We start from the raw sequence: 243,793 nt of genomic DNA on the forward strand, positions 1-243,793 counted from the left end.
TCAAATACTATTTGAAATAATGAAAAACATTTTAGCTGTGGTTGATTGAGCTTGCATGTTGCTTTGCAAACCCTTGTCTTGCACCCCCAGAGATCCCAAAATCTGGCACACCCGGCAGGAAAATGCAAAAAATATTTGTAGATTTAAATTAGTAACCTATTTGAACCCAGGTCTGAGTGTAGTGTCATTGGTTAAGCATGACATGCAGATCCAAGTAGTCCTGTTAACAATTACAACACTTCTTCAGGCTCCCTGGCATGCCTTTGAGTAGGCTACATTTCACACAAATGTCTTCCCTTAAGTATCTGAGTCAGGCACTGTTGTTTGGCAGTGGCACATACACACACACAGTGACGTCCCGCAATGTACAGTTGAAGTCGGAAGTTTACATACACTTAGGTTGAAATCTTTAAAACTTGTTTTTCAACCACTCCACAAATTCCTTGTGAACAAACTATAGTTTTGGCAAGTCGGTTAGGACATCTACTTTGTGCATGACACAAGTAATTCTTCCAACAATTGTTTACAGACAGATTATTTAACTTATAATTCACTGTATCTCAATTCCAGTGGGTCAGAAGTTTACATACACTAAGTTGACTGTGCCTTTAAACAGCTTGGGAAAATTCCAGAAAATTATGTCATGGCTTTAGAAGCTTCTGATAGGCTAATTGACATCATTTGAGTCAATTGGAGGTGTACCTGTGGATGTATTTCAAGGCCTACCTTCAAACTCAGTGCCTCTTTGCTTGACATCATGGGAAAGTCAAAAGAAATCAGCCAAGACCTCAGAAAAAAATTGTAGACCTCCACAAGTCTGGTTCATCCATGGGAGCAATTTCCAAACGCCTGAAGGTACCACATTCTTCTGTACAAACAATAGTATGCAAGTATAAACACCATGGGACCATGCAGCCGTCATACCGCTCAGGAAGGAGACGCGTTCTGTCTCCTAAAAATGTACGTACTTTGGTGCGAAAAGTGCAAATCAATCCCAGAACAACAGCAAAGGACCTTGTGAAGATGCTGGAAGAAACAGGAACACAAGTATCTATATCCACAGTAGAATGAGTCCTATATCGACATAACCTGAAAGGCCGCTCAGCAAGGAAGAAGCCACTGCTCCAAAACCGCCATAAAAAAAGCCAGACTACGATTTGCAACTGCGCATGGGGACAAAGATCGTACTTTTTAGAGAGAGGACAAAAATAGAACTGTTTGGCCATAATGAACATCGTTATGTTTAGAGGAAAAAGGGGGAGGCTTGCAAGCCGAAGAACACCATCCCAACCTGGGGGTGGCAGCATCATGTTGTGGGGGTGCTTTGCTGCAGTTGGGACTGGTGCACTTCACAAAATAGATGGCTTTATGAGGACGAAAAACGGTAAACTTCTAACCCACTGGGAATGCGATGAATAACATTAAAGCTGAAATAAATCATTCTCTCTACTATTATTCTGACATTTCACATTCTTAGAATAAAGTCGTGATCCTAACTGACCATAGACAGGGAATTTTTACTAGGATTAAATGTCAGGAAATGTGAAAAACTGAGTTTAAATATGTTTGGCTAAGGTGTATGTTAACTTCTGACTTCAACTGTAAATACTGAACAGTGGTTTTATTCTCTAGTTGATGGAGCATTTATACCCAGTATGAAACCCAGTTTGATTATTCACCTCCTCCACAGTGCTGCCCATTACAGACAGTCAGCTCTCAGTCCTTTAGCCTTGGCATGCATTCTATTTAAGCTCCTCTGTCAAGGCTCAGGAGAAGATCCAGATGCATACAGTTTCGAAGCAACAAAAGTTTATTTCAAAAACGGGGGCAGGCAAATGACAGGTTAAGGGCATGCAGAGGTGTCGGCGGCAGGTAGCCTAGTGGTTAGAGCGTTGGACTAGAAACTGAAAGGTTGCCAGATCAAATCCCTGAGCTGACAAGGTAGAAATCGTCCGTTCTTCCCCTGAACAAGGGCCCACTGTTCCTAGACTGTCATTGAAAATAAGAATTTGTTCTTAACTGACTTGCCTGGTAAAATAAATTTAAAAAATAGGTCAGTAGAGCAGAGTTTGAAAGGTAGAGAACGGCAGTCAGGGTAGGCAGAGGTCAGTAATCCAGGTTGGTGTGACACGGTACAGAATGGCAGTCAGGTCAAGGCAGGCAGAATGGTCAGGAACTAGAGAAAGACAGCAGCATGGGAAAACAGCTGGTAGGCTTGATGAAATAAAACAAACTGGCAACAGACAAACTGAGAACACAGGTATAATTATACTTTGGATAAAGGGGAAAATGGGCGGGGGGTGGAGACAAGCACAAAGACAGGTGAAACAGATCAGTTTGCCACCCTCCTATGCAAAATAGTACAATTATTATATTGCACATTCTAACTGTACTTTGTGGACATTTTGCATCTTGTCAAATATATAAAATAATGTTTCTACGCACGACATACTAGTAAGATGGGTAGATGATTTAAGTAGTTGTACTGTACACTGGGAAGTTTTGCATCTTGTCTACACAGAAAAATGTGTGCTGTGTTGTTATAAAAGTTGTTGATCTGATATGAAATGACCTCGGTGATCTCTGGTATCCTGAGGCCCATGGTAACAATGGCTTTATCATTTGGACACACACACACACATACACACACACACACACACACACACACACACACACACACACACACACACACACACACACACACACACACACACACACACACACACACACACACACACACACACACACACACACACACACACACACACACACACACACACACACATATGCACACACAGACACACTCATATCTATTGTGTTTGTTGTTTGTTTGTTTGTTTCTCCAGTTTACAGTAGATATACAGTATGTCACTGCACCTTAGGAGAGTAACACATACCTCTCACTATTGGATCTATTGATTTACTCCTAACTATCAAAGAGACTCATCACAGTTGGGAAGCTGAGGTCTGTTTGTGTTCCCCTGCTGTTTTCCTACTGTATCAGAATCTCTATCTCTCTCTCCCCCTATCTCTCTCTCAATTTCAATTCAATTTAAGGGCTTTATTTTCATGGGAAACATATGTTAACATTGCCAAAACAAGTGAAGTAGGTAATAAACAACAGTGAAATAAACAATAAAAATGAACAGTAAACATTACACTCACAGAAGTTCCAAAAGAATAAAGACATTTCAAATGTCATATTATGTCTATATACAGTTGCCCTATTCTTGTGGCAACAGGTCACAAATCTTGCTGCTGTGATGGCACACTGTGGTTTTTCATCCAGTAGATATCGGAGTTGATCAAAATTTGGTTTGTTTTCGAATTCTTTCTGAATCTGTGTAATCTGAGGGAAATATCTCTCTCTCGCTCTCTCCCCCTGTCCCCCCCCCCCTATGTCTCTCTCTCGCCCTCTCTCTCTTTTCCTGCCATTGTGCTGTAGTCAGGGAATAAAGAGCTGATTCTCATTAGGACAATACTAACACCCCCTAACTCTCTGACACTCATACCTCTTTCTATTGGATCTAGTGATGTACTACTAAGTATCAAAGAGACTCATCAAAGTTGGGCCAGCAGAAAGCTGAGGTCTGTTTGTCCTGCTGTTTCCTTACTGTATCAGAATGTACTCTCTCTCTCTCTCTCTCTCTCTCTCTAGGCTCTCTCTCTCCCGTTTCTCTTTCAGTCTCTCCCCTCCATCTCTCTCTTTCTCTCTAGTCTCTCTCTCTCTCTCTCACCCTGCCTCTCTCTTTTCCTTCCATTGTGCTGTAGTCAGGGAATAAAGAGCTGACTCTCATTAGGACAATACTAACTCCCCCTAGCTCTCTGACAAACTGGCTTGTTCCCCAAAGGGAAAGGGATATTTTAAAACAACCAAGAGGAATTTTAAATAAAACATCTCTAAAGAATGTAAGTTTCCTCAAAATAAATAATACAGACATGTACTGTGTTTGAGAGAGTGGCCAAATATATCAGGTTTGAAGGTAAGACCCAAATGCAGACTGTGTGGAAGTAACAATGTTTATTACAGCAACAAGGACAGGCAAACGACAGGTCAAGGCAGGCAGGGGTAGATAATCCAGAGTAGTGGGGCAAAGGTACAGGATGGCAGGCAGGGTCAGGTCAGGCAGAGGTCGGTAATCCAGAGTAGAGGCAAAGGTACAGGACGGCAGGCAGGCTCAGGGTCAGGTCAGGCAGAGGTCGGTAATCCAGAGTAGAGGCAAAGGTACAGGACGGCAGGCAGGGTCAGGGTCAGGTCAGGCAGAGGTTGGTAATCCAGAGTAGAGGCAAAGGTACAGGACGGCAGGCAGGCTCAGGGTCAGGTCAGGCAGAGGTCGGTAATCCAGAGTAGAGGCAAAGGTACAGGACGGCAGGCAGGCTCAGGGTCAGGTCAGGCAGAGGTCGGTAATCCAGAGTAGAGGCAAAGGTACAGGACGGCAGGCAGGCTCAGGGTCAGGTCAGGCAGAGGTCGGTAATCCAGAGTAGAGGCAAAGGTACAGGACGGCAGGCAGGCTCAGGGTCAGGTCAGGCAGAGGTTGGTAATCCAGAGTAGAGGCAAAGGTACAGGATAGCAGGCTCAGGGTCAGGTCAGGCAGAGGTCGGTAATCCAGAGTAGAGGCAAAGGTACAGGACGGCAGGCAGGCTCAGGGTCAGGTCAGGCAGAGGTCGGTAATCCAGAGTAGAGGCAAAGGTACAGGACGGCAGGCAGGCTCAGGGTCAGGTCAGGCAGAGGTCGGTAATCCAGAGTAGAGGCAAAGGTACAGGACGGCAGGCAGGCTCAGGGTCAGGTCAGGCAGAGGTCGGTAATCCAGAGTAGAGGCAAAGGTACAGGACGGCAGGCTCAGGGTCAGGTCAGGCAGAGGTCGGTAATCCAGAGTAGAGACGATATGCCTAAAGGGGGTGTCTATAGCCAGCCAGGCAAGGTAGTGTTAAATAGAAGCAGTCAGCCAGTGAGAGTGTGGGCTTTTCTCTCTTAAAAGACCAGTGTGAAGTGTGCTTGGCTTTTGTCTGTAATAATATAATAATAATAATAAATGCCATTTAGCAGACGCCTTTTTCTAAAGCGACTCACAGTCACGTAGAGGGGACACCAATGGAAAAACTTATTCACAGACCTAGAGAAGCAAGATAAAAATCTATCCAGCTATGACAACTCACAGGGTATTTTCCCTTCTATTGGAAGAAAGATAGGCCTACCAATATGATATTCCATGGATGGACTGGTGCCTATGTGGGGTTGTCTGTGTTAGTGATGCACCGATATGACATTTTTGGCCTATACCGATATCCAATATTTTCCTTGACAACAAAGCCGATACCGATATTAAACATTTTAGCGGCCTTTTAAGCATTCTAGTACAGTTAAATAGTTAACACACACATGGACGCAGCGGGTCTAAGGCACTACATCTCAGTGCAAGAGGCGTCACTACAGTCCATGGTTCAAATCCAGGCTGTATCACATCCGGCCGTGATTGGGAGTCCCATAGGGTGGCGCACAATTGGCCCAGCGTTGTCATTGCTAAGAATAATGAAAATGACTGCAGTTTCTACTGGTCATTGTTTTCAGGCTGGTTGTATTGGTGCTAGCTAGGTACCAAGCTAACGCTAGCTACCCCAGAAGTTGCGGTCAAAGAAATGATGCTTTATTACCAACGCGGTATTGAAAACACATCGTTCATGGCCGTGTTTACTTGTTTGCAGACATTTTTGTACAGCTTTGGCAGTGCTACTGTATCTTTTTTGACACGCAAAGACCCAAACGGCGTTCCATAGTATGTATGTCATGAAGCTAATAGCAGTGACTCTATTACTGTGTAACTCCGGTAGGGCAACATCTGAAAAATAGTGAACTTGGTAGTGTGTACCCGGTGCTCGACCAGTCGGCGAAAGCCAACATCACCCACGACAGAGAACGGTTGATTGTCAAGGGCAATGAATTCCAGTATCTTGGCTTTAATGGATTTTGCCTTTTGAGTTGTCTCGCTGAAATTTTATTACCCTTTCAAATGACTGCTCGACTTGTTGACTGCTCGATCCACACAGCAGACATTGTGGGCTAGGTTAGGAATGCTGTGTTGCACGTGTAGCGCAAAATATTACGTGGCGTCATTACTGGATGGAAATTACAAGTGTAATGGCTGTGCTATAAATGTAGATCCTTCAAACACCCCCAAACAGGGAAACGCATCCCAGTCAAAGGTGTTATCATGTGCTCCACTAAGGCAGTTATTTATCTTATAACTTGTCCTTGTGGTAAAATTATGTGGGTAAAACAAAGCGCAAATTAAAAGTACATATCTCAGAGCATCGTAGCGCCATTAAGTGCAAAAACTCGACTTACCCAGTTGCGGCCCACTTTTTGGAAGCAAACCACTCGATTTCGTCTCTGCGTTATATTGGCATCGAGCATGTCACCCTCCCTAGGAGAGGGGGTGACCTTGATCATTTATTGTTAAAATGAGAGGCTGCCTGGATCTTTAATTTAAAGACCCTTGTTCCCTTCGGTCTCAACGTAGACTTTGATCTGATGCCATTCTTGTGATTATTGTGAATTTGCCATTGTAATTGTTTGTAGACTTATCTAGTCTAAATTGAATCTATGCTAACCATTTGCTTTTTGTATATTGTTCGTTGTATGTCATTTTAATATTTGTGAATTAACCAATGATATTAGGCCATACTTGGCCATGATTACAGACACCTGTGTGTGTGTCTTTTGACACTATATAAACGAGTCACCCTGCAGTGTTTGTGATTATACCCAGATGAAGACAGCTTGCCTGTCGAAGCGTTGGACATTACATTTTTGCATCTGAGCTCTTAGAGTGTGCAGCTTTCCTTTATTTTCAAGTTTTCCACTCCGCTAGCCAGCAACTCGCCTAAATAGGTGTGCGTTTCTTTTTCCTCTAGAAAAATGGTGTCATCATTACGTCATGCACGTCAGCTTTGACATCGGTTTTGCACATCAGCGTTAAACTAGACATCGGTCGACACCGATGTTGGCATTTTTAGCTAATGCCTCCCTCATACACAGACTAGGAATGCACAATATATCGGTGAACATATCGGAATCGGCCCGACATTAGCTAAAACTGCCAACATCGGTATCGGCCGATTCCTATATGTTCACCGATATATCATGCATTCCTAGTCTGTGTATGAGGGAGGCAGGAGAGGATAAAGAGGGGCCGAGTGGGACTGGGAGAGAGGCAGGCAGGGAGAGGGGAGGGTTGTGTAGAAAGACCAGAGTGGAGCGGAGCCACCAAACTAGGGGTGTGTCAAATGGCTTCCAGCACAGCACAGTGTGATAATCCTAGTTGTATTTTTAACACACTGGCCAGCCGTGTTCTGCCCTGTCACCCTGCTCTGTGTCTCCTGCTTGTTGAGCTTCAGTCAGTACGTTGATGCTAGTGGCTCTGATCTGTTGTGCTGTGGCTGTGGGACTGGAGGGAAGGAGGATATAACACCGCTGCTGAAACAAACACCTTCCGACTGGATGTTTTTTGTGCCTGTTGGATGAGGGGACAGAGGGGTCTCTCTACTGCAGTTTTTTGCTTGGTCACTCTATCTTCAAAGGAAATATTGAAGGACTGTTGAGTTTGGAAGCACCCAGAGACTGAAATGAGAAAACAGGACAGAGACTAGGATTTGCAGGATCCAGAGAGAAGAGAGTGGACAGTAGGGGCTGTAGGGGCTGTAAAGCTCATCTTATACTTTATCAAGTTAAGTTTGGACGGGGGAGACAATGTCCAACGAAAGTGACACTGGAGGTCAACCTGCTGCGACAACAACAATCAGCACTATCGCCGTGCAGGCTGGCGATTCTCAGATTATTGTTACTGTGTTCAAGGTACCAAACTCCTAAAATGTTCTTCAGTTGTATCTTTGGCTTGCTTTCGCTGTCTTTAGTTGTCTTTTTAAGCATATTTCAGTCCTTGAAAAGCCTTATATAAAACCCATGTATTATTTTTCAGTTTGTTGATATCTCAGGTGAACAGAATAGAAGTGCTTAGATATATGCCACTCAGAACTCTTCTTTGGCCAGAAATGGCCATTCACTCCACAGTGATGGAGATGGAGAAGATCAATCTTTCCAATCATCTTTAACAGAAATGTTGTCTAATATTACTATAGTGTTATGTCTATATAACAACAAGGACTGGTAATGAATCAGTGCCTGTCAAAATAGATTATGGATCTGTCTGAATCTGATAGACACTGACCTCACAGTGATCATCCATTGATCTCTGTCTTTCCAAAGTGCTGCTGCTATTAAAGGATCTTTCCCAAATGGCACCCTATTCCCTTCATAGTGCACGACTTATGACTACGGGTCCGGTCAAAAGTAGTGCGCTAGCCTACAGTGTATAGGGAATATAGCCATTTGAGACACAACCAGAGAAAGGCATTTAAAGTTGTCCATGATGTCACAAGCTTGCATAGTCCACATTGTTAAAGCTAGTGTCCTGGGATGTCAATAGCTCTCTCTGTTTGTCCATTATGCTTATAGGACTAGCTCCCAGCCAAACCAGCAGGCTTATCTCAATGCCTCACATACTAACGCCGTACATCTCAACATGTAGGCAGGGCTTTCCCACAGTGGTGATAATAAGACAACTGACATTAGGTAGGTATTTTTTTTCTAAGTTTACTGTTCTAAGTTATTATTTTCCCACATGGCAGTCAAATACATGGGAAAGTTCAAATGTACAAGATATTAGATATGATAAAACACAGAAAGGAGATTGTTTTCAATATTATTTAATATTCCTACTAGAGAAGGAAAAGCCTATGTTTTGTTTTAAGAGAGATATGTTTGTTGTCCTCTGTTGTATCCTCTGGCGCCAATTTTGCTGACCAATTTTGGTCGTGAAGGGGAAAGGGGTGATGGTAACGGTGTTCCCCTGAGTCCCCTTTAAAGTGACTGCCACGGCTGCAATCTAAGGCATGCAATGATTAAAGGGCAAAGCATGCAGAGTAGGAAATAGGCCTAATCTCCACCTCCAGCACCTTCACAGTTACAGTGCCCATGCACAGTCTGTGGCTGTAACCACATAACTAACCACCGTTGTCTCAGTGAAAGTTTCCTTACATCTGAAACAACAGGCTACTGTAATGAGTGTGACACTATGTATAAATCTTGTAATATAGTTTAACAGTTGTTGGTGATCCTCACACTGCCTAGTATGAACACTTTGTAGCTGTTACAACCACTGTTGTCATTGACAAATCAATTACTGTACCGTCTTTCCAAATATACAGTATACAGGCATTATGTAGTAATACTGTCATATAGGCTACAGCAACAGCTGTTGGTGCTTTTTACGCTCAGGGTGACACTTCCACGAAAAGCTTGGCTTTAAGTTAATGTGTGTCACCCAGAGCGGTACCAGTCATTACATTAAAGGAATACCTAAGTTTAATGGATTGACATTGTCCTGGGATGTGTCCCAAATGGCACCCTATTCTCGATATACTGCACTACTTTTGAACAGGGTCCATAGAGCTCTGGTGAAAAGTAGTGCACTATATAGGGAATAGGGTGCCATTTGGGACGCATTCCCTAATTGCGTTCCCAGGACAGCACAATATATTGGAAAAGGAGCCCCACATTGCAGACGATATTTCCATACTCTGTTGACACACTGTGAAATTCACAGGAGGACCATGTGGGTGTCCACAGGTATAATATTACACCAACCTGCTCTGCTCGCAGTCGGATCATAAACAACATGTTACCTGGCCTTGGCAGGGAAACACAAACAGACCTCGGCTTCCTGCTGGTCTAACTTTGAGTCTCTTTGATACTTAGTAACAAAGATTGTTCCAATGGATACAGACAGGCCGTTTACTCCTGAAGTATAGTAATAATTATAAACAGGTTGGTTCAAGCCCTGAATGCTGATTGGCTGATAGCCGTGGTATATCAGTCCGTATACCACGGGTATGACAAAACATGTATTTTTACTGCTCTAATTACGTTGGTAACCAGTAGCAATAAGGGGTTTGTATCTAAGCACTCCTCATGCATAAGAACAGCTCTTAGCTGTGGTATATTGGCCATATACCACAAACCCCCAACGTGCCGTATTGCTTAAATATGTACTGACAGCAAAAGGGAGAAAACAAACACTGTGTTTTGTAGTGTGAGGCACTGGTGCAGCTGCAGTTGACTGAAGCCAATCCCAACCTGTTGGAGATCGGCAGCAACCAGGATGAAACCAAGAAACTTCTGCATGAACACGAGCAGCTCCTGATCAAACTCAAGGTAATCCTCTCATTGGAAATAGATGTCACCACTAGGGGGGTCCTGGGTGGTGCAGTGGTCAAAAGCACTGCACCGCAGTGTAGAGGTGCCACTACAGCCTGGGGTTCGATCCCACTGACCAGGATTCCCGTAGGATGGTGCACAATTGGTCCGGGGTAGGGGGGGTTTCTTGGCTCATTGTGCTCTTGTGACAGGGCTGGGCGCCTGCAAGCTGACTGGTCGTCAGTCAAACGGTGTTTCCTCCGGGTTAAGCAAGCAGTGTTCTAAGAAGTAGGCGGCCATGTTTTGGAGGAGACAAGATTCGACCTTCACCTCTCCTGAGCCCATTGAGGACTTGCAGAGATTAGCCAAGGGACCTAATTCAGGGAGAAAATGGGGGTAAAAAAATGTGCTTGTGGCCATACCATCCTCAACAGGCCTGTTCAGGGTTGGGCCTGATTGGTACCGGGACAGGAGACCACCTGGGAATACCAGGTGCCGTAAAGAAAAGATGTACATTCTCTGACTCATTCTCGTTGTAGTATTTCTTCTTCATTCCTATAACTAATATGTCAGCTCAGGTGATGTATAACTACACTATTCTATTATTGATATGTCACAATTTTGACATTATGTCAACATATAACTACACTATTCTATTATTGATATGTCACAATTTGACACATATTCTAATGAGACCATGGTGGGCCATGAGGATGAGCTACCCAATGATAATATTAGTTATATAATGTCACTTATTATTTAAGCGAAAAACTCAACAGAAGGGGGCGGCAGAGTGAGGCGGGTAGAAAGGACGCGACAGGCAGAACAGTGACTATGCTTGTAGGATAGTACATATATCCAATCATATTTGCTAATAGCGATGTTGTGGCTAGAGTGAAATGCTTTCTGTGGCACACATCAGAGTCAAATACTTTCTGTAGAACAAACTTCATGTCAGGATAAGCAACCGAAATGAATCATTATTGTATGTGTGTTATATTAAACATCGAGGAGGGAGTAAAATGTAGGAAATAAACATTTCAGAACAACTAGTTGTCGAAAAAGACATTGGAGAGATGACACATTTTGGCAAAGAAATGTATTTATAGTCTAATACACTTGAAGCAAATTGCCAAACTGAAAACTGCAGACATTACTAGTGCCTCCCCTGCCATCAAACCAACATAAATAATTTAATTAAATACAGCCTAACGTGATCAGAAAACTCAATTAGCAAGCAAGTCGCAGCAGTGAAGAATTGAGTTTGTGCGCGTTCACGTGAGGGGGAGGGATTCTGGAAGGTGGGAGATTTTCGGCAACACTGGCCTTGTTTGACTATATCTCGTTGAAACACCGTCAATGCTTTTCTTTTCTCCGAGTTGGAACATGAAACTACTTCAGTCACTTTCATTGCCTTGGTGGAAGGTGGAATGTTCATAACAGCCTTTTGATTGATATTATTTCCACTCAAAGCCTTTTCCCCCAGCCTTGTTATAGACAATGGCTATTTAGATCCAGGCCATTCATTACTGTTGCCACCTAATGTCAGGAGATAGTTATGTCTGAGTGCTGAACATGTTACTCCTTATTTGATACAAGTATGGTATTATTGGCATAAGCATGTGAACAATTTATATTATTAATGTAAACGTTCCGGTAGCATAGCGGTTAAGAGCGTTGGGCCAGCAACCGGAATGTCGCTGGTTTGAGCAAGGCACTTACCCCTAAGCTCCTGTAGGTTGCTCTGGATAAGAGCGTCTGCTAAATGAGTAAAATGTCATTTTCCATTAAGACATCAGAGTAACTACAGATTGAAACCCCTGAACAACCCCTCTAATTAAAGAGAGGTTCTATCACAAAACCAATCCAAAAAAGATTTGCATCCAAATGCACCGTGTCCTTGGTTTATCCACGGCTTTTAATTCAGCTTACTAGCAGAAATCACATAGCAAGGCTTTGAACATTTCAAATGTGTATCTTGCAATAGTGCAATTGAACAAAATGTCAATGAATCGCTCCATTAACAATGTTGATTTACATGCAAGTATATGGTAATTGTATGTTTTTTAAACAACGTGTCCTCATCAGAGAATGTCAATATTGTACTCAAAGACTGTGTAATATACAGTGACCTCCAAAAGTATTGGGACAGTGACACATTTTATTTGAATGTTTTGGCTCTGTACTCCAGCGCTTTGGATTTGAATTGATACAGTAACTATGAGGTGACCGTGCAGACAGACTTTTATTGTAAATGTAATATAGAATATGTTTCTAAACGCTTCTACATTAATGTGGATGCTACTATTATTATGGCTAGTCCTGAATGAATCATGAATAATGATGAGTGATAAAGTTACAGATGCACAAATATCATACCCCGAAGACATGCTAACCTCTCACCATTATAATAACAGGGGATATTTGTTTTGTGGGTATGATATATATGCCTCAGTAAATGTATCATTCATCATTATTCACGATTCATTCAGAATTATCCGTAATCATGGTAGGATCCACATGAATGTAGAACTGTTTAGAAGCATATTGTATTCAATAAAAGTGACTCCAAACTGACACAATTCATGAATTTCCATTCATTTCTATTGGGCACAAAATAATCTGAAACACAATCAAAATAAACAGAAAACGCATCCAACAAATTTGTAGAGTCACAAGCTTGATATAGTCATTGCATGCTATGAATATTGGACCAAATCCTTAACTTTTTACTGATTTAGTACAGAAGTGAATTTGTTTCAAAACGTTTGGTCCCCTAAAATGGGGACATGACACAGAAAGTTCTAAATGGTTCACCCGATATGGATGAAAATAGCCTTCAATGAAAGCTGACAGTCTGCACATAATCATTGTGTCATAAAACCCAAAGTGATGGGGTACAGAACCAAAACAACCAAAAAATGTGTCACTGTCCCAATACTTTTGGAGCTCACTAATATGTACATATTGGTGCCAGCCTATTGTAAGGCAGTGTGCTAATAAGAATGTAGCCGGCAAAAAAAACCGGTCCATTTACAATGTTGATTTACATGCAAGTATATGGTAATGCAACAATTTTTAATAAGGCAGTGCTCTAAACAGAATGCCTCCTCTGTGTCAGAAGCATGAGTGTAAATCCAAAAAAGGAGGTCTGTATAATGCAGAGAAGATACTTGAATGAACCAGGTACAGTATAATTTAGAGACTTCTCTCTTTCCAGAAACATGAGGCAGGCGTGTGGGCCTTGCTGGAGGAGGCAGACAGGACGGCAGAGGAGAAGGAAGATGAAAGGGAGGTGTATGAGGCCATGGCTGTCTCGCTGAGCGACGCCTGGAGAACCATGATCTCACTGCTAGAGAAGCGCCGGTCACTGCTACACCTGACCTCAGAGTTCTTCGACAGGGCTCTTGAGGTAGGTAGGCTAACAGAAAGGAGATGTTCTAGCTACATAGACCATACATAGACCCTGAGCTCACTGCTAGAGAAGTGCTGGTCACTGCTACAACTGGCCTCAAGAGTTCTTTGACGGGGCACTTGATGTATTGGCCAGGCTAATAAACAGACCGTTATAGCTACACTATAGCTACATAGAACTCACATGGAGCATACATAGACCAGACAGACCCTAACAGATCACAGCTGTTTTTCAGTTCATGTACGTGTAGGCTATACCACAAGGGTTTTCATTGTACTAAGCCTGTTAGAAAGTGGAATTTCAACCAGTTCTGTTGTTCTGAAATGGAAAGTTTTTCATTATTTTGTTTGTTGGAGGAAATATGAAATGGCATGATAGCTATCAACACAGAATCCAGTGTTGTTATTTTGTTATTACTTTGTTGTTACAGTGCGTCTGTTTCCTCTTCTGAAGTTTGCTTCAAAAGACAAAAGAAAACAGCTCATTGTTTTATCAGCTTTGTTAGCATTTGTGTCTACGTACTGGAAAATAAAGATATATGTTTTTTTCCACTAGATAACATTGTAACTGAGAAGGGTCCGTTTGTACTGCAATTAGATATGAGGGTAATTTACTGCCAATGTGTCACAATGGTGCAGTTTCCATGCCATTAATCCACAGACAGTGCCTCAGAACAAGAGCGTTGCGTTTTGTGATATTGTAGGCCTATGTGCTGTAATTTAACCAGACTCTTAACGGCTGACCACCCAGGGTGCTGCCACACAAAGCAGACACATTAGAGTTGGTGTGATGATTATGAAACATGATGAGCGGATGTGTGAAAGATAAAGGAAGCAGATGGTTCCCCCTGGATAACCTCACTGTGGATGTGACTGAGAATGAAACAAATAGCAGAACTGTTTGTACTGTCTGTCCTTTTACATGTTTCATCACTGACCAAACAGTGTTCCTTTTTCAATGTTTTACTTCTTTATTAAATCTATTGTGAATGTACGAAGCCTTTGGAGATCACCATGAATAAATGTGCAAACCCAGAGCACATTCTAGGATCAATTACACTGTTGTCTAACTATACAGATAGATTAATGCTGTCTTCCTCTACCTCCTTCACTGTTGTCTAACTATACAGATAGATTAATGCTGTCTTCCTCTACCTCCTTCACTGTTATCTAACTATACAGATAGATTAATGCTGTCTTCCTCCAACTCCTTCACTGTTGTCTAACTATACAGATAGATTAATGCTGTCTTCCTCTACCTCCTTCACTGTTGTCTAACTATACAGATAGATTAATGCTGTCTTCCTCCACCTCCTTCACTGTTGTCTAACTATACAGATAGATTAATGCTGTCTTCCTCTACCTCCTTCACTGTTGTCTAACTATACAGATAGATTAATGCTGTCTTTCTTCAACTCCTTCACTGTTGTCTAACTATACAGATAGATTAATGCTGTCTTCCTCTACCTCCTTTACTGTTGTCTAACTATACATATAGATTAATGCTGTCTTCCTCCAACTCCTTCACTGTTGTCTAACTATACAGATAGATTAATGCTGTCTTCCTCTACCTCCTTTACTGTTGTCTAACTATACAGATAGATTAATGCTGTCTTCCTCCACCTCCTTCACTGTTGTCTAACTATACAGATAGATTAATGCTGTCTTCCTCTACCTCCTTCACTGTTGTCTAACTAAACAGATAGATTAATGCTGTCTTCCTCCATCTCCTTCACTGTTGTCTAACTATATCCAATAGATTAATGCTGTCTTCCTCCTTCTCCTTCACTGTTATCTAACTATACAGATAGATTAATGCTGTCTTCCTCCAACTCCTTCACTGTTGTCTAACTATACAGATAGATTAATGCTGTCTTCCTCCACCTCCTTCACTGTTGTCTAACTATACATATAGATTAATGCTGCCTTCCCCCACCTCCTTCACTGTTGTCTAACTATACAGATAGATTAATGATGTCTTCCTCCACCTCCTTCACTGTTGTCTAACTATATCCAATAGATTAATGCTGTCTTCCTCCTTCTCCTTCAATGTTATCTAACTATACAGATAGATTAATGCTGTCTTCCTCCATCTCCTTCACTGTTGTCTAACTATACAGATAGATTAATGCTGTCTTCCTCTACCTTCTTCACTGTTGTCTAACTATACAGATAGATTAATGCTGTCTTCCTACAACTACTTCACTGTTGTCTAACTATACATATAGATTAATGCTGCCTTCCCCCACCTCCTTCACTGTTGTCTAACTATACAGATAGATTAATGATGTCTTCCTCCACCTCCTTCACTGTTGTCTAACTATACAGATAGATTAATGCTGTCTTCCTCCAACTCCTTCACTGTTGTCTAACTATACAGATAGATTAATGCTGTCTTCCTCTACCTCCTTTACTGTTGTCTAACTATACAGATAGATTAATTCTGTCTTCCTCTACCTCCTTCACTGTTGTCTAACTATACATATAGATGAATGCTGTCTTCCTCCAACTCCTTCACTGTTGTCTAACTATACAGATAGATTAATGCTGTCTTCCTCTACCTCCTTCACTGTTGTCTAACTATACAGATAGATTAATGCTGTCTTCCTCCAACTCCTTCACTGTTGTCTAACTATACAGATAGATTAATGCTGTCTTCCTCTACCTCCTTCACTGTTGTCTAACTATACAGATAGATTAATGCTGTCTTCCTCCAACTCCTTCACTGTTGTCTAACTATACAGATAGATTAATGCTGTCTTCCTCCACCTCCTTCACTGTTGTCTAACTATACAGATAGATTAATGCTGTCTTCCTCCACCTCCTTCACTGTTGTCTAACTATATCCAATAGATTAATGCTGTCTTCCTCCTTCTCCTTCACTGTTGTCTAACTATACAGATAGATTAATGCTGTCTTCCTCTACCTCCTTCACTGTTGTCTAACTATAGAGATAGATTAATGCTGTCTTCCTCCACCTCCTTCAGTTTGCTATCAGAATAGACGAGGCAGAAGAGTTCCAGAGCAGAGAGCAGGAGCTGGCAGATGCGGAGTGTCTGAAAGAACTGCTCATGAAACACAGCGTTATGAAGAGAGGTGGGTATTATGTTGATACACCTATAGTACAGCCTCCCTTGGAGAAATTCTGCATTTATTCCCTTTGGCAAATCCCCTTAGAGTAATGACTTCTGGGTCACTGTTCCAGATGTCTGGTAGATAATACACAACCTCAGTCTGATCCTGACAGTCATTCAGTTCACCTCTGCTCTCCCTTGAGTGAATCATTCTCCTCTTAAAGTTCCTGAAATTGGATGATTTTATCCTTCCTTTCAGTCTCCAAGGCACTGAGATGTAATGAAGAGATATGATATCTGTCAGATGTGAGAATGAGTGGGCTTCATGTTATATCTACAGCACAATAAACTAAAAGCTAGCTGGTTGAGGCTGCTGAAGGAGAAAGGGACCATGACATCATATGACATCGTAACGGTAATATAAACAACAAGTACTCTCATTCTCATGATAATATTTGATGAGAGATTACACTGCAGTGTGAGATACAGTACCTTACTTACTATACAAATTGGATGGCTGTATTTACACGACCCAAAGCTGGATTCATTAATTCATTATTTGTGTTTTGGCACGTATCTTTTGCAAATGAAAAAAGAGATTCTGCACACTACAATCTATGATCCCATGTGGTATGTTGGTGATAACGTTTTGACTACTTAGGTTTTCATCTGGTCCATATTGTTTTGATTTCCAGCACCTGCTCAAAGACGTTGTATGTGCACATGTAATCATCTTTTCTTATTCTGGCCCATATCTGTCCCTCGGGTCTACTGGAGAAGTCAATGCTGGTTCTAAACAAGAGAGTCTTTTTAATGAGAAACTTGTCAATGGTATCACATAATTCAGATTTTTACTGCTATTGGCACTGGCTATGTAATGCCTCCAAGTAATAGTAAATAAACCTCTCCCTCTTTCTCTATTGCTTTCTTGCTCTCTCTCTCCTCTATCGTTGACACCTCCCCATCCCTCTCTCTTTCCCCAGGCCTCCTGGAGAAGTCAATGTTGGTTCTGAACAAGAGTCGTGATCTTCTAGACTTCCTGAGAGAGTTCCAGACTGAGGATGGTCTTCAGAGGAGTAAGGCGTTGAGAGGGGCTGACAGCAGCTATGGCCGGGTGGAAAGTCTGATGGAGATACTGCAGGACAGGAGGAGACAGGTGGATCAACACATGAAGCAGCAGCTCATTGACCTGGAAGTGATCCTTAACATCTACCAATGGGATCGCCAGGAACAGGAAGTGAGTCACAAACTGTCAGGAAATGTCTATCTAAGATCAATCCGTGTCAGAAATCTCCTTTTGACATAAAACTTTCACCTATCTCAGGGATGGGCAACTTTGATGGGAGTGGGGCCAAAAAGAAATCTGAACACATCATGAGTTGCCTGCACCCATGTAGAGTAGAAACAAATGGCCTACCTAGAAAGATATAATACCTTTTGGCTTGTTGAGCCATATGGGGTCATGTGTTAAGATGATGGAAGTACAGATGCCTCTGGGTTTAATATTCTACTGCTTAGTGTAAGGCAGAGCAGTCATGCAGCATAAAACTCTTCCTTTGAAATCATTTACATAAGTACCCAAGTATAAATGCAGTAATGTCCTGACTGCAGTTATAATGTCTGGTATTTTATTCAGGTAACCCACTGGTTCAAAAACAAAGCTGACTTGTACTTTGAAAAAGATCATTTGGGCTCAGCTCTCACAGAAAATGAAGAGCTCCTTCAGGAATACAAAGAGTTTGAAGAGAAAGCCAAGGTATGATACTTTAAATATGAATACACTTTGGGACATATTTGCCAAGTGATTGACTGATATTTTCAACAGTTAACAACAAAGCTATAACAAGCTTTTATTAGGGCATGTCCAATTTTACTGTTAATGTGTGAGTATTATAATACTAGGGCCATGAGCATGAAATCTAGGTGACTTTAGTATAGAAAACATTTGATCTACAGCCAATCTAATATTCCCTGTGTGTGTGTGCGTGTGTGTGTGCATGCTTGCGTCCTGTCTGCAGGACTGGAGTGTGTTGGTGGAGAAGCTGCTAGCCCAAGCTTCAGAGCTGCAAGTGGGGGATGCAGAGGGCTGTGCTGAGGCTGAGATGGGCCATGTCTCTGAGAGAAGTGTGGCTCTCAAAGCCTTGCACAATCACTTCTGGAACCTCATGATGGGCCGGCTGGCACAGCTACAGGAGAGCAATTCCTTCTTCAGCAGCGCTAACACGGTACAGACACAACTGACTACTATACAACCCCCCCCCCCCTTAGGAGAGTAGGTACTGCATTAGCAGTAGAAGGTAGCTAGTGTAACTATACATATCACCTACAGGAGAGCAACGGCTTCTTTAACAGTGGCAACAAGGTACAGTACCTTCTCTACATGTCTTATGGCCATAGATTATCAGGGCCACCAAGGCAATTGCTGATTAGTGGTCCTAGAGATAAAACTGTTCTATATCTATGCTTGTGTGCATGTAACCTTCAGGAGAGAAATGCCTTCAGTGTCATCAAGATATTCTCTGTAACCTTCTTTAGCACTGCCAATAAGGTACGCTATAACAAAGAAATGGAGGCTAAACTTGTAGGATATAGTCAGACCATCCAAACATGTCTGTGCAGGAAGATTAAAACAACGCAAACAATTCTGCTACTTTCAACGCGTTACAGTTTCACACGACCTATCCTGTACCTCTTTTTTTTTAGCAGTGCCAACCAGGTACCTAGTGTAGCTACTGTAGGCTTGTATTACATATCACCTTCAGGAAAGCCTTCTTTAGCAGTGCCAACCAGGTACCCAGTGTAGCTACTGTAGGCTTGTATTACATATCACCTTCAGGAAAGCCTTCTTTAGCAGTGCCAACCAGGTACCCAGTGTAGCTACTGTAGGCTTGTATTACATATCACCTTCAGGAAAGCCTTCTTTAGCAGTGCCAACCAGGTACCTAGTGTTGCTACTGTAGGCTTGTATTACATATCACCTTCAGGAAAGCCTTCTTTAGCAGTGCCAACCAGGTACCCAGTGTAGCTACTGTAGGCTTGTATTACATATCACCTTCAGGAAAGCCTTCTTTAGCAGTGCCAACCAGGTACCCAGTGTAGCTACTGTAGGCTTGTATTACATATCACCTTCAGGAAAGCCTTCTTTAGCAGTGCCAACCATGTACCTAGTGTAGCTACTGTAGGCTTGTATTACATATCACCTTCAGGAAAGCCTTCTTTAGCAGTGCCAACCAGGTACCCAGTGTAGCTACTGTAGGCTTGTAATACATATCACCTTCAGGAAAGCCTTCTTTAGCAGTGCCAACAAGGTACCTAGTGTAGCTACTGTAGGCTTGTATTACATATCACCTTCAGGAAAGCCTTCTTTAGCAGTGCCAACAAGGTAGCTACTATACATGGAATATCATGTGCCCGACAAATTTGTGATGAGTAATTATTATTGCAGTACTAAGTGCTTACAACTGTATTTGAGGTACTCTACACAAGACTAGGGAACTAGTGACATTAATTCGATTTGAACATGGTGCCCTCTAGTGGACAACAAGGACATACTATTTGTGCCATCTACTGCATCATGAATTGTGACTGTTATTATAATGAGCAATATTACATTTATTCAGGACTTCTGCTGAACCATCTATCATGTTTACATGAGTACTTAATGCATATTGTCCTATCCTCTCATTCCTGTTTTGTCAGGCTTTTGAGGTCCTGGGAAGTGTTGAGAGTAAACTTAAGGGGTTGAAGACCCAGACACTATGGTTGCCTGAGTTGGCCAAAAAGCATGAGGACCTGTTGCAAAGCATCAAAGAGTCAGCCAATGACCCTCTACAGAGAGGGCAGCTCATACTACAGAAGGCCAAACCACAGAGGTAAGGAGGGAATATGGCATCCATATTAGGACATCCTTAGTCCTCAGACTCAAAATCTCATACCCACCCTAGTCAAGTTTAAAACCTGCTGTGGTCAAGAATCACCACAGACTGCTTATCACTGGTGTAGCAAAACAGAGATTTTGAGTAACATGTGATTTCAATAGTAAAGATGTCACTGCTGTCACTGTATTATGAAATGAAATATGCTTGTTATATCCAATGCAGTGTGTTCAAACTAGGCCTTTATATTAATAGATGGATGGATCAAGACTGCGGATAATATGATTACTACATGGAGCATTTCACAGCAGACATGCCTCTTACTATATTTCTAGTACCCAAGTAGAAGGCGTGAAAAGGATGCTGGGATATGTCAGAGACCGGGTTGATGCTCTAAGTCAGGAGTGCCATGCTCACCAAGCACTGGCAGCCAAGAGACAGCAGCTGGTGTCCCAATGTGAAGACCTCATAGACAAGGTAAATCAAATCAAATCAAATTTTATTTGTCACATACACATGGTTAGCAGATGTTAATGCGAGTGTAGCGAAATGCTTGTGTTTCTCGTTCCGACCATGCAGTAATATCTAACAAGTAATCTAACCTAACAATTAGGTACACACAAGCCTTACGATTTGTCCCAAATGGCACCCTATTCCCTTTATAGCACCCTATTCCCACAATATAGGAAATAGGGTGCCATTTGGGACGAACCCGTAGCTATATTTTTATTGAATTACGTTATATTATGCCTTTGAGCTAAATAGTGTCCATACGCCGTACCGGTAAACATGAGACTATCACAATAATTAAAACAAAGATGACAACAAAACTATTGGCTATTACACTATAATTTATCAATTTCACTTCAGTCACATGAAAAAATTTGTGAATGGACTTGAAAATGTGTGGAATACTCTCCAAATTGCAGTGTGGGTCAACAATAAAGTGACAATTCGAAAAGGTAGAGATGAGTGGCCAAGACAGAGAGGCGCTCAGACAGCAGTGGACGCATACATTCATATTCATTAGGCTCTACATCAAGTTTTTAATTTAATACATTTTTTGTACTTTATTGTGCTTAATAGCCAGTGTGTATTATTTTTAACATACTATTAAAATAATATAACTTACTTTTATTTACAAGGCAAGTTAGTTAAGAACAAATTCATATTTTCAATGACAGCCTAGGAACAGTGGGATACTGGCCTTGTCCAGGGGCCGAACAACATATTTTTAGCTTGGGGATTTGATCTTCCAACTCTTTCAGTTACTAGTCCAACGCTCTAACCACTAGGCTACCTGGGAAATTGTTTACAACTTGTATCTATCCCATAAACCCATCAACAAAAATATATTTTTATATTTGGTAACTTCCTGTTCTTCAACCGACTCTGACTGGACTGAAGAAGACGCACATCTTCGAAAAATTCAAAGTATGTAACGGAGCCTTCAACTGCAAAGGGGCATTGTGATTCCACTCCGTTGTGGACGGTCCCCATACAAATGAATGCCATCCACCGTAACGTAACGGAGTGCTTATGGTTAATGTGAATGAGGCATTATTATGAATGTAATTATTAATGCATGACAGCCACTGAATGTCATTCATTACACATTTGGTGTTTTGTAACAGATGTCTCTTCCCATTCGTCAAATGGCAGGTGCACAGTGCCCTGTATGGATGTGGGACAGTGGGAATTATTTTAGTGGACGAATGTGCGCAGGTAGCCAGGTTTACACAGGAGCCTTGCGATGTGATTGTTTGACAATCAAATGGTTTTGTTTATGCCACATTAAAAGGTTTGCCTAATACATTTTAAAAGTAAAACAACACATCTGTAGTATTAGGCCCACAGAGATGCTATTAAATGAATAGGGATTCTTAATATGTCTCACTGGGCTGGATTCAGAGTTGGGGTAAGCATGTGCAAGTTTAGACTTTTGAATAATATAAGGTGCATAAAAGCAATATATTACATTTAACAGGCACATTCATCCAAAGTAACTTACAGTCATGCATGCATACATTTTACACATGGATGGTCCCAGGAATTGAACCCACTACCCTGGTCTTAACAAGAACCATGCTTTACCAACTGAGCTACAAAGGACCAGTTAAACATATCTAAAGTCAGATTACAGCCCATTCTCAGACGTGTAGTAAGGCTAGTTGACAGCCTACGATCAACTGCTAATACTTTCACGTGTGTGTAAATGTCCATGTATTTCAGTTGACTGCATTTGACTGAATTGTGGAACTAATAAAGTAAAGTAAAAGTCATGTGTTTCTGTCCCAGATCTCGGTGTGGTTAAAGAGCAGCAACGGTGTCCTCTCCAACAACACTGAGCCAGGCTCCCTGCTCTCTCAGTCTGAAGACATGCTCAACAAACACCTGGAACTCTCCTCACAGACACAGGTAGAGTCAGGAATATCACCTGTAGACTTACTCAACCTTATTCAAATGTATGACCCCTTTGTTTATTTACCCAGCTCTTATACAAAGGTTGGGTCACTTTCATTTCAATTCAGGAATCTCAGTTTACTTCCTGAATGTTGTTTTCAAATAGACCTAACCCTGTCTTGTACTGTACTGAAGTATACACACTACATGACCAAAGTATGTGGACACCCGCTAGTCGAACATCTCATTCAAAAATCATGGGCATTAATATGGTGTTGGTCCCCCCTTTGCTGCTATAACAGCCTCCACTCCACTTCTGGGAAAGCTTTCAACTAGATCTTGGAACATTGCTGCGGGGACTTGCTTCCGATCAGCCACAAGCATTAGTGAGGTCGATTAGGCCTGGCTCGCAGTAGGCATTCCAATTCATCCCAAAGATGTTCAATGGGGTTGAGGTCAGAGCTTTGTGCAGGCCAGTCAAGTTCTTCCATACCGATCTCAACAAACCATTTCTGTATGGACCTCGCTTTGTGCACGGGGGCATTGTCATGCTGAGACAGGAAAAGGCCTTCCCCAAGCTGTTGCCACAAAGTTGGAAGTAAATAATAATCTAGAATGTAATTGTATGCTGTAGTGTTAAGATTTCCCTTCACTGCTCCAGAGTCCAATGGCGGCGAGCTTTACATAACTCCAGCCGTGTCGGAGAGGGGCATTGTGCATGGTGATCTTAGACTTGAGTGCGGCTGCTCACAAATTTAAAGTGGTGTCCACATACTTTTGTTTATATATAGAGTATGTGTTACCATAGAGTTTTCTCAACCCTGGCCATTTGTTTTTCAGCAAACAGCCAGTGAGGCAGAGGCCATGGCAGAGCTGATAAAGGAAGTGAGAACACTGGGGTGTCCTGAAGCCGCTCAGTTCTCCAACAAAGCATCACTTGTAGAGGAGGAGCTGAAGACAGTCACCAGGAACATCACATCTCGCATCGAGAATATCCAACCATACGTGGGCTTCTTGCGAATAGCAGAGGAGGTTATTTTCTCTTATCATTTCATGACACTTAGGAAGGATATGGTTGTTAAATATCTGTATAGTTTGGTACAGTGGTGTCTGACTAAATATTGTTACATAGTTATGTAGTGTACATTAAACTTTGTATGTATTTCATTCATATTATGTTGAAAGCACAGGTGATTTAACTGAAATGTGTCAATAAACAAAATGGAAATCAATCTGAAATGCAATGTTAGGGAAGCTACTCTGAAAATATAATTTACCCAGCTGCCAGTTACTTAACCCTAGAAGAAGTTAAACTCGACTAAAGTTACCCTTAATAAGAAAAATATAGTTCAAACTACTTAATGAAAAACTATCATATGTAAATCTCAAATGTCATAGATGACAAATTGCAAGAACAGATCACTTTGGGATCATATGTTAACAAAATGTGTAGTTTAGCCTATTAAACACAAAAACAATGTTTCAAGTGAGAATCAGGCAGGTCGGATGCCGTAAAAGAAAGTAAATGATTGCTTTCTTTACCCATATTTTAATTTCCTTTTGCAAGAAGAGTAATGTTGAGTTCCAGTAGTTAGCTGCACAACTACATGGCAAAAAAAATAATTAACTACTGAAAACACTACCTAGATTTGAATTTAGTTCAACTACCACCAAGCTTCTGCAAAAAGTAGTTCAATTACTAGTTGAACTACTTGTAGTTCACTACTCCACAACACTGCTGAAATGTAATATTCTGAAATGTGTGACTCCTATGCTTGTTCAGGTGGAGGAACAGATGCAGAGTCTACATGAAAGCTATAACAGGAAGCAAGAGGAGGAGGAGAATGAGGAGAGTTTAGTCACTTCTAAGGGGATAGCTGACGCTAAGTGGCAGTCCATGTTGGAACGCTTCCTCACCATGCTGGACCTGGGAAACAACTACATCAACTTCTCAAACATGGTGAGAGACATTATTAAACCTCAACCCCTCCATGCACTGTTATCCAGGTTAACGTTGCTAACGTTGAGCCTTCCTTTAAGCCATTGCTTTTCTGCCTGCACATAATAATAATATATTTTATTTTAAGCGCTTTACAAGACACCCCAAATCACTTTACAAGATAATCAGCAGGATAAAAAGCAACAATATCACACATTTAAATAAGTAAGTACAGTATATAAAAGTACACCAAATATTTGTATTTTTTATTTAACTAGTCAAGTCAGTTAAGAACAAATTCTTATTTTCAATGACAGCCTGGGAACAGTGGGTTAACTGCCTGTTCAGGGGCAGAACTACAGATTTGTACATTGTCAGCTCTGGGGTTTGAACTTGCAGCCTTCCGATTACTAGTCCAACGCTCTAACCACTAGGCGACCCTGCCGCCCTGAAATATAAGGATAGACTAACCATGGAAATCACTAAACATAATGACAGACTAACCAGGGCAGTGAACTAAACAAGGTTTCAGCAGTGGAGTTAGTTAGAGAGGGTCTGAGTCGTGAGATCTTTTTTTAGGTGGAAGAAGGCTGACTTTGTGATGTTTTGGATTTTGTGTCCATTTGACAGAGTGGGGGTCAAATGTAACATCCAGTTCCTGACTGTGGAGTTGGGAATGGATGGTGCAGATGTCGATTGTCATGTTGAGTTGACCCAGTTTCTTGATGAGGGAGTTGGGGCCCATGAGCATGATATATGTTTTGTTGACATTTAGTTTAAAAAAGTTATTGCTTATTAAAACTAAATAACGATAAAACAGAGGTCATGCCTAAATTAGACAAACCTTACAACCATTGATTATTGCATTTCATTATAAGTATGGTTAACATGGTTATTATGTCTTGCTTTGGAAAAATAACTTCCACCCACATCCAGGAGCCCTTCGTAAGGGCTGTAGGATACAGATAAGATCCGGTACCTGATAACAATGGATTCTTTATGTTGACATCTTCAGGTGAGTGAGAACCTGAACCTGAATGTGAGGGCAGCCATCGGTGTGGTGGAGAAGACCATGGAGGAGCTGAACAAGAAGAAGGTGGATCTGTCAGACCTCTGGACCTCCATGCAGCTCCACGTCAGTCAGTTGAAGTCTGTCAAGAAACAGTGGAAGAAATACAAAGAACAACTGGAAAAGGTACATAAAAATAAGTATGCAATGAATACTGAACAAAAATATACACTCAAAATGTAAAGTGTTGGTCCCATTTTTCATGAGCTGAAATACAAGATCCCAGACATTTTCCATACGTACAAAATGTCTCTCAAATGTTGTGCACAAATTTGTTTACATCCCTGTTATTGAGCATTTCTCCTTTTCCAAGATAATCCATCCACCTGACAGGTGTGACACAGGTGCACTTTGTGCTGGGGACAATAAAAGGCCACTCTAAAATGTGCAGTTTTGTCACACAAAACAATGTCACAGATGTCTCAAGTTTTGAGGGAGAGTGCAATTGGCATGCTGACTGCAGGAATGTCCACCAGAGCTGTTGCCAGAGAAGTGAATGTTAATTTCTCTACCATAAGCCGCCTCCAACGTCGTTTTAGAGAATTTGGCAGTATGTCCAACTGGTCTCACAACCGCAGACCACGTGTAACCACGCCAGCCCAAGACCTCCACATCCGGCTTCTTCCCCTGTGGGATCTTCCGAGACCATCCACCCAGACAGCTGATGAAAATGAGGAGTATTTCTGTCTGAAATAAAGCCCATTTGTGGGGAAAAACAAATTCTGATTGACTGGGCCTGGCTACACAGTGAGTGCCCTATGCCCTCCCAGGCCCACCCATGGAGGCGCCCCTGCCCAGTCATGTGAAATCCATAGATTAGGACTTAAAGAATTTATTTCAATTGACTGATTTCCTTATATGAACTGAAACAGTAAAATCATTGAAATTGTTGCATGCTGCATTTATATTTTTGTTCAGTATATATCCATTACAAATTCCTGAATCACAACCAATTTATTCTCAATTGATCATAAATGCAATCTCATTTAGTGTCAAGAACCCCCCTGTTTTCTTTTTTTAATTTAGTTTTTTTTTTTTACAGACTGTTCATGACCTAAATAGTGTGGAGGAGGTTCTTGTCCCAACCTCTAAAGTTGATCTGGGAAGTGATCTTCAGACTGTGTCCAAGCTATTGGAGAACTTTAACCTAGCTAAGCCCCACTTCCTGGTAAGAACTATAGCCTATTGGCCTGTCATAAATAGTAGGTAGAAGAAATCATAACATTATTATGTATAATATTTTTTACAGAAACCCAATGTTTAATACTTTTACAATAGTACCAATAGTCTATGTTAGTAGTTAGTTAGTATACACTTGACCATATGTATACAGTATCTTTACAGTGGCTCTAAGTAGCATGACACTATGCCTACATTTGTGTTCTGGTCCATTATGTGATATCCTATAGGTAAATATGTATTATTATTCTACTATATCTCTATATCTCCTGTGTGTCCCCTGTAGCAGTTGAATGCAGGGGTAGAATACATGGTGAAGACATCAGAACTGTTGGCACTGAAAGGAATTACAATAAAAGAGAAGAATGAGAAAGTCACAGAGATGCTTCACCTTCATCAGAGAGTGAAAGATAAAATCAAAGAGTACGAGTCTGTCCTCAACATGGCCGTGAAGTTCCACCAGCTCTATGATGAGGTAACAACACATCGTCTAAGGGTGCCACCCTATTGGGTACAACCCTATTCCCTAAGGAATAGTGCACTACTTTTGAACAGGACTAATAAGGTGCATTATTTAGGGAATAGGGTGAAATTTGGGACGCACTCATAGTCTTACATACTGTATCAGGGAGGGTGTTATCTTTGCTGTAGTCTCTTCAGAGTCATTGTATCTGGGTCTGTCATGGAAAACTACATTTGCTGTGTGTTTGAGAGAACACATGGGATCAGTTTAGGATAGCTCAAAGCTAACCTGCCCTTCACAGACATGTTCAGCTTGAAATGTCACATAAATACTGTAACTATCAGAGAGTTACTTACCTATCTAGCTTTTCTGTAGACACCAAAGAACACAGGATCAGTTAAGAGAGGCCCTGGAGATACCTCGTGGACCTTTTTAGACAGAAATGTACCTTAAAAGATTGATGCATGCTTTGCAGGTTTCCCAGAAAAGAAGACACTAACAGAATATTAATTCTTTATTTTTTAATTATAAAATCAATTATTTAACAGCTGGTGATATACAAACATCATTAAACACACATAGATTCTGATCAGAGAAACAAATAAACAGCCTCCTAATTGGTTCATTATTTTGTCCCCAGTTGGATAAGCTGTCAATGTTGGAGCCTGTGACGGGGTTCAGCGAGACAAGCCAGGCTAAGATCCAGCTGATCCAACATCAGGACAGACAGAGTCACATCAGACACCTGTACAAGCTGGCTATCTCTCTGGGAGGAGATATCAGCAACACTGTACAACAGTTGGTGAGAAGACACACACAGCCACGTCAGATACCTGTACAAGCTGGCTATCTCTCTGGGAGGAGATATCAGCAACACTGTACAACAGTTGGTGAGAAGACACACACAGCCACGTCAGACACCTGTACAAGCTGGCTATCTCTCTGGGAGGAGATATCAGCAACACTGTACAACAGTTAGTGAGAAGACACACACAGCCACGTCAGACACCTGTACAAGCTGTACATCTCTCTGGGAGGAGATATCAGCAACACTGTACAACAGTTGGTGAGAAGACACACACAGACACGTCAGACACCTGTACAAGCTGGCTATCTCTCTGGGAGGGGATATCAGCAACACTGTACAACAGTTGGTGAGAAGACACACACATCCACGTCAGACACCTGTACAAGCTGGCTATCTCTCTGGGAGGAGATATCAGCAACACTGTACAACAGTTGGTGAGAAGACACACACAGCCACGTCAGACACCTGTACAAGCTGTACATCTCTCTGGGAGGAGATATCAGCAACACTGTACAACAGTTGGTGAGAAGATACACACAGCCACGTCAGACACCTGTACAAGCTGGCTATCTCTCTGGGAGGGGATATCAGCAACACTGTACAACAGTTGGTGAGAAGACACACACATCCACGTCAGACACCTGTACAAGCTGGCTATCTCTCTGGGAGGAGATATCAGCAACACTGTACAACAGTTGGTGAGTAGACACACACAGCCTCGTCAGACACCTGTACAAGCTGTACATCTCTCTGGGAGGAGATATCAGCAACACTGTACAACAGTTGGTGAGAAGACACACACAGCCATGTCAGACACCTGTACAAGCTGTACATCTCTCTGGGAGGAGATATCAGCAACACTGTACAACAGTTGGTGAGAAGACACACACAGCCACGTCAGACACCTGTACAATCTGGCTATCTCTCTGAGAGGAGATATCAGCAACACTGTACAACAGTTGGTGAGAAGACACACACAGCCACGTCAGACACCTGTACAAGCTGTACATCTCTCTGGGAGGAGATATCAGCAACACTGTACAACAGTTGGTGAGAAGACACACAGCCACGTCAGACACCTGTTCAAGCTGGCTATCTCTCTGAGAGGAGATATCAGCAACACTGTACAATAGTTGGTGAGAAGACACACACAGCCACGTCAGACACCTGTACAAGCTGGCTATCTCTCTGGGAGGAGATATCAGCAACACTGTACAACAGTTGGTGAGAAGACACACACAGCCACATCAGACACCTGTTCAAGCTGGCTATCTCTCTGGGAGGAGATATCAGCAACACTGTACAACAGTTGGTGAGAAGACACACACAGCCACGTCAGACACCTGTACAAGCTTTCTATCTCTCTGGGAGGAGATATCAGCAACACTGTACAACAGTTGGTGAGAAGACACACACAGCCACGTCAGACACCTGTACAAGCTTTCTATCTCTCTGGGAGGAGATATCAGCAACACTGTACAACAGTTGGTGAGAAGATACACACAGCCACGTCAGACACCTGTACAAGCTGGCTATCTCTCTGGGAGGAGATATCAGCAACACTGTACAACAGTTGGTGAGAAGATACACACAGCCACGTCAGACACCTGTACAAGCTGGCTATCTCTCTGGGAGGAGATATCAGCAACACTGTTCAACAGTTGGTGAGAAGACACACGCAGCCACGTCAGACACATGTACAAGCTGGCTATCTCTCTGGGAGGAGATATCAGAAACTCTGTACAACAGTTGGTGAGAAGACACACACAGCCACATCAGACACCTGTACAAGCTGGCTATCTCTCTGTGAGGAGATATCAGCAACACTGTACAACAGTTAGTGAGAAGACACACACAGCCACGTCAGACACCTGTACAAGCTTTCTATCTCTCTGGGAGGAGATATCAGCAACACTGTACAACAGTTGTTGAGAAGACACACAAAGTCACGTAAGACACCTGTACAAGCTGGCTATCTCTCTGGGAGGAGATATCAGCAACACTGTACAACACTTGGTGAGAAGACACACACAGCCACGTCAGATACCTGTACAAGCTGGCTATCTCTCTGGGAGGAGATATCAGCAACACTGTACAACAGTTGGTGAGAAGACACACACAGCCACGTCAGACACCTGTACAAGCTGTACATCTCTCTGGGAGGAGATATCAGCAACACTGTACAACAGTTGGTGAGAAGATACACACAGCCACGTCAGACACCTGTACAAGCTGGCTATCTCTCTGGGAGGGGATATCAGCAACACTGTACAACAGTTGGTGAGAAGACACACACATCCACGTCAGACACCTGTACAAGCTGGCTATCTCTCTGGGAGGAGATATCAGCAACACTGTACAACAGTTGGTGAGTAGACACACACAGCCTCGTCAGACACCTGTACAAGCTGTACATCTCTCTGGGAGGAGATATCAGCAACACTGTACAACAGTTGGTGAGAAGACACACACAGCCATGTCAGACACCTGTACAAGCTGTACATCTCTCTGGGAGGAGATATCAGCAACACTGTACAACAGTTGGTGAGAAGACACACACAGCCACGTCAGACACCTGTACAATCTGGCTATCTCTCTGAGAGGAGATATCAGCAACACTGTACAACAGTTGGTGAGAAGACACACACAGCCACGTCAGACACCTGTACAAGCTGTACATCTCTCTGGGAGGAGATATCAGCAACACTGTACAACAGTTGGTGAGAAGACACACAGCCACGTCAGACACCTGTTCAAGCTGGCTATCTCTCTGAGAGGAGATATCAGCAACACTGTACAATAGTTGGTGAGAAGACACACACAGCCACGTCAGACACCTGTACAAGCTGGCTATCTCTCTGGGAGGAGATATCAGCAACACTGTACAACAGTTGGTGAGAAGACACACACAGCCACGTCAGACACCTGTTCAAGCTGGCTATCTCTCTGGGAGGAGATATCAGCAACACTGTACAACAGTTGGTGAGAAGACACACACAGCCACGTCAGACACCTGTACAAGCTTTCTATCTCTCTGGGAGGAGATATCAGCAACACTGTACAACAGTTGGTGAGAAGACACACACAGCCACGTCAGACACCTGTACAAGCTTTCTATCTCTCTGGGAGGAGATATCAGCAACACTGTACAACAGTTGGTGAGAAGATACACACAGCCACGTCAGACACCTGTACAAGCTGGCTATCTCTCTGGGAGGAGATATCAGCAACACTGTACAACAGTTGGTGAGAAGATACACACAGCCACGTCAGACACCTGTACAAGCTGGCTATCTCTCTGGGAGGAGATATCAGCAACACTGTTCAACAGTTGGTGAGAAGACACACGCAGCCACGTCAGACACATGTACAAGCTGGCTATCTCTCTGGGAGGAGATATCAGAAACTCTGTACAACAGTTGGTGAGAAGACACACACAGCCACATCAGACACCTGTACAAGCTGGCTATCTCTCTGTGAGGAGATATCAGCAACACTGTACAACAGTTAGTGAGAAGACACACACAGCCACGTCAGACACCTGTACAAGCTTTCTATCTCTCTGGGAGGAGATATCAGCAACACTGTACAACAGTTGTTGAGAAGACACACAAAGTCACGTAAGACACCTGTACAAGCTGGCTATCTCTCTGGGAGGAGATATCAGCAACACTGTACAACACTTGGTGAGAAGACACACACAGCCACGTCAGATACCTGTACAAGCTGGCTATCTCTCTGGGAGGAGATATCAGCAACACTGTACAACAGTTGGTGAGAAGACACACACAGCCACATCAGACACCTGTACAAGCTGTACATCTCTCTGGGAGGAGATATCAGCAACACTGTACAACAGTTAGTGAGAAGATACACACAGCCACGTCAGACACCTGTACAATCTGGCTATCTCTCTGAGAGGAGATATCAGCAACACTGTACAATAGTTGGTGAGAAGACACACACAGCCACGACAGACACCTGTACAAGCTGGCTATCTCTCTGGGAGGAGATATCAGCAACACTGTACAATAGTTGGTGAGAAGACACACACAGCCACGTCAGACACCTGTACAAGCTGGCTATCTCTCTGGGAGGGGATATCAGCAACACTGTACAACAGTTGGTGAGAAGACACACACAGCCACCTCAGACACCTGTACAAGCTGGCTATTTCTCTGGGAGGACATATCAGCAACACTGTACAACAGTTGGTGAGAAGACACACACAGCCACGTCAGACACCTGTACAAGCTGGCTATCTCTCTGGGAGGAGATATCTGCAACACTGTACAACAGTTGGTGAGAAGACACACACAGCCACGTCAGACACCTGTACAAGCTGGCTATCTCTCTGGGAGGAGATATCAGCAACACTGTACAACAGTTAGTGAGAAGACACACACAGCCACGTCAGACACCTGTACAAGCTGGCTATCTCTCTGGGAGGGGATATCAGCAACACTGTACAACAGTTGGTGAGAAGACACACACAGCCACGTCAGACACCTGTACAAGCTGGCTATCTCTCTGGGAGGACATATCAGCAACACTGTACAACAGTTGGTGAGAAGACACACACAGCCACGTCAGACACCTGTACAAGCTGGCTATCTCTCTGGGAGGAGATATCAGCAACACTGTACAACAGTTGGTGAGAAGACACACACAGCCTCGTCAGACACCTGTACAAGCTGTACATCTCTCTGGGAGGAGATATCAGCAACACTGTACAACAGTTGGTGAGAAGACACACACAGCCACGTCAGACACCTGTACAAGCTGGCTATCTCTCTGGGAGGACATATCAGCAACACTGTACAACAGTTGGTGAGAAGACACACACAGCCACGTCAGACACCTGTACAAGCTGGCTATCTCTCTGGGAGGACATATCAGCAACACTGTACAACAGTTGGTGAGAAGACACACACAGCCACGTCAGACACCTGTACAATCTGGCTATCTCTCTGAGAGGAGATATCAGCAACACTGTACAACAGTTGGTGAGAAGACACACACAGCCACGTCAGACACCTGTACAAGCTGTACATCTCTCTGGGAGGAGATATCAGCAACACTGTACAACAGTTGGTGAGAAGACACACAGCTACGTCAGACACCTGTTCAAGCTGGCTATCTCTCTGAGAGGAGATATCAGCAACACTGTACAACAGTTGGTGAGAAGACACACACAGCCACGTCAGACACCTGTACAAGCTGGCTATCTCTCTGGGAGGAGATATCAGCAACACTGTACAACAGTTGGTGAGAAGACACACACAGCCACGTCAGACACCTGTACAAGCTTTCTATCTCTCTGGGAGGAGATATCAGCAACACTGTACAACAGTTGTTGAGAAGACACACAAAGTCACGTAAGACACCTGTACAAGCTGGCTATCTCTCTGGGAGGATATATCAGCAACACTGTACAACACTTGGTGAGAAGACACACACAGCCACGTCAGATACCTGTACAAGCTGGCTATCTCTCTGGGAGGAGATATCAGCAACACTGTACAACAGTTGGTGAGAAGACACACACAGCCATGTCAGACACCTGTACAAGCTGTACATCTCTCTGGGAGGAGATATCAGCAACACTGTACAACAGTTGGTGAGAAGATACACACAGCCACGTCAGACACCTGTACAATCTGGCTATCTCTCTGAGAGGAGATATCAGCAACACTGTACAATAGTTGGTGAGAAGACACACACAGCCACGTCAGACACCTGTACAAGCTGGCTATCTCTCTGGGAGGAGATATCAGCAACACTGTACAATAGTTGGTGAGAAGACACACATAGCCACGTCAGACACCTGTACAAGCTGGCTATCTCTCTGGGAGGAGATATCAGCAACACTGTACAACAGTTAGTGAGAAGACACACACAGCCACGTCAGACACCTGTACAAGCTGGCTATCTCTCTGGGAGGAGATATCAGCAACACTGTACAACAGTTGGTGAGAAGACACACACAGCCACGTCAGACACCTGTACAAGCTGGCTATCTCTCTGGGAGGAGATATCAGCAACACTGTACAACAGTTGGTGAGAAGACACACACAGCCTCGTCAGACACCTGTACAAGCTGTACATCTCTCTGGGAGGAGATATCAGCAACACTGTACAATAGTTGGTGAGAAGACACACACAGCCACGTCAGACACCTGTACAAGCTGGCTATCTCTCTGGGAGGACATATCAGCAACACTGTACAATAGTTGGTGAGAAGACACACATAGCCACGTCAGACACCTGTACAAGCTGGCTATCTCTCTGGGAGGACATATCAGCAACACTGAACAACAGTTGGTGAGAAGACACACACAGCCACGTCAGACACCTGTACAATCTGGCTATCTCTCTGGGAGGAGATATCAGCAACACTGTACAACAGTTGTTGAGAAGACACACAAAGTCACGTAAGACACCTGTACAAGCTGGCTATCTCTCTGGGAGGATATATCAGCAACACTGTACAACACTTGGTGAGAAGACACACACAGCCACGTCAGACACATGTACAAGCTGGCTATCTCTCAGTAACACTGTCGGTGAGACTGCAAGGCAACACCTGATCATTCACCGCTGTTTGTCTTGACCCTGAGTGTTTATTTTTATTTTTTTATTTAAAACTTTCCTTTAATAGTTTTTTTCCCCAGGGACAACCCATACTAATGATATGCTAAATAATAAATATTAGTGTACTTTTGAAGATTGTTACATTTCGTGATCATTATCTAATAATAAAATAATTATCTTTCCTGCCGTCCCAGCATGACTCAGGTTTCTCTGTACAGCGTCTGCAGGAGCGTCTGGAGAGACTGGAGAGAAGATGTGTTAACTGGAGTGCTGAAGCCAACAGGTGTGAAGAGAGCCTCACTAGCAACGTGTACTACTGTGTCTTCAAGGAGGAGATCACTGAGGTGAAACCCTCTCACTCACACACACACACACACGCACAGACGCACTTCTTCAGTAAAATAAACAGTGAAACAAACAACCCTTTGGCTTTATCTCAATTAGTCTATAAGTGTGGGTCAGCGTTCTCCAACCCTGTTCCTGGAGAGCTACCCTACTGTAGGTTTTAACTCCAACCCTGTTCCTGGAGAGCTACCCTTCCTGTAGGTTTTAACTCCAACCCTGTTCCTGGAGAGCTACCCTCCTGTAGGTTTTAACTCCAACCCTGTTCCTGGAGAGCTACCCTCCTGTAGGTTTTAACTCCAACTCTGTTCCTGGAGAGCTACCCTCCTGTAGGTTTTATTAACTCAAACCCTGTTCCTGGAGAGCTACCATCCTGTAGGTTTTATTAACTCAAACCCTGTTCCTGGAGAGCTACCCTTCCTGTAGGTTTTATTAACTCAAACCCTGTTCCTGGAGAGCTACCCTTCCTGTAGGTTTTATTAACTCAAACCCTGTTCCTGGAGAGCTACCCTTCCTGTAGGTTTTATTAACTCAAACCCTGTTCCTGGAGAGCTACCCTTCCTGTAGGTTTTATTAACTCAAACCCTGTTCCTGGAGAGCTACCCTTCCTGTAGGTTTTATTAACTCAAACCCTGTTCCTGGAGAGCTACCCTTCCTGTAGGTTTTATTAACTCAAACCCTGTTCCTGGAGAGCTACCCTTCCTGTAGGTTTTATTAACTCAAACCCTGTTCCTGGAGAGCTACCCTCCCTGTAGGTTTTAACTCCAACCCTGTTCCTGGAGAGCTACCCTTCCTGTAGGTTTTATTAACTCAAACCCTGTTCCTGGAGAGCTACCCTTCCTGTAGGTTTTAACTCCAACACTGTTCCTGGAGATCTACCCTCCTGTAGGTTTTAACTCCAACCCTGTTCCTGGAGAGCTACCATCCTATAGGTTTTAACTCCAACACTGTTCCTGGAGAGCTACCCTCCTGTAGGTTTTAACTCCAACCCTGTTCCTGGAGAGCTACCCTCCTGTAGGTTTTAACTCCAACCCTGTTCCCGGAGAGCTACCCTCCTGTAGGTTTTAACTCCAACCCTGTTTCTGGAGAGCTACCCTCCTGTAGGTTTTTGCTCCAACCCGAGTTTTAGCTAATCTGATTCAACCAGCTAATTATTAGTATCAGGTGTGCTAGATTAGGGTTGGAGTGAACCTACAGGTAGCTCTCCAGGAACATGGTTATGCACCCCAATTTATCTAACCCAGGCCCCAGATCAAGATCTCAATTTATCTAACCCAGGGCACAGATCAAGATCTCAATTTATCTAACCCAGGCCCCAGATCAAGATCTCAATTTATCTAACCCAGGCCCCAGATCAAGATCTCAATTTATCTAACCCAGGCCCCAGATCAAGATCTCAATTTATCTAACCCAGGCCCCAGATCAAGAGCTCAATGAATCTAACCCAGGCCCCAGATCAAGAGCTCAATTGATCTAACCCAGATCAAGAACTCAATTGATCTAACCTAGGCCCCAGATCAAGAGCTCAAGATTGGGGCTTTTAGGACTGTGATCCTTGTCTCTAGAGGGTCTATATTCAAAGTGACATTCCCTCCCTCCCTCTCTTTTTCCTTCCCCCTCCATCCATTTGTCTCACGTTACTCCAGTCAAGAGAGCAGATTCCTCTCCTATCAGCTGTGGAAGGGAGAAGCAAATGAGAGGCCTCAATACCAGGGCCTCATCCCCTACTTATTAGGAATTCCCTTGGCCTAATAATGATTATATCTGCATGTCATATGTAGGCCTGTGGGTGGTACTAATCTAAAGTTTGCACACGTCTTTATCAGTGAACATGTTTCCTGTTTCAAATCTATTCATGCTACTCTATTTTTACTCCAACACACCCTTTATGGCACAGCCAAGATGTTTGTCCTCTACCTCCATCTAGTGGACGATGTTGTCAGTATGTAAGTGTTGATACAACTTGAGATGCTCTGTTTTAATATCATTTTTTTGGTCCATTTCTTATTAATTCACCACTATATCAGTTTTCATTGTTAATAACTGCCATCAGAATGTTGTTTTCATTACGGTGTTTCTGTTACCTCACACTTCTTGTTTATACTTACCCTAGAAAGGCTCCATCTACTGTATAATACAGTAGATGAGGGCATAATAATTATTTTCTGGTTAGGTTATTTCATCTGGCCAGCAGAGGGAGCCGCTGTAGCCTCCTGAGAGAAAGTAGATGGGCCCTAAATATGTCATGAATATATCACCTTGCTTGGACCATTACTTGGAATACATGTGATACAGGTTGACATACATCTCTGTTCTCACTATGCTAAGGACACCATACAGTTGGCTGAGCATACCCTGACTTTTACCAGACACTGCTGCAGGGGTGTACTCTTTCAGTGCATTCGGAAAGTATTCAGACCCCTTGACTTTTTCAACATTTTATTACATTACAACCTTATTCTAAAATGGATTATATAGTTTTTTCCCCTCATTAATCTACACACAATACCCCATAATGACAAAGCAAAAACAGGTTTTTGTTTGCAAATAAAAAAAATGATATCACATTATCACATTTCAATATGACATTTCCATAAGTAAACCCAGACCCTTTACTCTGTACTTTGTTGAAGCACCTTCGGCAGGGATTACAGCCTCAAGTCTTCTTTGGTGTGACAATACAAGCTTGGCACACCTGTATTTGGGGAGTTTCTCACATTCTTCCCTGCAGATCTTCACAAGCTCTGTCAGGTTTGATAGGGAGCGTCACTGCACAGCTATTTTCAGGTCTGTTCGATCGGGTTCAAGTTCGGGCTCTGGCTGGGCCACTCAAGGACATTCAGACACTTGTCTCAAAGCCACTCCTGCGTTGTCTTGGCTGTGTGCTTAATGTCGTTGTCCTGTTGGAAGCTGGACATTCACCAAAGTCTGAGCTCCTGACCGCTCTGGAGCAGGTTTCCATCAAGGATATCTCTGTACTTTGCTCCATTCTCTCTGTACTTTGCTCCCTCTATCCTGACTTGTCTCCCTGTCCCTGCCTCTGAAAAACATCCCCATGGTGCTGCAACTGCCATGCTTCACTGTAGGGATGGATTTCCTCCAGACGTGACTCTTGGCATTAAGGCTGAAGAGTTCAATCTTGGTTTCATCAGACCAGAAAATCTTGTTTCTCATGGCCTGAGAGTCCTTAAGGTGCTTTTTGGCAAACTCCAAGCGTGCAGTCATGTGCCTTTTACCGAGGAGTGGCTTCTGTCTGGCCACTCTACCATGAAGGCCTGATTGGTGGAGTGCTGCAGAGATGGTTGTCCTTCTGGAAGGTTCTCCCATCTACACAAAGGAACTCTGGAGCTCTGTAAGAGTGACCATCGTGTTCTTGGTCACCTCCCTGACCAAGACCTTTCTCCCCCGATTGCTCAGTTTGGCCAGGCTTCTTGTGTGGTTCCAAACTTCTTCCATTTAAGAATGATGGAGGCCACTTTGATCCTGGGGACCTTCAATGCCAGCAGCATACCACCCTGCATACCACTGCTGGCTTGCTTCTGAAGCTAAGCAGGGTTGGTCCTGGTCAGTTCCTGGATGGGATACCGGATGTTGCTGGAAGTGGTGTTGGAGGGCCAATAGGAGGCACTCTTTCCTCTGGTTTACAAAAATATCCCAATGCCCCAGGGTAGTGATTGGGGACACTGCCCTGTGTATGGTGCTGTCTTTTGGATTGGACGTTAAACGGGTGTCCTGACTCTCTGAGGTCATTAAATATCCCATGGCACTTATCGTAAGAGTAGGGGTGTTAACCCCGGTGTCCTGGCTAAATTCCCAATCTGGCTCTCAAACCATCACGGTCACCTAATAATCCCCAGTTTACAATTGGCTCATTCATCCCCCTCCTCTCCCCTGTAACTATTCCCCAGGTTGTTGCTGTAAATGAGAACATGTTCTCAGTCAACTTACCTGGTAAAATAAAGGATCAATCAATGCTGCTGACATTTTGTGGTACCCAGATCTGTGCCTCAACACAATCCTCTCTCAGAGCACTACGGACAATTCCTTCAACCTCATGGCTTGTTTTTTTGCTCCGATGTGCACCGTCAACTGTGGGACCTTAACTAGACAGGTGTGTGCCTTTCCAAAGCATGTCCAATCAATTGAATTTATCACAGGTGGACTCCAATCAAGTTGTAGAAACATCTCCAGGATGATTAATTGAAACAGGATGCACCTGAGCTCAATTTTGAGTCTCATAGCAAAGGGTCTGAAAACTTATGTAAAAAACCTGTTTTCGCTTTGTCTACACTTTGCATAGATTGATGAGGAGAAACATGTATTCAATCCATTTTAGAATAAGGCTGTAATGTAACAAAATGTGGAAAAGGTCAAGGGGTCTGAATACTTTCCGAATGCACTATATTTAAAAGTTGGTGTTAATTCCATTTAAAATCAGGAAGTACAGTAAATTGAAATTCCAATGTCAATTGCCTTATTAAATAGCATAGGAATTTCTGTTTACTTCCTGAATTGACATGGAATAAACTCTGATCGTGTCTTATGTAATTGTACAGACCACTCTACAATAATGTTTTCGGCATGAATAAAAATTTCACAATATAAATTTCACATTAGTAACGACTAAGTATTTCATATTTATAACAAGTATTAAGCTGTAATGGTATGAAATTGAAAGAAATTCAGCTTAGAAATTGAAAGGAGGGACTTTCTCTCTTTGCTGTGCCATGAAATAGACAGATGGGATATAGCTTATCAGAATTTACCAGGATTGACCTTTTGTAGCAGGTTAAGAGAACCATCTGCAGCAGGTTAGGAAAAGGGTTAGGCTTAGCTAAAAGGCAAAACATTTCAACTTTAGATGTCCATTTGACTAGCCAAAAGCCTTTTATAAATATGGATGAGTAGACATGGTATTTTATTAGCAGGAGCAGTTGCTGCTGCCCATCAGCTGGGGTGAGACTCAATTTAAAGCCGATCAAGCTCTCAGACCGTACCCTCAATATACAGTAGCACAGCCTAGGCTAGGCCTACTTCCCTCAAGGGCCATTCTGCTCTGGTTCTGCAAACTAAAGGCCGGAGCATAAATTCTAGACTGCAAATTGACCGCAAGAAGCCCAAACATATAATATTTGACAAATGTATAATTTCAAACCTTGCTTATAACTTATGATTACATACAGTATATTTCTATCATGCTGTTACGCAACACCCTGCTACAACTCAACTCTCCGTGAAGCGAAAGAGGTATGGGCTGTAGGTGTGAGTAAGTAAGGATGACAAAAGGCAGAGAATTTACCATTTACTTGGAATTTATTCCTTCACACGGTAATATGGGGAAAAGGGGCTGGACAGAACCAAAGCAAAGAAAGTAAATATCAAAGCCCCTTCTGTCTTACCTGCCTAACCACTACTTACCTAACCTACCCTCTCCTATCTAACCTGCCTAACCACTACTTACCTAACCTACCCTCTCCTATCTAACCTGCCTAACCACTACTTACCTAACCTACCCTCTCCTATCTAACCTGCCTAACCACTACTTACCTAACCTACCCTCTCCTATCTAACCTGCCTAACCACTACTTACCTAACCTACCCTCTCCTATCTAACCTGCCTAACCACTACTTACCTAACCTACCCTCTCCTATCTAACCTGCCTAACCACTACTTACCTAACCTACCCTCTCCTATCTAACCTGCCTAACCACTACTTACCTAACCTACCCTCTCCTATCTAACCTGCCTAACCACTACTTACCTAACCTACCCTCTCCTATCTAACCTGCCTAACCACTACTTACCTAACCTACCCTCTCCTATCTAACCTGCCTAACCACTACTTACCTAACCTACCCTCTCCTATCTAACCTGCCTAACCACTACTTACCTAACCTACCCTCTCCTATCTAACCTGCCTAACCACTACTTACCTAACCTACCCTCTCCTATCTAACCTGCCTAACCACTACTTACCTAACCTACCCTCTCCTATCTAACCTGCCTAACCACTACTTACCTAACCTACCCTCTCCTATCTAACCTGCCTAACCACTACTTACCTAACCTACCCTCTCCTATCTAACCTGCCTAACCACTACTTACCTAACCTACCCTCTCCTATCTAACCTGCCTAACCACTACTTACCTAACCTACCCTCTCCTATCTAACCTGCCTAACCACTACTTACCTAACCTACCCTCTCCTATCTAACCTGCCTAACCACTACTTACCTAATTTAGCACCACCTGGTGCCCTAACCAAAATACAGGGGGTGGTCTGCCCAGGTCTTACCTAGTGTGCCTAGACAGTGATTATACTATGGGTATATGTATGCCCACGAGACTCTTGCCTAAGCACTCCCTAGGTGCCTTCCCCTTACCCCTTGGGAACAAATGAAACGGAATATTAACCATTTCAAACACACTGAGAAAAACATGTCATCAAATAGGCTCTGACTGAGCAACAAACTCACACACTCAAATACAAACTACAACACAGTAACTGGGGAACATAACATACACATGGGAATCTTTGTCATCTGTAATCTCGAAATAGTATTTCTTAATGGGTATGTTTATAGTTCTCTAAAGGTTATTTACTTTGGGTCTATTAAGTTATCAGTGGGTCAGGTCTCAGTTAGGTCTCCGTAGCATCTGGCTCAGTAGCTATACAGTAATTGCTTTGCGACATCAAACAGACTTTCCTTAATGTTTCCTTCTTGTTTCTCTCTCTCTCTCAAAATTCACTTTAAGGGCTTCATTGGCATGGAAAACACATGTTAACATTGCCAAAGCAAGTCAAGTAGACAATAAAAATTAAAAGTAAACATTCCACTCAAAAAAGTAAAATAATATTAGACATTTCAAATGTCATATTATGTGCAAATTGTTAAAGTACACAAGGGAAAATAAATATGGGTTGTATTTACAATGGTGTTTGTTCTTCACTGGTTGCCCTTTCCTTGTGGCAACAGGTCACAAATATTGCTGCTTTGATGGCACACTGTGCTATTTCACCCTGTAGATAAGGGAGTTTATCAAAATTTGGTTTGTTTTCAAGTTATTTGTGGATCTTTGTAATCTGAGGGAAATATGTGTCTCTAATATGGTCATACACCTCATTTTATGGGCAGTGTGCACGTAGCCTGTCTTTCTCTTGAGAGCCAGGTCTGCCTACGGTGGCCTTCCTCAATAGCAAGGCTATGCTCACTGAGTCTGTACATAGTCAAAGCTTTCCTTAAGTTTGGGTCAGTCACAGTGGTCAGGTATTCTGCTTAGGGCCAAATAGCATTATAGTTTGCTCAGATTTTTTGTTAATTCTTTACAATGTGTTAAGTAATTATTTTTTTGTTTACTCATGATTTGGTTGGGTCTAATTGTGTTGCTATCCTCGGGCTCTTTTAGGGTCTGTTTATGTTTGTGAACAGAGCCCCAGAACCAGCTTGTTTAGGGGAATCTTCTCCAGGTTAATCTCTCTGTAGGTGATGGCTTTGTTATAGAAGGTTTGGGAATCGCTTCCTTTTAGGTGGTTGTAGAATTTAATGGCCTTTTTCTGGATTTTGATAATTCTGCTCTACATGCATTATTTGGTGTTTGACACAGGATATTTTAGCAGAATTCTGCATGCAGAGTCTCAATTTGGTGTTTGTCCCATTTTGTGAATTCTTGGTTGGTGAGCAGACCCCAGACCTTAAAAGGCAATGGGTTCTATAACTGATTCAAGTATTTTTAGCCAGATCCTAAATGGTATGTTGAATTTTATGTTCCTTTTGATGGCATAGAAGACCCTTCTTGCCTTGTCTCTCAGCTCGTTCACAGCGTTGTGGAAGTTACCTGTGGCGCTGATGTTTAGGCCGAGGTATGCATCGTTTTTTGTGTGCTCTAGGGCAACAGTGTCTAGATGGGATTCATATTTGTGGTCGTAGCAACTGGACATTTTTTGGAACACCATTATTTTTTGTCTTATTGAGATTTACTGTCAGGGCCCAGGTCTGACAGAATCTGTGCAGAACTGAACATGGCGGTGTTCGCCTTAGCAATCTCACTGGATTAAAACCTCCATTCCTGTCATTATTGAAGAGATTGTGATATCTCGCATCTCAAAATAATGTTAGATCCCTCACTTCCAAGGCAGTTATAGTCAATTAACTCATCATAATATTGATGTGATTGGCCAGACTGAAACATGGCTTAAGCCTGATGAATTTACTGTGTTAAATGAGGCCTCACCTCCTGGTTACACGAGTGACCATATCCCCCACGAACACCACAAATGTTGCTAACATTTACAATAGCTGTCACGCCCTGGTCTTACTATTTAGTGTTTATATATTTATTTGGTCAGGCCAGGGTGTGACATGGGGTTATTTTGTGTTGTGTTGTGGTATTGGGGGTTTTAGTAGGTATTGGGATTGTGGCTGAGTAGGGGTGTCTAGCATAGTCTATGGCTGCCTGAGGTTCTCAATCAGAGTCAGGTGATTCTCGTTGTCTCTGATTGGGAACCATATTTAGGTAGCCTGGGTTTCACTGTGTGTTTGTGGGTGATTGTTCCTGTCTCTGTGTTAGTTATTTCACCAGACAGGCTGTATAGGTTTTCATGGTCCGTTCCTTGTTTTTGTATTGTTTGTGTTTTTCCTTATTAAAGATGTATTTTGGTCCGATCCTTGTTCTACCTCTTCGTCAGAGGAGGAGATACAAGAGAGCCGTAACAATAGCAAATTTCAATTTACAAAAAGAAAAATTACCTCATTTTAATCTTTTGAGCTTCTAGTCATGAAATCTATGCAGCCTACTCAATCACTTTTTATATCTACTATCTACCTCCTGGGCTGTATACAGTGTTCCTCACTGAGTTCCCTAAATTCCCCCAACACTGCTTTCCATGAATTTGAATAGCAGACCCTCTTGCCAAAATGGGTCAAAAGCTTTTTTGAAATCAACAAAGCATGCGAAGACTTTGCCTTTGTTTTGATTTGTTTGTTTGTCAATTAGGGTGTGCAGGGTGAAGGGTGTGCAGGGTCTGTCTTACGGTAATTTGGTAAAAAGCCAATTTGACATTTGCTCAGTACATTGGTTTCACTGAGTAAATGTACAAGTCTGCTGTTAATGATAATGTATAGGATTTTCCCAAGGTTGATGTTGACGCATATCCCACGGTAGTGTGTGTGTGTGTGTGTGTGTGTGTGTGTGTGTGTGTGTGTGTGTGTGTGTGTGTGAAACAGACACTCCCCATGTACCCATCTCAGCTAGGGAAAAAGATAGTTAGATATAGTTATACGAGGTTCCCAAAATGGGATGTACAGGGAGGCTGGTTAGGCTGCAGCTGTCCTTGTCTGACATATGAGCTGGCCATTCGGAGACTCTACACCTCTGCAGAAGCCCGTCGGCTGATACAGAAATGGCCCTACTGTATAAATCACGTCTCCAGTCTTAGCCAATAAATGCACCAAAATAATCCTTACACTGAGTGAATCTGAATCCAACCCTGCTCTGCTACACTTTTCTGTTTTCCTGCCAAGATAGGATACCCTAACCCAGCCACCCTCCCCCTCCTTCATATCTCTGGTGGTGCTGTTAGATGGTACTTGTTCAATGTTCTGTAACTATTAACGGGAGTGAATTACAATGGATTTACATGTCAACGCAGATAAGAAACACAGGATGATGATGATGATATGAGGCTTTTATGTCTTAACTGATTTAAATGTGTTGTATTCTGATTTAAAACATTTGTTATTAATAGATCATGATTCTTTTCATTTCAGCTGAGAAAGTCATTCAAGGACCTCAAGAAGAAATTCAACAACTTGAAGTTCAATTATATGAAGAAAAACGACAAGTCAAGGAACCTGAAAGCAGTGAAAAACCAAATCCAGCAGATCGAGATTTATGTTGAAAAGTTACAGGTGAGACACACCCTGTTTGCCACTACAACAACAACAAAATCACATTTCCCTCATTCCCTGCTGTTCAATGGTTTTGAAATGATTCCTAGGTCATGCATATTTAGTTTGCCTCTTTCTCTCTTGATCCAGATATTGCAGAAAAGGGTGCAGGTATTTACAGTTAAAGTGACTTCCAACACAGAGAAGCAACTAATAGGCAGTAGCCCCAGAGAGATAGAGGATGCTGTTAATGAGCTACAGAGACAGCTGGGGGACTTTGACAAGACTGTGGAGGAGTACAAGCAGAATCTGGACATGAGCGTAAAGCTGCAGCAAGCCATGGATGAGGTGTGGATGGAGAAAACATAAGACAAATAGTTCACCCTCTACTTGCCAATTGTGGAGAAAAAATGTTGGATAAAAAAATCAACTAACATCTTGTCAGAAAGCATCATAAAGGAAATTGGATATAGTGTATTTTGTGTTCGCCTAATATCTGCTGCAATTGTCTCACAATTTTTTCTGCTTTTGAATTTCAGTATAACTTCTGGTGTGATGAAGCAAGTGCTACAATTGTGAGAGTAGGGAAGTACTCTTCCCAGTGTAAGACCAGGGAAGCAGTGTCTATTCTATACAAGCAGTTTGAGAAGTTTGTTTGGCCCACTGTGCCCCAGCAAGAAGAGAGGATCAGCCAAATCACAGAACTGGCTGTCTGTCTGCATGGTAAGGAAACAATAAACCACCATCTTGACTTTAGACAGAATTCTTATGGTCAGCTTTTTGGGAGTAAGAAAAAGTATGCCAATATAAAACTGACCAAAAATGCTATTTCAAAATGTGGGGGGACATGTCCCCCTGTCCTTATTGGAAGTCACACCCATGACACTGGCATTGAGGACTGTATGAACTGTTTTTAATGTACAGGTGCTGAGGAGGGAAATAAGTATACGGAGAAAACTGTCACCAGACACAATGAGATAGTGGAATCGATAAAGGAACTATCTAATGGATTGATGGATTTAGAGGCTAAACTACAGGTACGATGAAAAAAGCTTTTTTGCCTGGTTATTTTCCTCAGATATTTTACTAGAAAATGCCTCTTGAAAATATGTGATTGTTCTCTAATTTCAGACTGAGGCTTTGAAGCAGGAGCCTGAAATAAAAGAATTGGATAATGACATACAAGAGGAAAACAAACAAGAGAAAAAATCTAACCAAGAAACAGAGAGAGCTGAGATGTACCCCCAGGAGTCGCTTGATGTGGTATGTTTATTGATAAGGAAACGATACACCATTTTGTTGGCTTCAGTGGGTTTTGGATCCCACTTCTGAAACCATCTGTAATCTGTCAAAATATATATATATATTTTCAGTCTCACAGTTTTTTATCATACTGTGTGAAATGTGGGTTCCATTTATTTTTTGGACATTATAATGTATGATTTCAGCAGTCTGAGCTGAAAGAAACTGGACACACTCCCGAACTAACCATGGGAATGAACGGGAAAGAGGTACCCATCAAAATAATTGAAAACACAAGAAGCAAGAAACCTCAAATCCGCAAAACAAGGAGCCAGGAACTACCAGATAAACTCCACCCACAACATCACAACAAAGTGTTATCAGAGAGCAGGTACCTTCACCCACCACCACCACTATCTACACGTACATCCTCCACTCACTCACTCGCTCACTCACTCACTCACTCACTCACTCACTCACTCACACACACACACACACACACACACACACACACACACACACACACACACACACACACACACACACACACACACACACACACACACACACACACACACACACACACACACACAGGGCCGTGCACAGACCTTTCAGGGGACAGGTGTTAACGGGCATCCCCATGAGCATAGGAATATTTGTTTATGCAACAAAATATATTACTTAGGCTGCATAGATTTCATGAATAGAAGCTCAAAAGACGAAAACGTCATTTCTTTTTTTTGAAAATTGAAATGTTAGCAACACCTCCGCCTTTGCGGGATGCACGGTGGATATGGTCACTAGTGTAGCCAGGAGGTGAGGCCTCATTTAACACAGTAAATTCATCAGGCTTAAGCCATGTTTCAGTCAGGCCATCACATCAAGATTATGATCAGTGATTAGTTCATTGACTATAATTGCCTTTGAAGTAAGGGATCTAACATTAAGTAGCCCTATTTTGAGATGTGAGGTATCATGATCTCTTTCAATAATGACAGGAATGGAGGTGGTCTTTATCCTAGTGAGATTGCTAAGGCGAACACCGCCATGTTTAGTTTTGCCCAACCTAGGTCGAGGCACAGACACGGTCTCAATGGTGATAGCTGAGCTGACTACACTGACTGTGCTAGTGGCAGACTCCACTATGCTGGCAGGCTGGCTAACAGCCTGCTGCCTGGCCTGCACCCTATTTCATTGTGGAGCTAGAGGAGTTAGAGCCCTGTCTATGTTGGTAGATAAGATGAGAGCACCCCTCCAGCTAGGATGGAGTCCGTCACTCCTCAGCAGGTCAGGCTTGGTCCTGTTTGTGGGTGAGTCCCAGAAAGAGGGCCAATTATCTACAAATTCTATCTTTTGGGAGGGGCAGAAAACAATTTTCAACCAGCAATTGAGTTGTGAGACTCTGCTGTAGATCTCATCACTCCCCCTAACTGGGAGGGGGACAGAGACAATTACTCGATGCCGACACATCTTTCTAGCTGATTTACACGCAGAAGCTATGTTGCGCTTGGTGATCTCTGACTGTTTCATCCTAACATCGTTGGTTCCGACGACCCTGCAAACAGGATGCATGTTTTGGAATATTTTTATTCTGTACAGGCTTCCCTCTTTTCACTCTGTCAATTAAGTTATTATTGTGGAGTAACTACAATGTTGTTGATCCATCCTCAGTTTTCTCCTATCACAGCCATTTAACTCTGTAACTGTTTTAAAGTCACCATTGGTGTCATGGTGAAAACCCTGAGTGGTTTCCTTCCTCTCCGGCAACTGAGTTAGAAAGGACGCCTGTATATTTGTAGTGATTGGGTTTATTGATACACAATCCAAAACGTGATTAATACATTCACCATGCTCAAAGGGATATTCAATGTCTGAAAACAGTATAATGCACAAGGTGTAATTTCGTAATTGGGTAGTTTTACTCTTGTCTTGTCAGTCATTGCATACCTTAGAGAGTTATTTATAACTTAACAGAAATGTTAAGAAATGTCCAGATTAACTAGCCAATGTCAGCAAAAGTTTTTGTTGTTGTGTTTGAGTCACTCAAATATCACATGAATAAACATTAGGCATGGCAAAATATGTAGAACTGCAACATTCTCTCCACCAACAAGAAGGGTGTAAACAGTTTGTGTCATGAACAGTGCTTGTGCCCATAGAAATAGACATGGTGGGAGAGGGGGATGTTCTCCAATGCTGGATGGGGGGCCTGAGTGAAGAAAGAGAAGCACTGGTCTAGACTCTCTGTGTTGCTGCTGCCGACTGAGGAAGGGATGGAGTTGGTTCGGAGCGAGTGTCGTTGATGCAACCTATCTACTCTCTTTCTTCCTCTGTTTTGGGTGTATCAGTCAACCAGACCAAATATTGGTGATGTTAATCAAATGTTATGCTTCTGTAGCAGTACTGTTGATATTTACTAACTAGGTAGCTTGAACGTTGACTGCATCTCAAGCCATGCATGTTTGGATACCGGGCTTGCGCAAGCTCTGTACAGGGCAGACCAACAAGTACAACCAACGGACAAGGTGTGAATGTGGGAGTGGCAAACTTGTTGCCACAACTTGCAGGCAATAATGACAAAACTTTATAAAAAATATAATACTTATGCCACCACCCAAAAGGGCAGTGGCGAGTGGGATGGCAAAGGGGCATGTGCTGGGCACAGGTTGACTCCTATCTGTGCACGTGCCTGCACACGCACACATACACACACACACACACAGATTCTTCTCCCCTTACATTTTTTGTTTTGTTGATTTTCTCTTTTGGTTTATTCTGTTTCTTTGTAACTATTATAAATAGACTTTCGCTCCATGAAAACGCTCTATAAAACCCATATATTATTATCATTATTATAGGTATCATACCCGGGAGTTGTGCTCGGAGACCAGCAGAGTGGAGACTATCACCAGCAGGTTGACGATGGAGAGAAAAGATCAGTTGAGCACCTCTTTCTCATGTACACAGACCTTCAACCTGTCCTGTTCACCGCTGGAGAGGGACAGGAAAGTCCATACGCTCAACGAGGCAGGGATCAAGTCTCTGGTCACCCCTCCTCCTACTATTGTTCCTCCTATTGCCTTCGCTTCGGCTCCCAGCTTCTCTGATATACAGAGAGAGTTCCAGAAGAAGGAGAGACAGGGCCCTGCTCAGAGGAACTTCCCTGGGTTTCATACTTCTAATACTGATCAGGTTGGTCATCTTAAGTCCTCAAACAATTGGTTTCCCCTGTTGTTTTTCATTTCCTGAAGTCCTTGTTGTTTTTGAGGTATTATCATGACTTATTATCATACTTCACTATTACTGGGGTTTTCTGTCCCAAGACCCCATACATAAGGGATCTGTATGTGACATGCTTTTATTTTGACCTCTCTCTGATTGTTTATTTTTTCTAATCCTTACAGGGTGAGACTTTCCCCCAAGATGCATCACTTCTGCTGCCGCCCGCAGGTGGTCTGACGGAGAGGAACCTTCAGCGGCATAACCTCATGACAGAAGAGTCCCTGTCCAACGACGAATATGAGTGCACTTCCCCCGACGACATCTCCCTGCCCCCGCTTTCCGAGACGCCAGAGTCCAACATTGTCCTATCAGAGAATGACCTGGACCTGGATGGTTTCTGTCTCAGCTCCCAGTCCCACACCATTCACATCAATCAGTACAGCCACCAGTTACACTCCACACATAATGATTACAGCAACAGCCAGAGCCAACAGAGGATCAGAGAGCAGACTGTAAGCTGTCCCTCTCCTACAGGGGGCCTCAACACCAAGTTCAGACCAGAGTCCTCTTCTTTCGTCCACAGCCCCCTGACTGTCCCAGCACCAAGCCTGGTCTCAAACACACTCTTCAATATTATGAAAAGCAGGGGCATCCCCAACCTTCCAAATGCCAACCTCCCAAATCTTCCACCGGTCGGCCCCCTAGACCTAAACGAGTGCCACCAGACCGTGTATTCTGTGCATGAGAGCTCTGTCACAGAGACGCAGGAGAAAGTGCATGACCCTAGCACCATGATGGTTCGAGGATCTGCCTTCCCCGCTGCTGCCGCCGCTAGCACTCTTAACACGCATGCTACCCCCTCCCCATTAACCACCACAGCAGTCACACTCACAGACCAGGGACAAGACCCAGACCTCTGCAATCCCACAGCCATCAGAGAAGAGATCAGGCTGCCTGGTACCAGCCGGTCCATGGGGAGCACCCTAGCAGGCCAGGGCCCTCCTCACTTCTCCAAACTACTGTCTAGTCCCACAGTTATGGAGGGGTCGCCTGTGACCCTGGAAGTGGAGGTCACTGGATTTCCAGAGCCTACTTTAACATGGTGGGTAGCTCATAGACTTTAGTCATTCATTATCATAGAATCTGCCTCTGAAATGGCATCCTATTCCCTATGTTGTGCACTACTTTTGGCCAGAAGTAGTGCACTCTAAAGGGTATAGGTCAAGGTGTCATTTCTGACACAGATGGAGTATTGGTGCAAGTAGAAATGGAACAGTAGAACTTCATTATTTTAATAGAATCTGTATTATTTTTACTCTTCATAAGCATGAAAAGTCTGGTTCCAGTAGTATTAACAGTCACTGCTTTATGTGTTGGGGATATTTTATTAATCAATTCCAAAAGGATAATTCAGGTGGAAAGGAAAGGACACATTGAGAAATTATAAGATAGATTTCTAAACTGCATTAGTAGTGTTAAATCTGAATCCCAAGTCATGTTTTGTGGATAACATAATATGAATTTATTGGACTAAAATCCTTTACTGTTGTTTGACTTATCTAGCCTTTTGTTTTGATTCCTGTTTAATAACACAACTTTGATAGCACGTTTGATCATTAATGGCACGTTCTAATTTTAAATAATCTAGTCGTTTTGATTGATTGTGCTTCAGCTCACCCTTTGATAAATAGGAATGTGATTTGTGTTTTTCTTGTTGTGATTGTGTGATAATTGACTTCTTGCTTTAGGTTCAAGAATGGAGAGAAACTGACCAATGATGAGCACATAGAACTGTCCCAAAAAGAAGGCAAACATGCATTGTTTATACAGAAAGTCACTGAGGCCGACGCAGGTCTCTATGTGTGTGGTGCCGTCAACTCAAGTGGCACCCTATCTTCTAGCGCCGCCCTTCAGGTGAATGCAGGTAACAACAGATGTCCCGATCCCAGCTGCCCTCTTCTCAAGCTGAACTGGCACACTTGTTTTGGCACTCTGTGTTTTCTCCTGTATCTCCTGTACCTACTGCTCTTATGAAGAAAGAAAAAAATATATTAAGCTTTTTACTGCCAGTATCTTTTCCACTCTCAGAAAAATGGGAAGTAGTGTTGACTTTGAACAGTAGTACACTGGGTAACCCTAACTTCAACTGTATGGATGCATGTGGTGTCACCTCCAAACCTGGACACCACCACCACCCTATTACACCCAAAACCACCTGTGTGTATGAAGGTCGGGTTCATTTATTTTGTAGATTTGTATTTAATCTCTGCATAAAAGTATTATCTCAATTAATTTATATCTCAACTAACTCCTCCGTATACTTTCAACTCCTTCGTATACTTTTGTCAGTGCGTGACTAAAATGGTCTCCAATTACAGAATCAAGGTATTAATTTACGAATAAAATGCTAAAATCAGTAATTTAGCCAATTTCTCTTTTATTGTATTACACCCATCCTAAACTTCAAAGCTCGGAGATTAGATGGTAAATTGTTTCAGCTAAATGACCGTATTAAATGTATTTTAAATAAAGTAATGCAGCTTCCGAGTCAAAGGTTTCATGAATTGTTTGTGCTCCCTCTACTACCATCTTGTTATATCCGTTGTATGGTTCTACAGTTTAATGGTCATGTAAGATGCACATTTATACAATTATCTATCAGATCATTTTTGGCTGTTTTTGTATTTCACTTTATCACTTCACCCCCCCACCCCCCACACTAAAATCTAAATACACTTAATTAAGGGCAACATTACTTTTTAATTATTTGAAGATTTACATAATTGATTTACCAATTGACTATAGCTAGGTTTCCATCATGCAAATATTCTAAAATCTACATTAAAACAATATGTGCATTTTCAGACTAGAGATGTGTTTCCATCAAATTGACTGGTGGATAAAAGTCTGTGCGTAATGAAGTAGTGTACAGAATTATATATTTTTGCAGTTAATAAACCCATGTACCAGATAAAAAACCCAAGTTAATTGGGTTTGCATCACATTTTCAACTCTACTAATGATTTTTTCACAAAAATATATATAGCGTTATATAGTGAATGTGCCCACTCCGGTATTGGCACGTGCATCTTAGCCAAAAGCTCACATATACAGTGTGAGTATAGCCTACACTACTGTTCAAAAGCTTGGGGTCACTTAGAAATGTCCTTGTTTTAGTTTTGTCCATTAAAATAACATCAAATGGATCAGAAATACAGTGTAGACATTGTTAATGTTGTAAATGACTATTGTACCTGGAAATGGCTGATTTGTTTATGGAATAGCTACACAGGCGTACAGAGGACCATTATCAGCAACCATCACTCCTGTGTTCCAATGGCACGTTGTGTTAGCTAATCCAAGTTTATCATTTTAAAAAGGCTAATTGATCATTATAAAACCCTTTTGCAATTATGTTAGCACAGCTGAAAACTGTTGTCCTGATTGAAGAAGCAATTTATTTATTTTTTATTTCACCTTTACTTAACCAGGTAGGCTAGTTGAGAACAAGTTCTCATTTGCAACTGCGACCTGGCCAAGATAAAGCATAGCAGTGTGAACAGACAACACAGAGTTACACATGGAGTAAACAATTAACAAGTCAATAACACAGTAGAGAAAAAAAAGAGTGTCTATATACATTGTGTGCAAAAGGCATGAGGAGGTAGGCGAATAATTACAATTTTGCAGATTAACACTGGAGTGATAAATGATCAGATGGTCATGTACAGGTAGAGATATTGGTGTGCAAAAGAGCAGAAAAGTAAATAAATATAAACAGTATGAGAATGAGGTAGGTAAAATTGGGTGGGCTATTTACCGATAGACTATGTACAGCTGCAGCGATCGGTTAGCTGCTCAGATAGCAGATGTTTGAAGTTGGTGAGGGAGATAAAAGTCTCCAACTTCAGCGATTTTTGCAATTCGTTCCAGTCACAGGCAGCAGAGAACTGGAACGAAAGGCGGCCAAATGAGATGTTGGCTTTAGGGATGATCAGTGAGATACACCTGCTAGAGCGCGTGCTACGGGTGGGTGTTGCCATCGTGACCAGTGAACTGAGATAAGGCGGAGCTTTACCTAGCATGGACTTGGCCTTCTTTAGACTTGTTGAGTGTCTGGAGCGTCAGCTTTTTGGGGTTCGATTACAGGCTCAAAATGGCCAGAAACAAAGAACTTTCTTCTGAAACTCGTTAGTCTATTCTTGTTCTGAGAAATGAAGGCTATTCCATGTGAGAAAATGCCAAGAGACTGAAGATCTCGTACAACACTGTGTACTACTCTCTTCACAGAACAGCACAAACGGGCTATAACCAGAATCGAAAGAGGAGTGGGAGGCCCTGGTGCACAACTGAGCAAGAAGACAAGTACATTAAATGTCTAGTTTGAGAAACAGACGCCTCACAAGTCCTCAACTGGCTTCATTAAATAGTACCCGCAAAACACCAGTCTCAACGTCAACAGTGAAGAGGCGACTCCGGAACGCTGGCCTTCTAGGCAGAGTTGCAAAGAAAAAGCCATATCTCAGATTGGTAAATTTGATGTTATTTTAATGGACAAAAGTGACCACAAAGTTTTTAACTGTAGTGTACATGATAGGATTATTATGGACATTATTATTTATCAAACGGAATGATCATGTCACCAGAATAAGACCCTTAATATTTATTAGAAAGGAGCATCAAGTTCATCAATTTTCACTTTCACCACCCTATAAAGTTCATCATAATTTATTTCATCTCTAGCCTAATAAACTGCATGCTTTCCCGGGTCGTACTGGGAGGACAACACATGTCTCCAAGTTTACTTCGATATGATGGTTATTATATCAATATTTGCACATGAAAGCGTTTCCAATGCAATTTGTTGCATAATTAATTTTAGAAACAAAATGATCCCACCTTGCCTAGCGTATTTTTTTCATCAGACGTACTTTACTCGCAATAAAAGGTTGGATGGAAACGTGGTTTATGACAAAAACGGGCTAAAGAATTGAGTATTGTTTTGTTATGACAAGGTAGGACTAATTTGGTAGTTATAAATCATAATCTTTCAAATCAAAGGGGAACATTTCCATCATTGAAATACCTGGAAGTTGTATGGATTGCATTTAAGGTTGACTGCTCTGCTGTTGTACTGTATGTTGTGGGGTAACACAATCTCTCAGGTCAAATTGTGGTTCCGCAGGTTACACCTCTTCACTCCAATCTACCTCTCCACTTCACTAACTACTTCAGTCCTCACACAGTGATGATAAGGCTGGCTCCCCTCCTGTGGTAGAGGGCTGAGATATTGCAGATACAGGCTTAAGATTGGCCTTTATCTGCAACAGATAGACAAGCCATGGGATATTCTTGATAATATCACATACAGTGGGGAGAACAAGTATTTGATACACTGACGATTTTGCAGGTTTTTCTATTTACAAAGCATGTAGAGGTCTGTCATTTTTATCATAGGTACACTTCAACTGTGAGAGACGGAATCTAAAACAAAAATCCAGAAAATCACATTGTATGATTTTTAAGTAATTAATTTGCATTTTATTGCATGACATAAGTATTTGATACATCAGAAAAGCAGAACTTAATATTTGGTACCGAAAACTTTCTTTGCAATTTACAGAGATCATACGTTTCCTGTAGTTCTTGACCAGGTTTGCACACACTGCAGCAGGGATTTTGGCCCACTCCTCCATACAGACCTTCTCTAGATCCTTCAGGTTTCGGGGCTGTCGCTGGGCAATACGGAGCGCCCTCCAAAGATGTTCTATTGGGTTCAGGTCTGGAGACTGGCTAGGCCACTCCTTACGGAGCCACTCCTTAGTTGCCCTGGCTGTGTGTTTCAGATCGTGGTCATGCTGGAAGACCCAGCAAAGACCTATCTTCAATGCTCTTACTGAGGGAAGGAGGTTGATGGCCAAGATCTTGCGATCCATGGCCCCATCCATCCTCCCCTCAATACAGTGCAGTCGTCCTGTCCACTTTGCAGAAAAGCATCCCCAAAGAATGATGTTTCCACCTCCATGCTTCACGGTTGGGATGGTGTTCTTGGGGTTGTACTCATCCTTCTTCTTCCTCCAAACATGGCGAGTGGAGCTCTATTTTTGTCTCATCAGACCACATGACCTTCTCCCATTCCTCCTCTGGATCATCCAGATGGTCATTGTCAAACTTCAGACGGGCCTGGACATGCGCTGGCTTGAGCAGGGGGGCCTTGCGTGTGCTGCAGGATTTTAATCCATGACGGCGTAGTGTGTTACTAATGGTTTTCTTTGAGACTGTGGTCCCAGCTCTCTTCAGGTCATTGTCCAGGTCCTGCCATGTAGTTCTGGGCTGATCCCTCACCTTCCTCATGATCATTGATGCCCCACGAGGTGAGATCTTGCATGGAGCCCCAGACCGAGGGTGATTGACCGTCATCTTGAACTTCTTCCATTTTCTAACAGTTGTTGCCTTCTCACCAAGCTGCTTGCCTATTGTCCTGTAGCCCATCCCAGCCTTGTGCAGGTTTACAATTTGATCCCTGATGTCCTTACACAGCTCTCTGGTCTTGGCCACTGTGGAGAGGTTGGAGTCTGTTTGATTGAATGTGTGGACAGGTGTCTTTTATACAGGTAACGAGTTCAAACAGGTGCAGTTAACACAGGTAATGAGTGGAGAACAAGGAGGGCTTCTTAAAGAAAAACTAACACTTCTGTGAGAGCAGGAATTCTTACTGGTTGGTAGGTGATCAAATACTTATGTCATGCAATAAAATGCAAATTAATTACTTAAAAATCATACAATTTTCTGGATTTTTGTTTAAAATTTCCGTCTCTCACAGTTGAAGTGTACCTATGATAAAAAATTACAGACCTCTACATGCTTTGTAAGTAGGAAAACCTGCAAAATTGGCAGTGTATCAAATACTTGTTCTGCCCACTGTAACATTTGAGAAGAAAAGCAGTTTGTTCTAATGAATAAATTGCTTTATATTTTATAATTGTACACATTCGTCTCCATTGATAGACTGTTTCTTTCACCTTATGATTTTCACAGTGGAGCAACTTTCCCTGGGGACCCGGGGACATGTCCCCCCAACATTCTGAAATTGCATTTTTGTCCACCCCTGTGATACAAAACAGGGCAACAGTGTGCTTTAGGACCATGAGGACGCCTCCGAGTGTCCTGTAGGCTGTTTGGAGTGTTTATCCAACTGGATTAAAAAATCTATATAAAGTTATGTACCCCTCACTTCTAAAACCAACGTTGTGCCCCTGGATTTTCAAATATTGTGCACAAGCTCATCTAATTTGATGAGTACATCCTCCTGAACCTAATGGAACGTATCAAACAATGCGATAGAAAATAGTGTAACTTGGTCTCCCCCAGTCTGTGGATCTACTCCTCAGTTCCTTTCAAAGCCAGAAGATAATCATCTCCTGGTGGGAGAAGATCTCTTCCTGAAGTGTGTCATTGTAGCTTGTGGAGAAAGCAGGGTGAGTTGTCTAATACTACTTTAAATGGCCTATTATTAGATGATAGATTTTTATTTGTGATATTTTAAGTTGCCACTATTGCTTGTGAAGAAAGCAGGGTGGTACAAGATTCTAAATAGATGAAATATCAGTTACATGTTTGTCTCCCTTGCAGATTCAAAGCCAAAGTGATACTCATGTCATTGTAAAGAAGAGTGCTATTGTGTCAGACTCTGGGAAGTGTGTGAGATGCCAAATAGGAAGAGGGGGAAGTCTGCTGTTCTGCAGACGAGTTGGTCACTGGTAAATCCTATTTTAATTTTTCATCCTCTACAATTGAGAATTCAAGTTAGTGTCATTACTGTGACACATGGATGTCTTATGTATGGGTTTTTTATGTGTTAGAATGTCCTTATGTAGGTACTCATCAAAGTGTTACCCACATTCATCAATCAATCAATATCTTTGTTTAAATTGATACATTTTTAGTGCAGTCAGGGTTCAACATTAAAAACAGTAACAACCATAGAACAGATATACACACAAGTTAAATAATGACATTCTGTAACATGTAACTGTCCATAGATTTGATTCTGGGATGTATGACCGCTAAACTATCAATAAATGTGACATCTTAATTTACACAGTTATCTGTATTCCTCCGCAGAGCCAAACCAAAGTGTTTCAAAGCCCAGGCAGTTGTCATGATCAACACTGAAGATCCAGATAGGAAAACTGTACATGCATCCTCAACAAGTAAACAACATAAAAAGTCAAGAGGGGCAGGAGGGAAAATAGGGAGTCTGGGGACTTGAATAAAGAAATGATGTATTTATTGGAGTTTCACAGCATACACGTGTGTACATTTTGTGGCAATTTGCCTATTGCATGTAGTCCCTTTGTTTGCAATTAAAGCCTTTTTGTGAAAACTGTTTTGATGTATTGTCCAATATCAGAATGAATTATTGAAGATTATCTTTTGGAGTAGAGTCAATTTAATTTTTTTATATTTTGAAAAACATTCTGTGAGTGAGCATTTTGATAATGTATACAGACAAAAATGTCGCAATGTTGCAGGAGACCTTTCCTGCAATGCAGGACATGTAAAACCTGTGGTGTATTTGAGGTTTAAAAAGGCTTCTGAAGTTTGTAATTTCCACTTTAAAATTTCAGAGTTGATTTTCCCTTATGAAAAAAATGTATCAACCCTCACGAAAATGTTAATTGAAGTATATTTCACATAAGCTGTTATAGCAAACTGACTCAAATTAAGATCATACATACTGTATTTTTTATTTAACTGGGCAAGTCAATTAAGAACACATTCTTATTTACAATGACGGCCTACCCCAGCTAAACTTGGACGATGCTGGGCCAATTGTACGCCGCCCTATGGGACTCCCGCTCTATGGGAATCGAACCAGGGTGTCTGTAGTGCCACCTCAAGAACTGAGATGCAGTGCCTTTGACCACTGCACACTCGGTAGCCCATGCATTTGGAAAGTATTCAGACCCCTTGACTTTTTCCACATTTTGTTACGTTAGACTTTCTCTAAAATGTATTTCAATCGTTTTTTCTCTCTCAACAGTCAACACACAATATCCCATAATGACAAAAGCAAAAACAGTTTTATAGAAATTTTGCAAATTTATCCAAATAAATTCAACGGAAATATCACATTTATATGTGTTCAGACCCTTTACGATTACAGCCTCAAGTCTTCTTGGGTATGACTCTACAAGCTTGGGACACTGGTATTTGGGGAGTTTATCCCATTCTTCTCTGCAGATCCTCTCAAGCTCTAATAGGTTGACAGGGGATTGTTGCTGCACAGCTATTTTCAGATCTGTACAGAAATGTTTGAACAGGTTCAAGTCCGGGCTCTGGCTGGACCACTCAAGTACATTCAGAGACTTGTCTCGAAGTCACTCCTGTGTTCTCTTGGCTGTGTGCTTAGGGTCATTGTCCTGTTGGCAGGTTTTCATCAAGGATCTCTCTACTTTGCTCCGTTCATCTTTCCCTTGATCCTGACTAGTCTCCCAGTCCCTGCAGCTGAAAAACATCCCCACAGCATGATGCTGCCACCACCATGCTTCACCGTAGGGATAATGACAGGTTTCCTCCTGACGTGATGCTTGGCATTCAGGCCAGAGAATCTTGTTACTCATAGTCTGAGAGTCCTTTAGGTGCCTTTTGGCAAACTCCAAGCTGTCTGTCATGTGCCTTTTACTGAAGAGTGGCTTCTGTCTGGCCACTCCACCATAAAGGCCTGATTGTTGGAGTGCTGCAGAGATGGTTGTCCTTCTCGAAGGTTCTCCCATCTCCACAGAGGAACTCTGGAGCTCTGTCAGAGTGACCATCAGGTTCTTGGTCACCTTCCTGACCAAGGCCCTTCTCCCCTGATTGCTCAGTTTAGTGGACAGCTTTAGGAAAAGTCTTGGTGGTTCCAAACTTCTTCCAATGAAGAATGATGGAGGCCACTGTGTTCTTGGGGATGCTTGGTACCCTTGCCCAGATCTGTGCCTCAACACAATCCTGTCTCTGAGCTCTACGGACAATTCCTTTGACCTCATGGCTTGGTTTTTGTTCTGACATGCACTATAAACTGTGTACACAGGGGACAATGGGGACAAATGGGAGACCTCATTGGGGAGTGGAGACAAGCACAAGACAGGTGAAACAGATCAGGGCGTGACAATAACCCCCACCCCCCTCTAGGGACGCCACCTGCTGTCCTACCTGGGCACATACCTGGTTGACCGGGGTGCCGCCGGTTCCAGGAAGTTCCTAGTGGGACCCAGCACCTCTCCTCCGGGGCATAACCATCCCAGTCAACCAGGTACTGGAAACCCCTGCCCCGAGGTCAAACACTCAGGCATCTCACCGTGGACATCGGATGGCGGTCGATAAGACGAGGAGTGGGGGTGGGCCTGGAAACAGGAGACAAAGGGCTGTGAGACAAAGGTATAATCCTAGACACATGAAAAGTAAGATGTATACGGATGGTACGGGGCAACAGAAGACTAACAGCAGAGGAGCTAAGGACTTTAGAAATGGGGAATGGACCAATAAAACGGGAAAGGTTTACGAGACTCCACCCGGAGGGGCAGATCCCACGTAGACAGCCATACCCTCTGCCCGAGACGATAGCGGGGAACTGATTTCCGGTGACTCTCTTCCATGTACGCCGACAGCGGCGGACGAACATTGGGGCAGAGTGTATGTTGACCTATTCCTCTTGCTCAGGGAAGAGTGGGGGCTGATAACCCATGGAGCACTCAAATGGCGAGAGCTGTCTCCTTGGCTGAAGGTAACTTGGGGAGGGGTATGAAATGGGTGGCTATAGAAAACCTATCCACCACTGTAAGGTTGGTGGTGTTGCCATCAGATGGAGGGAGACCAGTGACAAAGTCCAGGGATATATGGGACCAGGGACGATGAGGAACAGGGAGTTGTTGAAGGAGGCCAGCTGGGGCTTGCCACAGAGTCTTATTCTGAGCACGCCGTGCATGCGGCGATGAATGCGGAGACGTCAGAAACCATAGCGGAACACCAAAAGCGTTGCCGGAGGATGGCCAGGGTTCGGCGGGAGCCAGGATGGCAGATTAGCTTAGAGGAATGAGCCCACTCCGGGACCGAGCCAAATCTGTGACGAACCCCCGGTTAGCCCCCCCCCCCCCCGGGGAAATTAAATTGTGTCAGCTCAATGGGCCTGCCTAGAGTTGAGGTGCTTGGCGGTGTGGAGATATTCTTAATTCTTATGGTTGGTCCACACCAAGAATGGATGTTGCGCCCTTTCAAGGCAGTGCCTCCACTGGGACAGGAAGGCACAGGGATGCAGCTTTTGGTCCCGGGCAGACCGCCCCATCTCCAACGTCAGAAGCATTGAGCTCTACAACAAACTGACGGGTGTTAGGGATGAATTAGTTAGGTAACATTCATAAATAAGATGTTTTATTAATATAATAATGCTTATGTGAGATATGTCATTAGAATGTCTTCTTTTGGATAATACTGTTGGCAGTTTGCAGTTATTCCTTCTCTGCTAGGGCTTAGGCACTAGGGGCCCAGAGAGGGGAGAGGTCAGGCTTGTCTTCTTATGGGAATGTGTCTATAACTATTGAATGTCCCCTCTGAGGTTGCCCTTATCCTGATTTAGTATATGGCCTAGGAGGCTCACTGTCTTTTCTGATCTTGTCCAGGAGGGAGTGTATTTGAGATGGGTGTATCTAGAATTGACAATTGATATATGCCACTGGATAAGGTAATGTTTTGCTCCTAAGTGGTACCAAGAACGAGATGAAAACTTTGTTTAGGAGACCAAACTGAACAATAATTTATAGCTAATGCTATCTAGCTATGGGATACTCTTCTTTCAAGTAAAAGGTTCTTTGTGTAATGTTCCTAAGATCTGTTATTTGTCATGTGAGTTGAGATGGGTGTGTTTTGGCTATAAATGATACTAAGAACTGTTTTGTAAGCACTCTCAGAGAATTTCTCATAAGAAACTAGCTCCCTGGTACACAGAAAATACCCGAGCTCTGAAGCAAGCTTCCAGAAAATTGGAACGGAAATGGCGCCACACCAAACTGGAAGTCTTCCGACTAGCTTGGAAAGACAGTACCGTGCAGTACCGAAGAGCCCTTACTGCTGCTTGATCATCCTATTTTTCAAACTTAATTGAGGAAAATAAGAACAATCCGAAATTCCTTTTTGATACTGTCGCAAAGCTAACTAAAAAGCAGCATTCCCCAAGAGAGGATGACTTTCACTTTAGCAGTGATAAATTCATGAACTTCTTTGAGGAAAAGATTATGATTATTAGAAAGCAAATTACGGACTCCTCTTTAAATCCGCGTATTCCTTCGAAGCTCAGTTGTCCTGAGTCTGCACAACTCTCCCAGGACCTAGGATCAAGAGAGATGCTCAAGTGTTTTAGTAATATATCTCTTGACACAATGATGAAAATAATCATGGCCTCTAAACCTTCAAGCTGCATACTGGACCCTATTCCAACTAAACTACTGAAAGAGCTGCTTCCTGTGCTTGGCCCTCCTATGTTGAACATAATAAACAGCTCTCTATCCACCGGATGTGTACCAAACTCACTAAAAGTGGCAGTAATAAAGCCTCTCTTGAAATAGCCAAACCTTGATCCAGAAAATATAAAAAACTATCGGCCTATATCGAATCTTCCATTCCTCTCAAAAAAAATTGAAATGGCTGTTGCGCAGCAACTTACTGCCTTCCTGAAGACAAACAATGTCTTAGACCCAATCATAGCCTTGAGACGGCACTTGTGAAGGTGGTAAATGACATTTTAATGGCATCGGACCGAGGCTCTGCATCTGTCCTCGTGCTCCTAGACCTTAGTGCTGCTTTTGATACCATCGATCACCACATTCTTTTGGAGAGATTGGAAACCCAAATTGGTCTACACGGACAAGTTCTGGCCTGGTTTAGATCTTATCTGTCGGAAAGATATCAGTTTGTCTCTGTGAATGGTTTGTCCTCTGACAAATCAACTGTAAATTTCGGTGTTCCTCAAGGTTCCGTTTTAGGACCACTATTGTTTTCACTATATATTTTACCTCTTGGGGATGTTATTCGAAAACATAATGTTAACTTTCACTGCTATGCGGATGACACACAGCTGTCCATTTCAATGAAACATGGTGAAGCCCCAAAATTGCCCTTGCTAGAAGCATGTGTTTCAGACATAAGGAAGTGGATGGCTGCAAACTTTCTACTTTTAAACTCGGACAAAACAGAGATGCTTGTTCTAGGTCCCAAGAAACAAAGAGATCTTCTGTTGAATCTGACAATTAATCTTAATGGTTGTACAGTCGTCTCAGATAAAACTGTGAAGGACCTCAGCATTACTCTGGACCCTGATCTCTCTTTTGAAGAACATATCAAGACCATTTCAAGGACAGCTTTTTTCCATCTACGTAACATTGCAAAAATCTGAAACTTTCTGTCCAAAAATGATGCAGAAAATTCATCCATGCTTTTGTCACTTCTAGGTTAGACTTCTGCAATGCTCTACTTTCCGGCTACCCGGATAAAGCACTAAATAAACTTCAGTTGGTGCTAAATACGGCTGCTAGAATCCTGACTAGAACCAAAAAATGTGATCGTATTACTCCAGTGCTAGCCTCTCTACACTGGCTTCCTGTCAAAGCAAGGGCTGATTTCAAGGTTTTACTGCTAACCTACAAAGCATTACATGGGCTTGCTCCTACCTATCTCTCTGATTTGGTCCTGCCGTACATACCTACGCGTACGCTACGGTCACAAGACGCAGGCCTCCTAATTGTCCCTAGAATTTCTAAGCAAACAGCTGGAGGCAGGGCTTTCTCCTATAGAGCTCCATTTTTATGGAACGGTCTGCCTACCCATGTCAGAGACGCAAACTCGGTCTCAACCTTTAAGTCTTTACTGAAGACTCATCTCTTCAGTGGGTCATATGATTGAGTGTAGTCTGGCCCAGGAGTGGGAAGGTGAACGGAAAGGCTCTGGAGCAACGAACCGCCCTTGCTGTCTCTGCCTGGCCGGTTCCCCTCTTTCCACTGGGATTCTCTGCCTCTAACCCTATTACAGGGGCTGAGTCACTGGCTTACTGGGGCTCTCTCATGCCGTCCCTGGAAGGGGTGCGTCACCTGAGTGGGTGGATTCACTGATGTGGTCATCCTGTCTGGGTTGGCGCCCCCCCTTGGGTTGTGCCATGGCGGAGATCTTTGTGGGCTATACTCGGCCCTGTCTCAGGATGGTAAGTTGGTGGTTGAAGATATCCCTCTAGTGGTGTGGGGGCTGTGCTTTGGCAAAGTGGGTGGGGTTATATCCTTCCTGTTTGGCCCTGTCCGGGGGTGTCCTCAGATGGGTCCACAGTGTCTCCTGACCCCTCCTGTCTCAGCCTCCAGTATTTATGCTGCAGTAGTTTATGTGTCGGGGGGCTGGGGTCAGTTTGTTATATCTGGAGTACTTCTCCTGTCCTATTCGGTGTCCTGTGTGAATCTAAGTGTGCGTTCTCTAATTCTCTCCTTCTCTCTAATTCTCTCCTTCTCTCTCTCGGAGGACCTGAGAGACCATGCCCCAGGATTACCTGACATGATGACTCCTTGCTGTCCCCAGTCCACCTGGCCGTGCTGCTGCTCCAGACCTGAGCCCTAGGACCATGCCCCAGGACTACCTGACATGATGACTCCTTGCTGTCCCCAGTCCATCTGACCGTGCTGCTCCAGTTTCAACTGTTCTGCCTTATTATTATACGACCATGCTGGTCATTTATGAACATTTGAACATCTTGGCCATGTTCTGTTATAATCTCCACCCGGCACACCCCACATAGCCTGGTTCCTCTCTAGGTTTCTTCCTAGGTTTTGGCCTTTCTAGGGAGTTTTTCCTAGCCACCGTGCTTCTACACCTGCATTGCTTGCTGTTTGGGGTTTTAGGCTGGGTTTCTGTACAGCACTTTGAGATATCAGCTGATGTACGAAGGGCTATATAAATACATTTGATTTGATTTGAATTCATTTATAGTCACAGGGCTATGGTGCTCATATAATTAAAGATGGACTTTATAATATGACTCTGACTTGTGTGTGGTTTGCACTCTCAAATGTTTAGTAATACAGGAAATTACCATGACACAGGACATGTCCGGATGGATGTGGATGGGGGCTGTGTTGAACCGATGCTTCAGATCCAAAAACCCATGGTAAGCAGCTGGGGACCACATGAACAGAACCTTGGGACAAGTGAGAGTAAAGAGGGGGAAGCCAGGGTGCTGTAGTCCCGAAAGAAGCGGCGGTAGAAATGTGCAAACCCAAGAAAATGTGGCAGCTGCACTCTGGACATGGGTTGAGTCCAATCAACCACTGCTCTCACCTTGTCAGGATGCATTTGAATGTTCCCTGCTGTGATGGCGTATCCCAGAAAGGAGATAGTGGAATGATGGAATTCACACTTCTCAGCCTTGACAAACAACTGGTTCTCCAGGGGGCGCTGCAGGACTTGTCGGACGTGAGGACATGCTCCTGAACCGAACGGGAAAAGACAAGGATGTCGTCAAGGTAAACGAACACAAATCTGTTCAACATGTCACGGAGCACATCATTGACTAGAGCCTGGAACACTGTGGGAGCGTTGGTCAATCCGAATGGCATCACCAGATACTCGTAGTGCCTGCTAGCTGTGTTAAAGGCTGTTTTCCATTCGTCTCCTTCCCGTATCTGAACCAGATGGTATGCGTTCCGAAGGTCCAACTTCGAAAATACAGTCGCCACCTGGAGAGGCTTGAACGACGCGTAGAGGAGTGAGTAACATTTCTTTACCGTGATGTCATTGAGGCCCCGGTAGTCGATACACGGGCGGAGGGTTTTGTTCTTCTCCACAAAGAAGAACCCTGAGCCGGCAGGATGAAGGACGAATGCTCCAAGCAGCCCTCAATGTACTACTCCATGGCCTTGGTCTCCGGACCAGACAGGGAATAGAGCCGTCCCTGAGGTGGTGTAGTACCAGGGAAGAGGTCAGTGGCACAATCATAGGGTCGATGTTTAGGAAGAGATATGATGCAGGCCTTATTGAAAACCTCCCGGAGGCCCTGATACTCCGCAGGGATGGTGGCGAGATCCAAAGCTTTACCCAAGCACACGGGAGGATGTCCAGGGGCAGGCTGCGCCACCTAGAGGCAATGTGCGTGGCAAAACGGGCTCCACCCCAGGATAGAACCCATAGCCCAGTCGATCAGGGGGTTGTGCCTCTGGAGCCATGACAATCCCATTGAGGAGATTCAATGAGCAGGAACTGCATGGACTCACTGTGATTCCCTGACACTCTCAGATTGATAAAAATGGTGCTGTGATTGATCCTGCCAATAGAGCGTCCGTTCACTGCTCTGGCGTACATGGGAACGGAGAGAGATTGTGTGGAGAGTCCCAGCTCCGACACCACGGCAGTGTCCATAAAACTCTTGAGTCCAGGATCACCCGGAGAGACTTAGACCGGTCACCCCACAATAGGATAGCATGGAGAGGAGTACGAGTAAAGGGAGATGGGAGACTCCCTGTATGGCCCACCAACGTACTCGTACCTACTGATGGACCTGGGTATTTTATTGTTCAGGTGGATATGTAACGTCCCGAAGTTCCAAATACAGACAGGTTTCAGAGCTCAGTCTGTGTGAACGTTCCTCAGGGGATAATATAGACTTGCCCAGTTGCATGGGCCCCGGAGGAGATGAATCGACAGTCCTTGATGAGGGAACTCAGGTAACTCCGGATTCTCTCAGGCGTGTAGGTGTCGGGGACTTCCGGGAGTCGAGGTCCATGGGTATCTTGTCTTCAATCCTCTCCGATAATCCATGATGGAAGGTGTCGAATAGGGAAGTCAGCCACTCTACGGGAATCCTGACGCACTTTGCAGACACAGTTTCCGAGCCACCTCTCTCCCGTACATCGGAGAATCGAACACCTTCCTTACCTCCTCTACGAACGCCTCCAGATTATGGCACACGGCGGTTTCTTGTTCCCACACCACCGTAGCCCAGGTGAGCGCCCTCCCAGACAGCGTTTTAAGGTACGCTATCTTCAAGCGATCCGAAGGAAGCGAACAGGGCTGCAGCTCAAAGATGAGGGAGCACCGGGAGAGAAACGCCTGGCATGTTTCAGGATCCCCAGTGTAGGGCTCCGGAGGAGGTAGGTGGGGTTCTCGGAGAGCCGGATTAGGAAGGGGAGAAGCACCGCTTGTAATGATGTTACTGAGAGTCTGGGCAGGTACCGTTGTGGCTTGCTGCCTATTAGATGGCTCGCAGAATTGCTCCAGTAAGGGGTGGAAGGTTTGGTCATGGCGTTCTGCCACGTTGTGGAATCTTTCCATAAGGTTCCGTAGCATCTCCTCACGTCTTCTAATGGTGGCTCCTTGTGAGGAGACAGTGTTGCAGAGCTAGTCCGAGTCTGCTGGGTCAGTCATGGCCAGTTCGTACTACTACGACTCAGGATATGACCCAGCTGCAGACACGGGAGGCGGATAGTACAATTCTCAAAATATTTATTACACAAGGGGACAGGCTAGGGCAGGTCGAGGGCAGGCAGAGGTCAGTAATCAAGGGCAGAGTCAATGAGGTACAGGGTCTGAATAATTATGTAAGAAAGGTATTTCTGTTTTTTTTTATATACATTTGCAAATATCTAAAAACCTGTTTTTGCTTTGTCATTATGGGGTATTGTGAGTAGATTGATGAGGATTTTTTTTATTTAATCAATTTTAGAATAAGGCTGTACAGACTATTATACATCTTTGTATATAAAGACAGGAAAATGTACACATACTAACATAGCTGCCACAAGTATTTAGCAGCCATATGTAAACAATGCCCCTGTTCCTCTAATGGCATAATTTGTTCCAGTCTTGCTGCGTAGGTGATGGGGGGTAGCCCAGGATCTGAGTGACAAGCATAGCCACGCTTTCCATTTGGTCAATAAATTAAATGAGGTACTTTTACATTTTAGAACAGAAATTGACATAGTGGTAGCATTTGGGGATATGAAAGATTGTCCTTATTCAAGAAGATAGTCATTCAAAGCTAAATGTTTTGTGTCAAAAGAAAGGCAAATGAACCCAAGCAGTGACAACAGTGCCTGGACAATGTTAAGTGAAGTGAGTGACAGGTGTGAGCTTGCATAATATAGCTTCCCATCTCCCATCAGCCCCTCTGAGTGGCAGACCAATAAGGAGAGCGGATGCACTGATGATGCTGATTTGCCCAGGGGTATAAAAAGTAACACAACCATATTGTCACTTCTGAGCAGTTGGAGCATTCCCAGCCTTGCCTCGGGTGTAGGGATTGCATAAGGAAAAAAAACAAAACTACACAGCTACACTGTGTGGTTTTGTTTTTTGGGGTTTCTTTGAGGCTAAACTGTTCTCACATTGGATTTTCTGTCAACATTTCTGGATAAGGAGATTTCTGATGAGATAAAACTCCTGGGCTTCCCCCAATCAAATCCAGGCACTCTTGTGGATACAAGTAAGTCATTGTCGTTCATTAAACCTTAACCTATACTAATGCAGTGCTTGTCAATTAATATTGTGTTATCTGTATATACTAATTCCAAAAGAATAACGTGACAATTGGTGATTTCCACCTAATTGGAGACACGTGTCTCAAAATATATTATGGGAATCACTTAACATTATGAATGTTTTATTTTAAATGCATACCTTATTAAGAACTAATGCTTTTAATTCAAGGTTTTTTCTATTTGGTGAAATGATTTGAGAAGCTCCCAGAATAGCCCGTATTAGCGTTAGAGTGGTATCCCAGCTGCGGAGCAATGTCTTTTTAAGGGAATCAGCAGCAGGGCTATCAGTTGCACCTCCAGTTATGTGTCACATGGTGACTGTCAATCAAGTCTGGTACCGAGTATTTTTAGAGCGTTCCAATTTGTGTTACATGGCTCATCAAAAGTTTACAGTTTTGGATAGTTTTCATACATTATCGATATGATGCAGGCTATAATTGATTGTTAAGGCAATGCCTTAGTTAATTGTTGCGCCAATGTATACTTTCTGAACAGTATATACTCAGGCCATTGTTTAATGATCTGTGGAGATTTCTCGAGGTGAAGTTTTTCAAAGTTATACTTTCTGAAGTGATATTCTGTTTATCCGGATGAAGAATAACTGTTCTCTGCTAGCTTCATTGATGTTCCATTCTATGGAAGTTGTGATATTTCGTTTCATTAAGGCTCCCAAGTGGTGCAGTAATCTAAGATAATGCATCTCAGTGCAAGAGATTTCACTGCAGAACCTGGTTTGAATCCAGGCTGCATCACATCCCGCCGTGATTGGGAGTCCCATAGGGGCCAGCGTCGTCCGGGTTTGGCTGTCATTGTAAATAATAATGTGTTCTTAACTGACTTGCCTCGTAAAATAAAGGTTCAATTAAAAAAATGTAATCTATATTTGATGTGCGTTGTATCTAAGGATGAAAGGTAATGTGATACTATAGTGCTTAATGGCTCATATTTTTGGGTTGAATAATGTATGTCAATAAATGATCGATTCTAGGCCTGTACTGGATTGAAAGTCCAGGCCTACTAAATTTAAGCTGTTCTATCTATAGTCCTAAACAAGTTCTTAAAATATTAAGCTTTAAATTTGCAGTGTTTTGTACATTGTTGGAGATGACACAGTCTTTAAATTCATGACTGGTTTATTAATACTTAATTCCAAAACCTCATGTTGATATGTTATCCAGCTGCTATTTAAAGATGACTTGGTGGATTATGTTGTATCTGGAACTGGAACGGCAATGGCAGACATTTTAGCACTTAAACATAGGCCCAGTCAAGGCATATGCGTTGTATAGGCCTAGTGTAACTGTAGGCCTAACAGCTGACGTCAAGGGATATGTTCTGTTTAGTTTGAGTTATAAATAATCTATTACACACCTATTAGTTACATTGAGTAACACTTGCCTTACCCTTAATACAGTGTACATACAGTGTAACATTGAGTAATTACAGTACTTGTTACACTGTACTTACAGGAATACTTGCACAGTAATAAGGTCACTGTAATGTAAAGTGTTACACTGTAATTTATTACCTTAACTTGAAATATATCAACATTAATTTAACTGGAAATCATTAAACAGTGATGTAAGGCCAGTTGGCCATCTGTTATTTAAGTGTGTGTGTGGGGTAGCTAGCTAGCTTCCAGTTGTTACTGTCTTGTCTGTGAGCTGTCACACGGAGCTGTGGCCCTGGTGTTCGGCCTAACACCCAGATCTCATGGATCCTCTGATAGCTCAAGTGACAGTAAGCCAGGTGCTGGATATGACACAAGTGATTAGATACTCATTGGCGAATAATACATGCTGGGTTCATTTGATGTTAAGGTTTAATTTGCATATGTAAAAGATGTAAAAAGAAAGGTAGACTCATCTTCATTGGCTTGGTGATGTGACAAGTGACATAACACTCTCATAAACTAAGAATTGAGTTCAAATGTAGAGTTCAAATGTATTTGCCATAAAACTACTGTAAAAGATTTTATTTATTTTATTTTATTTTACCTTTATTTAACCAGGTAGGCTAGTTGAGAACAAGTTCTCATTTGCAACTGCGACCTGGCCAAGATAAAGCATAGCAGTGTGAGCATACAACAAAGAGTTACACATGGAGTAAACAATTAACAAGTCAATAACACAGTAGAAAACGAAGGGGGGGTCTATATACAATGTGTGCAAAAGGCATGAGGAGGTAGGCAAATAATTACAATTTTGCAGATTAACACTGGAGTGATAAAAGATCAGATGGTCATGTACAGGTAGAGATATTGGTGTGCAGAAGAGCAGAAAAGTAAATAAATAAAAACAGTACGGGGATGAGGTAGGTGAAAAGGGTGGGCTATTTACCAATAGACTATGTACAGCTGCAGCGATCGGTTAGCTGCTCAGATAGCTGATGTTTGAAGTTGGTGAGGGAGATGAAAGTCTCCAACTTCAGCGATTTTTGCAATTCGTTCCAGTCACAGGCAGCAGAGTACTGGAACGAAAGGCGGCCAAATGAGGTGTTGGCTTTAGGGATGATCAGTGAGATACACCTGCTGGAGCGCGTGCTACGGATGGGTGTTGCCATCGTGACCAGTGAGCTGAGATAAGGCGGAGCTTTACCTAGCATAGACTTGTAGATGACCTGGAGCCAGTGGGTCTGGCGACGAATATGTAGCGAGGGCCAGCCGACTAGAGCATACAAGTCGCAGTGGTGGGTAGTATAAGGTGCTTTAGTGACAAAACGGATGGCACTGTGATAGACTGCATCCAGTTTGCTGAGTAGAGTGTTGGAAGCCATTTTGTAGATGACATCGCCGAAGTCGAGGATCGGTAGGATAGTCAGTTTTACTAGGGTAAGCTTGGCGGCTTGAGTGAAGGAGGCTTTGTTGCGGAATAGAAAGCCGACTCTTGATTTGATTTTCGATTGGAGATGTTTGATATGAGTCTGGAAGGAGAGTTTGCAGTCTAGCCAGACACCTAGGTACTTATAGACGTCCACATATTCTAGGTCGGAACCATCCAGGGTGGTGATGCTAGTCGGGCATGCAGGTGCAGGCAGCGACCGGTTGAAAAGCATGCATTTGGTTTTACTAGCGTTTAAGAGCAGTTGGAGGCCACGGAAGGAGTGTTGTATGGCATTGAAGCTTGTTTGGAGGTTAGATAGCACAGTGTCCAAAGACGGGCCGAAAGTATATAGAATGGTGTCGTCTGCGTAGAGGTGGATCAGGGAATCGCCCGCAGCAAGAGCAACATCATTGATATACACAGAGAAAAGAGTCGGCCCGAGAATTGAACCCTGTGGCACCCCCATAGAGACTGCCAGAGGACCGGACAGCATGCCCTCCGATTTGACACACTGAACTCTGTCTGCAAAGTAATTGGTGAACCAGGCAAGGCAGTCATCCGAAAAACCGAGGCTACTGAGTCTGCCGATAAGAATATGGTGATTGACAGAGTCGAAAGGTAGATTATTCTGATTAAACCTAGTCCTGGAATCAAAGCCCTTTCGATGGAGAATCTCCATTTGACAATGCTTTTTAGTCATGGATTTGCTTTGTTCAGGGATTTTACCATTCAATTATTGTAAAAGATTAATAAGATAGATTTATGGTGTGTGAGTGATTTGGTGATGTGCTTTGTTGTGTCTCTTAGGGTGCCGTCCACAATGTCAACACAGGCACCAACATTTACACAGCCTCTGCAAAGCGGTGTGGCACTAGAGGGTAGTGCTGCAACGTTTGAGGCTCAAGTTAGTGGTAAGGAGATCTCTTATGTTCTTCAACTATACCTCATGAATATAGCTGAATGTCCAAACATACAAGACCTAGTCAAAAGTTTGGACACGCCTACTCGTTCATGGGTTTTTATTTATTTCGAGTATTTTCAACATTGTAGAATAATAGTGAAGACATCAAAACTATGAAATAACAGATATGGAATCATGTAGTAACCAAAAAAGTGTTAAACAAATCCAAATATATTTTATATTTGAGTTTCTTCAAAGTAGCCATCCTTTGCCTTGATGACAGCTTTGCACACTCTTGGCATTAGAAATAAAAATAAAGAAAAACCCTTGAATGAGTAGGTGTGTCCAAATTTTTGACTGGTATTGTAGATGCAGTCTGAATGTGTTGAATCATTGATGTAAAACCGCAGATATAAAGCCTTTGCACAGCAACATTTTATGAAGTCTATAAACAAGTAATAAGTACCCTATTAATTGATTGGATTCCCAGACACAGATTAAGCCTAGACTTTAGTAAAAAGCTCTTTCAATGGAGAATCACCATTGAAAATGCTTTTGAGTTCTGGACTAGGCTTAATCTGTGCCTGGGAAGCCGGCCCTATGTGATATTGCAGGCCTTTTGTAGTTCCTGGGAGAAAATGCTTTCCTCTGAATTGTAACTGCTTGTTCATCATCACCATCTTCATCTCTGCTCAGTGCTGACTAGAATGTTGACTTGATCTAAAGGTTCTCCAGTTCCTGAGGTGAGCTGGTTCCGTGATGGCCAGGTTCTTTCCGCTGCCGCTCTGCCCGGCGCACAGATCTCGTTCAGCGATGGCCGCGCTGTTCTGATGATCCCTGCTGTGACAGCCGCACACAGTGGAATATTTTCTGTGAGAGCCACCAATGGTGCTGGACAAGCCACTAGCACCGCTGAACTTCTTGTTACAGGTGAGAGAACCAGAGTATTGTGTTATGTTCTTTTTTTTGCCAGCATATGCACTGTGGTTTCTCCTAATGGTTACTAATGGTTACTGCACTCAGGTAAAACATTGAACGTTTGTGTCTAATCTTCTGCAAAACTCAGTATTCATAGTATTCATTATGAATAAAGCTCTTAAAAGCAGCCTGTCCAAGTGACTGACCACCAGTACTGTAGGCCTTCATTGCTCACTTACTTTACAGAATTGTTCAATTAACAGCACTCATTTGCAATGATGAGAGTGGTAGCTGCCATGTTGTTTACATTTTACACATCCAATATTGAAATCGGGAAACTGTTGTTTGCCACTTACTATTTTACACAAAGCAAATGTATGTTCAATCACCTTTAAAGTAAAACAATACAGTAGGTGTTATAATTGACCACCATGTCTACTGCTACCACTGACCCCGGGCTTAGGAGCAAATGTAATGTCAGACAATTTGGATGAAAATCTATATTGTGATCCAAACATCTTCCGTAGCGACCTTTACCCTACATGGTGAATGATAAGTAGATAGATGTACGTTTCCTATTTAAAAAGTGACTGGTATAAGTGGTCTCTGGGTAGGCCGAATGAAAATTAAGACAAATAGTGTTACAATTTCCCCTGGTCTCCACCAGTTGCATTTGCCCCCCGTCTACCAATGGACATCTGTGGTGCTGCTCACTTCCACCACTTAAAAAATAAAAAATCACATTTAAGAAAACGTATTTTTCCATTTAATTTATTATTACAGCGGAGACCGCGCAGCCCAACTTTATTCAGAGACTTCAGAGTATGACCGTGAGACAAGGAAGCCAAGTGAGACTGGATGTTCGTGTTGCAGGAATCCCTACACCTGTGGTAAAGTTCTACAGAGAGGGAGCTGAGATACAGAGCTCTGCTGACTTTCAGATTGTTCAAGAAGGAGACCTTTACAGTTTGTTGATTGCCGAAGCCTTCCCAGAAGATTCTGGAACTTACTCTGTAAATGCTTCAAACAGCAGTGGACGGGCTACCTCCACTGCTGAACTACTGGTTCAAGGTGAGATAAAGTTGATCCAGTTGATTTGTGGTGTGTGATTATGGGCAACATGTTCTGTCCCTAAATTTGCCGTGCTCCAACCATATCGCCTGCGACACATTTTAGCGTGTTTGGGCTTTTGGAAAACCGCCATTGTAACAGCCTTCTCTGGGTTACAAGATAATTCCTGTTTCAATGATTTAATTGTGCATTTCCTTGCTGTTTTTTGGACAGAAAATATAATTAATCTAGCCTAGAGAGGTGACTACCTACACTGTAAGGCATTTTTAACTCAAATACTTCTAGTGAGTCATTATTACTTAAAATGTTTATGTGGTACAGATTCAAAACTAATTGAGAAGTCACATCAACTGTATTTTATAAGTTAACTTTTTCCCCAGCATGCTTACCGAATGTAGATTTTTTGGAATTGTTTTTCATATCTGTGTATTTGCATGTATATTAAGTGATTTATTTATCTTTGTGTAGCATGAGATTTATCACATACATTTTTCTAAACTAATACCATCATTCGTTTTTTTTCTTTTTTTTACCTGTTACTGAAATGGTTGTTCCATATGAAATGGCTTATGTAGTCTCCTCACACTGTTCCTAACCCTGGCAGTCATTATGATACAAATATCAACTGTTGGATATCCTAACTCTGGCTGGATTCCAATAGGAATTACACATCACTTTGCAAGCCAGCATAATGTGACTTGCAGGAAGGGTTGTAAAATTCAGGTACATTTTTAGGTTTTCCAGAAATCCCAGTTGGAAGATTCCTGGAAATCCTTCAACCAGGATTCTTTTGAAAATATGAACATTTTGGGAAAGAACATGAACATTTTGGGCCTGATGTTGCCTGTAGTTCATGAGTTTCAAGGCACCTGTATTAGAGTAAAGCTAGGTCTCAAAATAAGACTTCATGAAATATGTAATGTATTGTCACAGAGAACTTATTATAATTATAACATGTGCCTATTAACTCATTTTGTAAAGGCTGCAGGACTGAACATGAATTAATTCTGTCACTAACAAACACACTCATGGGTGGTAACTCTACAATTCACTCGAAAAGGCAAGGCGCACTGGGAAAATATTGAAGGTGTGGCTTAGTGGGTGTATTCCATTATTTTTTCAAGCTGATACAACTCAAATCTGGAACCCCTTCAGGGTCAGAGTGACTCTATCAATTTGATTAATGACTGCAGAAATAACGTTAAGTAACTGTAAATATATTAAGTACGCCTTCAATGAGCCAATTCATTGAAACTGAATGGAAACTGTGATAGGCTCAAAGGGCCCGTGGGCAGTGAATTCCATATTGACATGTAGCCTAAACTTAATTTGATTTACAACTTGTTGTCATCATGTTCAATAATTTTATGGATAATTCATATTTATATTTGTTTCTGTCTAGGGGGAGAAGCTGTGCCTGCCAAGAAGTCCAAAACTGTTGTGTCAGCCTCCTCTCAGACCAGAGTTGAGACAAGGGTAAATAGACATGAATAGACATGACATTTGTATCTCTGTCTGTCTGTTGACGCTATCTATCATTCAGATAAAACACTAACCTTTTCTGTTGTTTTATTTTCAGAGTATGGAGGCTCATTTTGAATCCTCATCCATGCAAATGCGTGTTGAAGGTGGTGTAGTGAGCCACCAAGCACACATGACCCCACCACGTGTGCCTCCAAAGCCAACCTCAGGCGGACGTCATCAGTCACCATCACCTGTGAGACGTGTCAAGGTGCCAACTCCGGCCCCTGTCAGGTAAAACACTTTATATCAATCCTACATAAAATAAAGTGTTTCATTGAATGCCACAGACAGGTAGTTTACCTCAATCTCCATAGGGAATAAGACCATGGTTATTTTATAATACAGAAATGACCTGGTATTTAGGTTCCCTATAAATTACCTTAGAAAACAGTAATTACATAATAAACATATTACTTACTTATTTGTTTATTAACACTACAAAACACCATTTTGGTAATATATGAATACTACACATTTTTAAATGTTTTGATATTTTCTGTCTCTTTGTTTAACACAGGCCTGTATCCCCCTCATCAAGACTGTCTGTGTCCCCAATCAGACCAGTTAAATCCCCACTGACCACACGGAAAAAGGTAGCCCATGGTCCTAATGTCCCCCCACCATGGAAGCAGGGAGACTTGGTGGAAGGTTCCAGCAGCTATTCCAGCAGCAGGACTTCTAGTGCCACCCATACCCAGGCCTCCATGTCTGCCACCCATGCCCAGGCCTCCATGTCTGCCACCCATGCCCAGGCCTCCATGTCTGCCACCCATGCCCAGGCCTCCATGTCTGCCACCCATGCCCAGGCCTCCATGTCTGCCACCCATGCCCAGGCCTCCATGTCTGCCACCCATGCCCAGGCCTCCATGTCTGCTACCCAGGTTCACATGGAGCAGCACTGGGAGGACTCTTATGGATCGCAAACGACTGGTGCCGCTGTATCTGGTGTCGCTGTGAGAGAGGTAAGGAGATTCCTATTTCATAGGAACCCCTCTCTCAACTCTCTCTGTGGCAGAGACATCTTGAGGCTGATTGGTGTATGTGCATGAGCGTTCATAAGGTAAGATTGTGAACGGCTTTGATTCGCTGATACGGGCCTAAATCAGTTCAAATATCCTGTACAATGAATATTTGACTTCATGGATGTATTTTTGGATCTAACATGGCTTAGGCTCGGTTGTCTGAATTTAGAAAGTAATGATCCAGCCCTCTAGAGATGAGATGATTGTAGCTATTTAAGATTGCATCTATTATCAATAAGGTGATAGTGACATATCTGTATGCAGCTATTATCAATAAAACTGATAATGACTTTGATTGGATCCTAACGGTACTAATGTATGCTAGGAGGCACAGCATGAGGTGGAAGATAAAAGCATTGCTGTAGCTACTGTGGTAGCAGCTGTGGACCAAGCTTGCAGCCGCAAGTCTGCTGGTTTTACACCAGAGCCGGTTCCAGAGCCGGTGCCAGAGCCGGTGCCAGAGCCGGTGCCGGTGGTGCAGCCCGGTACAGAGACACAGCACCTTTAGCACCTCTTCTACTGTGGTGTTAATGTCCACAACAAGGGAACAGGTAGTTCATTCATTAAAAAGTACAACCCTGTCGTCCTTCCCTTCACTTCAATGATTGATTTATTTCCCTTTCTTCTGTCACCACAGCCCACATCGGTAGACCCCACTCACGCTTAATAACATTATCCCTGATAAACATAGACAGTTTTCCATGTTAAATTGGTGTCTTTTCCCCGTACCCACATATTTGACCTCACAACCATCTGTGATTTTGTAACATTCCTTATGGTTAATTTTTCACATTCCCTTTGGTGTGTTGAGCTCTCCTCTAATGTTGATATGTGTTATTAATATTATCATTATTTATACACCTAATATACTGTATAACTATCCTGCCCCTGGCCAGTTCATAATATAGATCATGCCAGACTCTATAGCTGTTGAATCAGCTATAGAGACACGCACTGATGACGCTGTGCTACAGCACAGAGAAATGGATATCTCCACTGTCACATGTATGATGACAACCAAGAGGCAGGAAGCTTAAAGATTGGACGTACTGTATTGTTTTGTTTACTTCTCTGAGCACTTTCCCAAATCGCTCACATCAACTATACAGTATGTTAGCACTATTTAAATTGAAGTCACTGCATGAACCCATTTTCTCCGCACTTAAGGCAGTGATTTAAGTCCGTATTTTGAACATACCGATTAGAAGAGGACATTTCGGTGTCAAGTCTGTTGAGCACGTGTCCGAGTGCACACAAGTCTGTTGAGCACGTGTCCGAGTGCACACAAGTCTGTTTAGCACGTGTCCGAGTGCACACAAGTCTGTTTAGCACGTGTCCGAGTGCACACAAGTCTGTTTAGCACGTGTCCGAGTGCACACAAGTCTGTTTAGCACGTGTCCGAGTGCACACAAGTCTGCTTAGCACGTGTCCGAGTGCACACAAGTCTGTTTAGCACGTGTCCGAGTGCACACAAGTCTGTTTAGCACGTGTCCGAGTGCACACAAGTCTGTTTAGCACGTGTCCGAGTGCACACAAATCTGTTTATCACGTGTCCGAGTGCACACAAATCTGTTTAGCACGTGTCCGAGTGCACACAAGTCTGTTTAGCACGTGTCCGAGTGCACACAAATCTGTTTAGCACGTGTCCGAGTGCACACAAGTCTGTTGAGCACGTGTCCGAGTGCACACAAGTCTGTTTAGCACGTGTCCAAGTGCACACAAATCTGTTTAGCACGTGTCCGAGTGCACACAAATCTGTTTAGCACGTGTCCGAGTGCACACAAGTCTGTTGAGCAGATCCTTGGTAATTCTATTGTGCACCTGCATGATTCATTTTCAATATTACACAACCTACTCAAACTAACACGATTCCATGCTTTAACGATGACATGTTATTACTAGGTAATGCACATCAAGACTTGTTTTATATACAGGGGTGTTGAGTTTGTCCAGAGTGTTTGTAATCAGAATGTGAATCTGTTTGCTGTTGAAGTGACTGCTGCTATGGATGATGTGTATGCTGTCTATGTGCTAGATGACATTCACTGCTTGTTGTCTCAAAGGTTGAGGGTGGGAAAAAAGCGGAGGCAAAGGCTACAGTTGTTGCTGCTGTTGACCTAGCACGTGTTCGGAAGCCAATGCATGGAGAGAAGGGTCATGCTGGAGAGGAAACTTATGAATCTGATTTAAAACAGCAGTCAATGCTGTCTACCACTGAGCAACAAGTCACAGTGACAACTGAGGCTGTGCATATACCAATGATACCACCAATGGCAATTCAAACAACAGCTGATGACCAGAGTATTCATGTAACCCAGGTTTGCTATCTTTTTATTATGAAAAGATGCTTATTGCCAAGTTTTCTCCGATAACATTATATGTAATGTCCTGCTTGTTATTCTAATTTCTGCATTGAGTTTATTGTCCTCACTCTATCCACACTCTGTTGGTTACTTTAGATACAAAGAAGTACAGAAACTACTATCGCCCACGTGGATGCTGCTCCTGCGCCATCCCCAATTCCACATTTCACAGTTTCAAAAGTTATGGTTCCTAAACCTGACCATAGCTATGAGGTAAGCATAGGTCAAATCAGGCAAGCAGTGGTATACAATTGTTGTAGTGCTTCAGTTAGTATACAGTGCATTCAGAAAGTTTAGATTTTTCCACATTGTGTTTCGTTACAGGCTTATTCTAAAATGTATTAAATTGTTTCCCCCCCTCATCAATCTACACACAATACTCCATAATAACAAAGCAAAAACAAGTTTTTAGAAATTTTTGCACATTTATTGAAAATAAAAAACTGAAATATCACATGTACATAAGTATTCAGACCCTTTACTCAGTACTTTGTTGAAACACATTTCGCAGCGATTACAGCCTTGTCTTCTTGGGTATGACGCTATACGCTTGGCACACCTGTATTTGGGGAGTTTCTCCCATTCTTCCCTGCAGATCCCCTCAAGCTCTGCCAGGTTGGATGGGGTCTCTACATTTCCAGGTCTCTACAGAGATGTTCGATCGATTTCGAGTCTGGGCTCGAGCTGGGGCACTCAAGTTCATTCAGAGAGTTGTCCCGAAGCCACACCTGCGTCGTCTTGGCTGTGTGCTAAGAGTCGTTGTCCTGTTGGAAGGTAAACCTTCACCCCATTCTGGGGTTCTGAGCGCTCTGGAGCAGGTTTTCATCAAGAATCTCTCTGTACTTTGCTCCCTTCATCTTTCCCTCGATCCTGACTAGTCTCCCAGTCACTGCCGCTGAAATAAAGTTGTGGCCAAAAGTTTTGAGAATGACACAAATATTAATTTTCACAAAGTCTGCTGCCTCAGTTGTTATGATGGCAATTTGCATATACTCCATAATAATATGAAAAGTGATCAAATTAATTGCAATTAATTGCAAAGTCCCTCTTTGCCATGCAAATTAACTGAATCCCCAAAAACACATTTCCACTGGATTTCAGCCCTGCCACAAAAGGACCAGCTGACATCATGTCAGTGATTCTCTCGTTAACACAGGTGTGTGTGAGTGTTGGCAAGGACAAGGCTGGAGATCACTCTGTAATGCTGATTGAGTTCGAATAACAGATTAGAAGCTTCAAAAGGAGGGTGGTGCTTGGAATCATTGTTCTTCCTCTGTCAACCATGGTTACCTGCAAGGAAACACGTGCCGTCATCATTGCTTTGCACAAAAAGGGCTTCACAGGCAAGGATATTGCTGCCAGTAAGATTGTACCTAAATCAACCATTTATGGGATTATGAAGAACTTCAAGGAGAGCGGTTCAATTGTTGTGAAGAAGGCTTCAGGGCACCCAAGAAAGTCCAGAAAGTGCCAGGACCGTCTCCTAAAGTTGATTCAGCTGCGGGATCGGGGCACCACAATTACAGAGCTTGCTTAGGAATGGCAGCAGGCAGGTGTGAGTGCATCTGCACGCACAGTGAGGCGAAGACTTTTGGAGTGGCAAAGAAGCCACTTCTCTCCAGGAAAAACATCAGGGACAGACTAATATTCTGCAAAAGGTACAGAGATTGGACTGCTGAGGACTGGGGTAAAGTCTCGCAACCATCCAGGAACAGTTTGGTGACGAACAATGCCTTTTCCAGCATGATGGACCACCTTGCCATAAGGCAAAAGTGATAACTAAGTGGCTTGGGGAACAAAACATCAATATTTTGGGTCCATGGCCAGGAAACTCCCCAGACCTTAATCCCATTGAGAACTTGTGGTCAATCCTCAAGAGGCGAGTGGACTAACAAAAACCCACAAATTCTGACAAACTCCAAGCATTGATTATGCAAGAATGGGCTGCCATCAGTCAGGATGTGGCCCAGAAGTTAATTGACAGCATGCCAGGGCGGATTGCAGAGGTCTTGAAAAAGAAGGGCCAACACTGCAAATATTGACTCTGCATCAACTTCATGTAATTGTCAATAAAAGCCTTTGACACTTGTGAAATGCTTGTAATTATACTTCAGTATTCCATAGTAACATCTGACAGAAATATCTAAAGACACTGAAGCAGCAAACTTTGTGGAAATTAATATTTGTCTCATTCTCAAAACTTTTGGCCACGACTGTACATCCCCACAACATGATGCTGCCATCACCACGCTTCACGGTAGGGATGGTGCCAGGTTTCCCCCGGACGTGACGCTTGGCATTCAGGCTAAAAAGTTCAATCTTGGTTTCATCAGAACAATCTTGTTTCTCATGGACTGAGAGTCTGTAGGCACCTTTTGGCAAACTCCAAGTGGGCTGTCATGTGCTTTTTACTAAGGAGTGTCTTCCATCTGGCCACTCTACCATAAAGACCTGATTGGTTGAGTGCTGCAGAGATGGTTGTCCTTCTGGAAGGTTCTCCTATCTCCACAGAGAAACTCTGGAGCTCTGTCAGAGTCACCATCGGGTTCTTGGTCACCTCCCTGACCAAGGCCCTCCCCCGATTGCTCAGTTTGGCCGGGCAGCCAGCTCTAGGAAGATTTGTGGTGGTGCCAAACTTCTTCCATTTAAGAATGATGGAGGCCACTGTGTTCTTGGGGACCTTTCAATGCTGGAGAAATGTTTTGGTACCCTTCCCCAGATCTGTGCCTCGTTACAATCTTTTCTTGGAGCTTTACGGCGGTTCCCTTGACCTCATGGCTTGTTTTTTTGCTCTGACGTGCACTGTCAACTGTGGGACCTCATGTAGACAGGTGTGTGCCTTTCCAAATCACATCCAATCAGTTGAATTTACCACAGGTGGACACCAATCAAGTTGTAGAAACATCTCAAGGATGATCAATGGAGATAGATTTTGAGTCTTATAGCAAAGGGTCTGAATACTTATGTAAATAAGGTATTTTGTTTTTTTATTCGAATGCTCACTTCATCCGTATACTGTACATCGTTATCCATTCCATTATATTTTTAAGTGATCGTCCTTAATATTGCTAAACAAAGCAGGCAATATCATAATGCTTTGTTCTGATTCGTGATGATAATGGTATTTTCCTTGGTTTGGTCAGGTTTCAGTAGCAGGTTCTGCTATTGCCACACTGCAGAAAGAGTTATCCTCTACCTCTGCACATGTTGATCAAAAGATGATTTCGACAATCAGTTACAGACTGAGATAGGCGCTAGGTTTACAGGGGGAATGGAGCAAATGTATAAGACTTTGGAAACAAAGGTTTGTAGTCTGGAGTGTTGCGCCCTCTAAAATAACACTGTGTGGAGTCTCACCTCACTGATTGGTATTGGTAAACCTCCTCTTCACCATAACGCTGAAGCCACGCTACGTCCCCTTTGTTTCAGAATCCATTTGCTTCATAAAGAAAACCTAGCTTGCTCTGCTCTTCTTCCTCTTCATTTATCTGTTTCCAACCTGTTGTCACAACTCTTCTTCTTTCTAGGATTAATTCTTAACTTGCATCCATTTCACCCATGTTTCACCACTCCTAAAGTCATAGTTCAGATACTGTACTGTTTGTGACTTTTTGTAACTTATATGCATTTTAACAGATTGTTGAGACTGCAGCAGTCCCATCCCATGCAGAAGAGCCAGTTGTGCCACCTACTCTTGTAGCTGTAAGTATTTCTCTAGTGGCTTTATTTCAGGCTATATATACATTATTGTTGTCTATTCAAGCATCATTTCTAACTTCATCTATGTCAAATATCATCAATATTTTGTAATATATTTAAAAATTATTTTTTTTCAGGGCTTGAAGAACGTGACTGTGACTGAGGGTGAATCTGTGACTCTGGAATGTCAGATCACTGGTCACCCTGCCCCTGGCATCATATGGTTCAGAGAGGACTACAGAATTGAGAGCTCCATTGACTTCCAGATCACTTATGAGAGTAAATGTGCCCGTCTGGTCATCCGCGAGGCCTTCGTAGAAGACAGCGGTCGCTTCACTTGCACTGCTACTAGCGAGGCTGGAACCATCAGTACATCCTGCTACCTGCTTGTCAAAGGTAAACAGGCAGTTTCGTTTTTTACATTCCTGTCTACAATGACTACTTACTGTTGAGGTTGAATACTGTACTGCCAAATGGTTAATTGGGTGTATTGGTTTATGAATGTGCTAATACTTGTATACATTTCTTTCTTCTAGTAACTGAGGAGATTGAGACCAGGGAAGAGATGACACAAGAGATGACACAGCAGGAAATGATGACACAGCAGAGAACTGTCACTATGTTTGACTTTACAACTAAAGAGAAACAGTGAGTGCCAACTATTTTCTACCACTATATTTGCAAACTCTTGGCAGGTATAATCATTCTATGCTGCTCATTATACATTATGAAATCAATTGCCAGCAGATCATAGTGAATCTTCCCTGTTTGAGTTTTTCAAATGGGGATGAAAGAAGTTGGAGTAATCCTATTTCAGATTCAATAGTAGAGGGTCCTCACTCAAAAATAAGACATTTTCAAGGTTCTTTTATGCTCAACGTTTTAATGTTTCGACTGTAAGGTCATCGTAAGTCTAATCTTATTTCAGGCACTTTTTGAGATACATTTGCCCTAATTACTGTATATTTCCAACGTTCTTCTAGCTTTGCTGTTGAAGCAAAGGAGGAGACCATGTCAGAGGTGAATGTCATCACCACAGGATCACCAGTAGATACTGCAGATGCTGTCGCTCCCTTCTTTGTCAAGAAACCAACTGTACAGAAGTTGGTGGAGGGCGGAAGAGTTGTCTTTGAGTGCCAGATCGGAGGCAGCCACAAGCCCAACATTATCTGGAAGAAGACTGGAGTGCCCCTTACTACAGGATACAGGTAGCCTACTTGTGACACATTTTCAATGAATCTCTATTATGCATTTGTAAGAGTGTATTGATAATTGATTGTACTGTTTACAATATATTACTTATTCATCCATTAGATATAAAGTGCACTACAATAAGGAGAGTGGAGTGTGTAAATTGGAGATCTCCATGACGTTTGCTGATGATGCTGGAGAGTACTCCATCGTAGCCAGGAACCAGCTTGGAGAAGAGTCTGCCTCAGCCAGTCTGCTGGAGGAAGGTCAGTCTCTTTAATCAGAATGTTGTTTAATCTCATGGACTACAAATCCAGTAATATGATGCATCCTAAATGGCACTCTGTTCCTTACATACTGTAGTGCACTACTTTTGACCAGAGCCATATGGTCCTTGGTCAAAAGTAGTGCATTACATAGGGAATCGGGTGCAATTTGGGACACACTCATTTTCTATATCTGGGCCTGTGAAACCAACTGGGCCTGTCTTTTGTTTATACATTGTATATGTTGTTTACAGGGGAATATGAAGAATACATGAAGAAACATGAAATGACCCATAATAATGAAGTGACTACGGTGCAGGCGAATGTTTCCCCTGTTGTTGTGAGCGAATATGATGACCAGAAGTACATCCAGAGAATGGCACAGATGCAAAGCTTTGTTAGAACTCAGGTATTTGGATGAATAAAAAAAACTACACACTAACCTGGGTACCAATCTGTTTGACACGGAGTACAATGAGTGGAATGTTAGCACAAATCGACTGGTACCCAGGCTAGCAGTGTGCTATCATTGTGACGTTATCATATTTTATATTTGTTCTCAGCCACTTGTTTTGAGACAAGACATGCTTTATTCCAATGTTTTTTTACAGGAACTCCAGATTTCTTCATTTGAGGAGAGGATTATCCACGAGATTGAGATCCGCATCCTGCAGATTACATACCAACAAATTGTGACTGAGGATCGGGAAGAGATGGTGACTTGTACAGACCGTGAGGCTGTACAGTCAGCCTTTGCCACTCCAGTTAAAAACTACAGCATCATGGAAGGAATGGGGGTCACTTTCCACTGCAAAATGGCAGGAACTCCACTACCCAAGGTAGTAAAGAAACCATGTATTTTTATTTGATACAAAGTGTCCATTCCACTTAATTTAAAATGTTGTATATTTGATATAGTCATCAAGTTTTTCTTGTCTCTCAATAGATCATATGGTACAAAGATGGCAAGCGTATCCATCATGGCGGCCGTTACCAGATGGAGAGTCTTCAGGATGGTAGAGCCAGCCTGCGACTTCCTGTGGTGCTGCCAGAAGATGAAGGTGTTTACACAGCATTTGCCAGCAACATGAAGGGAAATTCTGTGAGCTCTGGGAAACTGTATGTGGAGCCCACTGCCATTGCAGTAGCTCAGTGTTACACACCTGAACCTCAGGCAATGCAGAGAATTAGGTGAGATTTTTATTACCAAATGTATTTTAATGTATATTTGTTTTAACATCATAAAACATACCAAGTATCACAGATTTTGGTATTTATTTGCTCAGGTCTCAGTCCCCAAGATCTCTGAGTCGTTCTCCCGGATGCTCTACAAGCCGCTCTCCCGGGCGTTCTCCCGGACGCTCTACAAGCCGCTCTCCTGCCCGCTCTCCTGCAAGCAGGCTTGATGACACTGATGAGAGTCAGCTTGAGAGACTGTACAAGCCTGTGTTTGTCTTGAAGCCACAGTCATTCAAGTGTGCTGAAGGGCAGACTGCCAGATTTGACCTGAAAGTAGTTGGTAGACCCATGCCTGACACTTTCTGGTTCCACAATGGTAAGTGATGTGAAAACATGATACATCGTCTAAGATATGTTTTATAAAATAAATATTAGAACTATTATTCCTTTCTTTGTTCTGTTCAGGACACCAAGTTGTCAATGATTACACCCACAAGATAGTGGTGAAGGAAGATGGAACTCAGTCACTGATTGTGGTTCCAGCCATGCCCCATGACTCTGGAGAGTGGACGGTAGTTGCTCAAAACAGAGCTGGGAAAAGCTCTGTGTCCATAACACTTACAGTTGATGGTAAGATCTTTGTATTGTATCTGGTATACTCATTCCTCATTTTAAAGCAAAAAAATAATTGTCAGTTTGTATTGATACATAATAAACCAGGGCTTTTCAATGTAGGTCCTGGAGGGTTGAAACACTTCTGTTTTTCATCCTCTCCTTGCAGCCCCCCAGGGGCAGAATTGAAAAGCACTGTCATATACAGTGCATTCGGAAATAATTCAGATCCCTTGACTTTTTCCACATTCTCTTACATTACAGTCTTATTCTAAAATCGAATAAATAAGACATTTTCCTCATCAATTTACACACAATACCCCATAATGACAAAGCGAAAACAGGTTTTTAGAATTTATTGTAAATGTATAAAAAAATTGTTAAGTATTCAGACATTTTGCTGTGAGACTCAAAATTGAACTCAGGTGAATCCTGTTTCCATTGGTCATCCTTGAGATGTTTCTACAACTTGACTGGAGTCCACCTGTGGTAAATTCAACTGATTGGACATGATTTGGAAAGACACACCTGTTTATATAAGGTCCCACAGTTGACAGGGCATGTCATAGCAAAGACCAAGGATTTGTCTGTAGAGCTCTGAGACAGGATTGTGTCAAGGCACAGATCTGGGGAAGGGTACCAAAAAATGTCTGCAGCATTGAAGGTCCCCAAGGACAGAGTAGCCTCCATCAATCTCAAATGGAAGAAGTTTGGAACCACCAAGACTCTTCCTAGAGCTGGCCACCCGGCCAAACTGAGCAATCGGTGGAGAAGGGCCTTGGTCAGGGACGTTACCAAAAACTCGATGGTCGCTCTGACATGGCTCCAAAGTTCCTCTATGAAGATGGGAGAATTTTCCAGAAGGACAACCATCTCTGCTCCACTCCACCAATCAGGGCTTTATGGTAGAGTGGCCAGACAGAAGCCACTCCTCAGTAAAAGGCACATGACAGCCTACTTGGAGTTTGCCAAAAGACACCTAAAGACTCTCAGACCATGAGAAAGAAGATTCTTTGTTCTGATGTAACCAAGATTGAACTCTTTGGCCTGAATGCCAAGCGTTACGTCTGGAGGAAACCTGGCACCATCCCTATGGTGAAGCATGGTGGTGACAGTATCATGCTGTGGGGATGTTTTTCAGCTGCAGGGACTGGGAGACTAGTCAGGATAGAGGGAAGATAAACGGAGCAAAGTACAGAGAGATCCTTGATGAAAACTTGCTCCAGAGTACTCAGGACCTCAGACTGGGGTGAAGGTTCACCTTCCAACAGGACAACGGCCCTAAGCACACAGCCAAGACAACGCAGGAGTGGCTTCCTTGAGTGGCCCAGCCAGAGCCGAACTTGAACCCGATCGAACATCTCTGCAGAGACCTGAAAATAGGTGTGCAGCGTCACTCCCCATCCAACCTGACAATGCTTGAGAGGATCTGCAGAAATGAATGGGAGAAACTCTCCAAATGCAGGTGTGCCAAGGTTATAGTGTCATAACTAAGAAAGCTTGAGGCTGTAATCGCTGCCAAAGGTGATTCAACAAAGTACTGAGGAAATGTTCTGAATACTTATGTAAATGTGATATTTCAGTTGTAGTTTTTTTTATAAATGTGCAAACATTTATAAAAAACTGTTTTTGCTTTGTCATAATGGGATAATTTGTGTAGATTGATCAGAAAAATAATTTTTTTTTTTTTTTAGAAAAGTCAAGGGGTGTGAATCATTTCCAAATGCACTGAACCATTGTTGAATGATAGCATTGTTCTCATGTGTGTTTCTCCATGTACAGCCAAAGAGAACCTGGTCAGACCCCAGTTTATTGAGAAGCTGAAGAACGTCAGTGTCAAGAAAGGCACTCTGGTTGAGTTGGCTGTCAAAGCCATCGGAAACCCCCTGCCTGACATTGTTTGGCTGAAAAACAGTGACATCATCTCCCCACAGAAGCACCCAAATATTAAGTATGTGTTTTGCCCCACCTGCTATCTCAATGTGCACATGCCTATGATATACATCATGTGCACCAAATACCTCTCCAGTCCTTATGATATGTATATTGTTACTATCTTTATATTACAAGGCTGTACTGATTTACTAACAATGATGTCTGTTGTAGGATTGAGGGCCTCAAGGGACAAGCCAAATTCTATATCCCACAATCTGTGAGTTCTGATAGTGCCTGGTACACAGCCACAGCCATTAACAAAGCTGGAAGAGATACCACTCGCTGCAGAGTCAACATTGAAGTGGATGTTGCTGCACCTGCACCGGAGAGGAGACTCATTATCACCAAGGGAACCTACAAGGCCAAGGAAATTGCAGCTCCAGAGTTGGAATCTCTGCATCTACGTTATGGCCAAGAGCAGTGGGAGGAGGCTGACCTATATGACAAGGTCAAGCAGCAGAAACCGCAGTTTAAGAAGAAGCTGACTTCCGTCAGGCTGAAGCATTCTGGTGCTGTCCACTTTGAATGCAGACTGACCCCTATTGGTGATCCCACTATGGTTGTTGAGTGGTTACTTGATGGCAAACCCCTTGCAGCTGCTAACAGATTGCACATGGTTAATGAATTTGGCTACTGTAGTCTTGACTTTGAAGTTGCCTATGCCAGAGACAGTGGTGTTATCACCTGCAGAGCCACTAACAAATTTGGAGTTGACCAGACCTCAGCTACACTCATTGTAAAGGATGAGAAGAGCCTTGTTGAGGAGGGCAAGAGGGAAATATACAGAATTGATGAGATGGAGCGCATGGCTCACGAAGGAGGTCCTTCTGGAGTCACTGCAGATGAGTATTCAGAGAAGTCAAAGCCTGAAATTGTCCTTCTTCCCGAGCCAGCAAGAGTGTTGGAAGGTGACATTGCAAGATTCCGTTGCAGAGTGATTGGTTATCCTACACCCAAGGTCAACTGGTACCTCAATGAGCAGCTCATTCGCAAGAGCAAGAGAATGAGACTTCGCTATGATGGCATTTACTATCTTGAGATTATCGATATCAAGTTATATGATGCAGGATATGTCAAAGTGGTAGCAGAGAACCCTGAGGGCACAGCTGAGCATCTGGTGAAGATAGAGATCACACAGAAAGAGGACTTCAGATCTATTCTCCGTCGCATTCCTGAACCAAAGGCACATGACACTACTGAACAAGGAAGAATTAGCTTTGAAGTTGTGAAGGTTGACAGACCTGCTGATGCCCAGCCAAAGGAAGTTGTCAAACTGAGGAAGACTGAAAGAGTCATTCATGAGAAGTCCACAGAGGAGACAGATGAGTTGAAGAGTAAATTTAAGCGCAGGACAGAGGAAGGTTATTATGAAGCCATCACTGCTGTGGAGCTCAAGTCCAGAAGAAAGGATGAGTCCTATGAGGACATGCTTAGGAAGAGGAAGGAAGAACTGCTTCACCATCAGAAACTGTTGTCTGAGGCTAAGAACAAGAAAGACTTGGAGGAGGGAAAACTCACCATCCCCACAATCAAACCAGAGAAAGTACAGCTCTCTCCCAGCATGGAAGCTCCAAAGATCTTGGAACGCATTGCAAGCCAGACCGTGTCTCAGACCGAGGAAGTTCGCTTCAGAGTCAGAGTTGTTGGCAAACCGGAACCTGAGTGCCAGTGGTTCAAGAATGGAATCCTACTGGAGAAGACAGATCGTATTTACTGGTTCTGGCCTGAAGACCACGTATGTGAATTAGTGGTCAGAGATGTCACAGCAGAAGACTCTGCTAGCATCATGGTCAAAGCCATAAACATTGCTGGAGAGGCTTCAAGCCAGGCATTCCTGCTGGTGCAAGGTAAATTATCTATTTCAATGCATATGAAGCTTGTATTCTACAAATAGTTAAAAGTTGTATGTCATTTTGTATAAAGAAATATAGAAAACTGTTCTGTCTACCTTAAAAAATCATATTAAATGTGTCTTTCCTTTGTTTCACTTTAACCACGACAGTTATTACCTTTGCTCAACAACTAGAGGATGTGGAAGCTAAAGAGAAGGACACCATGGTGACCTTTGAGTGTGAGACCAGTGAGCCTTTTGTCAAAGTCAAATGGCTGAAGAACAATGCAGAGATTTTCTCTGGAGACAAATACAGGATGCACTCAGACAGAAAGGTTCATTTCCTTTCTGTACTGACCATCAACATGAAGGACGATGCAGAATACAGTTGTGCTGTTATTGAAGATGACCACATCAGGACCACTGCCAGACTCAATGTGGAAGGTTGGCAGTTTTTCTTACTATACTATATCACTTTCACGGACTTCAACAGTTATTTTCAACTGTGAAAATAGGGACGTTGGAATGCGTTAATTATAGAACAGTAACTCTGAAACTGTTTAACTTCAAATGTTCCTATCGTGCAGGTGCTTCACTGTCAATCGTGAAGAGGCTGGAGAACATTGAAGTGCCTGAGACCTACACTGGGGAGTTTGAGGTAGAATTGTCTCGAGAGGATGCTGAAGGTACATGGTACTTCAATGACAAGGAAATCACGCCCAGCAGCAAATATGTTACCTCCTCCTGTCGTGGACGCCATACCTTGTCTGTCAAAGACATCAAGAAAGAAGATCAGGGAAAATATACATTCAAAATTTACGATATACAGACCAGTGCCTCCCTGAAGATGAAACGTGAGTTGTGACTTTGTTATTAGAGTGGTTAGCTTCTTCTCTTATTCTCAAGACAACCATTACTGTTGAAAAGGTGGGATGAACAGCGTAACAATGTCAATGTCTGTTCCTTCAGTGCGCCCTGTGACACTGATGCAACCCCTCACTGACCTGACAATCTGCGAGGGTGACATTGCTCAATTAGAAGTGCGATTCTCCCAGGAAAACGTTGAGGGAACATGGATGAAGAATGGCCAAGCAATCTCCGCTACAGATCGCATCCACATCGTTATCGACAAACTGGTACACAAGCTGCTTGTTGAAAATGTGAGCAGAGATGATGCTGCAACATACTCATTCTTTGTCCCAACTCAGGATATCACAACCTCTGGGAAGTTGAACATTCAAAGTAAGCAAATTTTATCAGTTTGACTATATTCATATTGGTATAATTATATTGTGAATCACCAGATTTTTTAAATTATATTTTTTCCCTGTTTTACAGCGGTTGAAATTTTGAGCCCACTCACGGATGTTACCGCAGTTGAGGGCACCAAGGCTGTTATTGAGACTAAAATCTCTGCTGCTGATGTTACCTCTGTGAAATGGTTACACAATGACAAGCTTCTGATGCCCTGCGAGAGAATCCAGATGCTTGCAAAGGGATCCAAACAGCACCTGGTATTCCACAGGACCTTTGCCACTGATGAAGGAACCTACAAGCTATGTGTTGGCAAAGCTGACTCTAGCTGTAAACTGACTATCGAAAGTATGTTTTTTACTGTGTGTGTTGCAAGTTCATTCAGACCCCATTTATACAGACCCTATTCAACTTATTTTGTTATTTTACAGAAATTCATATCGTGAAGCATATGGAGGATCAAGTTTGCACAGAGACCCAGAATATAACATTTCAAGTCGAGGTTTCCCACCCTGGCATTGCCGCTGTGTGGACATTCAAGAAACAAGAACTCAAAGCTGGTCCAAAGCACAAGATTGAGGCCAAGGGCAAGAATTACAGCCTGACTGTCATTAACACCATGAAGGATGAAGAGGGGCAATACACATTCGCTGCTGGTGAACAGACATCCAGTGCAAAGATTACTGTGTCAGGTATGTTTAACGTCTTCATGATATTGTACATAAACTCCTTCTGAAAAGATCCATTGATTTCTACTGCACTGACTCAAAGTTGTCTGCTGAGTTGGAAACGATTAGGGTGTTTTCACATATAGTTATTTTTAAAAGAACCAATCTCAGTCCTCTTTAAAGTGATCTCTGGAGTAAAACATGCCAACATTTCTTCAATGCACTCTAGGTTTGTGCAGGAAAAGCCATTCCATCAGAATGTGCTATCGCACAGCTAGATACATTTTGGAAGCTAATATATATATATATAATATAATATATTTAGTTACAAAATAAGACATAATAATTGTAATCAGAAGATAGATACTATTACCATGTAAATATTATTGATAACATAATAAATAGCAGCAGAATAAATGCAGATGAAATAATGCTGTAATTTAAAATTGTACACCCAATGTAAGCTACTAACCCTTTAAGAAGAAGAATTGATTTTGTGATTCTCAACAAATATGTTGATGTGTTCTCACACTATTCAACCCCCACAATCGAATAAACAGTTTATGAAGCTCTCTTAGCCTATAGGTCACATATTGCAAACAAATATTCATAACTAAAAATACCACACATATTTAGGAAATTCTGTGCATCCTTGACAATTCACCATTATTTAACCAGGTAGGCCAGTTGAGAACAAGTTCTTATTTACAACTGTGACCTGGCCAAGATAAAGCAAAGCAATGTGACAAAAACAACAACACAGAGTTACACATGGAATAAATAAACGTACAGTCAATAACACAATAGAAAAATCTATGTACAGTGTGTGCAAATATAGAAGATTAGGGAGGTAAGTCAATAAATAGGCCATGGAGGTGAAATAATTACAATTTAGCATTAACACTGGAGTGATAGATGTGCAGATGATGATGTGCAAGTAGAGATACTGGGGTGCAACAGAGCAAGAGGATAAGTAACAATATGGGGATGAGGTAGTTGGGTGTGCTATTTACAGATTGGCTGTGTACATGTACAGTGATCGGTAAGCTGCTCTGACAGCTGATGCTTAAAGTTAGAGAGGGAGATATAAGACTCCAGCTTCAGTGATTTTTGCAATTCGTTCCAGTAATTGGCAGCAGAGAACTGGAAGGAAAGGCGGCCAAAGGAAGTGTTGGCTTTGGGGGTGACCAGTGAAATATACGGGTGGGTGTTGCTATGGTGACCAGTGAGCTGAGACAAGGCGGGGCTTTATCTAGCATAGACTTATAGATGACCTGGAGCCAGTGGGTTTGGCGATGAATATGTAGTGAGGGCCAGGCAACGAGAGCATACAGGTCGCAGTGGTGGGTAGTATATGAGGCTTTGGTGACAAAACGGATGGCACCAAGTGATCTAGCTGAGTTTTCATAGGGTCCAGTGAGTAGCTAGGTGAGCTGGAGACACGGCAATTCAGACAGCTAGCGGGCTGGGGCTAGCAGGCTTGCAGAAGGGCCTTCGGGGGATGTCGCAACGGAAGAGCCTGTTGAAACCCCCTCGGACGGTTACGTCGACAGACCAGTCGTGATGGATCGGCGGGGCTCCATGTCGGCAGTAAAAAGGTCCAGGCCAATTGGCAAAACAGGTATTGTAGCCCGAGAATTGGCTGATGGACCTCTTCAGCTAGCCGGGAGATGGGCCGACCTCGAGGCTAGCTCCAGGCTAACTGGTGCTTGCTTCGGGACAGAGACGTTAGCCAGGAGTAGCCACTAGCCATGATAGCAGCTAGCTAGCTGTGATGATCCGGTGTAAAGGTTCAGAGCTTGCGGTAGGAATCTGGAGATGAAGAGATGTGGTAGAAAAAAAGCAGTCCGATATGCTCTGGGTTGATATCGCGCTGTGCAGACTGTCAGGAATTGACCGAGCTGAGGCTGGCTGATGTCCGAGTTAACGGTGATGACTGCTAGCAGTGGCTAACTGACTACTAGCTAGTAGCTAGTTAGCTGGCTAGCTTCTGATGGGGGTTCCGGTTCTAAAGTGAAAAAAATTGCAGATCCGTACCACATTGGGTGAGGCGGGTTATAGGAGAGTATGTTCAGTCCGTAGATGGAAATTGAGATTAAAATATACCCTGCTCAAAAAAATTAAGGGAACACTAAAATAACACATCCTAGATCTGAATGAATGAAATATTCTTATTAAATACTTTTTTCTTTACATAGTTGAATGTGCTGACAACAAAATCACACAAAAATTATCAATGGAAATCGAATTTATCAACCCATGGAGGTCTGGATTTGGAATCACACTCAAAATTAAAGTGGAAAACTACACTACAGGCTGATCCAACTTTGATGTAATGTCCTTAAAACAAGTCAAAATGAGGCTCAGTAGTGTGTGTGGCTTCCACGTGCCCGTATGACCTCCCTACAACGCCGGGGCATGCTCCTGATGAGGTGGCGGATGGTCTCCTGAGGGATCTCCTCCCAGACCTGGACGAAAGCATCCGCCAACTCCTGGACAGTCTGTGGTGCAACGTGGCGTTGGTGGATCGAGACATGATGTCCCAGATGTGCTCAATTGGATTCAGGTCTGAGGAACGGGCGGGCCAGTCCATAGCATCAATGCCTTCCTCTTGCAGGAACTGCTGACACACTCCAGCCACATGAGGTCTAGCATTGTCTTGCATTAGGAGGAACCCAGGGCCAACCGCACCAGCATATGGTCTCACAAGGGGTCTGAGGATCTCATCTCGGTACCTAATGGCAGTCAGGCTACCTCTGGCGAGCACATGGAGGGCTGTGCGGCCCCCCAAAGAAATGCCACCCCATACCATGACTGACCGACCGCCAAACCGGTCATGCTGGAAGATGTTGCAGGCAGCAGAACGTTCTCCACGGCGTCTCCAGACTGTCACGTCTGTCACATGTGCTCAGTGTGTACCTGCTTTCATCTGTGAAGAGCACAGGGCGCCAGTGGCGAATTTGCCAATCTTGGTGTTCTCTGGCAAATTCCAAACGTCCTGCACGGTGTTGGGCTGTAAGCACAACCCCACCTGTGGACGTCGGGCCCTCATACCACCCTCATGGAATCTGTTTCTGACCGTTTGAGCAGACACATGCACATTTGTGGCCTGCTGGAGGTAATTTTGCAGGACTCTGGCAGTGCTCCTCCTGCTCCTCCTTGCACAAAGGTGAAAGTAGCGGTCCTGCTGCTGAGTTGTTGCCCTCCTACGCCCTCCTCCACATCTCCTGATGTACTGGCCTGTCTCCTGGTAGCGCCTCCATGCTCTGGACACTACGCTGACAGACACAGCAAACCTTCTTGCCACAGCTCGCATTGATGTCCCATCCATCTCATGCTACCACTAGAGTGAAAGCACCGCCAGCATTCAAAAGTGACCAAAACATCAGCCAGGAAGCATAGGAACTGAGAAGTGGTCTGTGGTCACCACCTGCAGAACCACTCCTTTATTGGGGGTGTCTTGCTAATTGCCTATAATTTCCACCTGTTGTCTATTCCATTTGCACAACAGCATGTGCAATTTATTGTCAATCAGTGTTGCTTCCTAAGTGGACAGTTTGATTTCACAGAAGTGTGATTGACTTGAAGTTACATTGTGTTGTTTAAGTGTTCCCTTTATTTTTTTGAGCAGTGTATATACGAAGAAAAAAATATATATACATGGGACAGGACAAGACAAACAGACGTCTGACTGCTACGCCATCTTGGATGGATATTAATCACTAATTAATATCAATGCGCATCCTCATCTTCTCTCTTTTGTGGCACTATTGTGAGGGGTTATGGCAGGGGAAACTGTGTTGCAGTAGTCTATTGTGTGGTGTTTATGGCAGGGGAAACAGTGTTGCAGTAGTCTGTGTGTGGTGCGGGAATAATGACAAGTTAAACCTCTTATGGATAGGGGAGACACTAGCGTCTCAACTGGCCAATTGCTGGGGGAAATGCAGAGCGCCAGATTCAAATAAAATGCTATAAAACTCAAACTTTCATTAAATCACACATGTAAGATACTCAATTAAAGCTACACTCGTTGTGAATCCAGCCAACAAGCTATTATCTGATAGCCTGCACCCATCTACACCAGCAGTAAACAAAGGAGCTAGCATACCAGGCACTACACAAAACGCTGAAATAAAATATAAAAGATGCATTACCTTTGACGAGCTTCTTTTGTTGGCACGCCAATATGTCCCACAAACATCACAATTGGTCCTTTTGCGGGAGGAACTGAAAATAGGTTCCTATTAAATATCCAATGGCAAAGACAATTTAGTGAACAGAGAGCAGGAAAAATAAAAAAATCTGAACAGTTAGTCCTTGGGGTTTTGTCTGCTACATAAGTTCTGTTATACTCACAGACATGATTCAAACCGTTTTAGAAACTTCAGAGTGTTTTCTATCCAAATATATGAATAATATGCATATCTTATATTCTTGGCATGAGTAGCAGGACGTTGAAATTGGGTACGCTATTTATCCAAAAGTGAAAATTCTGCCCCCTAGCTTTAAACTGGGGAGCTTTGTGTTCACATTGCCCTAAAAAAGGGAACCAGACAGTGGAATTCAAGTGAACCAAACTCAGACAACCTCTCGATGTTCTCAGTTCGGTTTGCTTCAGGGGCTCTTTGAGGGGTCTGAGTTCCTTTGGAGTGTTCAAACTGCACAAAATATTCAGCGAACTGCACTGAGTTTACAAAAATTGCCTGAAAGGGACCAAGTCTAAAAACATCCAAAATTCCTTATTTCCATAAGGAAATATTAATGATTATAACTCCACCTTTCACTACTACTTTCACTTTTAGCCTGTTATATAAAACTAAACCGTGTCTCCATGTTCCCAGGTGGTGCCATAAACAGACCACTCCAGGACGTGACTGTGGCTGAGTCTCAGACAGCTGAGCTGGAGTGTGACGTGGCCAACCCAGCTGCTGAGGGCAAGTGGCTGAAGGATGGACAACCTGTGGACTTCAGTGACAATGTCAAACATGTGAAAAATGGAGCTGTCAGATGTCTTGTTATTACCATAACTAGACCCCAGGACATCGGTGAATACACTTACCAGGTTGCAAACTCCAAGACAACTGCCATCCTGAGGGTTGAGTGTAGGTGTTACCTTTTGAGCAGAAATGTTTTGTTTGTTTTCAACTGGCATTAATATATGACTATCATAGGATTACTATATGCTTGCTGTTATGTAATGTTTATGTTTGATTTCATAGCTGTGAAAGTCAAGAAGACCCTGACGAACCAAACTGTCACTGAGACACAGGAGGCAGAGTTCAGTCTCGAGCTCAGCCACAAGAATGTGAAGGACTCACAATGGATTAAGAATGGTGTAGATATCCAACCTAGTGAGAAATATGAAATCACAATTGATGGCATGGTCCACACCTTGAAGATCAAGAACTGCGACACACGTGATGAATCAGTTTATGGATTCAAACATGGAAAACTATCTGCTAATGCCAAATTGAACGTTGAGAGTAAGTTAAAATATTAACTGTCACAAATTTATGTATACAATCAGTATACAAATGTATCTATACTTGAGATGTTTCTACTTACCCTTTGAGGTTTTTGACTCTTGTCAATATTTTTTTCAGCAATTAAGGTTGTTAAGAAGCCTAAAGATGTGACATCACTATTGGATGCCACTGCCTCTTTTGAGCTGAGCCTGTCTCATGATGACATCCCTATAAAATGGATGTTCAATAACGTTGAGCTTAAACCAAGTGAAAACATCAAAATTCTGTCTGAGAGAAAAGCTCACAAGCTGATCATCCAGAATGTGAAGACTAACAACCATGGAGAGTACACTGCTGTAGTTGGAAACCTGCAATGCAGTGCATCTTTACATGTTGAAGGTCGGTATTGCGTTTGTGATGAATGGACTAGAGTACTGGGTATATGATCGACGAATACTCAATTGATACCTTTTATGTAAATGTTGATTTAATGTGATTTGTCCAGCTCTGCGTGTCACAAAACCCATCAAGAACATTGAAGTCCCAGAGACCCAGGTGGCCACTTTTGAATGCGAAGTGTCACATTTCAATGTCCCATCCACCTGGCTGAAGAATGGAGTGGAGATAGAAATGAGTGACAAGTTCAGGATTGTGGTGCAGGGCAAACTTCACCAGCTCAAGATCATGAACACTGGCAGTGAAGACTCTGCAGAATACACCTTTGTCTGTGGAAATGACAGAGTCTCTGCCACTTTGACTATCAATGGTAAATTCACTCTTCATTATCAAGGAAGTAATCCCCAATCATATTGTCAGTATTGATCGTAACATTTTTCTTATTTCCTTAGCCATTTTGATCACCAACATGCTGAAAGATCTCAGTGCACAGGAGAAAGACACCATCACATTTGAAGTGAATGTCAACTATGAGGGCATCACCTACAAGTGGCTGAAGAATGGTGTTGAGATTCGCTCCACTGACAGATGCCAGAGCCGCACCAAACACCTAACTCACTCTCTCACCATCCGAAATGTTAATTTTGGTGATGGTGCAGAGTACAAGTTTGTGGCTGGTTCTGCTGCGTCATCAGCAAAGCTTTATGTTGATGGTATGTTCTTCTTTTTCTTACATTTTCTAAAACAAGATTTTCTTTGATATTTCACAAACTTAAGTCTTATTTCTGTGCCATCTTTGTGTTTTAGCTCGCATTATTGAATTCACCAAACATATCAAAGATATCAAGATCACAGAGAAGAAGAGGGCCACTTTTGTATGTGAGATCTCTGAGCCTAATGCTCAGGTGACGTGGATGAAAGATGGACAGGAACTGGACATTTCCGAAAGGTATGTCTTATTACCAGGAATATTAGACCAGGTAAAGATAGTAATGGATATCATAATATTCTACAACGTGTTGGACAAAACAGTCATTGTGATTGGTTGAGACGTGTCCTAAACCATACTAAAAAAACTGTTTAGCACGGGTAACCTATGACGTAAAAATGGGAATCTTGTTTTCTGTTAATCTGAGAAATCCCTGCTCATCCACAGCCTCATCAGGTCAGCCAGACAATTCATTAACGTGATCTCCCCTTTTAAAAGGCATATTTTACAGGGGGTTGTACAAACGTTGCTGTTTATCTCTCGACATAGTTTCAATATTGACATTCGATCTCCGCTCTCCAATTGACAATTAACATGTCAGGAGGAGGAGACTGACATCTTTTCTCAGCCAGTCAAAATCATGAATCAGCATAATTTTTATGGATATACTATACAAATAAATATCAATAGAAGAACAGGTCAAATGAAATGCAGCTAATTTGGTGTTATTTTAGCTGCACGGTTTGACGTGACTGTGTTAGCCTTGGTTGGCTAGCTAGCAAGCAAGAGATTTGTCAGCCAGCATGGCAACAGAACATTTAGAACGAATGACTGGGTAGCGTCCATAGATATAGAATTACAAGACTTCACTCTGGCAACCTAACCAATAGAATGAAGAGACATCTTTTCTCAGCCAGTCATGAATCGCCATAATTTTTATGGATATATACAAAGAAATGTCAATAGACTGGGTTCGCGGCCAGGCTCTGTCGTAACCGGCCGCGACCGGGAGGTCCGTGGGGCGACGCACAATTGGCCTAGCATCGTCTGGGTTAGGGAGGGGTTGGCCGGTAGGGAAATCCGTGTTTCATCACACACCAGCGACTCCTGTGGTGGGCCGGGCGCAGTGCGCACTAACCAAGGTTGCCAGGTGCACGGTGTTCCCTCCGACACATTGGTGCAGCTGGCTTCCAGGTTGGATGCGCGCTGTGTTAAGAAGCAGTGCGGCTTGGTTGGGTTGTGTATTGGAGGACGCATGACTTTCAACCTTCGTCTCTCCTGAGCCCGTACGGGAGTTGTAGCGATGAGACAAGATAGTAGCTACTAAAAACAATTGGATACCATGAAATTGGGAAGAAAAAGGGGGTAAAACTCCCCCCCCAAAAATATTAAAAAAGAACACACAACTGCGTCACGTCCACAGATATAGAACAACAATATTATCTGGCAACAAAACAGCAACCACCATGTGTCAGGACTAGGCCTATATTTATGTTGAGGGATGAAATAGTAGCCTATGAATACATTTATTAAAATAATGTTTTTTATTTCATTGGTAACCTATTGTAGAAAAGCAATTGTACACACAAAGTTGTGCTGATTCACGGTACTTGAATCCGCCTCAAACTTATCACCGCAGCACAAAAAAAGTAGTTTAGCACTCCCTCTGGTGTACAATTGCTTCGATCGAATCTTAACTATTCATTTGTATCCTAACTGTTATTTCTAAATGCCTTGACAGATACACTGTATCCACTGAGGAATTCCTGCACCGTCTAGTGATCCAGTCAGTCTGCATGTCTGATGCCGGAGGGTACTCTGTAATCGCTGGTGCAAGCATGTCAAAGGCTCATCTCACCGTGGAGGGCAAAGATGTCTGCATTACAGAACCTGCTGAGAAGAAAATGACGGTGAATATAAATATCACACATTTTTATATACAGAAAGAAAAACAACTTTTTTCTTATCAATTTAAACATTATTAATATGATTATTACTTTCTAGGTTGTTGAGAAACAAAGAACAACGTTCGAGTTTGAAGTCAATAAGGATGACATTGAAGGTCGCTGGCTGAGGAACGGCATTGAGCTCCAGTTTTCCGTTGAGCAGAGGTTTAGTTATGTTTGCATTAGAAAGCTTCATCGTCTGACCATCACTGAGACCTGTAGAAGTGATGCAGGAGAATACACCTTCATCGCTGGCAGGAACAGGAGGGTGGTGACACTTCATGTCAATAGTAAGTCAAACTTCATGATATACCTTTACCGTAGTAACTGTGCAGTTACATGTCTTTGCCTGTAGAGGACATAGCAGTGCCCTCATACCAGAGAAGAAGCATAGCAAGTATAGACTGGATAGATACAGCATGATATTTTTTAACAGCTGGAATCAAAGTGATGATGACCAAGGTTTATTCCTCAGTCTTCCATCTTGCTTCATACAATTTATTTGTAATAATTGTTTTCATTTTAATTTAGTCCCCGAGCCACCTCAGATCATTAACCACATGCAGCCCCTGTCTGTGGAGTCCGGCAAACCAGCTAGTTGTAAAGGTACACCATTCATACAAATGTAATGCATTCCTTATATGATTATGTTATCGTATCAACATTTTGAAGAGGGCTAAGATTCCCATGATGTGTTTGTTTAGTCGCAGAAGATATTACCTCACAAATTAAGAACTGAAATGGTTTGCTAATTCGTTTTTATTTCATTCTCAGAAGTAGTTTCTCCTGACACTGGAGCTCCTCTGTCCCCACCTACCATGGTCTCACCAATCAGCAACACCTCAACCACTGAGGGAGAGTCAGCCAGATTCCAGTGCAAAGTTTCTGGAGAAGGTATTTTGCACATTACACTGTTGGGATGAGTTGGAATAAAATGTAATTTAGTGAATTTCTGGAATTTAATTCATAATTGTAATAGTTGTAATTATAAGTATACCTTTTATTGTGTGTTCTTGTCCTTGTTGCATTAGAAGGTGAGGCACTTTATTATAAATCCATAGTTAGAGACATACCTTGATGTTTCAGTCATAGACATTCATCAGACAGAGCAAATTTGCCAGTCAGACATTTTCAAGAATAATGTACTTTAATTCATTTTGTATGTATATATTCACATTTGCTCACAATTATTATGAATGATTATTATTTAATCCTCTCTTCTACATTCGTAGCTCTGAAGATATCCTGGTTCCATGGTGAGAAAGAAATGAAGCAGTCAAACTTGTTTAAGATGTCTACGTTTGATAACACCTGCCAGCTGGAGATCACCAGAGTGTACTCTGAGGTTGAGGGGGAATACACCTGTGTTGCCAGAAACCCAGCAGGAATGGTCACATGCTCTGCACATTTGAAACTTGATGGTGAGTTTGCATAACTTTCTGTAGCCACATGGTTTCCTATTATTTTGATGAAGTTTCGATGTAAGCCTAGAATGCATAGGTTGGGCACAAGTAGTCAAACGACACATATTTTCGCTAGAAATACAGTGTATATTCAATATATAACATGATTATTCAGTATCCTCTTGAATTAAGATACTTGTTTTCTTTCACTAGGAATATACAACTTGGATATCTGTGTTCATTCCATAAAAATGCTAATACTCAATTCATTGAACATGCTTCCTTTCAGGGCAAAAACAAATTATGGATATCACATCCGATTCTCAAAGGCATGTCTCCAGTATTTCAACAAGCTTGTCAAGTGTAAAGAAGGAGCAAATTGCCCAAAGGCCCACTTTTATTCACCCAATAGAAAGCTGCGTGGTTCAGCATGGTGAAGTGGCCAGGTTTCATGCTTGTGTATCCAGCATGCCAAATCCAGAGATTAGCTGGTATCATAACCAGCAGCCAATTAAGCCTACTAAAGATATTGTTTTTCATTCTGATGAGATGACAAACACCACCACACTTTCTCTGAGCATGCTGGACAATACACTTGCAAAGCAACAAATAATGCTGGAGATGCGGTGTGCACAGCAGCCCTTGCAGTAACCAAAGAAGAAGTTAACTTGTTATTTACCACCACCAACCAACACCTCTTATTAAACTATCCAAACGACTTCCTTCTTCTTGAAAGAAACCTATTTTTCCCATATTTCTGTTTACTAACCTCACAATTTATACCTCACAATTTAAAATAGAATAGCATAAATGTGTTAGTCACTTCTTTAGTTCTAATACCTAGATGCTTCATTCTTCTGTCACTCCTTGCTCTCCTTGCAGCTTGAGTAGGTAGTACATTCTCCTTCTGTCATTCCTTTCTCACTCCTTTCTGTCCTTGGTTGTGAAACCCCTCTCAGCGATAGCTCTGTGGACTGTGCATGTTGTAGCCTATACTATCTGGAGTTGAATCCAACTGTCAAACTGCTTTTTTTGTTTGTACCATCAAAGTGGAAACATGGTCATATGATTGTAATCAGTGAAAGAGTTTGAGTTAAAATAGTTAGCATAACCTTTGTCCAACAGGATGTCACTTCGAGGAAATGACATCTGAGCTAAGCATTAAGTCCAATATTGCTCCTTGAAATGAGCATTCTCAAAATGTATAGATGGATCAGTACAGTATCTTTTTCTTTAATTTAAAAAACTATATGGCTCTCACATACAGAGGATGAAATGAAGCCAAAATGGAAGGGAATTGGTACCCATCATCATCTTAGATTACTGTCTTAGCTGACAGCAACTCTTCATTTCCTTGACAGTAACCAATATGAAGGACGAGATTGAAGCAACCATTGAGCAAGAAGTCAAAGGTAAGACTCATTTACTCTTTATTACTGAAATGTACTTCATCTATCCCTTAGTTGAATGACATGAACCTGAGCATATTGATAAGTGATTTCTGAATGTTCACACTGCATGCAAGCAGTCAAAATGTTATTGATGGAAAATGTTAATCATATTTATTCTTCAATGTCCACATAATGTTAGGTCCTTGTATTATATGATTGGTTATTGTATAGCAGGCACTGATGAAAACGGCTTGGTTTTAGAGAAAAAAAAATGTGGGTATATCTATCAATCTTATCCTTTAAGCATGAGGGTTCATACTGTATTGTAATGGTTCCCCAAAAAGGTACAGGATAAGTATCTTTTAAAGTTTACAGACCAGAGGAAACTATCCTTGGAAATAGCTACATCTTTTAATTGCTTCTTAAAATGTCTTGCATCTGGAACTCTCCTTCCTCCTGCAAATATTTCTTAGACTGGCTTGCAGAAAGTGGTATGTGATTAATTGTTGTTTGCTTTTTAAATAACATGATTATACCTGTAAACTATATTAGTTCGAATAAACGCCTTCTCATACAATTGTAGAGCTGCTCTTACAAGTTGTACTTTTTTGTATAATTTGAGAGCCATGTTTCTCATTAAATGTTTTTGAATCATTTACCCTCATTCAAAGGATTAGAAAGGGCGTTTATTCATCTTTCTGCAAGTCAGGTAAGGCATATTTAGCTAAATCACACACTAAGTTAAGCAAAAGCAAGCGTATTTAAAAAACAAATCAGTTTATTTTGCAATAATTATGCTTTTTAAGAAATTTATGTTCTGAAGAAATGTCCACAGAAGAAGGAACAAAACATCCAGCAATTTTCGTGTCAGAATCTTTAAAAAAGAATCCAGTCTTGCGTTTATTCGAACAAATATGGTGAGTGAAATAGTTTTTTATGGCTTTGTGACTTGCTGCATGTAATTTAATATTTTCATTAATATTAATTTCAACAATTTGAAAATGTTCTCTTTTTTTAACCCATTTTATTGAAATATTTTTTCTTTTCTTTTTCAGAGTTTTTTTATAATAAAAGGACTGTGTTTCGGGAGAACAGAGGGCAGATGCGCGGGGCCTTTTCAGACTTGGATCAAGCCAACAATTCTTCCATCAAGCCATCTTTTCAAAAAAAGCTGAAGTTCCAGAATGTTTTAGAGGGGGAACCTGCTGTGTTTAGATGCAGATTGGTAGCTTTCCCAACCCCAACCATAATATGGTTTCATAACAATAGACAAATTCATAGAGAACGCCGTCGGAGAATACAAACAGAGAGCACTTTGCACATGCATGAAACTAGTTTAGTCATTGATAGTATAAAAGACAAAGACTCCGGCAGTTACAAAGTAATGGTTATTAACACAGAGGGGTCTGTAGAGTCCATATCATCACTTCTGGTGTCAATGAGGGAAGAACAAGAAGGCAATGATCTAAGCCACATTAGGCGGTCAACTAGACTTCACGGAAGCCTAGACTCGTTGGTTGATCAAAAAAAGGAGAGCAAATTCAGGGTTAACTTGAGATGTGTTGGGTCTCCATTTGATAAAAAGTTCAAAACTAGCGGCAGATCTAGATCTAAGGATGCACCGGTTCACACCTTGTACTTCAGAAGTTCATCACCAACAAGAGGGAAAGATAAAGAAACTAATCTGAATGAAACAGCATCTGAACGGGCCCTCTCTCCACCTTCTATATTTGGTGGAGAAAGAGTTAGTAGGTCTGAAAGGTTTAACGACAGATACAGTGATATCTACTGTGACAGACACACTGGCAGATTCAGCGACAAGTTCAGTGACAGGTGCAGTGATAGATTCAGTGACACAGAAAGCCTCCACGAAGAGGTAAAAGCCAAGCTTGGCCTGTTACAAAGTGCAGTCAAACGAAAAAAGAGGCTCTCTATGTCTACACTGTTATCAGAGTTTGATTTGGAGTCAAACGTGAGTGAAACCAGCTATGCAGATTATGTTGATCAATTAAGGGTCAAGAAGCCTGCCTCCTTACCTGGAGACTTGCAGCATGCTCGACCTTTTGAAAGAAACGTTAGAAACGATAAAGTGTCTGCCGAATTCTATGGTAGATATGACAGAATTCCCACACATTGTGCTGAGTCAACACAGCCCCGCGTGAGACATTCATTTGAACCTCAGTCTCGAACTAGGGCCATTCAAATGTTAAAAGATGATCTAGAAGCGACAGGAAATGAAAAATACTTTGATGAAGGAGTCTCTGAAACACATATGGATAAAATGGTCCTTACTCAAGGGGAACCTCAACATGAGTTAGGATTCGAACATAAGATAGGTAAGGATTTTGAAAATCGAGGTGCACACTACATAGGAAATCAAGGTGAGGACTATTTAGGAAAGAAGTTGTCTGAAGACTTGAAGACAAAGATGGAGGGGCCGTTTGTCTTAGCTTGTTCTGGAACAAGGAGATCTCTAAACATTGCTGAAAAGGATGATTTTTCCAGAATCAGCTCAAACCAACCACTGAAGGAAATATTTTCCAGTAAGACGACTAATACACAAGAGGATACTGTGAATAGCACTGAAGAACAATTTGAAAAACAACCCAGCTTTGCAGAAAACCGGTCTGAGAACATTGAGAGTGAATGTGAAGATAAACTTTTAGCCTTGCGGATTAGAAAATGGCAAAAAGGAATGCAGATGGACGAAGAGGAACAGTTTAAGCATGAAACCGACCATTCAAAGGCAAGGGATTTGTCATACACGCAATCTGAAATATTATATGGTGAGGAGGTAGAGAGAAAAACAGACACAAAAACTGAAGAGAAATCTTGTGAAGAGCATCATCCAGCCCTGGTAAAGGTCTGCTTAACCCGGGAAAATGTGTACGGAGTAAAGAGTGGAACTGAACAGAATTTGTCCCTTTCCCAAACCAAAGAGGAGAGTGCCAGTGAGAAGAAAACAGGAGAAGAGAACACTGTATCACGAGAAAAAATGAATGAATTGAATTGGTCCCTTTCCCCAAAAGAGAGGCATGTCAATATGTATGGTGAGGAGGTAGATAGAAAATCTGCAACAGAAACTGAGGCATTACATTTCCAACATTTGCCCAGTTCTCAGAAAAAGAGTCCTGCAGAAAGTAGTGAGGTAACATGGGAAGAGCACCATTTAGCCCTGAAAGAGGTCAGTTTATCCCTGGAAAATATTGCCCCTTTCCAGAATGTTTCACTTTCCCAATCAAAAGAGAGGAGTGCCAATGAGAAGAAAACAGAGGAAGAGCACCATTTATCCCAGGAAAATATTTATGGATTGAAGAGTGAACCTGTACAGAATTTGTCCCTTTCCCCAAGAGAAAGGCGTGCCAGTGAGAAGAAAACACAAGAAGAGCAGTGTCTTTTATCCCGGGAAAAGACCCACAAAAGTGAAATGTTTGGGAGTGAGGAAGAGGCTCTGGGACATCGAATCATTAAATGGCAGCAAGACGTCTTGACTGAGCAGGAGATAGCTGTTGACTTGGATTCTGATTGGGTTGGTGCAGAGTACTCCCCATATATCGCTAGGAAAGTGGCGGAGTCAAAAATGTCTGCTGAAGGCATTACTCTTGGATCAACCGCTCACTCTGAGGCAGATTCAACGAGAAGAAGAAAGCCTTCCCCAGTAAAGACAGACTATGAAAAGTTCCCGACTGAGGATGTTCCTCATGGTTTCAGAGATGAGAGAAGGTCCTCACAAGAAAAGACTGTAAAGGAACATGTCCCTACTGAGAATGATATCCCTCCTGAATACAGATATGACAGGTCTTCACCAGAAAAAACAATGAATGAAAAGTTCCTTACTGAGGATACCCCTCATGAATACAGAGATGTAAGAAGAAAGTCTCATCCAGAAAAGGCAACAAAGGAAATGCTTCTCCGTGATGCTAGAGCCCATGAAGGTTCAAGAAGGCCTTCTCCAGAAAAGACAACAAAGGAAAAGTCCCTGAGTAAGGATGTCCATCATGATTTCAGAGATGAAAGTTTCCAATGGCCCCCTCCTCCACAAACCGTTGTAGATGAAACAAGGCTGCAGACAACAGAAAGTGAGTATTTTGTGAGCGAAGAGGAAGTTTTGGCTCAGCGCATCTTAAAATGGCAAGACGACGTTCTCACCGAACAAGAAGAAGCTGTTGAATTAGAGTCCAACTGGGCTTTGGCTGAACATTCACAACACTCAAAGAAAAGCGATGTCAGTGGACCTCAGGAAGGTTCCTCTAATGAACCTGTGAAAGAACGCTCACCTGTGAAAGAACCCTCACTTATGAGACAACATCACATTGGTCAGTATGAAAGTTCCTCTTTTGAACCAGTCTCTCATCAGAATGAGAAGTCTCGTATAATGTCTCTTGGGTCCTCGCATGTGAAAGAGCACTCTCCTGTGAAAGAATCTTCACCTATGAGACAACATCAGATTGGTGAGCATGTCTCTCAAGAGGATTGGGCTATGGCTGAACTTTCACAACACCATCGTAGGAGAACTGATGTTAGTGGAGATGATGCCAATGAAGGTCCTTCTTATGAACCTGTTTCTCATCATATCGAGACGTTTCATCAAATGTCATTTGGGTCTCACTCACCTGTGAGAGGGTCCTCAGCAGTTAGAGAAACCTCACCTGGTAGAGAGCCCTCCCCTGGCAGAGAATGCTCACATGACAGAGGTCAATCACCTGTGAAAGAACCTGGTAGAGAAGCCTCACTTGGTAGATGCCGTTCACCTTCGAGAGAACTTCACATTGGTCAGCATGGCTCTCAAGCTGAAGTTGGTGCAGAAGGGCCTTCTAATTGTGAATCTGACTTGAGACACAATGAAAAAGTGGCTATGGGGACTGCAGAGAGGAAAGAAGGACATAGAGAAATGCTATCAAAAGATGCCAAACAATCCAGCTCAAAAGAAAACCTTCACCAAATGGACATGCCTCAGAGGACAAACGAAGTTACGACTTCACCAAAAACGTCTGTACCTATCTTTGTGAGAGAAATCTCATCCTTGAAAGTAAAGAGGGGAGAGATGACAGACTTTAAATGTTGTTTTCGGGGTGACCCTCAACCAATTGTCACTTGGCTCAAAGATGACCAACCAATCGGTCAAAACCCAGACTTTGATGTTCTCACCAAATTGAATGAAACCACGCTAACCATCTACTATCCCACTATATACCATGAAGGGACATTTAGTTGTGTTATAACTAATACATTCGGAAAGTCAACCTCCTCTGCTACACTAGAAGTTACTGAAAGTAAGCAATTAAGAAAATTGCCATCGCCAGTGTCTTCGTATAAAGTGAAAGTGACAACAGAGTATGAAATGAGTGAAGAAGATCTTGACCAAATGATTGACGATGAACTTGAATCGTACAATGGTGTTGAAATGGATGAGAAATCTTTACTACAGGTGTCACAGGCTGTCTTGCACAGACCTCGTGCTTCAGACACTTCACAATATTCTTGTTCTCCTGTCGAGATCACTGCTCCAACACCAGTTCCATTCGAAATAATTGGAAAAGACGCAGAGATGTCTGAGGACGATGGCAGTTCCCATCCTATGAAACACAAATTCACATTCTGCTATGATGCCGCGCAGGTAGTCAGTGAATCTGAGAATATACGTTCTTCAGAAGGCCAAACCGGAAAGGTTGAAATCAGATCTGATGTGTCCTTCCAATCTGCTGTGGCTATTGCTAGATCTTCTGAGGTAGAAGCAACCATGGCTGGTGAATGGGAACAACATATACTATCTGGAAATTCTGAAGATTTGAGGCAGTCCCCTCTGAGTGATACTGGGCATATTTCTGACCCGACATTGATGCAGACTTTGGACAAATCTGTAGGTTCCCACAACCCTAAGGATAATGTATCAAAATTATCTAGATCAGAAGCAGACATGGCAAGTGAGAGCAAACAGCATATACTATCGAGATTTTCTAAAGATTTGAGGCATTCCCCTCTTAGCCATACTAGTGATATTACTGATCAGGCATTAATGCATGAGCTGGACAACTCTATAGGTTCCCACAGCCCTGAAGAGTATGTTTCAAACGTATCTAAACCAAAACAAAGTGTTTCAAAAGAGGCACCTACTATTACTGGGTGTGGTCTGCAATCATCTGCTGCGCTAATCAAAGTGTCACAAATTAAGCGGGCATTTGAGGCACCTGCATTGTCAGAGGCACCTGAATTGTTAGATTCCACTTCTGTTGATGAAGTGAAAAAGTCCACAGAGTCATATTTCCCTGAGGAGGATATCCCAGAAGTTGGAATCCATCTTGATCATGATGATAAGTCATTGGCAACTAATGTTGTGGAAGGAACTCCACTGCAGTCCAAACAAGACACTATGTTAGTAGAAGGTAGGGATACACAGATTCCGAGAGCAAAGCTAATTTCAGCCAAATGTGGGCCAGAGGTTGTGTTACTCGGTGGTGCACAGATTTCTGCCAAAGTGAAATCAGTCTCCCCCAAATGTGCCCCAGAGGGTGTCCAGACCATGTCTCATACTCTGGAGGAAGACAATGAAATCTGTATGATTTCTGGAGAAACTGTTGCGGAAGCTGACATAATTGACACCCACAGTCACTTAAAACACTGTGTTTCCCTCTCAAGTATAAGAGAGGTGCAGGTGTCACCAAAGCCTGTCAGACCTGAGGCAGTTAAAGCAGTAAAGACTAGCCATTCAACAGAAAGTATGGGACCTCATGTAACAGATCAAAATATGATAGAGGACAGTCTTCGTGAGAAAGTCCCAGTGTCGGTGACCCCAGATGATGTTTCAGCGTCAGTCTGTGATGAGTCTGTAAAGCTAAAAAGATTATCTGGCTCATTTGCAACTCCAGAAATTCATAGATTGGACACTCAGTCTTCTCTTGGCAATGACATGACTGATATTAATGAAAACTTGTCTCTATCTGAACTCTCAAAGGATAGCGCATTTGTCAGTGTTTCTTGGGCACATATTGAAATTGTTAGTGAAGAAACAACAGAGGAAAATGAGGAACATGCTGTTGCTGAGAGTGGTGAGCCTTCAGTGGTTTCAAAATCAGTTAGCGTCAAGCTCAAAGGAGATGGGTGTACAGATTATCTTGCTGCACAAGGTTCACAACATCAAGCAGAGGCTAAACCGGAAAGTGCTGATCTAAGTATGGCTGTCAGTGAAGGTGCTTCAGGTGTGACCTCACTTGAGGAGGAGGTAGTGACCTTCAGTACTGTTTATGACTACTACCACCCACCAACTGAATGGGGCAGACCCTTATCACCAGAGTCAGAAATGTCCATAGAGTGTGGTAGCACATTTAGTGAGGAATTAACAGAAATCGAGCAGTTCTATACTCCAGATTCTTCAAATGAAATGTTGCAGCTCCCTAAAACTCCAGAATCTTTCCACACTCCTGAAACTGAAACCCCGGCAGGTTATATGACCCCTAATGAGTATGCCTTCTCTCCTCTTGAACGTAAAAGACCATCCACTGACTCCAGTGAGAGGTTATTTTCTCTTGCTAAGTTCTTGAGGTCAACCGATGATGAGGGCATTGAGACAACACCCCCTGCATTTAGCTTAGAGGAAGGAATCTTCCTCTCAGAGTGTGCCCTTGGCCTTGGAGGACTACAGGAAAAAGTCCAGGGAATCCCTCCGGCTTTCCTCAAACCTCTCACCAAAAGGAGAGTTTTTGAACATGATTCGTTATCGTTTTATGCTGAGTTGTTTGGGTTGCCTTCACCTGAAGTGAAGTGGTTTAGAAACAAAACCCAATTTGTTGCAGATGAAAGGATTACAATGGACAGAGATGGTGACAATATCTCGCTTGTTATTCAGAACATTACGGAAGCTGATCAAGGAGAATATATTTGCGAAGCTGTTAACTATGTAGGAGAGGCAAAAAGCGTTGCACTAGTTGTAGTTATATCCAACGAGGTCAGATATATGCTCCCACCCCCGTCAGTCACCCATCAGCATGTGATGGAGTTTGATGTTGAGGAAGACGATGACTCATCGAGGTCTTGCTCCCCTCAGGAAATTCTATTGGAGGTGGAGTTGGATGAAAATGAGGTTAAAGAGTTTGAGAGACAGGTGAAGATAATTACCATCCCAGAATACACCGCTGACAATAAAAGTATGATAATATCACTCGATGTTCTTCCGAGTATGTACGAGGAGAGTGGAGTTGACTTTGTAACGCAGGAAAGGGATGATTTGAAAATAGCTTTTGAGGTCACAGAAATGCCGCCTCGCTTCATCAACCCAATTTGTGATATGGAAACCCCTGAGAATACAACAGTAATGTTTGAGTGTTCTCTGATGGGAATTCCATCACCCATAGTATCATGGTTTAAAGGTACCAAAAAGATCCCTCACAATAACAATAAATACTTGCACTCATCTGATGGAGACAATCATTTCCTTAAGATTAGGAACGTCAGCGCTCATGATAGTGGAATGTACTCCTGCCGGGCCATCAATGTGGTTGGGGAAACTCTTTGCAGGGCATCTCTTCTTGTGTTGAATCCTAAAAGCTTTATAGGGAAAACAAGAGGGAGAGAATTGACAGCTGTGTCACTTGGTAGTGCTAAAGTTCAGCCTCAAAAGTTTGACTTGGTTGTTGGGAATGAGTTTGAGGGTGAGCAGGCATCAGAAATAGAGCTGGAATTTGAATTTGAGCAGGAAGCTGATGAATCACAAAAGGCTGTTAGACTTGTAGCCATGACGAACAATGAGATGAGCGAGCAGGGAGAGAAATATGTCAGCATAAACTTTGGCGTTTTCGCAGAGCCCGCCAAAGATGACAAAATAGATTTCACAGGAAAGTCATCAGAATTGTGTAGTTTCCGGTTTCAAATGACTGAAACTCCACCAAAATGCATTATTCCTTTGACAAACGTTACCACAGCAGTAGGAACTCCAGTGGTCCTCCAGTGTTTAGTGAATGGTAAACCTCATCCCACCGCTGAATGGTACAAAGATGGCGATCCAGTGAAAGACACTCGGTACATGATCCAAGAGAAAGCATCTGGACATTTTAATTTGATCATCACAAATGTCACCCAAAAAGATGCCGGAGAGTACAAGTGTCTTATCCAAAACGAATCTGGATATACTGAAACAACTGCTTTGTTGAAAGTGTTCTAATCTCTTCATGTCATTTGTTTTTTGAACTCAATTCAAATGTTTTTACTATATGTAAGAAAAGTAGCTTTTATTCATTATAATGTGATACTTGTGAAAAATGTTCTGAAATGAAGTGTAGATCCTATTTATTGTGTAGAGTGTGTACTCACTTCACACATCAGAATGATTATATACATGTTATAATCATTTTTGGTGAAGGGGAATGTTTGCTTTTCAAAACAGTAAAAATAAGTTATTGCTTATTGTTTTATTTAAGGTGACAAAATGTGTATGAATACTTACCACGCATGTGTAATCGCATGTGTAATCGCATGTGTAATCGCATGTGTAATCGCATGTGTAATCAAAACATTGTTATCAAGGCATCAAAATGTCCAATGTTTTAATTAGCCAAATATTTCAAATTAATCATATACGTATGCATCCATGATAACTCAGTGTTGTTAGCATGATAGAGTATATGTTATTATTTATGGCATAGTGCTTAGAATCACTGATGTGCAGAGTTTAGTTTGTTTTCAAATTCATTCATTCATCAAAAGATAAATAAAACTATCTGGTACACAACAAAAACATTTATCGAAGACAATTCAAATGTAATATTGAATGTTCTATTGTAGAGTATTTTTTTTTCACAATGTAAAATTACACCATTCAAAATAAAACCTTGGGGTTGGCTGTAAAATCATATTTTTTAAACGGGTCATTATATACAAAATGTGTGTGCTGTAAATACATGTATGATTCACTGTATATTTAAGAGGCAATTATATTCTTAATGAATACTATATATTTGGGGTTATAAAATATTCACAAATTTGACTGATCTGAATTAACAAGCAATGGATTCATTTGGAAATGGGAGTAATTGAAATACATTATTTATTTGTACAGAAATCACTTTAGTTTGTCTCTAACCGTTTTTATTTATGTATAAATAAAGGAGGTATATGGTGATGTAAATGATTGTCTGGTGTTGTCTTGATTTCACCCTTTATGCTTATGCAGCGGGCACACCCTTTCTTTTATGGAAACTTTATCTCAATCGAACTCATAATTTTTTACGCAGAATATTCTAGCTCGACTGTGACGACAGTGGAAGAAGAACAAGATTTCTACACTACTGACCTTAAGTTACCTCACAAAACAAAACGCTATTCTAGTACTTTAGAGAATAAAAAAGAAAAGCCTATGTTTTTGACCCAACTCTCACCAGCTGCCTGGAGAAAGTCAAACTCTTCCAAAGGAGCTCACATTTGTTATTCGGATTCAAAAACCAACCAGTTTGGACATCAGACATCAGTTGAAAGATGCACTTCAGTCTGCTGTAGCTCTTGATCAGCCACTTATACTAGCAGATGTTTTTGGAAGTTTGGAGGCTACTAAGGTACAGGAAGTGAAGGTACGCAAGGAACCGAAACATGCAATGTTCACTTATCTTATCACAACACCAGGTGCCCCTATGGAAATAACAATTGTTTTTGAAGGTCAATACCCCCAGACTGCAGATCTAAGGACTGAACTTCTACTCAATTGTCTATCGCGAGCAGCATGTTCTTACATCTGACCAACCCGGCACAATGCAAATCAACAAGCCCCAAAGACTACAGGTTAGCAGTGCAGCCTCCAAAGAAATGCTGTCATCGATAGAGGAGACTGTCAAAGTAGCAGAGAGTGTAATTGATTTCGCATCACCTAAAGCTCAGGCTGCTGCACGAAAAACCGAATCTCGGGCTACACTTGAGACTGCAACTACTGAGGAACTTAGTGTGGTGCAAGAGTCCAAAATAACTCACTCCAAATTGGTTGCTCCAGCAATGAAAGTTAATACAGAATTACATGCTGAGTTTGAACAGTCAGTACAGGTGGCCAGGCTGGTGGATAGCATGACTGACTGTAACTGTATGACTGTAAACGCTTATGAAAGAGATGTAGGTATGACTGATATCACCACTGACATGCCCATGACATCCATTCCAACTGAACAGTCTTTAGATGTACTCATCCAAAAATAACACAGGAAGGAATTTATTTCAGAAGAGATCAGAAAATATGATCCAGGACATTGCCACAGGGGAGCATTGTAAGGTTACATACACTGTGACAGTAAAGTATGTTACAAAAGTGAATTGGATTTTCAATGGACAAATAATTAAATCAGGCAAAGAGTTAAAGTGTTCCAAAGAACATGACACATACACACTTACAATCATGAAAATTGTCAATGAGAAGCACGAAGGAAAGTATTTATTTGAGGCTGAATGAAGCTGGAAAGACCACAACATCATCAAGACTCACAATTGATTCAAAAGGTTGGATAATTGAGGATAGTTTTATTTTTACTCATCACCATACACGTAAACAAACTACATTTTTCTAATGTAACATTTTTTTAAATTCTCATCTTGGCAGCAAACTCATACTTTATTTCATATATTGAAATGTATATAATTGTCAGAAGGCTTTTACCATACTTTCAATCCCCCACCACTAATTCACCTTAGTATTGTTTTATATCATTATCCACATGCTTATTTCTTCTATATCATGCTCAGGTATTTTCACTTTTCATGCTTATATTTTTTTTTTGCGTCACTCATTAACTATTACATTTCACTCTTGGCCTTTCTCCACTGGGCACTGAAAACTTTTTGCATGTTTTCAGGTGCAAATTTGTCATGGTTTCATTAATCATGATGTGATGAAGTCACTTTCCTTCTTCCTCCTCTAACCATTCCACCATTTCTTCACAGTCACTCCTGGAATGCATCCCACCATACCATTGCATTCCACCATTCCTGTTCCAGCTCTGTGCACATGTCTACATGTTCATTTTCGCATCATTATCTACCTGTGTACTAATTTACTTTTACTTTTGTGCACTTTATAGTGCCACCCGTTTTCAGGTACAAAATCCAGCCCCTGGAGATCAATGTTGGCAGCGGAGCCAAGTTCGAATGTGAAATTGAAGATGCACCAAATGTGAACTTCAAATGGTTCAAGTCTGGCACTTCGATCAAAGAGAGTTCCAATTGCTGCATCCTCAGTCGGCAACTGACATCTTCATTGGAACTTCTGAGCCCAACCAAAGCTGACAGTGGTGAATACAACTGCAAGGCTACAAACCAGCATGGCAGTGACACCTGTGCCGCCAAACTGACAGTAATTGGTGAGTCCTCTGTTTCCTTTAACAATGTTTATGCAACTGTATGTACAGTATATTGATGTTTTCTTTACAGGTTGAATGTTAAACAAAGAATTGTAATGTGCACCTGTTCTCAACCTTTGTATAGTGTACCGGTTTGTCATGTAAATTAGGTATCCATATCCTATTACCTTTTCCCTATCTTGAATGACTTTTTATAGAGATGTACCCGCCAGTATTTAGTACAATGCCTGATCCTATGACTTTATACGTGGGCAAACAAGCATCATTCCAGTGTGTAGTTACTGGCTCTTCGCCAATGACTATTGTCTGGCACAAAGACAATATTGCTGTTTCTTCTTGGGGGAACTATCAGATAGCGTCTGAAAAGACTAAATACTCCCTACAAATCAAAAATCTTCAGCTGATCGATCAGGGTACTTACATTTACAAAGCATTGAACAGCGTTGGCACTGCTACATGCAGTTCAGAGTTGAGGGTTATCAACAAACCCAGTTTCGTAAAGACCTTCGAGACCTCAGTGTCTTCAGCCATTGGTAATACACTGAGGCTCGAAGGTCAAGAGGACGAGGACACTGGAGTGTCCATCACCTGGATAAAGGATGGCAAAAAGCTCCATCGAACAATGGACTGTATACAATCTTCTGAAGAAAATGTTGTTGTTCTTGAAATTACTAAGGCAAAACTGAAAGAGCCTCAAATGATTATGGGAGTTCAACTTGTTCTATGATGTTGATGGCACAAGGTAAGGTCTTTATGTTGATATCTTGTCGTATCGCAGTGTGTGTGTGACTACAGATACTAGTTTAGAAAATGCAACCGTTTAATTATATTTTAAGTCACTAATGCTATGCAGCTACAACATATTCTTATGTTATTTTTTATGTCACAGTATTCTCTTTGGTGGTTACGTATTGGTTATTGTTTGACAACACATTTACTGTTTTGCAATGCAATACTTCTTTCAGAACCCCCAACCTTTGTTAAGAAACTGGAACCAAAGCTAATGTGGAAGCAGGGCATAGCTGCTCGGATGCAGTGCATAGTCAAAGGATCAGCTGAACTCAAAACTTCCTGGTCTCTGAATGACAACGATCTCAGTGATGGAGATAAACATACAATCACTTTCAAGGCTGGTCTTGCAACTTTGGAAATAATCAATGTAAATGTGTTAGATAGCGGAAACTACACTTGCGAGGTGTCAAACGAAGCTGGTAGTGAGAGCAGCATCACTGAGTTATCTGTAAAAGGTTAACCGCCATTACATATTTTACTTGCTTAAAATTATTTTTCCACAAATTACAGATAGCTGTATTATTTTATTTAATCTGATCTTTACTCTTAGATACCCCTTCCTTTAGAAAAGATTTGCAAATGGTTGAGGCAGTGAAGGAAACTCCTGCCATACTCGAATGTGAAATTAAAGGAACAGCTCTGTTTGAAATCATCTGGTTGAAGAATAAGAAACCAGTCGTCACCACAGATCAAAAGGAAAAGATCACCTATCAGGCATCCATTGCTCGTTTGGAGTTCTGCTCATTTGAAAGTGCAGACATTGGAGATTACCAATGCTGCATAGCCAATTATGTTGGTAAAATCACCACTAAGACACTGGCCAAACTTAAAGGTTGGTATAGCTGGTAAATAGAAAACTCATATTGATTTGTCTAAATATGTTTTCTAAATAACATGGTTCATCGAATTGATAATATCTATATAGAACCACCAACATTTGCGAAGAAGATTGAAACCATTACAGCAACATTGGGATATTCTGTGAAACTGCAGGGCACATTGAAAGGCTCACCCCCCATTTCCATAAAATGGATGAAAAATGCACTAAAATGTTGAGAGATGATGATCCAAATATCATAATGACATTTGAGAACAACATTGCTATTCTGTCAGTAACAGCTGTTGCCATTAGCCACGGCGGCAAGTACACTTGCCAAGCAGAGAATGAGACTGGACAAAACAAATATGATGCCACTCTAACAGTTTAAGGTTGGATAACAACTATTGAAACATTTATATAAAACATATACATGATATATACATTTGTAACATTTACACACATAATACTCGTGACAACTAAATCTAATTCATTTGACTTTATTGTAGAACCTGCTAAAGTCTTAGAGAAAGCATAATCCATCAACGTGACTTCAGGGGACTCTGCAACCTTGGAATGCAAAATCGCTGGAAGCCCAGAACTTAAAGTGAAATGGTTCCATGATGGAAAGGAGATGAAAGGGAATCGAAAATGTAAAATCACTCTAAAAGATAATATTGCCATCTTAAAGATTATTGCAGATGAAAAAGTAGACTCTTCCGAATACACGATGGGAGTGTCCAACCATGTTGGAAAGGACCGGTGCACATGCTCTATTACTGGGCTGGGTTAGCTTTTCTTCTTCTCTACTTTTAAAAGTTTGTTTTCATTAAATCTATTTTAACTTGCAGTGTGAAGTAACATTTTCTTTCCAATAAACAGATTATATCATACTACTCTCTTTCACAAAGTCTCTGAAAAGACTTGATGGAATTATGGGTAACGATATTTCATTGGATTGCAAAGTATCTGGATCCCAGCCTATGATTCTGTCTTGGTTCAAAGATGAGAAATAGATCAAGTCTGGAGATGGATATCTACCTGAAATCAAAGACAACTCAGTTGCACTGAAAATTACTAAATTGGAAGAGGTTGATGCTGAAGTGTATACATGCCGGGCAACAAATTCTACAGGATCTAAAGAAAACAGTGGAACCTTATATGTCAAAGGTTTATAAAGCTTAAGTCATTTTCTAGCCCTATGTCAGATTTTAGAATCTCCAATCTTCACATTAAAACCTGACAACCAAGATGTCGTACCAGGATCTACTGTTGTCTTGAAGTCTGCTTTCACTGGATCAGCTCCTTTTACGATTAAGTGGTTCAGGGAGGACAAGGAGATATCAAGTGGTGGCACATTTTTTATCAAGAAGGAGACCTACTCAAATTATTTGGAACTTCACTCAGTAAAACCCACCGACTTGGCTAAATACACATGCCAAGTGGCCAATGAGGATGGAACGGTGGCATGCACGGCTGTCTTGTTTGGGAAAGGTGCCCTTTCTTCATATACATTCCCAGCTCAATATGCATTTGTTGTCCTTGCATCAATGTTGGTTTACTTGTCTGATAATCAATGTCAAACTTTTTTTTAGAACCTCCAATGTTTGTGATGAAGCTTGAGTCTCCAAAACTAGTGGTGAAAGGAAGTGCTGTGAAGCTGGAGTGTAAAGCAACTGGCACCCCTGAGATCATTTTTAAGTGGTTTAAGAACGAGATTGAGATGAGACAAAATGAGAAATACAGAATGGCTGTTACTAACTCAGTTGCCTCACTGGAGATTGTCAACTGCTCTGTTGATGATAGTGGAGATTATGTTTGTGTGGCATCAAGTGATGCTGGTAGTGACCACTGCAGCTGCAGAGTTACAGTTAAAGGTTTGTTGAGTATTCTGTTTTTTAGATTCATAAAATTGTATTTTATGATTGCATTCTGACTTCATTGCCATTTTCTTTTAGAACCTCCAATATTTACGAGGACCTTTGAATCCAAAGAACCTATCAAAGGGTCTAATATTATGTTGGAAGGACAGCTTTCAGGCTCCGCTCTATTCAACACATCTTTTTACAAAAACACAAAGGCGATCAGAAATGATAAAAGACACAAGATAGTCGTAAAGGATGACATAGTTACCCTCCAGATGTTGGCAATTGATGCCGGAGATGCTGGAAAATATCAGTGTACAGTAGAAAATGAAGTTGGGAAGTCATCTTGTGATTGTGAAATGACACTGAAAGGGTGGCGTGAAAACCTTACTTTTAAGTATATATCTGTTCATTTCGGTATACTTTCAGTTAAAATGTTCTTTGCTTTTCCACCTATAGAACCGCCATCATTTGCACAAAAGATAGAGAATATGAATTCCCTAGTTGGCAGTGAGATTTCTATGCAGTGTATTCTGAAAGGATCAGTACCTATGACTGTGTCATGGCTGAAGGATGACCATGATGTCAAAGATGGTGAATGTGCTCAGATGTTCTTTGAAAACAGGACGTCACTGCTGCGTATTTCAAATATTCAAACAAAACATGCTGGGAAATATACTTGCCAGGCCAAAAATGAAGCTGGCAGCCAGAAATGCTCTGCGTTATTGGTAGTCAAAGGTTGGTTGACGTTTATGAGGATAAAATTGGATTTTATACTCTGATGTTGAAAACTCATTGTTTAATCTTTATATTTATCACAGAACGAGCTAAATGGAAGGATGGACGAGAGCTGACATCAGGGCAAAGATACAAAGTGCAGAGCATAGATAATAGCTCTGTACTAACTATTCTCCATACAGAGAAAAGCAATAGTGGAGATTACACCTTTGATCTTTCCAATGACGTTGGAAGCAGTACTTGTGAAGCCACAGTTTCTGTCCTAGGTCAGCTAATTTACAAATATTGTAATCAATATTTTGAGCTTTTTGTACAGGTATACCTGATTGAACAGTATTCTCATGACTTTCTTTTTTATTTATGCTTGATCAAATCATGAAACAATCTTTCACAAGAAAACAGAGAGTATCAAAGGATCATTTGCCCACTTGGAATGTCTTTTGTTTGGCTCTCTGCCCATATCTGTAATCTGGTACAAAGATGAGAAAGAGATCAAGACTGCTGATATTGTGAAGAGCTCAAATGCGTCTTTCAATTGTCAAGTCATTGGCACAGGTCCGTTTGAGGACCTGTGGCACAAGGATTTAAATGAAATGAAATCCAGCACAAAGCACAGCCTCTCACAAGTACAGGACATTCTGAATCTTGAAAAACAGGAATGTTATGGTGTAGATGTTGTTGAATACCAGGGTATCGTCTCAAATGAGGTTGGAAGTTGTTCTTGTAGAACTACTCTTCGTATAAAAGGTTAGTTACTTAAAATATGTACTATTGTGATAGGTTACATAACTTCCATGATGACAACACAATTACTTTAAATAATTGATCACTGCCAATCATTGTTTATTGGTTTGATTGGTTTGATGTTAGAACCACCATAATTTGTGAAGAAAGTCGAAAATGTCACAACTGTTTTGGGAAAATCGGCTGAATTTCAGTGTGTTGTCACTGGGTATCAAAATCTGTCTGTGCAATGGCAAATATCCGAGAACTAGATCTTGGAAGATCCTAAAATTGAAAGGATCTTTGAAGATAATGTGGCAACTCTAAGGATTCCGGTCTGTGAAGCCTATCACAGCGGGAAATATACCTGCCAGGTGGCAAATGAGGCTGGTCAAAACAAGTGCTTTGCAACCCTCATAGTGCAAGGTTTGTCTTTTAAATGAGTCTGCTAGCTAGATATATTTTTTAAATTGTGTCTTTCTGTCTTTAAAATGTATGAATTTGATTAGAAAATGTATATTTATATGCATTTTAGAACCACCTCAGATTACAGAGAAACCAGAAGTGATAAAAGTAACTACTGGGGATCCAGTCAGTTTAGAATGCACTCCTGAGCTCAAAGTGAAGTGGACCAAAGACAGCAATGAGTTCAAGTCAAATCCACAATACAAACTTAGCTTTGAGAACAACCTTAGTAGCCTTAATATGCAGACTACACAAAAGGAGGATGCAGGCGACTATCAATTTGAGGTTTCAAACCACATTGAGACATGCAGTTGCAAAATCAAGTTGATTGTACTAGGTCAGTGCAAAATCTTATTTTGAAACAAATTGGTATGATAGTATACCGCTTATGACATGATATGCAATGAACACGGGTTTGACTGTTTTGTTGTTGCTCTTGTGAAAACAGAACAAACTATCCCTCCAAGCTTCACCAAACCTCTGAGTGAAATACAGGAAATATTGGGAATGCTTGTTCAAATGAATTGCAAAATATCTGGATCTCTTCCTATCACTGTGGAATGGCAGAAAGATGGGAACAGAATTGACGTTGGTGGAAAATATAAACTTGTTCGTCAAGACATTTCTATGTCTTTGGAAATCGAACAGCTAGAGAGAGCTGATGCCAGCACTTACTCTTGCAAACTGACAAATAAAGCAGGAAGTGTTGAATGCAGTGGGGCAGTGAAGGTGAAAGGTCAGAATTGATCAAAATGATATACATTTAATATATTTCTCTCTCGTGTTAGGGTCAGGCCAGCTGATTAACTTGGTTGCTATTGTTTCTTTAGAGCCACCAAGCTTTGTTCTGTTGCCTGAGCCTCATACAGCCCTTCCTAACTCCAACATGCGATTTAAGAGCACGTTTAAAGGAACACCTCCTTTCACAGTGAAATGGTTTAAGGATGACACTGAATTGATCCCTGGACCTACATGTTTTATTGGACTGAAAGGATTATCTTGCTTCCTAGATCTTTACTCAGTTGGAGTTTTGCAGAGTGGAATTTACTCTTGTCAATTTAACAATGATGCTGGCATTGAAAGATGTAGTGCTGCTTTAATGGTGAAAGGTTGCAACATGCTCTTATTTAAACTCATGCATTGACTTCCATCTCCCCATCTTTCCTCAACTGGCTTCGATTATTCCGTCTGTCATCGATTGCTTTTATCTGTGCTCTATTGCTTTGCATTTTCACAACTCCTCCACCACCTCCTTTTCACAGCTCCCTGACCAGTTCACAGCTCCCTGACCAGTTCACAGCTCCCTGACCAGTTCACAGCTCCCTGACCAGTTCACAGCTCCCTGACCAGTTCACAGCTCCCTGACCAGTTCACAGCACCTTTACCTGCTTCTCCATCACACCAACAAATGTTGTGTCACTCTTCCCATTTCCCTTGACGCATTCATCTTGCCTTTACTCCTTAACAGATGCATCAAGTCATCAAATTACATATTTTTGCAGTTCATTGCAAGCCTCATATTCTTTCACTGTGTCAAGGTGCATGTGCTTCAATAAGCTAATTTTGCAAAATGTTGGCTTTGCAGAACCTCCTGAATTTGCGCTAAAATTGCCAGTCACAAAGTTTGTGAAGAAGTGCCAGCCACTCCGTCTTGAATGCAAAGTTAAGGGTTCCCCCTCTCTGCGAATGCAGTGGTACAAAAATGGCACTAAGATCACAGATGGTGACAACTATAGACAATCATTTGTTGACTCAACGGCAGTCCTTGAGCTGCGCACCACAAGATTTGATGACAATGGAGTCTACACCTGTGAAGCAACCAATGACGCTGGAAGTATAAGCTGCAGCACAACTCTTAGAGTCAAAGGTTAGCCAGTAATAAATTACATTGGATTTTGATATTTACATATTCCATTTAATATTCCATAATAATCCATTATTAGTATAGTGTCTGTTGGTGGTATTACACCGGTATGTATTTGAAGCTTTGCTGTGTGAAGCAAACTGCTTCTTAACGATTCTCAATATTTTGTAGATGCACCATCTTTCCTCAAAGTACTTCGGCCAATTGAAGGAATGAAAGGAAAGGATGCTAGCCTACACTGTGAGATGTTTGGCACAGCACCCTTTGAGATTACCTGGGCCAAACACAAAACGCCATTAAAGGAAAGTAGGAAATATAAGATTGTGAATGAGGATACTGCTGCCGCTCTTCATATCATTGGATTGGAAGCTTCAGATTTTGGAGAATATAAGTACAAGGCATCAAACAGTATAGGATATGAAATATGCTGTACTACAGTTCAACTCAGAGGTTAGTAGAAATGCGTCATCGGTGGGTATTTTTTAATTTTTTGATCCTGCTTCATGATGATTTATTTTTAGCCTCTCCATTTTTGTCCTCTCTCAGAACCACCAACGTTTGTGGAGAAATTGTTGAATACGACATGCACATTGGGTGAAGAAGTCACCCTGAAAGCCACTGTCAAAGGCTCTCAGCCAATGACTGCATCTTGGTTACAGGATAAGGATCACATTCTCAGAGATGGTGACATCCAGAAAATGACATTTGAAAACAACCAGCTCCCTCTTAAAGTATTTAAAGCAGACTCACTGGCAATGGGCAAATACACGTGCCAACTCCGAAACGATGCCGGAGTTGTGGAATGTTTTTCTAACATAACTGTATTAGGTTTGTACATTTCCATTTTGTCTCTAATTCCATTTTCTCCCCTAATTCGCTTAGTTTTTTCCCCAGTCATTGCTTTTTTAAAATTCAGTTTCTGTAAGCACACCTCTGCTCGTGTTCTTTATTTTCAGAACCCGCTAAAGTTGTGGAGAGACCAGAGTCTTTCAGCGTGACTGCAGGTGATATTGCAGCTCTAGAAGTCAAAGTGTCGGGGACACCAGAGCTGAAACCAAAGTGGTTTAAGAATGGAGTCGAGCTCTCCTCTGGCCAGAAGTACAACATCTCCTTCTCAAAGATGATCTCCAGCTTGAAAGTGTTGTCTGCAGAGAGGATTGATATGGGAGAATATACATTTGAGGTCAAAAATGAGGTTGGCAGTGATCTCACCAAATTAAACCTCACTGTTCTAGGTGAGTGGCCCCTTCCTATACACAGTATGATATGACATTTTTCTAATTGTCTAATTGCCTAGTGTTTTGCCTAATGCCTGGTTACTAACCCTGTCCTCCTATAACAGATAAAACCATACCTCCAACATTCACACAGAAACTGAAGGAATCTCATCTTATTGTTGGAAAAGCTGGTGAAATGGACTGCAAAGTCTCTGGTTCTGCACCTTTTACCATTACTTGGTACCATGATGAAGAGGAGATCAAAACTGGACCAAATTATGAGATTTTATTCAGTGACAACACCTGCACACTTAAAGTGCCCACTCTTAAGTGGTCTGACTCTGGAGTGTATAAATGCAAAGCCGTAAACAAGGCCGGCACCAATGAGACCAGTTCCTCTTTCATTGTGAAAGGTCAGTAAATATACATGACTTGTTTGGGCTTCGTAATTACTATTGCTTTGTGATGTAACTGATTTAATGTCAGATGTCTGCAAGCTAAAAAGTATGTATTTTTTGTATTTAGAACCTCCTTCTTTTGTGATGCCACCTCAGCCACTGGAAGCAATGCCTGGAACAAATGTAACTTTCTCAGCAATTGTCAAAGGAAGTGCCCCACTGAAACTGAAGTGGTTCAGAGGCACCAAGGAAATTGTGTCTGGAAAAGGCTGTGAAATTGCTCTACGGGACAATGCAGCTACTCTGGAGCTATCCAAAATTGACAAATTCCACGCTGGAGAGTATACATGCCAGATTATTAATGATGCTGGGATGGAAAGTTTCCTAGTTAACCTGTCTGTGAAAGGTTGGTCAATAATTGAAAATATTTATTTTTATTATATATTTTTATTAATAGAATTAAAACAACATTTACATTTTTTTTTTATCAGGATGTGGACTAACAAACTTCTGTATGATTTCACTCAGAACCTGCTAGCTTTGTTAAGAAGCTGAACGACCACTCTGTTGAAAAGGGAAAATCATTGATACTTGAGTGCACATACACTGGAACCCCAAAGATATTTGTCACCTGGTATAAGGACGGCCAACAGCTATATGCCTCTTATAAGCACAACGTCACTACCACAGAGACCTCCTGCATCTTGGAGTGTTTAAACAGTGACGATAAGGAAGCAAGTGGGGAATACACTTGTGAAGTTTCCAATGACGCCGGAAAAGATACCTGCAAAGCACAAGTGTTCATTTTAGGTTAGTCTGCCGAAATTGACCTGATAATTTATTGGGATTGTCCTATGCTGTATATATCTGATGTACATGTGCATGTTTTTGATTTAACTGTTTATATCTGTCACTTTAGAACCACCTTATTTCATTGATCATTTGGAGCCAATGGAAGTTACTGCTGGTGATGCAGTTTGTTTGAAATGCCATGTTGGAGGAACCCCTGACATTAAGGTGGCTTGGTATAAGGCCGACGGAAAAGTGAGGTCTTCCCCTGATTGCAAAATAGAATATTCCAAAGGCATTGCTTGCTTGAAATTGAGCAAAGCAGCCGAGGCTGATATTGGTGAATACACATGCAAAGCTGAAAACAGAATAGGATCAGCCTCATCCAGCTGTCGTCTCTCTGTCCAAGGTGATGCCCTTTGTCTTTTTTTAGGAATGTTCTCTTTTTAATCAGAAAATATTCAGCTTTGACTCTGCATTGGTTATGAAGTTAACAACTAGTATGAAGAATTTTCATATTTTTTTTGCAGCTAATGTCATATTTTTTGTTAAATTATCCTATTTTCAGAGGCAAAAACGCCACCAACCTTCCCCAAGAAAATAACCAGCATTCAACAGACTGAAGGAATGGAAGTCAAATTGGAGTGCCGTGTGGCAGGCTCCTCCCCCATTGAGGTCTCTTGGCTTAAAGACGGTGAAACTGTGAAATCCAACGACTATACCATGAGTTATGATGATAACACGGCTGTCCTACAAATATCCAGAGGTGAAATGAGACACTCTGGGGAATACACTTGTGTTGCTACCAACAGTGTTGGGACTGCATCCTGCAGAGCCAAACTCACTCTTAAAGGTCGGTCGTTTGTTCCTCAAAGAGGTTGTTTTTTTACTTGCTGACTGAGAGACAGTGCATGTTCTGTATTAGTACAGTATCATATTGTACAGTATCAACGCTTTCATTTCATATGCTGTATGTTCCACCTCTTTCCCATCATTGAACTTTTAGAGCCAAGATATCCCCCTGTCTTTGATAAAAAGCTGTCACCCATGGTGGACATTTCAGTGGGTGATAGTGTGGAATTGGAATGCCACATGACTGGATCTTTGCCATTAAAAGTAACTTGGTCAAAAGATCACAAAGATATTCGATCAGGGGGAAATTACAAGATGGCCTGTGTGGATAACACCCCACACCTCACTATATTGAAAGCAGATAAATCAAATTATGGCCGCTACATTTGCCATGCCACTAATGACATTGGAAAGGACTCTTGTTCCACTGAAATTACTGTCAAAGGTATTTGGCCCACTGCCTCACAATTTTAGTCCCTTTCATGTTTCTTGAGAGAAACTTTTGGTATAGTACTGTTTGCTTTAGCCTCCTCTGCCACATTAAGTGAACATTGCAATCTTGTTTTGTAAACCATTAATGCTTTAACATTTATTTTCAGAGCGTAAAATCCCACCTTCATTCACCAAAAAGCCCATAGAGACCCTAGAGGAAACGGAGGGCAAGATGGTGAAGATTGAGGCACGTTTGTCTGGATCTCAGCCCATGACCATTAATTGGTATAAAGATGACAGTGAGATTCACAGCTCTGATCACTATGACATGTCTTTCAAGAGCAATGTGGCTGTGTTGTGTATCAAGAGCTCCAAAGTCTCAGACTGTGGGAGGTATACCGGCACAGCAACCAATGAAGCAGGCACTGCCTCTTGCGAATTGACAGTTACCATAACTGGTAGGTCCATATTATTATTTAGATATATTTAGTTGGATATAAATAATGTGTGTCTGCATTACCATATGCCATGTATGTTTTTCCATGACTCTTCCTTATTAATCCAGAACACAAGAAGCCCCCTACATTTGACCCCTCTCTAAAACCTGTCACGCTGACTGAGGGAGAGAACCTGCACCTTAGCTGCCATGTCCATGGATCACCTTCTATGAAGATTCAGTGGATGAAGGACAGGAAAGACTTGAAAAACACTTCCAGCAGTAAAATACGTTTTGCCGATGGTGTTGCTTCTTTGGAGGTCATGCGCGTATCAAAGAATGATGCAGGGGACTATCTCTGCAAGGCAACCAATGAGGCTGGTAGTGAATTCTGCAAGGCCAAAGTAACTATCAAAGGTACATGTTCTGGACCATATTTTTATTCAAATCATATCCAAACATTTGTTGAATCAGCTGTCGTGAATGAATGGTTATGGTTTTTATAACAGACTTCTTGAATTATGCTTAATGGCAGAGAAATCCAAAGCAGCACCTGAACCCGCTGCAGAGGAACCAACTGCAGCACCAGTAAAGAAACTGGACAACTTGTTCTTCATCGAGGAGCCCAAGCCTTGCCATGTAGCCGAGAGTAAGTGTGATGAAAAGAGATTTAGAAGCATTTAATTAGTATTCCATTAACAGCCTACAGTTTTTATTAATAGTTGGATATCTAACATTTCCATAGCAAGTGATGTCTTCAATATGTTGTGTTAAATTCACAGAGGGCACTGCAACTTTCATTGCCAAAGTTGGAGGTGATCCTATTCCTAACGTGAAATGGATGAAGGGCAAGTGGAGACAGATCACTCATGGTGGTCGCATCACTATTGAGCAGAAGGGACAGGAGGCCAAGTTGGAGATCAGAGAAATAACAAGGTCTGACTCCGGACAGTACAGATGTGTCGCAACTAACAAAGCTGGAGAAATAGAATGCAACACCGACATGCATGTTGAGGAAAGGAAAGAGGATGCTGGAGTTGAGGGAGACTTCAGAGCAAAACTGAAGAAGTAAGTGAATCTCTCTTTGACGATTGTGTTGCTACCGTCCACATTTCACAAGAAACTACACTAATAATATTTTCCATGCATATCTCTTCTATGTTTTTTCTCCACAGGACTCCATCTAAACAGAAGAGTCCTCAGGAAGAGAAAGACATTGACATTGTAGAGTTGCTCAGAAATGTGGACCCTAAGGAGTATGAGAAATACGCCCGTATGTTTGGAATCACTGACTACCGTGGACTTCTTCAGGCCATTGAGCAGCTGAAGAGGGAGAAAGTAGAAGAAAGTGGAAGATCGGTAAATTCATTTAACATGAAGTTGTATTCAATTGAATTTAATGGCTTTTCATTTTTTTCTGAACACAATTAAATTCAATACTGAATTTCATGGCTTTTTTAAAGACATAATGGTGATACTCTATGTCTTTTGGTGTGATTTAGGAACCGGAGAGAGAGAGAGAGTTGGATGAGGATTTGGTCGCTCTTGTGGCTGATTTGCAAAAGAGAATGGAATGTACTGAGGTAGGTTCCTCATTAGCTGTCACAATGACATGTCTGACAATAAAAACAGCAGTAATTCATCATATATTGTATGCATATTAATTTACATTAATGTCTAAGCTTATATTTCTTATTTATCTGCTTGTAGCCGGTCACCGTGAATAAGGACATAACAGATCAGTCTACAGTTACCAACAAGGTCGCTACTTTTGAGTGTGACATCAAGATCAACTTCCCTGAGATCACCCTGTCCTGGTACAAGGGAACTCAGAAGCTTAACAACAACGACAAATATGAAGTCAGCATTGTCGGTGACCGTCACATCTTGAAGATCAAGCAGTGTCAAACCAAAGACCAGGGCAACTACCGTGTTGTATGTGGCCCACATATCTCCAGCGCCAAACTGACTGTTATCGGTGGGTATCCATGGATCTGCATTTGTTTATTTTGTACTTACATTAATGTTATTGATTTAAGTCATTATACTGTATCGGTAAATACTAATAGAGATGCACTTTTGTTATTTGTTTCTTTACAGAGCCTGAGGTTGAGAAACATCTGGAGGAAGTTGCGGGACAGGAGGGGCAAACATGTACTCTTTCTTGTCAGTTTTCTATCCCTAATGTCAAAACCCAATGGTTTAGGAATGGAAAGCTCTTAGAAATTAAACACAGATACTCGTATGAGGTGGTCAACAACATTCAGAGGCTCTCGATTAAAGACCTCAGACCAGAAGACCAAGGACGTTATACCTGCAAATATGAACACCTCGAATCCACTGCAGATCTCTTGGTTGAAGGTTTGTATAGATTTAACCATATAATGGGTTGATGTTGCATCTACCTTCATGTTGTGGAGTGAAGGTCATCCCAACCTGACCTATTTTTTTTCCTTCGTCACATATTTTGTCACTAATATTTCAGTATTTTCACTCATTTTCAATTTTTTTTACTTTTCATTTGACATTTTAATTTTAGTCCTGGAGCGCTCTGATAATACATGTACACTACCGTTCAAACATTTGGGGTCACTTAGAAATGTCCTTGTTTTTTTAATTAAATCACATTTTTGGTCCATTAAAAGAACATCAAATTGATCAGAAATACAGTGTAGACATTGTTAATGTTGTAAATTACTATTGTAGCTGGAAACGGCTGATTTGTTTATGGAATAGCTACACAGGCGTACAGAGGCCCATTATCAGCAACCATCACTCCTGTGTTACAATGGCACGTTGTGTTAGCTAATCCAAGTTTATAATTTTAAAAGGCTAATTGATTATTAGAAAACCCTTTTGCAATTATGTTAGCACAGCTGAAAACTGTTGTCCTGATTAAAGAAGCAATAAAACTGTCTTTCATTAGACTAGTTGAGTATCTGGAGCATCAGCATTTGTGGGTTCGATTACAGGCTCAAAATGGACAGAAACAAAGAGCTTTCGTCAGTCTATTCTTGTTCTGAGAAATGAAGGCTATTCCATGCGAGAAATTGCCAAGAAACTGAAGATCTCGTATGCTGTATACTACTCCGTTCACAGAACAGCGCAAACTGTCTCTAACCAGAAAAGAAAGAGGAGTGAGAGGCCCCGGTGCACAACTGAGCAAGAGGACAAGTACATTAAAGTGTCTAGTTTGAGAAACAGACGCCTCACAAGTCCTCAACTGGCAGCTTCATTAAATAGTACCCGCAAAACACAAGTCTCAACATCAGTAATGAAGAGGCGACTCCGGGATGCTGGCCTTCTAGGCAGAGTTGCAAAGAAAAAGCCAAATCTCAAACTGGACAATTAAAAGAAAAGATTAAGATTTGCAAAAGAACACAGACACTGGACAGAGGAACTCTGCAAAAGGGTTTTCTAATGATCGATTAGCCTTTTAAAAGGTTGGTATAGTCATTAGCATTTTTTTTGTTTTCCAGCTGTCTGAATCTCATAGTTGTTTTCATGAAGTTTAAGTTAATATTTAATCTTCCTTTTTCACAGAAATTGAATTAGCAAGGGTACCCCATGGTAAGTATTTGATTTCTAGCTACACAAACTTTCAATTGTATCACAATTATTAATCAAAATTCCAGTCAACTTATCTTATATGACTTATATTTTATATATCTTTAATATTTAAACCAAATTCAACATCCTTTAGATGTCCCTGATTCATCAATACGAGTCCCTGATATGCCATCTTCAGTCACTCTCAAAGGTAAGAATGGGACATAAGATAAGCCATTAATTATACATTCCAGGTGGCTACCTCATGAAGCTGGTTGAGAGAATTCCAAGAGTGTGCAAAGCTGTCATCAAGGCAAAGAGTGTCTACTTTGGAGAATCTCAAATATAAAATAACACTTTTTTGGTTACTACATGATTCCATATGTGTTATTTCATAGTTGTGATGTCTTCACTACTATTCTACAAGGTAGAAAATTAAAATATAAAGAAAAACCCTTGAATGAGTAGGTGTGTCCAAACTTTTGACTGGTACTTTAAATCTAAACTAACCTTATGAATCTGAATACTCAACATATATCTGTTTTTTTGAAGAATCTTATGAATACTATTATGAAGAAGAGATGCAAATGAGAGAGTTGGGAATGAGAGGTATATAGCCTTGCATTGTTTTATATTAATCGTCTTTCCATTAACATCAAACCCCTTAAATTCATCATAAAATAATTTGCTAATGTTCGATTATTGTGTGAGATTTATGTCATATTAATAGTAACCATTATCACTATCTACATGTTTTTACTTGTTTATTCACATTTGAATGAATAACTTAGTAACATGACCTAACTACTGTTTCTGTCAGTGATCACCACCATCAATTTAACCAACTCCATTTGAACATGTTTGTACACGTTTGTACACCTTCTAAAAAGATTATTCAGTTTTGTAACACGACCTAACCAGTATTCCAGCATTTCCTCCTGATCTCCACGATCATCTACACAACTAAACATGTTTTTCATATTCCAAAATGTTCGTAGTGCAGAAAATCTCTACAACCACAGGCCCCTAGAATAGATGTTACCATTGGAGTTTGTCTTCTAGCAGCTAACTCAAGCGGGCAAACAGTTCATCTTTAACGTTCCACCTTGAGACACATTATGCTACTACATTGGTATTAACATGTTTGGTGCTTAAAATACATTGTTGTCTGTCTTTGTATGTTTGAGCCACTCTTTGAAAATATCTTGGCACAGAATATATGGGCTCCTACTCTTTGTATGTGTAATCTTGCCGTAGTGCACTAGCATGTGTTTGGAACTCAGACACACATCTCAGGTCTTTCTCTCTCCTTTGTTGTCTCACAGGAGTCATTTAATTTGTGTGTTTATATTTGTGTGTTAGAACCGCAAACCTCCCTCCTTAGCCTCGTTGAAACAAAGATACTAATATATTCTCATTGTATTATCAGCCCCGAGAGTACCTGTTGAGGAGGTGTCTGTCCAGAGTAAGAAGGTTGGAATGAGGGAGGAAATGCCACAAAAAGGTATTGGAAGAATAGCTTTTGTTTGTCTTTGATTTACAGCAATAATATTATCTTGTTAATGTGTGGCAAACATGGTCATAATCTTGTTTGTTTCAATTGGTAAACTCTTTGAGAGCTTGTTTTTTGATTTAACCTTAATGTAAGTTGTTGGCAAAGTTCATAATCTTTGTTCATGTGTAATTAAAACTTTATTTTCTTTTAACTGTGTCAAAGGTGTTCCCTGTAATGTCGTGCTGAATTCTTTTGCATGTCTTAGTTTAGACTTGGTTTGTACTGTCAGTATTAATGATCTTTTACTCTTTGCTCTTAAATTGATCACGCATCGTGGCTTATGTGTTTGTCTGTACGGCCTTCCCCAATATTATGTGCTTATTGGATGTCTACATTAGATAGATGCTTTGCTAACAAAATGAGTGTCTTTAAAGTTTCTGAAGAGCACAAGAAACCAGAGGAGAAGGCTAAACCAGCTGAGGCAGCAGAACCACATAAAGGTATCCAAATATCTCTATTTCTAAGTTGTTTATTTTGTGTTTAATCTGGTTGATGTGTGTACATGTTGATAATTTACCTACGTTTGTCCCTCCTGTTTACTGTTTTGCTTGACTGTTTGTCTGCGTAAAGTAACCAACTTCCACTACTTTAAATTACATTATTAGATACATTTTATTTGTCCCAACACATTAACTCAGTGATAAGTTAGCATAATAGGGAAAATTAACTTACTGTGATGATATTTCCAAGTTCCTGAAGCCAAAAAGCCAGTGGAGGAGAAGATAGCTGCAAACGTTGTCCCAGAGAAACACCTCTCTCCAAAAGGTATAGTCTTACATCAGAAATGATGCGCTTGTCTAACCATCTTGTCATGCTTGCCACGTATTCATCATTTTCTATTAACTAAAGCAGTAACTTTGTTTTTGTTCATTGTTGGTGTGGATTTTTCTTTATTTTCATCATCTTATTAATTTCCTTTAACTGTAATTATTTTGAATTTATTTTAATGACTTCTGTAAATGATATTCTAGTATTTTTTATTTTGGTGTATGTAATTGCTCCCTTTCAATATCTTAGAAGAACATGAAGAAGCGAAGAAGCCTGCCCATAAGCCAGCTGAGAAACCTGAACAGGTTCCACTAAAGAAAGGTATATGCGTTTTCCTAAGTGCTTCAGAAATGCTCCTACTGCTGCTGTAGCTCTTGAATATTTTGTCTTCTTTTCAGTTTCATGCCTGTCAACACAGTTTCTAAATATTCTATGCAGTGCTTTCTAACATTGCATATTAGTATCCCAAGGGATTGTGTTAATAAGCCTGTGCGACTAAGTTTGTTCACGTTTGTCACTTTTTGAATTGCGTTTAGAGAAGTTGTCTCAATCTTACTGCACACCATTTTATGGCTTTCACTCGCTTTGTTTACACCTGCCTTTTCTTGATATCCCATAGCTTATATTGTTTTTAATGTTGATGTCTGTATTACCTGAAGATGTGCCTCAAGCTGCACCCCATGTTGCTGAACCAAAACCAGAGCCTGAAGTTTCACCTGCGACTAAGGTTGAACCTGAACCGAACCGTGTGCCTATAAAGAAACCAGAGAGTCCACCAACCAAAGGTATTTATATCATGTGTTGTGTGGAAGATTTATTCTCCTCTCTAATGCACCTCTCCTTTGTTTGTGGAATCGTACGTGTTTCTGTATCTAATATGTTTAAATAGCTTCTAACATAGAAGCAAATCTTTATTTTGTGTCATATGTGTATGTAACATGTAAGTTTTACCTTGGTTAGTGAACTCTAAATCAAAGTGCATGTTACTTGAAGTTCCTGAGGAGGTTAAGAAACCAGAGGCTTCAAAGCCAGAACCAGGAAAGCCGACAACAGCTAAAAAGCCAGAGACAGCCTCTACGCGTGGTCCAAAGGAGCCGGAGCCTACTGCTGCTGCTGCAAAGAAGGTCCCATCACCACAAGGTATCAGTATCTCTCAAAAGAGAGGCATCTTTCTGAGTCTTTTAAAAACATGTCTGCTCTTTATACTCTTCTGTTTGTCAGTCCATCTTTACCTGTCTTTTTCTGACTATGGCATTACAATGTTTAAGACTAGTGTACTCCTCAATTGAGGTGTTGCAACCACATTTATGTTTGTCTCGTGTATGTACATTTATCTCTGCTATACAACATTCTTTATTCGATATTTCAAGTCGATTTATGTGTAATCTGTCACTCTTTGTCTTGTTTTTGGCATAATGGAATCCATATTTGGAATCTGTATTTGTTTGTTGTTTGTCAGTAACACGTCTGTTTTCTGTACTTTCATCACAGCACATAGTATATTACTGATCATTTGCATGTTCTTTTGAAGTGCCAGAAGAACTAAAAAGGCAGGAGGTAACTCTGCAGCTACCAGCTACCATCCTTCAAAAAGTGGACAGAGAGGACATAGAGCCTCAAATACACTCTGTGCCAGAACAAGGTATACTCACTATAGGCTGTCAATGCTTCTTCCATTCATGTTTAATGGCTTTCTTCTAATCAACCCAAGCGTTTGAACATCTCTGTCTTGTTTTTATCTAGCTTCTGTATTTTTTCTAACTTCCACAGCACAATGTTATATGAACTGTTTGACTTTTTAAGTGTTTGTGCACAGCTGAAAAGTCTTTGCACCAGATGCTTTATATTGTCTCGTCATATTCATTTTCATACAGTCTTACCACTCGACAGAGTGTGATTTGTGGAATGTCTGTGTTTGAATCTACTGTCTTGAATATCTTCATGTACTGTATATGCAGGTTTTTAACAAAGTTTAATGTTTTTTTAAGTTCACATGGAGGAAAGAAAACCAGAATCCCCAAAGGCTGTCAGAAAGCCTGAATCAGTTATTGTGCCTCCAAAGGAGAATACACCGCAAAAAGGTAGGGATTTATATACTGACTTATGTACTGTACATACTGTGTACTGTGATGTCTTAAGGGTCTTCTTGAACTCTTCTTTGTCCTATGTTTACCATCTTCCACCGCTCAGTTTTCTCGGTTTGATAGTCTATACACAAGGGTAACACTTTACTTGAACTATCATCATGATGCTGACTTCATGGTGTTACAATATAACATCCTATTAGACTTATAGTTTATCATAAGTTGTTAAGTCTCTTTCAGACATGGGTCATGATATGTTTGTGACCATGTTGACAGTATGTAAAGTGTTGACGATCTCTTTGTCGAATTTGATGTATCTTATGTGAGAACACTTCTGTAAATCTTCTGTGTTGCCAATGTCTTTTGTGTGTGTGTTGTTTGTGTGCGCTTGAAGTGATCGAGCCCAAACAGAAACCTGTACCTGTTGAGAAGGTACCTGAGAAAGTACCTACTGAAAAGGTACCTGTTGAGAAGGTACCTGAGAAAATACCTACTGAAAAGGTACCTATTGAGAATGTACCTGAGAAAGTACCTACTGAAAAGGTACCTGTTGAGAAGGTACCTGAGAAAATACCTACTGAAAAGGTACCCGTTGAGAAGATACCTGAGAAAAAACCTACTGAAAAGGTACCTGTTGAGAAGGTACCTAAGAAAATACCTACTGAAAAGGTACCTGTTGAGAAGGTCCTTGAGAAAGTATATATTGAAAAGGTACCTGTTGAGAAGGTACCTGAGAAAAAACCTACTGAAAAGGTACCTGTTACTAAACCTAAAAAGGAGATGGAAGAAGAAAAGAAAGTTCCAACTTCAGAAATAGAAGTTATGTCACAAAGAAAAGGAACAGGTATTCTAAGTGTTCTGTGTATTTGTGTGTTCAAAATTCTAAAATCTTACTTCACTTAGATATTTATAATGGTACGCCAGTGCAGCTCTCTTTTTCCATCTGTGTTTTTTTTACGCAATGTTTGTCTTTATGTTGTGTTTTGTCAATAATCTCTTGCAACCATCATTTAGTGTGGAACTCCATACCTTTAGAACATCAAATGACTTCCAGTCTGCAGATGGCTGAGAAAAGGAGATCTTTGAAAACTCACAAGTTGCGGGAGGTTTCTTACACGATGGAGAGAGCTCCTCCAATACAAGAAGTCTTTCAGCATGAAGAAGTGTGGCATGCAAATGCAGAGGTATCATACAAAGACAAAGGGGATATATTGGACAAGAGCACTACATTGATGTCACGACAGGAGATTTCAGTAAAGACAGAAGATACCGTACCAGAAAAAGTATCTGTCCAAAAATATAAAAAGTCAGATATGAAACATGAACACTGAGCTTTCCAAAAGGAAACATAGAGCGACTAAGGTTCTTACTAGGTCTGATCTATATTTACCAGTCAAAAATGATAGATCTCTTCAGAGGGAGTCTCCTGAATTGTCTACAAAAACAAAAGAAACACTGCTAAGTTTTTACCCTGCAAGTATAGTGTTTAGAGAGGAAGAGGAGACATGCATCAAAACTAAGGGAACTATTTATGTTGATGTAATTGATTTAAAGACAGAAGAGGTTACTATTGAAGATGTACCTATCCATCAAGCAGTTCAATCTATACAAGAACATTTTGTCCAAAAAGTTGACAAAGATGATACAAAGGACAGGTTACCTATACAGAAGGATACTGGAGCTTTGAAAGTATTATCTGACAAAAAACAGGACACCGGATTTATTAAAAAATATGAAGAAGTTACTGAAATGAAACAAGGGAGTGCTTGTATAAGTGAAGAAATATCTATGAAAAAGACTATTCATAGACCATCGGTAGTTGAGGGTGAAAGCAAGGTAATAGAAACAGATAAGAAAGTGCAAAGAGAGAAAGCAGACATTGTCAAGAAAAAGGAAATTACCACCAGGGTATCAGAGAAGAAGGATAAGTCAGGCAGAAGACAGGAGATCTCTGTTATGACAGACAATAGTTCTCCAAGAGAAGCTTCTACCCAGGAACATGAAGAATACACTTTGAATCAAGAAGCATCTGTTATTGATGTTTCACGGAAAAGAAAGAGAGCCACAGATCATATTTTCCCCAAACCAACAGATAAACATGCTTCTGAAAGTAGATCTAGCCAAGAAGGTTTTTCTCAACCAGTAGAATCCATAGAACCAGTAGAATCTTCTATCAGAGTAGAATCATTAAGGCAAAACATATCAAATCTTCAAGTTGATACAGGAAAGGACAAAATACCTTTGTCAGAAGGTTTCTCTCCCAAAAACCTGGCGTTGCCCAAAGAGAAAGGACAGGGATTAGGCTGTACGGAAGAGATAACTCGTACAGTTGAGGACTTCAAAATAAAGAGAAAGGTAGTTGAGAAAGACAAAACTTCCAAAGTAATTCAATCCACAGAGGAAACTTTTGAGAAGACTCTTACTACGAGAGAGGAAACCACTGAAGAGATACCTCGTACAGTGGAGGACAAGCGAACTAAGAAACAAGTAGTTGAGAAAGGCAAAACTTCCAAAGTAATTCAATCCAAGGAGCAAACATTAGACAAGAGACTTACTAAGAGAAAGGAAACCCCGGAAGAGATACCTCTTAGAGTTGAGAACTTTGAATCAAAGAAACAGATACTTGAAAAAGGAAAACCTGCCAAAGTAATTGAATCCAAGGAAGGCACTGACAAGATACCTTCTATGAGAGAGGAACCCCTCGAAGAGATACCTCTTATAATTGAGGACATCCAAACTAAGAAACAGGTCACTGACAAAGGAAAACCTGTTAAAGTTATTCTATCTGAGGAGGAAACTCTTGTCTCACAGAAGGAGGACAATATATCTGCGCCACTCTTGCACCTGTTTTGTGATTCTGTGTTGTTTCTGTGTATTTTTTGTGTATCCTTTGTGTTCTCCATTTGATCACTTCTTTCTTTGGTATTTTCTTGGTGCTGGACTGCTTACCCCAATCTGTAGTATATTGATCTTGACCATGGTATCATTTTTTTTCAAGAACCAGCAATGAAGAAGGAATCACCTCCACAGACTGTTGAACCACTTACAAAGAAAGCGTCTCAGCTAGAGAAGACTGTTGTTGCTGAAGGGGTGAAAGAATCTGAGCCATTTGCAAAGAAAGTGGCTAAACCAGACTCTAAACCAGAAATCAAGCTAGAGTCCAAGCCAGAGAAGAGGGTTATTGCTGAAAAGCCTGCTGAGACACTTGTAAAGAAAGTGTCTATGCCAGAGTCTAAGCCAGAGCCTAAGCCAGAGGCTAAAACAGAGCCTAAACCTAAACCAGAGGTTAAACCAGATCCTATGCCAGAGTCTAAACCAGAGGTTAGGCTAGAGGTTAAGCCAGAGAAGAAGGCTGTTATTGAAGTAGGGGTGAAAAATGTACCACAGTCCACTGAGCCACAAGTGTTAAAGCAAGAGCCTAAGCCTAAACTAAAGGCTAAGACAGACCCTAAGCCAGAGCCTAAAGCAGAGGTTAAGCAAGAGCCTAAGCCTAAACCAGAGGCTAAATCAGAGTCTAAGATAGATGCTAGGCAAAAGCTTACACCAGAGAGGAAGTCTGTTACTGTAAGGGTGAAAGAATCACCTCCAAAGCCTGCTGAGACACTTGTAAAGAAAGTGACTACGCCAGAGAAGACAGTTATTGCTGATGTGGTGGATGAATCACCCCCGGGGCCTGTTGAGCCACTTGCAAAGAAAGTAGCCAAACCAGAGTCTAAGCCAGAGACCAAGACAATGAAGATGGCTATAGGTGAAGAGGTGTCTCTGTCAATTAAAGAAGATGTTTCTCCTCAAAAAGGTATAACCAGGGGAATTCTTCAAATACAAATCTTCACTCTTAAAATCTTGCTTTTTGGTCTGTTGTTTGTCTGTATGTTTTGTGTTTTTGTGTTTGGGATATTTTCTTATTTGTGTGTTTTCTGTTTGATCACATCTTTCCTTGGTACTTTCTTGGTGCTCTACTGCTTACCCCAATCTGTAGTGTCTTGGTTTTAATCATAAAATTACTTCATTTTAAGTACCAGCAAACAAGAAGGAAACACTCCCACAGCCCACTGAGCCGCTTGTGAAGAAAGTGCCTAAGCTAGAGTCTAAACCAGAAAAAATGAATGCTGAGAAGGTGAAAGAATCACCTCTTAGGCCGTCTGAGCCAATTCCTAAAAAAGTGCCTAAGCCAGAGACAATGGTTATTGCTGAGCTGGAATCACCGCCTAAGCCTACTAAGGCACTTGTAAAGAAAGTGGCTGAGCCAGAGACTAAGCCAGAGAAGAGAGCTATTCTTGAAGAAGATGTTGTTCCCAAAAAAGGTATAACAACAAAACCTGAAATACAAATCTTTTAAAAATCTTTATATTTTGTGTGTTATGTCTGTGTCTATGTTATGCATGTTATATGTTTTTCTCTGTGTGGTGTGTGCTCTATTTGATAACATCTTTCTCTGATACTTTCTTAGTGGTCCAATGCTCTGTAGTATCTTGATTATGACCATATCATTTTATTTCAAGTTCCAGCAAAGGAGAAGGAATCAGCTCCAAAGCCTGCTGAGCCTCTTGCAAAGAAAGTGCCTAAGCCAGAGAAAACAGCTATTGCTGAAGAGGTGAAGGAGTCACCTTCAAAGCCTGCTGAGATACTTCTTAAGAAATTGTCTTCTCCAGAGTCTAAACCTGAACCTATGTCTGAGCCTAAGCCAGAGAAGAAGGCTGTTGCTGAGCCTCCAAAGCCAGCAGAGCCACTTCTAAAGAAAATGTCTAAGCCAGAGTCTAAACCTGAGCCTAAGTCTGAGTCTAAACCAGAGAAGAAGGCTGTTGCTGAAGTGGTGTCTCTTTCAAGTGAAGATGATGTTGCTCCCCATAAAGGTATAACAAAGCCAATCCTTGCTATCTTGTTTGTTATGTTTGTTTGTGTGATGTATTTGGGATATTACATATGATCTATTATGTGTCTTTGTGTGTTGAAATCATGTTTCTTCTCAGTGGTTTAATGCTTACCCCCAACATGCAATGTCTTGATTTTGATCATAGTATAATTTTATTTGAAGTACCAGAAAAGGAGAAGGAACCATTTCCAAATCCCACTGAGCAACTTGCAAAGAAAGTCAGCCCTCTTGAAGGTACACTTCTGTTAAATGTTTGTCATTTATTTTCTTAAAGTTCTTTCTATACATTCGTGAATGAATGCTTCTTGGGCAAATCTAAATCTTAAACACTATTTTGAAGCACCTCGAGAGAAAAAGGCTACAGAGGAGACCAAGCCTGTCATCCAAGAGCAAGAACAAGACAATTTAAAGCCAGGTATTCAGCGAAGAATGTTCCAAATAATATGGATATAAAATCACAAACTAATATCCTATTAATATTCTGAATACCATACCATCCAAATAAAACCAAGCATGCTTTCTTCAACCTTATTCTAGGCATAGAGGGTTGAGGCTAGTGTATTTGGCTTGGGTTTCTACAAGTCACTTAACAACAGGTTTTAGTGTTCATTTCATTCAACAAGAATGTTACCTCTTCATTTCACAAAGCATTCCTGTTTTTTTTGTCTGTCCTTTCTATAATATTGTATGTGCATGTTATACTATTTAAATCAGGTAGATGCCACCTCTAATCTCCTTCTCAGCAATACTGGGGTTTTGTATGTCATGCCATTTTGTTTGTCTTAACTACTGTATGTTCTCATCCTGAAATGTATTAATGACAAAAATGGGAGCATGTAATATTTTCCCTCATTTATACCATCACTTGATAATATTACTTCAATTGTCCTGATCTTTGATTGGTTATGGGAGGAATATCCCTTGAAATTCCAGGATTGGTTCCTCAAGACTAATGCCCAACACCATCCAAAGAGAAATGAATCAGTCTCTTATAGAAAGTGATTGAATTGGTTTCCTCAATCATATCTCAATATCATAACCGTACATGATACATTGAGGCCTGTATCCCATATATCTTCAAATGTATGTTCTTAAGTGGACAATTAAAAAAAAACGTTTCTATCATTTTCCTGCTAGGTGAAGGCAAGCAGGCACCAGGACCAGCTAAGAAAGGTATGATGAATACTTGTTTTCCTCTTCATTTATAATCCCATTTCCATATTCCTTGCATAAAAATAAATATCCAGCTCAAACGTTTAAATATCTGGTACTATTGTGTACCGTGGCATTGTTGTTTTCTGTGAATTTGGTTTGTTTCTTTGTTTGTTGTGTGTTGTGTGTCTATTGTTCAATGTGTAAAACCTCAGGGTTTGAATGTTTTCTGGTGTAATGTTTTCAATGTTATTATCTTGTTAAGTGAGCTGTTAAGTGCAATGTGAAACCTTTGCTGCAGTTCTCCACCAAAAAGCTCAAATTCACATTGAGGAAGAAGAAAAACTTGTCCCGCCAACGTTGAAGAAAACAACCAGGATTTCCAAAGACTTGGAGCAAGAACAGGATATTATATCGCTGAAGAAAGTACCTTCAGTCCCCTTTGAAGATCTGCCAGCACCACTAAAGAAACCTCAAAAAATGACAACGTGTACAATCCATGACTTTGAAGAGAGAGTGTATGATGAAGGTGAAGTAACAATATCTGAAAGATATGAGGCAGAGAAAATAAGCAAGATACCTGATAGAGCTAAAGTAAAGACACCTAAAGAAAATGAACCAACTGAAGACAAATGGTCCTGGCAGACCAGTCCCAGAGTTGAAAAAGAAGGGGACAAAATTACTTTGAAGCAAATTCCCAAGGGGGTGAAAGAAGAGGCACCAACAGACCCAAGTTTAGCCCGAAAGAAACTGTCCAGATTACCATCAGATGAAAAAGAACAAGAAACTGTGAAGTTAAAACTGTTCCAAAAATCTTCTAAAGCTGTGACCGTTGAGCCAGAGAAGGACAAAGACAAAGAATCTGTGGTTTTCAAGAGAGGTGAAAGACAACCAAGCGATGAAGACATTAAAGAACCTGTTGATCGTAAGAAACCTGATAGAGTTCCTAGTGCTAAAGAAGAGCCACAGGCAGTCAAATTAAAACCAGTGGCCAAAGTTCCTGAAGATGAACAAGTCCGGGATTCTGACAAACCACTGACAAAGGTGAAAAGGATTCCAACACAGGAGCAAGAGAAGGAATATGTTAAATTGAATCCATTTTCAAAGTCACCTAAAGCCGACACTGAAGCTGTGAATCCTGAGAAGGAGCCTGAGACAAAAGAAGCTGGGGAAAAAACTCAACCGGAGTCAAGTCCTCCAAAGACAGCACCCGTAAAGAAAATGGAAAAGTTAAAAAAGGTTGATCGCGTGCCAAGAGAAGCAGAGGACAAAGAAGACAAACCTTTGAAGCATGAAGAGACACTTAAGAAAATGGTGGAACTGAAAAAGACTCCTTCACCTAAGGTTGAAAAACCACAAGAAATAGAAAAAAATACTATGGAGAGGAATCACAGGGCAGAAAGGACCAAAAAGCTGCCCAAAGAAGTTTCACCAAAAGATTCATTTGAATGTGTTACCCTAAAAAAAGTTCAAAGGAAATCACCACAAGAGAAAACTGAAGGAGCACCACCGAAGAAGGTGCCAGGAATGAAAGAGCTTTCCCCCAAAGCGGTACAGTTACGAAATCTCTCCACTCAGCTAGAGGAGGAAGTCTTTGAGGAGGAGCCAGAGGTTGAGGAGGAATCTGACAATGAAGGTTGGGGATGGGAACTTGTCCCTCGTGATAGTTCTGGGTCCACAGAAGACTGGGGAGAGGAAGGTGATGCACTTGAGACCCCTGGAATGCCAAGACGAGGTGAGATGAAGGCTGCAGCGAATCAACATTAATGGCTCAGAAAAAGTCCTTCACCCCAAATAATCTCCATCCATTTTCAAAAAAATGTTATGTTCTACATGTTAATGTTTGTCATCATTCCGTATTGTTTCTTCATGTCGATAATTTTCATCAGAAAAAGTATTTTATCCCAAACAATCTTCATCCATTTCCATCTTATTCTATGTGATGTTTGTCATCATTGTGTGTTGTTTCTCCATTTCAGTCTCCATGTTTGTGTTATTTGTCTGTCAATCCATGTAAAAAAGCACATATTTGGCATGTTGTTATTCTACATGGTATTTGACATTGTGTATTATATACCCATTTCCCATCCATTGTCAATTCGTTTTCATCATCACCCTTCATCTTTATTTATCTCACCTTATGCGTGTACAGTTCTGAGTAAAAAATATTTACAAGGGATTTGAATGTGATCTGTCTTTACGTTGTAGTCATTCTAAATAACATGAACAGATGGAAAGGGATTTTACAAGGGATTTGAATGTGATCTGTCTTTACGTTGTAGTCATTCTAAACATTTTAAACAGATGGAAAGGGATTTTACAAGGGATTTGAATGTGATCTGTCTTTACGTTGTAGTCATTCTAAACATCTTAAACAGATGGAAAGGGATTTTACAAGGGATTTGAATGTGATCTGTCTTTACGTTGTAGTCATTCTAAACATCTTAAACAGATGGAAAGCCAGCAGAAGAAGCAGGTGCAGGTAGAGGTGCAGGCAGAGGCAGAGGCCTCAAAGGTAAGACTGTATCCATGTGCTGCGTTAGCACACTACTCTTTTCCTGCATAGTATTTTTCAAGCTTATTCTCTTTCTTCATAGTGTTGTCACTGTAACTACATTTGAACAGTTTACATTTTAATGACTGTTCCAACTTTAAAAGCGTGCAGACAGGTTAAACTTACATTTCTTGTCAATAGCTTTTTAATATAATTTATTCTTCTTAAACTATTAAGATTTTTGTCCTTCCAAAAACCTTCAATATTCTAAACTTCTCATAATTCAGCAATGACGTCCAACATTCTATTCACTGTGAACACTGGCCTTTGAAAGAAGTTAGCTACTTTGACTTACTTTCCCAGCAAGTTGGACAGAAACTCAGTGTATGAAATCTTTGTCTCATTCACTGCTTTTCAAATAAGCAATCAGAATATAAATATATTCTAGAACTATTTTTGTAGCCGCATCAGCTTCTTTCTTTTGGTGCTAGTTATAACAAAAATAGTTGCTATGCAGGCTGGCTAACATTCCCTTGCTAGCTAGCCAACTAACTTAATTATTCATTCTTCATAATAAGGAAGCTATCTTACTGTCTTGCATATTACAGTAGTAAGGCTAGCAGTTAATACAGTAGCATTTGAAAATTAAGTAAGGATGAGAGTTAATGACAACAGTGTCGCTACTGGTCAAGTCCAAGTCCAGGTCTGAGTCACCAATTGTTACATCCGGGTCACTGGGGGGCAGTGGATGCACATTTATAATTCAAATAGAACTGATATTTGCCATGTATTATTGTGAATAACAAACACCTATCAACCAATCTGCATCCATGATCCAAACCTCCATTTTAGAAAGGCTACTATCCCACTACTATTCATGATATAGTCATTAGCCTGATTCTACTACACTAGCCTATATTTTTCAACACTAGCCAGCCTCTAACAATTTAAACTATCATAAAAATAATTTTGGACAGCTGTCGTAGCACTCACATTTTCTATTAGGAAATATCATGGTAAGTGTAAAAAAATATATATTAGTTTGAAAATTTTAACACTTTTAACTGTAAACACGCAAAACATCTAATCTGTGTAATTGTGTCTAAATTGTAGCAGGCAAAACTCCATCCCCTGGTGAAGGCAGGGGTAGAGGACTGAAACCCGGTGGTGGGGGAGGAGACAAACCCCCAGATGCTAATCCTTTTGGATTCCAGCTCAAAGCAGTTCCCCTGAAGTTTACGAAACCACTCAAAGACATAGTGTTACAAGAAGGTGATGCTGTTGGTGCATCTGCTACGTTTGAGTGTGAAGTTTCACCTTCTACTGCTGTAACTACATGGATGAAAGATGGCAGCAACCTAAGAGAGAGTCCAAAACACAAATTCACCTCTGATGGCAAAGATCGCAGACTGGCCATTATTGACGTCCAACTGGTGGACACTGGTGAATATACTTGTGTTGCCAAGCTGGGCAACAAGGAAAAGACAACAACCGCCAAACTCATTGTTGAAGGTATTTCAGAGAATTTTCTTAATTGAAAGATTGTGAATTATTTCTATTATATAAGAAATTACTAACAATTAATTAATTATGTATTTATAAGAATCTTATTTCTGTACAAAATCATGTGAACCACTGAAAAGCTGATAACAATTCATTTCCAGGTGATGTAGCTTAAATAATGATTGTTTATTTAATGTCATGTTTTATATTGTCATATAAAAATGTCATGTTTAAGTTGTGATGATAATTGTGTGATGATAATTGTATGTATATATTATTGATATGGGTTGATGCATTGTACCTTTATATTTTGATGCAAATCATTTGTATGCACATTGTCATGTAAATAATGACCTAATACCTACCTGTTCAGAACTGCCCGTTAAGTGGGTGAAAGAGCTGGGTGAGGAGACGTCGGTCCTGAAGGGGCAGCCTATGTACCTGACCTGTGAGTTGAACAAGGAGAGAGAAGTGACCTGGATGAAGAGTGGTAAGATCCTCAAGGTAATCGCTGGAAAGGTGGCCATCAACGTCATTGGAATGCAACAAGCCGTTACGATCCAGAACATGGGAGATGACGACGCTGGAATCTACGCATGCGAGTGTGAACTCATCAGGACTAAAACAACTGTCAAAATCATTGGTATGTAGAGCATTCCATAAATAAACCGTTGACACTCATCAACAATATAAATATACTGAATCTGTTAGTGTACATACGAAAACTGATTACTTATTAATAAATGCTTACAGAAATTGTCAGAGACTGGTTGGTGAAACCATTGAAAGATCAGCATGTGAAACCCAAGGCCAATGCCACTTTCAAATGCGAGCTCTTCAAAGAAACCCCCAACTGGAAGTGGTTCAAAGGCAATAATGAGATTACAAATGATCCAACTGACAAGACTGAGGTCAAGAAAGAAGGCAAAGTCCTGACTCTCACAATAAAGAATGCACAGCCCGAAGATATTGCAGAATATACTATGGAGGTTGAAGGCCACAGATACACAGCTAACCTGACTCTTGGAGGTTGGTTGCACAATCACTCATATCTTGTATGGTGTTGAATCCAGTAAGGCTACCTAGTGAATGCTTACTCTATACTTTTGATATTTTTACAGAACGTGAAGCTGAGATCTTGAAGCCTCTCTCAAGTTGCGAGGTGGTCGAGAAAGAGGATGTTACATTTGAAACTGAGATATCTGAAGAGGATGTGCCTGGAGAATGGAAACATAAAGGGCAGGTCTTAACAAGATCACCGGTATGACTTGTCTTATGATTTGACTGTAATATTTGCACAAACACTAAGCTTAACCACAATTTTTAGAAATGTTGAACTGTCTTTGATATCTGTTTTCTTTTTATTGTGCATTTTCAGACATGTGAGATCAAAATGGAGGGCAATAAACGTTTCCTCACTCTGAAAAGTGTTCCACTGGACGCGTCTGGTGAAGTGTCTTATACAGCTCTGAATGCTGTCACTAGTGCTGTGCTCACAGTCAAGGGTAAGCAGTTGTTCCGAGAGCACAGTATGTATGTATGTATGTATGTATTTGCATTATATATATTTTTTTCAAGTATGTGGACACCCCTTCAAATTAGTGGATTTGGCAATTTCATCATCAGCTGTTGCTGACAGGTATAAAATCAAGCACACGGCCATACAATCGCCATAGACAAACATTGGCAGTAGAATGGCCTTACTGATGAGCTCAGTGACTTTCAACGTGGCACGGTTATAGGATGCCACCTTTCCAACAAGTCAGTCCATCAAATAGAGCTGCCCCGGTCAACTGTAAGTGCTGTTATAGTGAAGTGGAAACGTCTAGGAGCAACAACGACTCAGCCGCGAAGTGGTACGCCACACAAGCTCACAGAACGGGACCGGCGAGTGTGTAGCACTTAAAAATTCTCTGTCCTCGGTTGCATCGCTCACTACCGCGTTCCAAACTGCCCCTGGAAGCAACGTCAGCACAATAACTGTTCGTTGGGAGCATCATAAAATGTGTTTCAATGGCCGAGCAGCCGTACACAAGTCTAAGATCACCATGCGCAATGCCAAGCATTGGCTGGAGTGGTGTAAAGCTCACTGTTATTGGACTCTGGAGTAGTTGAAATGCGTTCTCTGGAGTGATGAATCACGCTTCACCATCTGGAAATCCGATGGACAAATCTGGGTTTGGCAGATGCCAGGAGGAGGAGGAATAATGGTCTCGGGCTGGTTTTCATGGTTCGAGCTAGGTCCCTTAGTTCCAGTGAAGGGAAATCTTAACACTACAGCTTACAATGACATTCTAGACGATTCTGTGATTTCAACCTTGTGGCAGTTTGGGGAAGGCCCTTTCCTGTTTCAGGAAACAATGCCCCCTTCCACAAAGTGAGGTCCATACAGAAAAGGTTTGTCGAAATCGGTGTGGAAGAACTTCACTGGCCTGCGTAGAGCCCTGACCTCAACCCCATCGAACACCTTTGGCATGAATTGGAATGCCGACTGCGAGCCAGAGCTAATCGCCCAATATCAGTGACCTCACTAATGCTCTTTGGTTGAAAGGAAGAAATGTTCCAACATCTGGTGGAAAGCCTTCCCAGAAGAGTGGAGGCTGTTGTAGTAGCAAAGGGGGGATCAACTCCATATTAATGCCCATGATTCTGGAATGAGATGTTTGAAAAGCAGGTGTCCACATACTTTTGGCCATGTACTGTATGTATCGATGATGTTATGCATGTATTGACAAAGTGAGCCTTATTCGTACCTCCCAGTAATGGAAATGGACTTCACAGTCCCCTTAAAGGGCATGTCTGTACCTCAAATCAAAATCAAATCAAATGTATTTATATAGCCCTTCGTACATCAGCTGATATCTCAAAGTGCTGTACAGAAACCCAGCCTAAAACCCCAAACAGCAAGCAATGCAGGTGTAGAAGCACGGTGGCTAGGAAAAACTCCCTAGAAAGGCCAATACCTAGGAAGAAACCTAGAGAGGAACCAGGCTATGTGGGGTGGCCAGTCCTCTTCTGGCTGTGCCGGGTGGAGATTATAACAGATGTTGGCCAAGATGTTCAAATGTTCATAAATGACCAGCATGGTCGAATAATAATAAGGCAGAACAGTTGAAACTGGAGCAGCAGCACAGTCAGGTGGAAGTTGAAACTGGAGCAGCAGCATGGCCAGGTGGACTGGGGACAGCAAGGAGTCATCATGTCAGGTAGTCCTGGGGCATGGTCCTAGGGCTCAGGTCAGTTGAAACTGGAACAGCAGCATGGCCAGGTGGACTGGGGACAGCAAGGAGTCATCATGTCAGGTAGTCCTGGGGCATGGTCCTAGGGCTCAGGTCCTCCGAGAGAGAGAAAGAAAGAGAGAAGGAGAGAATTAGAGAACGCACACTTAGATTCACACAGGACACCGAATAGGACAGGAGAAGTACTCCAGATATAACAAACTGACCCCAGCCCCCCGACACATAAACTACTGCAGCATAAATACTGGAGGCTGAGACAGGAGGGGTCAGGAGACACTGTGGCCCCATCCGAGGAAAAGAAACAGGCTATGTTTGAATGTACTATCACAAGGGATGTGCCTGAAGTCATGTGGTTGAAGGGGTCAGACACGATTGGTACATCAGACAAAACATATGAAATAATCAATGATGGAATAAAACATATGTTGGTCATAAACAACGGTGAGTTTGATGATGAGGGAAATTACAGTATAGAAGCCGTGGGCAAAAATTCAACCTCTACACTCATTGTGGAGGGTAAGTATGGAACCATTGTTATTAGACTTGACACCCTTTGACTGGTTTTTGTTTGATATCATCAAAAGTTTTGATTCATTCATTATTTTACGAGTTGAAATCATTTTCTCTTAACTAAGTCCACTATGCACTCACCTAACATAATATAAACCCAGCAAAAAAAGACATGTCCCTTTTTCAGGACCCTGTCTTTCAAAGATAATTTGTAAAAATCCAAATAACTTCACAGGTCTTCATTGTAAAGGGTTTAAACACTGTTTCCCATTCAATAAACCATAAACAATTAATGAACATGCACCTTGTGGAACGGTCGTTAAGACACTAACAGCTTACAGACGGTAGGCAATTAAGGTCACAGTTATGAAAACTTAGGACACTAAAGAGGCCTTTCTACTGACTCTGAAAAACACCAAAAGAAAGATGCCCAGGGTCCCTGGTCATCTGTGTGAACGTGCCTTAGGCATGCTGCATGGAGGCATGAGGAGCCCAGATGTGGCCACGGGCAATAAATTGCAATGTCCGTACTGTGAGACGCCTAAGACAGCGCTACAGGGAGACAGGAGGGACAGCTGATTGTCCTCGCAGTGGCAGACCACATGTAACAACACCTGCACGGGATCAGTACATCCCAAAATCACACCTGCTGGACAGGTACAGGATGGCAACAACAACTGCCCGAGTTACACCAGGAACACACAATCCCTCCATCAGTGCTCAGACTGTCCGCAATAGGCTGAGAGAGGCTGGATTGAGGGCTTGTAGGTCTGTTGTAAGGCAGGTCTTCACCAGACATCACCGGCAACAACGTCGCCTATGGGCACAAACCCACCTTTGCTGGACCAGACAGAGATGGCAAAAAGTGCTCTTCACTGACGAGTCACGGTTTTGTCTCACCAGGAGTGATGGACGGATTTGCGTTTATCGTCGAAGCAATGAGCGTTAAGCCTGTACTATGGAGCGGGATTGATTTGGAGGTGAAGGGGCCGTCATGGTCTAGGTCGGTGTGTCACAGCATCATCGGACTGAGCTTGTTGTCAATTCAGGCAATTTCAAAGCTGTGTGTTACTCCCTCATGTGGTAGCCTTCCTGCAGGCTCATCCTGACATGACCCTCCAGCATGACAATGCCACCAACCATAATGCTCGTTCTGTGCATGATTTCCTGCAAGACAGGAATGTCAGTGTTCTGTCATGGCCAGCGAAAAGCCCGGATCTCAATCCCAATGAGCACGTCTGGGACTTGTTGGATCGGAGGGTGAGGGCTAAGGCCATTCCCCCCAGAAATGTCCGGGAACTTGCATGTGCCTTAGTGGAAGAGTAGGGTAACATCTCACAGCAAGAACTGGCAAATCTGGTGCAGTCCATGAGGAGGAGATGCACTGCAGTACTTAATGCAGCTGGTGGCCACACCAGATACTGACTGTTACTTTTGATTTTGAACCCCCCTTTGTTCAGGGACACGTTATTCCATTTATGTTAGTCACATGTCTGTGGAACCTGTTCAGTTTATGTCTCAGTTGTTGAATCTTGTTATGTTCCTACAAATATTTACACATGTTAAGTTTTCTGAAAATAAATGCAGTTGACAGTGAGAGGACATAATTTTTTTGCTGAGTTTAGGTATGAGGCTCAAATTTGAATTGCGACTGAGAAGGAAGGTAACACTGCTCGGTTTGAGCTTGAGCTCTCTCATGAGAATGTACCTGTGACATGGTACAAAAATGAAGTAGAACTCCATGTGAACAGAACCGTGCTCATCCATAGTCATGGAAAGAAACACACGTTAGAAATCAAAGAGTTGAGTCTTGATGATATCTGCCAGGTTAAGGCAGAGGCTAAAGGAAATCTCTCAATGGCAAAACTGACGGTGATAGGTAACCCCTGCTTTGTTGCTTCATTCAAATTGTTTGTCATTCAAGGATTTGCCCCATGCTACAGTACATAAATACAGAATGCAAAATCAATCAAATGTATTTATAATGCCCTTTTTACATCAGCCAATGTCACAAAGTGCTGTACAGAAACCCAGCCTATAAAACCCCAAACAGCAAGCAATGCAGATGTAGAGGCACTGTGCCTACGAAAAACTCCCTTGAAAGGTCAGAACCTAGGAAGAAACCTAGAAAGGAACCAGGCTCTGAGGGTGGCCAGTCCTCTTCTGGCAGTCCCGGGTGGAGATTATAACCGGAAATGGCCAAGATGTTCAAACGTTCATAGATGACCTGCAGGGTCAGATAATAATAATCACAGTGGTTGTAGAGGGTGCAACAGATCATCACTTGAGGAGTAGAAATGAGGTAGAAATCTCTGAAGATGATGTCCATGGCCAGTGGAAACTGAACTGAGAAGTCCTTACTCAATCCCCTGTATCCCCTTACTCAATCCCCAAATCATTCTAACTGTTGTTTGACCATTCTACCATTCATACCATTATGTGATCATCCATTCTCATCCTTAACGTGATCTTGAAATATTACAATGAAACAGCCCATATAATTATCTTCCTTCCTCCTTTTCCCTTTCATCTTCATCTAATGTGGACTATTTTCTACACAAATTTTGCTATAATTTATAGGACATTGAAATGGACGGTGCAAAGCACACATTAATATTATACAACTTCAAGGCCCCCTTGTCAGGGGAGATTCTATTTACAGCTGTTAATACTAAATGTGTTGCTAATCTGAAAGCGAAAGGTGAGATTTTATATTTGATCATGTAAATGTGAATATTTTCAGTGGTGGTTCTCTACGCATTGCCATGATGCCACATTATCTCTGTTTCCTTCTGAACTACAGAGAGTCCAATTACATTTTTCACACCTTTGAGTGATGTACAAGTGTATGAACAATTTGAGGTCAAATTTGAGTGTGAGGTGTCCAGAGTGCCTACGGGCTTCCGTTGGCTCAAGGGATCTCATGAGTTGACAGCTTATGATAAATTTGATATTACCCATGAGGGAAAGAGACACTCTGGTGGTCAAATCTGCCGCATATGAGGATGAAGCTGAGTACATATTTGAGGCAGAGGACAAGAGAACCACTGGCGAACTAGTTATCCAATGTAATCTGAAGAAATGTTTCTGTGCTTCCTGTTAAAGTCCTGACTCAATTCATTACAAATGACTGAAATTGATCTTCTCACGATGACAATGATTGAATTTCTTATGAATTGAATGTCTTATCAGGAATTCGCCTTGAGTTTGTGAAGCCCATTAAAGATGTCACGGTCAAGGAGCGCTAGGCAGCAGAGTTCAGTATTGAGCGCTAGGCAGCAGAGTTCAGTATTGAGCGCTAGGCAGCAGAGTTCAGTATTGAGCGCTAGGCAGCAGAGTTCAGTATTGAGCGCTAGACAGCAGAGTTCAGTATTGAGCGCTAGGCAGCAGAGTTCAGTATTGAGCGCTAGGCAGCAGAGTTCAGTATTGAGCGCTAGGCAGCAGAGTTCAGAATTGAGCGCTAGGCAGCAGAGTTCAGTATTGAGCGCTAGGCAGCAGAGTTCAGTATTGAGCGCTAGGCAGCAGAGTTCAGTATTGAGCGCTAGACAGCAGAGGTCAGTATCACATGACAACATCCAGGTCACCTGGTACAAGAACAATGTGCGTTTGCATCCCAGCCAAGTTGTGCACATGTCAGACGATGGCAAGATGCACAAATTGACCTTCAAGGGGGTGTCCATTGATGACACATCCATGATAAAAGTAGAGGCCATGGACAAAATCTCAGAGGCCATGCACACAGTTCTCGGTTAGTATATCGTTAAAACCCTTGAATCGTTCAATCAAAATAAATCTATAGAATCTGTAGATGGAAATAAGCCGTTGTCGAAACTTCAATATCACACACGCAACTCATCATGGTTTCTTTTTCATAAACAGAGGGAAAGCCTTACTTCACGACAAAACTGCACGACTGCTCAGTCACTGAGAAAGATGAACTGACGATGATTTGTGAACTGAGCAAGCCCAATGCAGAGGTGAAATGGTTCAAAGGTGACCAGCAAATCACTTCCTCCAAGAACGTGGTCATCAAAGCCGATGGAAAGAGGCGTATGCTGATCATTAAGAAGACAGAGAAAGCCGACATGGGAGAATACAGCTGTGATTGTGCTGCGGACAGAACCACGGCCAAGCTCAACATTGAAGGTAGCCTTTAGTGTTTTTAGCTCAGCATTTGAGGATTGCAGTTTATATTTTATTTCATTTATACAAACACTTGAGTTGTCTTTGTGTTTCTTCTACAGATCGTGACATTAAGTTTGTCAGGCCCCTGTACAGCGTGGAAGTGACAGAAACTGAAATCGCCAAGTTTGAGACTGAGATCTCTGCCGATGATGTCCATGGTCACTGGAAACTCAATGGAGAGGCCCTTCATCAGTCTCCTGTAAGAAAAATATCCACTTCATTATGGCTACATACAGTAATTGGACATTCCTTAGTAAATTTCCTAGCGGTTGAGGAGACAGAGAAGTTTTTAAAAAAAGGAAAAAAAAGATGGTATGTATAATTTGACGAGGATCACTTAGTAACTGTTAGTTTATTCTCTTTCAAGGACTGTGAGATTAAGGAGGAGGGTACAAGGCATATCCTTATCCTGTACAACGTTCGCAAGGATCAGGCCGGAGAAGTTGACTTCCAAGCTGCCAATGCTAAATCCAATGCTCAGCTTAGAGTTAAAGGTGAGAATGATTTAACACATACTCACACTTTTATTTGACAATAAGATAAGCACTTATTTGATAAAGTTATACTCTGTAAGATATGCAAGTAGGCCACCAACAAAACGTTTGATCAGTTCATTTGTTTTTTGGTGGGCTTCAATGATACATTTCCCAACTGTTGGTTGAAGTAAAGTAAACCGCAGAGCTGTCAGATGAGGATATAGTCAGCCATTTACAGCCTCTTTTAATTAGGTGTCAAAAGTTTTACAAGGGAGGACTAAAGCTATCTAAATAAGTGTGTCATAAAAAGTGTTGAGGTTTGGATTTCAATTCTGGCACACTTTTTATATATCTAAATATCTACTTGCTTGCAAAACACTCAAACACTCAAATACTTAGCCATGATGCAACCGTTTTTGGGGTAAAAGTTGGGTAACAGCGTACCCCCAAAATTCAGAGGGGTTGATTGACAGGGACAGATTGCCCAGCCGGTGGTGTGGCAGGGGGTGGGTTAAAGGCCAATCAGGTGTTGTGGCTATTTTAGAATCCACATGCCTTATCTAGAGTGGGCGGTTAGTGATTGGCAGAGCTACAACATGCCTGCCTCTCAAAGTTTTTTGCTGACCATATACATCTCAAGGAAACCGGGTATGCAAATGAGGAAGGCCCCTCAATGTCAAGTCCCTCTGCGCTAGTCCTATCAGTTGTCCTGGTGGTTTACAGGACTCCAGAGCAGTGGCCAGCCGTCAGGGCATCCGCAAAATGAGGATTAGCAATTAGGTTTATCTTGGGATTTGAGAGTGACTAACAATGTCTTCTCCTCAATCTAAAGCGCGGGTGATCGGCCTGCTGCGGCCTCTCAAGGATGTTACTGTTACTGCTGGGGAGACCGCCACTTTTGACTGTGAACTGTCATATGAAGGAATTGCTGTGGAATGGTTCTTAGGGGGTACAAAGTTGGAGCCAAGTGACAGAGTAAGTGTTTATACTGTAACATCTGAAATATTTGTTACCACAACACTGACACTCCCTCAAGTAATTGATATGGAAACATGCCAAGACTTTGAATTGTACTTATGAACAACAGTTTTTCCAATATGGCAGACAAATACCTGTTGTCATGGAATTTACTACCTGGATTATAACATATTCTCATATCCCAAATAGTTTTAATGTTTTAACAAGATCGAAACATTGTCCTTGGTTTTACTTAATCTTATTCCAAATTGCCTTGAATTTAAATGGATCTTAGCCAGTTTGTCATGTTGCATTATTTACATGTAGGTTTTCATTTTCTCTTGTGCAACCTACATGCTTTCTGCATATAAGGACCTGTGAGGATCAGGATTCCAGTTGGGGATTTGATCCGAGTTTTGAGATAACGCGGGAGGGCTTTTCTGCCCTGCAAGCGTTCTTCTAGTTATTTTTAACTGCTTCAAGTGTGTGTGTCCAATGGCAGGTGGCTTGAAGAGTTATTTGACAGTTATCATTTTAAAATATGAAACAGGTGTTGTAATTTCATGTAGAAATTGGCTTTGAATTGCTTTGAGTTGTCTGTTAGGTCCTTATATACCTATGTATATTGTCTAGCCTAGTTATTTAATTAATTCCAGTGTGTTTGAGGTGTGAAAATGTTATATGATAGGTTGATTTACGATGTTGCATAGCCTGGTTTGTCCTTCAGTTACATACAGTTATATGGGTCCTATTACCTATTTTAATGATGATTGAATTCACATCCTTGATAACCTGATGTGTTGCCATACACAATGTTAGCGAACATTTGATTATTTTGAGGATAACTGTGATTACTTTTGTTCCACTAAAAATCTTACATTTAGGATAATATACTCTGAATATGTAGGCTATTATTGTATTGTGGCTATGGCTGAATAGTCCAAAACATGATGATTTATGCTATCAAATGTTGTTTGTAAAATATGATTGCATGTGGTGTCATTTGCACTGTTATAATAACAATATAAGAGTATAGTCTACCTTGCAACAGAGACAGCTAAATAACTTGTATATACTGGAACCATTTGTCAAAAGCCTGTGAATGAACTGCCATGGTCTTCATGTTTTCACATAGTTGTTATGTCATTTGGCATATCATGACTATTTGTAATGGGGGAAAAATATAGAACCTATGTTGACTGTGATTGCTGTACCACTGCACCACAAGAGGTAGGCCTATATTGTTTACATTCAAGAGGAACATTTTGACTTTATGGAACACCTACTGTAAAACACTGGGGAAATGTGGTCTTAGTTAACCACCTTACCAAACCTCTGGTAAAATGGAATAGTGTAACTGGAGTTCAAATTGAGCCTAGGGTTCCCTCAGGGAGCCTTCGGTCCCTTGTCACCAGCTGCTGATGTTCATTATCAAACTGCTTGATTTGCACAGGTGGTCACCCGAGCAGAAGACAAAACTCACACGCTGACTCTCAGAGATGTCAAGATTTCAGAAGATGGAGAAATTAAACTCACTGCAAAGGATTTCCAGATTGAGGCCAGACTACATGTGAATGGTAGGTTAATCTATGTGTGTTATGTGAATGATAGGTTGCTATTACTGTTTGTGGTGTTTGGTTGCTGTTGTTGGATTCTTGCCCCCCCATGGAGACTTGGTTTCTATTACCATTCCAAATGTATAATTGTCAAGCTTCGTTCCTAATTGGTTGATTTCTTCAAATTCATTGGTGGTACGATATTGGGCATAAGATTTGGTTAAACAACAATATAGTTAAAATATTTACACTATACAGCATATTGGACTGATAAATCAATATGGAAGGTGCTTTATAGACCAGGTTCATGGTAACATACTTCGCCTGCCTATGTAAATGCAAGGTAAAAATGCAAAAGCCACATATTTTAGGCCATTTTATGTAAAGTGTGATCATTGTAAGTACATTGTGTCATGGATTTAGATTTTTTTTAGACAATAGTTGTCTTCTCTATGCAAAGCACAGACAACAGGGTAAGTGGGCCAGGTGTTAATGTTCTGGGAGCCTACCCAACCAGTCTGAATTCTATGGGAATTCCATCCACGGTTGATTGCCCATCAGCAAAGAAGTATGAATTAAATATGAGTTGAGAGCCTTTGAGACACAGTCATGTATGCTTTTGTAACAGTACATAAGTGTTCCTAAGAAGCACTGAAGAAGTATAAAACAGCATATGCCTTCCATAATTACGATATAGCGATATCCCTTGCAATATCACAATATAATGGTGTGATCCAATTATTTTAGAAGGAAGAAAGGTGTCCCCATGATGTTAAGTTTGTTTACAAATGTATGAAAAGTGTAAATGTGTAATTGTACAAACAACAAACAGGTTGAAGGAATTATGTAAAAATGTGTAGCATAAACTGTAACTGTAACTATAAAGTCAAAACATAGGTTTTAGGCCACTTAATCTTAAGAAGGACTGTAACAATAAAAGTAGTTGGTGACAGTGATAGAATTTGGTAAAATTATTTTGTTGGCTTCCTAAGCTGTTACGACATGTAAAGCACGAGTCAAGTGTAATTAATGTGTGACCTCACAGAACCACCAGTTGAGTTCACCAAACCTCTGGAGGACCAGACAGTTGAGGAAGAGGCCACTGCTACATTGGAGTGTGAAGTCTCCAGGGAAAACGCTGAGGTCAGTTGGTTCCAAGATGGACAGGAGATCCTCAAAACAAAGAAATATGACATTGTTGCCGATGGCCGCGTGAGAAAACTCATCATTCATGGCTGCACTCTTGATGATTCAAAAACATTTACCTGCGACGCCTCAGAATTCAAAACCTCTTGCTTCCTTAACGTTGAACGTAAGTAAAGTATTGATTAAAACCTTTCATATGGTTTGTTTGTTTGTAAAGACTTTGGTGTATTTGCATTACTGGTGTAGTAACACTATGACTGTGTCCTTACAGCTCCACATGTTGAGTTCTCTAAGCCACTCCATGATGTTGAGGTCAAAGAAAAGGAATCTGCCAGATTTGAATGCGAAGTATCGCGCGAAAATGCCAAGGTATTGATTCCTGACCCTTCACCCCTCACCTCACCTCCCCCACCCTACCACTCCCCCCCCTCATACAATACATGCACATTCAAACACACCTTCAAACACACCTTATTTTATAATAATATAATATAGTTGCATGTGGAATTACAAAATATAATATTAATGGTCATGAATAGTCCAAATCATATTTTTCATGAAATTGTTTGGTTTATATTTGAAGGAAACCAGATCAAAGTACAATGACCAAAGTAGGAAAAATGACTGTTGCTTCTACACTACCAGTCAAACGTTTTAGAACACCTACTCATTCCAGGGTTTTTCTTCATTTTTACTATTTTCTACATTGTAGAATAACAGTGAAGACATCAAAACTATTAAATTACACATAATACAAAAAGTGCTTTATCAGAATGACTGTTAAGGACCTTTAAGACTGAGAGTTAGTTGTCTTTCCTGTCTTACACTGTGTTTCATTCTAGTGTGCCGTTACATTTTACTCCCTTTGTTTCCATCATAGTCTTTATCAGTACATATTAAAGGTATTATACCGTCATTGTGGTCTTGGTTTTATGACTGTTTCTGGAAACAGGTCCGTTGGTTGAAGGACAGCAGTGAAATCAGAAAGGGAAAGAAATATGAAATAATCGCCAAAGGTCGCCAACACATCCTCATCATCCACAAATCAGTGTTCGATGATGAAGCAGAATATGAATGTGATGCGAAGGTCTCCAAATCCTCCGGCATGCTTACAGTCGTCGGTGAGTCTGGCAAACTTTCTCTGTCTCAAAAGTTCCATCCAAAATAGCACCTTATTCTTTATATAGTGCACTACTTTTGACTAGGGACCATATAGGGCTCTGGTCAAAAGTACTGCACTTATATGCCATTTGGGACTCAGAAAAATAGATTAATTTTGATGTCATATACTGTAATCGACTTATCATAATATATTGCCTTGACGGTTATATTGTATTTCCTTTGCAGAGGAAGAAGCTACGTTCACCAGGAACCTGTCTAACGTGGAGGGAACAGAAGCAGACAGTGTGAAGATGATTTGTGAAGTGTCGAAGGCAGACGCTGATGTCATGTGGTATAAGGAAGACCAGGAACTTCCCGAGGGAGGAAGATACGATCAGATCGTAGACGGCAGGAAGAGGATACTTATCATCCAGGATCTCAAAACAGATGATGCTGGAGAGTACTATTGCAAACTGTCCAGCTCAAAGACAACTGGAAACCTGAAAATAAATGGTAATGGAATCAGACATAAGTTCTGTTTAATTTAGTCAGCTCAAGACTGTGAGGTGTAGAAAGTGAAATATCCTGGGTAGTGGCTACACACCAGTACCGTTATGAAAATCAAATCGTGGGATGCAGGTAAAGTATTTGTGTAAATAAGAGCATATACACTAATCTGTCTTTGTTCTTCTAGAATTGGCTGCTGAGTTTATCGCCATGCCTCAGAGTCAGGAGGTGGTTGAGGGAGAAAAAGCTGAGTTTGTCTGCTCAGTCTCTAAAGACACATTCATTGTCAAATGGATGAAGGATGATAAGGAGCTAGAAAAGGGGGACAAGTACGACATTGTCTGTGATGGCAAGAGAAGAATACTTGTTATCAAGAACTCTGAACCCAAGGACGAGGGAGCCTATCTTGCCCTCATTGGCACCACCAGAGCTACAGCTGATCTGTTTGTTCTTGGTAGGTCATCAATGTTGTTGTTTTTTTCTATTACAACCTCACCTACCTGTATGTGTATTTGTGTCTTTTGGAGGGGTTGAGATAAAGTAGATTTTCTGTTTAACCTTTGTGTACAATTGGGCAGTAAAGGAATCTTCTAACATCTTCTTGTGTGGCACTACCTGAGGCAGCCTTGGCAAAATATTTAATTCCGTCTACTAACTTCCTTCATTTTGATGTCCACAGAAAAACTCAGGATCAATACACCAATCAAAGACACAGAAGCCAAAGAGGGACAAGAGATCATCTTCAACTGTGAGGTGAACACTGAGGGAGCTAAAGCTAAGTGGCTGAAGAACGAGGAGACCATGTTTGAGAGCAGCAAGTTTGTCATGATCCAGAAAGACAACGTGTTCTCTCTGAGGATCAAGGATGCTGATAAGTCAGATGAAGGAAACTATACTATTACATTGACAAACCAACGTGGTGAACATGCCAAGAGCTCTGGCAAACTTACAGTAAAAGGTGAACATAGTTTTGTTATCGATTCTACCAACAGCTAATTTGATGTAGTAGTATGTCTTATTTTTGTTTGAAGTTAGCTACATGACTAACTGATTGTTTAAATTTGATCTACAGAGGAGAGTCTGAAGATCATTGTACCTCTTGAGGACTGCGACACACAGGAGAAGAAGACTGTTAGCTTTTCTTGCAAGGTCAACAGGCAGAAGGTTACTCTGAAATGGACAAAGGCTGGTCAGGAGATCACCTTCAGCAAACGCATAATCTACAGGTTGGACCAATATAAGCACACACTGACCATCAAGGACTGTACTCTTGCTGATGAAGGTGAATACACCGCCATGGCTGGTGATGACAAGTCTACAGCTGAGCTGATCATTAGTGAAGCCCCCACTGACTTCTCCGCACAACTCAAAGACCAGACCATCCCCGAGTTTGAGAATGCTGAGTTCACCTGCAAACTCACCAAGGAGAAGGCTGAGGTGAAATGGTACAGGAATGGACGTGAGATCAGAGAGGGACCCAGGTAGGAACACGTTTAAACTGCTATGAGGCACGGTCACTGTTGCTTTACTGTCACTGTTAAATCTTAAAAGCTACTTTGCCCCTAAGGGCCACCATAGGAATTGAATTCAATAATAAAAGGCGTAGTGTAACATTATCCATTTTTGTTTTTTACAAGGTACGTCTTTGAAAAAGAGGGCAAGACCTGCAGGCTGCGTATCAAGGAGTGCAGACCAGATGATGAGTGTGAATATTCCTGTGGTGTAGATGAAAAGAGATCACACGCCCATCTCTTCGTTGAAGGCAAGCCTCTTGAGTTCATTATATGATTCTGTTTGTTTGAGTCCATATTTCTAACTGTTCCGTATGAATTAATGCTTCACTAATTATATTTTTTATTTGTGTGTAATGTTTATTCCAGAGAGTGCAGTTGAGATCGTCAGACCACCAAAGGATGTGTTTGAGCCTCCAGGCTCAGATGTTGTATATGAAGTTGAACTGAACAAAGACAGAGTTGAGGTAAAATGGTTGAGGAACAACATGACCATCGTTCAGGGTGACAAATACCAGATGATGAGCGAGGGCAAGGTCCATAGACTCCAGGTGTGTGAGATCAGGCCTCGAGACCAAGGAGAGTACAGAATCATCGCCAAAGACAAGGATGCCAGAGCCAAATTGGAACTGGCTGGTAAGTTGTCATAACTGTTATATCCTCTCTGATTCCACAATACATCTATCCTTTTATTATTTGATATTATAATTGTTTATCCCTCTACAGCTAAGCCAAATATCAAGACTATGGATCAGAGCTTAGTAACAGATGCTGGAAAGCCCATCATCATGTTCGTGCCCTACAGCGCGTATCCTAAAGCTGAAGCTGAGTGGTTCTATGATAACGTCAGCCTGCCCAAGGACAACATCCACACCGTTGGAGACAGGACAGAGTACAGGCTGAAGGACCCTAAGAAGTCCGACCAAGGACGTTACAATGTTGTCATCAAGAACAAACATGGACAGGGAGAGGCATTCATTAATCTGGATGTCATTGGTATGTTGCCTTCAATCCATTCTTGTATTTGAATAGATTTTTCTTGGAATCTGTTCTTGTTCATGGATTCCGTTTATTAATGTATTGTTGTCTTCCACAGATGTCCCTGGACCTGTGAAGAGTCTTCAAGTGCTTGACACCGCCGATGGTGAGGTCAGCCTGGCCTGGGAAGAGCCAGAGAGCGACGGTGGCAGCAAGATCATTACATACGTGGTGGAGAGGCGTGACGTCAAGCGCAAGACATGGACTCTTGCTACTGACCGCTCTGATGCTCCAGAATACACTGTGACCGGACTCCAGAGGGAATCCATGTACCTATTTCGTGTTTCTGCTCGCAACAGAGTGGGCAGTGGACCAAATATTGAGACAGAGAAACCTGGTGTTTACGCCAAGAACAAGTTTGGTAAGAAAAATATTTCATATTGTATCACCTCATACAGTATAAGTTTGTTCAAAGTAACAGTTTTCAACAATGAACTAGAAAAGTGAATTACAACCTTGTGTTATATTTCAGATGTTCCTGATACTCCTCAGGATGTGAGTGTTGGAAACGTGAGTAAGTTTGGAGCCACAGTCTCCTGGGAAAAACCAGTGTCTGATGGAGGGGCTGAGATCACCTCCTACATAATTGAGTCCCGTGACAGGACCTCTGTGAAGTGGGCCGTGGCTATGATCAGTAAAGCAACAGACCGCAGTGCAATCATCAACGACGTCATTGAGAACAAGGAATACATCTTCCGTGTCAAGGCTGAAAACAAGGCTGGCATTGGAAAGCCAAGCGCTGCCACCAATCCAGTGAAGATCATGGACCCCATTGGTGAGTTATTTCAGTTAGTTTAGTTTCTAAAATGTTATTACTGAAATGTATGCACTGTTTTAACATGTTGTTTGTGTTATTCAAGAGAGGCCAAGCCCACCACAGAACCTGGTGCCCTCAGAACAGAATAAGAACTCAGTCCAGCTGACATGGGAGACCCCATTGAAAAATGGAGGCAGCATGATCACTGGCTACATCATTGAGAGATGTGAGGACGAAACAAACCATTGGCTCAGATGCAACGCCAGACTCTGCCAGGATCTCACCTACAAGGTATTTATCCTATAAGGTGAAAAGTAGCTAAATGGTTTCTTAGAGATTTCATATCATATTGGTAGTGTAATTGTCAGAGGTTTTGAGTGGTATTCTGACTTGAATGGAAGTCTCCCATTGACATTCATTTACTTGGAAGTCTGAGTTGCTCACACTTATCTCAACTCTGAATGGGGTTCTTCCTTCTTTTCCTCAGATATCTGGCCTGAAATATGGCAAGAAATACAACTACAGAGTGATGTCTGAGAATGCAGCTGGAGTGTCTGACCCATCCAACACACTGGGACCCATGCTGGCTGATGATACACATGGTACATTTGGTTAACTTTGAGCTAACCTTGACGTAGTTCATCACTTTAAATGTTGTGCATTTGTCATAACAATTATCATTATTTTCTATCTTCAGTTGGCCCCACAATGGACCTGAGTGGATTCAAGGATGGCCTAGAGGTCATTGTTCCCCATCCCCTTACTATCCGTGTCCCTATCTCTGGATATCCCACACCACACGCAAAGTGGAGCTTCGCTGATAAGGAGCTCACTGCTGGTGAACGTGTTTACATGATTACAAAGAGTACCTACGTAGAACTGACTGTCACTCCAAGTGTGCGTCCAGACAGAGGTGTATACGCTCTGACCCTGGAGAATGATATTACCAGTTGCTCAGGAGAGATTGAAGTCAATGTTATCGGTAAGTGACGTGATGAGTCTTGTGGTGAAACACAACATACTGTATCTTGATATTGTCAACTGCAAGACCCTACTTTTCCCTTCATATCTCTCTTTTTCTATTTGTTCAGCATCCCCAAGTGCACCCAAAGACTTTAAGGTTGCCGAGGTGACCAGACAGCATGTGCACCTGATGTGGGAGGCACCAGAGCATGATGGAGGAAGCCCTCTGACTGGGTACCAGATTGAGAAACGTGACGTATCCCGCAAGACCTGGGTCAAGGTATGGATGAACAAACCACCCAGCAATATACATGTAATAACTTACTTATTTAGTCCTCTTTGTCCCAGTTGGGACAAACAAACTTTTGTACTCTTTCTTTGGCCACAGCTTGTACCCTGTTATACATGAAAAATTATTAAGATAAACATAATAACACGTGCCATTGACTCTCTTTCCCCAGGTGATCACTGGTGTTCAAGACCAGGAGTTCACTGTCACTGATGTTGTTGAGGGCAAAGAATATCTGTTCAGGGTTACTGCCTGCAACAAGTGTGGCCCAGGAGAGCCTGCCTACATTGACGAGCCAGTCAATGTGTCCTCCCCTGCCAGTAAGTATTCACTAAGTACAGTAGCAGGGACAATGCCTATGCTGTGCACACAAGTGAAGGGAACTTAATCTATTGTTTCGATGTCTCAGTCATTGACATACCTGTCATTTGAATTGTAGCTGTGCCAGACTCACCTGAGAACCTGAAATGGAGGGACAAGACAGCATCTGGCATCTTTCTGACCTGGGAACCACCCAAGTGGGACGGCGGCACCGGAATCAGGGGCTACAACATAGAAAGATGCCAGCGTGGGACAGACAACTGGGAATCCTGCGGAGATCAGGTCCCTGAGTTTAAGTAAGTGGAACTACAGAAAAAAGGCCCCAAGTTGGTTGTTAAAAATCATTTTGTTCAAGTAAGACTAACATCTTACTTTCTCTTAGATTGCAAGTGACTGGTCTGATTGAGGGACAGTGGTATGCCTACCGCGTCAAGGCCTTGAACAGACTGGGTGCCAGCAAACCCTGCAAGGCTACAGATGAGATATTGGCTGTTGATCCTAAAGGTATGTTTTGTATAAATGCTCCACGTTTGTATATGTATTGTGAATAATCCTGCATAGTGGCGGAAATATGTTTCTGTATAATCTGTATAACACATTTTCTGTATAGACCCCCCAGAGATTCTTCTGGATGTCAAGTGTCTTGCTGGACTGACCGTCAAAGCTGGATCTAAGATCGAGCTTCCAGCTGATGTTCTTGGAAAGCCCGTACCTAAAGTGAAATGGACCAAGGGTGATGTGGTCCTGAAGGGAGACGATAGGGTCTCTATTGACGACAAGCCTGGTCACTCCGTCGTTACGATCAGCAAGACAACGAGAGAGGATACAGCTACCTACATCATTGAAGCCCACAACAGCTGTGGTCGTGCTACTGCAACCATTGACGTCAACATTCTAGGTACCCTATTTTGTTATCTTTTTTTGTGAGGAGTGTCTAACCTTTTTCTGAGGAAACACTCCTTTAAAAAGTATATTTTTAATGTTCTAACATTGTTTTCTATTTGTCTTGAACAGATAAGCCTGGTCCTCCAGCTGCGTTTGATATCTCTGAGATCACCAACAAGTCCTGTTTCCTGGCCTGGAACCCTCCCAGAGATGATGGAGGTGCAAAGGTCACCAACTACATTGTGGAGAGTAGAGCCGCAGACAGCGAAATCTGGCACAAGCTCTCCTCCACTGTCAAAGAGACAAACTACAAGGCCCTCAACCTTACGGCCTTCAAGGAGTACATCTTCAGAGTGTTCGCTGAGAACCAGTTTGGTATTGGTGTGCCAGCGGAACATATGCCAATTATTGCCAGATACGCCTTCGGTATGTTAAGTTTATGTTTGTATTTAGTCCAGGCAATATAATGGTATTTTCTTTCTAGTATTATTTTGTGCAGTGGGTTGTTGCTAAAATTGTCTTTAACTGTTTTTCAGATTCTCCCGGTGCACCAACCAAGCTGGAGCCTTCTGATATTGTTAAAGATGGCCTGACTCTGAATTGGTATGAGCCTGAAGAGGATGGTGGTAGTCCTATCACTGGATACTGGGTTGAGAGGTTTGAACCAGATCAGGACAGATGGATCAGATGCAACAAGATCCCAATCATAGACACCACATACAGGTAAGACGCTAGAATACATTTAGGTAATGAACACCGTAATGTTTCAATTTTGGTAATTGAAGGCAGTAATGGCCGCATTGATTTCATTTCTGGTTGATGCTATTCATTTGATGGTTGGGTTGGTTATTTGATTGTTTCTGATTTGCAGAGTCAAAGGACTACCCACAAGGAAGAAGTATAAGTTCAGAGTCATGGCTGAGAATCTCGCCGGACCTGGAAAATCAAGCAAGGAAACTGACCAGATATTGGTCAAGGATCCTATTGGTAATACTTCCAACATATTTTGTTAACAGACTATTGATCTTTTATGAAATGTGATGTCATTGACCAAAACAACATGTCGTCTATTCCTACAGATCCTCCATGGGCTCCTGGTAAGCCAACCGTAAAAGACGTGGCAAAGACCTCTGCCTTCCTGCAGTGGACCAAGCCTGAGCACGATGGTGGCGCCAAGATCGAGGGCTACATCATTGAACTCCTGAAGAGTGGAACTGAGCAATGGGTCCGTGTTTCAGAGGGAATCAATATCCTGGAGCACTCCCTGAGAGGCCTGATGGACAGACAGGAGTACTCCTTCAGGGTCCTTGCTGTCAACATCGCTGGGGAGAGTGAGCCCAGCGATCCTAGCGATCCAGTTCTGTGCAAGGAGAGACTCAGTAAGTAACTAACTGTGTCCCAAATCAATCAATCAAATGTATTTATAAAGCCCTTTTTACATCAGCAGATGTCACAAAGTGCTTATACAGAAACCCAGCCTAAAACACCAAACAGCAAGCAATGCAGATGTAGAAGCATAGTGGCTAGGAAAAAAACCCTAGAAAGGCAGGAAAAGGCAAGAAACCTAGAGAGGAACCAGGCTCTGAGGGGTAGCCAGTCCTCTTCTGGCCGTGCAGGGTGGGGATTATTAGAGTACATGGCCATTAAAGCCAGATCGTTCTTCAAGATGTTCAAACGTTCATAGATGACCAGCAGGGTCAAATAATAATCACAGTGGTTGTAGAGGTTTCAACAGGTCAGCACCTCAGAAGTAAATGTCGGGTTGGCTTTTCATAGCCAAGCAAATGGCACCCTAATCCATTTATAATGCTATGGTCAAAAGTAGTGCACTACAGATGTAGGATCTTAATTTGAGCCAGTTTGCTACAGGAGGAAAATTATTCGGCCATAACAGGAAATGTGAATTATTATGTGGATTATAATCAATTAAAATTTTTGTAGGGGTTGTTATGTTTTTTGTAAGGGAAAATCAAGTCTGACATTTCAAAGTGGAAACTTCAGAAGCCCTTTTAAACCTCAAATACATTACATGTTTTAAATTTCCTGCAACAGGGTGATCAAATTAAGATCCTACATCTGTATATAGGTAATATGGTGTCCATTGTGACACACAGACTGAGATAGTTTCCATCTGAAGCTGTTCAGTGTATCATGGTTGGTTAGCTGAGTTGATGGTTTCTGATGACTCATGCTTGTCAATTCGTTTTCCAGATCCTCCTACACCCCCACGCTGGATGAATGTCATCACCGTCACCAGGAACAGTGCTGAGCTGAAGTGGACAGTACCAGAGAAGGATGGTGGTTCACCCATCACCAACTACATTGTTGAGAAGAGGGATGTCAGGCGTAAGGGCTGGCAGACAGTGGACACCACTGTGAAGGAGCTGAAGTACACTGTCACTCCACTTAACGAGGGCTCTCTCTATGTGTTCCGTGTGGCTGCTGAGAACGCTGTTGGACCCAGTGAATTCTGTGAACTGGAAGACTCCATTATGGCTAAAGATACTTATAGTAAGATCATAGTTTATGCGTATAGTATTCTGTAACTGTTGTTCACTTACAACATGCATAGGTTGCTAAGTACTGTTTCCTATTTTCAGCTACCCCTGGACCACCATATAATCTCTCTGTCAATGGTGTGTCAAAGAGACATGTTGACCTGCAATGGGATGCCCCCAAGAATGATGGTGGCAGACCAGTTCTGAGGTAAAGATTGATCAACTTTAGTTTTTAGGAGTGTCATAGAGTGTCATATTGTCATATAAGCGTGTTTATAACATTTGGGAATATTTTCGTGCGTCAGATACTCCATTGAGAAGAAGGAGAAACTTGGTACCCGCTGGGTAAAGTGTGGAAAGACCTCAGGTGATGACTGCAAGTACAGAGTGACAGACGTCATTGAAGGAACCGAGGTTCAGTTCCAGGTCCGCGCTGAGAATGAGGCCGGTGCTGGACATCCTAGTGAATCAACAGAAATCATTGCTATTGAAGATCCAACAGGTGGGGTTTTATCCGTTTTTAAAGTGAAAACTGTGTTTTATGGTTACATTTGTTTGACTTGCATGAGTAATCTATTAGGTATAGTCTAGTTCCCAATGAAGCAACCCACATCTCCAAGATTATTATCATTGTCTCTGCATTGCCTTTTATAGGTGTACCCTCTCCTCCAATTGAGCTTCATATCACTGAAGCCAGCAGAGACCATTTGTGTATTGCTTGGAGACCACCAGAGAGAACTGGTGGCAGTGCTGTAACTGGCTACCATATTGAGCTGTGTGAGGCTGGTACTGAGAAGTGGATGAGAATCAACTCTCGCCCAATCAAGGAGCTCAAATACAAAACAGAGGAGGGCATCACCCCAGAGAAACAATATGTCCTGAGAGTCCGTGCCATCAACTCTGTTGGAGTTAGTGAGCCATCTGATATCTCTGAGAAGGTCTATGCCAAGGACCCTGACTGTAAGTAAACCTTCCATAATGTATATTTCCCATTCCATAATAATAGCCTTCCCAGAAATGCATGAAATACTGATATCTGATTATATTTTTCCCTCATGAAGGCATCCCAACCCTTGAGTTTCAAACAAAGGACATTGTGATTGTTGAGGGAGAGAAGTGGCATCTCCCCATCCCATTCAGAGCAGTACCCAAGCCCAAGATAACCTGGCACAAAGACGGAAAGGAGCTGAAGGATGATGAGAGAATGAGCTTCAGACAGGAGTACCTCTCCTGTCACCTGGAGATCGAGAGCTGTCTGCATTCAGACTCTGGCCAGTACAAGGTCACCCTGGAAAACTCCCTCGGAGCTAGCAGCGGAACAATTAATGTTAAAGTTGTTGGTACGTTTCAGTGTCAAAATACTATTATATTACTATACTATGATATTCCATGGTGTCCCAAATAGCGTAATCATTACATTTGACATATTTGATCCTGAAAATATTTGAAATGTTGGTTACTAGTACAGGCATACTACAACTATCAAGATCGACTCTTCATATCCATTTTATTTTGACAGGCCTGCCCGGTCCTTGCAAAGACATTGTTGCCAGTGAAATCACCAAGAGCTCTTGCAAGGTTTCCTGGGATCCTCCCAACTATGATGGTGGTAGCCCTGTTCTCCACTATGTGCTACAGCGCAGAGAGGCAGGCCGGAGGACCTACGTCAACATGATGTCTGGAGAGAACAAGGTCAGCTGGCCTGTCAAGGATCTGATCCCCAATGGAGAGTACTACTTCCAGGTCAAAGCTGTCAACAAGATTGGTGGCGGGGAGTATCTTGAGCTCCGCAACCCTGTGATTGCAGAGGATCAGAAGCGTGAGTGACATATTTGTTTTTTGTCCAAGGAATACATTGATTGATAACAGGTGCAACTCTTGCTCACAATTAAAGTGAATTTTATTATCCAAGCACGCCTACATTTCAAAAGAGGTGTATTGAATTTATGAAATGTTCCTTGTTCAACATTTAAGAGAGCCCTGACCCTCCATTGGATGTTGAGACCCACAACCCTACTTCCAAGACTATCACCCTCACGTGGAAACCTCCGATGTATGACGGGGGCTGCAAGATTATGGGCTACGTTCTGGAGAAGATGATGAAGGGTGATGAGAACTTCACACGATGCAACGACTTCCTTGTGCCTGTGCTGTCCTACACAGTGAGGAATCTCAGGGAGGGAAAACAATACCAGTTCCGTGTACGAGCTGAGAACGCTGCCGGAGTCAGCGACCCATCACGCAGCACACCAATGGTGAAGGCTTCTGATGCTGTCGGTAAGGAAGGATACATCTTGTTCAAACCATCCCAATGCTACGATTTTTCAGACCGGTAATTTGTCATTTCTAAATGTGTTTGTTTTCTTTTCAGAAACACCCAAGGTGTTCCTCAGTGGAAGCCTGCAGTCCGGTATGAGCATCAAGAGAGGTGCTCAGATCAGACTGGGCGCCAACATCTCTGGATCCCCATACCCTCAAATCACATGGTACAGGAACGACGTCGTCATTAGACCAGAAGCCATGAAGAAGAGACCAGAAAAACCCATTGTTAAGAAGAAGAAGGAGGAAAAGAAGGAAGTGAAGGAAGGAGAAAAGAAGGAAGGAGAAGTAAAGGAGGGTGAAAAGAAGGAGGTGAAAGATGAAGAAAAGAAGGAAGTCAAGGAGGGAGAGGTTGAGGTCCCAGCTACTGAGGTCCCAGCTACTGAGGCCCCAGCTGCAGAGCCTGCCCATGAGGAGCCTGAGGAGGAGGAACTCCCTGACTACCCAACCCTCCAGGAACGTCTCACCATCCATGACAAGAAGAGGGGAGAATCCTCTTGCATTGTCAGGGACACCATCAGGGGTGACCACGGAGTGTACACTATCAAGGTTGAGAACGACCATGGTATTGCCTCTGCAACTTGTGAAGTCAATGTGCTAGGTGAGATATCATCTTCTTTTAACATTTATAAAAAAAATATAAATTTAGTAGGGTTGTTGCCATTCATAGTTATTTTTCAACCACATTTTGGAAACCTAATATAAAACCTCATATTTTACAACTTACAGATGCGCCTGGACCTGCAATCAACTTCCGGTTTGAGGAGATCAGGAAGACCTCTGTCATCTGCAAGTGGGATCCTCCCATGGATGATGGTGGCAGTGATATCCTGAACTACACCTTGGAAAAAAAGGACAACTCCAAGGTGGAGATCGGATGGATCACCGTAACCTCAACGCTCAGGGGATGTAGATACCCCGTGACCAAACTGATAGAGAAGAAGGAGTACATCTTCCGGGTCACTGCTGAGAACAAGTTTGGTCCTGGACCACCATGCATTTCTAAGCCACTTATTGCCAAGAATCCATTCGGTAAAGCATTTATTTTTAAGAGTTTTATCATGACTGATGTCAGTTCAACCAGTTTTTCTAATCTGCCTTAGTTAGATTGTACTTTGTTCATACAACTGTGATTTTAACTTCTTATTCTAGACCCACCAGAGGGTCCTGGGAAGCCTGAGATTGATGGCATCACAGCCAACTCCATGCTGGTTAGCTGGGAGGAGCCAAATGACATGGGCAGCCCCATTCTGGGTTACTGGGTAGAGCGGCGTGAGATCAACAGCACCCACTGGACCAGAGTCAACCGGGTTATTTTGGAGGATACGGAACTTAACGTGGAAGGCCTACTGGAAGGTCTGACATACATCTTCAGGGTGGCTGCTGAGAACCAAGCTGGGCCTGGGAAGTTCAGCATCCCGTCTGATCCTATGACATGCCAGGATCCAATCTGTAAGTCAACAAGATTATGATACCATACCTTTTAATGTCCATTTGCATGAAAATTCATTTTGTGAGGTTAAGCATACAAAATAGACCAAATCAATACACTATAATATAATACAACACTGATTCATTATGATTCAAGTTCCATTATCTAGCAATGATCAAATACAATATGTCATCGTTGATGTGTTTTTCACATAGTGCCACCTGGGCCACCGTTCCCAAGAATCACTGATACCACTGCGTCTTCCATCGACGTGGAATGGGATCCTCCTGCCTCCAACGGAGGTGGAGACATCCTGGGATACCATGTTGACAAAACCGTAGCAGGCACCAAAGACTGGTCCCGCTCCACAGAGAGACCCTGGAAGACCCGGGTCTTCACTGTGTATGGAGTCAGAGAGGGAGCCAAGTACCTGGTCCGTGTGATCGCAGTCAATGGAGCCGGTGAAGGAACTCCTGGCTTGACTGAATCAGTCTTTGTCAGAGATCCTAAAGGTAACAGTAATCAGAAAGCTTACAATGTCAACAAATGTATGCTTAATACAATACAACAATGGAGGCTTGTGTAACATTGAAATGGAGGACGGGCTCATTGTAATGGCTGGAATGGAATGAATTGAATAGTATCAAATCCTGCTGTTCCATTCATTCCATACCAGACATTACTACTAGTCGACCTCCCTTCATTAGTCTCCATGAAAATATTCAAGCGTCTTTGGGTTTTTGAAAAGCTCTATATAAGTCCCATGTATTATTATTTTTACAACTTAGCTAACGTTGATGAACGTTGATTGTGTCTACAGAGGCTCCAGTGGTGGAGCTGGATCTCACTGTGAGGAATGGCGTAATGATCAGAGCTGGGGAGCCACTGATTCTGCCTGCCCTGGTCACTGGTAGACCTCCCCCAGACATCAAATGGACCAAAGATGACGGTCCACCGGACAAAAACCACGTTGAGATAGAAAATGTTGGAAAGGAAAGCATTCTCAGTATCAAGGCTGCCACAAGAAAGGATCCTGGCAAATACCAGATCAGTGCCAGGAACAACAGTGGAATCAAGTCTACATGGACAAGGGTTGAAGTCATGGGTACGTATTTTGGATGCTGTATTAGCTATATGACATCACTAGAACATTTTGAGCATATTTCACATTTGGATGTACTTTGATGACGTAAAGCTAGGATTAGAGTTAGAGGATAGTTGGTTGAATAGTTTTTAATAGTTAGTGGAACATCTATAAACCAAAATAAATAAAAAATCTAATCAAAATAATAATAATGTGTCACCTTACATGTTGTAGACTAGCACCCTGTCCAGGGGTGTTCTTCAAGCTGCCTCAGGCTCCTGCACTATGGCCATTCTGGCTCAGACAAAGCTACGTACCAACACACATTGTTTTACTTGGATGTAACCCTTTGACTTATCCTCTGTCAGATGTTCCCGGGCCTGTGCTGGACCTGAAGCCTGTGGTGGTAACCAGGAAGCTGATGATTCTGAACTGGTCCGATCCTGATGACGATGGCGGCAGTGATCTGACCGGCTTCATCATTGAGAGAAGGGATCCCAAGATGCACACATGGAGACAGCCCATAGAGACACCCTCATCTAAGTGTGAGATTGTGGGTATTGTTGAAGGGCAGGAGTACATCTTCCGGGTCGTAGCGAAGAACAAGTTTGGCTGTGGCCCTCCCGTTGATTTGGGCCCTATTGCTGCAGTGGATCCCAAAGGTAATGTCTACATATTGTTGCGTCATGATAATGTTTTCTGTGCAGGTCAGATCATTAATAGAAGTCAATCACTATATTTTCATTGAAGCTCCACCAACTTCACCTGAGAGATTCCACTACACTGAGAGGACAAAGACTTCCATCAGCCTTGCCTGGAGGCCTCCCCGCAATGAAGGAGGCAGTCCAATCTTGGGCTACTTTGTTGAGAAGAAGAAGCACGATGCCCCAGCATTTGAGCCTTGTAACACAGAGATGTGCAAGGACCTCTTCATGACCGTCGAGAACCTCGAGGAGCTGTTTATGTATGAGTTCCGTGTCAAGGCTGTCAATTTAATTGGATCAAGTGAACCTGGAATTCCACTCACCATTGTCATTCAAGATGATGAACGTAAGTCCTCCTAGTTCTATGTTCTTGTTTTTTTCCCCCATATGCTAAATTAGTAAACACATTTAATTTAATTTAATTGGACTGAATTGAATTGAATAAACTTGTCACTGAGGTGCTCCTTCTATTTCAGTTCCTCCTACTGTGAGGATGTTGAAGACCTTCAAGGGAGATGCCATCACTGTCAAGAAGGGAGAGCCTATTGAAATCCCTGCTGAGGTGACTGGTCTTCCAATGCCCAAGGTTGAATGGTTGAAGGATGAGGTGATTATTGTAGAGCCCACTGAGACTCTGTTGATGGACACCAAGGAAATCAACAGAATGCAGTGCAATACCAAGCTCAGTATCCCTGCAGCAGCAAGACTGGACAAAGGCATCTTTACAGTGATCGCCTCCAACCGTCTTGGGTCGGCTAGTCACACCATCAAGGTTAAGGTGTTAGGTAAGTGATCTGATATTATGTATATTTAGTGAATCAGTATAGACAAAGCAATTAGCTCACTTTTCTGCAAGAAAAATAACATAACAATTCGCAAAAGGAAGATATTGTAGTTGACTGACTGTTTTCTGACCTCTTTTTCATCTAATTGTTGTTCACAGACCGTCCTCTGCCACCTAGGAATGTGAATATTGGTAACATCAAGGCTGAGTCCTGTCATCTAACCTGGGACGCACCAGAGGACGATGGAGGAAGTGAGCTCACTAACTACATTGTTGAGAAGCTGGACATTCTTCCTGAGGAGGAACCTGAAGAAGAATATGAGGATTCTGAGGATGAGGAGCCTAAACCTAAGCCTGAGCCTAGACCCATTCCTGTATGGACGGTGATCACCAACAGCATCATTGAGAAACGATTCGGGGTCAGTATATGTTTCAAAACATGAAACAGATTGATATAACATTTGGTAACATTTTAGTTCAAACCTGACGGTATAATGCTTAATAACAGGCTTTAAGCATGTATGGTAGAGGTCTTCACTGTTCCACCCGTACCCGAATACCAGAGACCAGCTCCGGTTAATAACGGAGGAGAAAAAAAAGCTTTTCTGCTGTTTCCCTCACGCGGATTGGACCGGGTCTGGACCCGACCAGGGTCAGGTCTGGTTAGGTCTGTTCAGACCAGGTCTCTATCTTTTAAAAATGTATTTATTTAGGTAGGGCCCCAGTTCATTTTCACATTTTTGGACCTGTGAAGACTTTATAATGTCTTAAATGGAGGCATGTAACATGTTGTCTCAAATCACATTTTATTTGTCACATGCGCCAAATCCAGCTAGTATACCGTGAAACGCTTGCTTACGGGCCCTTCCCAACGATGCAGAGTAAAAAAATAAATATAGTAACACAAGAAGAATAAAATAAACAAGAATAGAGCTATATACAGGGAGTACCAGTACCAGATCAATGTGCAGAGGTACAAGGTATTTGAGGTAGATATGTACAGTACATGAACGCAGGATAAAGTGACTACTGTAGTCATCACGATATATAATAATAAGAGTAAAGTAACCTTTTACAGTAGTGGGCTAAATCAGAGTCACACAAATCTACTTTTTCTTTGTAGTCTTTAACAAATCTACTTGTTAGATATAGAGTTGAAATGTAATTCATTTTGTGTGCCTCCCTCACAGAAGACTGAAAGATAAAACATACAAAACCGTTATAAAACATATAAACACCCGGTTTTCAGCGTTTTCTTTTAAATAATGTTTTTTAATTATGAAAAATATCAAAAGCATTACATGGCCTCCTGGGTGGCGCAGTGGTTAAGGGCGCTGTACTGCAGCGCCAGCTGTGCCACCAGAGACTCTGGGTTCACGCCCAAGCGCTGTTGTAACCGCCGTGACCGGGAGGTCCGTGGGGCGATGCACAATTGGCCTAGCGTCGTCCGGGTTAGGGAGGGCTTGGCCGGTAGGGATATCCTTGTCTCATCACGCACCAGCAACTCCTGTGGCGGGCTGGGTGCAGTGTACAGGAGTTGTAGCGATGAGACAAGATAGTAGCTAACAATTGGACACCACAAAATTGGGGAGAAAAAGGGCTAAAAATTCAACAACAAAAATTAACATTACACCCATTAGGCCACTAGAGGGGATGATTTGGTCATTTGACTTCAGGAAAGAGCGACAGAATAGAGTGGCACCAGCAAATGACATATGTGTAGGTATGAACAGTACCAGTCAAAAATTTGGACACACCATTCAAGGGTTTTTCTTTATTTTTACTATTTCTACATCGTAGAATAATAGTGAAGACATCAAAACTATGCAATAACACATATGGAATCATGTAGTAACCAAAAGAAGTGTTAAACAAATCAAAATGTATTGTTTATTTGAGATTCTTCAAAGTATCCACCCTTTGCCTTGATGACAGCTTCACTATTATTCTACAATGTAGAATGGTACTGGTACTGACTGGTACTGTATGTGTGGTTGTGTTGTGTTGTGTTGGTATGCTTGTCTGTGTGTGTGTGCGTGTGTGTGTGTGCGCATACACTGAGTGCACAAAACATTACATAGACTGACCAGGTGAATCCAGGTAAAAGTTATGATCCCTAATTGATGTAATTTGTTAGATAAGTGTAGATGAAGGGGAGGAGACAGGTTAAATAATGATTTTTAAGCCTTGAGACAATTGTGTGCCATTCAGAGGATGAATGGACAAGACAAAATATCTAAGTGTCTTTGAACGGGGTATGGTAGTAGGTGCCAGGCGCACCGATTTGTGTCAAGAACTGCAATGCTGCTGGGTTTTTCACTCAACAGTTTCCTGTGTGTATCAAGAATGGTCCACCACCCAAAGGACATCCAGCCAACTTGAGGAAGCATTGAACTCAACACCAGCATCCCTGTGGAACACTTTCAAGTCCATGTCCCAACGAATTGAGGCTGTTCTGAGGGGAAAAGGGGGGCTGTACCTCATTATTAGCAAGGTGTTCTTAATGTTTTACACTCAGTATATGTAGTGTATGTGTGTGTGTGTCAATGAGTGTGTATATGGTATGTACTGTATATATAGTCTAGTGAGTGTACATACGGTCAGTGCAAGATCTAGTCGATGCAGAGAGTTTGGGTACCATTAATTGACTATTTAGCAGTCTGGCTATTTAGCAGTCTTATGGCTTGGGGGTAGAAGCTGTCTCGGAGCCTGTTGGTCTGAGAGCCGATGCTGCGGTATCGTTTGTCGGACGATAGCAGAGTGAAAAGTCTATGGCTTTGTTGGCCAGAGTCATTGTCCATTTTTCAGGGCCTTCCTCTGACACCACCTGATATAGAGGTCCTGGATGGTAGGGAGCTCAGCCCCAGTGATATACAGGCTGTCCTCACCACCCAATGTAGCACTTTGTGGTCAAGGGCAGTGCAGTTGCCATACAAAGCAGTGATGCAGCCAGTCATGATGCTCTCTATGGTGCAGCTGTATAACTTTTTGAGGATCCTATGTCAAATATTTTCAGCCTCTCTATATACTGTATATCAAAGGAAACAACAGTGACATAGATTGCAATAGGTTGAGACCGTATCATGAATGCTAAGAGTGGACTTCGTTGAATCATTTAATGATTCACTAAATGTTTCCAAATGTATTTTCAAAGGTTTGGAATCTGGAAACAGGTAGCCAGTGCCAGTTCAGAGTGAGAGCAGAGAACAGGTATGGACAGAGTGACGCCTGCGAGACAGAGGCCACCGTCATCAAGGATCTGTACGGACTCCCTGGTACTCCAGAGAAACCACAGATCGCAGAGCACACCAGGTCCTCCATGCTTGTGACATGGGACCCTCCACGAGACAACGGTGGATCCACTATCTCTGGCTACTGGCTGGAGAAGAGGGAGAAAGGTTCGTCTTATTGGGCTCGGGTTAACAAGGCCCCGGTGACGAAGCGTGCTCCTAAGCGCTGGGAGTTCCAGGTCGTTCGTATGATTGAGGGGTCCGCGTATGAGTTCCGTGTCATGGCTGTCAATATTGCCGGTATTGGGCCCCCCAGTGGACCTTCCGATCCTGCATACGCAGTGGACCCTCTTAGTAAGTATCATTCTCCCTTTTTCTACAGGTTACAAGAACACGACCATTCTTTTAGCTGCTTTGGAAATAGTTTGGAAGAATATGTCAGTATGTGCCCTATTGACAGACACAGGGTTGCCATGTAATAACCAGCGATGGTGACCTTAATATTTTCCCTTCTGTGCCCCACAGTGAAACCCGGCATGCCAGCACCACCAGAGGTCGCAGACAAAACCAAGCACAGTGTCAGCCTCACATGGTCTCCACCTGAGAAAGACGGTGGAAGCTCCATCAAGGGTTACATCGTTGAGATCCAGGATGAAGCCTCTTCTGTTTGGAACAGAATCACGGATCTAGAGACTCTGCATGAGACCACTGAGATCACTGTCCCAAGTCTCAAAGAGCTGAAACACTACAAGTTCAGAGTCACAGCCGTCAATGACATCGGCGAGTCTGACCCAAGTCCCAAGACAGAAGTCCTAATTGAGGACGTGCATGGTAATTAGACCTACAAGTCAGCAGTCAAGTTTTAAAGATGAACCACTTTCAGGAAAGCAAAAACCTTCATAGATGCATCATATGATACAGAACACATGCAAAACAAATTTGACTGATGGAGAAAATACTAAAAGATCGTTTTGGAGTGAAGTTTTCCTTCAACCAGTAGTCACAAGTTTATTGTTGTTTGTTTTAATGATGCCTTTTTATGTCACAGTGGAGCCGAAGATCCTTATCGATTGTGTTGTGGAAGATTTGCTGTGCGTCCGGGCTGGTCATTCCTTCAGAATCCCTGCCATTATCAAAGGGCGGCCCGTTCCTAAGGTGACCTGGGAATTCACTGGACCAGCAAAGACCCACAAGAAGAACCGCCTTCATGTCCTTCCAGTTGACTCAGAGGTAAGGCATAGTACAGATACAGCTACCATACATCAAGGAGAGAGGAAGTAACACATAACCGTTGTTATAAGTAGTAAAATAATCATGTTGTCTGACCTTGATGTATAAATATGCCGATTTGACCTTTCTTTACCAGGAGTAATGAGTTCATTTTCCTTTGTTTAGCTTGAATCTACTGATACTACCGCAAACATCACTGTACCTGTGTGCTTGAGGACCCACTCTGGAAGATACACCATCACAGCCAAGAACAAGGCGGGACAGAAACATGTCAACGTCAGAGTCAATGTTCTCGGTCAGTGATAAAAACGAGTGATAGAAAAGATAGACACCCTTACACTGTCAAAACCTAGGGGAAAAAATAGACAAAGGCTCATATCCAAATGTATATTATTTATTAGGACATAAAACATTAATGAGAAACACAACACGTATCCCATATAAGATGTATTAACATCTGTTGGACTTCTGTTTTCAGACGTGCCTGGTGCTCCTAGAGGGCTCAAAGTAACCGACATCACCAGAGCTACTATGAGGCTGATCTGGAAACTGCCTGCTAACGACGGTGGCGAGAGGATCAAGAGTTACTTCATTGAGAAGAAGAATGTGACAGGAAAGGCCTGGACCATAGTAAACCAGTGCTGTTTCAGCCAGGCCTACGTTGTGGAGGGACTGCTGGAGGGACAGGAGTATGTGTTCCGTGTGCGGGCTGAGAACCGTCTGGGAATGGGACCTTTAACTGAGACCACTGAGCCTGCTAGGGCAAGAGACCCCATCTGTAAGTTTGAAATGAATTCAGAACAAATTCAAATGTAGTAATATTCATTTGGAACAAAAGCGTCTGCTAAATGGTATACAGTGTATATATATATATATATACACTACCGTTCAAAAGTTTGAGGTAAATAAATAAATCAGCCCTTTCCAGCTACTATAGTCATTTACAACATTAACAATGACTGCACTGTATTTATGATCAATTTGGTGTTATTTTAATGGACAATTCTTTCAAATTTTCTTTCAAAAACAAGGACATTTCTAAGTGACCCCAAACTTTTGAACAGTAGTGTATATATAGTAGTCATGCGTGATATGTACACATTAAAGTTTGTGAAACGTAGGTCACACAGTGTACACCTTACTAGTAAGTTCCCATTTATATTCCCATTTTCAGACATACCTGATCCCCCAACCCACGTCAAGGTCAATCTGGTCACCAAGGATACAGTGACCCTGACATGGGTGCCACCTAAGAACAACGGTGGTTCTCCTGTGAAGCACTACATCATAGAGCGCTTGAGTTGGGACACCAGCGGCCCGGAGAAGGAGACATGGAAGCAGTGTAACAAGCGCAACGTTGAGGAAACCATCTTCATCATTGAAGATCTGAAAAATGGCGGAGAGTATGAGTTCCGCGTCAAGGCTGTGAACGAGGCTGGCCCAAGCAGATCGTCGGCCACCGCTGGACCAATCATCATCAAGGACCAGACATGTAAGTAAAAAGCCCAGTTAAGAAAAAGAAAGTTTAAGACAGAAAGCACACTAAATTCGTTCTGAATGATTTTATGGGTAAGCCACCAGCATTTCAGCAGTAGTGCATTCTTCAGGATGACAGCACATGTATGCTGTTGTAAATACTTCTAAATAAGACCCATTTTGTTTACAAAAAAATTGCTATGAAAATAAAAACGTTGAATGACTTGTACTGACTCCATCCTCCATTGTTTAGGTGCTCCTACCATTGAACTGAAGGAACAGATGGAAGGTGAAGAGGGACTAGACGTCCATATTGTGGCTAGGATACATGGCTGTCCATTCCCCTCCCTCGTATGGCAGAAGGCTCCCATTGCCAAGCCTGAAGACAAGGCTGTAGTGCAATATGATCAGCATGTCAACAAACGGATCGTTGATAACAAATGTACCCTGCTGATCCAGCAGTCCAAGAGAGACGACAGTTCCCTTTACTCTATCACTGCTAGCAACAGTCTGGGAAAAGCCTCTAAGGACATCAAACTCACTGTCCTAGGTGAGGAACCTCTCTCTGAATGTATTTCTTTCTTTCTGTTTGGTTAGTCCTCTTGATTGTGTTGTAATATGACACCATTTCCTCCTTTTCTTCCTCAACTCAGGACGACCTGGCGTACCAGTCGGGCCGATTGAATTCAAAGAGGTGTTTGCCGAGAGGATAACACTTGCATGGAAACCACCTAGAGATGACGGTGGCTCCAAGGTGACAAACTATGTCATTGAGAAGCGTGAGGAAAACAGAAAGTCATGGGTGCACGTTTCCAATGATCCCAAAGAAGGCCTCTATACAGTTCAGAGGCTGACTGAGGGCCATGAGTATGAGTTCCGTGTCATGGCTCAGAACAAATATGGAGTTGGCCCACCGCTGTACAGCGAACATGAGAAAGCAAGGAATCTCTTCAGTAAGTTGAATCTACTATTGTATCATAAGTCAATGTCACCGTGGATATACAGTATTTCTTCTAACCAACTTCTAAATGGTTCCTCTCAATAGCTGTCCCTGGCCAAGTTGAGAAGCCCTTAGTGGAAGACGTGACTCTTGAGTCTATGGTGATCGTCTGGGGTGAGCCAAAATACGATGGTGGATCTCCAGTTAGTGGTTACTGGCTGGAGCGTAAAGAGACCACGGCTAAGCGCTGGACCAAAGTGAACCGCGCCCCTATCAGGGTCATGCCCCTGGGTCAGGAATATGAGATCACTGGTCTGCAGGAGGGAGCAATCTACCAGTTCCGTGTGACCACAATCAACGCAGCTGGAATGGGACTTCCCAGTGTCCCATCGGATCCTGTTCTTTCAAGAGACCCTATTAGTAAGTTAACGTATATAGGTTGCGTCCCAAATGGAATCCTATTCCTTATATAGTGCAGCATAAGGCCCTGGTCAAAAGTAGTGTACTAAAAAGGGAATTATGGTTACTTTTGAGGCGCAGAAATATCGTTTTTCTTACATGGGAAAGGTGTATTTTTCTATTTTCAATGTACTATATAGCTATGTTGTTTCTATTGTTTGGCCTTCTGGCATTGTAAATGTCATGTTGTTTGTGTGTAGCTCTCCCCGGTCCCCCAACCCCCAAAGTAACAGACTGGACCAAGTCAACAGTGGATCTGGAGTGGATTCCACCTTTGATTGATGGTGGATCTAAGGTCACTGGTTACTTTGTTGAATACATAGAAGAGGGAAAAGAAGCAGAAATAGAAAAGCAGAAGGCAGCGGAAGCAGACAAAGTAGGAGTAGTAAAACAGAAAAAAGTGAAGAAAATCATATTCGATGAAGACGGAAATGAAATATCAGAATCAGAAGAAGAAGAAGAGGTAGTAGAGATAAAAGACGGATGGGAAAAGGTAATTATCGAATAGAATTATTTCTCGAACTTATTCTTTTACAAACTATTTTGATATTAAATGCAACAACCTGGTAAATTCAAGTCTAAATATACTCAAATAATATAACATTTAGTGTGTCAATGTTTGTAAAATCTTATTATTATAATTTTTTTCAGGCTAAAGACAAGGAGATTAGAGGCACTAAGTTTGTTGTGTCTGGACTGAAAGAGCTGGGAAGGTACAAGTTCAGAGTGAGGGCAGTGAATGCTGCTGGCGTCGGTGAGCCCGGTCAAGTGGCCGAAGTGATTGAATGCAAGGACAGAACAAGTAAGAGACAAGACAACTATGATATGATATACCGTTTGATTATCCATTTGTTAGTTCCATGAAAGGGACTCTGTCCCAAATGGCACCCTATTCCCTGTATAGTGCACTACATAGGGAATAGGGTGGCAGTTGGGTTGTAGACATAGTGTATGCCATCTTAAACCAACACACACATGTTATTTTAGTTGCCCCTGAAGTGGACTTGGATGCCTCAGTGAAGGAGAAGATTGTAGTCCATGCCGGTGGTACCATCCGCCTCCTGGCCCACGTGTCAGGCAAGCCGGCACCAGAGATCACATGGAGCAGAGATGACCAGCCTCTACCAGCAGAGGCTAAGGTTGAAACCACTTCAATCAGCTCTGCTCTGGTTATCAAAAACTGTAGACGCCATCACCAGGGTATATACACCCTGAGTGCAAAGAATGAAGGAGGGGAAAGGAAGAAGGCTGTCATTGTGGAGGTGTTGGGTAAGAAACAACTTTACTTCTTCTTCTCGTTGGTAAACTTCAGTATATCTCAGGAGATATCCTGAGATACACATGTATCAAGTTTATCGGAGTAGGAGAGCTGATCCAGGATCAGCACGCATACTCTGAGATGCTTTGTGAATACAGGCCCAGGAGTTGAATGGTATTGAAAACTTGTTTCACATGTGTTTCTCAGATGTTCCCGGCCCAGTTGGTCAGCCGTTCTCTGGTGTGAACCTCACCATTGACTCTTGCAAGTTGACCTGGTACTCCCCTGAAGACGACGGTGGCTCAGCCATCACCAACTACATAATTGAGAAGAGAGTGTCTGACCGCATGGGCTGGACAGCAGTCTCTTACACGGTCACCAGGCACAATGCTGTGGTCCAGGGTCTCATCGACGGAAAAGGATATTTCTTTAGAATCGCAGCTGAGAATATCATCGGAATGGGTCCATTTATTGAATCAGAACGACCAGTTCTCATCAAAGATCCTATTTGTGAGTTCCTGCCTAATACCCGTATGACAGCTTTCTAATTTGCTGTTACAAAAATGTAACGTAAGTGTATACAAATCCAGCAATTATTTATAATATTCCATTGGGCCTGATAGGATGTTTGTGTCCTTTTTCCATGCTAGCTGTTCCTGAGCGTCCTGAGGATCTAGAAATCACAGCCATCACCAAAGACTCCATCAGTTTGGCCTGGAGACCACCTAAGTACGATGGTGGTTCTGAGGTTACATGTTATGTGCTTGAAGCTCGTCTGATTGGAAAGGATAACTTCACTAAGATCGATACTGATGACACGCTAATGGATAGGAAGTTCACAAAGGGAGGTCTCAAAGAGAATTCCACCTATGAATTCCGTGTCATTGCTGTCAACGTGATTGGTCAGGGAAAGCACTCTTTCTGCACCAAGCCAATCCAGGTCAAGGAAGAACTTGGTAAGTGTTGAATAAGGGTTAGATAGTCATTCTAAATCTTTATAAATATATTGGTGACTGTTATTTCTTTTTTAAATAAAGTTTAAAGTTTAAGTTTAAACATCCCTCTTTGTTCTGCCATCCTCAGAGCCCCCAACGATCGACTTGGACTTCCGTGACAGACTGGTTGTGCGTGTGGGAGACGTGTGCACCCTCCAAGGCCGCTTCACTGGGAAGCCAGCACCTACAATAACATGGACAAAGAACGAGGAAGAGCTGAAAGCAGATGAGGAGGTCACAATGACCAACACTAGTAAAACACTGTGCTTGGCTATGCCCAAGGCTAAACGAGAACACAGCGGCAGATACCAGGTGGTGGTGGAGAACATTGTTGGCTTACGTAAAGGAATTTGCAGTCTCAGTGTTGTTGGTAAGTTGGTGAGGGTGTTCTTTGTTGTTCTTAATTGACAAACCTAATGTCACTTTTATTTAACCCTTATAATCAAAATATGTTTGATCATTGACTATTGATTGATCCATATCTGATAGATGATTAATGATAAAATGCTAATATTTTCTCTCAGATCGCCCCCAGCCTCCAGAGGGCCCAGTGGTCTTCAATGAGGTCTACAGGAACTACATGGTGATTTCTTGGAACCCTCCTCTGGATGATGGTGGATGTGCCATCTCCAACTACACCATTGAGAAGAGAGACACAAACAGAGACCTCTGGATGCCGGTGACAACAGCTTGCACCAGGACAACATGCAAAGTACCTAAGCTGATTGAGGGCAGAGAGTACATAATCAGAATCTGTGCTGTGAACATCCACGGTATCAGCAACCCACTGCTGTCTGCCGAGACAAAAGCGAAGGATATCTTCAGTAAGCTATTAGATAAATACTGAGTAGATATAAGTTACGTCCATAAAACGGAACCCTATTCCTTATATAGTGCACTACTATTGACAAGTAAGGAATAGGGTGCCATATGGGATGCAACCATACTATATTTTGTCATGAATGCATTTTGTTTCAACTGATAAATTCTCTGTCCCATTGCAGAGGTGCCAAATGCACCCAAACAGCCCATTGTGCAGGAGATCTATAAGGATCAAGCCCTTCTGACTTGGGAACCACCTGCTGATGGTGGGAAGCCCATCACTGGCTATGTCATTGAGAGGAAGGAGACCATGACTAATAGATGGACTCGCGCATCCGGAAAAGACCGCATCTTCCCCAAAGTGGAGTACTTTGTTCCAGACCTCCTCGAGGGCTGTGAATATGAGTTCCGTGTCATGGCTGAGAACGTTGTGGGTCTCGGTGACCCCAGCCCTCCATCAAAGCCCATATTTGCCAAAGATCCAATTGGTAAGTGACTATGCAAAAATAAATGTATACTTTACAAAATTTCTATCAAATTTAATCAACTGTTTCTTCCCTCAGTGCTTCCAAGCCCCCCCGTGCTGCCAGAAGCTGTAGATTGGACAAAAGAGTCTGTCTCACTGTCTTGGCAGCCACCAAAGGACTGTGGCAGGGGCAAGATCTTCGGCTATCTCGTTGAGTTCACTAAAGCTGGAGAGGAGTGGCAGAAGGTGAATCAGACTCCTGATTCCTGCCAAGAAACCAAGTTCAAGGTCATTAACCTGGAAGAGGGAGAATATTACAGATTCAGAGTAACTGCTGTGAACTTTGCTGGTGAATCTGAACCTGCATACACCACAGATCCAGTGAAGGCAGAAGACAGACTTGGTAATTTCACATATAAATATCATTTTCATAATTTGGGTAATTCATTATCATTGAAATAAAAAACTGAATTATAACATATCGTTTTTCTACCCCCAAAAGAACATCCTGAATTGGATGTTGAATTGGGTATGCCTCGTGAGTTGAAAGCCATGGCCGGAACCCATATCAATCTAATTGCTGGAATCAAGGGAATTCCATTCCCCAAAGTCACATGGAAGAAGAACGACGAAGACGTCCCCACAAGAGTTGACATTGAGATCAATCCACTAGGATCCAAATTGGAGATGCGCTACTGTGTCCGTTCTGACTGTGGTGACTACACTCTGAACATTGAAAACTCATCTGGTTCGAAGACTGCTACATGCACAGTCCTCGTCCTGGGTAAGGGATTTTTCAATTCTGTCAGAAATAAATGAAGACAGATGTAAAGTGTTTAGCATGCTGGGCTGCTATAATTATGTTATTCTTTACTCTTTACACTATTAGACAAACCTGGTCCAATCCAGCACCTGAGGGTTTCAGAGGTGAGAAGCGATTCAGCCTATCTCTCCTGGAAAGACCCCGAGGACAATGGAGGAGCACGTCTTACCAACTTTGTTGTGGAGAAGAAAGATGTGGCAGCCGCACAGTGGGTGCCAGTGTGCTCTTCGTCTAAGAAACGAAGCATGATGGCCAAGCACTTGATGGAAGGAACATCGTATTTGTTCCGTGTTGCTGCTGAGAATCAGTTCGGCAGAAGTGAATACATTGAAACAACCAAAGCCGTCAAAGCCATGAATCCACTGTGTGAGTATCAATCAAAGCAAATACATTAAGACCTATGGGTGTATTGTTATGTACGTGGTATCTTGATAACTAACTTGACATCTGTAATCTAATCGCATCCCATGTGGTCTATTTTCAGTCCCACCTGGTCCACCAAAGGACTTGCACCATGTAGATGTCGACAAGACGGAGGTCTGGCTTGTGTGGAACTGGCCTGACCGCAATGGAGGTAGCAACATCATAGGTTTCCTGGTTGAGTACCAAGAGGAAGGAGAGAGAGAGTGGGATGAATGGAACACCGTCAGCATCCCTGAGAGCCACATCACTGGCCTCGAGGAAGGAAAGACGTACAGATTCCGTGTGAGAGCGGAGAACGCTATCGGACTGAGTAGACCAGACACCACTGTCCCCGTCCTCTGCCAGGAGAAGCTTGGTGAGATTTGCTATATATTTACTTAATGGTTTGGTTTCTCCAACAGAGATTAATCCTAGTTGTATACTGAAAAGCAAGTTTAATAGAGATTCTCCATTGAAAATGATTCTTATTACAGGACTAAACTTAATCTGTGTCCAGGAAACCGCCCCTATCTGTATTGATTTGTAGACAACATAATTGCCATCATCAAACAAATTATAACAATTAACCTACATCTTCTTCTCCATCTTTTCACAGTGGCTCCAATCGTTGAAGTTGAGGCCAAGTTGATCGAAGGGATCATTGTGAAATGTGGAAGCACTATCAGACTCCCTGCGATCATGAGAGGCATCCCTGCGCCTACTGCCAAATGGTCCATTGACGGAGAAGAAATTGTACCCGAAGGCGCAGTTAAGATTGAGAGTGACAACTATTCAACAGTTCTCAGCATTAATGAGTGTATGAGAACCAACAGTGGAACCTATATTCTCACAGTTTCCAACCCTGCAGGAACCAAGACTCTGGCTTTGAATGTGACCGTTCTTGATGTGCCCGCTGCTCCCATTGGACCAGTCAATGTCCTTGAGGTTACTCCTGAGTACATGCTTATTGACTGGCGTACTCCAAAGGATGATGGTGGAAGCCCTGTAACAGGTTACATTGTTGAGAAGAGAGAGGCTAAGAAGGAAACCTGGGGAGGTGTGAGCTCTGGTAGCACAGCTACAAAGCTTAAGATCCCTCGTTTGCAGAGCGGTGTTGAATATGTTGTGCGTATCCGTGCAGAGAACAAAATGGGTATCGGCGCTCCTCTTGAAAGTGCACCAACTGTCGCCCAACACACGTTTGAAGCCCCTGGCCATCCAGGCAAACCAAACACATGGGACATTGCAGAAGATGCTCTCACTGTTGGGTGGACCATGCCATTGTTTGATGGAGGCAGTCAAATAACTGGATATATAGTTGAGCGTAGACACAAAGGCGGTAAATGGATCCGTGTCAACACGACACCCTGTAAGGATCTCAGAATCAGAGTACTTGGTCTCTTTGAGGGAAATGAGTATGAGTTTAGAGTTTTCGCTGAAAATATTGCTGGTTTCAGTGGACCTTCTGCCATATCAGACCCAGCAAAACCCTGTCGTCAAATTAAAGCTCCTGGACCTCCAGTTAACCCCAGAATCAAGGACTACAGTAAGGAAAATGCAGACCTAGTCTGGATTAAGCCAAACAAAGATGGAGGCAGTCCAATCATGGGATACATTATTGAAATGCAGAAAGCTGGCGGAGAATGGGAGATCATCAACAAGGATGGTCACATTAAGCAGTGTGCTTACAGAGTTAAAGGCCTTGAAGAACACTCAGAGTACAGGTTCCGCATTAGTGCTGTAAATATGATTGGAGTTGGAGAGCCTAGAGAATGCCTTGGATCGGTGGTTGCCAAAGACATCATGATACCTCCAGAGATCGAGATGGATGCCTCAAGCCGTGAGCGTTTGACTGTCCGAGTTGGACATAACATCAACATTATCGGTTACGTGAATGCCAGACCCGATCCAGAGATTATCTGGAAAAAGGGTGATGATGTTTTGGAAACCGCCAAGCACACAACAATAACTCAGAACTTGCCTGTTGTTCAACTGAGAATCAAAGAGGCAACCAGAGCAGACCATGGAATATATGTTTTGAAGGCTAACAACTACAGTGGTGAAGCCGAAGCTACAATAACTGTGAATGTGTTGGATAGACCTGGACACTGTCAGAATCTGAAGGCCACCTATGTGACCAAAGACTCTTGTATGGTGTCCTGGGAGAACCCTGTAGATAACGGAGGCTCTGAGATTACAAACTACATTGTTGAGTGCCGTGAGCCCAGTGTGAGGCTTTGGTCAATGATCTCATCTGACTGCACTAACCGCATGGTTAAAGCCAAACTCATGGAGGGCCACGAGTATTTCTTCCGTGTTTGTGCTGCGAACAAATGCGGCCCTGGGCCCACAGTAGAGACAAAACAACCAACCCTTGCCATCGATCCCATTAACAAGCCTGGTGAGCCAGAGAACTTCCACGTAACCGACGTGGGTAAGAACTTTGTCTTCTTGAAATGGAGGAGGCCAGACTATGATGGTGGAAGCCCCAGCATTGGTTACGCTGTGGAGAGCAAAGAAGCAGGAGCGGCAGAATGGGTGCCATTACACGAGGATCTGATTACAAGTACCTACTTCATGGCTGACAAGTGTGTGGAAAAACAAACCTATCAGTTCAGAGTGCAGACATGCAATGAAGGTGGAGAAAGTGACTGGGTGAAGACTGGTGATGTACTTGTCAAAGAGGAGATCCAGAAACCAGTACTTGATATAAAGTTAGCTGGAGCCCTTGTGGTTAAAGCTAGAGAGTCTATCAGAATTGAGGCTGGACTCAGAGGAAAGCCTCAACCAGAGGTGAAGTGGGTGAAGGACAGGGCCACAGGAGATAACCCCAGAGTTAGTGTTGAAACGGGCACAGATTACTCTAAATTCCTTTTGACCAAATCCAAACGCACAGACACCGGAAAATATGTTGTTACTGCCACAAACTCTGCTGGAACCTTCACTGGATACGCAGTTGTTAATGTCTTGGATGTCCCAGGGCCTGTGAGAGATGTGAAGGTGTCTGGAATCGGAGTAGACAAATGTAGAGTTGCATGGGATCTCCCAGAAGATGAAGGTGGATGTGAAGTTGACAGCTATATCATTGAGAAATGTGAGACAAGAAGAATGGTCTGGTCCACATACTCTGCTTCACTTGTCACCAACTATTGCAATGTTACCCGACTAGTAGAAGGAAATGAGTACATCTTCCGCATCAGAGCAGAAAACAAGATGGGGACAGGTCCCGCAGTGGAGAGCAAACCTGTCACAGCTAGGACTCAGTTCAACAGACCTGGACCACCAGAATCACCAGAGATAACCAAGATCGGAAAGGAGGAAATGACAGTCGTATGGGCCCCACCAGAGAATGATGGTGGAAAGTCTATCACTGGTTATATCCTGGAAAGGAAAGAAAAGCGTGCTGTCAAATGGGTGCCGTGCACAAAGAGTACCATCTCTGAGAGACGCATGAAAGTCAGCAACTTAATTCCCAACCACGACTATCAGTTCCGTGTCAAGGCAGAAAATGAAGTTGGACTGGGAGAGCCAAGCAAACCATGCAGACCAGTAGCAGCCAAAGATCCAATTGGTACAGCATTTATGTATTTTTGAGACATTGTATTATTATTATTATTATTGGTTATTCATTTTCCCTGTTGGCTGTACTAACATGCAGATGTTTTGTTTTCCTTGATTCCAGAGACTCCTGGTCCCCCAGGCAGTTTCAAGGTGATTGACAGCACCAAGATGTCCATTACTCTTGGGTGGGCCAAGCCTATATATGATGGAGGTGCTCCTATCATTGGATACATGGTTGAAATGAGAGACAAACTTGAACCTAAACCGGAAGTGATTGAAGCTGAAGCTGTTCCTGAAGATAAACCTGCAGATGAAGCTAAGCCTGAAGGTGAAGCTAAGCCTGAAGCAGCAGCAGGAGAAGGTGAGGAAAAATATGAAGAGGAAGCTGAGGATGAAGCGACTGCAGTTGCAGCTAAAGCCAAAGCTGAAGCTAAACGTAAGGAGAAAGAAGAGGGCTGGAAGAAGTGTAACACCGGTGCTGGTGTGCTGGTGCACACAGAATTCACCATTCCAAACTTGAATGAGAAGCAGATGTATGAATTCAGAGTCTCTGCACAGAACCAGGTCGGCTGGGGTCGTCCTGCTACACTCAAAGAGGCTGTCAACCCCAAGGAGGTCCTCGGTAAATAAATACTTCTTGATATAGGCCTAGATGAAAACACATCCAGTTGTTATAGAACTGTAGCTTATAGCTAATATTGTATAATGATTTATGTCTGATGTATGTTCTCCCCCTTCTCTCACCCACTAACAGAGGCACCAGAGATTGACTTGGATGCCAGTCTAAGGAAGGGCTTCATTGTTAGAGCAGGCTGCCCCATCAGGCTCTTCGCTACTATCAGAGGAAGACCATCCCCCAAAGTCACCTGGAAGAAGCTCGGTGTTGATAACGTCGCCAGGAGAGGGCACGTAGATCAGATTGATACTATGTCCTTCCTTGTGATCCCTGAGAGCACTCGGGACGACTCCGGCAGATACTCTCTCACACTCTCCAACTCCGCTGGGGAGAAAGCTATATTTGTCCGTGTTAAAGTATTGGGTAAGTCACTGAGGTCTATCCTTTCACTTTTTATGTCAATCTGTGGAATGACAGATTACTATTCAATGTGAAAGACTTTAAACAAGAAAAAATGTATGTACATTTAATTCTTTACAATGTCAAATTAATGTTATTAGTTTGATTACAGTATAATTGTTTGTACTGTTTGATTACAGTATAATTGTTTGTACTCTTATATGGACTGTATCCAATATTGATGTTACATTTGTTGAACAGATACTCCTGGACCTGTGGGAGGATTTGAGGTCTGTGATGTGACAAGCACCGGTTGTCAGCTGTCTTGGCTCCCTCCAGATAACGATGGTGGCTGTCAAATCCAGAACTACATCGTTGAGAAACGTGAACTCGAAAAGAAGACTTGGTCAAATTGTATCAACGACTTGAAGAAAACAAGCTTCAGAGTCACCGGCCTCACACCTGGCTGTGACTACTACTTTAGAGTTATGGCAGTCAATAAATATGGCATTGGTGTTCCTAAAGACTCTCCAAAAGCCTACCTGACAACTGATCCTATAAGTAAGTGCACTGTTACAGTATGTCTTATATTGTAATTAAATAGTGGATAGTGTGGATTTTATTGTTTTGTGTTTTGATTCACATAAATATCACATTTCTTTAAATAGGTGAACCTGATCCACCCAAGAAGATGGATGTCTTGGAAGTGACAAAGAACAGTGCCACTCTGGGATGGCTGAAACCTTTGAGGGATGGTGGAGCTAAGATCAATGGCTACATGGTTGATTACAAAGAGGATGGCGAACCTGAAGACAAATGGACACCATATTCCGTTGTTAAAGACTTAACCATTGTAGTCGTTGGACTTAAAGAGGGCACAAAGTACAAGTTCAGAGTTGCAGCAAGAAACGTGGCTGGAACCAGTCTGGCAAGAGAAGCTGAGGGAGTATTTCAGGTCAAGGAGCAGCTGAGTAAGTCGCAAATATATTTTTTTAAATCCCAGAATTACCTTGTCCGGATTTAGTTTGGTATTCAAAAAAGGGTTCCTGTTGCACACACCTTTTTAAGTCCTCATTTTAAGAACATGTTTTACTCTCTTTTTTAGTGGCACCAAAGATCATCATGCCTGATAGTGTCACAGTAAAGGCAGGAGAGAAAATGAGAGTTGACGCTATTGTGGCTGGAAAACCTACACCATTCTGCAAATGGAGGCAAGGAGCCGATGATCTGTTGACATCTGATCGTCTCATGGTGCAAAAGTCTCCAAACTGCATTTCACTCATCATGAAAGACGTCTCGAGAAAGGACAGTGGTTATTTCAGTCTTTCTGCTGAGAACAGCACCGCCAAAATAAGCCAGATCCTTAGAGTCATAGTACAGGGTAAGTTTTATTGAGGAAACTCAAAATAGTTGACTAACACACTGCCAGAATGCATAGCCTAAATTAATGCTGTTGGTACATGTCTTCATTGCACAGATAAGCCTGGGCCTCCTGATGCTCCCCTGGAGATCGCTGAGCTTGATATTGATGCCTGCACACTTCAGTGGAACCAACCCAGTGAGGATGGTGGAAGCAACATCACTAACTACGTCATTGAGAAGTGTGATGTGAGCAGAGGAGACTGGGTCATAGCTTCTGGCTCATGCACCACAACCAGCTACAGAGTTGGCAAGCTTACCCCTGGAATGGAGTATGGCTTCCGTGTCCGAGCTGAGAACAGATTTGGCATCTCGGAGCCAATCTATTCAGAGAAAATTATCGCTAGATATCCCTTCGGTGAGTTAAACAAGACAAGGTATAAGCATGGGCCCCCCCACCACCCCAAAAAAGCCTATTGTACAATGAATTATGACTTTCTAAGTAATCTAGGCCTCGATTCAATCAGATCCGCTTTAGCCAACATCCACATAGTGGTTATTTTGACGGTGTCGAAAGTGGAACTGTGTTATAGCTGTCAATTTCACAAGTGGCTCCTGGCATTATACCCAAAGTGGACATTGCCATTGGCTGCATCAAACCCATGCAGCCTTGTTTACAAGTTCGAACACTGGAATGTGAGATGTAATCTACACCTCGTTGATAGAAAACCTCATTATTTTGTCATTATTTCTATATAGCCTACACTTTCTTGTTCTGAACATCTAACGCGAGTGGGGCGGGTGTGGCTTTGTGACAATGATCGCAAGAGCAGCTTCTCATTGATTTGACGGCTCCTAGGCAGTTCCACCTCCGCCATCGCCAGAACATTCGTTATGCGGGTGTCTACTGTCGCCGGTTAATGTTGATCGGATTGAATCTAGGCCATATTCTTATGTACATTATGTACAATAAATTTGCTTTACAAAATGTTTGTTAATCTTGCAAACTAACTCCACATTCTAATTCCAGATGTCCCAGGCGAGCCCAGAAATCTGTGTATCACGAAAGTTAAGAGTGAAGCAGTGTCTCTGTCCTACGAGACCCCATCAACTGACGGTGGCAGTCCTCTTACCGGATACTGCATTGAGCGTAAAGAGAGGAACAGCCTTCTCTGGGTAAGAGCAAATGAGTCCGTTGTCCGCGGACTTGAATACAACTGCACAGGCTTAATGGAAGGTCTGGAATATGCATTCAGGGTGTCTGCCCTCAACAAGGCCGGCCAGGGTAAACCAAGCAAACAGACTGACTGGGTCACAGCAAGAACACCCATCGGTAAGTTATGAGCATGTGATGTGCGGCTTACCGTGTCCCTCACTGGCTTTGAAATCTGCAATCTGTCAATTAAAACTGTTGTCATTTTCTTATTCTAGATCCACCTGGGAAACCTGAGGTAATGGATGTGACAAAGAGCACTGTTTCACTTGTTTGGACTCGCCCCCAAAATGATGGAGGTAGCAAGCTCATTGGATACTATGTGGAGTACATGAAGATTGGTCAAGAAGTAGAGAAATGGGTTCGCTGCAATGCCAACTGCCAGAACGTCAAAACAGAAGACTATGTTGTAACTGGCCTGGAGGAGGGAGCCCAGTATCACTTCAGAGTTTTCGCCAAGTCAGCAATCAACATCAGCTTGCCTTCTCAGATCTCAGATGCCATTCCAGTGTTTGCAGAGAATGGTAAGGCACTGCGCCGTCAGAACATTGACAAAACAACGTTTTTCTTTTATCCATCTAATGACTAAATGCAATTTTTTTAATCCCAAAATGATTCAAATGTGGATGCATGGTCAACACAGACCTTTTACTTGATGTGATGTGTCTCTTGTTTCTCCAGTTCCCCCCAGGGTCGAGCTGGGAGTGGACATGAAGAACATGATCATAGTGAAGGCTGGAGAAAATGTCTCCTTTGATGCTGTAGTGTTTGGAAAACCACTGCCCAAGGTTACATGGAAGAGAAATGGTGTTCCATTGAAACTGGTTGAGGGGATGAAGATGACACAGAAGAGACACACACACATTCTGGAATTGTTCTCTGTAGCAAGGAAGGAGTCTGGAGAGTACACTATTTTAGCTGAAAACCCCAATGGCACTAAATGTGCCAATATTAAACTCAAGGTTCTAGGTATGCGAAATTATAATAACAGTTAAACTAAATGTGTCTTTTTATTATTGTGCACAAATTCCAAACTGATGTTGTAGCTTCATGCTAATACATTTTATTTTTGTATTTGTATATAGTCAAACTCTTTATAACGGCTTGAGATATGTTAGTGTGATGTATATTAATGTGTTTGTGATGGTCTGCAAGAGAATACAGAATACAATATTCATATATTCAGAATCAACTGTTGATGTGTAATATAATCTGTGTTCTCCTTAGACAAACCTGGCCCACCAGCCGGAGTGAAAGTCACCAACTGTTGATGTGTAATATAATCTATGTTCTCCTTAGACAAACCCGGCCCACCAGCTGGAGTGAAAGTCACCAAGGTGTTTGCGGACCGTATTAAGATGAGGTGGGAGCCACCTGTTGCAGATGGAGGCTCTGAAATCATCAACTACATCATTGACAAACGTGAAACCAGCAGAGCGAACTGGGCTCTGGTCACCTCCAATATCAATGGTCAACTGACCGATTGCACAGTAGATAAACTCATGCAGGACCATGAATACCAGTTCAGGGTCAGTGCTGAGAACCAGTATGGTATTGGAGACCCCATCCTCACTGACCCTGTCATGGTCAAGAATCCATATGGTAATATTTCAAACATGTTTGAATACACATTTCTATATTTAAAAAAATATATATATATATTATATATAATATTTTAGTTTGATTGCGTTGGAAACAGTGGGACTTCTTCTGCTTGTGCAATGTTTAAGTGTTTTCTTCTTCTCCTTCTCTCTCTTTCTCTCTCATTTGCAGATGTTCCTGGTCCTAGTGAGCCACCAGTTATTACCAACATTACAGCCAATTCTATGACTGTCAGCTGGAAAGCGCCTGCTGATGATGGTAAAGCTACCATTCTGGGTTACATGGTTGAGAAACGTGAAGCGTCCGAGCTCAACTGGGCTAAAGTCAACCGTAAACCAGTGATTGACAGGAGCATAAAAGCTGCCCAGCTCTCAGAGGGATCTGAGTATGAGTTCAGAGTGATTGCCATGAACAAAGCTGGATTTGGCAAACCAAGTGATGCATCCACTGCTGCCCTTGCCGTGGATCCTGTGTGTAAGTATAACAACAACATTTGCTCACTTAAATCATTAAGGATTACATGTCCCAACACTTCTCGCTGACATTCTCTTATGTTCTTCCATCTTCAGATCCACCTGCACCACCTGCTTTCCCTAAAGTTGTCGACTCAACACACAGTACCATTAGCTTGTCTTGGACCAAGCCTGCTTACGATGGTGGTTGTGAAATCTTTGGCTACCTTGTCGAGTGCAAGAGAGCTGATGCAGCAGACTGGACGAAGTGCAATGTGCCCAAAAATCTGCAAGAAACCAAGTTCCTGGTTACTGGTCTCATTGATAAAACAGAATATGTGTTCCGTGTCTTTGCTGTGAACAAGATCGGATACAGCGAGCCAAGTGAAGTTCCTGGGAAACACGAGGCCAAAGACATCCTGAGTACGTCAACGTTATCAGAAAACTCTCAAGTCTGTACAGAACAATTACTAATATAAGTAACCCACACAATTGTAAATAAGCATATAATGCACTACTATCTATTCAACTAAAATACATCCATGTATTGTCTAACTCTCTACTACTTTCTATTTTAACTTGTAGTTGCCGCTGATGCTGAGCTGGATGCTGACCTTCGCAAGGCACTGGTCCTGAGAGCCGGAGTCACAATGAGACTCTATGTGCCACTGATAGGACGTCCCCCACCCAAGGTGGTGTGGACCAAGGTCAATGCCAACCTCAAAGAACGAGCAGGAATCATGATCAAAACGACCGAATGGGATACCCTTATGTACATTGAGGATATCAACAGATATGATGCTGGCAAATACGTTTTGTCTCTTGAAAACGAGAGCGGAAAGAAGTCTTACACTATCGTCGTGAAGGTCCTAGGTAGGCTATGATTCTTGTCTTAAGATAATATTATTTAGAGAAACAAAATTTGGTTTTACCTTCTACATAATGCCATAAAATAATATAATGTATTATTTTTTCTGTAGATACTCCTGGTCCACCACTGAATCTAATTGTGAAGGAAACATCTCTGAACCATGCATCCATCGGCTGGGATCCTCCTCTGATTGATGGAGGAAGCCCAGTGAAGAGTTACATTGTTGAGAAGCGTCTTGCAGAGAGAAAGGCATGGTCCTGTGTCATAGCCGAATGCCCCAAATCTACTTTCAGGATTCCTAACTTGGAAGCTGGACAAGCCTACTGTTTCAGAGTCTTGGCTGAAAATAACTATGGTATCGGAGAAGGTTGTGAGACTGCCGGAGTTGTAAGAGCTTCAGGTATGGTTTATTGGATGTGATCATGTGTTTTATTAGATGTTAAATGCCATTTGTTAGTTAGATTTTTAATAATCAAATGACCTTGTTATCTGATTTCAGAACTACCTGGAGCAGTTATAGATTTTAAGGCACTGTCTATCACTAAAGATTCCATTCATATTGGCTGGAAAAAGCCAATCAGTGATGGTGGAAGTCACATCAGTGCTTATCTTCTGGAGCTTCAGGAAGGTGAAGAGAAGTATACGGAACTAGTGAAAGGAAAGGTCATGTCACATATGATGGTTGAACTTAAAGAAGGAAAGGAGTACTCTTACAGGGTGAAAGCAATAAATGAGTCTGGAGAGGGACCACCTTCGGAGCTCACTGTGATCGCTAAAGATCAAACCGGTAAGTCCAGTAGTCCAGTGTTAATTAGCTAGGCTATTAAACCACTCGTAAAATACACCGGAGACAAAATGCATGGCCATTTTAGATATATATATATATATATATATATATATATATATATATAGTTTCATGTTTTTTTTCAACTGTTCCTAATATTTCTAACATAAATATGTTCTATTTTAGCATTATGTTACTGCACTTATAATTTTATCTGGTTCATAGATTAATAAGCATTGTGTTCCTAACTTGCAGTTGCACCTGATTGTGACTTGAGTGGCATCCCAGATCTGTGTTATGTTGCCAAGGAGGGAAGCACAGTCCGTATCAACGTCCCTATTGTTGGCAAACCAGCTCCTTCAGCCATCTGGAAGAAGGGAAATGTTTCTCTGGGAGACAGTGGAAGAATGTCAGTTGAATCTACACCTACTTTGACAACTTTGCTCATCCGTGATTGCCAGAGAGGTGATGCGGAAAATTATACAATCCTGCTAAGAAACACTGCAGGAGTCAAAGAAGCAAAGATGCAGATAAAGGTGGTTGGAAAACCAGGAATCCCAACAGGACCATTCAAGTTTGATGAAATCACTGCCGATGGAATCACTCTTGAGTGGGGTCCACCAAAGGATGATGGTGGGACTGAAATATCCAACTACATTCTGGAGAAGCGGCAATCAACGGCCAACAAGTGGGCTACTGTGGCATCTGCGATCCAGAAGAATACTATGAGAGTTACCAGGCTCCATGATGGTACTGAATACATCTTCAGAGTGTTCGCAGAAAACAAATATGGAGTTGGAGAATGCCTCAAATCTGACCCAGTGGTGGCTCAGCATCCATTCAGTGAGTTCTTGTCATACATTGAAAATATAAAATAAAATGTTTGAAAGGAAGAGTTATTAGGACTTCAGAAATCTGTATTTATAGTTTGATGATTGATTGATATATGTACTATATGGCAATAATTTCACGAAACTGAAAACATTCTTGCTTCACCAGATGTGCCTGATGCACCTGCACCACCAGAGATTGTGAGCATTCGCCATGAGTCGGCCATTTTAAATTGGACTGAACCTAAAGAAAATGGAGGCTCACCAATCACTGGTAATTATGCAGACAGTATTTTTAGTAATCCATAGAATTTCCATGGACTGTAAGGAAAATGGACATGGACAATGAACTATTCCTGATATTATTGTTGAAAGCATTTGCTGAATGGTAAATAATAATGTATTGTTGTTATTATTATTATTATATTTGCAGGCTATCATGTCGAATTCAAAGAAAGGAACAGCTTGATGTGGAAGAGAGCCACTAAGACCCCTATTAGGGTAAAGGACTGCAGAGTGACTGGACTGATTGAAGGCCTGGAGTATGAATTCAGAGTCATGGCAATGAATGCGGCCGGTTTAGGGAGGCCAAGCAGGGCAACAGAACCAGTCATCGCCCTTGATCCAATTGGTACATTTTTTCATTGTCTTTCTCTTTCTGTCCTATTGATATCATATGAAATCCTTCAACATGTTGTCTAATCTTGCTAATCTTGATAATTTACTGGATTTTTTGTTCCTCCACAGATCCTCCTGGTAAGCCTGATGTCATCAATGTAACCAGAAGCACTGTAACACTTATGTGGACTGCACCCAAGTACGATGGTGGACACAAACTGACTGGCTACCTGGTTGAGAAACTGGAATTGCCAGGAAAGACATGGATGAAAGCAAATCATATCAATGTCCAAGGCCTTGCGTTTACTGTGCAAGACCTGACAGAAGGCAGCAGCATGGAATTCAGAATCAGAGCTAAGAATGCAGCTGGAGCAATCAGTGTTCCTTCAGAGCAAACTGATACCCTTATCTGCAAAGATGAGTATGGTATGTTTTTTGTTTTTTTTCTACTTCAAAACAAAGCCAATAGAATAGGACATGGAAAGTAGCCTAATTTCTCTTCCTCATTTGTTCACAGAACCACCAAGCATCTCTATCGATCCAGACATGAAGGAAGGTGTCTCTGTCAGAGCTGGGGACACCATTGTGGTATCTGCTTCCAAGATCCTTGGCAAACCTCCACCTACAGCTGTGTGGTCCAAGGCAGGAAGAGAATTCAAGACCTCAGATATTGTCCAAATCACAAGCACTCCAACTACTTCAACGTTGTCTATTAAATATGCCAGCAGGAAGAACACTGGAGAGTACACAATTACAGCCAGCAATCCTTTCGGTATCAGAGAAGAACATGTTAAGGTCAAGGTTCTTGATATCCCTGGACCTCCAGGCCCCATTGAAGCTAGCAGTGTGTCAGCTGAGAAGTGCACATTGACATGGTTGCCACCAGAAGAGGATGGTGGCTGCGCAATCAAATCCTACACACTGGAGAAGAGAGAAACAAGCCGTCTTCTCTGGACCAAACTTGCTGAAAATATCTTTGATTGCAGATTTGTTGCAAACAAGCTTATCAAGGGCAATGAGTACATCTTCCGTGTGTCTGCAGTGAACCAGTATGGCACTGGTGATGGAACACAATCCGGCCCAGTCAAAATGGTTGACAGCTTTGGTAAGTTGCATGAATATTCAGAATATTCTATTGACGGTACTGTAATTATTTCCACATCATTGTTATTATATTTTGCTCATCCTTTTCTCCAGGCCCACCAGGCCCACCCGGAGTCCCAGAGATTGACAATGTCAGCAGGAATGCTGTCACCATTTTCTGGAAGAGGCCAATTAAAGATGGCGGAAGTGATATTAGAGGTTATCAGGTTGAGAGGAAAGAGAGAAGAGGAATGAGATGGGTGAGAGCATCGAAGAAAACGGTCTCTGACCTACGTTACAAAGTACAAGGACTCACGGAAGGTGTTCAATATGAATTCAGAGTAACTGCAGAGAACAAAGCTGGCTTTGGGGAACCAAGTGAACCATCCGCCCATGTAATGACAAAGGATATTGTATGTAAGTAAACACAAAGGGTAATTTTCAAAACAAATTATTTATTCCAGGCCGTCATTGTAAATTAGAATGTGTTCTTAATTGACCTACCTGGTAAATAATGAAGGTTAAATCAAATTTAAATAAATACATGTGAATTGTATATAATTTATAATGGCTTCGTGATTAACGTTATTATGAAGTGAAACCCAATAGATCTATATAATAATACCAGGTGATATGTCTTCTTTTTAGATCCACCAGGACCTCCTTCCAACCCAAGAATTACTGACACCACCAAGACAACAGCCACATTCAACTGGGGTAAACCCCACTATGATGGCGGCCTGGATGTAGCGGGATACATTGTTGAGCACAAAAAGGAAGGACATGACGATTGGGTCACAGACGTCTCAAGACTGAGAATTACAGAATATGTTGTCTCAGACCTGAAGGCAGGTGGGAACTACTATTTCAGAGTCACAGCCATGAATACAGAGGGAGTTGGTGAACCAGCAGAGGTTGAAGAAATTGTTGAACTTGGGGACCGTGAGACACTTCCTGACTATGAGCTTGACGCTGAGTATAGAAAAACCCTTGTTGTCAGGGTCCGTGGATCCATTCGTATCTTCGTACCAATTAAAGGACGTCCAGTTCCTGAAGTAACCTGGATGAAAGATGCCGCCATTCTTGGTAAAGGTGGCCGTGAACACATTGATATTACAGAGTCGTATACTCTCCTGGTTATCCCTGACTGCACAAGATATGATGCCGGAAAATACATGCTGTCATTAGAAAACGTTGCTGGTAAGAGAGACGGATTCGTTAATGTCAGAGTACTGGATTCACCAGGACCACCTGTGAACTTGATACCACGTGAAATCACCAAAACAAGCATCACTATGCAGTGGGAAATCCCCATCATTGATGGTGGATCAAAGATCATTAACTATGTCATTGAGAAGCGAGAAGCCACAAGAAAAGCTTACACAGTAATCAGTACAACCTGGCAGAAATGTTCCTTCAAGTATGACAACTTGGATGAAGGCTCTGAATATTACTTCCGGGTATCCGCTGAAAATGAACTGGGCGTCGGCGAGCCAGCAGAGACACCTGAGACAATCAGAGCATCTCAAGCACCCACTGCCCCTGAAAATCTGTATGTCACTGACGTATCAGTGGACACCGCAAGCCTTGCATGGACGAAGCCAAAACATGATGGCGGCAGTAGGATTACTGGATACGTTATTGAAGCACAGAAGAAGGACACAGAGACATGGACCCATGTGAGAACTGTAAAAGCTCTTGACTACACAGCCACAGATCTTATTGAAAATATGGAGTATGTGTTCCGCATCATGGCAGTAAACAGCTCTGGCAGAAGTAATCCACGTGAAAGCAGACCTGCTATCATTAGAGAACAAACAGCAGCACCTGTGTTTGACCTGCGTGGAGTCTACCAGTCCTTGGTCATTGCTAAAGCTGGTGATAACGTGAAGGTTGAAATTCCTGTTCTGGGTCGCCCCAGGCCATCAGTTTCATGGAAGAGAGGAGAGGACACACTTAAACAGACACAGAGAATCAACACTGATACTACTGCAACTTCAACTACTCTCCACATCAATGAGATCAAAAGGACCGATGGTGGTACATTTTCGATGACCGGCAAGAATATACTTGGAACAACGACAGAGACAATTACTGTTGAAGTCCACGATATTCCAGGACCTCCTACTGGACCAATTAAGCTTGAAGAAGTTTCATGTGACTACATTCTCATGTCATGGGAAGGTCCGGAGAATGATGGTGGCGTACCCATTAACAATTACATTGTTGAAGCTAGAGAAACCACAGGCACATCATGGGTTGAATTAGCAGCAACAGTTATCCGTACGACATTCAAAGCTGCCCGTCTCACAACAGGAATCACATATCAGTTCCGTGTTAAAGCCCAGAACAGGTATGGCATTGGACCCTGTATAGTCTCAGAACAAGTGGTTGCTGCTTATCCATTCGATGTGCCAGGACAACCAGGCCTTCCTGAAATCGTCCACTTCAACAAGGATTCCATGACTATTAGCTGGGATGAACCAGCGTCCGATGGTGGAAGCCCCATTTTGGGATATCACATTGAAAGGAAAGAGAAGAACAGTATCCTATGGCAGAAAATCAGCAAAGCACTTGTAGCGGGGAACATGTTCAAATCAACAGGCTTGGTGGATGGAATTGCCTATGAGTACCGTGTTATTGCTGAAAACATGGCTGGTTTGAGCAGGGCAAGCAAGCATTCTGAGACTACCTTTGCTCTGGATCCAGTGGACCCACCTGGCCAACCAGTGGCATTGAATGTAACCAGACATGAGGTGACTCTTCAGTGGACAAAACCTGAAGGTGATGGAGGATTCTCAATAACTGGGTACCAAGTAGAAAAGAGAGAACTCCCAGACGGACGCTGGCTTAAGGCCAACTATAGCAATGTCCTTGAGACAACATTCACTATTAGCGGGCTCACAGAGGATGCTACTTATGAGTTCCATGTTTTGGCAAGAAACTCAGCTGGCGCTCTCAGTAAGCCATCTCTACCATCAGAGGAAATCACTTGCAGAGATGACATTGAAGAGCCCAAACTTGAAGTTGATACAATCTATAATAGTACTGTGGTTGTGAAAGCAGGAGATGTCTTCAAACTTGCTGCCAACGTAACAGGCAGACCAATTCCAACACTGCTATGGACCAAAGACGGGAAGGAACTTGAAGATACAGCCAAGTTGGAAATTAAACTCTATGACTTTTCTACAACATTAGTCAACAAAGATTCGCTAAGAAGGTGCGGCGGCACATTCACTTTAACTGCCAGCAATCCTGGTGGTTTTGCAAAGCATACCTTCAATGTTAAGGTTCTTGATAGACCTGGACCTCCAGATGGTCCACTTGCTGTAACAGATGTCACTGCTGAGAAATGTATCCTGTCATGGTTGCCACCATCACATGATGGTGGTGCAAAGATTCTACACTACATCATTGAGAAACGTGAAACAAGTAGACTTGCTTGGACAAATGTAGCGTCAGACTTACAAGTGAACCGGTTTAAGGTTACCAAGTTGTTGAAGGGTAATGAATATATCTTCAGAGTTATGGCTGTCAACATATATGGAACTGGAGAGCCCCTTGAGTCCAATCCAATGGTTTCTACAAATCCATATGTGCCAGCTGATGCTCCAACAACACCTGAGGTGACGACCATCACAAAGAACACCATGGTTGTCTGCTGGGAACGCCCTGATCACGACGGTGGAAGCAGCATTTTCAACTATGTTGTTGAAAGGAGAGACAAAACTGGTCTTCGCTGGGTTAAATGCAACAAGAGGACTGTAACTGACCTGAGGTACAAAGTATCGGGGCTCACACCAGGGCATGAATACGAATTCAGAATCATTGCAGAAAACAATGCTGGTTTAGGTACACCAAGTCCTTCAAGTGAATTCTACAAAGCAGTAGACACAATCTTCCAACCTGGACCACCTGGAAATCAAAGAGTCTTGGACACAACCAAGTCATCCATTACAGTTGCATGGAACAAACCTGTATACGATGGTGGTTCTGATATCATTGGCTACATTGTGGAGACCTGTCTACCTGAGGAAGATGAATGGACAATTCGAACCCCTAAGAAGGGATTAGTTGGTACGTCATTTACCATCACTAACCTGGTAGAAAACCAGGATTATAAAATCAACATTTGTGCAGTTAACTGCGAAGGGGTTGGAGAGCCAGCACAAGTGCCTGGCACACCAATTGCAGAGGATAGGCTGCTTCCTCCTGAAATTGACCTTGGTGCAGAGCTTCGTAAGGTTGTCTGCGTTAGAGCTTGTGGCACATTGAGACTCTTTGTACCTATTAAAGGAAGACCAGCTCCTGAGGCCAAGTGGTCCAGAGAAAATGGAGAGCCTGTTACGAGAGCAACAATTGACACCACATCATCATTTACTGCTCTTATGGTGGAAAATGTTGACAGATTTGACAGTGGAAAGTACATGTTGACAGTGGAAAACGCCTCAGGAAGCAAAACAGCATATGTGAATGTCAGAGTGCTGGACACACCTGGAGCACCACAAAGCCTCATAATCAGAGAGGTCACCAGAGACTCAGTATCACTCATGTGGGACGCACCCCTTATTGACGGTGGCTCCAGAATTAGAAACTACGTTGTGGAGAAACGTGAATCAACAAGAAAAGCTTACTCCACAGTTTGTGCTCAATGCGTTAAATCCAGCTGGAAAATTGGTGGCCTGGAGGAAGGAAACACATATTTCTTCAGAATTCTGGCTGAGAATGAATTTGGCATTGGCCTTCCAATAGAGACTCCTGAGGCAGTCAGAGTATCTGAGAAGCCACTTCCACCAGGCAAAGTAACTCTTGTTGATGTTACAGGCACCAGTGTCTCTCTGTCTTGGGAAAAACCAGATCATGATGGAGGAAGCAGAATCTCAGGATATATTGTTGAAATGCAGGGCAAAGACAGTGAAACTTGGACCCAGTGTGCAGTTGCAAAAATCACACAGGCTATTGTTCTTGGACTGACACAGGGTGAAGAATATATGTTCCGTGTGTCAGCACATAATGAAAAAGGAACCAGTGATCCTCGTCTACTTAGTGTATCTGTGGTAGCCAAAGATCTTGTCATTGCGCCAGTATTCAAGCTGCTGTTTACCACATTCAGTGTATTGGCAGGAGACGATCTCAAGATAGATTTGCCATATTCTGCTCGTCCCAAAGCAGTTGCGACCTGGCTCAAGGATGGTGTTGCACTCAAAGAAACAACCAGAGTCAATGCTGATGCCACTGATACACATTTGTATCTTGTGGTCAAGGAAGCCAGTAGGGAAGATGTGGGCAAGTACACCATCAAACTTGTAAACACAGCTGGTGAAGCAACAGTGGACATTGGGGTTGTTGTTCTTGATAAACCTGGTCCTCCGACTGGCCCAATCACTCTTGATGAAGTCACTTCTGACAGTGTGGTACTGTCCTGGAACCCACCTACATATGTGGGTGGTTGTGCCATTAACAACTATGTAGTAGAAAAGAGGGAAACTACCTCCACAAACTGGCAGATTGTGTCTGCAACAGTTGCAAGAACCACCATTAAAGCAGCTCGGTTGAAGACTGGCTGTGAATATCAGTTCAGGATTGCTGCTGAGAACAGATATGGAAAGAGTCCAGTACTTATATCAGAAAATATTGTTGCTCAATATCCATTCAATCTCCCAAGCGCTCCAGGGACCCCAGTTATACAATCATCTACAAAGGACAGCATGGTTATTGTATGGGAGAAGCCTGGTAGTGATGGTGGGAGCAAGATTTTGGGATATCACCTTGAGAGTAAGGAGAGAAACAGCCTCCTCTGGGTGAAACAAAACAAACAGCTGATCCCAGACTCAAGGTTCAAGCTTGGTGGTCTTGATGAAGGTATCGAATATGAGTACAGAGTTTATGCTGAAAATATTGTTGGGGTTGGCAAAGCTAGCAAATTTTCAGATATTCGTGTAGCAAGAGATCCCTGTGACAGTCCAGGCAAGCCTGAAGCTGTCATTGTCACAAGAGGAGCTGTCACTCTCCAATGGACTAAGCCAGAGTTAGATGGAGGTAGCAAAATCACTGGCTACGTTGTGGAGAAGAAAGAGCTGCCTGAAGGGCGATGGATGAAGTCCAGTTTCGCCAATGTCATTGAGACCCAATTTCTTGTGACTGGCTTAGTTGAAAACCAGTGCTATGAGTTCCGTGTCATTGCAAGAAATGCAGCAGGTGTTTTTAGTCTTCCATCAGAGAGCACTGGGTCTATTACAGCAAAGGATGAAGTTGATCCTCCCAAAATAGAGATTGACTCAAAGTACTCTTCAACAGTTGTTCTGATGGCTGGTGAATCCTTCAACCTTTGTGCAGATATTTTCGGCAAACCTGTGCCCTCAGTCCATTGGATGAAGAACAACATAGAAATAAAAGATGCTGCACGCCTTGAGATAAAGAACACCGCTTTTAAAGCATCTTTGAGTGTTAAGGAGGCAATCCGTGTTGATGGAGGCCAATATATCCTACTTTTGAAAAATGTAGGTGGAGAGAAGGCAGTGAACATCAATGTCAAAGTGTTGGACAGACCTGGTCCACCAGGAGGCCCAATTTCTATCTATGGAGTCACAAGTGAAAAGGCTTGTATTGCCTGGAGACCACCAGCACAAGACGGAGGTAGTGATGTTTCTCATTACATTGTTGAGAAGAGAGAGACAAGCAGATTGGTTTGGACTCTGGTTGAACCTAAAGTGCAGACTCTAAATCTGAAGATCATAAAACTTGTTCCTGGAAATGAATATGTCTTCCGAGTGATTCCTGTAAACAAATACGGAATTGGTGAGCCTCTTGAATCCGAGCCAATGATTTCCAGAAATCAATTTGTGACACCTGATCCACCAACGGATGTGGAAGTCTCTACCATCACAAAAGATTCAATGGTGGTAACGTGGGAAAGACCTGAAAACGATGGTGGCAATGCCATTTCTGGATTTGTCATTGAGAAGCGTGACAAAGAAGGTGTGCGCTGGACCAGATGCAATAAGCGTACAGTGAGTGAGCTGCGCTTCAGAGTAGCAGGTCTTCTTGAAAACCGCAGCTATGAGTTCCGAGTTTCATCTGAGAATGCTGCTGGAGTTGGTAAACCAAGTGAACCCACTATTTACTATAAAGCATTGGACGCTATCTTCACATCAGGTCCACCAAATAATCCCAAAGTGACTGACACAACAAGAACATCTGTGTCCTTGTCATGGGGCAAACCTATCTATGATGGTGGCTGTGAGATTCAAGGATACTTAGTGGAGGCCTGTGAAGGAGCAACTGATGAATGGACAATGTGCACTCCACCTGCTGGAATCATAAACACAAAATTTACAGTTACAAAACTACTAGAGAAGCACGAGTATAAATTCAGAGTCTGTGCCATAAACAAGGTTGGTGTTGGTGAGCATGCAGATGTCCCTGGATCAGTTCTTCTAGAGGAGAAATTGGAAGCACCAGATCTTGAGCTTGACTCTGACATGAGGAAGATGATTAATGTCAGAGCTGGAAGCGCTCTTAGGTTGTTCGTTCCTGTTAGGGGACGGCCAGCTCCTGAACTGAAATGGGGAAAAGCTGATGGAGAACTCAAGGAGACAGCACAGATTGACAATACAAGCCGTTACGCCTCACTTCTGATTGAAAACGTTGACAGATTTGACACTGGCAAATACACTGTTACTGCAGAGAATTCCAGTGGAGTTAAATCTGTCTTCATCAGTGTCAGAGTACTTGATTCACCTAGTATGCCTGCAAATTTCGCTATTAAGGAGATAACAAAGAACTCAGTCACCCTTACTTGGGAGCCACCTATTTTGGATGGTGGGTCTAAAATTAAGCAATATCATGTTGAAAAACGAGAAAGCACTAGGAAAGTGTATTCCCCTGTCACAACCTGTCACAAGATGTCGTGGAAGATTGAACCACTTGTGGAGGGAAGTATCTATTTCTTCAGAGTTCTTGCTGAAAACGAGTGGGGCATTGGCTTACCCGCAGAGACCCCAGAACCCCTAAAGATTTCAGAGGTACCTCAACCTCCCGGTAAAGTAACAGTTCTGGACGTGACCCGTAACAGTGTCTCTCTTAAGTGGGAGAAACCAGATCATGATGGAGGCAGCAGAATAAGCCATTATGAGATTGAAATGCAATCCAAGGATAGTGACAAATGGACATTATGTGCTCAATGTAAATATCTTGAAACTACTGTTAGTAGCTTAGCCCAAGGAGAGGAGTACCAATTCAGAGTAATTGCGGTCAATAGCAAAGGAAAGAGTGACTCTAGACTTCTGGCCAATCCAGTAGTAGTAAAGGACCTTGTCATTGAACCTGACATAAGACCTAAATTGACACAGTACAGTGTACAGGTCGGCTATGATCTGAAGATTGAAGTTCCCATTGCTGGACATCCTAAACCAGTCATTACATGGACAAAGGATGGTGCTGCCCTGAAACAGACCACAAGAGTTAATGTTGTCGACAGTGCACGCAATACACATCTAACCATCAAAGAAGCAACAAAAGACAATGGGGGATTGTATAGTATTAATATTACCAATATGCATGGCTCCAAAGATGCCACCATTGAAGTAATCACACTGGATAAACCTGGCCCACCAACAGGCCCAATCAAGATGGATGACATCAGTGCTGAAAGTATGACACTTACCTGGGAACCACCCTCATACACTGGTGGCTGCCCAATTTCAAATTACGTTGTCCAGAAAAGAGATACAACCACAACCAACTGGGTAGTAGTCTCTGCCACTGTGGCGAGAAATACCCTGAAAGTGACAAATCTAAAAACAGGTGCAGAATACCAATTTAGGATCTGTGCTGAAAACAGATATGGCAAAAGTTATGCTATTGATTCTGAACCTGTCCTTGCCCAGTATCCCTTCAAGGAGCCAGGACCACCAGGAACACCTTACGTATCTTCATACACTAAGGATTACATGGTTGTGGAATGGCACAAACCAATTTCAGATGGAGGCAGTGCCATTTTTGGCTATCACATTGAGAGAAAGGAAAAGAACAGTATCCTTTGGACAAAGATCAATAAATCCCTTATTCAAGACTGTAGATTTAAATCTACTCCTTTAGAGGAAGGTATTGAATATGAATTTAAAGTGTCTGCAGAGAATATTGTTGGCATTGGCACATGCAGCAAACTCTCTGAGGGATATGTGGCACGTGATCCTTGCGATCCTCCTGGCACCCCAGAGGCTATCATTGTAACCAGGCACTCCATGAAACTGAAGTGGACAAGACCCCAGTATGATGGTGGCAGTCTGATCACAGGCTATGTGGTGGAGAAACGCAATCTCCCAGAGGGAAGGTGGATGAAGGCAAGTTTCACAAATGTCATTGAAACCGTATTCACAGTTCTTGGTCTAACTGAAGACTGCAAATATGACTTCAGAATCATAGCTAGGAATGCCGCTGGGTCTATCAGCAAGCCCTCTACGAGCACAGGATCCATCACAGCAAAGGATGAAGTTGATCCTCCAAAATGTGAAGTTGAGTCAGTGTACAATCAGGTTGTTATCATCAATGCTGGGGAAACATTTACACTTGAGGCCGCTGTACAAGGAAAGCCAATTCCCACAGTTCAATGGTTCAAGAGTGAAGCATTAGTGGAGAATTCAGCCAGGGCTGAGATTATGAATTCAGATTTCCAAGCAAAGCTTGTTGTCAAAGATGCTATCAGAGTGGATGGAGGACAATATACTTTGCTTCTAACTAATGTTGCTGGAGCTAAAACTGTAACGTTCAATGTGAGAGTACTGGACAGACCTGGGCCCTCTCAGGGACCCCTCACTGTCAGCAATGTCGCATGCGAGAAATGCTCACTGTCCTGGCTTCCTCCAAGAGCTGACGGTGGCAGCAGCATTTCCCACTACGTCATTCAGAAGAGAGAGACTAGCCGTCTTGCATGGACTGTGGTTGCTAGCGATTGTGGAGCTACAATGTTCAAAGTCACAAAGCTTCTGATGGGAAATGAGTACATTTTCCGTGTTATGGCTGTCAACAAATTTGGTACTGGTGAACCTCTTGAATCAGCCCCAGTTATAATGAGAAATCAATTTGTTACTCCTGGACCACCTCAAGAATTGGAAATAGCCAATATCGCAAGGGATTCCATGACTGTGTGCTGGACTCGCCCAGAGGTTGATGGTGGAAGTGACATTGCTGGTTACATTGTTGAGAAGAGAGATAGAGCTGGAATCAGATGGACAAAATGCAACAAACGCAGAGTCACAGACCTTCGCTTCAGAGTGACAGGCCTGACAGAGGATCATGAATATGAATTCAGATTATCTGCTGAGAATGCTGCAGGAGTCGGCCAACCAACTGAACCAACTTCTTACACCAAAGCCTGTGATCCAACCTTTGAGCCTGGCCCTCCCACTAATGCACATGTGGTTGATACTTCCAAGAACTCCATTACACTCGCATGGAGCAGACCCATTTACGATGGTGGAGTCGATATCCAGGGATATGCTGTGGAGATCTGCAAAGCTGATGAGGATGAATGGACCCTATGCACTCCACCAATGGGAGTGAATGCAACTACCTTCAAAATCACCAAACTTACTGAGCATCAAGAATATAAGGTGCAAGTATGTGCCATTAATAAATTAGGTATTGGTGAACCTGCTGAAATTCTAGGAACCGTAAAACCGGTAGATGCCATGTTTGCGCCAGAGATAGAGCTGGATTCAGAGCTAAGGAAAGGAGTCGTTGTGCGTGCTGGAGGATCCATGAGGATCAATATTCCATTCAAAGGACGTCCTACTCCAGAAATAAGCTGGTCCAAGGATGAGGGTGAATTGACTAACAAAGTTCAAATTGAGAAAGGCCCCAATTTTACTCAACTGTCAGTAGATATCTGTGACAGAAATGATGCTGGAAAGTACACTCTGACCCTGGAAAACAGCAGTGGTTCCAAGTCCGCATTTGTTTCTGTCAAAGTACTTGATACACCAGGAGCACCCGTAAACTTCACAGTGAAAGATATTAAGAAAAACTCTGTCAACCTTGTTTGGGAGCCCCCACTCATTGACGGAGGCGCGAGGGTCAAGCATTACTTTGTTGAGAAGCGTGAATCCACCAGGAAAGCTTATTCCAACATTTCGAACAAGTGTACAAGGAACAGTTTCCATGTGGGAGATCTCAATGAGGGGGTAATTTATTACTTCAGAATTATGGCTGAGAATGAATATGGTGTAGGCCTGGCAGCAGAAACAGCTGAGCCAGTGAAGACATCAGAAGTCCCTCTGCCTGTAGGAAAGGTCACGTTGACTGAGGTGACTAAGACAACCGCTTCGATGGCATGGGAAAAACCAGACCATGACGGTGGAAGTAGGATAATGGGATACTACATAGAAATGCTGCCTGCAGGATTAGAAGAATGGATCCTATCCACAACCACAAAGACATGTGAGGGAACTGTAGAAGGCCTAACCGCAGGTCAAGAATACCAGTTCAGAGTTTCAGCCTTTAATGACAAAGGAAAGAGTGACACAAGGGTATTAGCTGTGCCTGTCATAGCTAAAGATGTGACTATTGAACCTAGTTTTGTAATGGCATTCAACACCTTTAGTGTCCAACATAGTGAAGATCTGAAGATGGAAATACCAGTGAGAGGATGCCCAGCACCAAAAGTGGTATGGACAAAAGATGGACAGGCAATCAAAGAGACAACCAGGTTGAATGTTTCAAGAACAGCATCATCCACAATCCTTGCTATAAAAGAGGCAACTAAAGTGGATTCTGGCAAGTACAAAATCACAGCTACCAACAGTGTAGGAGAAAAAGTTGCAGAAATCGGAGTGATCATCCTCAATAAACCTGGCCCAGTCACAGGGCCTATAAAGATTGAGGAAGTGAGTTCCAATTATGTAAACCTTGCATGGGACCCACCTGCGTACACAGGAGGATGTCAAATAAACAATTACATTGTGGAAAAGCGTGACACAACAACCGTAGCATGGCACTGTGTGTCTGCAACCGTTGCAAGAACAACTATCAAAGTTACCAAGCTGAAAACCGGTACTGAATACCAGTTTAGGGTGTTTGCAGAAAACAGATATGGAAAGAGTCCGTCATTGGACTCAGCAGCTGTTGTTGTGCAGTATCCTTTCAGTGAACCTCTTGCACCTGGTACTCCATTTGTGTCATCAGTAACTAAGGACAACATGGTTGTTGAATGGAAAGTACCAACCAGTGATGGAGGCAGTCCAATCCTTGGTTACCACCTTGAACGCAAAGAGAAGAACAGCATTCTCTGGACTAAGTTGAACAAACTGCTCATTCCTGACTGTCGATTCAAAACAAATGAACTTGAAGAGGGCATTGAATATGAATTCAAGGTCTTTGCTGAGAACATTGCTGGCATGAGTCCACCTAGCAAGATTTCTGATGTTTGTGTTGCCAGAGACCCATGTGATCCTCCTGGTACCCCTGAAGCTATTGATATTACCAGGAACCACGTTACACTGTCATGGACAAGGCCTCATTATGATGGTGGTAGCCTGATCACAGGCTATGTTGTTGAAAGGAAGAAGCTTCCTGATGGCCGTTGGATGAAGGCTAGCTTCACAAACGTAATTGAGACTCAATTTACAATCTCAGGTCTGACTGAAGAGTGTGAGTATGAATTTAGAGTAATTGCAAAGAATGCTTCTGGTATTTTCAGTACTCCATCTGAAAGCACTGGAGCAATTACTGCTAAAGATGAAATTGAAGCACCAACAGCATCAATGGATCCCAAGTTCAAGGATTCTATTGTCGTCCATGCTGGTGAAACATTTGTTATTGAAGCTGATATTTTGGGAAAACCACTCCCTGAAATCACATGGTTGAAAGATGGAAAAGAAATTGACCAAACTACCCCAAGAATGGAGATCAAAACCACCATTCAACGCACTATTCTAACAGTCAAGGAATGTATCAGAGTAGATGGTGGACACTTTGTCCTGAGTCTTAGCAACGTTGGTGGGACAAAATCTATTCCCGTCAACGTGAAGGTTCTTGATAGACCTGGTCCACCCGAAGGTCCAATGAAGATAACTGGCGTAACTGCAGAGAAAGCCTATCTTCACTGGAGTCATCCATTGCATGATGGCGGTGCAAGCTGTTCTCATTATATAATTGAAAAGAGGGAAACCAGCAGACTGTCATGGACTGTAGTTGAACCCAAAATCCAAGCTATCAGCTACAAAGTGACTAAACTCTTGCCTGGCAATGAGTACATCTTCAGAGTTACGGCAGTGAATAAGTTTGGCATTGGTGAACCTCTTGAATCAGACCCAGTTATTGCACGTAATCCTTTCGTGACACCCAGCGCTCCCTCAACTCCTGAAGCAAGTGCTATTACAAGGGACTCAATGGTCCTTACATGGGAACGTCCAGAAGATAATGGTGGCTCAGACATTGATGGCTATGTCCTGGAGAAAAGAGATAAAGAGGGAGTTAGATGGACCAAATGCAACAAGAAAAGACTTAATGACATCAGGTTCAGATGCACCGGACTCACCGAGGGACATTCCTTTGAGTTCAGAGTATCTGCGGAAAATGCTGCTGGTGTGGGAGTGCCAAGTGCACCAACAGAATACATAAAAGCCTGTGATGCCACATATCCACCTGGTCCTCCTAACAACCCTAAGGTGACAGACCACTCAAGCACAACTGTGTCCCTCTCATGGGCAAGACCCATCTATGACGGTGGAGCAGCCATCAAAGGGTATGTTGTTGAGATGAGAGAAGAAGGGGGTGATGAATGGATAACCTGTACACCATCAACTGGTGTCCAAGCAACGAACTTCACAGTGAAAAAACTGAGGGAAAATGCAGAATACTATTTCCGCATCTGTGCAATTAACATTGAAGGAGTTGGTGAGCATGCTGATGTTCCAGGGTCTGTAGTTGCATCTGAAAGAATTGAGGCCCCTGAGATTGAACTTGATTCAGACCTTAGGAAAATGGTCCAAGTACGAGCAAGTGCAACACTGCGTTTGTTTGTCACAATCAAAGGAAGACCTGAACCTGAAGTAAAGTGGTCCAAGATGGACGGCCCTCTTACTGAGCGTGCCCAAATTGAGGTCACAAGCTCCTACACAATGCTTGTCATCGACAATGTCAACAGATTTGACACTGGCAAGTATGTGTTGACTCTTGAGAACCTTAGCGGTCAAAAATCGGCATTCATTAATGTCAGAGTGTTAGACTCACCAAGTGCCCCTGAGAACTTTGAAGTCAAGGACATTAAGAGAGATTCTGTATCACTATCCTGGGAGCCTCCTATGATTGACGGTGGAGCTAAAGTCACACATTACATTGTGGAAAAGAGAGATACTACAAGACTGGCATTTACAAGTGTTTCAAATAACTGTGTAAGAAATTCCATGAAGATTGATGACCTTACAGAGGGTGGAATTTACTATTTCCGCGTCAAAGCTGTCAATGAGCTTGGTGTGGGTTTGCCAGCAGAAACAACAGAACCAATCAAGGTATCCCAAGCCCCCTTGCCTCCAGGCAAAGTTACAGTTGTAGATGTTTCTCGTGACAGTGTGTGTCTCGCATGGGAAAAGCCTGATCATGATGGTGGTAGTAAAATCACAAGCTACACAGTAGAAATGCAAACCAAGAGTGATGAGAAATGGACTGTATGCACTGAGATTAAAGCATTGGAAGCAACTATTGGTGGACTCACAACAGGAGAGGAATATGCATTTAGGATTACTGCTGTCAATGATAAAGGCAAGAGTGAACCTAAGCCACTGGCAGATCCTGTCGTAGTAAAGGACATTACAATCAAACCTATCATCGATCTGATGTTCAACACATACAGTGTCAAGGCAGGAGACGATCTAAAGATTGATGTTCCATTCAGAAGCAGACCTGAACCTGAGGTTGCATGGAAAAAAGATGGAGCTGTATTGAAGCAGACAACCAGGGTGAATGTTCTAGCAGCTAAGAATTCATCGAAAATTACAATCAAAGATGCAACCAGGGAGGACTTCGGGAAGTATGAGATCACTTTAACCAATGCAGTTGGCAAGACATCAGCCACAATAGCTGTTATCATCTTGGATAAACCTGGCACACCAAGTGCAATCAAAGTAGATGAAGTAAGTGCTGACAATATTTCACTGTCTTGGGACGCTCCACTCTATGATGGAGGATGTCAAATCAACAACTATGTTGTGGAGAAGAGAGATACCACCACTACAACATGGCAGATTGTTTCAGCCACAGTTGCCAGAACATCAATTAAAGTTCCCCGCTTGACACAAGGCACTGAATATCAGTTCCGTATTGCAGCTGAAAACCGCTACGGCAAGAGCCATGCCGTGGACTCCGCGCCAATTGTTGCACAGTACCCCTTCGAGACACCTGGCCTTCCCACTTCCCTCCATGTTGCCCATGCTACAAAGTCTGGCATATTGGTTGCGTGGGGTAAACCAGCCAGTGACGGTGGAAGTCCAGTCATCGGTTATCACCTGGAAATGAAAGACCATAGCAGTATTCTCTGGACAAAGATCAACAGAGGTCTCATTGCTGAAACAGAATTCAAAGTGATTGGCATTGAGGAAGGCTTGCTGTATGAGTTCCGTGTTTATGCTCAGAATGTTGCTGGAATTGGACCTTGCACCAAAGCATCTGAGCCTGTAGCTGCAAGAGATCCTTGTGATCCACCTGTTAACCTTGAGGTCATTGACATCACAAGAACTTCAGTTTCCATTACTTGGCAGGCGCCAGAGAATGACGGTGGAGCCAAGCTGACTGGCTACATTGTTGAACACAGGGAGCTTCCAGATGGGCGTTGGCTGAAATGCAATTTTGCCAATCTCCAGGACACATACTTTGACATTACAGGCCTTACGGAGGACGTACAATATGACTTCCATGTTATTGCAAAGAATGCAGCTGGATTACTCAGTGAGCCATCACTGGGCACAGGTGCCATCACAGTCAAGGATGAGGTGGATTCACCTCGCATTGAGTTGGAAGACAGGTTTAGGCAATTAGTAGTTGTTAAAGCTGGAGATATTTTGAGAATTGATGCAGATATTTCTGGGCGCCCACGTCCAGTCATTGCATGGACAAAGGATGGTAAAGAAATTGATGCCAAGGCAAGAGTGGAGATTACTTCAACACACAGCACCACCACATTGATAGTCAGAGACACTATCAGAAGGGACACTGGCCAGTACATTGTAACTCTACAGAACGTTGCTGGTACAAGGTCCTTGGCTGTAAATTGTAAGGTCCTTGACCGTCCTGGACCATCCTCTGGACCATTGGCAGTCACTGGTCTAACAGCAGAGAAGTGCACTTTGACCTGGGGACCACCTCAAGAAAATGGTGGTGCAGAAATCATGCACTACATCGTTGAGAAACGTGAAACCAGCCGTCTCGCCTGGACTTTAGTATATGGAGATATGAAGGCTACAACATGTAAAGTCACTAAACTGCTTAAAGGAAATGAATACATCTTCAGAGTAAGGGGAGTGAACAAATATGGAGATGGTGAAGCCCTAGAGAGTGAGCCCACCAGAGCCAAGAATGCATACACTGTCCCTGCAGCACCAACATATGTTGAAATCACCAGTATCACAAGTGATGCAATGACAATCTGCTGGGAAAGACCTGAATCCGATGGAGGAAGCAGCATTTATGGCTATGTTATTGAGAAACGAGAGAAAATTGGATTGCGCTGGGTACGTGTGAACAAAAAGCCTGTGTATGACCTCAGAGTCAAGGCATCCAATCTCCGTGAGGGTGCTGAATATGAGTACAGAGTTTATGCAGAAAATGCTGCAGGCTTGAGTCTCCCAAGTATTCCTACCGAATTAACAAAGGCGCAGGATCCTCAATTCCTGCCATCTCCACCACCTAAACCGAAAGTTATTGACTCAACTAAGACTACTGTTACTCTTTCATGGAATAAGCCATTGTTCGATGGTGGTGCTCCTGTGACTGGATACTGTGTTGAATATAGGAGAACAGACGAATATGATGATGACTGGTGTGTCGGTGTTTCAAACACAAAAAACACTGAATTCACCATCGTTGGATTAACTTCTGGAGCAGAATATCTGTTTGTGGTCAAATCTATCAACAAGATTGGTCTCAGTGAGCCAAGCCCCCCTACGGATCCACAGGTGGCTAAAGAGAGAGAAGAGGAACCAGTATTTGATATCAGCAATGAAATGCGAAAGACAATCATTGTAAAGGATGGCAGTTCATTCACCCTAACTGTGCCATTCAGGGGCAAGCCTGTCCCTAATGTTATGTGGACCAAGGCTGCTGTTGATCTGAGAGTGAGGGCCAGTATTGATACCACTGACACATTCACGTCTATCACAGTGGAACAAGCAACAAGAGATGACTCTGGAAAATATATTGTGACTCTCCAAAATATAGCTGGAAAAGTTGCATGCACATTAAATGTCAGGGTTCTTGACTCTCCTGGGCCACCATCTCATGTTGGGGTCAAGGATGTCACGAAGACATCTGCAACAGTTACATGGGATACTCCAGATAATGAAGGCGGTGCTGCTGTAAAGAACTACCTTGTTGATATTCGTGAGGCAAGCAAAAAGGGATGGACCAGACTCACAGATACCTGCCCTCGTCTGACCTACAAAGTGACAGACCTGGTGGAGGGAGGAGTGTACTACTTCAGAGTCTCTGGTGAAAATGAATATGGAGTTGGCGTATCAGCTGAGACCAAAGATGGAGCAAAGATTACAGGTATACTAAAATTGAAAATCTAAAACAAAATGTTAATTTAAGATGTTTGTTTTTTTATCATATGGAGTTATTAAAATCTCCATGTTTGTTGATTTCAGAAAAACCCAGTCCACCAGCATCACTTGGAGTCAGCGATATAACCAAGGAAAGTGTTTCACTTGCATGGGGCAAGCCTGAGCAAGACGGAGGTAGCAGAATCACCAGTTACCAAATTGATGCTCTTGAGAAGGGTCAGGATAAATGGGTGAAAGTTGGTGTCACCAAGTTCACCCACTTGGTGGTCTATGGCCTGACGCAAAATGCTGAATACTTCTTCAGAGTTCGTGCTGAAAACCATGCTGGATTCAGCGACGCTAAAGACATGATTCTGCCTGTAACAGTTAAAGACCAGCATGGTAAGTTTTTCCGCAGTCCTACATTTATATATTATATTTGGGGCGGCAGGTAGCCTAGTGGTTAGAGCATTGGGCTAGTAACTGAAAGGTTGCAAGATCAAATCCCTAAGCTCACAAGGTAAAAATCTGCTGTTCTGCCCCTGAACAAGGCAGTTAACCCACTGTTCCTAGGCCATCATTGTAAATAAGAATTTGTTCTTCACGGACTTGCCTTGTTAAATAAATAAATAATCACAAATGAATAAGGGTAGAGAATTGCTGAGCATAATCCAAGGTATTATGTGTGTAAAGTTGGTTAAAAAAAACACATTTTCGTACAGTATTGCATTTTGATTTGATATCTTCAATAAAATAATAATTTTTAATTTGTCTTAATAATTCTTCGTATTCTTTCAACAGACCCTCCTGAGATCAACATGAAGAAGTTCCCTCACAATACAGTCTACGTCAGAGCAGGATCAAACCTGAAATGTGAGATCCCACTTACTGGTAGACCAATGCCAAAGGTTTCTCTTTCAAAGGACGATGTTGCACTGAAGTCAACTACGAGATTCAACTCTGAAGTAACCCCTGAATACCTCATCCTTACTCTCCGTGAGAGCATTGCTATTGATTCAGGAAGGTATGACATCTGTGCCTCCAACACAAGTGGAACCACCAAGTCTTTCGTTAACATTGTGGTCCTGGATAGACCAAGCGCCCCAGTTGGTCCTGTGGAAATGACTGACGTGACAGAAGACAGTGTGAGTCTGAAGTGGTCTCCTCCTCGTTATGACGGTGGAAGCGTCATTTCAAATTACATCATCCTCAAACGTGAAACAACCAACGCCAACTGGACTGAGGTCTCCTCGGCCGTCGCAAGATGCACCATGAAAATCATGAAGCTGACAACAGGACTGGTGTACCAGTTCAGAATCAGGGCTGAGAATCGCTACGGCATCAGTGAGCACATCGACTCTCCAACCGTCAGAGTGGATCTGCCCTACAGTGAGATTTATACTACTCTATTATTGAATATTTTATGTTTGTATTTCTTATATAGATGTGCATATGTAAAAAAAAAAAAAATACAGAATATACTAAATGTTATTTTCTTTCATTTTAGCCATCCCTGTAGCTCCATCAGCTCCTATGGTTACATCTGTAACCAGAGAGAGCATCACTGTAGCCTGGAAGGAGCCAGCCTCCAATGGAGGAAGCCATGTTTTTGGATACCACCTCGAGATAAAGGATAGAAACAGCATCTGTTGGCAGAAGGTTAACAAGACTGTTATCCGTGCCACACACTACAAGGTGCCAAACATTGCTGCCGGCCTCATCTATGAGTTCAGGATCGTTGCAGAAAACGCAGCTGGATGCAGTCCACTCAGCAAGATCTCAGACGCAGTACTTGCAATTGATGCTTGCGGTAAGTCGACTTGGTTACTCTCGTTTTGTGATTGAATACCATTGTGTGACCTCTAAACTTTACAAATCAACTACTGTATCTGTATCTGAACCTCCACATCTATTTTTTGCAGAGGCTCCAACCAATGTCAGGATCACGGACATCACAAAGACTTCCATCAGCATCGCATGGCAGAAGCCCAATTATGATGGTGGTAGCAAGATCACAGGATACCTGATTGAGAAGAAAGAGGGCGAGAAAGATAGATGGACGAAGGCCAACTTGACCAACGTTTCCGAAACACATTATACTGTGACAGGACTTACTCAGGATGAGACCTATGAATTCAGAGTCATGGCAAAGAATGCAGTTGGATCAGTTAGCAATCCATCCATCATTGCAGGCCCTGCAACTTGCGTGGATACATATGGTGGGTTATGTTCCAAATATGATAAAAGTAGGAATTTAAGATTTAATTGAACTATGAATTAATGTAATGTCTCTTATGTGTTATCTCATAGGTGCCCCTGAGATTGAAATTCCTGATGAATATCGCGAGGTTGTGAAACACAAAGCTGGAACCACTGTCAAGCTTAGATTTGGAATCATTGCCAAACCAGCGCCTACAATTGAGTGGTACAAGGACGGAAAGGAACTTGACCCCAGGGCCCAGGCTCAGCTGGTACAGAACAACGCTGCTGATAGTTCAACTCTTATCATCAGAGATACCACACGTCTCAACTCTGGAATGTATGAGATGAGACTGAAGAACTCTTTGGGCTCAGCATATGCCTACGTCAGAGTACAAATTCTGGGTGTGTATTGCTCCTTATCCTTTTTATTTTGGTACCTATATTTAATCATAATAATAATAATACATTGAATTTATAATGTGCAGTGAATGCATTAAAATAAATAAAAACAGCACACATCTAGACAGAAACTGACACATTATTATTAAAGGAGCCAGGAGTCTGAATTGACTTCAGGTGGTCTGTGAGTGCATTCCAGAGGTGGTATTGAAAACCATATGGAAAATGACTCAATACAAAGTATGTCTAATGTGCGATTGAGCAAAGTGAGAAAATAAATGTCTAATGTTCTGTCATTATTAGATAAACCTGGACCACCATCTGGCGAGATTCAGCTCAAGAAGGTCACTTCTAACAGTATCACCATCATGTGGGATCCTCCTGAGGATGAGGGTGGTGCTATGGTCACCCACTACATTGTGGAGAAACGGGAGGCCAGCAGAATTCAATGGTCCATTATCTCTGAGAATTGGGCGGAATGTATTGTGAATGTCCCAAGACTGATCAAAGGCAATGAGTACATCTTCCGTGTCCGGGGAGTTAACAAATATGGAGTTGGAGACCCACTGGAATCTGAACCCGTAGAGGCAAAGAATGCATTTGGTAAGGATAAAACATACGGCATCTGTCCAGCTACCTGAACATATTGTATTATGGTCCTAACATGCTTATATTCTTTTGCAGTTCCTCCAAGTCAACCTTCCAAGCCTCAAGTCACCATGATCACACACTCTTCAATGACGGTGGTATGGGAAAGACCTGGAATTGATGGCGGAAGTGACATAAATGGATATTACCTGGAAAAACGAGAGAAGACAAGCTTGCGTTGGTTCAAGGTTATCAAAGACACCATTCGTGACACAAGACAGAAAGTCAGCAACCTGCTCACTGGAAAGGACTATCAGTATCGTGTATGTGCCGTTAACAAGGCTGGAGCTGGTCCGTACTCCAAAGAGTCTGACCTCTTCAAAGCTGCTGACGCAGTTGGTAAGTGATTCTCCTCATTGCAATACTTACATTTGCATTTTTGTTATTGCTCTTATCCTGAGCAACTTGAAGTCAGAACATAGAAGGTTTCATGTTTCTTCTACTACTTGTTCATTTAGTTTCTCTTACATTTGACAATTTATTCCTAATTCTAGACATACCAGGTGAACCAACCAAACTCAGAGTAGTCGACTCCACCAAAACATCCATCACCCTGGGCTGGGTGGCACCAGTGTATGATGGTGGCAGCGAGATTACCAGCTACATTGTTGAGCAGATGAACTCTGAAGAAAGGGAATGGGTTGTCATCAGCCACAATGGAGAAGTGAGGACAACAGAGTATGTTGTGAATCACCTGAAACCAGGAACCTATTACTTCTTCCGTGTATCTGCAGTCAACTGTCTGGGACCCAGTCAACCAATCGAGATGTACCAGCCTGTTCAATCCAAGGATATTCTTGGTTCGTAATAAAATATTCACAACATTGTATTACTTAACATTGTATTTACTTAACTTACTTAACAAATCTCTTACCTATTTTTCTATCTCTCCCTATCCGTCTAACAGAGGAAGCCGATCTCAATTTGGATGTTCCCATGACGACTCAATACACTGCCAAGGCAGGAAGGGATATTGAGGTGTTTATTCCACTGAAGGGCAGACCTGCACCAAACTGTACATGGAGAAGACGTGACAAGAACATGGCCAGCGATGCCAGATACACTATCACCAGCACAGAACGTACAACAGTTCTTGTCATTCCAAAGGTCACCCGCGACGACTGTGGCAAATACTACCTGGAGATTGAGAATGGTGTTGGAGAGTCCAAGTTCATCACTGTGTCTGTCAAGGTTCTTGACACCCCATCCACTTGCCAGAAACTGATCATCAAGAATGTCACCAGAGGCAAGTTGACCCTGAGCTGGGATGCTCCTCTAATCGATGGTGGTTCCCCAATCACCAACTACATTGTGGAGAAGAAAGACGCTAACAACAGAGCGTATACAGTCGTGTCATCAGAATGCCCCAACACATCATACAAGATTGACGGTCTGTCGGATGAAATCGCCTACTTCTTTAGAGTGTCTGCTGAGAATGAGCATGGTACTGGTGATACATGTGAGACTGCAGAGCCAGTCAGGGCCACTGAGACCCCCGGACCAGTCAAAGAGCTGGTCATGACAGACGCTACTAAGACATCAGTGACTCTTCACTGGAACAAGCCCGACCATGATGGTGGTAGCTACATTTCAGACTATGTCATTGAGACAAAAACTAAAGAGGAAGAAACCTGGACTGTTGCTACAACATGCAAACGTTGCACATGTGAAGTTAAAAACCTGAAGGAAAACTCTGTAGTAGACTTTAGAGTGTTTTCTAAGAATGAGAATGGCAACAGTGACTTCTCTCAGATTGGGCCCATAACAGTAAAGGAGTTTATTATTCCACCTGAGGCCAACATGATAGATTATCCAAATGGCGAACTCTTTGTTCGCGTCGGTCAAAACATCCATATTGAGTTGCCATTTAAGGGTAAACCAAAACCATCCGTCGGATGGATGAAGGAAAACATTCCCTTGAAAGAAAGTGAACAGATTCGCTTCCGTGAAACAGACAACAAAGTGTCTATAACAGTCAGAAGTGCAAAGAAAGAGAATGCAGGCCTATACACATTGATTCTGGACAACAAGCTTATCAAGAACTTCTTTGATATCAATGTGATCACCCTCGGACCCCCCTCTGTGCCAGTTGGACCGGTCCGATTTGATGAGATCAAAGCACAGGGCATCATTATATCTTGGGATGAACCACAGGACAATGGAGGTGGAGACATCACTTGCTACAGTGTGGAGAAACGAGAGACGGCCCAGGCTAACTGGAAAATGGTTTGCTCTAGTGTGGTGAGGACAACGTTCAAGATACCCAACCTTGTCAAGGGCACAGAGTACCAGTTTAGAGTGCGTGCAGAGAACAAATATGGAGTGAGCAATCCTTTGAATTCACCAGACGTGATCGCCCAACACCAGTACATGCCACCAGGTGCACCAGGAAAACCAGTCACATACAACATTACCAGTGATGGCATGACTATCCAATGGGAAGCACCCAGCTTTGATGGTGGCTCACCAATCACTGGCTACCATGTTGAAAAGAAGGACAGAAACAGCCTTCTGTGGACCAAGGTCAATTCCAGCATAATATCTGCCCGTGACTACAGAATCATTCAGCTGATTGAAGGACTGGAGTATTCCTTCAGAGTCTATGCAGAGAATAATGCTGGCCTGAGTCCTGTCAGTGAACAGAGCAAACATGCCCTTGCAATCTCCCCAGTTGGTGAGTACACAATGTTTATGACTGTCTATGACAGATGTTATAATGTAGCTGTTATAAAGGCTTTATGAATGCATACATGATAGGGGCTATAGTAAAGGGTTACCTTGTTGTTTTTTCCACAATGAACAGTGTGCTATCATGCTATCATGAATGTGAACTTTATGAGTAAACACTTTACACATTTAGCAACCTGACCTTTCACTTCCCCTTAGATCCACCTGGTACTCCTAACGTCATTGATGTCACACGAGACACCGTCACCCTTAAATGGGATACACCCAAGAAAGATGGAGGCTTTAAGATTGTGGCGTACAGTGTGGAGCGACGCCAAGGCAGAGGCAAATGGTTGAGATGCAACTTCACAGACATTAGTGATTTGCAATTCACCATCACCGGACTTTCTGCTGGTGATCGCTATGAATTCAGAGTGATTGCCAGAAATGCTGTCGGCACAGTCAGTCCACCCTCGCAGTCTTCTGGCTATGTCATGACTAAAGATGAAAGTGGTAATATACATTATATTAAATATATATTCAATATATTAAATATACATTATATAAATTATACAACCTAAGTTTGTCTCTATGTGATTAAATGTAGCATTAATTGTATATTTTTGTGTCTTTCTCTGTTTAGTTTCTCCCGACATTGAGTTCAGTGCTGATACTGCTCTTGTGTACAAGGCTGGTGAAAACATCAAACTGAACTGCAGTATTACTGGACGACCAGTGCCTCAGGTCATATGGTACAAGAACGGTAAAGAGGTCGACAAGAAGATGTTGATTGATATCACAACTAACATCGGCTCCAGCAGCCTTTTCATCAGAGATGCTGATCGCGATCACCGCGGAGTGTACATGGTGGAAGCCAAGAACAGCTCTGGAACAAAGACAGAGAGTGTCAACATCAGAGTCTCAGGTTTGTTTATAGAAACAGTAGATTGTTACATTCCTTATTGTCTCTAAAATTGTGCTGAAAATGATTTAAGTGGATAGATTCATGCTTAACCATTAGCAATGTATGCTTTCTTCAGATACCCCTGGACCACCTGAGGGACCAGTGCGTTTCACTGGTATCACTACAGAAAAGGCAACTGTCTGGTGGAACCCGCCAGAGAACGATGGATGTGCTGCAATCCTCTATTATACGGTGGAGAAGAGAGAAACATCTAGGATCTCCTGGGCAATGGTGACAAGCAAGTGTGAAGCTTGTTCATTCAACGCCACCAAGCTGATCAAGGGAAACGAGTACCAGTTCCGTATCTCTGCTGTCAACAAGTTCGGAGTTGGACGTCCACTTGACTCTGATTCATTCATTGCACAGATGCAATTCAGTAAGTTCCACCAACCAACAATTTCTAAAGTGATCACTGACATGTATACTTATGTGTTATTAACTTCAATTATTCTGTTTAACACAAACAAATGTTGTTTTGTTTCACAGCCGTTCCAGAAGCCCCAGGAACACCAGATGCCACAAATGTGACTGGAGACACCATCACAATAGGCTGGACAAGACCCAGGTCAGATGGTGGAAATGAGATCAAGCACTACATCCTGGAGAGACGTGAGAAGAAGAGTTTGCAATGGGTGAAGGTTTCATCCAAAAGACCAATCACTGAGCTCAGACACAGAGTGACACACCTGACCGAAGGTAATGAATATGAATTCCGTGTCATGGCTGAAAATGGTGCCGGAATCGGACCAGCAAGCAGCACATCAAGACTCTTCAAGTGCAAAGAGCCAACAAGCGCACCAAGTGCTCCTTCACTGGTGAAGGTTACCGACTCCACAAAGTCATCTGTCACCCTGGAATGGATCAAGCCTGTGTTCGACGGTGGAATGGAGATAATTGGCTATATCATTGAGATGTGCAAGGCAAGCCTTAATGAATGGCACCAAGTCAATAGAACAACTTGCATCAACACCACATACACCGCTAAAGGTTTAATGGCTGGTGAGGAATATAGGTTCCGTGTGCGTGCAGTGAATGGGTCTGGAAAAGGAGAAGCATGTGCAGTTCCTAATCCAGTGCAAGCTGTTGATAGACTGACGTCACCAGAAATCACCCTTGATGCAGACTTCAAACAGACACACGTCGTGAAGAACGGTGCCACCGTCACTCTTCATATTGCCTTCTGTGGTAAACCAGCTCCGCTGGCTACATGGACCAAGGCAAGTGGAGAACTTGGTGTTATGACAGATGTCAACACAACTGACACATACAGTACCTTGACCATTGAGAGCTGTACCAGATATGACTCTGGTAAATATACCTTATCTCTTGAGAACAACGGTGGTCGCAAATCTATCACATTTACCGTGAAGGTGCTTGATACACCTGGACCTCCAGGAGCTATCAGCTTCAAGGATGTGACCAGAGGAGCTCTGACAATGCTGTGGGACGCTCCAGCCAACGACGGTGGAGCCCGTATTCAGCACTACATCGTAGAAAAGCGTGAGGCTAGTCGTCTCAGCTGGAAGTCAGTCAGCGAAAAATCCTCACGTCAAATGATCAGAATGACCAACCTAGGCATAGGTGTGCCTTACCTGTTCAGAGTCATCGCTGAAAATATGTATGGCAGGGGAGAACCCTGTGAGATGACTGAACCAATTACTGCAACTGAGGTGCCTGCTCCACCCAAGAGTCTTGACGTCATTGACACTACTAATTCCACTGCTATCTTGGCCTGGCTGAAACCTGAACACGACGGTGGCAGCCGCATCACAGGTTACATTGCTGAAGCCAAAGCAAAGGACTCTGATCGCTGGGTTGTTGGCGGTCAAACCAAACTCCTGAAGTTAGTCATTGAGGGCTTGATTGAGAACACAGAATATGACTTCCGCGTCAAGGCTATCAATGAGGCTGGTATCAGTGTCCCAAGAGATGCCTTAGCATCCGTTGTCATCAAGGAGCCTAAGATTGAGCCCACAGCAGATCTCAGTGGCATAACCAACCAGCTGATCACATGCAAGACTCACGATGCATTCACCATTGATATCCCCATCAGTGGCAGACCAGCTCCAAAGGCCACCTGGAAACTGGAGGAGATGAAGCTAAAAGAGACTGATAGAGTGATCATCAAGACTACCACAGAAAAGACCACCCTGGTGGTAAAAGACAGCAAGAGAGCAGACAGTGGAAAATACTACCTCACTCTGGACAATGCCGCCGGAGCAAAGACATTTGCTGTTACTGTCAACGTTGTTGGAAGACCCACTCCACCAGTAGGACCCATTGGAATCTCTGCAGTGTCATCAGATGGCTGTTCATTAGCTTGGACAGCACCAGAGGATGATGGTGGAACGGATATAGACAACTACATAATTGAGAAACGTGAATCTGGATCTACATCCTGGCAAGTGGTGAACTCAAGTTGTAAACGCACAACGATCAAAGTCAGCCATCTGACCAAATACATGGAGTACACCTTCCGTGTCTCTGCTGAGAGCAAGTATGGCGTGAGCAAGTCCATCGAATCCTCAGCTGTTGTCATTGAGCATCCATTCGGTAAGTTCTATGTACCTACATGTGTTAAATCAATTTACATTTGCTGTAATAGTTTGAAAAAGACACTTTTTTTTATTTGACCTTTATTTAACCAGGCAAGTCAGTTAAGAACATATTCTTATTTTCAATGACGGCCTGGGAACAATGGGTTAACTGCCTGTTCAGGGGCAGAACGACAGATTTGTACCTTGTCAGCTCGGGGGTTTGAACTCGCAACCTTCCGAAAAAGACACTAACGATGAATTGTTTTTATCTTATTCTCGATATCAGTTCCACCAAGTCCACCAACCCGCCCAGATGTGGTGACAGTATCTGCTACTGCTATTGGGATCAAGTGGGATCTGCCATATGCTGATGGCGGCAGCAAGGTGACTGGATACTGGATAGAGAAGAAGGAGAGAAACACCATTCTTTGGGTCAGGGAGAACAAGCTCCCATGCCTGGATACCCAATTCAAAGTCTCCAGTCTCATTGAGGGCCTGGAGTACCAGTTCAGAGTTTATGCAATGAATATTTCTGGTCTCAGCAAAGCCAGTGAGGCCTCAAGACCAGTAGTGGCTTTGAACCCAGTCGGTAAGTGCAACATTCAAAGGACATTTTTCTAAATATTTTGAGTCTCTTTGATCCATGTTGACATTTGACCTTTCTGCTGATTGTACATTCTTATTCTGTTTCCATGTAGATCCTCCTGGTAAACCAGAGGTGACTGATGTCACAAGGTCCTCAGCTACTATTGCATGGGGTATACCATTCAATGATGGTGGCAGCAAGATTGTCGGATACGTCGTGGAGCGCAAGCCATGGAGTGATGATGAGTGGGATGATGCCCACTGGTTGAAGTGTAACTACACCACCATCACGGAGACTCACTTCACAGTCAGAGGACTGGGTGAAGGAGAAATCTTTGAATTCCGTGTCATTGCCAGAAATGGAGCCGGAGTTCACAGTGCACCATCTGAAACAACAGGACCGATCACCTGCAAGGATGAATACAGTAAGTTACTGTTAGATACTGTTAAGTGACTGTTACGATTACTCGTATATAAACGTACATTTCACCACATTTCTTTTTTATGATTTATATTTTATTTTTGTCTGTAGCTCCTCCCAAAGCTGAACTTGACAGCTCTCTTGTTGGAGAGCACGTCACTGTCCGGGCTGGGTCAGACCTGGTCCTTGATGGTGTAGTTGGTGGTAAACCCGAACCCATAGTATGGTGGGCCAAGGGTGACAAGGTCCTGGAGCTGGGAGAGAAATACTCCCTGACATACACCAGTTCAAGAGCCATGGCCATCATCAAGTCCTGCAACAGAAATGACACTGGAAGATATGTTCTGACCGCGAAGAACGCCAGTGGAACCAAGACAGTGGCTGTCAATGTTAAAGTACTCGGTAAGAACATGGAAACAAATTGGAGCTCAACAAAATGTCTTCTTACACTGACTATTACCATAATAACACATTTGTATGTTTCAATCTGTATTTCCAGATACACCAGGGCCTCCTGAGGACAAGATCACAATCACCAGGGTGACAGAGGAGAAGTGCACTGTGTCTTGGAAGATCCCTCTGGAGGACGGTGGAGATCTGGTCACTCATTACATTGTTGATAGGCGTGAGACCAGCAGACTCAACTGGGTGATCATGGAGACTGAGTGCAAGACTCTGTCTTGTGTCAGCTCCAAACTGATCAAGAACAACGAGTACGTCTTCCGTGTCAGAGGAGTCAACAAGTTCGGACCTGGTGTGCCCTTGGAGTCCGAGCCTGTCATCGCCAGAAACGCATACAGTAAGTGTGCATCCAGTGGCCATCTCATTTTAGTAAATTCAAAACAATTTTAGTCTGATTCTAAGGCAAACCCTTATTAAGCATGATTTTTTTCCCCCCTACATCATTGCAGCTATCCCATCACAACCTGGAGCACCAGAGGTCACGGCTGTAGGAAAAGAGCACGTCATCATTGAATGGATGAAACCTGAGAGTGATGGTGGAAGTGAGATCAAGAATTACCTAGTAGACAAACGTGAGAAGAGCAGCTCCAGATGGACCAGGGTCAATAAGACCTTTACCATCTACGACATCCGCCTGAAGATCTCTGGTCTGCTGGAAGGCAGTGATTACCAGTTCCGTGTTACAGCCGTGAACACAGCTGGAAACAGCCAGCCCAGTGAAGCCTCTCAGTATGCCTACTGTAGAGAGCCAACATGTACGTTTTTTTTAATTTTATCTTTATTTAACTAGGCAAGTCAGTTTAAGAACAAATTCTTATTTTCAATGACAGCCTAGGAACAGTGGGTTAACTGCCTGTTCAGGGGCAGAACGACAAATTTGTACCTTGTCAGCTTGGGGATTTGAACTTGCTACCTTTCGGTTACTAGTCCAACGCTCAAACAGTCATTGTCTTATAATCCACCTTTATAATCTTACCGTTTTTGTTTCTAAAAGTTGACTTATGGTTGACTTTTGAAACACTGAAAAACTACTGCTGTTGAATAACCCATACTGTATTTTGTCTTTACCGATTCCAGACACACCAGCCCCTCCTTCAATTCCACGTGTGGTAGATTCCACCAAGCATAGCATTAGCTTGCAATGGACCAGACCAATGTATGATGGTGGTGCTGATGTTGTTGGCTACGTGGTGGAGGTGCTTGAGGAAGGAACTGAGCAGTGGTACAGGGCCACTCAGAAGACTCTGAAGACCAATTTGTTTGTTGCTGCTGGACTTCAAAGCAACAAGAAGTACAGCTTCCGCGTCGCAGGAGTCAATAGTAATGGCACTGGGGAATTCAGCGAACCAAGTGTGGAAATTGAGCCGGTTGAGAAACTTTGTAAGTTTGTTTTTATGCTTTTACTGTCAATACTTCACAATGGCAGCATTAGTAATGTAAATGGTAACTTGGTACAACTGCCGTTCATACCAATGTCTACATTAAAGCCCAGCCACTCCTTTACACTTTTACACTTTTTATACATATGTTGTTAACATGCTGTCATTTTGGTCCCAACAGCAATCCCTGATCTTGATCTTCCTGATGATCTGAAGAAGACTGTGTGTCTGAGAGCTGGTAACACTCTGAGGCTGTTTGTCAATGTGACTGGAAGACCTGCACCAGTATTGACCTGGAGGAAACCTGGCATTGACCTGCAGAGCCGTGGGTTCATTGATACAACTGACAGTTACACTCAACTAATTGTTGAGAAGGTCCATCGTTACGATTCTGGCAAATACACCATTGAGGCTGAAAATCCATCTGGCAAGAAATCAGCAACCATTCTCGTCAAAGTTTATGGTATGTTATGCGGTTACGTTGTCATACTTAAGATGGTTAAATGATTAAGAACTATCTGTAAACCATATAATTATTTAAAGAATAGTGATTTATATGATCTCTGTGCTGTGAACAGTCAGTTAATCCTTTCTGTATTTTCCAGACACTCCTGGACCACCCGGTTCAGTTAGAGTCAAAGACTACACAAAGGAGTCTGTCGTCATCACATGGGATGTACCAAGTATTGATGGTGGAGCCCCTGTGAACAACTACATCATTGAGAAACGTGAAGCTTCAATGAAATCCTACAAGACCGTTACAACAGAATGCAGGAAGACCTTGTTCAGAATCACTGGCCTGGAGGAATCAGTACACTACTTCTTCAGAGTGTTACCAGAGAACATATATGGTGTTGGAGAACCATGTGAAATCCCTGAATCAGTGTTGATCTGTGAAGTTCCCAGCCTTCCTCAGGATCTGCACATTGTGGATATCGGCAAGACCTCAGCAATCCTGAACTGGGAAAGACCTCTTCACGATGGTGGAAGCAGACTGACGGGCTACGTCATTGAAGCTAACATCGTTGGATCAGACAGATGGAGTGCAGTGGCCACCGTTAAACAGTCCATGTCCCAGCACACCGTCACTGGTCTGACAGAGAAGGAGACTTATCTCTTCAGAATCAGAGCTACAAACAGCAGAGGAGTCAGCGAGCCTAGGGAGATTACAGGACCTGTGGTCATTCAGGAACAACTACGTATGTTATATTCTGAATAATATCTGATATACATGGCAGTTAATCTATTTAAAATATGAAAGGTTTGATACATCTTCGAGATGTTCTAATTTTCAAAAACCATCTTTCCTTTTACAGTGGCACCCTATATTGATCTGACCGGCATTCCACAGAAGATTGTCCATGTGCCAGCCGGTAAACCAATCAACATCAATATTCCTATAAAAGCCCAACCTGCTCCAGTTTGCAGCTGGTCCTTCAATGGTACAAAGATGAAGGATAGTCTTGACCGGGTTAAGATTGAGTCTAATGGAAAATACACCAAACTGACTGTGCGTGAGACAACCATTGATGACACTGGTAGCTACACTCTTCAAGTGAAGAATTCCATAGGAACTGCAACAGAGATACTCAAAGTTATCATTCTTGGTAAGTGTGTGTGTTCTTGGAAAGCTTCCATACTTGTGTTTGTGCGTTCTTATGTTTTTGTTACTGCGTCAGGTATTGGAAAACTCGAAGTACTACCCGTCTGCTTATTTCTATCTAGATAAACCTGGAATACCCATTGGACCAATCACAGTTGATGCTGTTGATGCCACATCGGTAACGGTCAGCTGGGAGCCACCAGAGAAGGATGGCGGTGCCAACGTCAGTGGCTATGTTGTTGAGCAGCGTGACGCTCACCGCCCCGGATGGCTACCAGTGTCTGAATCTGTCACAAGACCCACATTCAAGTTCACCAGATTGTCTGAGGGAACTGAGTACGTGTTCCGTGTGGCTGCAACCAACCGCTTCGGCATTGGAGGATTCTTGCAGTCTGAAGTTGTTGAATGCAAGAGTCTCAAGAGTAAGTCATCATAAATCATAAAACACATTAAATTCCACCTTTTGACAATATGTATTATACACTATGATTTAAACACCAAAACAGTGAGAAAAGTGCCCAAATTTGTGGACTTTTTTCATGATATCCAATTGGTAGTTACAGTCTTGTCCCATCTCTGCAACTCCCGTACGGACTCGGGAGAGGCGAAGTTTGAGAGCCATGCATCCTCCGAAACACGACCACATTGCTCGTTTAACCCAGAGGCCAGCCGCACCAATGTGTCAGAGGAAACACTGTACAACTGGCGACTGAAATCAGCATGCATGTGCCCGGCCCGCCACAAGGAGTCACTAGAGCACGAGGGGCATAGCAGACACTACAGACCCTGGTTCAACCCCAAGCTGTGTCACAGCCAGCCAAACCTTCCCCTAACTCAGACAATTTTGCACTGCCTCTGTGGATTGAACCCGGGTCTGTAGTGACGCCTCTAGCACTGCGATGTAGTGCCTTAGACAGCTACGCCACTCGGGAGGACCAGTTTTGATGAAGTTAAAGAAACGAGATGATGGTGGGCGTAACTGATCTAATGTGAAATCTCTAATCTCTCCACAGCCGTACCCAGTGCACCAAACAGACCTGATGTACTGGATGTGACTCATGAAGGAATGACCATCACATGGCAGTCACCAGAAGAAGATGGAGGGTCCCAGGTGTCTGGATACATAATTGAGCGCAAAGAGGTCAGATCTGAAAGGTGGATGAGCATCGTTAAGAACCCAGTCACCATGACCAGATACAGATCATCTGGTCTGTGCGAAGGCAATGAGTATGAGTTCCGCGTGATCGCTCTGAACTCAAGAGGCTCGAGCAAACCCAGTATGGCATCTAAACCAGCTATCGCCATGGATCCCATTGGTATGTATCTGTAATCCTCTACCTTGTTTGTCATGCCCAACATTGGAATAGGCAGTAAATTAAGTCATTATTATTTTTTACTATTTTGCAATGTGTCATTCAACTCAATGATCTATGGGTCGAATTCCGCGGGAACTTAGCACCCATTTTCAAAGATGTATGCATAACCACAACTATTCTATTTGTTGTCTTTATCTAAACAGAGCCTCCTAGCACACCACAATTCCCCATGGTTACAGACACCACCAGAACTTCTGTGTCTCTGGCTTGGAGTCCTCCTGAGGAAGAGGGTGGTTCCGTCGTCACTGGTTACCTGATTGAGATGCAGAAGGTGGACCAGGTGGAATGGACCATGTGCAACACGACACCCATAAAAATCTGTGAATACACTCTGACACACATGCCTCAGGGAGCTGAGTACAAGTTCCGTGTGATGGCCTGCAACGCTGGTGGACCCGGAGAGCCAGTCGAGATCCCAGGAATCGTCAAGGTTATAGAAATGCTCGGTAAAGAGATTAAATATGTGTTTAGAGTGCCATGAAGAGCTGTATTTTGTATTTTGCTTTTGAAGCTTGTGTCAAATGTGAACTAATCTAATGATGTTTGTATGATTCATTTCAGACTATCCTGACTATGAACTGGACCCCAAATACGAGGAAGGCTATGTGGTCAGACAAGGAGGAGTCATCAGGCTGTCTGTGCCAATCAAGGGTAAACCAGTCCCTATCTGCAAGTGGACAAAGGAAGGCCGAGATGTCTCTCACCGAGCTATGATCGCCACCAACGATGATATCACTGAACTTGTGATCAAAGAAGCCCACAGAGACGACACCGGAACATATGACCTGGTGCTAGAGAATAAATGTGGCAGAAAGGCTGTCTACATCAATGTTAAAGTGATTGGACGTCCAGATGCACCGGAAGGTCCCCTTGAGTTTGATGATATCCAGGCTCGCTCCGTACGAGTCAGCTGGAGACCTCCCTCTCAAGACGGTGGCTCTGATATCCTGGGTTACATCGTTGAACGGCGTGAGGTATCAAAGGTAGCATGGTACACTGTGGACTCAAGAGTGGTGGACACAGCTCTGGTGGTCAAGGGACTGAAGGAGAATGTTGAATACCACTTCAAGATCACTGCTGAAAACCAATTTGGTGTGAGCAGATCTCTCAAATCAGATGAATGTGTCACTCCGAAGACACCCCTGTGTAAGTATTATTTTTATATTCATAATTATTTTTCTGCAAATGTGAAATGTGTTATTGTGTTAGTTATCATTCCTCACTTCTTCTATTTACAATTATGCAAATATTTGTTTGTATACAACAGCTCCTCCAGAACCTCCAATCAACCCACCAGAAGTTATGGATGTCACAAAGAGCACTGTTGCTCTCTCTTGGGGCAGACCAAAGGATGATGGTGGCGCCCGCATTTCAGGATATTACGTTGAGAGGAGAGAGGTGTCCACAGAGAAGTGGGTGCGTCACAACAAGACACACATCACCACAACAATGTACAGTCTCACTGGACTCATCCCTGATGCTGAATACCTGTTCCGTGTCGTGGCACAAAACGACATTGGTCAGAGTGAACCTGGACCAGTATCTGAAAATGTTATATGCAAAGATCCATTTGGTAAGTATATAATAGGTCTTTATATTATACATTTAATAATATATAGAAATAATATAAATTATACAGTACTTTAAAAGATGAATGATTGCAATTTCATTGTTAACTCTCTCTTTGGATAGACAAACCCGGTCAACCAGGTGAGATTGATATCATCTCCGTTGCCAAAGACTTTATCACTATTCACTGGCTGCGGCCAGAATGTGATGGTGGCAAAGAGATCCTGGGTTACTGGATTGAATTTAGACAGGCAGGAGAAAGTGCCTGGAAGAAATGCAACAAGGAGCGTTCCAAGGACAGACAGTTCACCATGGGTGGTCTGATGGAGGCTACAGAGTACGAGTTCAGAATCCTTGCAGAAAATGAAACCGGAATGAGTAGACCTCGCAGGACTGCCATGGGCATCAAGACTAAACTGAGCTGTACGTTGGTGTAATATTTAAATTGTCAATTATCATAAGATACTGTAAGTGCCTTACATTATGAACATCAGTGCAATGCATCATTGCTTTTCACTTGAAATAATGTTAATTCTCTGATTATATTTCAACAGTGGGAGAGGCTCCTAGTCTCAAGGAAGACATGGCAGATGTCATTGCAAAACTTGGTGAATCAGGAACTCTGACATGCCAGATTATTGGACGTCCCCTTCCTGAAATCAGATGGTACAGATATGGCAAGGAGCTGATCCAGAGCCGCAAGTACAAGATGAGTTCTGATGGTCGCAACCATTCACTGACAGTGGCCACAGATGAACAGGAAGATGAGGGCGTGTACACTTGCAGAGCAGTCAATGAAGCCGGTGAAACAGAGTCCAGCGGCAAGCTGCGCTTGCAGGCCACACCTGCTTTCCACCCTGGATTCCCATTGAAGGAGAAATACACTGCAGGGTGTGGAACAAGTCTTCGTCTCCATGTTGTCTACATTGGCCGTCCAATTCCTCAAATCATGTGGTTCTATGCAAAGAAGCCTCTCAACGCTTCTGAAAATGTGATAATTGAAAACACTGAGAGTTACACTCATCTGGTTATAAGGAATGTACAGCGCAAGACAAACGCTGGAAAATACAAGGTGCAATTGACCAACAAATTTGGAACTGTTGAAACCATACTCAAGGTTGAAATTCAAGGTAACAGTTTGTTTCCACAACTATTATTGCGATAATATCAGTGGTAATTTTATAAACTGAACCAATTTTTTTGCTTTGTTTTCAGATAAACCTACCAAACCCGAGGGGCCTATTGTTGTTGATGCTGTGTTGAAGAGTGCAGTGATCATCAGCTGGAAACCACCGAAGGATGACGGTGGATCAATGATCACCAATTACATTGTGGAGAAACGAGAAGCAAAGGAAGGCGAGCAGTGGCAACTTGTGTCATCGTCAGTCTCAGGAAACACTTGCAGGATTCCAAATCTGATTGAAAATGCTGGATACTACTTCCGTGTTTCTGCTCAGAACCAATATGGAGTCAGTGAGGCACTTGAGGTTCCAAGTGTTCTCATTATCAAGAGTCCATTCGGTAAGTATTCTTGCTGACAGTGATAAATATAGCAAATAGATCATGTTTACTGTAACGATTAAGAGAATAAGGCACTTCTATAAGATCGATCTCATTGTTTGTTCCTCAGAAAAACCTGGAATTCCCATGCAGCCTGTTGTCACAGAAGTGACCAAGGATTCTTGTCTTGTGTTCTGGAAACCACCAAAAGACGATGGAGGTGCAAAGATAAATAACTATTTCCTGGATAAACGAGAGAAGAAACAGAACAAATGGATCACTTGTACATCCAATGAAATCCACGAGACACATTTCTCTGTAAAAGGCCTTCTTGAGGGCTTTGAGTATGAGTTCCGTGTGAAATGTGAAAACATGGGTGGTGAGAGTGGTTGGAGTGAGGTGTCAGAGGCCGTCATTCCCAAATCAGGTCTCACAATGAAACCTCCTATCTTCAGAGAAGAAATGAGACCAGACATGATTGTGAAGTTTAAGTCCAATGCTACATTTGTCACCAAAATTGTTGGACATCCCATCCCTGCCGTGAAATGGTACAAGAATGGCAAAGAAATGGTTTCAGATGGAATCAAAATCAAATTGCAAGAATTCAAGGGAGGCTATTACCAACTTATTATTGCTAATGCTGAGGACAGTGACACAGGTGTCTATCAAGTCAGGGCAACAAACCAAGGAGGATCTATCTCTACAACAGTGAATCTGACTGTTGAAGGTAAAAAAAATTGATAGGCTTTTGAAAAGAGGAAATGTTGTGTTAAACATACATATTTTTATTTTAAAAAGTTTGAAATCCCTTACATTTCAGAACAAATGTAGGTCAGTTTGCATTTTATTTGCATTTGTTAAGAATTGATATACTCAAATAATTTATATTCTTTATCTTCTGTCTACTCCAGTTCCTGCCAAGATCCACCTACCTCTAGAACTGCAAGGCATGGGTGCAGTCCATGCTGTCAAGGGTGAAGTGGTTACCATTAAGATTCCAATCAGTGGCAAACCCGACCCTCAAATCCAATGGCAGAAGGGACCAGAGATCATGGGATCATCTGCCCACACTCAAGTGATTGTCACAAGATCATTTACTTCACTCGTCTTTCCTAAAGGAGTTCAGAAGAAGGATACAGGTTACTATGTAATCACTGCCAAGAACCGATTCGGAGCTGACAAACAGACCATTGAAGTTGCCGTGGCAGATGTACCAGATTCTCCTAAGGGCATTAAAGTCAGTGAAATCACTAGAGATTCCATCACTCTAACCTGGAGTCCTCCTGAAAAAGATGGCGGAAGCCCTATCGTCAACTACATTATCCAGAAGTGCCCCACATCGGGTGACAGGTGGATCCGCGCTGGTAAAACCAATGAGCCTAAATACACCATGATCGCTCTGTTTGGCAAGACAAAGTACCAGTTCCGTGTCATTGCGGAGAACCAGTTTGGTCTAAGCGATCATTCTGAACCAACTGAGCCTGTTACAACAATAGAGGATAAATCTGTTATCAGAAACTACGATGAAGAAGTTGATGAAGCTAGAGAAATCACCAAAGAAGAGGCTCCACATTCATCAAAAATCAAGATGGTGGCTGCCCAGTACACAATATCTGAAGAGCTGGCACGTGCCGGAACATTTGGCGTTGTTCATCGCTGTGTTGAAAACAAGTCCAAGAAGACATTCATGGCCAAGTTTATCAAGATTAAAGGTACTGATCAGGAGCTGGTTGCTAGGGAAATTGAGACACTCAATCTTGCTAAACACAAAAACTTCATGTACCTACACGAGTCCTTTGACAGTTTGGAAGAAATGGTCTTGATCTACGAGTTTATCTCAGGCGTGGACATCTTTGAACGACTTGGCACAGGCAACTTTGAGCTCTCAGAACTGGAGATTGTTAGGTACCTGAGACAGGTGTGCTCAGCTCTGAAGTTCTTGCACAAACTCAACTATGCTCATTTTGAAATCAAACCTGACAACATTGTCTACACCACAAGAAAGAGCACAAACATAAAAATTATTGAAACGGGCCAGGCTAGATTACTGACTCCTGGAGAAAATATCAGAATCAATTTCACTGCACCAGAGTACTGTGCACCTGAAGTCCACTGCCATGGTCTTGTCAGCACTGCAACTGACATGTGGTCAGTTGGTGTGCTAACCTATGTGCTCCTCAGTGGACTTAATCCCTTTGCAGCAGAATCAACCACAAAAATGATTGAAAATATCTCAAATGCAGAATACATCTTTGACAGTGAGGCCTTCAAAGAGACCAGCATCGAAGGTATGGACTTCTGTGACAGACTTCTGTGTAAAGACCTGAAGAAACGTATGACTGCTCATGAAGCTTTGGAACATCCTTGGCTTAGGTTGAAGCTGGAACACCTCAGCACAAAGACTATCAAAACATTGAGACACAGAAGATACTACCAGACATTGGTGAAGAAAGACAGAGAGACAATCGTCTCAGCAGCGCGTGTTGCTTTTGGTGGTGGATTCAGGAGTTACAGAGGTTATGCAGTTGGCAAAGTCAAGATTGCGTACCCTGTAGAAGGTCTGAGAGCCGGTCCAGTCATGCATGGATCTTCAGAGGAAGGTGGGCATGTCAGATTTGTTTGCAACATTGAAAACTACGACGAAACCACAAAAGCAATTTGGTACTTTGGCACCCGCCAGTTAACAGCAAGTCACAAATATGAAATCAGCTACTTCAATGGAGTTGCTAGCATCTACGTCAAGGAAATTGAAACATCTGATGATGGTGTCTACAGATGCAAAGTTGTCAGTCAGGATGGTGAAGATAATGCCTATGGAGAACTCTTCGTTGAAACTGTGAGATGCTATCGTGAACACTTTATTGGACGCTCACTTACAAAGAAGAGAAAGCTTGATAAGCAAAGACTTATGCAAAGACCACCAGAGTTCACTCTGCCTCTGTACAACCGCACTGCTTACATCGGTGAAGATGTTCGTTTTGGTGTAACCATAACAGTGCATCCAGAGCCAACAGTAACATGGTTGAAGGCTGGACAGGAAATCAAACGAGATGATAAGAAGTACACTTTCATTAGTGACAAGGGTCTTTATCAATTGATGATCCACAATCTTGAACTTGATGACGATGCTGAATATACTGTTATGGCCCACAACAAGTTTGGTGAAGATAGTTGCACTGCACGTCTGACAGTGACACCTCACCCTGTTAGTGAAGACAACATGAGGCCAATGTTCAAACGGCTGTTGGCTAATGTGGAGTGTGTAGAGGGCCATAGTGTCCGTTTTGACTTGAGGGTCTCTGGAACACCTGCACCAACCCTGAAGTGGGAGAAGGATGGCAGGCCATTGGAATTCAACCAACAAATCGCAGTTGTCCAAGAGGATGTAGACTATCACGTTCTGCATGTCAGAGAAACTCTTATTGAGGATTCAGGTCTTTACAAAGTTACCGCAACAAACTGTGTTGGATCAGTGTGTTGCCAGGCCACACTGAAGGTGGACCGCATTACATATAAAAGAAGAGAATATAAGAGTGAGGTGGAACAACAGAAGTATGTTCAACAACAAATTGACAAGACACTGAAAATGGCACAAAGCCTTTCCACCACTGAAGTTACTGGATTCAACCAAGTGGCTCAAGAGGCTTTGAAACACGCTGCAGACATATACAAGCCAGGAGTGAGTACTAAACACTGCGAGGGTGAATTTGATATCACAGAAGAAAAACCATTCGTAAAGATGGAGGAAAGGAAACTTTGCATGCCATATAAAATTCCTGAGCCACGTGTCCATGATGCAAGTGCTCTGGATGAAGACCTGTTGATTAAACACTTTGTACCTTTGTCTGACATGAAGTGGTACAAGAAACTCAGAGACCAGTATGAAATGCCTGAGCGGATGGAGAAGATTGTACAGAAGAGACAGAAACGCATTCGTCTCTCCAGGTGGGAGCAATTCTATGTCATGCCCCTTCCTAGAATCACTGACCAGTATAGGCCTAGATGGCGTATTCCAAAGCTCACACAAGATGACTTGGAAACAGTAAGACCAGCAAGACGGTCACCTTCTCCTGGATCAGAGGCATCCTTCAGATCACGAAGACGCTCCCTGGGTGATATGAGTGATGAAGAGCTTCTGCAGCCCATTGACGATTACCTCTCAATGAAGAAAGCTGAGGAGGAAAGGCTCCAACTTGACGAGGAGCTTGAACTTGGCTTCTCTGCCTCCCCACAAAGCAGCCCTGTCCGGTTCGAGTTATCTGCTCTGCGTCATGAAGCAAAGAAACATGTTGCAAGAAGAGGAGTATCACAAGTAACCGAGCACAAGGTCAAGAGAACAGAAGTTTCACAGTTCATGAGGAGGAGAAGATCACTGTCTCCTACATACATTGAGCTGATGCGCCCTGTTTCTGAGCTGATAAGAGCTCCTCGCCCATGTCCTCTAGGGCCAGAGGAGATTGTGGAAAGGAGATCACCCACCCCTGAGAGGACACGTCCACACTCCCCCAGCCCCCCAGCTTCAGCTGAGAGATCCTCCCGCTCATCCTCAAGATTTGAGAGGTCAGCCAGATTCGACATCATGTCCAGATACGAGTCAAGAAAGGCTGCACTGAAATCTGAGCGCAAGTACCAGACAGTGACCCAAACACCCTTCAGCCTCGACCACGCCCCACGTGTGACCGTGAGAATGCGTTCTCATCGCGTCCCATGTGGTCAGAATACAAAGTTCACTCTGAATGTCCAAGCGAAGCCTGAGGCTGAGATCCAGTGGTTCCACAATGGACAACTGATTCAACAAAGTGAGAAGTTACGCTTCACAAACATGAGTGGAGTGCTGTCTATACAGATCTGTGATTGTCAGGCAGAGGACAGTGGCACGTACCGTGTTGTTTGCTCAAACTCAAAGGGAGAAGCGTCCGACTATGGTATCCTTGATGTTTCTGAAGATGAATTCTCCACATATACATCACGTCGTAAAGATGAGGAGGCTCCACAACCATTTGTTCCTGATATCACAAAGACAGACCATTACCACATATCATCCTTCAAGGCAGCTTCCTCCTCAGCAACACACATGGAGGTGAAGGAAAGTAAATCAAAGTTAACTGAAACACGTGAAACATATGAAAGATATGATACATCTGAACGATTTGTATCTGCATCTGAAAAATATGCTGCATCCGCTAAGTATGCATCAACTGAATACTTAACATCTGCAGCATCCTTATCATCAGCATCTTCTGGAAAGTTTGAATTGACTGAAAGATACTTGTCGGGTGAAAGACATGCATCGTCTGAAAGATACGCATCATCAGACACATATGCTTCATCTGAAACAAAAATTAGGGCTATGGAGGAGTCAGAAGTTGAGCAAGTGACTGTTCATAAAGTCAAGTCGACTCTGGCAGCCAGAATAATAACTAAACCACAGTCTGTAACAGTTAATGAGGGAGAGACTGCTCGATTCACTTGCGACATTGATGGCGAACCAGCACCAACTGTTACATGGATGCATGAAGGACAAGTCATTGTATCCTCTCATCATCGTATGGTGTCAACCACGCAGTACAAGTCTACCTTTGAAATTTCCTCTGTCCAATCTTCTGATGAAGGAAGCTACACACTGGTGGTTGAGAATGCTGAGGGGAGACAAGAGACTCGGTTTAGCCTGACCATTTTCAGAGCAATTGTTGAAGAGGAGTTTGTTGTCTCAGTGAAGTCACCAGAGCCTGGATTCAAGTCTCCTGAACGAGTAGCTTCACCTCCCAGTGTTCCCCCAACCCCTACCTCATCAATCAAGTCTCCTGAACCAATCATGTCACCCGCTAGTGGGAAGTCGCCAACCCCATCAATCAAGTCTCCTGAACCAATTACTTCGCCTCCAAGGGTGAAGTCCCCTCCCCCAGTCAAGTCTCCTGAGCCAGTCATGTCACCAAAGGGAGTGAAATCACCTCCCAGGATCAAGTCTCCTGAACCAGTTGTATCGCCTCCAAGGGTGAAATCCCCTCCCCAAGTCAAGTCTCCTGAGCCAATCATGTCGCCAAAGGGAGTAAAATCACCTCCCAGAGTCAAGTCTCCTGAACCAGTTGTCTCACCTCCAAGGGTGAAGTCCCCTCCCCCAGCCAAATCTCCTGAACCAAAAGGAGTGAGGTCACCTCCCCAAGTCAAGTCTCCTGAACCAAAAGGAGTGAAGTCACCTCCCCAAGTCAAGTCTCCTGAACCAAAAGGAGTGAAGTCACCTCCCCAAGTCAAGTCTCCTGAACCAATCACTTCACCTAAGAGAATCAAATCTCCACTAACTGTGAAATCCCCAACTCCTAAAGCTCCAAAGATTGTCCAACAACTCACAGCCGAAAACTCAAAAGACAAAGTGAGAATGTCCTGTGTATCTGAAAGCAGCGTGAGAGAAGTTGTGTGGTACAGGAATGGAGTGAAACTGACACAGAGCAGTCACTATGAGTTCCACATGTCTGTGGATGGGCATTGTTCCCTCATTATCAATGACCTCTCTGAGAAGGACCAGGGAGAATACTCTTGTGGGCTTATCTCAGAAGGAGGAGTCTCAGCTAAATCTTCATTCTCATTTGTCGGCCAAGTGTTCCAATCCATCTACACTAAAGTCACAGCTTATGTGCAGCAACACATGGCCATGAAAGGTAAGTTCTGCCATAAAAAGTATTTTGATTAAACTCAATTCTGTACCAATTCTATACACGTTTGTACATGCATGTTTCAAGTGGTTCCTTGTCTCTTTTCGTCTATTTCAGTGAAAACCAAACAAGTAACGATGAGTCAAAAAGAGGCATCTATGGCTATGGCTTCCCATACAAGTTCAGAACAGGTCGTTAAGAAAGAAATCCACGGAGGAGCTCAGATGATGATGATGGGGGAGAGTGCTGCTCTTAGTAGCATGCAGGAAAGCTTCTCTTCCCAATCAGCCCACATGGCTTCTTCTTCTATGCACCAGGAGACCTCTTTCAGCAGCTCCAGTATGTCTAGCATGGCTGCCATGGCTGCTGAAATGCAGATGGAAACCATGTCTCTATCTAGCATGTCTTCCATGACATCTTCCCATACCATGAGCTCCAGCAGTATGACCGAAATGATGAGTCACTCTCACCTGGAGGGGTCCTCCATGAGATCCATTGCACAGGGTATGCTAGGTGAGTATCTCATGCATGCTTATGGCATACAAGTCTTACAATGCATTATAGCCTTCATTATAGGGCATTATACCTTCAGGCTTTAAACAAGTAATGCTGCAGAGCTGCTACATACAGTTTTTGACTTGTAAATGAACGATATGTACCAATTGGTTCTTGAAGAATATAACTAATAAATGCCTCATGAGCTTAGTTCAACTGTCATACCTCATCAGAATCCAAAATATACATTTGTTTTACTCCAATGTTTTTAAACAATGTAAGTGTAAGCAAACACTATATCACTATAAAATATGGTTAAAAATATCATTTTGATATCATGGATGGTCAGTCCTTGCATCCATAGTCTGTGAATTTGAGAGTGGTTAAATTTCTCCATCCCTCAGCTTTTTACCGAAACAGGGGAACATTTTAATTGTTTCATCTTCGGATTGCCCCTTTAAGTAAAATATTAGCCATATTTGTAGTGGTGTAGTTGTCTAAGTATTTTTTTTGTTTTCTCAAAAAGGTGCAACAGGTGCACCAAGAATTGAAGCTCTCCCAGAGGATATAACCATTGAACTTGGGAAGGTTCTCACCGTAGCCTGTGCTTTCTCCGGAGAGCCCACACCTAACATCGAATGGTCCCGCAGTGGAAAAACCCTACCTGGTGAGAAGCATGGCGGTAGGTTCCATATCGAGACCTCAGAGGACCTCACTACACTCATCATCACCAGTGTGAAAGAGGAGGATGCTGGAGTGTACACCCTCAAACTGTACAATGACTTTGGATCTGACACTGCAACAGTAACTGTAAGCATTCGATCATAAAATTTAAAAAAACAGTCCAAATATTTCTATCCTCCCCTTTCCCAACTTCAATGCTTTTTATTTATTCATTTAACCAAAAATAATCTTACTTGATAAAGACCTGGATTTCTGTTATTGTAAATATGAACTATTTTTATACCAAACATGACATAAATTTATGCCAAACTAGACTAAAGTCTAAAGTTGTTATAAAATGTGCCATATTGGATAATTATGACTAGGATTTTTGAACCACTTTTCTGTGACATGTACATAATGTATATAGCCGAATTTAACGGTTATGGAAAATGTATGAATTGTTATTTATGACAATATTAACTGAAACAAAAGGAACTAAATGTTTAACAGGAGAAAGTTTCACATGAAACGAATACCCTGTTAAACCTGAAACTAAACTCCGTGCCTCAACAAAAAGTTGAAGTCTTAAGATTTCCTCAACAGGTAGAGAGGTTCCCTGTTGAAGTTTATACTAAATCAGAGAGACGAGATGTTAGACACTGTATGTTATTACCTGCAGTGTTATTATCATACTCCTATGAATTGTAACATGATCATAAGACCCTGAGTGCTGTTTGCATCAACCCTCATGTAAGTAGCACAACTAGGCCTTGTGTTCAGACTGACTATGTCATAACCACCATTTTAATGACATGCTCAAGGTGCGAGCGGCCTGCACTTGAGCTGAAATGTTTTTTTGGGTGCTCTGTTTCTGGCAAATGACTGCTTGATTGATTTTCTGAACAACATCAACCTGGCTATTAAAAATTGAAAGTCCATCAGGCACTTTTTTTGCAGAATCAGAGCCATCTCTTGGAGGTTTGCTTGAGTGCGTTACTTTTGAGTGTTAGCTTTAGAATTTCACCTTGTCAGGTGTTAGGGCAAACATCAAGCAAGTGTACCACAGCGACAACACCTGCTGTGTTAAAATGAAAAGAAAACCAAATGTATTAACTGTTCTGCCCTGCACTTTCGTTTGATTTAAATTAGAATTGTAGAATGAAATGCAACCTCCCCTTGATTTAATAAAGCATGATATCAGCACTAAAATGTTTTATGATTTGTGTTCTTTATTGGTATGCAAGCATGTATGAATGTATGTATGTGTATGTATGTATGTACACTATGTACTGTATGTATGTACACTATGTACTGTATGTATGTACACTATGTACTGTATGTATGTATATATACACTGAACAAAAATATAAATGCAACGTGCAACAATTTCAAATATTTTATCGAGGTAAAATTCATATAAGGAAATCAGTCAATTGAAATAAGTTCATTAGCAAGACCTGCTCTTTCCATGGCAAAAACTAAACAGGTTAAATCTACTTCAATCAGTATAGAATGAAGGGACGGCTTTGAGACTATTGAGACATGGATTGTGTATGTGTGCCATTCAGAGGGTGAATGGGCAGGACAAAAGCGAGTGCCACTTAT

General features: G+C 42.4%; 3 protein-coding genes and 1 long non-coding RNA gene across 10 annotated transcripts; all 4 read left to right on the plus strand.

Moving 5' to 3' along the window:
• The first annotated feature begins 7,315 nt into the window (after nt 1-7,315).
• LOC109870919 (coiled-coil domain-containing protein 141) lies at nt 7,316-52,312 on the plus strand. 2 transcript variants are annotated; one of them, XM_031805855.1, is made up of 26 exons: nt 7,316-7,852; nt 10,148-10,270; nt 13,473-13,664; nt 16,654-16,762; nt 17,724-17,977; nt 18,377-18,496; nt 18,759-18,965; nt 20,440-20,612; nt 20,951-21,092; nt 22,914-23,033; nt 23,859-24,050; nt 24,802-24,978; nt 25,973-26,152; nt 27,069-27,194; nt 27,492-27,680; nt 28,309-28,470; nt 35,265-35,414; nt 45,181-45,321; nt 45,451-45,648; nt 45,840-46,023; nt 46,225-46,337; nt 46,432-46,563; nt 46,752-46,933; nt 49,401-49,734; nt 49,947-50,866; nt 51,513-52,312. In XM_031805855.1, the coding sequence occupies exons 1-26, from the start codon at nt 7,748-7,750 to the stop codon at nt 51,796-51,798; spliced, it is 5,211 nt and encodes a 1,736-aa protein (XP_031661715.1). In that variant the 5' UTR covers nt 7,316-7,747; the 3' UTR covers nt 51,799-52,312. The 2 variants fall into 2 exon arrangements, with proteins under 2 accessions (XP_031661715.1, XP_020317212.1); XM_020461623.2 differs by having other exon boundaries at nt 7,319-7,852; nt 46,749-46,933.
• Nucleotides 52,313-56,701: 4,389 nt separating this feature from the next.
• On the plus strand, nt 56,702-58,153 carry LOC109870794 (uncharacterized). Its single transcript, XR_002252216.2, has 3 exons — nt 56,702-57,242; nt 57,397-57,524; nt 57,889-58,153. It is a non-coding gene; the product is annotated as an uncharacterized LOC109870794 (long non-coding RNA).
• A 9,885-nt stretch (nt 58,154-68,038) lies between these two features.
• On the plus strand, nt 68,039-243,397 carry LOC109870942 (titin). 6 transcript variants are annotated; one of them, XM_031805694.1, is made up of 196 exons: nt 68,039-68,251; nt 71,936-72,039; nt 72,756-72,959; nt 73,731-74,018; nt 75,421-75,494; nt 75,598-75,773; nt 76,060-76,504; nt 79,024-79,140; nt 82,564-82,629; nt 82,764-83,022; nt 83,163-83,274; nt 83,610-83,834; nt 83,941-84,083; nt 84,338-84,492; nt 84,695-84,922; nt 85,030-85,274; nt 85,370-85,638; nt 85,728-85,892; nt 87,657-87,825; nt 87,981-89,656; nt 89,812-90,084; nt 90,228-90,494; nt 90,610-90,882; nt 90,979-91,242; nt 91,326-91,586; nt 96,404-96,664; nt 96,782-97,045; nt 97,166-97,426; nt 97,533-97,793; nt 97,876-98,136; nt 98,231-98,372; nt 99,874-100,042; nt 100,137-100,368; nt 100,610-100,684; nt 100,853-100,972; nt 101,311-101,499; nt 102,843-102,893; nt 114,917-115,195; nt 123,416-123,694; nt 123,802-124,089; nt 124,202-124,480; nt 124,603-124,884; nt 124,994-125,272; nt 125,432-125,716; nt 126,315-126,605; nt 126,713-127,000; nt 127,119-127,232; nt 127,366-127,651; nt 127,759-127,942; nt 128,086-128,166; nt 128,294-128,561; nt 128,684-128,944; nt 130,127-130,153; nt 130,287-130,343; nt 130,685-130,741; nt 131,562-131,636; nt 132,062-132,127; nt 132,378-132,452; nt 132,705-132,776; nt 133,115-133,240; nt 133,449-133,595; nt 133,987-134,097; nt 134,444-134,536; nt 139,042-139,392; nt 139,575-139,646; nt 139,753-139,827; nt 140,550-140,585; nt 143,017-143,079; nt 144,172-144,570; nt 144,935-145,204; nt 145,315-145,590; nt 145,683-145,822; nt 145,940-146,066; nt 152,190-152,456; nt 152,555-152,694; nt 152,863-152,989; nt 153,804-153,946; nt 155,382-155,505; nt 156,530-156,796; nt 156,902-156,999; nt 157,583-157,751; nt 157,978-158,244; nt 158,426-158,692; nt 158,918-159,196; nt 159,311-159,719; nt 159,876-160,000; nt 160,119-160,385; nt 160,476-160,745; nt 160,846-161,148; nt 161,260-161,562; nt 161,648-161,835; nt 162,032-162,146; nt 162,242-162,526; nt 162,636-162,787; nt 162,969-163,116; nt 163,236-163,413; nt 163,500-163,621; nt 163,728-164,015; nt 164,132-164,428; nt 164,539-164,725; nt 164,874-164,989; nt 165,082-165,381; nt 166,214-166,513; nt 166,603-166,708; nt 166,806-167,002; nt 167,155-167,460; nt 167,562-167,840; nt 168,020-168,319; nt 168,475-168,777; nt 168,872-169,420; nt 169,549-169,851; nt 169,972-170,271; nt 170,467-170,763; nt 171,072-171,356; nt 171,704-171,997; nt 172,086-172,385; nt 172,516-172,824; nt 172,983-173,242; nt 175,978-176,407; nt 176,579-176,884; nt 177,102-177,283; nt 177,449-177,578; nt 177,762-178,061; nt 178,458-178,775; nt 179,013-179,309; nt 179,413-179,712; nt 179,805-180,119; nt 180,359-180,651; nt 180,810-180,960; nt 181,146-181,427; nt 181,624-181,926; nt 182,067-182,372; nt 182,500-182,781; nt 182,936-183,235; nt 183,416-183,721; nt 183,797-184,102; nt 184,202-184,483; nt 184,589-184,888; nt 185,007-185,300; nt 185,541-188,495; nt 188,607-189,107; nt 189,240-189,524; nt 189,762-190,061; nt 190,169-190,471; nt 190,606-190,881; nt 190,978-191,277; nt 191,890-192,192; nt 192,291-192,596; nt 192,754-193,041; nt 193,372-193,674; nt 193,846-194,148; nt 194,244-194,549; nt 194,712-194,999; nt 195,107-195,397; nt 195,497-195,784; nt 196,037-196,624; nt 196,781-196,885; nt 197,045-197,242; nt 197,359-197,655; nt 197,747-198,334; nt 198,427-198,729; nt 198,961-216,072; nt 216,171-216,467; nt 216,867-217,454; nt 217,573-217,875; nt 217,988-218,284; nt 218,376-218,669; nt 218,970-219,269; nt 219,351-219,653; nt 219,809-220,114; nt 220,222-221,988; nt 222,201-222,494; nt 222,625-222,906; nt 223,022-223,321; nt 223,432-225,498; nt 225,769-226,071; nt 226,181-226,492; nt 226,600-226,890; nt 226,988-227,287; nt 227,400-227,705; nt 228,028-228,330; nt 228,511-228,792; nt 228,935-229,528; nt 229,646-229,936; nt 230,055-230,354; nt 230,946-231,248; nt 231,452-231,754; nt 231,870-232,454; nt 232,576-232,881; nt 233,001-233,300; nt 233,432-234,007; nt 234,093-234,398; nt 234,508-235,104; nt 235,289-241,033; nt 241,145-241,540; nt 242,049-243,397. In XM_031805694.1, the coding sequence occupies exons 2-196, from the start codon at nt 71,949-71,951 to the stop codon at nt 242,348-242,350; spliced, it is 79,248 nt and encodes a 26,415-aa protein (XP_031661554.1). In that variant the 5' UTR covers nt 68,039-68,251; nt 71,936-71,948; the 3' UTR covers nt 242,351-243,397. The 6 variants fall into 6 exon arrangements, with proteins under 6 accessions (XP_031661554.1, XP_031661555.1, XP_031661556.1 ...); XM_031805695.1 differs by lacking the exon at nt 130,685-130,741 and having other exon boundaries at nt 242,049-242,728; XM_031805696.1 differs by lacking the exons at nt 139,042-139,392; nt 139,575-139,646; nt 139,753-139,827 and having other exon boundaries at nt 242,049-242,728.
• On the plus strand, nt 121,611-123,303 carry LOC116357712 (titin-like). The gene is made up of 2 exons (XM_031805700.1): nt 121,611-122,462; nt 122,631-123,303. Exons 1-2 carry the CDS (start codon nt 122,138-122,140, stop codon nt 122,912-122,914), a joined length of 609 nt encoding a protein of 202 aa, XP_031661560.1. The 5' UTR covers nt 121,611-122,137; the 3' UTR covers nt 122,915-123,303.
• Nucleotides 243,398-243,793: the final 396 nt, after the last annotated feature.

Source organism: Oncorhynchus kisutch, linkage group LG26 (assembly GCF_002021735.2).
Source record: "Oncorhynchus kisutch isolate 150728-3 linkage group LG26, Okis_V2, whole genome shotgun sequence".
In the NCBI taxonomy this organism is placed as follows: Eukaryota; Metazoa; Chordata; class Actinopteri; order Salmoniformes; family Salmonidae; genus Oncorhynchus; species Oncorhynchus kisutch.

What these genes read in the sequence shown, in the direction of transcription:
- LOC109870919 (XM_020461623.2), top strand. Translation starts at nt 7,748, where the DNA reads ATGTCCAACGAAAGTGACACTGGAGGTCAACCTGCTGCGACAACAACA. An exon ending in TAGCTAAGCCCCACTTCCTG is followed by an intron (nt 27,195 to 27,491) that starts GTAAGAACTATA and finishes TGTCCCCTGTAG; the next exon opens with CAGTTGAATGCAGGGGTAGA. An exon ending in ATACTTCTAATACTGATCAG is followed by an intron (nt 49,735 to 49,946) that starts GTTGGTCATCTT and finishes TAATCCTTACAG; the next exon opens with GGTGAGACTTTCCCCCAAGA.
- LOC109870942 (XM_031805694.1), top strand. Translation starts at nt 71,949, where the DNA reads ATGTCAACACAGGCACCAACATTTACACAGCCTCTGCAAAGCGGTGTG. An exon ending in TAGGGCAAGAGACCCCATCT is followed by an intron (nt 178,062 to 178,457) that starts GTAAGTTTGAAA and finishes TCCCATTTTCAG; the next exon opens with ACATACCTGATCCCCCAACC. An exon ending in ACTTGCAATTGATGCTTGCG is followed by an intron (nt 217,876 to 217,987) that starts GTAAGTCGACTT and finishes TATTTTTTGCAG; the next exon opens with AGGCTCCAACCAATGTCAGG.
- LOC116357712 (XM_031805700.1), top strand. Translation starts at nt 122,138, where the DNA reads ATGTGCTTCAATAAGCTAATTTTGCAAAATGTTGGCTTTGCAGAACCT. An exon ending in CACAACTCTTAGAGTCAAAG is followed by an intron (nt 122,463 to 122,630) that starts GTTAGCCAGTAA and finishes AATATTTTGTAG; the next exon opens with ATGCACCATCTTTCCTCAAA.